Source organism: Drosophila takahashii, chromosome 3R, assembly GCF_030179915.1.
Source record: "Drosophila takahashii strain IR98-3 E-12201 chromosome 3R, DtakHiC1v2, whole genome shotgun sequence".
Classification (NCBI taxonomy): domain Eukaryota; kingdom Metazoa; phylum Arthropoda; class Insecta; order Diptera; family Drosophilidae; genus Drosophila; species Drosophila takahashii.
Genome location: NC_091681.1, coordinates 33,903,209 through 34,185,566, shown reverse-complemented (window position 1 = coordinate 34,185,566; position 282,358 = coordinate 33,903,209). Strand labels below are relative to the sequence as shown.

The window sequence follows — 282,358 nt, the reverse complement described above, 5'->3', positions numbered from 1 at the left end:
AGGAGAAAATATGCACAGATTAGCAGGGAATTCACTCGCGGATGATTGGATGCGATCGAATTAAGTAATTTTTACGGAGCGAGCGAACTGGTCACGAGAGACGCTGATACAAAAGAGGCGGAAATCATGGCTTCTAGTGTGAACGCCGTATGCGTGAAATCCCAAAATCCTTAAGTATGGTATTTTCGGTTGATTAGTGTGAGGATCGGATCCTCGCTAATAGCAGGGTCGCATTTCGGGTGAATGACTTAGCTGCAATGTCTTCGCTAATACTTAGGCAAAAATATACTGACTCTCACACCTGCCAAGGAAACTAACCGAAATAACATGCTGTCTGCGCCGAAACAGGGGAATGAATTCAATACCATATTCATTGTGCATTTCAACGAACCGATGCGATGCTAATGGCATCATTACTAGAATAGACTAGTGAATTAATGATCGAAATTTGATTCCCCATCTAATTAGGAAATGAACGTATGCGTAGTTATAATGGGAATGTTACGTTGATTTTGCATTCAGCATAGACTCCTGTCATAAATTACGCATTCGCAGCGTTTGATTTTGCCCAGTTTGCAGGAAGTCCAGAATTCAATTTACGGACCAATTCTATGATTAATCGAAAAAAACTATGAAACTAAGAAACTTTCTCTTCATTTAGCATTTAAATCACTTTTAAATGTACCTAAAAGATGCAATGAATAATAGATGTCACACTTCCGGACACAAAATAAATTGTTGCATACTTTTAGTCACCATTTAAAAAGATTTTGACCCGATTTCTGTCATAAATTACGCATACGCAGGAAGCCCAGAATTTAATTCACTCCCGAAAAGAGAAACATTCTTAATTATCTGCGGACCGATTCTCTGATTGCTGGCCAAACATGGCGATGGGAAAAAGTTTCAAATTGTATTAAAATATATATATGTGTTCGCGAACCTCGACTACCTCGAGCTCTTCCAGAATGGCCGTGGCCAGTGCATCCGCATCCTGTGCTCTTCCGGCGCCAGGACCAATTCAAGCTGCTGGCCTGCAGCCTGTCATCCTGCCATGTCATGATTGTGATAAATGACGTAAAATGATGCCAGCGACAACGAGAACGACAGCACTGTCGGTCTTCGTTCAGCCAGGATGCCAGGCGATCCCCATTCCGGTTTTCCCAGTTTTCCCAGTTTTCCTCCTTTTTCCCGCCTGCACGTCCCTGATATATTTTTTATGTTTGCACACTCACATACATACTCCCATCGCAGGCTGTAATTTCGGGACATATAAAATGCAGCCTGCAATTTGTTGCCATCATCTCTCCGCATCTCTTCTTTCTGGAGATGCAGCCAAAAATTGTACTTCTTTGGCTTGTTTGCCTTAACGAAATTGAATTTCTTGTTGGATCGCCCAACCCCTCCCGTTTTTCACCAGAAACCAGACAGCCCATATAGCCCATCCCCTCGTTAATAATTTAAACTTGTCGTGTTAAGGCAAACACCCAGGCATACAAAAAAGCGAAGAATAACCTTCATCATCGTCGAAGTTTTTCCGATTGTGCAATTAAATAAGCAAACACTCATGGCTGGCGCCTTAATTAAAATGCAAAAGGCTTGCAAGCCAACATATTTACACTCTGGCGAAGGGTTCGTTGGTTGGCTGGTTCCGTGGGGTTATGGAGCTCGGTTATATTTGGCTCCTGCACAGCTTTTCCGATAAGAGCGGAAAAACAATAAGGAGTCAGGGGCAAAAAGTTGCCAGGGAAAACGAGCTAGCTGCATGGAAACGAGCACATTACGCGAACGGAGCTAGGATAAGCGCCAAGTACTTAGGGACCAGGGAGGCTGCGTCGGGGAAATTGGCTGATAATACACCTTAACTGGCAACTGGGGCGAACTGAGAACAGGAGGTCGAAGGATACACATTAATCTGCTGGTTAATGGATATTGTGTTTGGAAGCACTCGGAAAAAAGTCATGAAACTAAGAAACTTTTTCTTGTTTTCACTTCGCGAACGATACATTTCCAGACACAATTATGGGTAAAACCTAAAAGTTTTAACAATTTACCGGTAGAAATATGTTAGGACAATTTAAAGTTCAGGTTTAATGGGAAAGTATAACATTTAAATCATTCACAAATAAAAATTTAAAATATTAAAATCATTTACAAATGTGCCTTAAAGTATGAAATGAATAATAAATGTCTTACTTCCGGAATCTAAATAAATTGCTGCATACTTTTAAACACCTTTAAAAGTGATTTTAAATCTCTTGTGATTTCTAAAGCGTTTGTAATTAAAATTCCAAGTGCCTTGGCTAAAATTACATCTAAAATGATCAGCCAGGAAGTCTCCCAATCAATCTGCCGTAGAAATGTGGAAATCACGTGCTCTAATTGAAATATTTATGCCTTGCAAAGCACATTTGTCTTTTGCAGCATCATAACTCCCCGAATCGAAACAAAAATACCCTGTGGCTTGTGTTTCTCATATTTATTACCCCACTCACAAGTCGTTTCTCTCTGCTGGGCACTAAAACAGTCACTATGCAGTGGTAACCAAAGTGACAACCTTTCCATAAATCATTAATTACAATTTATTGTTGGCAATTTGCACCTTGCAGAGGCCAATTTATGTCGCCCGCTTCGATGGGGCGTAAATAAAGCGCAGGAATTGCTGTGTTCCTGTATTTGTATTCCTGTGGCAAGGATCCGTTAGGATGGGTGAGTTGTTTACGACAGCCCACTAAAATATGAGTTGTCAACAACTATTCGTTGTCTTGGTTATTTCGCCCAGAAAGCCATTGTGTGTGACTATTTCCATGGAGCACAAGTGTGGCCAAATGGAAATAATGGCTTATTAATCACAAGTAAGGCTTATGCTTTGCGAAGCACAATGAAAAATTCTAGCTACAAACCAATAACAAACGATTTCGAGCTGCTCGGCTGGAAATTATTTTAAAATATTGAAATATCCGACCCGAGGGCCTGAATATTTAATTTTGGCATAATTGAATGTAATGGGAAACTGGAATTGAAAATTTCGAAAGAGCAGAAATTAAATATCGCATGCACACATAGTGTTTTTCCTCTGCTCTTGTTGCTTTCAATTGACAAAATATAATTTGTGTGCACACAAAGGAAATGCAAACTTTCACATTGTATTCCTATTTGCATTTAAATGTGTGCGAATGTGTTTACAATTGTCATGAATATAGCAATTTATTTGGCTTCTGCCGTCGTTTTTGCACCCGAAAACATTTGTTTAACAACAATTTGTGGCCAGGTTAGCCTGCTGCAGCCATTCAAACTGCCCTGCACCTGTCACTCCACCCTCCTTTCTCCTTTCTCCTCTGTGTGTTTCGGTGTTAATTTGATATTTTATTTATTGTTGTTCAATATTTATACATAATTGTGTTTGCGCTTTCACTTTTATGGCCAATGGTCGGAATGGTCGGACGTGTCTGCTCCAGATCAGAGTTTTAAATCAATTAAATCCAGGAATGGCCGCAGAAGTCTCTCGTTTATTGACCGGTGTGGACCCCCCGTTAAGTGAGTTCAATTAACAATGAATGGTGGCATTTTTTAATTAAATATGATTTGTTCTACCTGGATACGGCTACTCAACTGTGAGTTATTTCATATGCATACTGATTGAAAGCCATACGGGGGGAAATATTGAGTAAGGTAAATTTATTATAAAAATTATGGTCAATTAAAGTTAACAATAGTTAAAGTTATGTGGCTAAAGATTTGAGGTTTATTTAAAATTCACTCTTTCAACAATAGAGAATTTTTTATTAACTCGAAATAAGAAAAACAGGTTTGAAAAACAAAGAGCTAGAGATCCCCTGACGTCACTAATAATAAACTCACTTAATTCCCGTAAACACGATAAAAGAGCCACCATAAACCTACAAATGCCAACAATGGCTTCCCTATAAATTTTGCAATCGATTTTCGTAGTAAAATCAAAAAGGTTTACTTAGCGTGGCGCTGTCAGCAGTTGAGTAGGGTAAATACGGCCCCAATCAACTCGTCTACAACACTATCAACATCAACGTTGCCCGATTTAGGGGCATAATTTTTATAGACCCCTCGTCGCTTTAGGATCGCGATGGTATGGATGGTATAGTAAGCTATGGCATTTGGGGCGGATATTTAAAGGGGAATCGGTTTTCCTGGGGTGGCGGCAAAATGGCGCATGTCAGACTCAGCCAAGCAGAATGTGAATGCATTTTTATAGCCAGTTGAAAGCGTAACGTGATAAAATGCTTTGCGAAATTTTGTTGTGCGCCAAAGTTTAGACGCCGCCAGCCCGCAGTTTGCCCTTGGCTTTTCCAAAACGATGATGATGAGCGGGGTGTTTCCTGGGGTTCCTTTCTATGGGTCCTACGGTTTCCGCGGGTCTGTGTGTGTGCATATTAAAAGTCCTCACCTACGCAGCCATATGCCATATTTGCCCCAGACTGCGTTCTCTCGGATGTCTGAAACTTTTGCTGATAAGGTGGAAAAGTTGAAACGTTCATAAATCACGACACCAGAAAGTTATTTTCACTATAAATATGCAATGGCCCTGGGTATCCGCTCGTTTGACCCAACAACATTGTTGTGATTTGCTCATTTTGAAAGGGGGGTCTCAGTTAAGCGGATGAGAAGAGGGCCGGGCAAAAGTCAAACTGTTTATAATCCCCGACACTGTGTCAGGCAAACTACTTTTCCGATCGCCCCGTCTAAGCCAAGGACTTACACTTGGCCAACTCCAGAGGGCCCCCGAACTCCTTGCCAACTCCATCGGCTTTTAAGGCCAACCGCAGGCCAGGGCGGCCAAAGAGATTTGCAACACTTGTAACACTTTGCCAACATGTTTACCTCGAAATGCTTTTGCATCCCTCCCCGGCTTTTGTTTGACTGAGTGCGGCTGCAGATGCAGTTGCAGGTGCAGATTCTACAGTCTAGATGCTGTGTGGAGGTCTTTTGTTGACCTCTTGGGTGGTTTGCAGATGGGCGAGGGATACTACTAATGGCACGCCCCCCCATGCTCCTCACCTCAACCCAGTTCTTCGAGGCACTTGCACCAGATCCATTGTCCTGCTTTGTGTTTTTGTGCTGACATAAGTAATCGCTCTGATTCTCTGGCCTGGGCTGTGCCGAGGCATGTACTACACTCTCAGTACAAAGATGCTCCTAAAAAGCTGGGAATGTGATTGCCACTTGAACAAAATAAGGTTGGATTGAATAAAACTTATTTAATACTAGTTTATGAAAAAAAGTTCATAAACTTGGATTCAATTTGAGGTTTATTGTTGGTTCGTGAAGTCGAATATGAATATTAAAGTACCTATATAAATATGGGATAGTTATAGTAAAGATTTTGGAATTATTTTTTTTGTACATTTAATTTATTTAAAAAATTTCTTTATCGGTCGAAAATTTTGTTATTGTCGGTTGAACAGTAAGAGAAGTGTTTCATTTGGTCCCAATTAAAAATTTCATATTTTTCAAAAATTTAATTTAATAATTTATTCCATTTTTTCCCAGTGCCGGCTCCCAATTGATTTATGTTCGGCAAGAGTGTTGTCGTTCACTTTTTGGTTTTTGTGAGATTCCTTTTGTGTGCCCAATTGCAACGGCAATCCCAATCCGAATCCCCTCCGGCCCCCCTGGATAGCTGAAAAGTTTCTTTACTTGCGGCTTGCCATTAAGTTGTTAAGTTATCTATGTACTATCGGCATTTCGTGCGGTTGGAAACAAACATTACATTATATTGTTGTAAATGTTCGAAATTAGAAATTGGCCGGCACAAAGCGATGGTTTAAGATGGCCGGAGAAACGAGGCAAATGCAGGCCCATACACATACAAATATCTTGGCCATCTTGACCGCAGTTTGTCTGTCCGACGGCTTTTGTTGTTTAGTGGGAGCCACTTTTTCTGTCGGCCAGGCCATAAAGACGAAAACCCCGGGGAGAATGGACGGTAATAAAGTAGAAACGTGCAAAAACTAGAAAAATGTGGTTGGAGCAAATAATAGAGAGAACTTAGCACAGAAATGCACAAAGAAGGAGGAACAAAAATACTTATATAGGAGCCAGAAAAAAAAGTAAAAACCCCAAGTGGAACAAAAAGAAAACTGAAATTCGACTATGAGCAAGTACGAGTAAGTTTTGGCTACGTGCAATTCCTGCTCTCAGGTCACTTTTGCGGCATGTCAAAGGTTGTCGGGGGAGGGATCGGTGTTCGGGGGATCAGAGGTTCAGGGGGTGGTGTTCTGTGGGTGGCGGTATATGTGGGCTGTGGCTTTTGGCCATAAACTTTCGCCTGTTGAAGCGAAAAGCAACAGAGCACCACCACCACCAGCAGGGTTAGTCGTGTGCGGCAAGTGAAGATTGCTGGGTGAAAGCTTCGGGTGGATTAGTGAAAAATATCTCCTTGTATAGTTTATAATTCTTGAGCAACATTTAGCATACTTCCGGTTTTGTAAAGCGGGTGGTGACCCTACAGAGTCACCCTGTTTCGGGCCATCCTTTGGTCCTTCTCTTCGGTTTCAGTCAAGTCTGTCAGTTAAACAGTGCCAAGTGTTGTAAGTCAATTACCTGCCACTGAGCGGAAATCTCCGACCGCTTACGTAATGCTTACGTGGCCTTCTTCTTCCTTCTTACCACTCAAACTCAAAATGTTGCCTACTTTGGGACGCCAGCAGCTTCACTTCGTCGCTCCCTGACTGTCAGATACAAAGCAAATTCCCAATGCAATGACTGCATTATGGTTGTCACTTCAAATCCTTGAAATGCTGATTGAATGGACGGCAATTCGCTCGGAAAAGCCAGCCAGGGGAAAAGGGAAGGGGAAAGGGATGGGGCAGGTTCACAGTGGGTTCAAAAAACCCCGGTTGCACTCGAATGCTGACGCACAGCATCAAATATGGAGTGCAGCTGAACGTCACGCACTTGGCCGTCGCCGTTTTTATGCTGCCAATAATTCAAACTGCTATGCGAATGCAAAAATGACAAGCCAAGTCGAGAACTTGTGGAGTGGAATCGCTATTGGAATCGCAATCGGGGAATCGCAGAATCGATGCGGAGGAGCACTTTACTCGGCAGATAACGACCGGCGACACAAACGACAGGAGTACATCCACATCCACATTCAGAATCCGCATCCCACTCAAAGGACTTGGCATAATAAATGAACTCCTAGTCCCCAGTCACTTAATAATGCAATCCCAGCCCGGAATACAGTTGACTCGCAGAGCGTACAATTAATTTGTCATCATAAAATTACCCAATAAATTTTGGAATGGAAATTCCTTGACCGCTGTCAAAAGTTTGGGGCTTAAACTAGCTAAATTATTCATTTCGTTGCATAAAGGAAATACACTGAAAAAGTATATCTTTCCCTGATTACAAAATTTAAATAAAAGTAAAAATTAATATTCAAATAAATATTAAATATTTTATAATATTTAAAATGTGTTCATTAAATAAAATAAATTATAATAGAACTTTTGGACAACTACTACTATAAAATAATCAAATGCAAAATATTTTAATATTCATTTTTTCCAGTGCAGTGTAAATTTGGAGGGCCACCAATTTCGACCAGGAAAATCTTGAAGAAAGTTTACGTTATGAATAGAAGACCGAAAGGGCCTTTGCTCGCCACTAGCAACAGAATGACGAACAAGCTGGAAGTTGAGTAGTTGAGTTGGCCCGCCTGCGTCAGACACGAAAAGTTCTTAATTGAATTCTATGGAGAGTAGTGAGAATGTCGTTATGAATGGCCAACTCAAATTACTTGTATCAGTTCGTGGAACTAACTTAAAATGTTTAATGATTCCAACTTTTGTCTCGGGCAAATTGTGTTTTAAAATGTGTTTATGAAATTACGACAACGACAACGACGACGACGAGTCCTTCGGAAAATCAATTGAAGCAACTTTTATCAACTTTGTTTGCTTAATTAAAGTCAACTTAGTTTTCGTTTTCGGAAAGTAATGAGAGAGCGAAAAAAAGGCAACTGGAAATGCAAACAAAGTCAGTTGCAGAAACTCAGTTTTCTTATTTTCCCCGGCAATTCGCATGTCAATCATGATTTGCACAGAGAAGTTGGCTCAACAAAAAAACGAAAGAGCAGTAACTGCATAAAGGTAAAGTGAAACAGTTAACTCTATAGCACATAGCACCCTTAGTAGCACGTTCTTCATTTATGCGCATCGTGGCCGAAAAAAAAGGGCATCCGACACTCCCAGTTGACATGCATTGAAATAGAAGTAAGTTGCCCAAGTCCTTGTCGCCACCTGCTAGCAAATTGGCACACTCGAATGGTAAAGTTTGACAAGGTGTTGACACGACACCTGCTCGAGTACTTTCCGCAGTTAATATAGCACTTATTAGGGATGTATATCGAGAGAAAATGTCCGACATATATTGGTTAAAATTTCGAGCTCAAAATGGTATCGAAAACATTCAAAAAGTTTTTATATCGTAGTTTTTAAAATCGAAACATATCGCATTTAACTTAATATATCGATTTGATCGATATTATCGATATATCGATATTTATTGACATTCCTAGCAATCACAACTACATAAGAACTATATATGTGGTCTCGCCCCCAAAAATTTATGGCTACTTAGTTTCAACTGGCGAAACTCAATTGCCTGATTCATTAGTGCCACCACTACACAGGCAACTGAAACGGCTAATTTCCATTTCGAAATTGATTTGATGTAATTAAATTTCAATTTGCAAGGCATTCATCTGGAAAACACACACATAACGCAACTAATTTGACGCTCACCTGCTGTGCACTTTGGAATATTTCATGAAAACGAATTATTGACACCTTAATCGATGCTAATTATAAACATTTGTCCTCTAATATAACCGGAAAATGCCTGATTTGATACGGTACCATAAAGTTCGCCTGTAAAACACACATATTATGCATGAGCGGAAAATTAAATTCAAATGTTATATGCATTATTTTACGCTTATTTGCATTTCGATTATGTTTAGAGTTATATAATAATAGGAGGTGTGGTTGCCAGGACACTTCAAAGGTTTAATTTGGTTAGAGCGTTTGCCACCTCGGGTCTTGATTTACTCTCTGCGTTCTCAGCTTGAAACCATTATTTTGATAAATAATTGAATATTGTTTCATTATACGGCGCAACTTGCCCTGCAAATGCATTGTGGCTTCTGCTCTCTCTTCCTCCTCCTGCTGCTGCTGCCGACATCAAAATGCAATTGACTTTTCACTATATTGCAACTTTGAGGTTTTACCGGAGGGGGTATGGAGTATGTGTGGGTGTGTGTGTGGCACTATGGCACCATGGCACTATGGGTGTTGATTACAGCAGCAGCGACACAAACACATTTGCAGTCTCGACCTCCTCGAGTGCGTGTCTGCATTTCCGCTGACGAAGCCTTGTTGCCAATTTTGCAACACGACCACAGCTGCCAGCGACAATTTGAGGCAGCCAGAGACCTCTGCAACTAGAACTAGAGAGTCTGCTGTTTTGTCTTCGAATTTTGGATAGCAATTCAACCCAAACTTTGCCACTGACTTGGCTGTGGACTGTGGACCACAACACTTTGGCTTAATTTACCGGAAACTTTGCGCAGCAACAGCAGCTCGCTCACACATATGAAACTTTTCCTTTAGCATTTTGCCATTCTGCTTTCCCGGTCGCGAAATGCAGGCACACACATAAATTAGACTCGTCTATTTTCAGCAGCTGTCAATTGACATTTTTCCCCGCAAAATGAAGCCATTTAGGCAAGTCGTCGAGGAGGGCAAGCCAATCTGCTTCTTCTTTTCAGGCGAAAAGTCATAAACCTTCGGCTCCGTTTGGCTGTGCAGGCATAATCGTTATTTATGTGAGCGCGTGAAATGTATAAAAATGTTGCTCTTAACAGGCCATAAAATTCCCCAGCGCCACGCGATATGGCAACCGGTTTTTCGTGTGCTCTGGTTGCCATTTTGTGCAGCAGGCCAACGTGGCGTATGCGTAACGTTGTATAATGCAAAGCCCGCTCTGGCAATGAGTGCTTTTTTTTTGGTATTTAAAAAGCATTGAACTTATGGCGGAAGTCAGCAGCGGCCAACGACAGCAGCTAGAAATAACACTCGGAAAAAGATAATCTTTAGAACTTACAACTTACATATGCCATAAAAGATAAATATTTTCTAAAAATATTGTAAATAAAAGGAATCAATAAAAAAATAGTTATATATTAAAAATGTTATTGATGTTGATAAATGTTTAAGGGGCCACGTAAATCAAAAGGAATTCAAATAATTTATAAAGGTGTTTTAAAGTAGGCAACAAAATATTTTCAATTCTGTTCGCAAAACATCATGTTTTCTTTTTCATTGCATACTTTCAGACACATTTATAAGTACTTTCTGTTGTTGACTAATCCATGAAATTTAGAAAATTTATTCTGAATTTAGTGCTCAGTTTTCTCTGAGTGCAGGACCAGCATCCATAGCTTTGGCATGGATTCCCTTGCACACAAACACCGCTGCTGTTTTTGATATTCCTGCTCCTGTTTAGCAACATTTATCGCCGTTTTGACATAAACACACATACGCACTCACAAGGGGGAGTATAAGCAAAGGGGAGAGTGGGGAAGAGGAAGGGGGAGCGGTACGGGAACGACAGGCAACACATGCTTGGCAGCCATTTTCACATTATTTTGTAAACAATTTTAAGTTGAATGGAAAATGTTTATGTTTTGCCAGCGCCCCGCTCATCGCATGCTGCACCCTATTTAACTTGTACTTTAACCATTTTCCCGCCACCCAGCTTTCCCGCTTTTATTTTTCTTTTGGCGTGTGCGGCGCGCGTCTGTTTACGGTTTTAGCATGCGTTATTAAATTTATTGGACTTGACATGAGCACGGGCCTTCTGAAAGAATACGGATGAGGGAGAAAACGTGCAACCACACGAGGCCAACAAAATTATATACATTTTTTCAGCATGTTTATTGTGATTGCAGAATAACTCAACTCTTTCCCGCCATCAGCGGCTCACTTCTGTTAGTCTGCAAATATTTACTGTGCTTTTCATTATGCCAAAGCACACTACCCACACACAGCCGTGTTTATGCAAATGTTTGCTAAATAGTTTACATCTTCGTGTCGGGTGTGTGTGTGTGCGTGCGTGCGTTTGGCCTAGTACCATGCTTGACTGTACTATGTGTGTTGGTCTGGTAGCCAGCTTGATATGAAGCCCTGGGCATATTTGCATAAATTACCACAGAATGACAGAAAACAATGGACCGCCACCGCCGAGAACTGGACAAGTTCATAGACTCACATATGAGTTGCTAGATATAGGGAATGATACACGTGAAGAAAAGTGATCCTTAAATCCTAAGTTCCAGAAAAAATGTCCAATTATGGTTTAACTATAAATATCACAAGTTTTGGTTTAAATATTACAAAAGGTGCCTAAAAGTATGCAGGGAAAATAGGAAAGTTGTCTCTAGGAATGATTTTCGGTATACAAACATATTATTGCATACTTTTAGACACCTTTATAATTGATTTCAAAACCCTTGTGATTTCTGTATCGCCCTAGTTTTTTAACAAGCTCAAATATATCTGAAAGGCAATAATAAATCCCTTACTTGTACCTTTGTTATTATTTTAAAATGTTTTGACATTGATGTAGGATATAGTCATTCTTTGTCGAATGCTCCAGGAGCTCTACCAGATCGTACCTTTTTTTCCTCTGTAAATAATTTGGCTCAGATCCTTTCCGACACGGCCAGTTACCGACATCCGACGAATGCGTAATACGTAATATTGAAGTGGATTGATTGATCTGGCACATGCGCCAACAGCACTTGTACGCTTTTGCTTCAAAATAAATTTGATTTTTTCCACACTCTGCCTGCCTGTTTTTGACATGGCTCCAATTAAAGTAACGTGCCACGCCTCGCAGCGCGATTATTGATTGGATGGTTGGTTGGCTGGTGGTCGGTGGACTTACTGCAGCCAGTGGTGTAGTGCTCATGATTTCCATTAGCATGTAATCTATATAAAATTCTCTTTATAAATGGAAGATTCAAAGCAGAGCTAAAACTACAAAAGCTAAGCCACTGAAACTTTTTTATAATATTCCAACCTAGTAAAGGTTTTTGCTCAGAAGTGGGCACCCCTTTCAACGACGCCTCTGACAACTCCAGGACATTATTGTTGCATACTTTTTAGCATGCGCTTAATTACATGGCATTAACAATGTGTGCTTGTGTTAGTTTGTTTGTGTGAAAATTATGCGCGTTAGTAACGTTTTACATGCTGTACTGTTGCTCCCTTTTTTCCAGCGTTTTTTCCCTGTTTTTCCCTCAAAGGCAGCTCATATTAATTGAACAATTTTTTAGCATATTTTTTTGCTCGTTTTTGCGATTATTATCGCTGGAACTTTCAGTGCTACTTTTTTCCTCCACACACTGACCGCTGAATGCTGGTGGCTGCTTATTAGGAGCTGCTGCCCGCGGCGAAGGTCTGCGTGTTTATAATTCACACTTTTGTTGAATGCCATTCGGGGAGTGCATTGCGCAATGCAATTTCTTACTGGCTGGAAAAACCAGATGGTTTCAAGTTCCCACTTCTGCGGGGAGTGGCGAAATGAAGTCATTACCTGTGTAGTAGTTATGGCATGACAGACTTTAGTTGTCGTAAACAGCGACCCCAAGTCAACGCCTCTGCCATAAGCCAACTTCTCCATTTCGGGGCCAATTAAAACAGAAGGAATGTGTGGCCGAATCACCTACATAATTCAGCGGCCTTTGCGTGTCTTTAGGTACCCAGTACATAAAATATTAAATCCCGAATAAGTTTCCCGAGTTGTTGAAAGCTGAGCTGCGCTGGTTTGTCTACACGCACACTTGCCGAAACTTAATATTCAGAAATATCCTGCGGCGTTTTAGATTTGCGTATTTATTGCTCAAGGGCTCGGCATTATTTCTGTTTGCATTTGGTGTAAACAAATGTTTATGTGGGACTTCCTTTTGTTTTCCATAATTTGCGTTTGTACCCAGTTTCAAAATGTCGCAGAAATCCTCATTCTGGTTTTGTGCTTTCTTTTTTTTTTCTGTTCTATTCCATTTTCGCCCCACGTGTTGACACTTGCCAAGTGGCAAAGCCCGCGGCCATTTCACAGGGCCATTGTGCAGCCGCATTTGGAGCCATTGTTGGGGTTCCACCCACATCTCAGCTCGTTAGGCACAGCACTCTCAGCACAATCACAAGGATACAGAGCGAGAAATAAAGACGAACTATATTAAAAATGTAATGGACATTCTTTGGCAGCCACAGAAATCACAAAACCCTAATAAAGGTGACTAAAAGTATGCAACAATTTAGCAACAATATAGCTTTTAGACAAGTTTATTAGTGTTTTAAAAACTCTTGTGATAATTGATTCAGAATAATTTTGAATTTAAAATCAATGTAGCAAAAAAATTAAATGAAATGACTTTTTGGAATTTAGTCTTTACTTTAATAAATTGCTTACCGAAATAAATTCCGTGTAATTATGTGATTTGAAAAATATGGAGCTTTCAAGCTTAGTTGATGAATAAAACCATTTTAAAAATAAAATTGTATGCCATCGAAAACCATAAAAGTTTCCGTTTTTATTTAAATTAATTTTCTTCTTTTAATTTTATGACTCCTGTTTAAGTACTCAGTTTTTGTTCACTGCACACTCACTCTGCAAAAACGAGGACAAGGATGAGTGTGGAGGGCACTTGAAAGCGACACGACTAATTGGAGCCAGCTTTCTTACATGCGATTAGACGTTACGTATGCGCCCCGTTGTTCGGCATGTGCCAAATTTATGAGGGCCTTTTTAGCCATTAGGCGCGAACTGTTTGCTGTGATCCGGAGAACAGAGGACTCAGTACAGAGAGTCGGGTCACAAAACTGTCGTCGATGGGCGGGTCCATCGGCGGACAGCCTTCAACTGCAGAAGCGTTTGGCTGGGTAATTAACGACGAGCGAGGAAACTGCTGAAATGGCGCTAATTGCAAAGCAATCGTCGCACGTGAAGGGCTCGCTAAATCACGGTCTCTATCTCCATCCCCGTCTCCATCACACGTTTCCGTGAACCGGCGACCCGGGTAAATAGCCGCCATCCCGAGCTCAGCATTATTTGCTCTCAACTTGTGGCTATGCTGCCTGCCCGCTGGGAAATGGCCAAAAGCTGAGGAGCTTGGCCTGCTGCTGACGAAGGTCAATATGCCTACACTTAGCCCGGTTTGGTTTCCCATTTTTTCGGGTCACCTTGTGTGTGTGTATTCCGGTTTTTATTGACAAACGCATAAAATTCGCTTGAACCTTTTGTTAACCCGGAGGACACCTTTGTGCCACTGGGGTTCTCGGTTCTCAGTGCCATTTCCTGCCCATCGAGTCCCTTTTCCGGGAGCCGGGTTGTCTTGGGTTTTGCCTTTCATTTCGCTTACTTAAGTATTTATGAGCTAGCAATCCCTGGAATGCTGTGTGTCTTTATTTGTGCTGCTACTTTGCTGCCTTCTGGGCGTTAAATTGAGTTGGCCCACACATGGCCACACCTGAGCGATCATGGAGTTTCACTTAAGTGGAAATCTTTGGTTTTCCGTTTTCCCTTCTTGCCTCTTTAAGTGCCTGAGTTTTGGGGAAACTTTAAGGACATTTATTTGTAGGGCCCGATTACACGAAACTTTAGCATGTAATTTCCAAGGGGAGAATTTAGTGCAGTTGCTAATTTCGTAGCCGGGGAAAAATCGCTCTAAGCCGAAACGGTTAGCGTTTTTTATCGCCACTCCTTGGCCATAAATATGCCTAGATGGCAGATGAAAGAGGGGGGAAGGCAGCAGTAGCAGGACCACACAATGTCTCTAAGTAGCTACAGCACTCCGGGGACCAATTACCCCATAGAGCTGAATGCCGAATCGAGTCAGGTAACAAGCTGGGTTTGACCCCTTGCCATGTCGCCGGCGGAAAAGCCAAAAAATTAAGTTACGTTTAGGCAAGCGAAAAAGTTTTTGGCCCCAGCGAAGAAGCAGAAGAAGGTCCGTCTCGCAACGGTCGGCCATATGTTTCACTAATGGTCGCGCACATTGCGGCCATTAGGATATGGCGCCCAGCAGGTGGGTCCTGGTTCTGGCTCTGGGTTCTGGGTTCTGGTCCACCCCGCGGGTATCAGCCATCCAAGGATTTTGGCAGGCCAGCCAAGTGCTCTTCGCCTTTTTCGGTCCCATATCGAGAGCTTTTCCTGCGAACGAGTCCCCGTTTGTGCACCATACTTAAAAAGAAATAAAAAGATTAAAGCTTAGGGAAACTGCTTGAAAGTAAATCAACTAACTAGGCATTCAATTTAAATCTGGGATTTATATTAATGCAGGGATCGCAAATAAAAGTAACCTTATTCAAAAAATTTACAAATAAATATTATTTTTCAATTTTTATTATAAAAGTTGACAAATATCTCTTATTTGAAATTGAATAAGACTTATTTGTCATTTTTTGAATAAGTTAACTCTTATTTGCGATCCCTGTATTAATGCATTACACTTATTTATGATATATAAAATATTTTCATTTTAAAAAGTTTCTGAAAATTAAAAAAAAAATGTGATTAATCCATTTTGAAAATTTCAATGCAAATCAATTAGGATAAACGACTCCTTGGAATTTATTAAATTAAATTCAATAAAAATACGACAATATTCCTAAAATATTCTTATAATTTTACCACAAGTTATCTAAATGATTTGCTCAAATTGCCCACCAGGCCTAGCAACAAATATTTAATAGTAGGTAAATACAACGATTAAAGCTGTATGATATCTTTAGCAACTGTATAAATACAAATAAATCTGCCTAAATTGGCCAAATAATCCGAAATGTTTGATTAAATTGACGACTTGTTTGTATTTCTCTTGGAAGAAGGAAATTAATGTATTTGAGACATTATCTGCACTATGAACAGCAGGCATTCTGTGGATGCCTATATGCACCTGCTGTTAAACGCCGCTCGAAATTTTCTCATTAGTTATAAAATCACTTATTTGCCATGCAAATTGATTGAAGTCAGATGTTCAGATGTGGTTGTCTCTGTGCCGCCAGAGAACTAATGGCGCAAATTGCGTCTCCAGTTTCAACGAAATTGCATTTGTGCATGACCAAATTACCAAAACTTAAGCAATCATAATAATAATTATGCAAAGCAGGCATAGAAGGAGAGGCGCGCAGGAAACACCTGAAAATTACGCAGACACACACAGGAGGCGTTTAGGATCGAAAGGACGAAAAGGGATGGGATGGGGATGAGTACAAGTGCAAATTACTTTGGCTTTGTTTGGTCGACGTGTCTCTGTTTCTGTGTGTGTGTTTATTTACTCTGGCTTGGCTACCAGTATTATTTCATCCAAAGGGGCGACAATAACCTTATCAATGTCCCCTTTCTGTGTGTGCTGCCCAAATTGAAAATGCAACCTCCTCCTTTGCCCTTTTGTAGTCGACAAGTCAGCTCAAGTTTTCATTCAGTCTTTGCATCATCAAATATCAAAGTTTGTCAAACTAATTTCAGTGACTCCGTGTGTCTCTGTGTATTTTCAATTAAATAATTGTCATTACAAGTATGTGTCAATAAGCCCGACAACGAACCGTACTCGAAGTCAGCACTTTATGCCTTGTTGGGCACTCATTCAATCCTCCGGTCCAGACATTAATCAAGCTCGGCACTCTCGGTCTTCCTTTTATCGCCACCCAACCCAAATCACAAAAAGTGGAAAATTATGTAAAGAAAAGTCTGATAAGGAGGATTGTTAGGGAAGAAAAAAAGGTAGCACCAAATTGTACACTCATAGAAATTTTTACCCTAAATCGCCCTAAAAAACTGACTTTTCGCCCGTGGATTTAGAAAATCGCCCATAAATCGTATCCGCTGGCGATTCGCCCGTGTATTTAGAAAAATTTTCTAAAAAATCCCGATGGAAATTTGGTTTAATTTAGGGTGATTTTTCTTGAATTAAGAAATATTTTCCTGTTTTTAGGGTGATTTGCCCTAATTTTAAGGTGTATTTTTCTAAAATTAAGGGCGAATTTTCTATTTTTAAAGGCAAATGCCCTTAAAAATTAGACAAATTAAAAAAAATCGTGTTTGAGCATGCTTAACTGAATTTGGGAAGCATGTATTTTAATCGTGTATATTCTGGGAACTGGGACTGCTTTAATTAAACAACACCGGCGGAGGACACCGTTTCATATTATTGTATTGGTGTGTAGCTTATATGGGAGCTGCGCTAAGAGGGGGGCCCGATCTATACAGAACAGCCGTTAGAACTGAAAAATCATGTTTGTAAACGAATTAGGGAAATAAATATGAGGAGAAAAAACAATTTACTTTTTTTGGTCATTGCGAGAATCGAACCCACGACCTCTCGGTTTAGAGTCTAACGTTCTACCGCTGCACCACAGACCCATCGCGCAAGACGACGAACAAACTCTGCACACATCTTATTTTCTTGAGGTCTACGTTATAATTTGACAAAAGGCAACTAAACCGAATATTTTTTTCCTGACGACTGTGACAATTAGTCCCGTTTTCTTGCCCGCAAACACAAAGTATGCTTTTAACTCAGATTTCCCATACGTTTTTAAGGTTTAAAGACTACTTTAATTAAAAATTCGGACGAAAAAATGTCCTTAGTGTTTAGTCCTTATAATGTTTACAAAAAAAAAAAACATAAAAATCAAGTTGAATCACACAGGGTTCGAACCCACAACCCCACGACCTTAGTCCTCATATAGCAAAGTTGAAAGCGCAAGTGATTAGACCGCTGGGCTACCGAATTTCACACTTTTGGAGTGATTTTTAAGGCGAATCGCCCTTGTATTTAGAAAAATTTTAGAAAAAAAATTAGGGCAATTCGCCGTTGGATTTAGAAAAGGTCAAAACGAAGCAATTCGAAAAAAATCGCCCTAAATATTAGAAAAATAGAAAAATTAACCCTAAAAATATTTTTTTATGGTTACCAGCCTTGAGTTTATGGCAAATTTGCCATGAAAATAGAAAATTTTTCTCAGTTCAACGGCGAAAATTTTTTTAGGGCGATTTTCTAAAATGTAGAAAATTATTTTTATGAGTGTATGCAAATTTGTTTCCTTTTTCCGGTTTTTTTTTTGCATTAGCAGTCGGCCATATGCTGACCCTCTGACCCTCTAATTATGATATATGAAGGTAAACCATTCAAGGGGAACACATAAAAAGCCATTCAAATTAATATTAATTGCGGCTCTAGACAAGAAATACTCTGCCTAATTGTTTTTTGTTCATTACATCGCGCCCCGTGGATGTGGATTCATGGCAGACAGCAAAGGGAAACATATTTCCACAACGTCATTAAATCACGGGCAAGAAGTAAAAGCACAAATAATCATTTAATTGCCTTTTCACTCCCCGGCTTGAGTCACAGTCGTTACCCGGGAAAAGCCGGCAAAGTGATGCCCATAAATAGTAACTACTGTTCAAAAGTGAAGGGCTGAGCGCTGTATCCTGCAGGAATGCGATGGAGGAATGTGAGGTGCCCAGGATGTCCGACACACCAAAGAGCAATTGCACACGCGAAAAAATAAATTTCTTTAAAAGGGATCAATTTGTATTATTATATCTTCAAATTAAATAAAGTTTATGTTTGTCAGAACTGATTCATAAAGGACTAACAATATTTATAAACTTATTTTCAAAATTTAAAACTGGATTAAAAAGATAATTGCTTAGGCATTGATTTATAAATGATTTAAAATAATTATCGTTCTAAAATGATTTACAAAACTTTAAGAATAATACAGTACGAGCTTGATTAGTAAAACACGTTTTTTTACATTTTAAATTTATAGCTCAATATTTTCGGATGAATTTTTACGATAATATAAATAAGTCTATTGTAGCAGTGTATAAACTTCAACAGGCTTACCGACTCATTTTGAAAATTAAAGTTTTTAAAACTATTTTTATCAGGTTTCATTATCAGATTTTTAATTACCAGTAGAAAATAACTTGTTTATGGAATCTGTTGTTTTTTTGATTAAAAAAAAGTTTTCTTTCTTTCTATAAATCCTGTTCAACCTATTATTGAAGGCAGAAATGTTTTATATTAATGAAATTTAAAGAATCTGCATTGTACCAACTAAATCTTTATTTTTCCAAGTGCACATAGAGCACACTGATGAGTGAGCAAAAATGTGGCTGCTTAATCATGGGGTTGGTCGGGTGTTTTCGGTGGCAAGGGAAGCGGAAATGATGCTCGCTGGCAATTTATTTGAAACCGCATAAAACAAGCGACGAGTAAAAATGTATCCGGCGCTTCTCTTGGTTGTTGCTGCTACTGTTGCTGGTGTTGCAGATGTTGCTTTTGCCTTTCGACCGGAGCAGAGCGGCTAATGAACAAACAGAGGAGCGCAGATAGGGAACGGCAACGGATGATGGAAACCTCAGTAAACAACTGCAGTGCTGGTAAATAGACGGCGGCGTAAAGGACTTGGCCCGTAAACAGGCTGCATAAGCAAAAACACAGAGCGCAGAAAGGAAATAGCGAACGGCAAACCAAAGCTGCCAACTAGAGCAACGTTATTAACTTGAATAAAAATATTTACTGCCCGTCGAGCACTTCAGTTATCAATGGTGATGCAGCAGCAGCAGAAGCAGCATCTGCAGTTGCCGCTTTAGCGATGACAAGTCGGTTGAGGGACTGAGGAGGTGAGGAGCCATCATCCAGGACCATCTCATGATGATGATGATGAAACGCAGCACTTAGTGCGCTGCCGGCATTTACTTTGGCACTCACTTTTTTCCTCCTTGTTTGCCCACCCTGATTAAAGTTTATTTTAATTTGTTGCTGTTGTTCTTTGCCGTGCTGCTGCGGCTTGGCTTGATGTTATTTTTTTCTTCCTTTTTTGTATACTTTTTTACTTTTGGCTTTTGCTGCTACCCGTTAAGTGGCACAATTTGGTGCCGCTCAAGCTTTTTACCCCCGGCCCCCCAGCCCTTCTTCATAACGCATCGCCGCTCAGGCGTGGCCCAAAGTGCAGCCGAGTGAGAAAAGAAACCGCGACTGCCATGGGAGGTGCCAAAAACGCGGCCTGGCACCCCCAATTTCACCTGGCATTTCATCAGTATCCAGACTCCGGACTCCGGACTCAAGGTGCCCCAGACTCAGAGCCGGTTTTATATGCGCGAATTAATCTTAATTGAAATTCCTTGCCGCAGAGTCCCACCGAGCCCACCATACATATGCCATATGCTGTTTGCTCATGCAGATGTCGGCTGGCGTAATGAAATATTAAAGGATATTAAAACACTCACGCGAAACTCACGCGTCTTAAAAAGTATTTGCACCGCATTAAATTTCTTTTTTTACTCTTCTGGTTTCGCACCCACGCTCAAATATTTACAGAGAGGGCCAAGAATGTAAGTACCTTAAAATCATATTTAGGTATTAAGGGCAAAAAAAATATTTCAATGAAATTTTTTAAATTTAGATCAAATATGTGTGATCAAAGAGTCTACATAAATAAATATTTAAGTTACTTAAAAAATAATAATTAATTAATATACAAAAATAAATTAATAATTAAAAAAAAACACACACAAATTAAAAATAGAATTAATATTTCTTTCAATAAATTTACATTTTTAAAGAGCAGCCATCGAGAAATATCTCAATGCCCCAACATCACTGAATATTGAGGGTTGTAAAAAGCAAGAGCAAAAGCAAATACGCAAGAGGATGGCTACCACCTCCTTAAGCTCAGTTCATGTTCCATTAAAATGCTTTAAAACTCTATCCCACATGAATACCCACACTTCGCTTTTGCTTTTGCCCTGCTCTGGTAACAAATAAGCAAGATGCTAATTGTTTCACAAAGCATTCGCACTTCGTCGCTTTCCAAGCACCATGGCAAAGTCCCTCTCCCCATCTGCCATCTGATGTGGAGCAGTTCCCCCATTCTCGATCCCCAATGCTCACCCTCCAAGCGTCCAGCTTAAATTGAAATTTAATGCCAGGGCATAAGAAGCTTAGCTGGATATGGTTATACACATGTTAAACACTTTTTTGCCACCTCCAACCAGCAGCCAGCCAGCCTGTGCGGAGTTTTTAGTTTGAAATCCTTTGGCAGATTGCTAACCAACTGCCTGGAGTGCCCTTGACTTCCCCACTCCTCATCCTCCTTACCAAACTCAAATTCCCCAGTGTGGCTGTGCAGATTCTAATTTGTATGCAAATCAAAATCAATAGGATTAACCAAGTTACATAGTTGGCAAGCATTGTCGAGTTTTTCCAGTGCCAGAGAGCTGTTTGCTGCAAAATTGTTTTCTCAAAAATATTTCATGACTGCTTCCGCCGCCTCTGCACCTTTCTTTTCCCCCTTCAGCAAGTGCGTGTGTATGTCGATTGCAGATAGTGTTGGGCTTACCAAACTTTTCTACTTTCGCCTCATAAGTGCGAATTTATGTTCTGATGAAGGCACCTGACTTGATTATTAAAACGAGCAGGGGGCCTAGGAATCGGAAGTGGCCCTGACAAGTTGGGGGTGTGTGAAATAACTGGGCTTTAAAAACAATTGAACACATTTTCGGGGGATTTCAGAAAATCTGGCATACGAAAATAGTACTCGGTAGCCAAAAATTGCTTAAATTTATAGCTTCACTTGCAGATTGTTTTCAAAAACTAGAAACGAATTTATTTTTACAATTTTTTAAGAAATAGTTTTAAGTTTTAATATGCTTCAGAAGGTTTTAAATAATTATTTTAAAATAGTACAGCTTCTTTAATAATAATTTTCTGTAGTATACTATACTATATATACTTTATATACTTTAAAATATAATTAAAAATCCCAGAGAAACCAAGAACATGAAACAAGTGCAAATGTTGTTCGACCAAGTTCTTTCCAGTTGTTTTCCTACCGGATGCCTTGCAAGTACCATACACAGATATACAGACTCTCGCATATGTGTAAATATTTAAAAACTTACGGCTGCCAGGAAAGAATAAAGGGAATTACTTGTGTGTGCGAGAGTGAGTTTGGTATTCGTTTCTGTTTCTGTATCTGGCTTACGTTTAGCCAGCGGTTCTGTTTCTGCAGTATATGTGGCATGGTGACACTTTGCGATTCCACAGTGCAGACATAATCCCGGTGGCTATATATATCTTTGGCTGGGCCGCATGTGGGTCGCGAATTCAGCGGTTCCCGTTTCCTGTTTCCGCTTTCGGAGCCATAATCGCCGATGTCGTCGCATCGGGTGTGGCGGCACTTTGTGGATGTGGCTATGTGCAGGCGGATTCGCAGGTGTTTCTGGTAGTTTTCGCCATGCGTCATGTTAAATCAGCAGATGCAGATGCAGCCAGGATTATTAGGTTCCCTTTGTAGGCATTCAATTGAACCCGGAACGCAGCCATTAATTAATCTAATTAGAGCAAAGAAATCCTCCCAGCCGAGAAAAACACTTTGGCTAATTTCATTAATTGTTTGCTCAGCGTTTTCACAGCCGCGTGCCATTTTGCGTACAAGTGGCGTATTTAATTAGACTAATAAAGTAATTCCAGACAGCGAGTGTAAATGAAACAGGCGAAGCGAAAGGAGAACGGAGATCCTTTACCGGAGTTTCCCGCGCGAACTGCTAATAAAACAGTTATAATGAGTTGCTAGTTGGTTGGTAAGTTTTGGGGCTGGGGAAAAGTGGGCGGCCAGCTCTCCATACATACCGTACATATATTATATATGTTTGTATATCCTAGCTGCTCATTCGTGCCTGGCTCAATAAAATTAAATTATCCTTATGTGTGAGCGCGTCGGCTGAATTTGTATTTGTTGCAAGTGATAAAGTGATTAGCACTTTGCCCGTGTGCCCCTATGGGTTATGCAACAAAATTTTTCCACCCCGGCGCCAACGCACGTGGCCGGTAAACTCGCGTAGTAATTAATTTCATAAATCAAGCTCAATGCATATATTTATGGGTATAAATCATGTAATTAACTGGAGCATAGTCACGACCTGGGTCAACATATGGCCAGCGGACCAGCGGACCAATGGCCAATGACCAACGACCACCAACAGCAGTGGAGCAGCGGAGGCCATGATAAACAAGATATTAACGACTTAATTTACTGCAGCCCGTAGTGTCTGCGTGGCCATAAAGTGCAGGCACGCAACACAAATATAAATGGTTGAATAAATATATGCATGTGTGTGCATAAGTATAAGTGGGCTCAGCCAAGGGATAATGGGGCACCCTTCGGATTCCCACATGCAGGGATAATTTTAATAATTCCTCGAGTGGCCAAATTATAATTATAGTTGTCATAGCAAAGCAAAGTTACCTATTAATTACATGTGTCACAGGGGAAAATTAAATTGTCCTGTAGGATTTGTTATGATAAGATTTATTTTGATTAATGTTATAATATTTCAAATATCTTGAGATTTCTATACAATATTATTTTTGTATTTCACTAACCATAATGCCCAACCAATTGAATGTAGCGCATTTAACTTTGCGTCTCTTGTGTGAAATTAAAACGCTTAACGGTCGTGCAAATTTTCCCGTTCTGGCATCCCTTTTGCTTCGCTTCTGTGTACGATAACCGCCAATTTTTCAATAAACTGCAATAAATGTTTATCCATTTATATGCTTGATGCAATTCTTCTTTATGTTGCTACTGTTGCTGTTTGTTTTTAAAAGCAAAGGTTGCAACAAAAAAGAAAGTAACCGATTCATATTAATGGCCGTTCTGCTCTGTTGGGTAACCACGAACTCTCAGCCGCCCATCGCCCACAAAAAAGGAACTGCGAGTCCTTTTGAAGTTAAATTGCCTGATATAAGTAAAGTATTTCATTCACTGTTAAACTATTATGGCAGTTAAAAGAGGTTTAAGTGGATTGGGGCTTAAGAAAATTGTTTTTTAATATTATTCGGCATAATGGCGCAGCAGCAATAAGTGGGAATAAGGCGGTTTTATTATAAGAAGGAAGTGTGACTTGTAAAATATAAGAAGTACATATTGTGTTCACTTTAAATTCGTGTTAAATATTTATTGACCAATAATTAAGCAAACATTTCCACGGATCTGTCTACTTTATTCACCTGTTGCAACAAGACATAGGCCTTGCATTTTGTCACAGTGTGCCTAAAGCAATGGCCATAAAAAGGAGTCTCTGTAAATCCTATAAAAATGCAATGTAAGGAAAAAAAGTATTAAATAAAGGGATAATTCACTGTACTCACTGTATGAATCTGGCATTTTGCAATTCAACATTTCCATTTCACAGGAGCTTTTGAAGCTGGTGTAGCATCGATTGTTGAAGCCACAAACCGGACGGTCAACCCAGGCCGAGCAGATCGTACAGTTGCCCTCGCCCCTGACTGCCCCTAAATACGATACTAAAATCTGGGTTTTAGAGGGATTCGGTTTATTATATATTTTCTAAACTTACCCAAGAGAAGCAACCAGAAAACCTTCATGGCCGAGTGTTAGAAGGAAATGATCAGAGCACCATGAGTTGTGGAAATGATTTGGGTGTGGCGAATGGATTTCAGGGAATTTGCATAATCACCGCATGACTCAAGCCGTGGCAAAAGGCCTTTTACTTTATTACAAATGAAATTAGAAGGAAATTATAATTGCTGTATGTAGGTAGTATATGCAGCAGGGCCTTAGTTGCCCCAGGATGTTGCATGTGCCGCCGGCAAGGAAATGAAAACGCCCCCCGTGTGTGAGGCAAAAAGCCAACGACCTGGGCTGGGCAAAAAGGGAAATGCTAAGGAAAAAAATAGAAAAAAATGAGAGAATAAACACAGCAGAGTCAGTGGAGGTCCTGCCGCAGAGCAACTATAAAAAGGACGCCCGGCTACCAGTGTAACTGTATGTGTACCGGAGACTCTATTGGTGTCAGCCAGCAGCTTACAAAGTCAGACGCATGTGTGTGTGTTTGTATGTGTATTATGGGAGGACGCTCCCAGCTTTTAAGTATAATTTTCCAGATACACAGGCCGACGAGTCCTGGCGTCCCAGAGTCCTGTAGTCCTGGAGTCCTAGAGTCCCTGAGTCCAGGTGGCAAGTGCTAGACAAAAACGATGTGCACGCCCCCTCAGAAAAACACACACAGGAGCACCGAGCACAGATGGAAGGACCTGGCGAGCTAAACGGGTAGGTGGAGAAAATTTAATATGATTATGTTGAAGTAAATTGCTTGAAACAAATGTTGCAGGGGCATCCGCCCACCGATCTCCACCTGTGTACAATATATATACATACATACCTGTGTGACTAACCAACAGACAGTTTCCAGACCTTTAAAAAGCAATTAAGGACAATACGATTTGGCCCTCAAAGGCTTCAAGCTGTCAACGAGTCAAAAACCGACGGGTGGCAAGTGCTACGCTTATTGTGAGTGTGCCCAATGAAATACTTTCTGGGCCTGCTTGTGTGATAAACTTGCAATATAAATAATAAATCTGGTAAATGGGTAGAAACAAAACTTGACTGCCTTTTACAATTTTAATAGAGTTGTTCAAAGTTTTTCGGGGCGCCTCTTCTGTATTCTTCCTGGGAAACTGGGTGATAAGTGGCAGCCGGCGCACAGCATGTGCTATTGCACCAGCCAATATTCACAGGCATTCAATAGCAGAGAGTCACAAATTCCTGCCAACATGCCGGCTTGCCACGCCTCCTTGGGGGCGGACTTGCATGCCGCACAAATGGAATTTACTGCAGCGGTTATTGCTACACAAAAATGCACATAAGTTTGCACTTCCACGCGGGTTTCTTTCTGCACTTTTTTTTATTTTACTCTACATCGAGGAGATGCACACCGAAAAAAAAGGTTTAAATTGGGTCTATCAGGTATAACCAAAAATCAAATATATATTTTAATAATTTAGTAAATTTACTTTACGATTTTTATACAAATATTTATGCTAACGAGTTAGTAGTAAAACAAATAACTTTCTTAAAACAGATTAGATTGTATCTTTCCTTTATCATATGCATTACAAACCTATTTAATTTCGGTGTATGATATACCTACTATGCCACACCGTACTAGTTCTAACGAGCATTTCATGTACCCAACTGACGAAGAGTGACGTAGGTGGGTCTAAAAAAACAATGAAAACAAATTAAACGAGCGAAGAACGCATCGTTAGACTCATTATTTTCCGCCTCATTTGCATGCGGCCACATAGTGATATGCAATTATTGGTCAACGGTGCTACAGCACGGCTACTAATTATCAAATGATGCGCACACGGATCCATAGAAATAACGGTAGCGCGACAACAATGTTGTCAATGCCGACGATATGTGGCATGCCACCGTTGCCAAATCAATTGGCATGCCTGGAAGCCAAAGCCAGTCGTCAACAGCCCTCTGCCCATGATAATTAAATTGCACATTGAATTTTAATGCAATTCAATTAAAATATAAAATATTTTTCAATTGGATCACTGAAGCGGTTAGTCGTCGCTTGGCTCCAGAGCCACGTAATTAAATTAATCAACGATGCTTTCACTCTTTGCTACCGAAGCTGCCAACTGCCAACTGCCTTTCTGCTACCAACCGAAATGGAACAATTCGGTAATATATTTCTCATGCATTATTTATTCAAATTGTGACTACTGCAATTTTGGCTCGAATTTCCAAAGGCAATGACAGGTCGTATAAAATTCAAATGTGTATAATTGTGTTAAAATTTGAACTTGTGTGTGAGTGAATATTAACCTGATGAGTTCTTTGAATTGAGAAATTATTTTAGATAGACTAAGCCAAATTAATGCAAACTTAATTTATTAAGAGACCTTAGCTAATAAAGCAGATAATGTTAATAACTAAAAACGGGATAATAAATTCTATATTTGAGAAATGTTTTTAAAAGAATTTAGTGGTAATTATTACTTTTAATTTAATGATAAAGTACTTGTAGAAATTGTAAACCTTTTTGTGATGATGATATTATATTCTTTTTTTTTAATAATATTAATTTATTCAACCGAAGAATAAATTAAAAACCACGAAAATACTAAACACGTTATAGGGGACTTACAGCGTGTGGGTTAAACCGAAATGACTCAAAACTTCCCCAATGTTGAAAGCTCATTGACTTTGACTTATTTGATTGACTCTTCCCTTTTCCAACCAATTGGTTTTTTTTATAGAATTCATTAGACTTTTTACCGGTCAACCGCAACTGCAATTGAATGTACAAAACCGAAAACCAAATAGAAATTTCTGATGCTGTCTGCGGCTTTGCCTAATCGAAATTAGCTTTGGCCTCAAATAGGCGGTGGCAATTAGCAATTGCCGCGAGCGTTTGAGTGGGTGGTTTGGGGTGAAGGAGGTGGAGTTGGGAGCTGGACTGATGATGTCACATTCAATTGAGAGCAAAGCCCGACATCCATTAAGCCACTGTCACGTTTGGACCCTTTTTTTTTGGGTTGGACAAGAGCTCTGCACAAAAGCGAAACAAAATAATTTAAAGCCTGGCGTGGCAACACAGACAGAGAGCAACAGCAGCAGCAAAAAACAATTATCTTCGCACTAAAGCCAGTTACAGGCTGCCGCAGTGGCAAATGATTGACACAAGGCTGACAGGCATTGCAGCTTGTGACATGAACAGGATCAACGGGGGAGCCTGGGAGCTCGGCAGCCAGGAGGCGGCTATCCTCTCCTGATGTTTTGTAATCTGCTTAAATGTAAAGTTAACAATTTCGCCCATTTGGTCAAGGCAAAACAAAATGCAAAGCACTCACAGCCAGCAGTGGTAGTGGAAAAACTTTTCGAGGAATGAATGAATGAATACATGCATGGGCTGCCTGTTTTTTTCTCCCTTGGGCTAAAATGCATTTGAATCGGAGGGTCGAGAGTGCTAGTCATTTTAGGCCAGCCAGCCAGCCGGGCGAGAGTAGTGCCACTTTGGCCAGACCCTGGGGTTTCAGGTCAATGGTTGGGCCAAAAGCACACACAAAGAGCCACTTGAGAGCTATCTGCCGTACAGGGCGTATGAGTAATGTCGGTTTGGCAGGGGGATAGGAGGATAGGAGGAAATGTGGCATGTGGCAAGACGTTGCGGGCTGTTAATTTGATTTCTTGTCAAAGCAAACGGCAGGTGCCATCTCTTCAACAGGCAGACAGACACATACCGTATCCAAGGCATCCACTTTTGACTTTCACTGGTTTCGCCCGTTGACGTGACAATTTCACACGCAACGCACACTTCAAGTCGCGTTTGCTCAATATAAATAAACAATGGCTGACGGGAGACACACGAGCACGTCCTTTTTTGGTCCTGTCGCATCGAAGCGTTAAATGTTTAACTCATCTCATTTAGAGACGAATTAAAGCAGTCAGTAAAAGATGCTTTGAGTACTCCTCGTCCTTCGAAGGTTCCCAAGTGCACTGGTTAATTATGCAAACTGGCGTATTAAATACATAATTAAATAGCTGGGCCATTGCATTTGCATACTGAGACACTGCCATCGACCCACCCAAAAACCCCCACAATCCGCTGGCCAATGGCAGCTTAAGTCTTCCGCTTACAAAACCGCGCTGTGCTTCATGAATTTCAAACAAAATGACAGGCTATATATGCAGTAGTAGGAGACCACAGCTTCATAAAAATGACCAAAGCGCATTAAAATCGTGAGCGCATAAAAAGAATATTTTATGCTAGCAAAAATGGCCGCTAAAGTGGATGGGGGGCTAAGAGACTTTTGGCGAAAAGAATGGGCGCTTAAGCTAAAACGCTTCGCCAAAATGGCCGGCAGAAGAGCGAATGATAAGCCCTGTTTTTTTATGGAGCCCGGCGGAGCGAGCGATGCATGCATAAAGCTACAAAATGGTGACACATTTCAATTGCCAGTCTCGGAAAAAGGACAATGTCGTGGCCTAAATGCTCTTCTAATATGCTTATATGTGCAAGCCCAAAAATATATTTTAAAGTAGGTAAAGCCATAAAAAAAATTATTGAAAATAAAATACTAAAAGTAGCTAAAAATGTGTCTTACAAAATACAGAAATTTTTGTATTCTTGAATACTCGTGAATTTTTATATTAAGAAACAATTTTGTGACTAACAACTAATTTAGTTTAATTTAAAAAACATTTCGAAGTTTATTTATTTTAGAATTTTGTCTGGAACTTTAAAAGAATATTTTCTGATTTTTTTTATAAAATCAAAATCCTATATTTCATTTCACAGGAAATCAACCTGAGAGTTTCTCTTATTTTAAAAATTTGCGTTACTAATATTTATTCTAAAAATATTTTAAGCTTTAAGGGTATTCCATTAACTTTTCAACAATATAATATTTCTGTTTACAAAAGAGAATTTAAAATATCGAAGGATCTCTTTTAACTAGAAATAATCCCTGATACCCTAAAATGAGGGAGTGCTTAGTTCACTAAATCTTGAACAACTTTGGCTGGCATAGCACCTGGTTCGTTTTCTTTTAGGGCATAAATCGCTTGGTCTACTGCGGGGATAAAAATCAACACCGAAGAGCTGCACTTTTTAGCCTTGCCACCAACGAAAAGCTTCCGGCTCACACACACGCACATGCATGGCTGTGAAATTGACAATATTTCACTGGTAAAAGCCGAATTTAGTTGCAGTTTGGCATCCGTTTTGGCCCATTGAACTTTGCCGTTGATTGCGGCAGCCCGTATAAAAAAGAAAAGAGCCCAAAAAAAAAATGAGAAAAAAACATAGTCACCCGCAAGGGGTTGGATGCCATATTCAGTGCGAGCCTCTTTAAAGGCTGGGCTAAAAGCAGCAGTAAACCAGGTTGGCACTTGGCCTTTAAGATGGGAAAAAATAAAGCGCAGCCAGGCGTGTAAAATGTTATCGCAACATCAAATTTCATACATCATAAAACATATTGGCTTAGAAAGTAACAATTTTGATTGCGGTAAGACGGAACACAGAAAATACACAGAGCCCGAGCCCTTTTCTCGGGGGCAAATGGGCGTGGCAGGCAATGAGGCATGTGGGCCAGGAGACAGGACCCTAAGCGGCTTTTGGGTGCTGCTGCCGCCTGCTTCCTTTTATTCCTCCTTATCGCCATCAAAGGATCTGTAGCAGGCTTCACGGCGCCTTTAAGTGGGACATTTTCGGGTCCTTTTTTTGCTAGTTTTCTGGGGCTAGACAACCAAATGACTTTATAACTAGCTGCTCAGCCATAAAGTTACGCCCCCTTACGTTTCTCGATTGCTAATCATTGATTCCAGTCTCCGGCTCTCTCTTATGTCTTCCAAAACTTTTCACTTTCCACAAACTTTGGCTGAAAGTCAGGAGCGAAAAGGGCTTGGAACAACTTTCGCTTACTGCGAACAGGAACAGCGATCGTCTTCGGTAAGTTGGGCACTTCATTTCTCCACTAACGTTGGCCAAAAGTTACGAGTTGGTGGGGTTTCCAGCCAACAGATGCCACTCTTCCGGCGACTCAGGTATAAATCAGTGAGGAAAATCAAGTGTGTGCTGGCCATGTATGCAATTAATTTTGGCCCAGTGCGTGTGTTGGTAACTGGTAGCTGGTAACCTGGTAACTGCAGCCGGCGAAAATAGTTCAAAAGTTCAGTTGGTAGTGACAACAATCGGGTCGACAACCTGCCAGGCGAAAAGCGAAAAGTTGGGGGTATCCTAGAGGGTATCCTAGGTATCCCAGCCCAACCACAGCTCTGTCTGCCCGCATTGTTGTCAACATTTTTGTCGTTATCCTTTTGTCTGGCTGCAAAACGTGGCCAAGTGTGGCTCAAACCCATACAGACACACACACACGTTAACACAGAAACACGCGCTGCAACTTCTGCTTAGACACATTCACTTTTACGTCACTCAAATTGCTTGTGTGTCCCGGGTTATCCACACACAATTGTGGTCAGAATAATACAGCAAAAGATCTCGGAATAAAAGATAATTAAATGAATTTATTGTATTAGTCTTTTGCAATCGTATTTAACCAGTTTAATTGCTCAATGTGGTTAAATTTATAATGCAAGTTATGACGGCCATTAATATTTGATTATCCTGCATTCCCATTAAAATCTATTAATAAATTATTAATAATGTGACAAATTTAATTGGTTATTCTAACGTTAATCAGTGGTAATTACCGTTCAATCCTGATACTTCATTTGTAGTTTTACAACACAAACTTTAAAAGCCTTAATATTAATCCATTAATTTTTATATTGGTTTTTTATTTAATACGAAATTTAAAAATTATTGTTTAAATTAAAAGATATAAAGAAGAAATCCTTCTCAAGCAATCACAAATTCAATACTTCCCTTTTGTTTTATAAAAAAAATGTTATAGAAAATTCTCATTTTTAGTCATTGAAAAAAATGTATTTTTATTAAAACAAAAATCTAGTAAATAATTTAACTTAATTCTTTAAAAATCTTAATATATTTGCATTTTTATTTTTTTTATAATATTTATTTTTTGATTAGAAATAAATATTTCCATCTTCTGAGCTAAAATGATACCCTCATCTATACAGGGTATATGAATGCTCACCGCTCAGCTCAGCTGGCTGTTCATTTGAATATTTCATCTGGCTTTGAGGCTGCACTTACTTTCGTTGCTCGTTCCGGGTGCACTTTAAGCGAGCTCCTTGCCAGTGTTTATGTCACCGGAAGTTAAGTTTTCACATGCGGTTAACGTCGCCTGGAGAGGCTTGGCCCGGCATCCCGCACCGAGGCGTCCTCCATTTTTGACCCATTTGCCAAGTCGGAAGACAGAAGACTGAGCAAACTCCGGGTCTGTCTGGGGTTCTGGGGTTCCTGTCTGTGGCTGCATGTGAATATGAATCTGAATCTGCCATCCAGTTTCAGTTTCAGGCTCTCAGTTTAGCCCCATGCATCTGAGGCCTGTCGGCTGCATAAATGTGAATGCAAATGCGGGCCACAAACACACACACACATATATCCATCCACCTAGCTTATATATTGTGTAAATATGAAAAGTACTTAGTGCAACAATGCCGGATTATAGTTGAATTTATTAGCTAGTGTGTGCAGCTGCTGCACCGCTTGTCCCGCCCACTTTGGCTCATCCTTCGGGCCATTTTGGTGGCTTGGAGTACATTTTCTTGACTGACTTGGCTGCTAATTAGTTTTGCAACTTGTGCACTCGGGCGGATGCAGCCAGCTCGTCCGCCTGCTGCTGCTGCTGCTGCAGCCTTTTTGGCTCAGCCAAGTGATAAGTGATAAGAGCTTTAGCCAAATTCAATTTGCAATGCAGCCACAAAATGCTGCTTATCCAAGCAATGCATATCAGCTTTTGTGGCACTGGCAGTCGCTTGTTTATTTGATGGCCAAACAAAATCTTAAATCAGCATTCCCCAAAAACAAAAGCGAGCTGTAATTAATGATGGAGAGATTGGAGATGTGTTTCCTGCTAATTGACATGTGTTGTTTGGAATAGGAGGGTGGAGTCTGGAATCCGAAAGATACTTCGAGACACGTGTGCTTCGCCCAGGAAATGGACCCCTCCTCCACAGATAGTGGCATTAATCCAAATTTAATACCTACACACAGACTGCATAAGTGATAAAATATAATTGGAAAATCCACTTCAAATGCAGCATTCATTGATTATGCTTCAAGTGATTTTGGGGCATTTCTGGCATTGATCAAATCGGATGCTTGTGAGTGTAGTTTAATCCGACTTAAAGATTCTCCCCGCTTATACGTACATAAGCAGCCAAAGATACATTTGCAAACGTTTCCACTTTTTCCGCTCGCTGCGCTCCATTTGTATCTTTTATTCTGCCAACTGTCAGCAGCAGAATCACAATTTCTGTGTCACTAAGCACTGAATCCTTCCTCGTTGTAATTGTCCTGCAATTGTATTGGATGCTGGATGCTGATAAACAGGGTATATACAAAGTTCTGCATCCTGGGGATTTAATATAAATGCCTTGGAATCAAAATCGTATTTTATTTTAAAGATTTCTTAAAAAAATAAAAAAAAAATAAAATATCAATAAATAAACATAAGAATACTTTGTAAAATATGGAAAAATTGGTACAACCGCTTTAAAAATATTAAAAACGTATTTGATTATCTGGAAATCCCATTAATATATTTTACAAATTTATTTTTATTTAAAAAATATAATAAAAATGTTTTAAAATGAATCATTGTCTAAATGAAATTAATACCATATTCTTAACTTCTTCCATCAAAAGTGTACTACATATTCGATGATACAAAATATTTTCCTTGGGATTTTCGTTTAACTTTGATTTCTGTTGCGATTTATTGTGTGACAAACGCAAGTTTTATCCCTGACATTTTTTCCTTCCATCGACCACTTTTTTTCCATTTTTTGTTATTGTTGCGATTATTATGATTCCTCAGTTGACTGCCGGTCCGTTTTTTAATAAATCATTTCCGCTGCTTGAGCTGGGGAATATTATTTCCGCTTCCGCTTGGCATCGTCCGTTGTGCCCCTTTCCGTTTCCCTCCTCCCTCCATTTCGGCCTGGATTTTGCATGGCTGCCTTTATGCGAACAATTTTCCGGACAGCCACAGCTGAAAAACTGAAGAAAGAACTCGGGGAAGTGAATGTGGAAGCCAAACCAAGAGAAACCAAACGGTTTAGAATCATTGAAATAATTGGCAAATCGATTGAAGCTCCACCGACAAAAGGATGGCCAGGGGCCATTAGGAGATTAAAAACTAGCCAAAGCTTGCAATTAACCAAATGGAGGAAAGGAAATGGTCGAAGCCGAAGCTATGCCATCCAGATGCCATCCGATCTATCGGTATCTGGGTAGTTCTATCTGCTATCTGCTATCTTCTGTCCCTGGGAAATAAACAACTCGGGCGGAGCTCAGCATGCGGTGGTAAATGGCAGTAAAGCAATAACTGTAACCATTTATTTTTTTGGCAACCACACACCATTTACACACACGCACAGTGGGTGTCCTGCACTAATGTCGCCACAAAAAAAAGGGAAAAAGAGGAAAAAACGCAATGCGATCTGACCTCAATGAGCGCTGGGATTTGTACTCCGCTGTCCACAGAAAAAAAGGGAAACAGAAACAGCAAGGATATAAATAGTTCAAGTGGGTTGCCTGCCGTCTGCTGGAAATTTAATTCGTTTGTTTGGCAACAATTTCTGAGAAATTCCACCGAACAATTGGAGCGCCAGTGCTGCAGACTCAGGAAAATATAAAAAAAGAGCACGAAACTCCGACAAGACAATCGACAGATGGGCGGGCAAAACTTCGCTTCGTTTCTGCCAATTTCGAGGGCTGAAATGTAAGCGTTAAATGCATTAAACTTGCACAAGACGACTCGAAAGGAGCCGAGGAGGATGTGCCAGCTGGAAAGCGGAAACGGAAACTGCTAAATAAGCTTACCTGCCGGGGTAAAAATGGAGGTGCCTTTCAGTTGGCAGGTGCAAAAGTGGAGACTCGCTAACTTTAACCACCCATAACCACACCATCCATGGCTCGCTCACTCGCAGTTTGATTGTTTAAATATTTCATGAGATTTTATGGCAAGTACATGCTCACCCTTTTTTTCCTGCCTCTGCCACCGCCCCTTTAATATATAATATTGATTCGAGAGTCGCGTGTTGTTGCACTCTCGCTGGAAATAAAATCAACAGCTTCCACTTGAGCACCAACAACCCGAGCGCAGATCGCACATAAATACCATATCATACCCAAGCCTCCACCTTCCTCCACTGACTGATGAGCTGATGGCGGAGGGGGGAGAAATGCATTTAAAAATTAACAACCCATCATAAAACAGGGCCAACAACTCGTAACAAGTCCTGGCCATAAAACAGTGTTGGCCCGGCCCTTACTGGATGGCCAGATCGAGTACTTACTTCGAGCGGCCAGCCACTCGAATAAAATATTAATTTATTTATTTCGCTTTTTGTTTTTATGGATCTCGTAAAATGCGTCAGCAATATAAATTTGAATTTTAGACTTTTATTCGCAAAAGGTTCTGGGTGAAAAATATTAATAAGGAAGGTGCGTACAACAAGAGGGAAAATGAATTATGATATGGCATAAATATATTTTCTTTTTAAATATTTAGATTTTTCAATTTTAAAAAAATATTTAAATATGGTGTTGCTATTTATGGCAAATAAATTTTAAAAAAATATTTATTTGGAGCTGAGGAGAGTTTTAAAAATAAAATTTAATTTTTTTTAATTTAGAATCTGTTTATGGGACAATCAGTAAATTGTATTAGTTTAGATAATGAACTTTATATTTTATTCACATAAAAGTATGATTTAATAATCGAAATTATGCCCCTGAAATCTTCTAAAAGCTACCCATTAATCGAAATGACTTGCCAAATGGGCAAGGACTTACAGGGACTTCGAATGGCCAGTGGCTTGATCTTTGTTTTCGTTGATCTCTCGCCGAAAGTTGGGCCATCAATTCCAGTAACTTGGCCACTACCTTGCCGCCCCCCGCGACCGAACATGAACCAATTAAACGATTAACTCAAGTGCAGTTTCAATGGCAGCAACTTAATTTACCGCAAACAACCGCAGTGGCAGTAGCAGTAGCACAAACAAACAACTCGGCGGGAATGGGAATCGCAGACGCAGAAAGGACGCGGGAGTATCCTTGGCAACTGTCCGAAAGTTGTCGAAAAGTTTTCAAGTGAAATAGCAGCAGTAGCAGCAAAAGCAGAGCCGAGTGCACCGCTTCCTGTGTCCTGTGCACTTTCGAACTCGACTTGGACGGCTAAAAGCCAACTAAGAAACCCGGTCACGTTATGCACATTTCGCTGCACTCGGCCAGGATAACTGCAGATGGGTGGAGATGGGTGGGTGAGTGCGAGGAAAACAGGGAAAACAATAAGCGAACGGGGGCAGAAAGGACACCGCTCACGTACAAAGGCCAAAAAACGCATTTCATGCACATGGACAGGGAATGAGAAGGGAAAGGGGACGGGAAAGGGGTAAAACAACAACATTCTGGCCACCCCGATGAAGACGCGGCTAAAATCAACGGCCAACATGGCTAGAAATATTGGTGGCAACAGTTTCGCCAACGTAAATTACCTGGAAAATACGTGACTTTACCGCGGAACGTGCGAGGTCGAAGAAAAGTGCAAACAAAAACGAGTGAGGAGAGGACAGGCAAACAGCAGCAGGACTGCTGCATGCATATATCCTTCACAGGACTCAGGATCCCTTGTTTGGGTCACCACCTTTTTTCGGGGACTACGAGGCACGTGATTTTAACGCGGCCAGTGCACTTAATTCAATTTGAGCCGAAGCACCGCTGATAAGCCAGCCGTCGAATGCCAACCTACTGAATTTTCCATAATGCGTTTCGCTTTCGGCCCCTTAAATCAATTAGAGCCTTCATAAACGTCAAAAATAATCCACTCCATTCCGTCTGCAGGCCCCCAAGTTCTATTGTCCCCCTGTATATTGTTCTACTTCTACTCCATCCGACGCAGCTGTAATGACTCTTGAACTTGACATTTTCCTTTTGGGGGAAATAGAACCCCGTCTGCGCTGTCACTTATATTTTTAATCTCCTCCAAGGAAGGCCAGAAAAAATTTATAAAAATATCTGAGGGAGTGAAAAGTCAAGTAAGTCAGTTCCCTCTTCTCTTCTCTTTTTTTTGTGGGGCGATTAACGCGAATGCGCAATTGAAATTAATTGTCAGTCAAAGTGGAGTTGGTTGCAGTCTGTATTTTTCCCCCATGGGCAAAGGCTCCTCTTCTCGCACGTGTTTAAAACGGATTTTTATTTTTAACTTTTGCCTTGGAAACCGCTGAAACTGAAACGTATGCCACAGTCTGTTGCTCACACATGTGGCGCAAATTATGTCAACGTGGATTTGTGTAGTCAGCCTCGCTTCTGGGTATATATCACACACAATCCAATCCAAAACCTACTCCTCCTGCTCATTCTCCAATTTTCTGTTTATTTCCAACAGCAACTCTTCCCAAATGAGCCATGCCCTGCCATACAGTTTGAATTAATAAATTCACGTATAAATTACAACTCCTTTCGACTGGCTGTCTATAAATGTTTATAAAATGCGCCTTGATCTTTGCCACCGCCAGCGGAAGCATCAATTAGGCATTGTTGAATTTATTGTATCACTTCACGTATTAATGCCACGCGACAGGATGTTTATGCGTGGATTTCCCTAAACTAGAGACCCAAACCAGTTTGGTACTTTGGGATTTTGATACAGCAACTAGAAATGCGATAGGCTCTGGCACCTACACACAAAAAACAGGTTGCAGTCAAATTGATATGCGCATGGTAAATTTCTGGCATACCGTTTTTACTGTGCATTACCGTTTTCTCTATCGGAGATACTCTGACTTCGAAAAATAGAGGAAGAAGCAATGACAACTTAAATTACGTTGATACCACATAATGTAAAATCGATAATGGTTTCATATCAATTTTTTTTTTGGGTGTACATAATAACTAGTCGCAAAGACTTCGGATGACACCAAACTAGTTTTGCAGATCTCGCAGTTCCTGCCTCTTTCTTTTTTGCCCCACGCTTCATTTCAAACCATAATTTGCATCTGGCTGAGGCCAGAAATTATTTTTACATTTGCCAAAGTAACCGGAGGAGTACGCGGAATCTGAATCTGGCATCTGGAATCTGTTCAAGCGGCTCAGCGAGATGCGCAAACTTCCGGCCAGGCTGAAATTGCAAAGTGCAACTGCAACATTCACATATGTTGCGCATGTGCCGCTGCGGCAAATGCCTCGCTGCCACTTCAGACGAGGAAAGGCGGCTCATATGCATATTTCAACGCCTTTTTAGGGAAACAAAACAAAAAACCCAAGACGGGGGCCAGCGGTAGCCAAACGAACCCAACGCAACTCACACAAAATCATATCAAATATCGAAGGAAGCTGACAGCGATGGGATAAACAAAGAAGCAAAATATGAAATAACAATAACGCCGAAATGGGAGAAAGAAAGGGAAAGGGACTTAAAGTGGGTGTGCGAGGGCTAAGAAAAATACAAAGGGAGTTCAATGTAAAGAAGACAATGCGGATACAAGTGTAAACTAAATATTCACTGCGAAAAATTAGTAACCTTTTAGGGTATTTAAAAAAATTTATATATCCTAACATACTAAAAAAAAACATTACTTTAACATAATTAAAATGAACTAAATACAATACATCTAATATTGTAATGATTTTATTCCCGAAAGGAAACCAGGGGTATTATGGTATTTAATAAGTATTTAGAATATTATCATAAATAAAATAATTTAGCAAACCTAATAAATACTAATCTTAAATTTTGCGAGTCTTAGTTAAAAATGTTTAATTTCAAAATATTTTTATCACAAATGCGATGATGTATTTAAGATTTTCCGGTCTTTAATATACCCTATGCTGGTCTTCGGAATAAAATACATTTTACCACAAACTAATCATTAACCTAACATATATTGGCAATTTGATATTTACATTTCTGTCAGTGTTTTTCCCCTATGGGTTTATTTCCAAGCCTTTGTTTGTTCCTCTCGGCACCATCATGTGCATGAGTGTTTGTCCAAAAACTTGGTAACTTCTCTCCGGCTTGCCATTTGCATTTCCCACGTTGTCAAGGGAGCGGGGAAAAACTTGGGAGTAAGGAAAAGCCAAAGTCAACGTCAAAGTTGAACGTGTCAGATACAATTCCATCGCTGATGCTGTTGTTTTTGTTTTTCTGTTTTCGTCGTTTTCCGTTGGGTTATGTCTTTGTTTTATTATTTGGTTTTGGGCCAAAGATGCTGAAGCTGCCAACTGTTAATTGGAATTCGTACTGCCCTTCTGCCCCTTACGATGAAATTTATACAATCTTTCTATTTGGCAGCGGAGCTCAGGGAACCGAAACAGAAAGATAAATATACAAAATTAACACGTACTCAGGTGAAAATGAGCAGGTAGTTACCCATGTGATAGGGAATGTGTGTGTGAAAGGACGGCTAGCACACACAGACCACCACTCGTAGAGCAAATAACCCTAATAAATAAGCCAAGTTGCTCGATTCGGAAAGGGGAGGGGGAAAGGAAGAATCGGGTTCCAAGCCAAGATGTTCATGAAAAAAGTTAATTAAGGTGTTTGCCCAACAACAACGCCGGGCATTATATGCTAGATATTTATCTCCCCAGTGGGGAAAAATGGATCTGGTTTTCTGGTTCGGGTTCTGGGTTCTGGGGTTGCATGCCTCGGAGTGTTTGCTTTTGAAATGTTTGTCATTATCGTCGTTAACTTTTTGATGAGTCGAACGTGTGTGATAAAAGTGTCACAAGGATTGAAAGGAGAACGCGCCGAAGTGAATGGAAAAACTAATAACGCAGTCGGGGAAAATAATTTTGTACGTGTGTGAGAATGAGCGGGCAGCGGGCCGAATGTATCTCTCAGATACGTATACCAATTGCCATTAGTTTATTGAGAATCTCGAAATTTATGGCTCTGCGTGTCGTGGCCAACCACGCACACAAATGGTCACAAATCTGAGCCTGGAACACACACATGTGGGCCTCCTTTTCCTACGGTTCCTCCGGCATTTCTGTGTGGCACGTACAAAATTCATTTGTTGCACTATTTATGTCTCCCTGATGAAAATGAAATCAAATTAAATTTTCGGCACAATTCAAAGTGAAATTTTGCAGCTACCATAAAACAAGGCAAATGAGGTATAAATCTCTCTCTCGGTGGCTTTCGGCTTACGAGTGGGTGATGCGATGCGAACTGTGTGATTGTGTTTTCCCATGTGGGTACATTGAATGGGAAATTGCTGGAATTTCCTAACGGTCAGAATTACATGCGCATACTTAGGTAATATCTTAGATATTTACAGCATATCCTGGGAATTTCAAATGAAACAGGCAGGCAATGTGGCAAACGTGTAATTATAACTATTTGTATTTCTATTTATTTTGTCTTCCTTGCGCTAAGGCTAAAATTAATTTTGTTAGATTACCTGTTTTAGTTTTGAAACCCTAAAAGAAAAAATAGTTTATTAGGGCGTTTATAAAATAATAAAAATATTTACACTATATATATACATTTTTTAATTGTTTAAGACATATTATTTAAATTGATTTTCACTCAAAATTCACTTTTTTTTCTGATTATAACTAGTATATTTTTTAAATATAAATATAATTGCAAGTTAAAAAATTCCCTGAAAACAATTAAATAGACATGTGTAACATAATTTTGAAAATTATTCATATCCTTAATTTCCCACCTCCTTGCATAATTACAGAAATAACAGTTGCAAAGGGATATGATTTCCGTTTCCATTTCCCCATCCCTTTCGCACTTCACACGCTGCTCCCCCGGGAGCTATTTCCCATCCTTGTCTCGCATTAGCGGAACTCACTTCCACTTCATTTAAGTCGCATGCAACAGAACGAGAAAAGGGATATGGAAGTGCGGTTTTAATTGCTAACAACAACAGCAAGTCTCCTACGTGCTGGCAATTACATTTTACATTTTCCAGACAGAGAGGGAAAGAGGGGAAAAGAGCTACGACTAATCAACTAATAAATCCATAATCACTGTTATTATGAATGCTGCTTGAGATGTTTAAACTTCAAAGTTAACCAGTTAGACTTGGCTAACAAGAACCGAGAACTAACTGGCCAACAACAACTGCCGGCTTTTCCCCCAAAAATGAAAACAAATGAAAACTCTCTCTCTTACAAACTTTCTCTTATACTCTTATACAAAGTACCTGTATTTCAGCCTTCTTTTCTCTCGCATGACTTTTATCGCATGCGATTTGCTTACAGTGCAACGACCACAGACACGAAGATAATTCGTGTGGCTCTCATCTGCTCTCCCTCGCATCATTTTGACTCTCTATTTATGAACGGTATATTTAGGGTAAATAGATACACTCGACTTATGAAGATCTTTGGTGCAAACTAATAATACATTTTTATTTATTTGTTTTTATTTATTTTAATTAATATTTGAAACGATTTTATTCATGAATTTAAAATCATCATCATCATAGCCTATGTTAGCAAATGTATATTCGTATTCGTTATGTCTTTAATTTTTTGTGGTGAATAACAGTTCTTATCGGAGCTTAAAAATTCTCTCTGAACCTACAGCCCCGAATCTGGATTAGCTTTGTTTCTTTCCGGTTTTTTTTTGGAACTCACTTCGTCTTATCGGGGAATGCGTCTTAAAATTGTAATCTATTGCTAAAATATGAACTCATGCGGTGTTAGTGCTCAAATATTTGGCAAATAACGAAATGTGTAAAATAATTTTGACTTAGGTTGTTTAATATTAATTTTTTTTTAATACACATACCATTAATTATAAGAATTATAAATTATAATTTTTGTTATACCAAGGGAAAAAAAATACATTTTTTTTTTAAATTTATCATTAAAGAATTTAAAAAAAACAATTTTTAAGTGAATATTTATTTATTGATTAATCAATAATTACTTGTTGGGTTTTCTAATATCTCCAGTATTCAGTAGAGGGTAACTCGGCTGGCGACTCGTCCGATTCCCCTTATTTTTGTCTGTGGTAAGCGCACTTGCCAACCGTTTTCAGCTCTCAGTTCTCGGTTCTCATTTGAAGTCGAGTTCAGTTTTTTCCGAACCGCCGACGTGAACGCACGCTTGTCGCGCTCGCAGCAGTTGGACTTTTGATTTTCCCAAACCAGAGTCGCGCGTTCGTGAGTTGTGGGCCGCTTTTGTTTGTCTCGTTTTGTGGCCAGGCGATTTGGCAACCGTTGCGAATAAGCCAAGTTAAGAGCAACGCAACGCAACGCAGCACAGAAAACAAACACAAGACACACACTTGGAGCAATTAAATGCAAATGTGTGAAAGTGTAGCGAGCATTTAATTTAACCAAAAAACCAAAAAAAGAGGAGTACAAAAATCGCGGCTCAAAAGTGCGAACAAGCGCGAACAGAAAAGCTAAACATCCAGTGCCAGTGCGTGATTGTTCGTGCCAGCTAAACAAAAACCGAGTATTAATATTAATATTTGCCAAAGAGATCGGAGCAGCTAACCTCACATTTTAAACACATAAAACACGTATTAAAACGGTAAGTATTTACGCCTTCTTGTTCAGTTATTACACTTTGAACCGCGCCATCTCGCTCTCACTCGTTATCTCCCATTCGATTTGCTTTGTGCTAAGCTTCGCTTGGCGCGCGCTTAGCTCTGCTGTCTCTTTCCCACTCGCCAATCAGTTCAATTCGCCTATAATTGCACAGAAAAAAATATTCCTAATTGATTGCTCATCAGACAAGTTGATGATTTTGAATGTCATCCTGAACCTCGGAAGAAAAATATGAAATTGTTGCGTTCAAAACATTTAAATTTATATTAAAATTACCAAAAAAAAAAATGTTTAATAAACCAGAGAAGTATCAAAATTCTTGGAATATGAACTCGGCATTTTTATTATCATTCACTTCCCTTCCTTAATCTAATGTAGAATTTACTTGGAATTTAATGAAATTCCAAATAATATAATCCAAGTGCTTTTCTTTCTGTGGAAATAAGCAAAAAAAAAACTGTTACAGCTATTGTTACCGTTGCACAATTTTCCCGCAGTGTTTGTGTGTGTCACTTGTTGTTCACGATTTCCGTGGTTTTTCTCCTCGCTTTCCTGGGAAATTGTGGAAAATGTTGCACAGTGCAGCCACTGCAACTGCTCTTCGGCCTTGGGGCGTATTTTGCGTTTGGCCAAAAAACAAAAACAGAAAAAAAAGAAAACAAAGCCACACGCACTTGGCCCGCACTCAAAGCTCCAAGTTAAGCATACGATTACCATTTCAAATTTTGGCCAAAAACCAGTTTCGATTCGATTCGAAACAACCAGCAAAAACACAACAAAAGTTTATTTACTCCCAAAGAGAGCTTCGTTCAACAGGTTTTCTTCAATGCGGGGACTTTTATTTGTAAAGAAGGTGGGAATTTCTGGGTAATGCAGCTCTGCTATGTGCAATTAAACGAACATGATTTAGCCGATTATTTATAGAACCTTTCGATTGAGAGTAAACAAAGTTTCCACTTAGCTGGATATTACATGTAAGATAAGGGCCTTTTTAGTTGGTTTTACTAGGGTCAATTGTATTGATGGGGTTTTCTTTAGTTACGTAAATTTATGCAGAACTTATCGATTGAGGATGCTGAACAAAGGGAAATAAATTGCCAGATTATAAATGACGCGCATGATGAAAGTATAAAATGTCGTTGAGGGTTCAATAACTTATAATCCTTGTGTTCTCCACTTATTTAATTTAAAATAAATCGAATTAAAAAACGAGCAGTCTTTTATTGTATGCAGTTTCAAAAGCTTAGGGTAATTTTACTAGCGTTTTAGTTTGAATTTTGCCAACCCAACCAACTCAAATAAACAAATTACTGATAAGAACGTTATCATCTAAAAATCGAATTATAATCTAAGGTTAATAAGTTTGCGCTATAATCTGAGTGCAACAAATAATTAAACGCAATAAACACAAAAAATAAAAGTACCGACATTCCAAAATTCTGAAAAACCCGACTGACCTATGATAGACCTCATCTCCTGCTGAAATTTCTTTCTGGACTTTCCCGAAATTCGTAAATCACTTCTTAGTTGATAACTTTTTAACACATGCTACATATACCATATACAAAAGACCTCTAGATTATCAAAAGTTCACTCCTTATCAATAGGAAGCGTTGCCCCTAAAATTCAAGAACAATGTGGTTTTAACAATAATAACGTATAGTATGCATTTATAAATATTGCACGTTATTTTTCCGATAGTGAACAATCTTCTTCAGAATGGCCTTTGCCTTTGGCTTTTCCGAGTAATTGTAGTCTGGATTTGGGTTAAGATTTTTCCGCTTTGGCCCAGATCAAAGGCAAGAAGCTTTCAAAGCAACTACAACAATGGCGGCAAACAAAAAAATGTGAGTCTCCGTCTGTGAAGGTAAAACTGCGGAAGTCATTTAACAGTCTACTTAACTTCTGCCAAAAACCCGAAAAAAACGAACGAAAAAAATGAAGTAGAAAACGGCAAAACTGGAAACGTTCAAGATGCTCCGCTTGGGTCTTTGGTCTTTTGGCCACGTTAGAAAGTAGCTGTAATTGTGGCTCCGTTATTGTTATGGCCAAAACCAACTGCAGGCGGTAAAAGTTGCCCAAAATGAATTGTCATACCAGCATACACGTTTGTTATAAATATTTCTGCACTGTTGTCTGACAATGAGACAGTCGTACTTATTTGAGATTCATTGTTGTGTATTCGCTTTTCTTTGTTTTTTGTTTTTTTTCGAGGGCGTTTGTCCACCACCGCGAGTTGATAAGCGAAAAGGCAGAAAAACAATATTTAAAGCGGACTCCGGTTTGGTTTTTACATCTGCCAAGTGTTTTTTAGCCATTTTGCCATCTCACTCTTCGTTATTGGCGGCTTGTGTTTATAATTAGCACGTCGGCTTTCAGCGTTTCTATGACTTGCGCTCCGCTCAGCGGGATGAGTCAGCTTCCGAAAGAGAAGAGAGCGTTACGATCGATCTCCCAGATGTGTCTTACTCTCTATGTCTATACTATATAGCACCGATCAGCGGGCGGTTAAACCCAAAGTCAAACCAGATCGGTGACGTAAATGGGAGAGAAGTTAATAATACACAGAAATAAACCAGATCTATAAGTAAAGCGGAAAGATCTGATATTAAAATATTATTTAAGAAATAAAATAAAATAATATCTAGCTTCTGATAAGAAAAAAAGGACAAAATGGTTTATCACCTTTCCAAGATCTGATATAAAAATAATATTTCATATTTTGCAAGAAATGCATATTAAAATTCTGATGATATCAAATACTCGTAGATCATACCATTTAATCTTAATTTAAACCACTTCTATCTGAGAAACCAATTCCATTAAATTTAATATGGATCAATTAGATTGTTATCAAGGTATTATCTTTATCAACTTTTTTTGTAACATCTTTTCTTCTGTGTATCTTCTACGTGTGAGGTTTTTTTTTACTCTCCAATCAGCATTCGATTGAAATGAGATAGACTTGTCTGGCAAGTCTGAGGGTTTTATTGCGTTGCATTCAATTAATTAATTCCCACTTTATTGCCTCAGCTGACCATAAAGTCGTGAAAGGGAGGAAGAACCATAAGTTCCCTACTGCGACATTCTGTGGAGCGAAATGAAGTCGTTGCACTTGCTTTCACCCTAATGCCTTCATCAGCTGCACAAACGAAAAATCTCATTAATTTTCCACTGTCTCTCTATCTATGGGTTATCTCTCTATTGTTTGTCCTGGTCCCTTTTCCTTTCCTTCTTTTTCCTACATTTTTGGCCCTACCTGCGTGTTTGGAGTTTTCCTTTATGAAGTTTTTCGGTCGCGACATGTTCTCTGATCCGTGTCCTGTGTGCTCCAGTTCATTTAGATGGTCTAGGCTAATCGATTTCCATAATCAAACAGCTGGCGCCAGAAATGAGACATACCTAAATACCAGAGTAAATGTTGATATAATAAACCTCTGGTTCTGAGCCAATTAGGCTTTGCTCTCACTCCCGTCACCTGACAAAAACCCAGGCCAACCAACATATTTTCTCATTTGAATAAAGAAACACGGCCACAGCAGGGGAAACATTAGACGCGCCTAAACGTGGAAATTAGCGGCCACAGGAAAAAAAAATTCCAAATAAAAAAAGGCATACAAGAAAAAGAGAAATTTAATTAAAGCCGCATAGAAAAAATGCATAAATTTAGTCACCCAAAAACCACCCACCTGGCATGTAATATTTGTAACCTCAGAGTGAGGGGGCAAAAGAAAAAAAAACGTGTAATTTTCACGGTCCCCGAGCTGCAGCTTTTCACCAACTTGGCGGCGGGTCAGTTCGGCACAATGATTAGGGTCAGCCTGATGGCGGTGGGGTGGAAAACTCCTGGAAAAGCAACAGCAGCAGGTTGCCAACAATTTCTGCTTATAATTTTCCGTTTTTCATCTTCCTTCTCTCTCGCTTTGTTCTGGCCAAGATAAAAGCATTTGTCATTAGCATAAAATGTTCTGGCTCAGGTTTTGATCTGGAGTTTGGCCCAAAAAGCAGCAAAAAAAGGCAAGAATATTTGAACTTCATTAGTGGGCCAGCGAGCCCTAATGGGCACTTGGCTATAATTAAAATTTAAGCTAATTTTAATGCTCAGAAAGCAGAGGGGCGAATAGAACGAACAGTAAGTCGGTTACAATTTAGGCCAGATATTAGAAATACCTCAAAATGGTGAACGGTGACCGCTTGATTTGACTTTAAGAATAAAAGACTCGAACCCAAAAGTGAAAGATAATGGAAAAGCCTACGCCATTGATGTTCATTCATTGATAAAGAAAATGCCCACGCAACATTAAGAACAGGAAAAGCGTATTTTCCAAAGTGCAACCAAAAGACGATCACCGTCATCATGCCTCGCCGAGCACCCTCAAGATTTAAGCCGCTGATAAGTCAAGTAAAGAAATATACTTAGATGGCCAAGATGACACGATGGCATTTCCCAAGGGTCAACACTCAACACTGGTGGTTGGTTAGCAATTAAAGGGACTTTCGAGCTACAACAACTCCACCTCGTTAATGATTGATATCCGTCCAGAGGGCCTGGAAAAACATGATCCCCAATAACCGAAAATGTCAGTAGCCAGCCCCTCGAATTTACATCAATCGGCAGGCATATCGGTTGAAAATTTAATAGCACATTAAGGGGCGGACAAGGACTAACATTTGCATTCCTAATGAGACGACCGAATCGCCACGCCACGCACATCCAAACTGCAATTGGTGGGGACAGTTGGACAGTTGGATAGCCGACAGTCGACAGTCGGAATTATATAGCAATCAGTCGCGGGACTCAAATGTGTCAATACTGGAGCATAGCAGACAAAAGGGGGGATAGGTCTGCAATTTTTATGCAGGCTTTTTATAAACAATTCACTTCATCCAGCGAAATCGGAGCAAGACTGATGGCCAGGGAACATGTAAATCAATACACAAACAAATTATAAATGCAAACAGAGAGGCGGGGGGCAGATAAATCGGCCAGACAGGAGCGAAATGTCCGACTGTTTGCACAGATTGACGCCATTAAAATCAACATATGACATTTTTTTCCCTTCTTTATTTTCTTTTTTTTTTTGTGGACCTATACTACTCGTACGTATATAAATCGAGGCCACCAACTCTTAGATGGCAGTCAATGATAATCACCGAGAACCCAAAGTCTTGCATGTTTCAAGCTGCCCGCTGTGTGGTTCCATCCCATCCACACTCCACAAGAGAGGTCGTAAAAAGCCGAGTGTCATAAACATAAAATTGATTTTGATTTTCGGTATTGTCCCCGCTATCTTTTCGGGTCTTTCCCACTCTCTCTCTTCGTCTGTTTCTATGGCATATAAATCTGTTTCTGGGGACAGAGTGCTTAATTTTTAATCGAGTCGCGTGGGCAGACCTCCGAGCCCTCATTTAATATTGATTTCAGATGCCGAATCTAACATTCCTGCGTACATTAATTGCTGTTATTATTAGGACAATGCGCATTAATTATGAACAAGCCAACAGCGTAGATTATATCACAAGTGTCTGAGCACTTCGCCTGTCCAGAGTCGTAACCATAGTCATACTTTTTAATGGCCCATAAACCTGGAGGGGCAGTGAACATTATCGATATTCTCTGCAGAGAATACACATGTGTATGCCTAATTTATGGCCCAGTCAGCAGAAAGCACAGAAAGTTTAACGAACCTGCAGCTTAAAATCATAACTTCTATGGCTCCCGCCCATGATGTTGATGGTACGCCTATCTGCCGCGCACCAGTCGAGTTATTAAAACTGACAAGCAAGTCTGAGAGACGCCGCCGCATCAGAGAAACAAAATAAGCGAAGCTAAAATGCCAAGACCCCGAATTGAAACTCGAAAATATATTACAAGACGGCATACAGTGCGTCACGCATTGTTAAGGCGAGTGAGAAAGACAGGCCTCACAGCAAGAGGAGCTCTATAGAAATTAAATTGAGAAAATACAAATAATGTGAGCTAATGATGAGGTAATAAAATGGGGGAAAGTTTAAATAACATTTGCAAAATGATAAAGCAAATACACCAGGTTGTTGACTGTTTTTTTTATACTTTATCATAAGCCTGAGTAGAAAAATAAATATTTTATTATTTGAATCTATTTTTTACTAATTACCTAAACTTAGAAATATTTTATAGACTTGAACTCCGAAATGACACAATTTTTTCGAGTACCTTATTCTCTTAAATGTCTTACAACCCTGAAACGCACTGTACTTTGAGCCAGGCTTATACATATGCAAGTAGGAAATGACTGTGGCTTACTCACACATAACGGGGTCTTCTTTGGTTGGATTCATCGTGATCGCCGCGATGTGGCAACCTTTGATGCGGCTGCGCATGCGCCGTGAAAAACGACTGAGGAATGCATTTTCCAATAATTTAGTTAGCGCGATAAAGTGGGAGATGGGGTAAGAGGCATACTTGGACTTAATGCGATTTTGTGGCTGACCAAATTACTGATGGATCCACCTCGATTATGTTAATCTGTTGAGGAGTAGAGAGAACCGGGAACCTAGCGTGGGAATCTGGCCCATCTGAGATTTCCTTTTCACGTAAGCCGCTTAAGCCGAAGGGAGGATGAGATTTCCCCTGTCTTCTCATCCAAATGCCACCTACAAACAGTCGAGAGTCCAATTTTGGGCTCTGAGCCATTTGACAAATAAGACTTTTCATGTCGACATCATCGCGCTCTTTCTCCTTTCCTCTCGTCTCGTCCCGTTTCGTTTCGTTTTGTAATTATTGTGCCAAGCAGCAGAAATGAAAAGGAATATTTCTGTTTTCATGAAAACTGTCAGAGGCCAAAACTAAAAGCAGACACAAGATAAATAAAGCACTGCTTATTGCTGCTGTCCTTTGGCAGTGTGTTTGTCATGAAAACAGGACCGACCAAAAAAAAAGAACCAACTGCCTGGCAGAAAAGAAAATAAAGCTCTAGAGAAAACTTTCATCATTTGGTCGAGAAAATTAATTAAAAGATAATGACGATTTCGCTGTTTGAGTTCTAAACACACACACAAACGGAGAGATAGATGTATTTTGTCAGAAAGCAATTAGAAGCGGCAACCAATTATGCGAAATAGTTTACCCAACCAAAAGGCCTCTTAAAGCCGGGGGATGGGCTCCTGCTGAGGGTTTTCGGACTATCCCCAATCGGTATTATCCGTGCCAGTCCGCCCCAAGTCACCCTGATGACCTGTTTGCATGTCTGCCACTTTGCCTGTCGACACTGACGCCCTGCCATGCTAAATATTGATCAATTATGAGGGGAAGGGCCTCTGGGGCAAAGCTGGCAATTTGAGCTGTCCCCGGCAAATGCATTCACACAATCCATCAACCGAGTTTGTTCTAATTCGTAATATTATATTATATTCCTTTTTCTTTTTATTTGCAGGTAAGCCGAAAACACTGAGAAAGCTTCAAGACTCCTTTGCCCTCTTTGAGTGAGTATCCTTGGATTTCTTTTGAAGATGGGTCGTTTCCTGCCTATTCAAACGGTAGGAATGTGCTTTGTTTATCGCTTTTCAATTGTCTGACAATCACTCTATTTATGAGAACTCAAGCAAAAGCTGGAAATGAATCGTTATAAAAGGGAAAAAACTTTCCCACACTAAATCGCCCCGTCATCCTGGGGCATTATAGTTGAAGCCCCGCAGGATAAATGCATAAATATAAATGAATATTTAAAAAGCTTTTTAAGTTTTATTTAAATGCCCCATCTAAATCCCTCTTGGCTGTTCATATACATACGTGGCTGTGCCACTCTGGATGTTGCGAATTAACATTCAGAACGCCCCGAGCTCTACATTTTGAGTGTTTGCTGGGCATTTAAGTTAAGTCGAGCTAAAAACTTCCTCTGACATTCATTTCTTTTATGCTGCTGCTGTTGCTGCTTTTGTTGTTGTGCCTGGCAAAGCAGATAAGCCAAGTTAAGGGGATTTGAAGTTGATGAAGATGCAGGAGGCAATACTGAAATTTCACGCCTCACCAGAATATCGATTAGAATTGTTCAATTTCAATTATCATCCCAGGGCCTCCAGAAAATGAAAAGATTTTCCCAGATGATGACAACGATAATGAGCAATGGGTGGAGATGGTAGATTGGGGATTTCGATTTCGGACGGAGGACGAGGACGACGAGGGGGGAGCTCCCTGGTCCATTCGAGCGGGAAACATGGAAAACGTGAAACGTGAATTGCATAAAATTTAACACTAAATAGCCTCTTTCCACCAACCAAAAAATTGCTGACTTTCAGAAGGCCGCTTCTCAAATTGGGATTCTCGAACGCGCGCCCCTTTTGTCGATTGATGTGCCAATAAAATGAAATAAAACAAAATTAATGAGCAGCCGTTCGTGCTGAGCCAGCACAACAACATTGGAAAATTGCGCAAAATAAATTAAATTAAGCGTTTGTTTCCCAGGATTTTTCTTCTCGACTACAACAAAATCGAATTGCGCCGAAGATGTATGGCATTTTAAAAAGTTTTAAGCCCAATTTAGACCAGTTGATTGTAAATAAGTACATGTCTACTATATACATACATATATATACCGAGAAGACGACATCTTCAAAAGCAAAGCAAATCGAAAATCGTGACAGGAATGCATGAGAGCCGATTTTCCCAGGGGCTCTAAGATTTTGCTGGCCCTTTTCTTTCCATTCTGGCTTATTTATCCTCAGATCGCCTTAATTGCACACAACGGCACACATTTGATTCAATCAAACACAGTCATTGATTTTGTGTCTTATTATTGCGCCTTTTACTTTACTTTTTTTTAAATGACTTCTTTATATAATTGAAATTTCTTTTACTTTTTCCTTTTCCTTATTTTTTACGGGACGTTAAGGGACGAGGGAAATTTATTTAAAGCAAAAGCATTTTCAATTAATTTGCCAGCAGCGGTTTTTGGTGGCAGCCGGCAATACCGCAAAACAGCCGCAAAGAATTTTATTTATTTATATTGAGCTTGCCGGAGCAAAAGTGTCAAAGGAGAGCCGGGTAAAAGGACGCAGGACTCGGGGACTCAGGACCCCTTAGAGTCCTTTCCCCTCTCAAGCTTTTCATGTAGATTTTATTTGCGACAAGCAGCCGCGAGTCAACAAACATAAGCACACACCCATACCCTTACCCTCATCCACATTCATACCAGGCCAAGAAATTGAATTTTACATGTATTTTTAATATTTACCAAGCGGCAGCAGCCCAGCAACAACAATAAAAACGAAAGGGACTTGTTTGTCTTGTTGTTTGCGCCCCAAAGGCAGCTACAGTTTTTGATGTATGAATACCCTTGATGTGGCCCCGGGTCCTTAAAACTTGCTGTTGGAGTTTCACATTTAAGGGGTAACTCTTTCACTTTTTTATTTTAAAGAATAACTTTTTAATTTTCTTTTAAATCTCCTGAAGGCACTATTTGTGTGCTTTGGCTACGTGCTTTGTTTGAACTTCTTGGAATCGATAGTTTTTGATTTTTTTTAAATTCAAAGCTGGCTTCACTGAGCAATTTCCTAGAATGCATAACATAATAGTTCATTTTTTAAGGAGGATTTTCCTGAGATAAATATATTACAATTCACCTTTCTCCTTAAAGGATACTCCAAATTCGAGGCTGTCTTTCTAAGACAGCAGCCTCATCTGCATCCCTTTTATCGTTGTGAAACAAAAAATGAAGACAAAACATATTGAATTTCACCGCTGTCTCGGGGTTTTTTGCTGCTTGGCCCGCGCTTTGTTATCATTTTTTTCGGGTTCTCCGCTTTTCTCTTGCCATAATAAAATGGAAAATATTTGTTAACGTTTTTATGCAAATCAATGACGCTGGCGTGAGCTAAGCAAATGCGGCGGCGGGCCCGCAGAGAAGAAGAAGCGGGGGGAATTTATAATAAAATTTTGACATGGCGACAGAACAACTTGACAGCCATAAAACATCAAAAAGTTATCGCTCCATCGCCATCCGAATCCCCAACCGAGTCCCTCTGCATCAGCCGGCGGCGGATGGGATGGACATGTGTCCTGGCTCCTTGGAGCAAACCGTTTCTTCTCCATCTCCACCTTTTTTTGGTCCTGCTGGTCCTGTTCGTAAATTTAAAATCAAGAAAATGCGGGAATTACGTTTGTTCTTCCCTTCTTGACTCCACTCCACTTCGGTTTTTTTTCGTGTAGTCCTTGTTTTCATCATCAGCAGTGAAATGCATAAAGTTTTTCGCAAAAGTTGCTGGCTGGATTTGTTTGTCGCAAAGGGTCGACAATGGATGATGGCCTGGATGCTGGAATGGGATCAAAAAAAAAAAGGAACGGAAAAGGAATGAAATGGAATGGGTAAAGTCGAAGGATCTGGAAAGTTTGCCCCGCTGTTCGCTGGGATTTTCCTGGGGTATTAGCGTTGTTAGCCCCACGTTTTGCCTGTGTTATGCTTGATTTTGCCCTGGCTGCGTCCCTTTCCCAATTTTCCTCTCTCTCTCTGCATACTTTCTCCGTACTTTTCTTTACCCGCAGTTGACTTGACTTCACTTCGCCTTTGGCCTCGGCGTGAAATTTGCTCGGGTGCGTATGTGCGTTTTCCTCTTTTTGAGGGGGAAGAGATTTGTCAGCGCAAGTCAAAAAGGCTCGGGAATCTTTTTCTTGCGGTTAGAGGCGAAACCAATTTGTAGATTTGAAAAGTTTCTCTTGAAAACCGTTAACAGGACACTTTGAATATTCTCAAGGATGCGGCAATCGTGGAGGTGGGGGGGATGGGAGGATTACTTCCCCTTGACTTTTTCCCATTTTTTTTATGCTTTTTTGGCACTTGGCAAGCGAATAAGTTGGCAGGCAGCTGACAGAGAACGAGAAGTTGGCTTTTATTAGCTGCGAGAGACCCTTCAAGTATCTGGTAATAAGTTTTCAAGATTTTCATCCTGATAACCAAGATAATGGAGAACAAACTCTCTGACCCTCGGATTCCTTGATTCCTTTGTGCCCAGTCACTCGTCGGGCCCTTTCAATACACCCCATGTTCACCTCTACTACAGTTTGTATCGCTATTCAAAGGCGAAGCAAATATAAATTCCGAGATATAAATCTATATGGTGTGCATATTTCGCGCACCTTGACTTGTTTGTTTTTTTCCCCTCTTCGGCTCTTTCACTTTCAATAAAAAAGCATAATTCTTGTTTTACAACGCGAAGCCGCCAAGGATAATACCTTGAATGCCTGGCAAAAACACACACATTCCCTCGAGTCGAGTGTGATAAAGGGGATTTAAGATTCACCAGAACGATAAATTGCGGTAAAAGGTGTCTCTCATTCTGGGCACCGAGGATACGGATCCAGATCCGTGTACTCGCATACGAACGAATATCCTGCGGCCGTGTTTTGCTGATAGCCAAAATCTTTCGCATTGAAAAACATGATTTTTAACTGGCAGAGCTGAAAGGCGAATCCGACAGCCTAGATGTACGTTTGTAGGTACCTTTGTGTGTGAGAAGGCTGTTTGCACGGTGCAGAAATGAAATGAGATTTCCCAGCAGAGATAGAAATACTTACTCACTTACAGAGAAAATAATTTTTATTGAACAAATTAATGTTTATATTAATAATGTACAACTTTTGAATGTTAAATTATCATGATATAAAAAACTGCCTTAAGATAATGTATAAAAATGTATAAAATAACCTCTGACTTTTTTTGTGGAAGATCAAAAAATTCCATTGCTTTAAATTGTATACTTTTTCGAATTTTTATACTATGTATATAATTTTTCTCAGTGCACCCACACGCACACTAACGCGGAGGGAGGCGAACGCACACACTCAAAGGCATATACGTGTTCCCATTCAGGTGGAGCATATGAGAAATTCTCAATTTGAATGCAAACATGTTGGATTATTATGATTTTCTTCCTACCGTTGGCAGTTTTTCTTGTTAGTTTGCTTGCTTTTTTCTTTCTTTTGCCCCAATGTGGTGGATGGTAGATGGTGGATCCTGAGCTCCAGCTCCTGGGTATTTTTCTGTGAAATGCCTTTGCCTAGGAATCTCTTTTTTCACCGTGCTGTGTGACAAGTATTAAGTGCAATCAAAAGAAGATTTACAAGCGTCATGAATGAAATATTTGCACCACATATGGCCGCACACACGAATGGCTTACAGATTGTATCTGTATCTGAATCTGAAACTGAGTCTCTATCTGCATCCCGCATCTGTATCCGTATCTTTATGTGCACTTGCGAGTGCGGCGAGTGTTTGCGCATAAAAACCCATTTGACATGGGTTGATATTTATGTTTGGTCACCCCGCCCAGCCCATCAACCGAAAAACAAACAGTTTGTCTATCTTGATCAGTCGCAGGTGAGTTTAATTATTGATTATGGCACAGAAAAACCAGGGAAAAAAACACAAAGGGGGGGAAAAGTCAGGGGGTCAACTGGCAAAGTGAAAGGATGCGACACCGAATGGCAAAAGCTGGCTAATAAATTTGTAGCTCTTCTGTCTGTGAAAGCGTGGCTTTCGGCTTTTGGATCTTGGCTGGTTTTGTTTTTGGGGTTTCGTTACATTTTCCCAGGCGACGGCGACGGTAGTCGCATGACTTTTGAATAACCTTTCCCACAATTGTTTGCGCTTGTTGTGCACCAAATTGCACAGACAATTGCCAGAGAGACTCACTCGTGTATCTGCTGGATTCACAGCTTCAGACTCAGCTTCACATTCAGATTCAGAGCTTGAATTCGAGCCCACAGTTGATTGGCGCAACTCGCTATCGCATTCGCATATTCATGATGACACACACATGTGTACATTGTACATATTGTACATGCATAACTAAGCAATCCAGCTGGCAAACTGGAGTTCGCCTCCATGATTTAGCAATTGAGACGACGACGAGGAACGACGATTAAGATGCGCCATCTGGCTGGATTACATTGAATTGACTTTGGGGCCATAATTGATGGCTTTCCAATTCACAATTCACTGTGGATATCAGTTAATAAACGAGTACCCTCATGAGTGCCTCGTTCTTCTGGTTTCTGGTTTGGCTTTAGCTTTCGCAGCAGATTGTTCATTTAGAGTGGCACTTCTTTAATTAATAATCCATCTGTTGGATGGTAATTGGGGAAAGGGGCAAACGCAAGTTCATTAGCATAAAACGGAAATTCAAGATTAAGATTCTAGCTAATTTGACTACAATCTGTATTCGCCAGTAAAATTCTTGTGTGTTAATGCTTTAAATCACTATCATAAAACGGAAAGAAAATGAAATATTTTAAATTATTATAAGCCAGTAGCAAGATTGATCTTTCTTTTTATAAATATATGCGTAAGCCAAACTTCCCTTCAGTGAATCATTGCCGAAAAGTTATACTTTTGACTTGAGCAGGCATTTAGAAAGCGATTTGTTCAAACGTTTTGTTTTTTTTCGGCCAGTTATCGGAAGTTAATGGCTGCGCTGATAATTCCCCAAATTGCTTTTCTTGTCTTTAGAGCATAATTTACGCATCGTCGCAGGCGAAACGAAATGATGTGTGTATATACTATGTTATGTGTGTGCGCCAGCTGGCATGTAAGTGTATCGTAAAATGGCCGTTCCAAAAATGGGCTCCAAAAACGGCAGTAAAAATCGATGCAAACCAGATATATATAGCTATATACCAATGGCATGTGTGTGTGGCAGTATGTATGTTAGGGCGGGTCGATTTGTATGGGGCCGAAAAAAGTGATGAATCGTATAGGGGGAACGTAATCTTTAAAGGATTCTAAGCCATATTGTCGAACATACTTATGGTCTAAAATGATGTTTGACCCCCCCCAAACGCGAATGAAAAATACAGCTTTTTTGGAGGAAAATATCATAGTAGTCAGCTCAGATGTATTATTAAATTTAAAATAAAAATTTGAAATTGATATTCAGTACTATAAATGTGCTGACTACTATGATATTTTTCTCAAAAAAACAGTATTTTTCATTCGCGTTTGGGGGGGGTCAAACATCATTTTAGACCATAAGTATGTTCGCCAATATGGCTTAGAATCCTTTAAAGATTACGTTCCCCCTATACGATTTTTGGGGTCCCAAATCGACCCACCCTAATGTATGTATTTATGGGCAATTTTCAAGAGTGCTTTAAAGTGTAAAGCGCGTTGACCGAGACCACCGCGAAATAATATGCTAAGGTATAGGGTATACGGCACATATAAGGTATAAAGGCAAAAATGCGGTGAGCAGAAACAAACATTGCGCATACGCCGTGTTAATTTGCATTGTTATCAGACGCCGCTCCACTGCGGTTCGCTGATGCGCATCCTTATAGAAATGCGAGGGCAAGAAGGACTAAGGACGAAGGACCGAGGACCGCCTGCCAGGCAACACATCCTCACTGTTTTGGCTGCCAGTCGCACCACGTGGCGTATGCGTAACTTCATACGGTTTGTTTTTATGCCGTATGTGTATGCGTTATTAAATTTATTTGACTTGACGTGCTCGCACACACATAGAGAATGGGATGGGGATAAGGATGAGGATGTGGATAAGGATGAGGATGCGGAAATGGCTACGGCAAACATCGAAGGATGTTACGTCCCAAGGTCTTGGGTTTCTGGTTCCCAGAGTTCCGAGCTTTGCGGCTGCTGGTGGCCATGCAACTGGCCCAACTGTTCGGCTCTCCCTTACATTTCTCATTCTCATTTAATATTTAAATTGCTTGTGGTTAAAATATCTCATGTGCTCTTGTGGCAATTTATATTTTAAATTATTAATTCTGCCTTATTACGTTACATACAACCAGCCTCCTTTTTTCTACCCTCCTGCGTTTTGCCAGCTCAATTTCAAGCTTGACTTGATATTTATTCAAAAACATACGCCATACGCCTGAGCAACACATGACTTGGATTTTTATGGGAAGAGGGGAAGAGGGAGGGGATGTGCGGATTTGCTTTTTGGGCACGCAATTGAATTTGGTTTCTCTTTGGATTTTCTATTTGCATTTCAAAAGGAATTTTCAATTAAAATGTCAACATAATTTAGAATTAATTTTTGTATCTATTCCACTCGCTCATGTAAATAGATTTCTAGGCTAGGGATAATTTAATTTTAGTTTTCGTTTGTTTTATATTCTTTTAAAGAAAATTGCCCGAAGCCCCTGGGGGAAAACTAAAATTAAATTGCATGTTGTGTAAACAAGAAAAATTACTTTTCAGCATTTGCATTTATGTAGAACATTTCCTTTGAATTTTTTTCAAGCCCACGCTCTGATTTAATAGTGACTTTATTATTCCTATCCTATTCAAGTGAAATTAGTATTTTTTATTTGCCTCTGACATCTGCTCTTTAACCTAGTAACATAAATATTTCTAAGACTGTGGTTAGATTTAAAATGAATCTGTGTTTTGTATTTCTTTTGCGATAACCCATGCTTGATTCTATAAAAACCATTTTAAATGGATTTTATCTTTCTTGTGTACTCACTGGTTGTATGAATATATGTAAAACATTCTTTGATATTCATTTAAACCGAATAAAGGCAGATAAAAAGTGACTGCTGCTTCTCTGACTATCAGTCTGCTTTCCCCCCTCCCAACAACCCCTCTTACTACTTTGTGTATCCCATATCGTTCTTTGTGCCTGATGGGTATTAAAAACAAATACATTTTATTCATGGCTGCGTGTCAAAGTTTTTGGGGAATATTTATTTCACAGTGGCTTGTGTGTATTTATATGCCGTACATACCAACATTCTCACTTCTTTCGTTTGTAATATTTCCAAACTTTTCTGCTTTTATTTTAAGGGAGTCGCATGTGAATTTTATATCCTTTATTTACGCATAACTCTTCCTCGCGCGTTGCGCAACAAAAGTTGGTAAAACCGCTGAAATGCAATTCGCTGGAGTTGCTCGTTACTAGAATGGCTGATGCAAATAAAACTTTCATTTGTATTCATAAATTTACAATATTTTTGTTGAGAATTTTCATAGCTTATGAAGCACCACGAAAGTGGATAAACATATGAACTTCAAGCGATTTGTTATTTAAGAAGATAAACACGCTAATTGCTTGGCATTATTTTAAGCAGCTTATATAAGTGAGTGTTCCCTTCTTCCAATTTGGTATTAAAGCTCATCAAATGCTTATCTGCTATCAGCACCCGGCCAACTGCTAAAAGCTGTAGATCCTGGCAACGCATTAGCAACAAAAAAATAAAATAAGGCAGCCTTAATAAAAAAGGAAATGTCACATAATCATATATATATGTGTATGTGAGTGTGCGGCTCTGACAAATGATACAAAGCCCTCGGGGGAAGATATAAGGTTTAGCAGTTCATAGACCCCCCGAGGCAGACGCCCAGTATTTTTCATTAGGCGCGAAAAATATTAAACAGACGACAGGCAGAAATTATTATCCTGAATCTGGCAGCCGTGGCGGTGGCGATGATAACAAATTACGTATACGCATCACACATACGCCGCGTTGTCGCAGGAAAGCTCATCAGCGATAGCTGGCATTTGGCATTTTTTTCCCCTCCCGCTCCCATTTATATATATTTAAGCATCGTTTTAGCCTCCACTCGAGGCGAACGTCTGGCTGTGGCAGTTGGCCCTCTAAGCTGTTGTGATTGTCAGTTGCGTTGCTAAGCTGTTTCAGGACGAAAATGGAGGAGGATGGGAAGGAGGAGCTTCCATCATCAGCAAACAATTGTTTACTCTGCCAGCGATGCGTGTGCTCCTCGGGGCACTTTATTATATTTGTAATATGTATTATGACATTTCTTTTATGGGCTTTTCCCTCTCTTAGCCGATGATTTGTCGATCGAGGAGGCATTGGCACGGCTCACACACACACGCATTTATTAAGCCCCGAAATGCGAGCAAACGCAGGAAGTGGGCGTAATTGCGTTTCTATGTTTGCTATTTGTATGCCCTCATGTGTTCATTTCCGCACGCAAATAAACAGGATAAAATCAGGCAATGGCCCCATACCCCTAGGAATTATTGATTCTAGAAAAGGGGGAAGGAGATTTCCTGCAAATGATCCCGAGGCCACATAAAGTTATTCTTTATGAATCGCTAGCATGCCAGATTGAAAGGGGTGTTGACAAATCCTGGGCGGCGCCCCGAAAGCCTGACCTGCGGCACTTCATAAAACGTAATCCTCGGCTTCGTGGCTGCCAGAGGGCCAGAGAGCCGCTTATGACAAACATAATCATTAAGCCATTATTATTATTACACTTACGGTGGGTGGGGGTTGGGTGCTTGGTTGGTTACGCCGCCCACACGCACATAAATTACTCGAGGATATCGTGGGCTTTGGTCTGCCGTGCCAACCCGAGCAATTCTCAATGATTTACGGGTCCATATTCCGATTGCCGGAGCGAAAGGAGCGGAAAGAAGCGGAAAGGACTTCCGAAGGCGTCGCCATCGATAAACAACTCGAAATGAAATGCAATTCCGAGGGAAATGCAAAAGGTCCTTCGTCCTGTCTGCAGCAGACCTTCCTGCGTATCAAGTGTGTGCACAGCAGAGCAGAGCACAGCCAGCCTGACTTGTCCATCTATCTGTTTGTCGATATTGGAAATCCGATTTTATGGGTTTTTATTTCGTTTGACTTTGCGCTGATTTTCAATTGCTTTTCGCACCCGCTTCACTCTGCATTCACCCCTTATACTTTTAATAATAACTTTTGCAGCCGGTCGCAGGGATGCAGGACCTTCTCGTCGGGGTCCTTGTGCCCTTTTTCCCCCTTTTTTGATATCCCAGTGCGGCAAATTGTTTGTCTTTCATTCTCTGCGTTCTCTGCGGTCCCTGCCTTATTTTTGATTTTATGAAATATTTATGCCTGGCTTTGGTCAACAGGGAAATTGATTTTTCTTACCACCTCTTGGATTTCCCCAATGCCCCCGCCCCCGCCTCCAAGTCGCCTGTCACGTACATGTCCTGCGACAGCCTGTTGAGAAACAATTACAGTTACGCCCAGGGGCCACGCCCCTCTTTCTTGCCTTCTTTTTCGAAACAGGTGTTGACATGTGTCGCGGCAAACGAATTAATAAATATTTTATCATTTGTATAAACACAAAATTTCATTAATTTTTATATATTTGCGTTGTATGTACGTGCGGCTGGCATCCTTTTGTCTGTGACTATGCATATTCTTCTTAATTAGTCGCGCGTGTCGCGTAGTCCTTTGTGTAAAATTATTGGTAAATGCAGCCGGCAATTAAATACTTAATGCCAAAGTGCAGAGTTAAACAGCCGCAGCAGCATCAGCAGAGTGAAAACCAGAGGCATTGTCAACATCATCATCAACAGCAGAATCACCATTATCGTTATGTTAATGGAGTGGACTGTATTCCCCCAAAAAGATGGCCATAATAATAATGATAATAATAATAATAACAACAAGAACAGCAACAGCAACGACGATAATGTGTACAATTCCTTTTTGCATATTTTCAGTATTTATTATCAAATGCTTTCAATTGGGTTTCAACCAATTAATTTTCATAATGACCGCATAGCCGAGCGTTTTCAAGAGCGACATGCTATTTTAATAATTTTAATTAACCGTCCACCTATAGGCTATATATCGCTTTATATCGCACAGACAGTGCTTAATGTGCCTGTAAATAAATTAATGCGCCATATCGGAGAGACGATATAATGCCCGTAATGCCGCTTAACTTGTTAATCCTTGCATAAATCTAAATGCCTGATGGCATTAGCCAGTTTGACACTTTTACTCACTGTTCTTGTCACTTGGTTGTAGCTACCTCCACTTTAACTTCTATTTAGACTTGTATATTAAAAATATCATTTTTCATTTCCCCGAAAAAGGGGGAGGTGGAAGTTTGCACTGGGTGAAGGTCGCACGCACATGACGACAGTCATCAGTCAGTTGGTTAACTCGCTGTGGCCCGCTTTTGGCCCACTCTATGCGTTTAAGTGCTTGTTTGAGGTTTACTCGCAGTGTGACCATAATCTGCCACAGACACTTACACACAGCGACGACGTCAACAGATAAATAAACAAGGACCAAGGACTACCAGTACCACGCGCAGTACGAGCGAGTGACAGGGACAGACAATCGTCACAAGACAGAGACGGGATGAGAGTGGATATAAACGATGTCCTGGCGTAGTCTGATTAATGATGTTGCGACAATAATTAATTATATGCCTGCAACGGGGGAGTGATGGTGGTGAACGGTTGGTTGGTTGCCTTGTGTAAAGTGCGGGGGTGTGGTAAGGGTGGTGTGGGGTCAATACAGGGTTTTAGTGTGGCCAATACCGCAACTATTTCATTTCATTCGCGAGGCGTTTTACATGGCTCGGCTTTGGTGAGCCACAAAAGCCATAAAAGCCACTAAATGTTGCCTAAGCAATTGCTTCGGTGGTCAGTGGCGTGCGCAGGTGGTTATTGAGGGGGGCTCTAAGCAGGAGTATTACAATTTCAATAAATTTTAAATTTAAAAAAAATGTAAAATTAAAGAAAAATAGTGTTCTAACAAAAAATAATATTTAAGTAAAATATTCATAATATGACCACAAGATACTATAAAAGTGGATTACCTAAATTCTTTCACTTTTAACCCTACCTCTAATCCCCCTTTATAAAACCCCCTCTCAAATTTTTCTTACCCACCCCTGTTTGCATGTGTATTTGTTGGTTGGTGGCCCGTCAAAATATATTAGACTCGATTGTTATCGGGCACTCCTTTAGCCACTCAAGTCCTGGCAAAGCTTTGGAGTAGCAATTAAAATGCAATTTAAGATATTTCTGCATATCCCACCGCCTCGGAATTCTTCGACCGTGTTTTTCGCGTTCATTGCCACCGCGTTTTTCACCATTTCACCGCTTTGAGCTGTTAGCTGTGACTGTGTGAGTGCATGATTTAGACATTTCAATTTGCATGTGTTAACATGCAATGCAAAAAGGATTCGATTCTTATCGCTGCCACATGCCAAAGGCCAAAAAAAAGGAAGGGAGCAGTGCCCGAGTCCTGTCTGCAGATCCCCAGGATCCCCTTGAACTGTTGGCCAATACAGAAAGCACTTTTCTCTTCTTACTTTCTTTTACTTTACTTCAGTTCAATTCGAGTCGAGTCGAGGTTTATAATGGCGCAACTTCCCTGGCATGCAATGTGCAGAAAACACACTCACACACTCATTGACTCACTCCACCCACTCAGACTTACATATATGTGCTTTTCCGCTTTCCTTACCCCGCCGCAATGTGGAAATTTGAATATCCTGCGGTAATTTCCACTATTTTTAGTACTTTGTTGCCCTTTTGAACTGTCATTACTGCGGCTTGCCGAGTCGAGTGAGGAAAAGAGGGTGGTAGGGGGTTAAGGAAAGGGGTTAAGTGACTGCCTTGTGGGTTCTTTTTTTCATTTTTTGGGTGGCGCATCTTTTGTGCCACCTTCACCTTCTTTCGCCTTCCGTTTTCCGCTTTTCCTTGTGCCCAGTACCTCAGTAACCCCACCCCACACAATCCTTTATTTGCATGCGAGTTGAGTTACTTTTTATGGATTCCTGCATAAGCGTTTGGGTACCTAACGAAAAAATAAATATATATATAGCACGGCAAAACTTGGCAAACTCGCATAACTTTGATGGGGATTTTTGATTACTTCTCAAATGGCTTCCACCCCCGCATCTCCCCGCTTCCCTTCTGGCCCTCTTTCACTCTAATGCGCAATTAGAGCGCCATTCGTTGATTGAGAAATTAGCCAAGTTTGAGTTGCGTCCGTCAAAAGACCGTTTTCGGCGTGGCCGAAAGGACTTATGTGGCATTAAAACGTTCAGAAGCCATTCTTCATTATGCTGGCCAAAAACGACGCACGACTGCGGACGTGGTGGCCATTGCGTGAGCCTCCATTTTGCCCACTTTCCCTGGGACATTTCTGTGTGTGCGTGACAATTGTCCGTAGTTGGGCAAAAAAAAAAATCGGTAGTTGGAGCTCAGATCTTTCGTCGGGTTTTTGTTAGGTGCCGTATGTCATGCATGTCACATAATGCTGTTAGGGCACTAAACAAAAATATTAATTTCAGCTGATTACAATCTGTGGAATTAGTTTTTATATCACACGAACTAAACTAAAGATAAGGATATTTAGTAAAAGGCATGAATACTATAGGTCGAATATTGGGAACAAGTTTGGACTCTGTGGCTTTCGAAGTTTTATATATAGAGCTTCATTTAATATTTTTATTATTTATATAAAAACTTTTAAATAATATAAAAATCTCAATATTATACAAGAATATTTTTTCTTCACTGTACATACCTATCCATCGAACTTCTCGCCCCAACCTAATGAAGTTGCGCCTTGGGGTTTCGGGGGAAATTGACCAAAGTAAGGCTGCTCCACTCGGGCGATTTCTGCTCGCGCATTAACCCCGAAATCGGTTAAAACGCAGCGAGAGCCCCACAAAATTGGCACGTTAAAAGCGTCTATAAAATGCATGTGTAAACAAGCCCCGAACTCGTGTCCAATTATGGCCGGCACACACGGATTGGGGCGACAGGAGGAGGAGAAAAGGAGCTTGGTGGATGAGGTGGATGAGGGTCGTTGGAAGCCGAAAGCAAACTTTTATCTAAACAAACAGCTCGTTTGGGCCAGGCCAAAATGGACGTAGACGAACTCGAACGGGCAAAGAGAAGCGAGGCGCGGCATGCTAAAAATAAATGAAGACATTAGCGGCGCTCAAATGACATGTTATCGACTTTGAGGGCCAGCGGGCCAAGTGATGGCGGACACCGCAATTACCGTTAGCAGCCAACACACACACACATATGCCAGTATATGTATGTGTTAACCTGGATCATAAATAAAGAGCTATAATGGAGGTAACCTTTTGGGGGCAAAAACAAAATAAAGACAGGGAGAGAGTGAGTGAGAACAACGCGGCTGTGACTGCGTTTGCCTTTCAGCTTTTTTAAGCGCGCTTCAGATTCTTGCGAATGATATAGGAACATGCAAACTTCCGGCGGAAGTGCAGGCGTGCGACAGAGACGGAAGACCATTTCCCCCATACCCTTACACTCTTACACCCAAATACACGGACACGGAAAAGCCATTAACACACATATATGCGCTGGGTTTCGGGTAGCCGTTTTTTATGTGTTTGCGATAAATTCTCATTTCGCCGAGCTGCGCTTTTTCGCCGCAATCAGTTGGGTGGAAGGAACATAAATATTTTACCAGCCAGCCAGACTGACAGACAACCAAACAACCGACCAAACAGGCCAAAGGACCCAAGGACCCAGGGACAGTTGGTCAGGAGAGAAAAGGCTCGAAGGCGATGGGCGATGGCGAAAAGGCCACCACATAAAGTTACAAAAGTTGCGGCATTTTCAAAATGCAAATTACCATGTGCGAGTTCTTTGGACTCCTTACCCTCTGCCCTTTACCCTTTAATCCCCCCTTAGGCCCCCGTTCAACCCCCCGCTGGCACTCAATCAAGCCACACGAGCCCATCAATTAAAGGTTATTTACATGTCAATGCAGCGACCGACGGCCAGCAGCAAATAACGAAAACAACAGCAACAAACCGCAAAGTTTTACACCCAGCACAACTTCTCTGTAATTGAAGCATTTTAGCCCCACGTCATTGCTCAGATTTGTATCGCCTCTTGAAGACAGGGGCGTAGACGAGGCAGAAAGGGGTCAAAAGTTATGAAATCTTAGATTCCTAAACGTGAGTAGTATAAAAATGAGGGTTAAAGTCCTTTACAAAAAGCTATTGATCATATATATGATCAATAATATATGACAACATTTTTTTAAGAGCTAAAAAATTTAAGAAATCCCCTCTCTACGCCTCTGAGCGATGGCCCTTGCATGTTTATGGCCCCCATTCAGACCCTTCTCCTTTGGTTGGGTGAAAAAGACTTTTGTTACGAAATTGCATTTGCTGTTGCCAAATACTTTGCAGTTTGTAATTTTAACTGCGTTGCAATTTGTTAAGTGCAATGGCCAGTGTGTTTATTTTGGTGAATTTAAGTACAGACCCAAATGGTGCAACTATAAAAATGAAGTTATTAAAGACACGAAGAGGGTTTTGAGCTTGTGTGATTTTCATAGAGCAGCTTTGGTCCATTAATCCAAAATCGCTTTAATATAAACAGAATTAACACGCGAAACGCATATCGACCGCTAACGCACAAACAGAGGCCAACAAACGAGCCTTTGTTTCGTCAACATCATAATGTCGCCCGGCTGTGACGCTTCCGCGACGGCGGCTAAAAGTTCCGACCCCCTTTGGGCCAAAACCCGCCCGCCAAAACACCACCCACTCACTCAGACATCGAGTGTAACTACTCGCCTCTCCTCCTGATTTGCATTTTCGACATTGTTTGGCCCGATGATGACTGCCACGCCTCCTTTCTCTGATGGAACCCATTACCACCCAACCGACGGCAATTTATGTGTTGCATTGTTTATGACAGATTTATCGCAAGTTAATGACATGCGACCGCTGATTTATGTAGCCAACACAAATATGCCAGCGAAATGACGCGGAGCTGACAGACGAACTGAACGCATACTGAATGGCATCTGAATGGTGAATAGTGAATGTTGAATGGCAAGGATCTGTCCATCAGAAGCGCTAATGAGCACACCTCGGCTCTCGGATCGAAAGGGAATATATTCCATTTGATCCGCAGTATTGGATGAGGATGAGTTTTTCCGCCCGAACTGCAAAAGCTGCAAGTGAAATAAAGAAGCTACGGGGGAGTGATTATTTTCACATTCACCCAACTGCAGATAATTTGTTTACTCTTTTTGTTCTTTCGCTTTTCATGTCCTTTTAAAGGGTATTTATGGTTTAATGAGATGTTTGTAACAAGTGAAATAAAATATATGTATTGTGGGGCAATAATGACCGTAATGAGGATGCACAATCCCACTATCTTTTGTGTCCTTCGGAGTTTTAAAATTATGTTATCCTATGAAATAATATTATAATCATTTACATTTGATCTTGTTGATAATTCTATTCAATCATATACTTTTCTATGCTATTTTATCTTTTTCTTACCTAATCAAAACTAACCAAGACTTTTTTTGAACGTTTTGTCACATTCTATAGTGTTCCTTTGAATGCAAGATAAACAATTTGTTATAGACAGTGAAAAAGAATATTTATCACTGGTTTTCTCTGCAAAACTCGATAGTATCATACTAAATTTAGTTACTAATAAATAAGAGTTCCCTTAATTATGAAACTTTTTATAGTCTGAAAAAGGGTATTTCAAAAAAGAGGCCTTGCTATTTCCAAGTTGCCTTGTTCTTCTTGCAGTTTCCTTTTTCTCCTGTTGCCTGGGCGCTGTAATTTTAATAATGAGAAATTGTCAGCGCATAAAATGAAGTCCAGACAACGACAGCTGACACAACAACCCACAGTAGTGGACCAACCGACCGACCGAAGAGCCAAGTATCCCCAGCATCCAATTCCCAACCCTCCGCCACTTTTAATTTAAAGCTTTTGCACATTTACGCGTCAGCTGCCCGTCTTGTTGGTCTTCTTCATGTTGCTGTTGTTGTCATTGTTGTTTCTCGTATATAATAATAAGTGCTCACTCTTCTTCTTGTTTGAACTTCCTTTCTGGTCCCGGCCATGCAAATATTTATATGCCAACGTTGAACTTTGTTGATTACAAAAAAAAATGGAAAATGAAAAAAGCGGAACGAAACGGAACACGAAGAACGGAGCAACAAAAGTGAAAAGATTTTTTTGTATCCTTCAGATAGGTTTTTTTTCCCAGTCCAGTAATTCTTTTTTATTTTTTGGGAAGTAGGTTAAGAGAAAACACGATTTTTTCAAGGCTCTCGTTGGCTTCCTTTGTACGAATAAGTTTATTTGGCCAAAGGTCAAGAGTAATATACCCGAAAGTGATGTACTCGTATAAACACTATATGTATGCACGATCCTTTGCGTGCTATGAGAAATGGCCAAGCGAATTTGGGGCTCCAGTTCTCAGTTTTTTGAGGTCAGCCATATATTTCAATTAAAGTTGAACATGCAAAGCATAAAGAATAAAATTCCGACGGCTTGAAGTCAAATTCCTACAGTTATTTGTTCTCCTTCTTTTTTTTTGGCTTGCGAAATTCGAAACTCCACGAGAGCTCATCGTGTGTTAATGCTAATAAAAGATGATTTATGCGTGTGGAAAATGAAGCGAAATATTCTTGGGTTCAACTTCCCAGGGAACTTTGTTGTGGTTAATGCGTGCGACTTGCTTCCTGGCCGACAGCACAGCAACATGGCAATATCGACTTTCCAGTCGATGAAGAAGTAGAAAAGCAAGAAGTGGAGGGTAATTAACACGCTGAGCAACAGCAGAAACCACAGCACACAAAAACACCTAGAACGTCAGCAAGAACAATGCATAAATCTACTTTCCTGGTTCAATGCGCCTGCTGCGGTTGGCAAACGTGATTAGAAAAGAAAAACCAAACGCGAGGGAGCCACAGCCATATGAAGAACTAGTTTTCTTTTTTTTTTCTATAGAGGTGTATATCTTTAGCATAATGGGAAATCGAAGCCGCCGCCGCCACACAAAACGGTAAAAAGTAGAAAGAACTTCAGCTAACCAAGCCCAGTTGGTTGACTAGAAATGGGTAAAAGCCGCCGAGGAAGCTTAGAAAGTGCAGGCTGGAAACTGAAAACCAAAGAAGCAGGGCAATGAATCGTTTCGGCCACATTTAAAAGGCTTTTTCTTCACTCCGCTGGCTGAAAAAAGCAGCCAAGCGCGAATTATGCCCATGAAACATGTGTTGTAAAAGATACTGGGGAGTTTGAAATTGAAGTAATTACAAATGCACAGCCATTCTGTGTACTGTGTACTGTGCATTCTACATTCTAAATGTGCCGAACAAAGGAAGGAAAATGCTGAAAAGAGAGACGGGCGGAGTTGCATGAATGAAAGACCCAAATGCATACACAAATAAATTAGCAACTAAACAAAAAACAAAGGCTGCTGGGGGGAGAATGGGGGTATGGGTTTTTGAATCTGCTGCGATGTAATTATGTAAAAAAGAGGGCGCGTGCATCCACATGCATATGGTGGTTATGGCAACGTGGCAACACATTTGCACATTTCATTATTTAAACAAAAAGACGATGGCTCGGGTAGGGCAATAAAAATGCTGCCTTCCTCACTTTTATTAACATCCATTGAGAGCTGGCTGCCCTAAGCAGTGCTCATTATGCTAAAGCTCCCTGTCTATTAAAATTAAAATGCACTCTTTTTTTTATAATCTTTCATTCGCAAAGTAAGAGAACCGAAATTGCCGCAACGTGGAAAGTGGGGAGGGAGTAAGGGAAACTGGTCTGCCACTTCAGTGATTTTCAATATGAAAATGCAGCCAGACAGAGCTGACAGACAGACAGACAGAAAGGCAGACAGCCGAAATGGGAGGGAGTTTGGTTGGGGGTCTGAATGCATGTTACCGCATGCTTGGATGAATACGAATGCAGGAGCATTATGTGGCAACAGTCAGGGATTGCGGTTTTCAGCCTATGCAAATTAGCAGATATATATCTGCCATAAACGCGATACACATGTGGATAGTAGATAACCGAGTGCTTGCATTTATCGCAGCAATTAAAGTAACTCATCGCAAAGTTGAGGCCTTTTAAAGATATGTCTACACAGAAACTAAAGGTCTGACTAGCAACAATTTATAACATTTCTATTAAAGTTCTAAAAATATTCACTGGAGAATTAAAATCTCCTTTCAAAGTGCTTAAAAGTATGCCACAATAATTTTAGATTCATATTTTTCATAGTATACTTTTAGACACCTTAAAAAATGCATTTTAAATCGTATATGTTTTTAAAAAAAAATTGTCTATTTGTTATACATTTAATGCAGTCTTCTCTTAATATATTCTTGAAAATTTAAGTAAACATTTTTTCTCTGTGCATCCTCTCAATCAATTGCAACAGCTGTCGATCCTTAAGAAATTCAAGGCTGCGTGTGCTGAGGTGGTGAACAAAATGTTTCGATAATCTCTGCTAAACATGCCATGTAAAATGGCGAACAAATCAAAAGTTGAGTCCGAATGGCATGGAAGTCAAATAAATATTTGAGAAAATATAAAACACACATATTTCGTATTCCGAATCCTTTATCCCCACTGCTACTAAACACAAAATGGCAATTGAATTAGAAATTCTTGAGAAGTTGTCAGTTTAGATAACTGGCAATTTGTATGCGGCGAGCAATTAGAAAATTTTGGGCCTCAAAATAAAATAACAAAATAACAGACACACACGAAGGCGAAAGACAGAACAGACAGGACAGGCAGACGGACAGACAGACAGAGAGATGAGCTGATGAATTTAGTGAGCAAAAGCTTGGCCATGCATACAAAATAAACAAAGAAATACAAAAGATGTTTCCTTATTTATGGCCGAGTCCCAGAAATATATTCAAATATGTAGATTTGCCAAGTTTATTTCCCTCTTTCCCTTTTTTGAGAGCCCTATGCGCATACATGGCTGGCAGAAAGGCAGGAAATAACCGAATTACAGGACACGACCTTTCCCATTTCGACCCCGACATTCTAAGATTTTACAGGGTGAAATTTGTTATTTATTTGCAATCTGGGCTTAGTTCTTAATTATTTTCTTGCAACTGTTTTGTAACCAAACAAGAAAGCTTTTCCATTTTATTCAATTGGTCTAGAAAGGATACAAAATTGAATAATATTATTTTAAAAATTTGAATATTATTCCTTTTTGTTTTTTTTTTACTTTCGGAGGATACCATTCCAAGTGATTCATGTCAAGTTGCAACACTCAGGGAAACGTAATCCTTTGGCCGCCTCTTGTCTGCATTATACGCTCTTGACTTGCAAATTGTTTGCGGTTATGGCTTGCATTGCAAATTCTAAGTAACAGCCAGCTTAATTAAATTAAGCATACACATCCAGCCACGCCCTTAAGCGAAAGGGGCGACATCTCACATCGCTCATGAATAGGCATTACGTATGCGTTGAAATTTAAGTGGCTGACACACACGCACGTGTCATGAACACACCATATACATCGTACACCACCGTACACCATACACCGTACACACACTTCACACGGACACGGCTTGTTTGCCACTTTTGCATATGTATGACATAATTAGTGTCATAATGACACAGCCAGCACACCCACACATATGCCAAAGCACTTGTCTAGCTGGCTAAAAAGTTGAAAAGTCTCGGAAGAAATGGCCCTAGATCATTTGGAATGCTAATAAGATGCCCTACCCACTACCCACATCCTTCCACTCATTTTCTGTTTGCCCCTCAACTAATTTGCATATTTTTCACGCTTTTTGTTGCAGTAAATTACTTAAAAATACATTAAAAATGTTCAACCGACTGCAGCTGCATCTGTAGTGGACGCCAGGATACAGCGGATAAGGATTCTCCTTCCCTTCGGTCCACGCGCAACAACAACAAGGACACTTCTGAGCAAGGTAAGTGAAAATAAATATTATTACTTCTCTTCTTACGCTCCCTCATAAATATTCATTAAAATTTTGTATAATTTATGTCCGCGCTAGCATAAGCGGAAAATAGAAAAAAAATCCCTTCGCGTCCATTTATTTATATATCATTAAATATTACAACATTCAATTGAAGCTCCGGTTTCTTTTAATACTTTTTTGTTTGTTGTGGTTTTCGGTTTAATTGAGCATAAAGCGAACTACAAATATAAATAAATTGCATTAAATAAATATGGGTAGACAAAGGGAAAAAATTACAGAGCTGTAAACCGCAATTATTTTTATAAATGTGCAGCACAACTAGAAAAGTGCTACACAAAAAAGAGCACAAAACACTTCTAAATTTTCAACACTTTTCCCAAAGAGTTCATAACTTTTCTCACTCACTGTCAGCCGCACAACAAAACACACCCACACACCGAAAAAACCCCATCACACCCATTCTTAGCACTTGTTGTTACTTTTTTATTGCCACCCCTTTTGTCTTATTTTTTTTTTGGGAAATGCAAAATGCGAAAATGCATTGTGACAGCCATTTTTTTTTATATGTCAACAGGAGGAGCATAAAAAAATACGTATACGCCACAAACACTTTGTCGTTGCTGTGCTGCATAAGGAAAAACACTTTTTAAACATTTTCAGCGGCACTTTTATGGGCGTCTAAAACAAACGGGGGCGAAGTGAACAAAAAATGGCTGAAAAGCTTTACGCGACGCCGGCAACTATTAATATACTGCTGTTTTTTCGGTAGATGTGGATGCGTGAAAAGCCACTGTTATAAGGAAAATCTTTTCACACAATTACGCACGAGGTTTAAGTTTTTTATCGCAAGGTTTTTGTAATAAGTTATTATTAAAAGGTGGCTAAAAGTATGCAAAGAAAGATTAATGCAACTTTCGGATTAAAAGGTATTGCTCAAAAGTATGAGTGCTTCATTTTAAAACCCTTTATAAATATTTAGATTACTAAAAGTTTATCAATTTATCGTGAAACGGCTCACGATCTCATCTCTAAATGCTAGTCCCACCCACAACACCCAATTGTCACTCGGAAAAACATAAACGACCCCTTTCGCCCCAAGCAGTATGCAACACTCTCTGGCAATATATGGTTTTTTAAGCTTAGCTGCAGTTCCGCCATTTTTTCTCACATGCAACACAGTAGTCCTTCGAAATGGCAGACAAATTATGCGTTAAGGGTGCATCCCTGCGGCTCAAAAAGAGCTGAAGAATTTAATTAAATTTGCACAAAGTTAGCAGAGGGCATGAAAAAACCAAAAAACCCTGACCAGGGAAACTCTGGCAAAAGCACCGAGCACTGACAACCTAAAATGGCAAGAGCCAAAAAATTGGTGAAAAATGTTTAAATTTCGCACATGGTTTTCAATTGGACGCGCTGCTAGAAAAGCTGCCCGCTTTAGAGCTCACTTAATTGGTTTTCCAGCAGGAAAAAGCAACGGCAACGGCTGCTCACCGCAAATTAAAATAAAACCAAAGGCCACTCTCATATTCCGACCGGCTGAAGAATAAGCAAAGCCGCCACGGCTATACAAAATTTAAATTGCATTGCCGTTTTCGCCCCATCGAATGCAGGCGAAAGGACAAACACAATGTTCAACGGCTTATTTGACTTTATGCAAATTGATTGCATAAATAATTTATGATTAAGGATCGGGCAATAATTTGCCAATTTAAATGCACAATTAGTTTAATTGATGCGCTGTCACACGCCCACCAAAAACGAAAAACGAAAAAAAAACCACAAGCGAAACAAAAAATAAATAAACACACACCCGTCAAATAGCTGCAATCCGAGCGAAACAAACTCAACGACTTTCTGTACTTGACAAATAAATAATAAAATGTTTATTTCCATTTGGAAAATGTTGCCATGTTGACAGGCCGGCCAGTACATAATTATGCAAAATTCAGCACCAGCTCCATGTGCAAATAAATAAATGAAATAAAGTTCCAAACAAGCGACTGCAATTAAAATTAAAAATTAACAAAATATTTTTCCCAGCATTATAATCGCACACAAACACACACACCCACATAAAATTAACACCCGCACATGCCTGGCATCGAGTTAAAGCTCATTAAATCTGCATTTGCATGCGAAATACATAGTTTCAACACCTCCCCTGCTCGGCCAAAAACAGAGCCCTTCTTAGCCAGAAAATATGAATTTTAACGAAAAACCAATTAATGCAGCCAAGCGGGCTGTCTGCTTCTGCTCCTGATGATGCTCGTCCTGCAACTGAAATATTTTCTATAGGGGAGTGTAGGGTAAGGTGACGAACGATTCGTTTTTTGAATGTAACTTTTGTAAAAATCAATATTTTTCAAAAGTGTAAACGCAGAAAGTTGCTTACATCTACTGAGCATATCCCTGTAAAATTCGAAATTCCAATGCAGCTAAATCCCACAGCGTTTGGCGTGAACCCTACTTTTTTTGCACTTTCAAAAGTTGTAGGGTAATGTGACGAACGATTTGTTCTTTAATGTAACTTCTCCAAAAATCAATATTTTTAAAAAGTGTAAAAGCAGAAAGTTGCTTACATTTACTGAGCATATTTCTAAAAAAATTTGGATTCGAAATTTCAACGTAGCCAAATTCCACAGCGTTTGGTGTAAACCATCCTTTTTACAAACAAAAAAATACATTTTTTTATATATTATTTACGGAAAGGTTATTTTCGATACGGAAAAGAAAAAAGTAATAAGATAATACCCAAACTTAAAAAAAAAAATGGTCAAAGTGCAAATTTTTTTTTAAATTAAATTAAACTGACGTCACTATTAAAAACAACAATAAAACTGCAGCAGTAAATGTTATCTGGTATTATTATATTTTTTTTACAAATAATCAACGATAACAGTTAAAATTCTTGAATAAAAAAAGTTCGTCACAATACCCTACAAAAAGTTCGTCACGATACCCTACAAGGTAGACTTGGAGCAAAAACGGTGTCACTCTCAAACGGCGCAAAAGAAAAAAACGCGAGGTACCAAAAACTGTTGATAAAGATCTCATGTATACGTGCATATATTTGCCTGATTTTATTTTCCACTCATCTTTGCTCTGGCACTGCTGAAACACAAGTAAATTGAATGGGTTTGCTACTTTGCGCACCACATTTTTAGCGAAAATTACCTCACGAACAAATTACGGGACTTCTTATTAATATTACTGTAAATACATTGTCGACACGATTAGGGGAGACGACAACATTTATTTGGAATTTTTGTCGTGACGTCATATATGAGATTCGACGAGTTCGTCACATTACCCTACTCGTCAAATTACCCTACACTCCCCTACATATGTGTGGCAACTGGCTCTCCCATTGCATAAATATGTAAATGTACAAATTTTATGTGAATTACCATCAAATTATTTTTCGGTTGGTTTTTCACGTCATTCCGGCTAAAATTTCCCTACCCAGCCAAACAATTATGCTAAATATTTGTGTGCCTATGGCAGCTGCTGTTTGCAAATATTAAAGTCTAATTAAAAGGAAATTACCAGTCGGTATTCGTCATAATTAATTGCTTTAAAATCGACGAGATTAACTTGTGATTTCAGGGAATTGCGAAAGTTGAGGAAAATACCGCTGGCACGCACCCTTTAAACCTTTCAGTCTTGCATCAGAACTTTTTATTTACTTATTTTTTTTATGCACTTTCCACTGGCGTTGGCTTTTTCCCCCTGGAACGTTCATTAAGTTCGAGTGTTGGTCACAAACGTTGCGCATAAAGTGCACTTTACGAATTCGCGCATTTTTATGACAAGATTTCAGCTTTTCATTTGAAACCAAAAGGCCACCACTCGCCACCTATTAAGGCAGTAACGAAATTTTTTTATTTACTTTCTTTTATTTGTACTTTGATTTAATGGCCATAAAAATCGCAGGGCAAGGGAACAAACGAGAACGCGCGTGCATAAAAATCGCAAGGCATGCTGTGAATTTTAATATAACGCTGCGTATACGTAATGATTTCACTTCGGTCGTCGCCATTTTGATTTTTCATTTGGCAAGCTGTTGTTGTTGTTGTTGCTATAACTACCAACTGCTGACTTTAATTCTCCCTTTTCACCCCTGCAATTGAAACATGAAATTGCATTTATTGTGCGGCAACAATGCAAACAGGACTCTCGATCCTGTCAGAGGGTCCTGCAAAACTGCCTTGTGACACCGCCCCAAAAAAGTAGGCAGTGATTTTTGATTTATCACCACAATGCGTGTGTGGTATGTTGGCCTGAGGGCATCGCCATATAAATATAAATATAAATACTTATGTACATAAATTGAAATGAAGTGCCAGGCACTTTTGTGACCGTTTCAGAGATTTTAATCTTTATTTATCGCCATTGCGGTTGGCATTGTCCTCAGGGCTCATCCTGCGCTTTTGCGGCTATTGGTGAATTTATGTTAAGCAGCAGCTTTCCTCTCTCCCTCTTTCAGCTTTTCCTGATAAATGTTAATATCTCTATAAACGCATGTATACAATAAATCAGCACATATGTCCATTTTAAATGTTAATCAAAGCAGGGCCAAAAACTATCAATATTTATACATATTTAATGCCTAGCCCTAGGGACCAGTGATAAAAAAGCAAAAAAAAACCAACTCAAAAATAGACCGAATAACAATAAATAACCAAAAATCAGAATGGGGACAAAAAACGCCAAAATCGTATGGTTTCGAGCGAACAATGGAGGACAATCAATACTTTTTTCTGGCCGCTGCAAAACCAAGTCGGACATTCATCGGATGTGGTGACGGTTTGTCGTCTGTATGGGTGTGTTCTGTGTGTGTGTGTGCCACACGTTGCATAAAGCAATCAGTGCAAATATACACACAAAATAGTGCTTTTACAAATAAATATTGCATTGGGATTAAGCCTGTCACAGATAACTCTATTCACATGGAATGATTTCGCTTTTTTCGGGAACTGAAATGCGGAAGCGTTACGCGGAAATATGTTTTGTGTTTTTGGCTAAAAAATATGCTTTAAGGTGTAAAATATATGCAAAAAAGTAAGTGAAAAAACTACATTTTAAAAATTTTCAATTAGGTTATGCATACAAAATTTGCAATCAATTAGGGTTCAAAAGTAAAAATGTGAATTTAATGTATTTGAGTTTTGTTGCTGACTAAAATAATTTCATTTAAAAAACTTAACTACTCTCTATCGAATTACTACCAAATTAGATTAAATAAATAACCATTTAATTCATCAACTGCTCTACTTTACAATCACTTCTAGTTGAAAAATCTTCTAGTCATTTTCGCCAACAAAAGCTTTCAAGTTTTTCGTCGCCACAACTAAAAGCAAATGGCGCCAACGAAACTGGCTAAAGTGTCTTAATTATCGATGCAACTTTAGGTCTTCCGTCTGTTGCCGAAAAATTGATGGCCCCCAATGAACTTAACCGAACCAAAAACACCCCGTCCAAAAACAAAGCAATAACAAGAGCTTAAATGGCCAACAAAACAGCAGGGTCCGGGGTCCGTCGTATGCGTTTATTTATAACAAGCGCAAAATGTGCACAATTAGCGCTATATATGGCATCATCGGGCCTACGGAGGGGCTATAATCATGGCAAGCATGCCATTTAAGGCACCGAGAACTTTAAACGTGACTTACATTCTGAAAACGGGGAGTTCGGCTGGCTGTCTGTCGAATTAAGCTGCATACAATAAGACAAAGCGAAAATTATGAGGGCCAGAAGCGGCGGACAGGAAGAACAGCAAATAAATGGAGACGACAGGCAGAATAAATAGAAATCAAGAAAGCATAAAAATGCCCAGACAAACAGTGAAACAGCGAGATGGAGGCACAAAAGCGAAAGCCAAAGTTTGAATGCAGCGTTACGAAAAATTAAGTAGTCGGTTGCACAGAAAAAAAATGGACAAAAGATCAAATTGATAGTTACTGAATGTAAAGGTCAAGTTATGCATATCATTTTGATATGAATAAAGATTATTTTTAAACTTTTTTTACATTATTGAGCACTTTAAAAAATACAACATTTGGAATTTTATATGATTGATAAAATATGAAGATGATATGATTGAATCATGAATCATGATGAAATAAGGTAGAAATGATCCTTTTTCATATCGAATTTTTTTCTGTGTGGGTTTGGTCCCCAGAACCTGTCCCCAGAAGATTGAAGACAGGCCAGAAAAACCTGGGGACTCCTCCATCGTTGGTAATTGAAGTGTACGCGTGCGTCCCCTGGCAATCGGACTTGGCCACTTGGCGGATAGTCTTAAATGGGTTGGGTTGGCCAGCATTATGCTGTATTATTTACAATATGAGGGCCTGCCGCTTGGCTACACTCGTACACATTCGCGCGAATACCCATAGCATGGCCATTGGCCCATAAAATGCTGTTTAAATGAACGCTGGCCGAGGAGCGTGCAATGGACGACATTTTCATTTACGATGCCAGCGGCTCAAGAAGGTGAAGCCAAATTGAATGCGGACTGGGTGTCTATTATTTTATTTCTATTCTGCTGCCGGCAGCCAACAGCCAGTACAGTAAAGCAAACTAAAAGCAGGAGGAGTGAGGAGATGATGGAGGAGTATGGGAAACAGACCCCATCCACCCATCCAGTTGTTTATTTATGTGATGGACTGTGCGTGTGTGGAAGTTGCAGATAAATTTACTTAGCCGCCTCGAGGAGAGCAGAGCGCTCTAGTTGAGCAACTCGGCTCCGGAGCTTAAGGAAATGACAAGTTGCAAGTGGAAGAGTGGACTTGGCCCGGGAGATTGATGGTGCTGTGCTGGGATAATGAAGCGGGCGAAAGGCGCGGGGCTGGCGAAGAGATGTCCCACCTTTGTACTCCCACACAGCGAAAAAGAATATGTTTTCAAAGGTTATAAACCGTATTATTTCATTTTTGAAATATTATAATGGTTTCTACCCTATGGCTTAATTTCCAATTATGAATAATCGAAATAAATTAGATACTTTTTATCATTGTTCGGATCGACTTAATAAGTAAAAAGTAGGTACTATAAAAAGGTACAATAAATGCAAGGAAACTTTATTTCCAGTTTCAAAATTTGTTTAATATTTTATGGTCTTTATATAAAATGCACCCATTTGAAAATCTCAAAATACATACAAAATCAAATTGGTTTAGAAAAAAACCATCAATTTAGCATATTTAATTTATGTTTTTTTATTTCTGTATGCTCTTGAGCTTGTGTGCAGTGCGTCATCGCCTGGCGAGTGGAAATCAATTTACGTTAAATGTTTGCCCATCCACCGAATCTAAACACGGCTAGCCACATCAACCTGGGCTGACAGGATGTGGGCTAAGTGAGCCAAGGAGCCGGTGGATTGTTGAAGTGATGGAGTGGAGGGGATTTAGAGGGAGGAGCAGTCAACCGCAGTATATCCATTTGAGTGACTTTGCCTGGGATTGGGGGTTCCACGAGCCACCCGAGTAAACAATCGACCACTGGCGCTACTGCGTTTTCCGTGGCTGGCAAACAACTGGCTGTGCAACAAAAACATCATCATCATCTTCATGCTATCCTATACTATACTCATCGACCTGGCCAACAACAATGGGGCCTATTAAACTTGAATGCGTCACGCATGCTTGCTGGTTCTTTTGCTGCTGAAGAGCTGCTCCTCAAACTCCTCTTCTCCACAATTTTCCATGGGCTCAACAAGTTTTTGCATTTGTCTCGGGCACGAGCGCATTATGCTAAAAACTTTGCGCAAAACTTGGGACGACAACATGATTAACAGACAAATGACATTACAAAGCCTTTCACTTGGCGACTTCTCCTCACTTTGGAGGAAAATAAAAAAAAAGACAAAAAAGAAAAACCAAACTGCATCATCGCCTTGCTGCCTTTCTATTTCCCAGACAATGAGCTGGCTTTCAACGAGATCTGGAGAGGAGGCCCTTTGCGAATATATGTGTGTGTGGAGGAGGGGGATTTTTAGAGGGGGGGTGGAATGCGCAAATCAGGTCTTAACCCCTTTTCTTTCATCTGTCTGCTGTAACTTGAACTTTCAGTGAGCCGTGCAGCTGGCAAGAGTAATGAGTGAGCGAGTATCTTATGGATTTGTCGCTGACTTTGAAGTTCCCTTTTTTGAGTCTTCTCTTCTTTCTACTGAAAACTTGAGCTCTTCCCTTACTGGCTGCATTTACTAATAGAAATTTTAAATTTAAATGCCAGCATTTCTTGCACTCATCCTTCAACTTGAGACAGAAAAACAGAAAAAACTCGCTCTGCCTTCGGCGGTTTGCACTTAACGCAAAAGGCGTTACAGCGTAAGCAGCTTCGAGATATTTTCAATTCACTGCGGCTCGAGTACTTTCGAGTTGTACTTATATAGCAGTCCCTTACCCATCCTCTTCTGCCGCCTCTGGACTTTTGATGCGCTTTGGCGAAAATTCTGCAGAAAGTGTAAGCCATAAATAATGAAAGCGGACTTAATGTATTCATCCGAAGGTTGTCTTAACCTTGCGATGTTTGTGCATAATTAGCTGGAGATTGCAACTTGGGAGTAATTCCAGGAAAATGTTCTACATTTATCACTGGGCTTTCATTAGGCGCAAGCAATAAGTATTAATTGCAAAGGGATATTTATGAGAGGTTTCGCAGAAGTCCCTACACGTTCATCTCTCAAAAAAACATTATTTATTTAAAGTGTGTACAACTTGATTTATTTGAGTTTAAAGAGTTTTCTTGGGTCTGTAGTTTTCCAAAAAAAGTTTTATTTTTATTACTAGATTTTTAAATTGATTTTGTTTTTATATTATTGCCATAACATTAGATATTTTTACTGCACTGATATCCCCCTTTCAATTGTATTGGTCAGACAAACGCTGCCACGTTGCCAATCACATGTATTGAACAGTTTCCAATTTTGCGATATTAAGACCCGCTTAGAGACTCTTCACAGCGCCGCCCCCGAAAAACATCATCTTGAGATGTGTGGAGAACACAGATGTTTACTCAAAGCTTCGGTTTGGCAATACATTGGCCCATCTGGCTGGCTATATAAACATGTCTCAACTGCTGCCTGTTCACCAAAGTGTTGGAGGCGATGCCTGTAAAACCAGAAACATGGGGCCAAAAGACTTGCAGAAGTTTTTGGGGGAATTGAAATCCTTTGGCAAACAAGCAAGGAGTACACATGCGAACGTATTGGAAAAGGGGGAAAATGAAACATTGCCAGTGCAGTGGGGATACAAAAACCGCACTTGGCCAGACTTTCCGTTTCCTAGGAAATGGAAAATGGTCGAAAGAGTGGTGGTTGGGGGACTGGGAGCTTTTCCCCTTTACTACAACTGAAACATACTTCACATGCGTGTAAGAACTTTTCTGAAGCATTTGTAAGTTTTTAATAAGAAATTGTTAAACAACTTGTTCTGGATTTTTTTTCTCTCTTTAGGAGTTTTGCAGAGGCTGCTGCCGCTTGGCAGAAATTGTAGTAATTAGTCATGTTGATTGATGAACGGGCGCAATATGTGTGTGCTTGTGTTTTTACTCGCATTTCCTCTCTCTCTCTTGATATTGCAAAAATTAATTTAAAGGGCGAACAATATGTCAACGCCATTTAAACACTTTGGCATTTGCCGTAATCCCGACAGTCGAGCATTAAGAAAACTTAACCATTAAATGGGTGGCGGTGGAAAGCCAATTTTCCAAGAGCACGCTGCGGGCGGTACGACTATTAAACATCAGTGGGGAGTTGGGGTTTCCTTCTCGAGGAAGGCTTACAATGTGTGTACTCCTTGGGTGAGCAATAAAAATCCAAGGTAGAAAGGCAGCAAGGAGCAAGGATCCTGGAGCTTCCACAGAACCCACACAACCTCATCATGCCATGCCTGCGGTTGTAATTTAGTGTGCCTAATGAATTTAGTACCGTTACATACCGGAAGTGAGCATGTGAGTGCAAAAATGCGCACTCGACTGGAATGTCTGTGAATCTCTAAAGGGTGAGGGTGTGGGTAAGGGTAAGGGTATGGGTGTTACTACGTGCTGGTATTGAGGTTTTCCCTGCTTTTCCCTGTCTGTGAAAATGTGTGAAAAATCTGCGCTCTGGCAAAACTTCGTTAACCTTTATTAACGACACGGAGCGTCTAATTAAACAAGACAAAATTTTAAATCGAGCGTAACGCTTGCTCAGGTATATATACGTACCCTATATGTAGGTTCATAATTTCCCCAGCATGTGTGTGAAATGAGCAATTATTTTTAATTGCCTAGCAGGATTAAATTGGGTGCCATGGCAGGATTCAATTAATTGGCACGGAGCGAGTCCTTAAAAGTTGGCTTAGGCCAAGGCCAAAAGGCAACACTTCTGGCGCGATTGCCTAAAGTAAATGTTGCCGTTCCAGTTGGATAATATGGTTCCGCTCCAGGCGAGATGTCAACAAAACGGGGCACAATTCGCCCCAGATTAGATTGCATAAACAAAACGCGCTCAGGATATCAATGCGGATTGAAGGAGGTTCCAGGTTTCCCAAGTTACCCGGCCAGCGTGGCATAAAAGCGAAAAGTAATTTTCCTAAGTGAATATAAATGTTTAAAATCTTGCCAGGAAAAGCAAACTGACTGCTTGGCCGGAAAAGCGAACAAAATTTAAAAGGCAAAACAGTGCGGAGGCGAAGGTAGTTTAGTTTAGGTCCACTCATTGGGTGCAAAAGTGCTTAAAGTTTAATGGGAAATTCAAGTTGGCCAGCAAAACAAGGTGTCGACTTTGGTTTCTCCTGGTTTTCCTCCCCCAAAAACAAAGGCGTGTCTATTTTGTCATCTAATAGCTTAAGGGGCATGCTGCAAACTCAAGTCGATATCTGCAATCTGATGGCCGGCAAACACTTGGCACACACAATGCCTTCAATTTGCAATAACTATTAGCATAAGCATTTGGCAATATTTCGATAGACAAACACTTTGCAAAACAAACGCAAATCTGTCTCAAAAAATCTTGAACACTTAAAGTGGCCGAAAAAAGCAGAAAGCCGAGTTAACAAAGCTGAAAATCAATATAATCTTGTCACAGCCCGGGGGCAAAATTTCATCATTGTTCGGTCCTAATTAATGAGGAAAAGTCACCAATTTGAAAATCAAATTACAGCGCGCATAATTAAATTGCCTTATCAAAATTTCATTCAAAAGCGTCTGTTTTTTCGGTGAGGCTGGGTAAGAGATTTTTTTTATACTAATTTTCTAGGCAAAGGGACAGTTGACAGTAAATGCAATATGGCCTGCCGCTTTTCGGGCAAACGACAGCTAGAAGGCCAAAAACTTTTAATTGAATTCCTTTCAAATTGTACGTAATGGGCACAATTAAATTGTCACCATCAGATTGAGCGGAGGAAGATGAAGCAGCTCTTCAAGGAGCTCTGGCTGGGTAGCTCAAGTTTCGGGAAGAGAGCTTTGCTTTTTCGGAACACAAAATCTCGTATTATGCAGCACTCGAGCGCATGACAAATTCATTAAATGCACAAAGACCGTAAAGTGCCCCACTGTCCATGGACGACGGGATGGAGAGAGAAAAAAGGACAAAGTAAAGCGTTTTACAAAATTTTATACACTCCCTGACCGTAATTACACCACACACAACCAAAGGGGGTGGAGGGGGTTGCAGGGATTACAGGGTATGCAGGAGGACCAAAGGAGAACAGTGGAGGGGCGTGGTTTCGTCGAGGTGAGCCAACCATGAAATGCAACATGGCCCAGGAAGCAGCGAGCGGGTAAAAAGGATGCGAGTGTTGGTGCCATATTTATGCACGAATAGGTGTCGTATGTGTCCTTTTTTTGGTGCCCAGGATTTTCCACTCCGCTCCGCACATTTAAATTAAATTCATTTTTCCGCGTATGCGTGTGTGTCGCTAATGAAATATTTTGAACGGGCTGTCAAAAATTCTGACTCGCGCTTAATTAACTGCTCCTGATTAAGCCGCATTCAAACGGGGACTTTACGCAATGAGCACATTTTTGGCCCAGCTTATATTCCATTAAGGAATGGCAAAAGCCCAGTGTTTGTGTGTGTGTATCCTGCCTTGTATTTCCCTGCCATATAATTACGAAAATGTTTTTCACCGCCTCCAAGTCGCGCAGCACAGCCTTTTCATTACATTTCCAGCATTTTGGTGTACAGCCTGCACTCAAAATAAATTTAACCCTAAATTTTAGAAAATCGCCATTAAAATTTCTTTTTTCTAAATACAAGAAAGTTATTTCTAAATCTAAGGAAATTTTTCTTAAGTCAAGAAAGTTTTCCTTAAATCCAGGAAGTTTTTCTTAAATGTAGAAAATGGTTACCATGAACTAAAATCACCCTAAAATCTAGAAAATGTGCCCTTAAAATTAGAAATTATTTTCTGAAAAATAGAAAGGCAAACGAAAATAATAAAATATTTTGGCAACACCTTTTCTAAAAATTAGTGCCCTAACCCTAAAATGAAACCAACCCTAAATAATAGAAACATTTTCTAAAAAGTAGAAAGTTTTTCTATAAAATAGAAATAGTTGTTTTCACATGCTCTGGCACACCAAAATGTTCAATGCCAGAACTTGTCAGCTGCCGGCCGGCTGTACTCGTGGCGCAGACCGTTAAAGCACTTGGTTAGCAATCGAATCGACGCGGGTTCGAGTCCCAGAGCAAAATTTTTTAACCTTTTTTTTTTATGTTATTTTATTTTTTTTTATTCCTTTTTTTATTGATGGCAAGTGGTAAACTAAAAATAATTAGGTTTATATTCAGCTATTTACTATATACTACGCATAATATAAATTGCGTTAGCATAAATATATACATATGTATATACGTATGTAAATAAGTAAAACGCGAATGGTCAAAATTATGCAATTAGTATTCAAATGTGTTGTCCGCTTCACCCTTTACATACAATGCTCGGTTTGCCACAGCAAGTTTAAGTGCTACAATGGCCCAGTATGTAGGCCATTCGCTCCTCGCGCGGGAGACCCGGGTTCGATTCTCACGACGGACAAGTAAAAATTGTAAGTTTTTTTCATGAATATAAAATATTAACTAATCATAATTTCTACATTCCCAATCTTCCGCAGTCCCGTAGTCTTCATTTACAACCACATTTGGCTTTGGTTAGATACGAAATCCAAGCGCAAATACATAATAATAAATACATAACCTTTAACATTCACAATATACATGACACACAACGCCTGCATATGTATATAGGGAGGAGTACATAATATAAACGTATATACAAAAAAAAATCATGATTGAACATGTTTTTTGCTTTGTTTTTAATTTCTATTTTTTAGGAAAATTTCCTAATTTTTAGAAATTTTTGCCCTTAAATTTAGTAAAATTACCCTAAAATTTAGAAATATGACGTCAAAAAAAATCAAAAATATAGAAAAATGTGACCCTAAAATTTAGGGCGATCTTGTCTTGAAGACAAAAGTAGGGCGATTTCCTTGACTTTAGGGTTAATTTTATTTTGAGTGTGTCATTATGATAATGACAAATGCGATAAAGTTTTCTTCAAATTCAACTGTTACTAATTACGGAGTATGAGAGGTAAAGGGAAAATATTGTAACTTTAATACGAAAAGGGTAATTCAATAATGCCTATAGGTAAAAAACATTAAGTGGCTTAAAATTTAATAAAAATAATTAAATAAATATGATAAAGATAATTATTTTAGTAATTTAAATTTAATTATACGTATTAATTTAAAATAAAATAAAAATAATTTGAATGGCTGTAACACATTTCTAATTACCCCATTTATTTTGCCTACTTTCAGTTCTAACAATATACAGGGAGGACCATTGAAGTTGGCCATCATGAGTCGACTTAAGGCGGCGTCGCTCCTGCTGATCCTGCAACTCTTCCATTGGATGCCATCAAGTGAGGGATCCTTCGGCAGGGACGCGTGCAGCGAGATAAACCACAAGGGTCAATGTCAGTGCTCACCCATCATGTCCGAGTATGAGGTGAACTGCCCGGCAAACTCGGAGAATCCCACCTTCAGGCTAACCATCCAGCCGAATGACTATGTGCAGATCATGTGCAATCAGACGGACAGCAAAGACTACAATCAGTTGCCACCGGAAGTGCGGATTGGCGAGGTGGACAGGGTGCAGATGAGGCGGTGCATGTTGCCGGGTCTCGCGCCCGTTGCGACCATCCTGGATTATCTGGGCATAGTCGTGACCAAAACGCTGATCTTCGAGAGCGATAACCTGGGTATGAATATCACGCGGCAGCACTTGGACCGTCTGCACAGTCTCAAGCGTTTCCGGTTCACCACCCGCCGGCTGACCCACGTTCCCGCCAATCTGCTCACCGATATGCGGAACCTAAGTCACCTGGAGCTGTGCGCAAGTATCGAGGAAATCCCCATGCACTTGTTCGACGACCTGGAGAACATCGAGTTCATCGAATTGGGCGGCAATAGGCTGAGGAAAATGCCGCGTGGCATTTTCGGCAAGATGCCCAAGCTGAGGCACCTGAACTTGTGGAGCAACGAGCTGCACAATCTAACGAAGCACGATTTCGAAGGTGCCACCTCGGTGGTGGGCATTGATATCCACGATAATGGAATCGAGCGGTTGCCGCACGATGTCTTTGCCCATCTCACGAATCTCACGGATATCAATCTGAGTGCCAATCTCTTCCGTTCACTGCCCGAGGGTCTGTTCGAACACAACAAGCACCTGATCGAGGTGCGCCTGATGAATAATCGTGTGCAACTCGCCACTCTGCCTTCGCGACTCTTTGCCAATCAGCCGGAATTGAAGGTCCTGCGGCTAAGAGCCGATCTGCAATCGCTGCCCGGTGATCTCTTCGAGCATTCCACCCAGATCACCAACATCTCGCTGGAGGATAACCTGCTGAGCACCCTGCCCGGCACTTTGCTGGAACATCAGGAGAACCTGCTCAGCTTGGATTTGAGCAACAACCAGCTAACCGAACTGCCGGATTCACTTTTTGCGCATACCAAAAAACTGGAGGATTTGCGTCTGGAGAATAATCTTTTAACCAAAATTAGCAGGTAAATATCATAATTGATAATTGTTTTTGAGTTAAAACAAAGACATTGTTGAGATTGCACAGAAAAAAAATGTATAAAAGATCAGATTGATATGTGCTGGTCAATTTTATATTTTTTCAAATCATTTTGATATGAATAACGATTATGTTTATATTATTTGGTATTTTATATGATATGATATTATCATTGTGATATATTTGAATCATAAATTTGACATTAATCTTATCTGCTAATAGACTAAAGCTCCCTTAAATTGGCATTTTATAGTTTATTTATTTTCTTTACTAATTAAACCATTTTTTTCCAATTACAGCGATTTATTCAGCGGCTTGGGCAACCTGGTGACCCTGACCTTAAGCAGAAATCGTCTGCGAACCATCGATACCTTTGCTTTTACTAGAACTACTGAGCTGCGTCACTTACATTTGGATCACAACGACATTGACCTGCAACAACCTTTGTGGGGCACGGAGCTTCAGGAGGAGCTGAACTCGCCGTTTTCGTCGATGTCCAAACTGTTAACTCTCAATCTGCGCAATAATTCGATCATATTCGTCTACAAAGACTGGAGGATCATTATGAAGGAGCTGAGGCAGCTGGACTTGAGTTACAACAAAATTAGCTCGCTGGATCACAGCGATCTGCAATTCCTGTCAGTAGGAGGGGTGCACGTCAACATGACGCACAATAAGATACGATCCGTCTATTTGAATGAAAACTACGAGGACGGGGCTAGAAATCAGGTGCATGTGGATCTCAACGACAATCCGCTGGACTGTTCCTGCACACTCCTCTGGTTTGTCCAGCTGGTCAAGGGCGCCCACAGGCCGCACTATGCCAGGCAGTACAAGTTCCAGACAGACCGATTAATCTGCCAGCAGCCGAATAATCTGAGGGACACTCCAGTGCGGCAGGTGGATCCGATGCAGCTGCTCTGTCCACTGGACCAAACCGATGATCCGCGGGAACGGAAGTGTCCACGTGGCTGCGATTGCATGGTGCGAACTTACGACAAGGCGCTCACGATTAAGTGTAATAGCGGGAACCTAACGCATGTTCCTCACTTGCCCCATTTGAACGAAGGTCTGCGGCTGATGGAACTCCATTTGGAGAACAACACGTTGCTCAGGTTGCCATCGGGCAACACACCCGGCTATGCGAATGTGACTAGTCTCAATCTGGCTGGCAATAACCTCACCCACCTGGATGTGGAGCAACTGCCGCCGCATCTCGCCCACCTGGATGTCAGTTGGAATCAGCTGCAGACCCTCAACGCCACCGTGCTGGGATTCCTGAATCGCACAATGAAGTGGCGATCGATGAAGTTGTCCGGCAATCCATGGATGTGCGACTGTGATGCCAAGCCACTGTTGCTCTTCACTCAGGATAATTTCGAGCGGATCGGGGATCGCAACGAGATGATGTGCATGGATGCAGAGGTGCCCACAAGGATGGTGGAGTTGTCCACTAACGATATTTGTCCCGGGGAGAAGGGCGTCTATATTGCCTTGGCCGTGGTGATTGCTTTGACTGGTTTGCTGGCCGGTTTCACGGCTGCCCTGTACTACAAATACCAGACGGAGATCAAGATCTGGCTGTATGCCCACAACCTGATGCTGTGGTTCGTCACCGAGGAGGAGCTGGACAAGGACAAGAAGTTCGATGCCTTCATCTCGTACTCGCACAAGGATCAGAGCTTCATCGAGGACTTTTTGGTGCCGCAACTGGAGCACGGGCCGCAGAAGTTCCAGCTTTGTGTTCACGAACGCGACTTCCCGGTGGGTGGCTACATTCCGGAGAGCATTATGCATTCGGTGGCGAATTCGAGGCGTACCATCATCGTGCTCAGCCAGAATTTCATCAAATCGGAGTGGGCACGTCTCGAGTTTAGGGCAGCCCATCGATCGGCTTTGAACGAGGGACGCTCCCGGGTCATTGTGATCGTTTACTCGGACATTGATGATGTGGAGAAGCTGGACGAGGAGCTGAAGGCCTACCTGAAGATGAACACCTATCTGAAGTGGGGCGATCCGTGGTTCTGGGATAGGCTGCGATTCGCGATGCCACATCGCCGGCCCGTGGGAAATATTGGCAACGGAGCGCTGGTCAAGACGGCGCTGAAGGGATCCACCGATGACAAGCTGGAGCTGATTAAACCGTCACCGGTGACGCCGCCGCTGACCACGCCGCCGGCGGAGGCCACCAAGAATCCGCTGGTGGCGCAGCTAAACGGGGTCACTCCGCATCCGGCCATAATGATTGCCAACGGCAAGAACGGACTGACGAATCTCTACACGCCCAATGGCAAGTCGCATGCCAACGGGCACATCAACGGCGCCTTCATCATCAACACGAATGCCAAACAGAGCGACGTATAGGACTGGGAGAAGGCGGAGCTATTCCAGTTCGATCCCGACGATGAGCTATTGTTCCGTTGAATAGAGACGAGCGAAGAAGCCTCCTCCTCCTCCTCCTACCCAGGAATCACTGCCACTGAGAAGCGGTGAGGCGGTGGAAAAGAAGCACCCAGCTGAATGTAAAAAGTCTAGAGAATATTATCGATTTCCTTGTGTTTCGTCGTCCCTTCTAGGTTTAATTATCCTGCGCTTGTAGGAGCTCCGGGAAAAGTTAATGAAAATTTCAAATTTCAATATTTCATGTGGCCTTTGTTAACGAAAAAATGAAAAACAAAAAAATATCTTAGTTTGAGAAAGGTAGAAAGGAACGGCGGACTAGTTTTACCACATCACTCTGTTTTAAGTGTTATATGTAAGCTTAGCCTAAACAAACCCTGTGCAGACTCTTGTAGACATATAAATCTCATTTATTTAGTAATTATTTGTACATTAGGATTTACTGTAAGAAGATGCCCCGCATGCAAGCAAACTGAGAATAGCTCAATGCTGGAATAATTGTTTGAAATGACCACTTTTATTTACGAATATGACTTTTTTGAACAGAATCTCAAACGAACCGAAGGGAATCTGACTTTTTTTGAACAAATCGAGCTTTATTTCGAACTACCTACTTATTATTTGTTAGAACGCAGTATACCCACTAAGTAAAAACCACTTGCAATACACATATGACGTATCCAAATAGTAGCATAGACTCTGTAATTGTGAACAAACATAGCAAAAGCAGCCGAAATGAAATACAAATTGCCTTCTTTGTAATGTATGTATGTATGCTAGATATGTAGAGCCTAAGGATTCATAATATTCGATTGCATACACAAAGCCACCCTCCTCCTCTCTGTACATAAGCTGGATAAGAATTTCTGTACTTCTTCGAAAAACGTATCGCACCAGATTTCCTACTCACCAAGCCACAACAACTACTATCACTAATATCAATTGTATTCTCACGCCCATTTAAATGACGCTATATAAATAAGTACATACCGAGGAGTACATACCCCATTATCACGTCATCTACCAAACAATTAGGTTAGCCCCTCATTCATACGAAACCAGAATATCGTCTATATGATACGTAAATGTAATTAAGCTAAAGTATGTGTATATCGTCTAAGCTATAGATTGTCTCTGATATGTAATACCTAAGGTACCTACAAATTTATGCAGACACACTCATCTACCCTGTAATGCATATGAGTAAATTAAATCTAATTGTATATGGAAAACACATACAACGCAAATAAAATATATTTTAAAAATTTAATCCAGTTTTTATTTGGTTATTGGGTAATCCATTCAGTAAAAGGTAAGTTAGTTCGTTTATATATTTTTTTTAAGATTTTATTAAATATGTATACATTTAAAATTGTACATTTAGCCGTTTTAAATATGGCTCGCCTTAATCAACTAAAACAACACAAGACACAAACAAAAAAGTAAGTACAGATTGCCTTAGAATAAAATACAAATCGTTTCAGGGGAATACCATACGAATTGCAACCAAGCTGCACTTGAAAATGTTTAAAATGAAATCACATATTTAATGGAAGGAAAAAAGCTGCTGCTGCGCTATATAGGTTATATATCTAGCCTTCAGCGAAAATACGATTTAAGCAATTGTCCTTTGCAATTCTCTGGCGAATGCAGGCCGCATTTATCTATAGCTATAGGTACGGGTTAGGTTTCTGGGATTTTCCATTACATACGAAGGGTATATAAAATATATAATGTGTGTATATATATGGTTCCGTTAATTGGTTTGCGGTAAGTCGTCGTTGTAGCCTACGCGTATTGTACAATTTTATATCAGCAGTTCGCCCCCTTCTAATTCTTACTTGCCTACTACGGTTTTCTTTAGTTTTTTGGTTTTTTCTTATTTTTTTGTTTAGCTCACAATCAGTTCCAGTTTTCAGTTATGTCTTTGGTGTTCTATGTTACTCACTTTGGGATCTTTCGTGTCTTTAACTAGCTACCCCCCGCTTCCTTCGCTCCACCACCAACTTGTGACCCATGCTACCCTTGCTAATGGCTAGGAAGGCGTTTGACGACGACTTGGTTTGGTTTGGGCCCACCTAAAGCAGCATGTCATCATCACTTTCGGTAAACTCGCCATTGGGCTCTAGCAGCAGGTTGGCCTCCTCATTGGACTGCACCTGCATGGAATAAATAGTTAAAAATACAGAGCTCAGTAAACCGAAATAAAATAATTAACAATTTTTTGAATAAATTTGGCAGTAACAATTTGTTAAAGAAAAAATTCAAGAAAATTATTTATAATTAACGAGACTAAGAAGACTTTAAGTAAAATATTTAAACTATCCAAAGATTGCCTTTATATTTTATTAAAAATATTTTAACTATTCCGGAGTAAAATTTTACTTTAAGAAAACAATTTATAAATTTAAAAATTTTGTTTCTATCTTATTTTTATTAGTAAAAATAAAATTTAATAAACTCTTTGTAAATATAGAGATTAAAAAAAAAATTTTAAACATATTCGACGTTTTATTAATATATTTTTCATTTTAAATACGACATGATAAGGAATTTCTTAATTATAAGCCACTTACCCTTGAGTATCTCACCGCCGAGTTGCTGCGCCGGAAGAGGCGACGGACGCGCTGCCTCCGCGCGGGCGAGAAGGCAAAGAGGCCCACGCAGGTCACACAGAAGGTCACCGACAGGATTGCCGCCAGGATGGCTGAAAAAGCGAGGGACAAAGAGGCGGATAAGTGACGCATTCAAAGGGGAATCACACGTTCCAGCTGCACTTACTGCCCACGGAGGCCGTTGGCCCGATGGGAGTAGCCGCCGGATCGGGAGCAGCTGTTGTAGTCGTTGTTGTCGACGTGGCCGCCTTGGTTGGCTTACCCGCTGGCGATGCCGGAGTAGTGGTGCTGGTAGTGGTGGATGTGGAGGAAGAGGTGCTCGTACTGGAGCTACTGCCCGATCCCTGGCCATCCTGCTGGTTGCTGGTTGCCCCGCCAAGGGAAAGGAACTCACAGATGCTCGGCGTTCGCTGCACATAAAGCAAATTGCATTGCTGGTCCTGCAAGAAAGCGGATTCGTGTAATTAGAAACTTTCTTCATTAAGGGCTGGGCGCAAAAATAAATAAATAAATTGATATGGAGACGGGTGGGGTAAGGGCATAAATTCCAAGTAAAATACGAGTGGTGGACCCCCGGGACAGCAGAGAACAGCAGAAGTTCGTGGCGCAACAACTGCTTGCAGCTTGTTTCCGGCATCCTGCCGCCTGGCTACAACCAGAACAAAAAAAAAGAGAAACCCTTGCTGTGTGTAACACTTTCACCCAAAGACAATTTCCGGCGCGACCAGCGACTGCAAAATGAAACAGCAAATGTGCGCATAATTTAAAAACTTTTGCGGCGCAACTGCAACTGGCAACTGCAAGTGGCGGGGCAAAAACGCTCGCTGGCTGCCTGGCTGGAAAGGCGAGATGGAAAGGCGAGCTGGCTGGCTGGCAGAAACTTTCCCGTCACGCGGAGGCGCCGCACCAGACACGAACATGTCCGCGAGGAGAACGGGGTGGCTGGGTGGCCACCGGGAGGACCAAGGACGAAACGGCGGGGGGCAACGCATTAAAAAGTTTGCAGCCATTTAAAATCCCATTTCATTGAATCGCTAATTTTCCAACAGCGTCGCTGTATAGCAGTAGCTACTGCCAGTACCAGGAGCCGTGTACACAGCTCCCCTTTGTTGCTACCCAAAAAGTTGTCCTTCGCTGTGTATATATAAATAGTTTGCTATAAATGCACGCGTACACTGGGAAAAATTGACAATAAAGTGGAACAAAAACTTTGGCAATTGTATACATATAAGTGCCATTCTCTATTGAATCATGGTCAGATTTAATGTCCTTTAAATTATATTATCAAAAATATATTGTTTTCAAAGCGTAAATAAGTATTATTTTAATTTTTAAATTATCCACTAGAGTCTAATGACTAGATAAACTATAATTTTAATTATTTGAACTACCGAAATTTGCTAATAAAAAATTGTTTGTTCCAAAAAACGGTATTTTGAACTTTAAAATATTTTTTCCTAAGCGAAATTATAAAAAGTTTAATTTATTTTTCCCCACATAATGTAAACAAAAATAATTATAACTTTAAAACTATTCTTTAAGTGTACAACACAGCGCTATTTTCCGCTTTTCAGTTCAAGGATTAAAGCGTGTTGCGTTATTTCAGCGAGAAGAAGCTTTCCGTTACCCCCTTTTCAACTTCCGTTCCAAGCTGACCGGAACATCTTGTTCGGCTTAACCTGTTGAGTTGGCTAAATTAGTCAGATGTATTAGCCGTGTGGAACAAGGAATTGGAAATATTAAAGATCCCAGGGAGCGTGTCAAGCAATTAACATCATCGGATAATATATACATACAGAAGAGGCAGCCACACAAGTGGCAACCCAAACTCTAGAGGCAGTGCCTCGATTCGATTGTTGGCTAAAAGGGGGGTGGTATGTGGACAGGGGGATGTCAGAGGCCACAGCCCGCATCTGTGACATCACGACCCAACCATCCCCCAATGGCGATCGCATTTGGAAACGTTTGTCGGAGGTGGCAAACAGCTTGCAGCCGGTTTAAATTTGGGTCAATTGCCTGGGTGCCGCAAATGCAAAATCGAAGCCAAATTGGGTCGGCTGTCTGGATCGAGTTTCGAGTAAAACATAAAACGACTGGCAAATATTTTCAATCAAACAACGGTGTTTCCTCGGGCGTAATTTCTGCGTAATGGACTACAAATGCGGTTGTCGAGTGTTTTTGGCGGAATTTCGGCAGTTTTGCAACCTCAAGCACTAATTGCGAAACGTTTTTCCTGGCAGTGGCAGAGGCTAATGCAATTTAGACCCCGGTCCTCACTAATTACAATGCATTGTGCTTGGCAAAATGCGGGCGAAATATATTTTAGCAACCTGCGGTTAATTGTCGCCCAAGCAAAACAAACAATTATTAATTAGCTTAAAGAGAGAGAGGGAGGGATTGTGGGGCATGCATGCTAATGATGCTGGGGCCTTCTAGAGAAGCCACAACAAAGTCCAAAGGATCCTTGGTCATTAGTCAAAGTGCTGCAGGCGGTGAATGCAACTTAATTATATTATTACACACACACAACAGAGAAGAGAAGGTGCAGTACAAAAAGGGCAGGCTTGTAATTCAATTTACTACTACCGCCTGCTGGCATGGCACACGCACAATGAGAATCCTTGGTTAATACCCGAACCAAAAGTGCTGGGGTCACCTGGTCAATAAATGAAGGGGTCACAATGCGAGCACAATGAATGCATATCTCTACATCTGATCCGAGAAACGGGGTCACCTGCATCCCCGCATTTGATGACAACAAAGACTGGGGCGACACGAATGAACCCGGCGGAACAAAAGCTCGGCTAAGAACAGGTGAAGGTATTAGACAAGAAGCAAGAAATGCAAAGCAAACCACCGCAAAAACAGAAAATATGAAAAGACAAAGGACAAAAGGGCTGAGAATGAGAAGGATGCACAGGCAAAGCCGATTGCCAAGTGGTAAGCATAACAAAGGACACCTGCCGCACTCCAAAAAACCCCGAGCTCCTCGGTTTCTTTAGTTCCTGACCCCTGAAACCACCCACCCACAAACTCCCAAGTCACCCGTTCCAAGGTGGTCCCTTGTTGCCCTTTTCCGCACACATATTTCCTACATTTTCGCTTTGAAGCCCGGGATCTGTGCCTTGTGGCTAGACTTTGAGAACGGACCCACCGACTGCGAAGATTTCTTGTTCGCATTCACAAAACAGCCAGCAAAATATAAAGGGTAAGGGAAATATCTCTGGGTAGTCGGAATTTGCATACCCTTGCATTAAAGATGGCAAACCCAAAACAATAAAATATATATCAAAGTTTAAAAGGGAAAAATATTAAATTAATTACATTTCTAGACTTGAATTGTGAAAACAATTATAAAAATGTCTAAAAGTATGCAGCAATATTGTTAATAGGCGAACCACGATAGTTTTAAAATCATCGATATTTTCGATTTTTTGAAACTATCCATTCGATATTATCGATTTTTTGAAGAGAAAACACAAATTAAATATCGAGAATTAGCAAACTTTCGATAAATATCGATTTATTACAACCTTTTTTCATTGTATACTTTTAGACACCTTTATAAGTTATATAAAAACACTAACAGATCACTTACAAATAAAATCGGCAAAAATGGCTTTATATTAAAATTTAAACTCCTAAGATGATTAGGGTATTAAAATAAAAAGCATGCAAAATATCCCAAGAGTTGCCATTCCCGCTGTGCTCCTTTGATGCGCATTTGGCAGGGCGCTGAAAAGCGTGCTGCACACCCTTTTGTAATCCCCGAAGGAGCCAAGAATAAGCACCAGATGCGATGTTTACGGATTCTCAGGTAAGAGGATACAGATACAGATACTTTGTACTTACACTGGAGATGGTGCTGCTGCTCTCCGTCTGGTTGCTGCATATCAGTCGGATCTGGACGTTCATCGTTCCTGCAAAAGGAGTGTAAACATAATGGGGCATTAGTTTCGAGACCACTTTAATTAGTTCAAATGAAGCCCCAATTCAAAACAATCTTAACCCTAATAAAAGCGTACAAAAAGCAGCAGCAGCAGCAGAGCAGAGCAGAGATAGCCCTCAAAGCCAGGATTTCCACATTAATGGCCCAGACATCCTCCACTCGCTCACACAGTCTCCCTGGTATCCTTATCAAAATTTCAAATGATACAACACAAGGGGTTTTGGGGCAAAGTGGATTGGGCCTGGACGCCGCAAAGTTATCGCATAAAAGCCAAAAATAATTATCACCACAGACGACAACACAGCTCCAGCTGCTCCTGCTGGTTGTCCTGGAATCCTGCAGGGTCAGGCTGCTACTGTTGTCGGTCTAATGCGTATACTTTTGTGTCTGTGTGTGCTGGAACGGGGGAATCAAAGCCTCCAGCTTCGCTCGCAAAGCCACACAAAATCTACAACTCGTTGGGATTTGGGCAAGGTCCTACCCCCCTAAATACCCACACACATTTCTGGTATCTGCTAACGCCTGTCACTGGGCATATTAAAATTGTCTGATCGTTTGCAGATTGCGCATTGTCCGCCCACAATGGCGAAACAGAGTTTTAAAATAATTCCATTTTACGGCCAGGGCCAAAGACAATGGAGATGTGTCATAATTAAATCGTCGTCAGTTTTATTTGTCAAAATAAAAACTTTTCCTTTTTTAATGGCAAAGTTTTAAGTGCCATGCAATGGCTCGAATAAAAATCATTGTACGAATATAAGGCAGTGGCTCGGGGGAAATCTCGGCAGTGAGAAAACCCCGGATGTCTCTTAAGCCCCCCTAAAATAAAAAAAAAAACAAAAAACACCGACCAACCCACTCACAGTCTGTCTGCTCTGCATGCATTAAATATTCATGCAGTAGTATCACATCAGAGCAACAAAAAAAACCTATAAATGTATATAAAAAACAGGAAAAGCTCCAGAGAAAAAGAGAGATTTTCCCAAGTGCAGCAAGATTATTTTACCGCATTATCTCGTAGACAGTTTTTTCGCTTGCTAGATATTTTTTGTACAATTCGTTTTTTTTTTATTGTATAATTTCAAGCACTTTACTAGCAGACGCGACGGACAAAAAAGGAATCTTAGTTAAAAAGCAAACTAGTAAAATAAAAAAGTGCCCGAAAATGTCGCAGTTGCAAGAAAGGGCGCCGCTGGTGAAAAAAATACGGACCAGCGACAAAAATGACGCGATAAAATGCCGCGAGGATTTCGCACAGGAAGTGGCGGTGCCGGCAAGCAAAAGTGCATTGGGCTGTATGCCAAATCTAATGCGATTCCTCCGTTTTCACACAAAACACCCGAAAGCATACCAAAAACAAAAAAAAACTGAAGGAAAGCCATGGCTTTTAGAGGCGAGCGGAAAGCCAGATAAGGAAGGCAAACAAAATGGCGCGCGTGTTGCGCCGGCGGAAGGGGAAACGGAACCGGAAACGGAAGCGACAAGCGACTAGCGACAACGCGGACTCTTCTACTCCTTCTGCCCTTTTGAATCCCCGGACTATGTAAATTGAATTACCTTCTCGGCCGCAATTAGGCGACTCGTGTGTGAAGAATATGTTGACCAGTGCCTGCGAATAGTCCGTCATCGCCTTGCGATGCGCTCCGCAAATGTTTACCGACATCTTCGTGGAATTGTAGTCAATCTGCAAGAGTGCGGAAAAATGCAATTTAGCTTCCTGGATTCAATCCAGATCCTGACTCACCTCAATCTTGCCGTCCTTGGTGAACGGCGCACTCTTAAAGCTGAAACGCCGCTGCAGCTCGTCGTGCACCAGTTCACAGGTGTCCTCGCTGAAGGTGCACTCGTGCGGCGGGCAAAAGACATTGGTCTCCCACTCGAATCGGTAGGCACAGTCCTCAATCGAACGCAGCACCGGCTGGCCCTAAATGGAGGAGAAGGAGCAGAGGAGGTGGTACAACCATTAGGGGCATGCAAGCAATTTGCAGCAGATCTGGGTCTAGTGGCCATGAAATAATCGCATATATATGCAACCTGCTACCCAGGCACTCAAAACTGTCCGCAAAAAGCCTTGCCAAATGGCGACTCCTTCTGAAAATGTCGATTTACGTATAGAACTACACCTGAAGAATTATTTCTTTCACTGAGCTATATATTTTTTCGGCTCACTATGACTTTAATCATTAAAAAAGAGTATATAATTTTAAATTCAAAATAGATACACAATTTTTAAAGATATCCTTGTAATTTAGTAGTCAAAAGTAACCAATTAATAAAGAAAACTGCGTTTCACTTTTGGCTAAACTTTGGACAAAGAAATTTAGTATCCCAATTAAAATTGTAGGTACAGTCCTTAACTGAACGCAGCACTGGATGACCCTAAATTAAGAAAAAATATTTTGTTTTAATAAAAAAAAATATATAAACAATTTAAAGCGCGTGTCAGTTAGTCTACAAAAACCAAAGCTAAAACTCGTGTTAACAAAAAGTACAATATCCAAAAGTATTACTCCTATTTTGGAAAAAATTTTTAAACGTTAGTTGCAGTTTTCAGGCGTCATTTCATTCGGCTGTTATATTAAATTTTTGCTGTGTACTTACACGACCGGCACGCATATTACAGTTGAAAAGGATGTGCGTGGAGAGTTCCGTGGTGTTGTCCGTGGGACAGGGATCTCCCTTCAAGTACAGCAGCTCGGCGGAGGTGCGATTCCTTTGCGACAGCGAAACCAGGGGAAAGCCCATGCTCTGTGGAAAAAAAAGGAACAGAGGAAAAGAGGGGCGATTAAATCAACCTCGGCGAAAGCGAAATGTTTAACTTTATGTCTGAGATTGCGGCAAATAACTCGATATCCCTGTCTGAGCCACGCACACGTCCCCGTGTCGCCTGGATGCTCCTCCTTCTGGCTCTTTCAGCTTGTTGCTATCGTTGACATCGTTGTCCCGGCCAACCAACATCGCATCAGCCGGATTCAGAGTGGAGTGGCCGGCACATCGATGCCGTTGATAACTGGCATGGCAAAGGGGCCAACAGGACATGCTGGTCCGAGTCAGCACAAACGACAATTTAATGGATAGTTCAATGGCACGGACCACCCGACCAACACAAGCTAAACTGACTTCCTAAGGAATACTATATAATTATTTGGATAACGTTTCAGCAATAGTACCTGTGTTACTACCCAACTACTTAGTGAGAATAATAATATTAGATTACCCAATGTTATTATTACAAGTTTATTAACATGTATGGAGTATCATTCATAAAAATGGGAAATGGCCTCCAAAATTCAGAAATAATATTTACTATTAAATATAAAAGTTCTTCGAATGCGATACAAAAAATGTAATATATATAAAATGGCGCCCAAATTTTTAGGAGGATCATTGTAAAGCCCATATGGCTTGACATAAAAATCTAAAATGGAAAACTGAAATTAGGAATAGTAGTTTCTAGTAAAAATAAATCTTAAGAAAGTGATAAATAAAACTTCCCATTTATGGAAATTTATGGAAAATCATTCTAAAGCGCATAAAGCTGACATAAAAATGTATAATAGAAAACCGAAATTCGGAAATAATATTTACTAATAAATATAAAAGTTGTTAAAAAGCGATAAATAAAATTTAATATATAAAATGGTGCCCACAATTTTGGGAAGATAATTATAGAGCCGATATGGCTTGACATAAAAATCTAAAACGGAAAACCGAAATTAGGAATATTATTTACTTATAAAATAAAGTCTTAAGAAAGCGTTTAATTATTTTTTAAAGACTCCATCGATTTTCTGTGACCTCCGACCAGCTTGTCGCCTGTGCAGCTGTTGCTGCCCTCATCGATGGAGCACGCTAACTGCTGCTATTGGCAATCAGGCAGCTTAAACGCTGCCAGCTATCCAACTAGCCGGCCAACGACGTGAGCTTAATGCGCAAAAAGCAGGGATACAGCAGAAATTGGCAGAGGGGGACCTTTGAGGAGGCAAAGCCGAGGAATCAAGTGCATTGGCGTTCGAGTGGCACAAGATTTATGCTCGGGTCAACAAGGTCGATGGCGGCAAGCGTTGCACATGTTGTCGTCTCATCTTAAACGTATTAGGAGCAAGAGTTCCCAGTGCCAAGCTACCCGGTTGGTTCCGATCTCATTTCGTATGCAGCTCAGGCGATGTTTTAGCAGTTTGCTCTATTATTTATTGCTGGCCGTTTCACTGACCAGTCGTCCCGTCCCCGTACCCTTTGAAAATCCATTTGAAAATCAAAATCGCAGCTAATGCGCCATCAGCAAATACACAACGAGATTGAGATAGGGATGGTATGGAGTGAGTTGGGGACACCATCCTGACCTGACCTTCAGCCAGGCAGCCTCATTAGCATGGAAATGGATGATATGGGGGTGGAAGGTTCTCAAGAATCAGCGTGAGGAAACAGGAGGGGACTTTGTCGGCGCCAGCTTACCGACTTAAAACACTGGCAATGGCTGCCTCTTCTGCTCGGCATCAAGTTTTCCCAGTAGCTCTTGCTGTGCAAAATTTATTGAAAAACTTTCTTATCGCATTTGAACAAGCGAGTAACTTCTCTGTATGTTTCCGTTTGCCAGTGTGCGTGCGCCTGGATATTTGTGATTATTTTTTTTAAGTTTCGCAAAACTTTCCTCTCAGGGATAACAGTAGAGAATACAAAAAAAAGAAGCAAAAGAAAGAAATGCCAGCGACGACTGGCCGGCCAGACAGAAAGTAACTTAATTGTTTGCAGATACAAATAAATGAGTTGCAAAAAAAAAGGAACTCAGAAAAAAAACACAAGAATCCAAACACACAGAAAAGGACACGGGGCAGGGCAAGGCCAAGCTCACACAACAAGGGACAGGAAAACAAGAAGAAAATCTTGACTTGATTGTTGGAAAATCTTTGGCCCAGCCAGGGAAACAGGAAACAGGAAAACTTTAATGCGCTGCAGAGAAACGAGAAAAGGCGGCGGAAGATTAAAAGAACTGTTTCGGATTCTCAAAAGGATTTCAGGACACGACATTTATTTAGGTAGCTGCTTCTAATTAGTGGCGAATCGCTGGAGGTGGTGGCATCTTATCCCTTAAGTTATATTTCGGATTGTAAGAGAATTGTACACTCATAAAAATAATTTTCTACATTTTAGAAAATCGCCCTAAAAAATTTTTCGCCTTTGAACTGAGAAAAATGTTCTATTTTCACGACAAATTTGCCATAAATTTAAGGCAGGTGACCATAAAAAAATATTTTTAGGGTTAATTTTTCTATTTTTTGTATATTTAGGGCGATTGTTTTCGATTTGCTTCGTTTTGACCTTTTCTAAATCCAACGGCGAATTGCCCTAATTTTTTTTCTAAAATTTTTCTAAATACAAGGGCGATTGGCCTTAAAAATCACTCCAAAAGTGTGAAATTCGGTAGCCCAGCGGTCTAATCACTTGCGCTTTCAACTTTGCTATATGAGGACTAAGGTCGTGGGGTTGTGGGTTCGAACCCTGTGTGATTCAACTTGATTTTTATGTTTTTTTTTTTTTTGTAAACATTATAATACTGAGGACATTTTTTCGTCCGAATTTTAAATTAAAGTAGTCTTTAAACCTTAAAAACGTATGGGAGTTCTGAGTTAAAAGCATACTTTGTGTTTGCGGGCAAGAAAACGGGACTAATTGTCACAGTCGTCAGGAAAAAAATATACGGTTTAGTTGCCTTTAGTCATATTATAACGTAGACCTCAAGAAAATAAGATGTGTGCAGAGTTTGTTCGTCGTCTTGCGCGATGGGTCTGTGGTGCAGCGGTAGGACGTTAGACTCTAAACCGAGAGGTCGTGGGTTCGATTCTCGCAATGACCAAAAAAAGTAAGTTGTTTTTTCTCCTCATATTTATTTCCCTAATTCATTTACAAACATGATTTTTCAGTTCTAACGCCTGTGCTGTATAGATCGGGCCCCCTTCTTAACGCGGCTCCCATATAAGCTACACACCAATACAATAATATGAAACGGTGTCCTCCGCCGGTGTTGTTTAATTAAAGCAGTCCCAGTTCCCAGAATATAGACTATTAAAAAAAAACATGCTTCCCAAATTCAGTTAAGCATGCTCAAACACTATTTTTTTTAATTTGTCTAATTTTTTAGGGCATTCGCCTATAAAAACAGAAAATTCGCCCTTAATTTTAGAAAAATACACCTTACAATTAGGGCAAATCACCCTAAAAACAGGAAAATATTTCTTATTTCGCGAAAAATCACCCTAAATTAAACCAAATTTCCATCAGGATTTTTTAGAAAATTTTTCTAAATACACGGGCGAATCGCCAGCGGATACGATTTATGGGCGATTTTCTAAATCCACGGGCGAAAAGTCAGTTTTTTAGGGCGATTTAGGGTAAAAATTTCTATGAGTGTATTCTTTTCTTACCTTGATTGAAGGTAAAAGAGGTCAGGGAAAAACGGAAAAACATGATAGGATCTGAGATTAAAGGAATTGTGTTCCAATCTCGAAAGGATTTTGTTACAAGAATTCTTTTGGTGGGAAACTTTTTTGTCTAGAAGGAAAAGTTGCTTGTCCTAATTTAATTTGATAAGTTAATCGAAATAATTAGGTTTCCTTAGAACAATATAAAGTTTAATTTATTTTTTTTAAATGTTTAATAAAATAATTAACCAGATTTCTAATCTTAAATCAAAAAACATATTAAATTCATTACAATCAAGTGAGTAATATCATAAATTATAAGTGGTTAATAAAAATAAAACGCGTATCTCAAGAAAATCAATATTTTTATCAAAGTTATTTGTTAAATTGAGGGATTGTATTATTATACACATATAGTTTCTAACTCAAATCGAAGTCAGACGAAGGAAAAAAAGGACAAGGCCGTGCTCGAGTTGGAAAGCAATAAAGATTTCCGCAAGTTCAGCGATTCGCTAGAAACATGCCAGCGGACAAGGACTCTCGCAGGACGAGAGAATGGGCGAGTGGGCGGGTCATCTGGCCTGCGGTCGCATTGACATTATAGCCGGGTCGACTGAAACTCACAGGAATCCAGAGAAACAACAATGGGATGAGAGGCATGACATTGAGAGACAGGACAATAACTGGGATAACAATAAGGACAATGGCAGGACGAGTTATTCCCCGCATTGTGGAGCTGCTGCTGCTCCTGCTGCTTCTGGCTGCCAAGGCATTCAGCTGTTTGCACAACAATTTGATCAATTTCATTATTAATCCGATTTGATGGGGCGAAGACCCCCATCGGCAGCCATTTTGACGATTTTGTGGTTATTGTCGGAAGTGCAAATGCAAATGCAAATGGAGAGATGCACCCACCGCAAGTTTGGAGTGGTAATGGCTCTGGGCATGGGGATTAGGAATGGGAAATGGAAGAGGGGAAATGGGAAATGGGGGCCAATTGCCATGCCAGTCACATGCCCGATGCCAAATTTGCACTGGCACAAGTCAAACGCCCCCATCGAGTTGACAATGGAGTCCCTGCATGCCAATGAATTGACTCCAACTCGCAGCAATCCAAGGCGAAATACCCAGCAAAAATCAAACGTGTCGCTGATCCGGGCTTCCCTTAAGTCAAGCGCACCAGGCGACAAATGTCTGGAGTGCCATTCGCTTAACCCTCTAAAGGCAACTATTTTTTATTTCTGTTAAATCTAAGATTTTGATTTAAATGGCGTTTAACTGAAGTTAAATCTTTAAATTATTTTAAATGTTTCTTTTAAACAATTGTATTTGTTTTATCAAAGTTATAATGCATTTTGTTTGGGTAATTAGTGGAGATTATGATAAAACAAATTCCCAATAATAATATCAAATCTTTTGAAGTTCAAAACTTGAAATTCTATTACTCAAATTTTGTTTTTAATAACTGATCTGAAAATATGAGCTTTATGATAAGAAACAAATAAATAAAATAAACCATTTAGCAGGGGCTGCTGAGCCCCATGGGCACCATTAAAATACTTTATGATCACTTTTCCATGCCATTACCTATCGGTAGTTTAGTGACTTTTGTGCATAGTGGGTTAATGGATTTCCCCTTGGGATCCAGCAGTGCTTCTTTCCATTGTAGCTGTTAGCCTAGGGATATGCAATGGCAGCACATTAAAATATGTGCATGCGATAAAGGCTGAATGGGGGTTTTTGGGTTGGGGAGATGCCAAGATGCCAATGCAGGCGACAACGTTCGACAACTGCCAATGAGTGGGTGTGGCTCTGGGGGGGCTGGCAGAGAAAGAAGAAGAGTAAGAGCAGCAGCAAGGATGGGAAACATGGGGGGTTTGGGGTCCGCTCAAGTGCGCGTCAGCAGCTACGAGCAGCACATTTCCGTTTCCGCACACGAAATGCTCTGAAAACGAAGCATTTTCAAAATGCAAAACGTGGCGCAAAATGTAAACAGGGTTGGGGGGAAAAAGAGGTACACAGAAAAATAATATTAAGAATAAACATTAACGGTAATGATAGTGTCTCTAGAATTTTATCTAAAAGTAAGGATAGTTTTAATGTTTAAGTCTCATGACAATATTAATCAATGAGATGCAATTAATAAAGAAGCTTTCTTCGCTAACATTACAGGAAATTACAAATGGCTGAAATAAAAAAACATTGATTTGTTGCATAATTATTATTTCCAATTATTACTTAATTAAATTTACTGACTATGATTACTTTTTTTATAAATTTATAATCAATATGTTAATCATGTCAAATCTTTTTTGTCTGTGATTCATGTCTACAAAAAGCAGAGGCTATGAAAATAAAGCAATAGAATTTTTTATAAAAATATATTCTCCATGACTGCGTTATTTCTAGGCCAGCGGCATGAAAACAAAGCCGATGGCACTTTAAGCCGCCACCCACTTGGAGCCATATAGAGCCCACAACGACCCAACCACCCCTCGAACCGAAACCCCGCTAACGGAAATGCTTTACAGAGCACGTCGCCGGTAGGCACACCCCCTACACCCATCGTCCTTTACCCTCCCCCCTCACACATGGATGCTGCTGGCCGCTAAAAGCTGTTTTTACAGATATTTTACCCCCACCAGCAGCCGCATTTTGCCATTTCCTTCCGTTCCGTTTCGTTACGTAGCGCGACGTTACGTTGACTGACCTTACGTTATGTTCACATATTTCACTCGCGTGCTGCCAGCCACAAAACTCCGACCCCCTGCTGCCATTAGAAACAGAGGCGGATCTAGTAATAATATTTAATAGGGATTAAAATAATATTTAAAAAATAATATATTTATTTTACGTTTTTTGAAGCATTTAGTTTTGGTCCCACAAACTGGAAATCATTTTAAAAGAATTGTTTATAGGTTTAACTCACTTCATTGATAGAAAGATAGAAGAAAATTCATTTTTAATAGATTATAACATAGTCCAATGTCTTCCAAACAAAATTGTAAAATAAAATTCTTTCCCTAGAGAACTAATTTAATATTCAAGAAGTTAAACTCAAGTTTTATTTTGTGGTCGCCAGTAATTAAAACATGTTGATTTTCCCCATGGATATGGCATTTAGGAAATCCCCCAGAAGCCCCCTATGAGTCCACCACTGACTACCCCAACAACTTAACTGCCTCCTATCCCTACTTTCCGCTCCCATCTCCAGCGCATTGCCATTTCCAACGCGTACGTGCTTATTTTTTAGCAGCTTGAACAATGTTTTTGCTCCCGGGAAATTTGTGCAGCTTGTGATAAAAGTTAGGGCCGGAAGGTGCCAGAACGAGGGGTCTCCCGATGGTGCGAGGTCGACATTTCGGGCCTGGCATACGGAAAATACTATGCTAGTAAACTAGAAAGAGCGATTGCCTCCCCCCTTGGCATGCATCCATTGTCGCATGCAATTATTGTGCTGATTGAAGTGGGGCGAGTGCGGTTGCAGGGGGGAAAACTTAGCGGGGAGCCCCATAATTCATCCAACTTTCACAACAAAGACGGCAGACGACCTGGCACTAAGCCGAAACTCAAGCTGCTGAAAGCCGCAAAGGACACAGAATCGAAATTGAATTCACTGTGAAATTATTAAAATTTTTGGTGATGAAAATGAATGGATATTTTTCCTAACAATAGAATAAGTGCACCAGTAAATCAATAAATTCCAGTTTCTTAAGATCCCTAAGTTCAAAGAGAAAATCTAATGTAATATGTTTATAACAGAACCCTAGTTGGAAAAACACCCGGATTAAATCTGTAATATACCATCCTTTTTTTACATACATATGTGTAATGGCTTAATGGAAAAATATTTGAATTATTGAATCCAAGCAAATCCACCCCAATTATCTCATTCATTTGCAAAGATTTTGGCCGACATTTTGGGCATTAGGGATAGGTTTTTCTGTTACCATTTTGTGGTCCTGGCTGAAATCTCGTTTCAAGCAAATTTCATTGCATACTTTTGTGGGCTTAAGTATTTAGGCCCCGAAAACACCACAGAGTTGGACAGTTGGCTGCGGACTGTTGGTCACATGCTCAGCGAGGAGATTTTTGGCATTAAACAACTTTTGGCCGCTGTCAACGGCAGACAGTGTGAGTCCGAAAACGAATACGAATCCCCAGTTCCCCAGTACGAGGTTCCTCTTAATGAAGCTAGCAAATCCACTGGTCAGTCCCTTGGGTTCCCCAGGATGCTGGGATGGGCTTGGGGTTTTCTCTTTTTTTTTCTTTCTTGCTGTTGGGATGTGGGGGAAGCTTAGCAATTAGATTGCTGCATATTTAATGCATGAATGGCGCCACAATTTTGGGCATTTGACCAAAAGGCCACAGCCATATTGAGGCGTTTATGAGGTGGAAAGACGGAAATGAGCGAGAGAGAGACGTAAATTACGAGCGATCCCCTGGGCGTCCACTCATAGGTTATATGCATGCAAAGAGTTTTAAGCACATAAGCGGCTTTCTTTCACGTGGCCAACACACCCGCCTTTTTCAGGGTCTTTGTAGGAGGCATTTGCACAACTGCGCGCAGGAAATTAACTTTCCACTAAATATATAAAAATTTTAAAATGAAAATAGAGCTGGAAAAATATCGACAGTTTTCTTTTTTTCGATATTTAATTTGTGATTTGCCTTGAAAGCACCGATATTATCGAATCGATATTGTGAAATTATCGAAAATATCGATATTTTTCAGGCTCTACATGAAAACCCTTTCTTTTATAATTTATGTTCAAAATAAATTAATGTTAAAAAGAAGTCTGTAATTTAGATTATTCTGCTTAAGAGTATAAAACTTTGGAAATAGTTTAGTGTTCTTCAAAAAATATACTTTTGAAGTAAAATGTAAAAAAAAACAAGTACTATTTGATACAAGAATATAAGGTTTCTTGAAATATATGATGTATTTTTTTTTAATTAGTAATAAAATGAAAAATAGAATAGATATTGGGAAAAACAATATCATATTTTATATTAGCTTTGATTCAAATTTAAATATTTAATAATATCAATTAGTTAATATTGTATATGACGGTAAATATTTAAAAAGGTCTTATAAAAAGTCATATAACTTCCTAGTCTCCTAATTTCTTGCCCCCAGCTGTATATGTATGCATGGATATGGATTTTCGGTTGGTGGTACTTACACGCTCCTCCTCGGGGGCTCCGGCGGCCGTCACTTTGGCCATGCAGGCAGCAGATCCGCCGGCACAGCCTAATTGGTATTTGGGCACTAATGGACGGCACACATTCAAAAAGAACTGCGAAGAAATAAGAGGGCGAAACGAGAACCGGGTTGAGTTGAGTGGCAACGACAAAAGCCAGCAAATTAAGGCCCAGTTTGGGTTTTGGTTTGGGTCCTTTGCCTGTGGGAAATCAGGGAGTACAAGCGACTCACCTTGGTCGTCTTGGGCACCAGGTGCTCCATGCTGGCCGGCAGCTCCACTTTTGCCTCGTAGTTGTCGCTGGCGCTAATCAATGGCGTTAGGTCGATCAGTTCGTCGCCACTGCTGCCCAATCCATCCGCCGTGTGGTCCACATAGATGGTGGCTTTGCATTTAATCGGCTCCCGGCAGGCAAGCGGCGTCTGATATTGGATCAACAGCTGACAATTGGAGTCCTCAATTATTTTCAAAGAATCGCTACCAGCACCGGCCCCGTTTTTGGCTGCATTGTCCTTGGTGGCATTGTTCGCACAGACAAACTCGATTTTCGTTGACCACCGCCTGATGTCAGTTCCCGTTGCTGCGGAACATTCGGCACCATCCTCGTACAGCAAATACAGCGAGCCGGTCTGATTGAATCGCAGCTGCGAATTGGAGTTGCCCAGGCTGATGGTCGTGGAGTTCTGCTCGTAACAGGCGCCTGCAAGTGAACGGGAAAGGGAAAGGGAAAGCGGGACGGATCAATTGAGTGCTCCACGGTTGGGCGCCAAGTGCCAAAAAGTCAGAAAGAACAAGAGAGAACGCTATAATCGAGTGCCTCGACTATTAGATACCCGTTACTCAGCTAAACAACTTAATAGAAATATGCCTCCTTTTTTGTTTTTCGAAGCTGGAATTAGCTCCCGTTTTTTACCCAGGGAACTCCACGTGGAGGCCTTCTAAAACTTTCAATTCTGCCTAGCACATCTTCCGTCTCTCTCTAGCGCAGGTGAATGCACTTGTGAAAAACGAATACGAGCAAAAAGAGACAAAATGCGCGCCCTTTTCAAATAATTTAAAATTTGCAATAACATATTGTGAATTAGTGTGACCACAGAAAAAAAGGACAAAAAGTTCAAATTAACCATCTGAATAGATGGCGCTATTGTATATTGAATTGAGCCATCTACCCCAAGATATTGGTACTACTGGCCATGAAAGGCGGAAATGTAGGCGCTAGACAGGTTTAAGCGTTAAATGGGTTTTGCGGGCGTTAGAGTGGGCGTGGCAAACTTTTACTTGGCCAATCGATATGTATTGACGAAACAAATACATATCAGTTACTATTTTCATAATAGCTTCAAAACTGTGGGCGATAGAGAGGGCTAGTGGGCGTTAGAGGGGGCGTGGCACCTTTTTGAAATAAACTTGCGCTGCGTAGGAACTCCCTGAATCTGCATGCAAAATGCCAATCTTCTAGCTTTTATAGTTTCCGAGATCTCAGCGTTCATACGGACAGACGGACAGACAGACAGACGGACAGACGGACAGACGGACATGGCTAGATCGACTCGGCTAGTGATCCTGATCAAGAATATATATACTTTATGGGGTCGGAAACGCTTCCTTCTACCTGTTACATACTTTTGCACGAATACAATATACCCTTTTACTCTACGAGTAACGGGTATAAAAACAGAGAACATCTCAAAGGCAAACAAAACATGAACACGGCCGGCAAATCCTGGCCGGCAAAAACCTTAGCCATTCACTAACCACACTGAACAAAATTTGTAGATTTTCTGGATTTGCATTTAAGTATTTATTTAAAGTTAAAAAAAATTAATTTTAATTTTTAGATTACCCATTTATGGTTTAGAAAATGTTAAAAACGCGAATTGTTAGTTCTAAAGAATTCGCGTTTTGAGTAGCAATATTACACCATTCTGAAGAATTCATGTTTGAGAAATTTTAATAAATCCTTGGAACCCATTGGAAGGTTTGTTAGAAAGGACTTTTTTAATTCAATTAAAATATTGTTATTACTCATAACAAGTTATAAGTATGACTTAAATCTGAAACATAACTATTTTGTAAGAAATTAACCAGTATTTAATGAACAAATAAACCTACAGAAAACTATTTTTTTCAGTAAACTACACTCCTATTTCATAGTGCACTTTCGAGCCCAGGACTTTCACGTCCTGCAAAGCGTTAGTCGCTTAGAAGAGGAATAGGGATAACACGAAGCGGCAGCAGAAGTGAATGAACATCAAAGGCGAAATTAATTGTTCTCGTTGTTTGTCAACCTGCAAGGCGGTTTTTATTTTTTCGTCCACGACCCAAGCTCAATGGTCAAGCAATCGGAATGCTTTTAGTGCCGCCTCCTGCCTGCCAGGAATATCCCAGCCCATGCATAAATGCCAGTAAATTTGCATCGATTCGAAAAGAGATGTCCTTTAACGAATTTAAGATTTAATTGCCTAAAGATAACATTAAGCTGTTTGGAGAGCTAAAAGCGTCGTCCTCTGCTGACAACTCAATTTTATGGAAATAAACAGAATACCTCATCCTTGCCCTGCAGTTGTCGCTTTTGGCTCTTCTCCCTGTTTTCAATCTTCCATTTCACTTGCAACCCAACAATTTTGAGCAATGTCACTCACATTTGCCGGATTTTGATTGAGCGCCCTAGAGCAGACAGCATTGTGATTGTGATTTGACTAGAGTATGGTAATTTCAAATCCCCCTCCATTCCCCACCGCTCTGTACTCCTCCTGCTCCTGTGCTCCTTCCACATTTTTATACTTTATTGCAGACATTGGACAAATATCCCAGCAGACACACAAACTCACTCGCATACAGGATCAAGAGCCATGACCAACAACGAGAAAATAACAAAAAACGATGAGAAAAAGACCAATTGAGGTGGCTTTTGGCAAATCGAAAAAGAAATCGACTGTCAACTAAATTGATAAATGACATTGTGGGTCTGCGTGACAATATATGTACGTCGGTATGACCCACTGTAAGCATGTATGGCTAGAAACAGGACTTTCTGGTGTCCTGTGGAAGCATGCAATTGAATTTAGCCGACCACAAACTCGTAAGAACAGAAGACGGTCTCCAAGGATTCATTTGAACAGCTGAGCTCAGAGGAGAATAGCCAACATATAAGTGAACAATTTTATTTAAATTTATTTAACAAGTTTAAAAATAAGAAATTTATCATATTTTACAGAAATAATAAATTATTTAATATTTAAAATGATAAAATCACGCAATTGTCCATTATGTGGTCATCACTTTTAATTTCGGACTCATTTAAAAATTGAAAGAGCTTGTTTTGGTACTATAGCATGTATTTATAGCCCCCTTGGAGCTATTTACCCGACCCCAGCTGTGTTATACATCCGTACAGGATGTATTCTTGTACATACACACCTTGGGTGAAAATCATTTCCTTGTCAAGATTATCCAACGAGATTGACCTGGTCACAGATACCAAATGCCACCCCCCAGTAAATTGAATCCCAATGCAATCTCGGTTCAAAGCAGCCTTGGGGTTCCTTCGTTCGTTCGCATTGCGGTCATGAAACAAAACATTGTTTAAATTCCGCCTACTGAATGAGAAGGGTTAAATATATAAGGAGCCACTGACTTTGTGGCATTGATAAGGCGGAGTGGCAACAACGGTATGCCGCAAAATATTTCCGGGGCCTCAAAAAAGCGAGGAAGCCTGCACAAATGGTTAAGAAAACCCGGGGCCAAATTGAATTTCAATAAGAAAACATCAGAAAACACACAGGCAGTAGAAGGGCAAAGGCAAAGGGTCCCAGTAAACCCTAAAAACATTGACCAGCAGCCGGCAGGCAGGCAGCAAAAACCCAACAGAAGCGAGAAAAACAAATATAAAACGATTTAGTAGCTGCCTGATGCCACTTTAGATGGCGCATCCAGGCCAAACAGCTGCCGGCAAGTGTTAGTTACGGCTGGGAGAGGGAAGAAGAAGGAGTGGGTTCGGTTTTTGTCCACTCCGGGGGCCAAATTGAATCTACCCACCAGCAGCAGCAACGCCAACACAAATAACCAAGGAAGCTGGCCAACTGGGCAACTGGGAGTCCCGCACATAAAAAGGAGTAAAATACGAAAACAATAAAAACAGCAAATTGAAATTATAAACAAAGCAGCAGCAGCTCAAGAAAAAACAACAAGCACAAAAGTGCTGTGCCATTGGAATTTGATATTCTCCAGATTTGTACGAAATATGGCAAGATTATCTTATGAAAACTAACGCAAATTTTATTATCTAGCAGCAACAAAAACCAAAACCAATCTAAAATAGCAAGTAGTCTTAAAACTGAAGGGGAGTTCTTAAATGAAAAACTTCAAGCTTGAGATTTAATTTTAAGCAACCTAGTATTATTCAAAATCAAATAATCCTAAAATTTTATAAACATCCAAATCTCTCTATGAACAGCAAATAAACCCAACTAAATTTGCTTTGGCAATTATTTTGACAAGGTGCCATTAAATTGAGCCTGCCTGATCATATCATATGGTGCACTACGTACGGGCGAAAAATCCCCCGCAGCTGTCCTCAAAAATGCAATTTGCCGGGGCCCACCATAAATAAATATAAAATGCAGAACGAAAACGCAAATGAAAATTACACAAAATGACAGGGAAACGCATGCTGCATAAGCAATTAACAGCAGCAGTTTGGGGGGCGGCATTTTATATATGCATGTGGGCGGGGGAGTTATGGGGGCGTGGCCATAACTCACTTGCAGGCAGAACGGGCCAGGGCCAAATGCCCCTGCCAAATGCCTTCAAATATTGAATTCAGCTATGCAAACCAGGAGATTTTAATGCCCCATCCGTGGGGATGAGCTGCAGATGGAGGGCGTGCTCTGCGTGGCGGCAATATGCCGTCTGCCAGTGTCAGCTGGGCGCCAAACAGCGAACTTGCAACGCAGTGTGTACACCGAAAAAATCAGAGCTACCAAAATAATTTTCCAAACTTAAATAGTCTCTTACCATTTAATGGAAATTTTTGATTTTTCAGTCCTTTAGTTCCGATAATAACTATAAAAAAATAACCTAAAAATATCCTATCTGCTTTTGTGATTTTAAAAATTTGAGCAAAAAAAAAAAGTTTTCAAATTTAAATATTTTAGATAAATTTAAATAATCCTTAACCATTTAATTGATTTTTTTGATTTTTAAATCTATTAGTTCCGATGATAAATATAAACAAAAAATAACCTAAAAATATCTTAACTGCTCTTGTGACTTAAACAAATTTTAATAAATTCTATATTATAACTTTAAATGAAACCTATAAATTTTAGATTATTCTAAACACCCATTTCATGGTATTAAATATTTTTTTCTCAGTGCAAATAAGCGCCAGCTTGTTTACAAAAGCGCTAGCATGTCCTGCGCCCCACTTTCGCACATGTGTGTGCCTCTGCTATTTGCCTAACAAATGAAAATTTCATGTAGGTCTCTGCCTCATGGCCTGGACATCAGTTTGGCAAAGGGGAGCACACACTTATTTATTTGTTTAGGCCCAACAGTGGGCCATGATATCTGTGTGTGTGGGCCGCGTTCTATTCGCGGGAGAATGAGAGCTAGCCAACCGAAAAGGACGCGCCAACGGATATGCGTCTGCAGTCAACTACGAATGCAGGACACCCAGAGCGAACACCCAGATACACATCCTAGCTCTGCGTGAGCTGCTGCTCCATGGATACCAGTTAGCAGATACCATTTACCAGCTACCAAATACGAGACACGTTTCACTTGCCAACAGCGGAGCGTCAGGAAAAGTTGTTATTTGCCATGGCCAACCGTCCCCTATATGTTGATGCAGTGCATACAGAGAAAATAAATAGAAAAATATCAAAGCTGCGGGGATATGTTGGCTCTCTATATGCTATATAGCAGAAGATTATGCACTGGACTGAATGGGGGAACTCTATGCTGATATATGAGTTTTACTTAGTAAAAATCAACATAAAATAAAGCTATAAAACATGACAAATTTAAATAAATTCAAATGTTAAGGATTCTGAATAGTCCGAAAAAATAATTATAATAAATTCCCAATTTGTATTTAACTGGAATGCTTAATAGATTTTCTTCTTTTTTTAAGATTTCAAAAAATGGTTCAAATTTCTTATTAACATAAGATTAGAAAATTAAAAATTAACAAATTAGTAAAAATATTCTATGGGACTATACCTTTCAAGGACTAAACTCAACATTTACAAGTAAAAATATTAGAGCATCATAAGGACATTGAAATCGTTTAGCTTACTATTGACGTCAAAAAATGTAAATTGAATTTTCACGTGGAGCCAAAGAAGGGTTGGATTGGATGGTGGGGTTGGGATAATGGTCTGACCTACCCAACATCCATACCTACACTCAGGCAGACTCGTAAATTATGTAAATATATGACGGACCACATCACAGATCTAAATGATTATCATCATACAGCGGCCTTTACAACTGCCAACTCAGAAGTGTGGGCGAGTTTACAAGCGTGTATATATATAGACATATGTAGAGGGACCTGCAAATAGCCACTCGTGTGCGCTTTAATGGCAACCGGATGAAATGGTCAACACTTGACCGGGCCCTTCCCATTTTTTCCAGCATTCCTCTCCGGTTACCAAGACGATTATGGCCATGAGGGCCACTCGAGCGGAAGAGCAATAAAAAATCATTAATCCCGACGCAACACGAGTCCTCGTCGAGACGAAAGGGTTTAAAGCTTTAGCTTCCCTAACCCCCTTTTAATTACGACTCTTTTATAACCAAGTAAGTTTTGCATTAAGCACTTAAAATCTATATTAATATTTGACTGCGCAGAATGGTCGACTTACCGCCATTTTCCTGGCAGGGCGTCCCAGCATGGGCGCACACTCCAATTGTATAGTTCTTGCCATCCTTCATCAAAGTGCGAGCTGGCTTCTTGCTAAGCGAACTGAGATCCAGGCTGTGGAGAGCAGGGAGTTTAAGTATAATCATTAAAGCATTAAATAAGGTGGACCACTCACAGCTCATTGGTGGAGGTGTAAGCCGTGCAGGGTTCGAGATCATTACAAGCCAGCGGCGTGACAAAGTTGAACTGGTAGGTGCAGGAATCGGCTCCCAGGCCCGCGAACTCCGGATGGGCATTCTGAAAGGAATTTAGTTCATTTCTGGCATCATAGCAGAGTCATAAGCCTCAATCTCTCACCCTTATGAACTTGTCGCAGCTGAAGTAAATCACGCTGGTGTAATTAACGCTGGAGTTTTTGGCACAGGGCGTTGGTGACTCATGCCGCAGCAAAAGTTGCCCGTTCTCCACCACTGGTCGCGATTGCACATTGCCAAAGTTCACAAATCTGTGGGAATCCATTTGACTAATATTTTGCAAGTAGTATTAATCAAAGTAACTACCCACCGTTCTTTTGAGTCGGTGGCCTTGGGATTAAACAGGCAAATGCTGCTGCCGGGTGGACACATGCTGTTCTCACCGTAGAGCACCGGTTTACAGACATTGATGAGGAAGAAGGCATCCTGGCGATTGCTTGTTCGGTAGTTACTATCACTCAGCGGCATCAGATCAAAGGTTCCATTTGACTTTGTGTCCCGCACACTGCAACTGTTGGATTGCAGGGCATCGGGAATGGAAAGGCAGGCCAGTGGAGTCTCGTAGGAGATGTAGAAGGAACAGGCATCGTTGGCCTAGAAGAAAAATTAATTTTTAATAAATAAATTGAAATTTTAAGATTTTAAACATTTTTTAAATCCTCACGTAAGGCGTTATGTGCATTGGCTGGGCATCCATGGTATAGTCGCACTGGAGCAGCACATGCAGCTGATAGTTGGGATTGCTGGCAGTGCCATTATCACACTTTGCTCCGCTCTTATAATCCAGATACATTTTGCCATTGTTGTAGACCAACTCATGTTGGCGACCTAAAAGAATATTATATTTTAATTAGAGACATTTAAAGATTTAATTATGTTTCATATTCACCTAGTATATACTCCTTTCCCTGTTTTTTAAGGCAGGCTGCAACATTACTTTCCCCGTTGCAGGTTCTCGAGAGATTACCGCATACATTAAACTCGAATTTGTCGCCGCCATTGCTCACGCTTTCCACCACGTGAGCCAAGTCGGAGTGAAGGCCACTAAAGTCGAAGGTGCTGCCATAGATGGGCTCCTTGATTTTACATTCCTGGGTGGAAAATTTCTACGAGAAACGGGAAATTACAAATTATGAATTAATTTAAAGGGTCCATGTAAATGTTTTGAAAATGCATTACAATAATTAACTTTTATTTTATTATAATAAACTAGTTCTCTTTACCATTTTTGATTTTTTTAATTTTCTGAACATAAAGGAAATATTATTATGGTTAAATATATAAATCATATATATTTTTTAAGATTTGTTTAATTTTTAATAACTTAATATTTTGTACCAATTTTAATAAATTTGTTATCCAAAATGTTGTTACTACAAATTTGATGTTTACCTTTATTTTTTTATTTTATTTGTAAGATATTTGTGTTTTTTTTATTAATTTTTAAAGTTATTGTAACTATAAATTGAATTAATTTGTTTGCAAATATTATTACTCCAAATTTGTTGTTTACCTATTTTTTTATTTTATTTTAAAGATGTAATGTGTTTTTTGATGATTTTCAAAGTTTTTCTTTCTATAATCGTAGTATAGCTAATTGTTAAGTAGAACCTTTTAAAACAAAGAAAGTTAAGACAGATTTTTTTATTTTACTGGCATTCTGTTTTCTTTTTCTTATCGCACTTTTATGGGGCTGATTGATTTCTTAGCCATTTGAAATGTCGGGCAACAAAGACTGGAAAGCAAGTGATAAGCGAGTGGAAAACATGCAATTGGAAGGCCGAAAATGGGGTCTCTGCCAAATGGCAACAAGTGCGCAGTGAAAACAAACAAACAGCCTTGAAATTAACGCCCACCGCCCACTTACCACCCACGCACCGCCTACTTACCAGCTGATCGACTGCGTCAGCGGCGAAACTCTCACCGCAGCAAAAGAGCAGCAAAAAGAGGGAAATCCAAAATTGGCAACGCATCTGCGGGAAAACAAAATAAATTGAAAATTTTAGCTTATAATTTATTTAACAAGCTCTAAAAATATATTTCCACCCACCTGGCGAAATTTTTCCTGCGTGGGAGCTGCGCAGTCCTTTTGCAAACTGCAACGCATTTTTTATCCGCACCTGCAGGGTCTGAAATATTGGCACAAAATGACTCAAAAGCGGTTTGTTTATAACTGCTTATTACTAATTCGCCCCTTTAAGATTATCTATATTTTTTAGCGCACACAAAGCAATTTGATTTTCTTATCACAAGTTAACTGTTTATTTTGAGAGAGCCAAGTTGTTATTGCTTTGCCAATTCGGCTCTCTGCTTCGATTTTTCAACGGCACTTTTCAGGTATTTTCTTCTTCTTTCGCAGCGCACAACAAATAAACAGTTATCGGCGACGCAGTTGCACGAAGCGAATTATATGCCGGGTGGGTAAACAATGTGCATTGCTAGTAGACGTCTATAATTACACTTGATATACCTTTTTATTTATTTTACCTGGCAAAAAACAACAACACACACTGCCAATCGGAACTGTTATTTCACGTGAACAGGCGAATGGTAGCGGCCGGGAAGAAGAGGAGCTGCGCTGCGGTGTGGTAGCACTGGCCAAGCAGCTGTTGCGCTTTTGTAAGTAAGTAAATAATAATAAAAAGATCATTTATATAAAATAAAATGATTTTATTCATAAATCAAGTAATTTAATTATATTTAACTCTTAATATAACAAAAATATTAAAACCAAAATTTCAAATCATTCATATAATCCGTAAGCTTAGCTTGAGCAACTTTCACAAAGATTTGTAACAATTTATAAATGTGTTCATGTAATCTACGAGCATATTTTATAACTAAATTGGCAATAGTTACTGCAATAAATTTAAATTTAACTTTTAGCGCCCAATCTTAATTTACGTTTACAGGTGAACGTCAGCCTCTTTAGCCGGCAATGTGGTGACACTGGCTCAGCAAACAGCTGTTGCGCCGGCCAAAAACTGCATTAATCGTTATCGATATCAGGTGGTTGCAGGAGAAAACTGCATTTATTTTGTTATTTATTATATTTACTAAATTAAAGTGATCCTGCGATGGCCGCCAACATAGCCGCTGCAGCTGCGGCTGCCCAAGAAGTCGATCCGGTGCTGAAGAAGGCCATCAAGCTGCTGCATTCGAGTACGCCCACCTCGGCGGCTGAATTGCGTTTGCTTTTCGACGAGGCTCTAAAAACTCGTTTTGGGCCGGAAAAGAGTTTGTCCAACAACATGAGTCCACGGATGCTGGAGGATGAGGCCAACTTTCCGGGGCGGGCAGCCACGCCCCCGCAGCAGCCCATCAACACGGATGAGATCATCAATTTGACCAATTCACCCGATAAAGAACCCTCGGATTCGGTGGACACAATTGCGGATTCGGATGATGGTTTAAGTGCCGTGGGAATTGTGAATACCGGCGACACCGGCGACTTTGGCGACCTCAATTGCTGTGTGTGCGGCGAGATGGTCTTCACGGCCACCAACCGGCTGATCGAGTGCTCCAAGTGCGGCGCCATGTACCACCAGGAGTGTCATAAGCCACCGATCACCAAGGAGGAGGCGGCCGACGATCAGGAGCAGAATTGGCAGTGCGACACGTGCTGCAATAAGCCAACGACCAGCGGCAGAGCCACATCCTCCTCCTCGACGGCGGCGGCGCCCGTGACGCCCACCGTTTTCATAGCCGACGAACCCATGCCGCTGACCACCGGCAGCAAGGCGAAGTCCTCGGCTGCCTCGTCGCGCTCCTCCAACTCGTCCAACTCCTCGTCGCCTTTCTACCGGCCGGAGCCCAGCAGCTCCACCAATGCGAGCAGCAGTAGCAGCAGCAAGCATGGCCACAAGTCATCCTCTTCCTCCTCCTCGAAGTCGCACAAGGAGGAGCGATCATCCAAGTCATCAGCGACGGCAACTAGTGCTATTGGTGCTCTGGAGAAGCACAGCGGTAGTGGCGGCGGCACCTCCTCATCGCGACGCAGCAGCTCCAGTGCCAAATCCAGCTCCAAGAGCAGCTCCTCCAAGCACCACGAAAGTGGCAGCAGCAGCAAGAGAAGATCAAAGCAGTGAACTCCTTAGGATTAAGTACAAAGTTTAAGTCTAAATCAGATATTCTGAACATTAAATATGGTTTTGCTAGAGTTAAATATTTTTGATTTCTTTACATATACTGCTAAAATCCTCCATTTTGCATTTCTTTTATACATTTTTATAGTTTAAACAAGATAATTCAATAATTCAGCTACTGAATTATAATTAAGCAATAAGTAAATGCTTTTTATGGTTTTTTTAGAGTTAAATATGTTTGATTTCCTTACAAAAATTCTCCCTTTTGCATTTCTTTTGTACATTTTTATACCTTAAACCAGATAATTTAATAATTCAGCTACTGAATAAAACTCAAGCAGTTATAATGATCCTTTTTATAGTTTTATTAGAATTAAATATGTTTGATTTCTTTTATAAATTTGTATAACTTAAACCAGATAATTCTATAATTCAGCAACTCAAGCAGTTAATAAATTTTTGCAAATAATAGTGATTCTTTTTATGGATTTATTAGAGTTAAATATATTTGATTTTGCTTACAAAAATTCTCCATTTTGCATTTATTTTACACATTTTTATACCTTAAACAAGATAATTCAATAACTAAACTACTAAATAAAACCCAATCAATAAGTAAATCTTGGAAAATAATAATGATCCTTTTTATTCAAGTTTTTATCAATCTACAAATACAAAAAACAAGGGCTCCAGTAACCTATCGCTGGTACTTTCGCACAGTGACGGCGGGAGTGCGCGGACTGCGGCCGGAAGAGGATGAATCGCCCTCGTCCCCGTGGCCATTTACCTTGCGCAGATTAACGCGGGTCACGGGCGACCCCTCCTCCTTCAAACTGGAGGCCAGGCTGCGCGATGAGGGTGTCCTTGACTCCACCGTGGCTGCCTTATCCTTCTCCTTGTCCGCCTTCTTCTTGCGCTTGACATTCACAATCACATTGGCGTCCATGCTCACGTCCAGTTCGAAATTAAACTCGTAGGTTTTGTTGGATCGCGGTTGTGGAGTAAGATCATCGTTGACCACGGTTTTGCCACCGGGGCGACCGCGCAGCGAAATGGCTGGACTGAAATTGATCTTGGCACTGGCACTGGGCGTCTTGAGCCGCGCTGCCGTGGGAGTTTGGTGCTTCGGACTGGCTTTTGGTGTGCCTCTGGCTTTTGGAGTGGGAATGGATTTGGGCTCAGTCTTGACGCGTTTCTGGCTGGGCGGTGTGCTTTCCGCTGCTGCTGCAGCAGGAGCGGCTCTTTTTAGGGGTGAAACCTTCTTGGCTGCCGGGGAAACCTTCTTAACTGCCTTTTTACGAGGAGCTTTCTCCTCCTCTTCCTCGCTGGCCGAGATTGCCTCCTCTAGAGAAGAATCCTCTGCAGGAGATTCCAGCTTCTTTGCTTTTCTAGCTGCTGCTGCCGCCTTGCTCGTTCCCGGCGGACTATGGTTATTATTACTGCTCATCTGTTTCTTCAGCTTGAAGTCCAGATCCCCGCTGTTGGGCACTTTCAACTGTTTGAGGGCGCCGGCGAACCACTGGCGGCACTTGTCGTAGTCCGGCTCCTGGTTGTGCGTTAGTTTTGAGACATATTTCATAAAGTCCCCTAGAGGAGAGGGCACTCCTTGGGGGAAAAGCTTCTTTAGGCTATCTCCTATTCCGTCCATAAACGATTCCTTGGCCTTTTGAACCTTTAGAGGGACAGTGAGTAGCTTTTGCGTGACCCAGGGCAGCTCGACGCCCAGCCACTCAATAAGATTATAGCCGAGAATCTCGAGATCGGCCCTCCTGGTGGCCACACCCAAGTGGGCATCCCGTGAAGTGTACTCTATAGTGCCGTTGTGCATTTTCTTGGGATCCGGCTTGAAGTCACCGGTGATAAAATGCGAGGCCAGGCCGAAATCCACGAGGTAGGCTTGCGATCCACCACCTTTTCCCAATCCCAGTAGAATATTGGCCGCCTTGAGATCGGCATGAACGTAGCCAGTGGAGTGCATGTACTGATAGACGTCCAGCATCTGGATGGCCAGTCGCCAGACGGTCGCCTCGGGCAATCTATTACCATTTTCCTTGAGGAACTTGGAGATGTCGCTGCCGTAGCGCGGCATGACTATAAAACGATGCTTTTCGCCGTTGACCTCGACGGAGCCGTTGGCCAGGATGTAGGGCATTCCAAGGGATTTTAAACCATGCTTCTGCTGGAACTTTTTGATGTCATCCTGCTTGGCATTGCGCAAGTAAAAGTGCATCTCCACGAACAGAGGGCCATTGCCATGGGGCTCCTGGAAGGAGAAGTTTTAGAGGGATTCTTGAAGGGGCAGAACCTCTACTCACGCATTTCACCACCGCATCGTAGTTCTTCTCGCCCACCTTGCAGGCGGCGTAGATTTCGCCGAATCCTCCCACTCCAATCGACGGTCCAATGCGCCACTGGCCCTTCGCCAAATCCGTGAAGATCGTGCCCTCTTTTACCTTCTCCGGCATCGCGTACAGCTTGCTCTTGGCCTTCTTCGCCGGCACCGCCTTCTTGGCCGGCGCAGCTGCTTTCGGCTTGGCTACACGCGGCATTTTTGTGCCAGTATCTGGGTTAAATTGCGGCTAGGAATAAAATTCGCAAATTCCGCTCGAAATGCCGGGCCGACAGAGGGTTGCCATTCGGCGCGATGAAGAGCGTCCTGCAGGGTTGCCAGCTATTAGAGGGGATACAGTGTCAAGTGGGAATAAGCTATATATAAGCTATAAAAAAAACAGGGACCATAAATAACAGTTATTTGAGATATTTATTTTAAAAAGACTATTGTGATATTTTGTTTTAAACGACAAAAATAACGTTTTTTACTCTTGTCCACAAAGTGTATGCATGTCAACAAATCTGGAAAGCAAATTACCTGTTATTTGTTCATGTCTATAAAGTGCATAAAAACCAGTTAAATTCTTAATTAAAAATTTTAATCTAAAATCTAATCTAAAAAATCTCAAATAACTAATATTTACGGTCCCTGAAAAAAATTCATTACTCGGTATTAAAAGGGACAGGTTTCTATTTAAATCAAAGTCACATCTGAAGAATTATAAAACGATTTTATTCCATATTTGTTTCCAAAAAGAGGTTTTTTAGAACTCTTGATTTTGAAAAACGCACAGACAGTTGGTTGAGGTACGCGATATCTAGCAGCGCCGACAACCCAGGGTTGCCCCCAATACTCCAAAATGCGTCGATGTAATAAACGGTCACACCGCGACGCTGACGGCGTCTTTTTACGAAAAATTTCAAGTGGCGAGGGTCGAAGAAGAAACAATTCCGCGAAACTATCCACACGCTCCGGTTCCGTGTTGCAATCAAACAATCATTCCCATCGCCGCAGTAGCAATCGCAGTGCCCCGAGCATTTCGCAAGCGCAGTTAGCACAAAGAAGCAGCAGCAAAAAATCGATTGAGCAGAAATGGTAATTTTCGGCGAATTTTAAGCGGCAGCGCGCAGCTCGCTTTTAGCAATGCGCGTGCCCCCCCGCGAATTAAATATTGATGCCGAAATGGTGGCGCTGCACTTGGCACTTAAATTCCACGTATCGCCGAAGAGTCAAAAAAAAAACCGCGGGATTTGTTATTGTGCTGCTGTGGGGGCGATCGGCCGTAACCTCACTAATTGCAGCGGTGCCACCATTTTGTGTTTTCCACAGCTTGTGTTTTTAGTTATTCCGTGGTTAAAATGTAATATTTGTGTGTTTATCCACAGGCTGGCGGCAAAGCAGGCAAAGATTCAGGAAAGGCCAAGGCGAAGGCGGTATCGCGATCGGCGCGCGCGGGTCTCCAGGTGAGTTTCCCATCGTCTGTACCTCCGCTTTTGGCGCCTTTTTTGGGTTCTCACCTCGCCAGCGAGCATATTCCACCACATATTTATAAACAGGGTGACTTTCTGGCGCGGGGAGTTGGGGGTATAAAAACATAAACAACCCGGCTAACTAATGCACTTTCTACACCCGCACACACAGTTCCCCGTTGGACGCATCCATCGTCATCTCAAGAGCCGCACCACATCCCACGGACGCGTCGGAGCCACCGCAGCCGTCTACTCCGCTGCCATATTGGAATACCTGACCGCCGAGGTGAGTGCCCCCGCCGCTAGAGTTTTCCCGCTTTTCCCTGATCGAGCGGTAAAAGAGCCGCTACAACGGGAAACCGAAGTTTCCTATTGCCACTTTTAGGGGAAGAAGGGTGATGAAAATGCACAGCTTTATTTGAAATATTCTGCTTGTGTACAGTTATTCTCTTTTCGAAGTCCAACTGGAATTGTTTGTTTATTATTGTGTGTTTTCCCGCCTTAATCGAGTGTTTGTTGTAACGGCATTTTTTCCGTTTCCTATTGTCATTTTTAGAAGGAGAATTAATGATATTTTTAATATTTTATTTTATTAAGTACAGTTATTCTACATTGAATGTCTTTAATTGTTTGTACAAATGATTTTTAGAATATTTTAATTTTCTTTCTTTCTTCTTTGCCTCCTTCTCCTTATATCTTTATTTCTCCCGTTCCAATAAATAATCAAATTTTCCTATTGCCATTTTTAAAGAGAATTAATAAAGAAAGCGAATTAGCCAGTTTAATATCAAATATTTAAGAGATATTTATGGTTAAAATCTAATACAATTGTTTTCTGTGTAACTGTACTGTTTAAATGTTCTAAATAATTTTCATTCTTAAAAAATGTTGATTTTTAACATTTTGTTGCCTTTATTTTGTTAGTTGTTGAGGCTATAACTGAAATCTAAAATTTCCTATTGCAATTTTATAGGTCAGAGAATTATTCAAAATTATTATATTCTTTTTAGCTTCATCCATTTTATGTCCAATCTGGAATAACCATAGTTTCCTATTGATATTTCAATTACTAACAGGTACTTCGAGTTTTCCTAGTTTTTTTTGTTCTATTGAGAGTACACAAAATAACACATTAATTTGCCTAATATTTAATTCAAAAGTATTTTTATTAAACACATAAAATTCCTATTACTTTTATAATCTCTCGATGTCTTATTAATCTAACTTACTGTGCCCATTTCAGGTCCTGGAGTTGGCAGGCAACGCCTCGAAGGATCTGAAGGTGAAACGTATCACGCCGCGCCACTTACAGCTCGCCATTCGCGGAGACGAGGAGCTGGACAGCCTGATCAAGGCAACCATTGCCGGCGGCGGTGTCATTCCGCACATACACAAGTCGCTGATCGGCAAGAAGGAGGACACGGTGCAGGATCCGCAGCGGAAGGGCAACGTCATCCTGTCGCAGGCCTACTAAACTACCAGCTAAAAAAGCATTCGGACGCCTTCGAAACATGCGACACTAATGTTTAATTCAGATTTCAGCAGAGACAAGCTAACAAACCGACGAGTTGTAATCATTTCTGTGCCCCACAGCACATACTTCTTATATATACAACGTAATACATAACTATGTAATTCTAGCATCTCCCAACACTCACAAGCAAGCATACAACATACAAAACAAAACGAAAAAAACACACAAAACGTATTCACCCGCACGCATTGTTGTTGGCGAGGTTGAGTATGAAAGAAAAACAAAAAACTTAATTTAGAGCAAAGTAATTACACGAATAAATTTAATAAAAATTATAATAAAAACGCCAATCCTGTTATATTTCCAAAACTCTGACGACATGTGTCTACGAATGTGTGGCAATGAATGTAAAGTATTGAAACTAGATGGTAATTTATTCCAGTTGTAAAAAGAACACGATTTTTAATGTGAAAAGTACAGTCGAATTCCAGTGACGCGAAGAAAATTCAGTTTTTAATTACGCATTTATCTCGAAAACAAAACGAAATATATTTGTAAACCCCAATAAAAATATAAATGCCCAAAGAAAATTGAGACAAATTACTAAACATGCAAATTTTTATAGAATTTATGATTTATTTAATTAAACACCGAGAGCACTTGCTAAAGTAGACATTTTTGAATTAAGGAGGCAAGTGTAAAGTAACTAAAAGACTAGCGGGTTTTTTCAGTTTTTAATTAACGCATTTATCTCGAATAAATATAAAGTAGCGGGCTTTTTCAGTTTTTAATTAATGCATTTATCTCTATAGAAATATAAATGCCCAAAGAAAAACGAGACAAATAACTGAACATCCAAATTTTGAAAGATTTTATTATTTATTTTATTAAACACCGACCAAAACTTGCTAAAGTAGACATTTTTGGATTAAGGAGGCAAGAGTAAAGTAACTCCGCGAGTAGCGGGCTTTCGGTTTAGCCCAGAAGATGCGGCTGAGCCTGCTGGACGTCGTCGCAGCGCTCCTTGAGATCCTCGGGATCCAGCTCCAGGCAGGCGCCCCACTCGATCAGAGTGATGCGATGGTCGTTGTTGGAGTCGCAGGACTCGAGGAATGGTGCAATGCAGTGCTCCAGGCTGACCAGAGGAGCACGGATGGGGAAGAGTTCGTGCCGGGAGACTGAGCGATCGGTGTCGCCGTCCAGATCGCACCATTTCCACACGGCAGCATTGGACCAGCGACGCGAATTGTTGGTCTCCGCCTCCAGCTCCATCTGCATGTAGTGCTCGGTCAGCTCGTCGCGCTCAGCAAGATCGCGCATCACGTTGAACAGCCAGTCGCGCATGCGCCTGGGGAAGTCCTTGAGGTCCTCGCCCTCGCAGGTCCTTGGCTCGTGGCAGGCTCCGTAGTAATCGATGTGCATGTGGGCATTGTCCGCATTCTTGCAGCCCGGTTCTCCACTGTCGCACCAGCAGCGCTGCTGATAGACGGAGCAATCCGAGGGCCAGGTTTCGTTGGTATTCGTGCACACCAGGCGGCGGGTGTCCAGCTCCTCCGGGCACTCGGGGATGCACACGCACTGGGGCTTCTCGTCGTGCATCTGGCAGATGCGACCGGCGCCGCAGCGAATGCGCTCGCACAGATCCTCCTCCACGACCGGATTGAGCAGATTGTGCTGCACCTCGGCCAGTTTGGTGGCTATCTCGTTCTCACGCTCCACATCCTTGATCTGCCAATGGGATTTAGTAGTTAAAATATATAGTATGTATTAGATAAAATATAGTAACCCACCTGGTTCTTCTCCTCCAGCAGGCGGAGGAACTCCTCCTCGCCCTCGTCGATGTCGGTCAGGTCGATATCTTCCAATAGGGAATCATCAATTTCCGAGGAGGCTTGAACCTGGTTAAAGGCCAGCAGCCCCAAGCAGAGCAGCAGCCAAAGGAAGCGCATCTTGCTGGCTATTTAAATGCAGATGTTTAAGATTTATAGTATTCGATCTAATCTATTTTTTACTAATTTTAATAGAACTCAAAAATGTATCCTAAAATTCTTTAAAAAAAAATTTTTTTTTATTAATATCCAGTTAATAAAGGACAAATTAATAGGTATCCTAAAATTCATCAAAAAAGTGTATTTTTTTAATATCCAATTGATAATAAACAAGAGAAAACGCTATAGTCGGGTGCCCCGACTATCAGATACCCGTTACTCAGCTAAAGGGAGTGCGAAAGAGATGGAGAAAAACTTTGATCCGCCGTAACTTTTTAACGAATGGTCCGATTTAAAAAATTTCTTCTACATTTCGATAGGTATTGATAAACACAATAAAACTGCATTTGTACTTTTCCAAAATATTAAACTTTTTAAAATCGTATATAAGCGATTGTGGGCGTTAGAGGGGGCGTGGCACCCTTTTGAAACAAACTTGCGCTGCGTAGGAACTCCTAGAATCTGCATGCAAAATGTCAATCCTCTAGCTTTTATAGTTTCCGAGATCTCAGCGTTCATACAGACAGACAGACGGACAGACAGACGGACAGACGGACAGACGGACAGACGGACAGACGGACAGACGGACATGGCTAGATCGACTCGGCTAGTGATCCTGATCAAGAATATATATAGTTTATAGGGTCGGAAACGCTTCCTTCTACCTGTTACATACTTTTGCACGAATCTAATATACCCTTTTACTCTACGAGTAACGGGTATAAAAACAGTTAGGTATGTGTCCTAAAATTCTTTAAAAAATATGTTTATTTTTTTGAATATCCAGTTAATAAAAAATATAAGTGTATTATAGCTAGGATTATTATTTAAATTAAAATGATTTTTTAATTTCGCAATAAATTATTTAATTTAATATTTTCTTTGGTATAGTTTTTAACCGAATCACCACCTTTAAAATATTTACTAGAGCTTCAAATATTTTTAGACAATCAACAAAAGTCAATTTAAAAATAAAATAGGTCATCAAATAATGTTCAGGTGTAAAACCCAATTCTCTTCGAGATTAGCTTTGGCCTTGATGAAACTTCCGTTTTATGGCAACCCATGTAATATGAATTTCTGAGTTAAACCGACTACGTTACTGTACCCCACAGGAAATTTAACGGTCGCTCAGTCTTGTAACTCACCCCTTATAGGGTGGTTTTTACATCCCGATAAAGGCGGCGTCTTTTCCTCATTGAAAACAATTGAAGAAGCCGCAGAAAAATCTTGCTGCAGGGTTCAAAAGGTCAACGCGAATATAGCGCGCAGATACAGATGCAGAAATTCTCCTTTTATGAGGAAGTTAATTTATGGATCTGTGCCAAACGCATCGAAAACAATGCCAACTCTTTGTTGTTTGGGAATGGAGTGTACGGAATAGATGGAAGATGCTTATTACAGATCTAGAGTTTTTAAAATAGAAAGAAAGGGGCCAGGTATGAGATGAAATCTCAGAATTTTAAATATTTGCTTTTCATTTCCTTTAGTTTTCTGGGTATTGCAACCTCAAAAAATTATGTTTCTTTCTTTTTTGCAAAAGTTTGAGGCATGTTGAACACATGTTGGCTAGTTCAAAGCTTTTCAAAATTCGTTTATGAAATCATCGCATCAAAAATGTATATGGTATGTGTACTATATGTAAATATCCCTGATTAAAGCTGACCTTATACAGTCTAATTTCAAACCCAATTTCCATAGTCTCTGCTCCTTAATCAGTTGAAGACGTCGCCCTAGTTCTATGCTTTCAGCTTAGTACATGTGCTACAATAAGTATGTACATATATATGGTACATTAATTGCCCAACGACACATTTGGCTTATCGCAGGCCCGACTTGGCCTCCTCACCGCCTCTTATCAGGATCGGTCGCTTCCGTTTTGGGGACCAAGATGTGCTTAATCGTCGCTTTTGTGTGTTGCAAAATATCAAGTAAAATGCGCAGCAATGTATCTGGCAATTGAGAAATGTATACGAGAGATCTCGGGTACTGGGAACTTCCAGGAATATCCGAGTTGGATGCTGCATTCCAGATGTATATATACTGCACTGTATATGCACCGATGAGTGGGCCGCCTGCAGTTTAATTATACCGACAAAACTAGAAACAATGACGTGATCCAAGATGCAATGTTTATGTTGGAGGGGCCAATGAATCGTGAACGGAATGAGGCCTGCCGTAAAAACAATTTAGTTGAATTTGCGGAACTGCAATTCGCTAACGAGAGCGATGATGACACTTCTTAGTTGACCTTGCGAATCAATTAACTAACTTTGTCCCTAGTAAATTGGTTAGAAACCCTCGCAATTGGCAAATTTAATCGAAAATTGAGTCCAATTGATGAATAATCATAATCAATATCGAAGAACATTGAACTTGAAGAAATCGAGCCCAAGCTGAGCTTGCAGTAATTCGAGAAACAACCAAAGTATCTGTTCTTTTTTAGTCCGACTTCCACACTCAATCCCAATCCCTTGGTTCACTGGTCAATACTCACTGTATTATTATTAAAATAGGAGTTTCCTTTCAAATGTCTAAGCGTGTTGGCGGATGGCAAGTGACTGTTTGCCTTTGGAAAAGCTTCCGAATGATTACGGATCGCTGCTAAACTGGAGCATTACCCATGTTTTGGGGTCGCCTCCAACATGTTGGCTCCCAACATGTTCGCTTGGAATGAAAACACAGATTGCTTCGATTTCAGTAGTTTTATTTTATTTATTAATTTTGAAATAATTATAAACAAATTATAGGTACTCGTAAACTTACCTTAGTTCACAGCCAATTCCGGTCTTCTATACAAGGCCTTTCCAGCGGAGCTCAGGTTTTTTTGGAAAAGAAATATGTTGTTTGCTTTAGAAAAGCTAAATAAACTTGGTAACATGCTACATATAAAGCAGGAACTTAAGCGCACTTATAGAAACTCTAGTGTATCCTAGGATGAGAACCGAAATACACCGGGATCTCCGTCACTAACTTACCTTACGAAATATATAGGGCTTGTCTCAAGCGTTTAACGTAGAGTATGTTTAAAATTAGATCGAAAGAGTGTTTGTACCTAGAATTGCATAAAGTTAACTAGATCTTGAGGTAAATAGTTTAGTTTATCGCTACTTAGACTGCGCCCAAGGTGGAGAAGTAGAGACTTACATATCGGCAGCTAAAACAAATACATAGTGTTGTTTTTATATTTTATTTATTTAAAATAAATATGGATTTTTCATATAGTTCGGTTAAGTGATTAGAGTGTTGTATCTCGTAAATGTAGCGTAGAGGAGAGCTCTAAATGAAGCTGGCAAATGGTGGACTGAGCCTCCCCTTCTATCATATCAATACATAATTAATTGCATTTAATTCATAGATCAATTCAAAGCCTTTGGCGTGCGCTACAGCTTATAGATAGGAAAGAGAGAGGCGAATGAGTCGTACATCTAGATAATCTGAAGATATAAACTTAACTTAGAGTTCGTGTCATGGCTCGAAAACAAATACATAGTTTCTTAGCAATCTTTTGCAGTGTATTTATACTTTCTCAAGTTTGTCAAATACATATAAGGGAAAATAAAAAAAAAAAGAATTAATAGATATTGTGGGAGGCTAGAGTAGAAACCTTTAACATCGTTACAGTATCGCTCCTTATAAAAATTGACAATAGTTTTGATATCAACTCTTGTGTACATCGATAGTTAAGGCCACGCACCCGTGCCACGCCCGCCAGCTCAGCGTTTGATTTGATTTCATATGATTTCGCATTTTCTTTTTGGACGTATATCTTATTTGAATGGTTTTAGGTAATACATAGGTATCTACGATTAAGCTATTCGTTTTTGGGCCAATAAGCTCAGGCTACGGCTGCGTAATTTGTATCTAATTATTAATTGATTTATTGCTTGCACTTGTCCTTCCACCTTCGTTTCAAATTCAAACCAACGCGCGTCGCACGGTCGCTTGCATCGTTTTACAGATAAGAGAGATAGTTAGTTGGATTCGAATAGAGAGCTTTATGTGTCATATCGCATCGTATCGCATCTACGATTCCGGCCGGGGTTACAAAAATATGTCTAAAGTATATCAGAAGCGGGGTGAAGAGCTCGCTCCACCCCAAATACGGTGTAGAAAATATTTATACATAGTCTGTGGCATAGCTTAGATCGATCGTAGATTTATCAATGGTATAGCTTAAGTGTAGAGTAAAACCGTAGTTAGTTGTCCTATTTTGATAGAGAGAGACAATGCGTTAAGTTTCCTGTTAGTAACTCTAGCTTATCAACGAGCTTAACAGTATCTTGATACTTGAGCTTTTGCTTTAGCCCAAAGAGCATCTAAATCAAAGAAAATTTTACACATTAGTAATCATACATTAATCAAAAAGTAAAGTATGGGGTGGCAAGACGTATTGGGGGTTTAACTCTTATGCATAGGCCACATTTAAAACGAACGACTAATGGCGGGGACGGTTTGCGATCATCATCTACTCACCCCCTTTTAGCGGCGATACTTGCTGTTGGCACTGCCGCCGGTGGCCACCGAGCCGTTGGACACGCCCACCGCCTTGGCGCCAGTGGGAGGCGGTACGCTTCCATTGGGCGGCGGTGCATTGTACGGCGGATATGCTGGCGGTTGGGGATTATCTGCAAAACAATCGTTGTTAGTTAATATAGACTACTAATAATCGATTCCACCTACGGTAATTGTTGGGCGGCGCTGCCGCGTAGGGATTCATGCGATTCGCATTCATGCTATTGTGCTTGGCCGGTCCTCCGCCGTAGTTTTGCTGATAGCCGCTGCCGAAATTGGGTGGCGGTGGCTGCTGCTGCGGAGGCGGTCCCTGTGGCGGCGGAGCTCCCGGCACGGGTGGCGGTGCATTGGGCGGCATATTCCAGTTGCCAGGAGCCGGCGGTGGCGGTCCGTTGTGGCCCATGGGCGGTGGCACTGCCCCGGCCGGCGGCACCTGTTGCACGGGCGGCGGACAGCCCCACTGGCCGGGATGCCATTGCTGGGCTCCGGGTGGCGGCGGCGGTGGTGCATTCCAGCCATTTTGTACCGGCGGATAGGGACCCCAGGCGTTCATCTGGGGAGGCGGCGGCTGTGGGTAGTAGGACTGCATGGGCGGCGGCGGAGGTCCCCAGTAGTTGTAGTTGGGCGGCGGGGCGTTCATCGGGGGCGGCGGTGGCTGCTGCTGGTGGTAGGGAGGCATCACCTGGGGCGGCGGAACAGGTGGACGATAGCCTGGCACCGGCATGTTGCCATTATGCGGCTGCTGTTGCTGCTGCGGCGGAGGTGGTTGTTGCTGCTGATGCTGTTGTGGTTGCTGCTGATTCATCGGCGGCTTGTTGCCGTTCGCCAAGGAACCCGGCTGCTGTTTGTCCTTCTTCTCCAGGTTGTAAATGGACTTTTTGACGTCCACGTGCACGTACTTAATAGAATGCTGCTTTTGAACTGCAGACAGAAAAAAAAATGGTAATGGTCAATTTGATATTTTTTAAAAATCAAGTTATTCATATCATTTTGATATGAATAAAGATTATTGTAATCTTTTTTTAGATTATTTTCTCAAAAAATACTACATTTGATATTTTAATGATATGATAAAATATCATTTTGATGTTTGAATCTTAAATAAAGATTATTTCAGGGACCGTAATCATTATAAGTTAAATAATAAAAATTACTTTGTAATGATTAAAATTCAATTTTTATATTTTACTTAGAGCATAATAATTATTTTTGATCAAAAAAAATAGGACTCAAAAATAATTTTTATTGATGATTTTTATTTTTTTTGCTCAAAATAAAACTCAAAACAGCCTCGCGGGCCTCCTGTAAGACTTTTCTCCAATCTGATTTCACAGCCGTTTAAGAGGCTATTAAAACTACCTCCACGATTTTTTGCAAATTTTTTTAACCACTTTTAAAAAAATGGCTTATCCCATGATTTGTATTTTATTCCAATCAAAATAAAACTCATAACAGCCTCGCGGACCTCCTCCACTATATATTGCCTTCGCCAAACTCGAGCTCAGGGTCTTTGCTGGATGATTACTTGCAAGCAATTGAGGTAGCTTCGGATGAAGAGACTGAAGACGCAGAGCCAACGGACCAAATAAGGAAGGCATATGCCGAAATTGAGAACTATTGTCCAAAACCCATTAGCCTGACCTGCGACATAATGGAATATTGGGAGGAGAAACGCTTTGTATTCCCCTTTTTGTATCAACTGGCCAAGGTCGTAAATTTAGTTCCCGCTACGCAAGTGAGCGTGGAAAGATCTTTTTCGGCCCTCAAAATGGTACTGACCGATCAAAGGTGTAACCTTGCTAATGAGGCTTTATCAAAATTATTATTCGTAAAATTAAATAATAAATAAATATGTTTGTAAAAAAATAGTGGAGGAGGTCCGCGAGGCTGTTATGAGTTTTATTTTGATTGGAATAAAATACAAATCATGGGATAGGCCATTTTTTTTAAAGTGGTTAAAAAAATTTGCAAAAAATCGTGGGGGTAGTTTTAATAACCTTTTGAACGGCTGTGAAATCAGATCGGCGAAAAGTCTTACAGGAGGACCGCGAGGCTGTTATGAGTTTTATTTTGATCGGAATAAAATAAAAATCATAGGATAAGTTATTTTTACAAAGTGGTTAAAAAAATTTGCAAAAAATCGTGGAGGTTGCTTTGATAAGCCTTTAGACGGCTGTGAAATCAGATTGGCGAAAAGTCTTACAGGAAGCACGCGAGGCTGTTTTGAGTTTTATTTTGAGCAAAAAAAATAAAAATCATCAATAAAAATTATTTTTGAGTCCTATTTTTTTTGATCAAAAATAAAGATTACCATTGAACAAAAAGATAAAAATCAAAAATTTAAAAATCATGGCGGGAATGCATAGATTGGACAAAGATAATTATTTGGGTGAAAATCATTTTTTTTAGGCCTATTATAAGTGGCCGATTTTTTTGTTTGAAAAAATAAAAATAATAATTATTTTCGGTCCCTGGATTATTTTAATCATTTTTTATATTATTTGCTCAAAAAAGACTAAATGTGGTATTTTTTATGATATGATAAAATATTATTTCGATATGTTTGAATCTTAAAGTTTTATTAATATGAAATATGGTTGAAATAACCCTATTTCATATCGGTTTTTTTTTTCTGTGCAATAATAAGGAAATTAAATAGGGAAAGGCAATTTTTGAAGCTATCAACTTACGAATGGCCTTGTCCACGGCATCGTAGTCATCAAACTCGATGAAGGCAAAACCGCGCCGCTTGCCGGTGGTCTTGTCAGTGAGTAATTTAACGGAGATCACGCGTCCAAACTGGACAAAGTACTCCCGCAGGCAATCCTCATCGTGGTTGTCCTTCAAACCGCCAACAAAGAGCTTTTTCACGGATATATTGGTCTCGCGGGTTTCGCGTTCAGGTCGGGGCAGAGCTCTCTTGGCCTCCACAGTTCTAGGAGGGGCAGATATTAGATTTGGATAGGATACCAGACAATCCCCCTACTCACTTGCCGTCAATGACATGCGGCCGGTTCTCCTGGGCCCTGTCCACCATGATGGACTTTGTGTAGGTGATGAACCCAAAGCCCCGTGACCTTTTGGTGGCCGCATCGCGCATCACGACGACATCGACCACCTTGCCCCACTGGCCGTAGAAGACCTTCAGGCCCTCCTCGGTGGTGTAGGGGGCCAGTCCGCCGATGAACAGCTTACGCAAGTGCTCCAGCTCACATATGTCCTGTGTGGGGTGGCAAAGTGGGTGGTGTGGGTGTTGTGTACACAGGAGCTACACGCATCTACAAATGCGTCACTCGCCGACTCACACACACATATGCATGTGCACGGAAATTTACATACATATATGTGATTCGATTCCTCGGCTCCTACTTACATCATCCTCCCGATCCGGTATCACAATCACATCGCTGCTCTCCTCCGGCGGAACCTCCTCAACCTTCAACTGCAAGCCGGCCATCGTTTGAATCGCGTTCCAACCAAATTAACAAAATGAAAACCAAATTGCAGGTTGAAAGGCGAAGCGAAGAAGAAAAATTGTGATGGGCAAACGGGTGAATTATAAGTAATCGATTGACCTATCGAATGAAAGTGCTATAGGTAATCGATTGGGGTATTCATGTAATGTAATTACAATTTGAATTTTTATTTTATGGAAAATCAGCCAAATTATCTGCACACAATGACATAATTATGTTGATTTTATTTTCACAAAATTTAATTTTTAGTTTTGTTTAACATTAAGAAAAAGATTTTACTTATAAATTATTTCAAAACATATTTTCTTTATGACCAGGGACCGTAAATAACGTTACAATCACACGCTGGTTTCCTCCGGCGGAAAATTGGAACAAAATTGAAACAACTTTTTCTGAAATTTCTTGTTCCCCATTCTTATTTTTATTTTATTGAAAATTTTTTATAAATAATAGTACTTGGGACGGATCATCATTTCCACAAAGGCAAGTGAGTTGTAGTAGTTGTGCCATGGCGTCCAATGTATACCCCTATTGTGTTGGCGATTGTGACTTTTAATGTATTTTCCATTAAGTGAACTGAAATTGAAATGTATGAAGTAACTATTTTCAAATAGTTTTAAAGAAATAATTACCTTTCTAAACAATCGTCAAACCACCAACCGCCACTGTTGTATGAAGCGCAATTTATAACCGAGTTGTCATTATCCCTTTCAGCTGTGGAGAACTTTTTATTTACATGGCTACTTAGAGCATCTCCAGCGTTTCCATAATATGACCCCACGGATTTAAGTACATATAACTCTTCTTCGCTGCCTACTTCAAAATTATCGAATGTAGCGTATCTAGAATTTCCCTGGAAATCAACAAGCTTAACGTAGAGTTCCTGTGGTTTCTTAGTTAGTTGATGCAGTTTCTCCAGTCCTAAGAAAAATTCTCCTTTTAAATTGCCAAATCCATTCTTATAATCCTGCCAAGTTCGATTAAAGTCCACAGATCCGTCCTGACGCCTTTGTATGATCATCCAGCCATCTCTATTGCAGGGGACCTCGAATAAATCCATTCCAGTCCTATTTATTTTGTAAATTCCTTCTTCTCTGCCAGAGGGACATCTTTTGGCACCGCTTACACGAGTTATATTTACGACCGAAATCGAAAGGACAACCACTAAGAGTCCAGATTTCAACATTTCGAATACTTCGGCGATTTAGTTAACAATCTATATTTATACTTGAAAGAGCGAACTGTAGATTTGGCGAAAATAAAATAGACTGATTTGGTGCAGGGCGACGGCTCCCTTTTTATATTCGGCAATCTCGAAGACGGGGAGTGATTATACTCAAGCCACAAGCTTAGCTCTTCCCCTAGATAAGGTCCCTTACTCTATGCACTCATAAAAATTAATTTCTAAATTTTGGAAATCTCGCCATTGAATCGGCCTACCTTTGAAAATAGAAAAAAAATTTCTTGTTATTAGACAATTTTCCTTTGAATACAGAAAACCTTTCTTGATGGAAAAAATTCAAGAAAGAATTTTTCTTAAAAATAGAAAAATGAAAATCTCATATGTTTGTTTTGCCATCGCAGCCAAAACATTTTTGTACGTATTTAAGGACAAAATCACCTTTGAATATATGAATGAAATGACCCTAGAATATAGGAAAGTAGCCATTGACTTCCTTCGGCTGCCGAATGTTAACGACAAGAAAAACGAAGTGGGACGAAGGGCCTACCCGGCTACCGACTTCTCTGATCCCCCGAGCGTCAGTTGTGAAAAAAAATCGTGAGTGATGGACGTGATTTTCAAGCAGATAAGAGGTGAAGCCTTTTTCCGAATATTCAAAGGTATGTAAATATGTATATAATTTTTTGTATAGCGGGCGTACAATTGTATGTATGTAATTAAAGGATACATTTCAAATCTCTTTACCAAGCGTATACCAATTTAGGTGAATTGTTTTTTAGCTAAGAGCTACGTACATACATACATTTGTACATAAATTTGTGGGTGTACAGTTCTATAATAACTTTATCTTATTACTCGCATTTTATTTATTTTTCAGAGTGAAAATACCTGCAGTTGCATCAGCCAAATAATTTGTTTGTCGAAGCTGTAATTTTGTTTTAAAACCTTCTAAGGTAAGAAAAATATGTTGTATTTGTTTGACATACTTATGTATGCATGTAAATATCTATGCATGTACGCGGCTCACCCGATCTGAAACCCGATTTTCAACCCTTTCATATTCTGCTCCTCTCTCTCTCTCGCTTGACCTACGCGTCGCGACGTTTCTCTCTTCACCTTCTTAAAACTGACACGATCTGCCCTGCTTACATTCGGTCTCCCTTCGCGCAAAGGACTGTATGTAAATATATATGTATGTATGTACGTGTCTCTCCCGTGCCTCTCTCTCTCTGAAATTCGATTTTCAACCCTTAATTTTCTACCTGTCTTGCTCCTCTCTCTCGGTCGTCTGTCCAACGTGTTTGTATTTTGGCTATTATTAACATTACATTATTTCAAAAAAGTTGTTTATCTAAAAACAAATCATTGATATCCCAATAACTCTTTTTTTATAGATGAGGAAAGGCGAAGAAAATGGATCACCTTAGGTCATATGAAGTTCAACAGACCTTGGGTAATAATAATGTTTTCTTGAGTCAAAAATGTGTTATTTAAAAATGTTTAAATGTTAAGTGTTAAATGTTTTAAATGTAAATAAATATAATATGCAAAAGAAAAAACCAAGTTACATTTTATTTTTAGGGTTTCAGTGTTAATATAAAACTTCCTTTCAAGAAATATTATTTCTTAAATCAAGAAATAAAATTTCTTGAAAGGAAATTTAAACAAGAAAGAATTTTTCTTGTTTAAAAGGTGCCTTTCTAAATAACCCTTTCTTGTTTTAAGAAATTTAATTTCTTGAAACAAGAAACAAACCACCTTTGAAACAAGAATCGCCTTTCTTGTTTTAAGAAATATTTTTTCTTGTTTTTATGGTGGCTTTCTAAAAAACCCTTTCTTGTTTTAAGAAATTTAATTTCTTAAAACAAGAAATATTTTTTCTTGTTTTAATGGTGCCTTTCAAAAAAACCATTTCTTGAAACAAAGGTGAGGTCGCCTTTGGCAAAAATTCAAGAAAGAATTTTCTAGATTTTAAGGAAATTCTTCGATTTTTTTTTATGAGTGTGGGTCAAGATCGCAATAAAAAAGATTGATTTTTTGAAACGCGACAGCCGGCTCATTATCTGAAATTGTACACTGTGTGTCTTTTTTTAAAACACGCATGTCAAGTAAATGGTATTATCATATAAATTTACCTAAATAGTAGTAGTAGTATTTTAAATTTTTAGAATTTACCAGCATGCAAATAAAAATCGATACATCGATGGCAATCATCGTTTGGCTCACCTAGCAAAAACTGTCAAAGTCAAATGTGCTTACTACTTTTTTACAGCAAACAAATACAAAAATTTTTACCTATAGAATTAATTATAGAAAAACATCCTTCAGTTAGGATGGCTGAATCTGAATCCCCGCCGCACGTGGAACGCAGGATGTGCGGCATGGGAAATCATAGACTGAAGACCCCGTACCGAACGATAAGAAATCGGAACCTGCTAAAGTTTGGCCGACTCATAAACTCCGAGCTCCAGGTGCAACCATTGTGCCTGTCCTGCTACAATGACCTACGAAAGCTCTACATCCGGAAAATGGCCAATGCGAAGAGACATCAGGAGGAGAGGAGACAGGCTGGGGAGGCGAGTATTTCGACAGTGAGTGGCAGTGAGTCGAGTGAGGCGACCCTTGGGGTTACTACCTCGGTCTCGGAGGTCGAAGGACCCTCTGCGAGCATCTCTTCAGATGACGAAAGACCCACCACCAGCGCCGCAGCGGCTGCCAAACGTGCAAAAAGGCTTTTGGTTGCACCGAGTTCTTCAGAGGACGACGATCCCAACTCGAATCTTAGTCTGAATGCCGTTAATGGCACTCGATTGCCTCATGTCCAGCCGATCCCCAAAAGACGTCAGTTTGTCCACTTGAACAAGGAGGCCATGGATATATACCTGGCGGGAACCACAGGAGGATAGCGTTTTTTGTTATATTTTTCTATCCACTTAAATTTCCAAGAATCTCTTGACTTTTTTTATAAAAATGAAAATAATAAAAAATATTTAAAATTTTTTTAAATAAAACTGTTAACCCGCGCTGTTACGCTAACATGCCTATCGATAGTGCTATCGATATTAACAGCAGCAACAGCTGTCTGGCCATTATTGTTTGTTAGTTTTTCTGTGTTTGGTTTATAACTAAATTTCTTGTGTCTTCTTCTCTCTTATATAAACAAAATAATGCTGTGCTAAAAATTATAAATACTTAGCGTACGTTTGCACGCGAAAAGTGAGTGTCTGCTATGTTTTTACACTTGTATTTATTTCAAACTTAGTCTAAACAGTTTAAAGCTCAATTAAAAGTAATCAATTAGTAAGTATTAGCATGTTGTTGTTTCTCGGCGTCGTTGTTGTTGTTGCTGCTCGTACTGGTCATCGATGTCGATAAAGTTGGCATCCTGCGTGTTATCCTTGGGCAGCGCTGCCGGCGTCGCTGCCGCGGCATAGTAACCGAGGCCCACGCCCCCTGCCACGCCTCCGGTGGGCATGGTCGTGGTCGCTTGACCCATTATAGAGCTCATAAAACCATTGGCCACGACAAAGTTTCTGAAAAATTGATTACATCAAAATAGACAAAAAATTATTTCGAGCAGGAGGAGTACAACCCCTCTATAAGGACATCCTCTAATTGGGCCTGTGTGCGCATAAATGTCGTAAAATTAATTTCGTGTTAATTTTATGTTGGCCATCAATTAAACTCGTGAAATTTCCTTAAATTACTTCCGTTTCGAAAGGTGGGATGTAAATATCAAGTAAAATCCTCTTCACGAGTTATCCATCAAAAACGTTATTTAAAACCTTGTTATTTAATTTCAATTTAATCAAAATATATTAAGATATTCAATAATTTGAATTCATACTCTAAAAAATCTAATGTTTTTAGTAGGTCCATGGATTTATAAATAATCTAATTAAATTTATTTGAAATACACAGTGCAACATGAAAAATGGAACCGCAATTCTGATTTCATGGGCGGAAAGAACTCATCGAAATAAGCTAAAACCCATTTGGGTTTCTCTGGCTTAGCTCGGGTTTACCTTTTATAGCGAGTTAAAGTTTTACATACAAAATTTATTTGTAACGGCCATATCTTGTGAACCGATTAAAATTTCACTATCAAGTCTTCAGTGATTATGTAGCTATGAACCCAAGGAACTAAATTGACAAATGACTCTTGCGCACTTAGCACCTAGTGCAACTAGCGCGTTAAAAAACAAATTTGCCTAATTTTTCGATTTTTAACGCGCTAGGTGTACGTCTTCGCAAGAGCCATTTGTCAATTTAGTTCCTTGGGTTCATAGCTACATAATCACTGAAGACTTGATAGTGAAATTTTAATCGGTTCACAAGATATGGCCGTTACAAATAAATTTTGTATGTAAAACTTTAACTCACTATAATAGGTAAACGCGAGCTAAGTCAGAGAAACCCAAATGGGTTTTAGCTTATTTCGATGAGTTCTTTCCGCCCATGAAATCAGAATTGCGGTTACATTTTATAACCCTAAAAATGTTGCACAGTGATATTGGTTCAAGAAATTAAAGAAAAAGTTTAAGAGATTGAAAAATCTATATTTATTTAAAATTTAATTTCTAGGACTCCAATCTTTAGAACTCTTTAAAGACCCAATTTTGAAAATTATAATAAAACTAAAAAAATATATTATTTAGTGCAGAACAAGATGTTTTTAAGATTTAAACTCAAATGTCTGAAGTTCGTCTTTTAAGCATTATAAAAACCTACCGATAGTGCTGATCGATCTGGGCCTTCTCTATGCGCTTGTCCTTGGCCCTTCGATTCTGGAACCAAATCTTAATTTGCGTCTCGGTTAGGCGAAGTGTTTCGGCCAACTCGAATCGCCGGCTCCTGGAGATGTACTCGTTTCGGTGGAACTCCACCTCCAGGCGAAGGGTCTGCTCCGTACTGAAAGTGGTCCTCTGGCGGCGTTGTCTTCCCTCCTTGCGACGCCTTCGAGCCACTGAAATTGGGAGAACAATTTATAGTGGTATCCCAGATATCCAAAAATTATCTACAGGAATAATGAGCGTTTATAAATAGTTGCCCATTCAAAGAAGGATAATAACGCCATCCCTTAGATAGTATCATTTTTTCACAGCACACCAAACAACAATTCCCCCTTTATTCGTTTCAAATACAATAGAGATGTTAGAGCGAAATTAATCTTACATTAACAAACCATCAAGTTATGAGCGAGGCTAAACGATTCCGAATGTGGTTGCGTGTTGGGCAGTTAAACAAATAATTAACCACTCTGGTATCCGCGGTCCTTCGTCCTTTTTCCCGCCCTCCACCTGCCTGGGATTCGCGTGGGCTCGCGTTTGTGGTGCACATTAGAAGTGCATTTTCCACGTGCTTCCTGCTTCGAGTATCTCTTTTTTCATATTTTTTTATTATTTCGGCAATCTATGCTGATCCGGGAAAGTTTTAACAATGCCAACAGCTGGCTGGCCATCATTATCATCATCCTCCTCCTGCTCGTTGGAATTCCCAGCATCATCATCCTCTCATTCGAATTTTCCGTTCTGTCGTTTATTTGTCTGTTTGTTTGCATTCGCAATGTCGCCGACGATGAAGTCCAGCCAAGCGCACATTATGCCCCACTACCCCCTGGAAAACCACCCATTCGCACCCACTTGTCACCCACTTCCACCCACAAACACCCACTCCATTGTCCTTCCTGCGGTTTAGAGTCTAATTGATGTAACAAGGCGAAGCTGACAAGTTGTTCGGTGGTTTTGGTTGGGTGGGGGGTTGGTTTTTCCTGGCAAGGGGTTGCTTTCTCTAGTGGGCGTTGTAATCTCTAGTTTTTGCTTGATTACCCCTTGCCTGAATAACTCGGAACGTAGCTTAAAAGCCTCCTCCCTGATCCTGATCCTTTCCTTCCCCTTTTTTCTTCCTGGTGGTTTTTTAAATCACGTGTGAAATTCGATAGCCAAGTGTCCTTTGGTCTCCCTCTATCTGTGTCTCGTTTAACCCTCTTCGCTTTCTGTTTATGTTTGCTTTTTTAGGTTTCCTGTCAAGCTCAATTACAATGTTAAGTTTTTCAGGTGCTTATGATTTTTTTAGGATTTGCCAAAGTTTAGTTTGTAAGTTTTACAACTAAAGGTGGGGTACTTTTTGTTACTGGTAGGTATTTTGGGATTTTATAGTTTTAATTTAATTTTTTTTTTAATTTTAGTCTTGAATGTATTTACTTGTACAATTTTTGATTTTTTTAGGAATTTTAAGTAGATGGTTCAGGATTTTAGTCTGTGAAAAATCCATAAAATCATTTAAAAAGTGAAAAATGCATTGGCAGAAAATATTCTTTGTGTATTTATTCAGGCTTTATAAAACACATTGGGATAATCTAATCTTCATATATTACAGAGAATTCTTTTAAGAAATATATTTTGGGATAATATTAAATGTTTTTCTCTTTCCCAAACCTCTAATCTTCATATAATACAGAGAATTCCTTTAAGAAATACATTTATTTTGATTAACCACTTATCAATTGCTTCAGCAATTCACCCTTAACCTGCGATCATTTTCATTAGCCAACAAATTTCAATTTTTTCGTATCCTCACCTCACTTCCACACCTGGCAACCTCATCATCGGCCGCAAACGAAAGAGCCGCAAGTAAACGAAAACTTTCACGGCTCAATGCGTTTTAATTTTTTCTTGGCAATCAGTTTTTTCTTTTCCTTGGCTAATTTCTTAACATTTTGGGGGTCAGGCAGCTCATTGTGTGGCATTGCTTGGGTTTTATTATTTTTTCCCGACTGATTTTACATAATGCACTGATGGGGATATTCAATATAGCACTTGCACTTAATCAGCCTTTTTTCTGTATCCGATTTTTTGCAGTTCCTGCGGAACTAACTTCATCTGGGGCTGCACCTGCGCAGGCGTGTGAAATGTTCATCACTTCCTCTGGGCCTTTTCAGTCGTAACTTTCGAACTCTTTCGGGGATCGGGGATCGAAATGTTGGCTCCCCTGGGCTTCAGTTGTCCGCGATGTCTGCTCTTGAGACGCGGCGGCGAACGTTGGGCCTCCCTGGCCCGCCAATTGTCGGGCAGCAGTTCCCAGGATACGAGTGCCACCAACCAGGATGCCACAAAGGACACAGCTTCCAATGGCACGACGGGGACAACGCAGGAGACAACGGCCAAGGCCAAGGATAAAAACACCAAGGGACGAAAGAGACTCAGGAATATCGAGGTAATTTTAGATGATCTTACTATTATGACAATTCATAAGAATCGGAAAAAAGTTCTTACAGAATTTGTCTAAAAGGTTTTACTAATCTATTTTGTAAATATTAAACTCAACAAAACAGAACTAATCAAAGTTTGCTTTTTTGCGAAGAGCTTCTAAATAAATTCAATTATATCTTTAGCATTTTTAAATGCAAATAGTCTCTTTAAAATTGTTTGAACTAAAAATAAGAGATAATAAGTAAATTACTATAAATTTAATTTGAAAATGGACTAAACATCTAGTTAAAGTAGTACCCAGTTCTATATAGTTTACCATTTCGAAAATTACTACTCAAGTCTTACATATTATTCTATTTTATTTCCCAGATACCTCCCGAACCCACCACATGCTGTATGTCAGGTTGTGCGAACTGCGTTTGGCTGGACTACGCCCAGACTTTGGCCAAGCTGCTCGGCGACAACGATGAGGAGGCCCGTCAGATTGTCCTGAGCAAGATCACCGACCCCAACCTGAAGATGTTCCTCAGCCTGGAGCTTCGCCAAATGGCGCGGCAGCGGGAGGAGAAGGCAGCCGCGGAGAAGGCAGCTAAACAGAAGCAGGGGAAGCCAAAGACACCGCCCTCAGAGTAGTACAAATGTCTTCTGCTGCCCATTATCCAATTATCTAGTTAGGACCAAATTCGTAGTAGCTCAAATTTACTCTTGTACTTAGTGTGTAAGAACTGAAAAACCTCACAATAAATATGTAAAAGTTCTGAAATAAAAACAAAGTTGTAGTTTGATTTTGTACGCGTCACTTAAAAAAAAACACTAGTTATATTTTATTCGCCTTTTGGGAGATACAAAATATATATTAAGAAGATTGAAAATTCGTATGACATATTGATAGTAATATTATAAAAGCCAACTGTATTTGCCTTGGAAGTACCTACAATTTAAAACAAAGTAAAGCTAAAATTTATCTTTTGCCGATTCTCTATTCTCAACAACTACTAAAAATTCTATTCAATTTTAAACAGTAAAATTGAAAAATATAACAGTTCCTGTGAAAATTTGATTCCGATAGGTCCTAGGTTGCAAATGAAAATATATCGATAGACCAGTTTTTAGATGGATCATCTGTTTTCTAATTACTTTCCATAAACTGACTGTTTAAGTGTTCTAAAACCAAGGACAGAGGTAAATTAGTTAATTGAAATAAAACCCTCACAAATGAACTGTGTCACAAACTCATTTATTGCAAGATGGCCGAATCTCCGCATGAGGAACGCCGCATTTGCGGTCTGGGAAACCATGTGCTGAGGACCCCGTACCGAGTAATAAGGGATCGGCACTTGTTAATGATCGGGCGACTTCTGAACTGCGATATTAAGTCGCAACCAGTGTGCCTGTCTTGCTACAATAATCTACTCAGGTTCTGCATCTCCAAGAAGAACAATGCGAAGAAGGATAGTTCCTTTGGGTCCACGAAGGCCGAAGGAGCCTCTTCAGAGATCTCTGGAGAAGACGAAAGACCCACTAAACCCATGTGCGGTTTGGGAAACCATAAGCTGAATACCCAGTGCCGTGTCCTTGTAACCAATCCGAACTTGATAAAGTTCGGCCGACTCATGGGCTACAATCTCAGTTCGCAGCCAGCTTGCCTTTCCTGCTACAGGAATCTTGCGAAGCTCTACGACATGAAAAATAACAATGCAAAGAAACATCGTAAGGAGTGGAAACGGGCAGCGAGTATCTCCTCGGAGGACGAAGAAGCCACTTCCAGCTACCAGTCACCAAATAACTAAGATATATCATATCTCATTCTTGAAATAAATGCTTATTATGAAAAATGCTATTAATACTACACAGAGAGAATTTTTCTAGAACGGTGCACTTAAATTGAGAATTTTCTACTCAAAATAAAACCAAGTACTCACTTTAAGTACAAAATACTCACTTTCAGTACAAATTTTTTAAGTAAAATACCTTGGAATTGAGTCATTTTAGAGATTTTTTTCTCAAAAATCGGGGACAAATAAGAGATGGTGAAAGAAATAGGCTTCTTTTTTTTAAATTTGTCCATAAAGTTAACTTAAGTTGAAAAATGTTCTCTGTGTATATTTTGAATAAATACTATTATTTTTGTATCCCCCACTGAAATGTACTTACGAAATGCGGTAAACCCGGCGCTAAAATGCGGATCACTTGGAAAACCGGCTGGAAATCCATGTGGCAGGCCGGGATTCGCTGCTCCGCCGGGATTGACCAGCGGCGGAGGACTCACATAGCTGAGTTTCTGTTGATTATGAAGATTATGGTGCTGATGGGAATGCTGGGGATAATCCTTCGCCGGGCTGTAGAAATCGTAGGCGGGAAAGCTGGCGAGCGAGGCGCGTTCGTCGCTGATGGAAATGTCCGGCGAGGAAACGCTTCCGCCGTCGCTGTGATAGGGCGTCTCGCAGGGGGGCGGCGGCTGATGGGCGTGGTGGGTGTGGGTGCCGACATCGATGTCGTTTTCCCCATTTTCCGAACTGCGCGTTTCCAAATGCCCGTACAGCCGCTCGAAAAACTGACGCGGTGACGAAGGACGTTGCGGCACGGTTACTAAATTCGCGGTGGCTTGTGGTGACCCATCGGGTGACCCAATCTCCACTTTTTGCCGCTGCATTTTGTTCAAGGATTTTTGGATCTTTGGATTTACCGCGGAGCCTGGCCAAACTAATCACTTGGGTAATCGGCGAGCGACTGAAGTGTCGGTTTTAATATAGCTACTTCCGCTGGTCAAGCGACGCTTCGCTTATCCTTCTGTCGACGTCGGCAGCGAAACTTAAGGGGGCGAAAAAAAAACAAAGCAAATTACGCGGCACTTCAAAAAAATTAACAGCAGCAGCGGGGGCGCCTAAAATGCTTCTTAATAATAATAAAAAAAAGGATCCCCTCCTTTTGGCTCACCTGAAACTCACTTCTGATTGGCTGCAAATGCTGCGAAATTAACCCCTAATTTTACTTCCGGATGGAAAGTTAAGTAAAAGTCCGTTAAGGGTGGCAAGCAGGATAATTCAAATAAGCCCCGCCCTTAGCGGAGTTATACACCCAAGCAGTGTATTTAATAAGCCAAGCAGTGTGCTAGCAGAGTTATATACCCAAATAGTAAAGACACTGTTTCAGATCGCGGATCCTGTTAAGCAAGAACTCAAACCAACCACTTTTCAATTCCAAATAAATAATTGTTAATTTAAATTAAAATCACGAATTTTCTTTTAAATTGGTACCAAATAATTCATTGAGAAAAAGAGAAACCAAAAAGCGAGATGGTAAAAACTGTGTGACCGCATAGAAACTAAGATAACTGGACTTGTCCGATCTGGTCACCTTGCTACCTTTATAAACACAAGCAACTCTGAAATCTTCGGCATTTCAAATTCGAAATTGGAGGCGGAACGAGCGCTTGTCGGCTCCACATTTTATATAGCGCGCGCGAGAAGTCGAAACGAATCGATTCGAAATCGTGTGTGGATAATATCATAATGGATAATGTGCTCCTAAAGTTCCGATACAAAAACATGTGTTTTGGGCAAAAGAAATATCGATGACATACCGACAGTGATCAAAACAACAACAAAATCGAACGTTTACGGTTATGTTTTCAACTCCGATTCGCAAGTACCGTTAGTCCGCGCAGCTGTCGCAGCGTCCGAAAGTGCCAATAAAGAATAATAACAATAAACAAAGACCGCCAACAAGTTGCGTATAAAAAAGGTATAAATGAAGCATCATCCCTTCGATTTTAGCCAATTTCGATTTTGTTTGCTGAACAAAACAAACAACAACAGGCAGCGACAGGCCAACCAACAACAACAACAAAATTGCACCGACTTTTGTTTGTTATTCTCAGTCCGGATTTTAATTGAATGGCTTTTATTTAGCTGCGTTGCGAGTGTGTTTGTGTTTGTTTCTTGACGGCTTTCTGTTTGTGCAATGCAAAAATATTTTGTTAAAACTCGTTTCGTTTTTAAGCTTATTTGGCTTTGGCCCGCAAGTGTGTGATTTTCGAGTCGCAGTCTTTTTTCCATCCATCAATTTCGGTTTTTGTTACACTGACATATGCAAATTTTCCCCTGTTTTTCTGTGTTTTTTTTGGTAAATTTATTTCTTGAGCTCAATTTATAAATACCTTTTGGGTGGACAAGAAAAAAAAAAACAGAAATTCCACAAGTGAAGATTAGTAAAAAAAATTTTTAATTTAAAAACTTTTAAAGAAAGAAACTTTAACTCTACAGTTCAGTGCTTTTAAAAACTATGATCATCAAAAAATCTGTTGATTAAATACTGTGCAAAATAAATTATAATTTCTGGTTTCAAAACTAAGTAGTTCTAAATAAATAATGAAATATTTAAAAGAACTAAAATATTGATTTATATTTTTTTTTGTGTAATCCCCTTCGGCATTTCCTCCAAAACGATGTTTAATAATCCGAAACCCACATGTTATTTCATTCTGTTTTCCAACCGAAAAACAACGAGGAGAAAAAAAAACAATAACATCAGCCTTTTCATTTCCATTGACATTTATGAGCGGCGCTAAGGGTGCATGCTTCTCTCTCGGTCGCACACAGGAACTCCCTCCCTCTCGCCATCCCCCTCGCACATCCAGAGGCGTGGGCGGAGGCTTTCGAGGGGTTTATTGTGGGATTTCTTTTGATTCCCTAATTCCCACCGCGGGATTTCTGGTGGGCTCGTTTGCATTATATCCTTGCGCATGCGCAGCAGATTATGGGAAAATTGTTATGGAAATGAACGCGGATTTTTGTTTTTATTTTTGATTGATAGAAATGTCGCGTACTTACCAATTATCAAGCTAACAACAACGAATAACAGCTGTTGGCAATGTGTGCTGTCGCGTTTCCGTTATAAATGCGAGTGAGGAATAGTAATGAAAAGGCAGTAAACAGAATGGTGACGAATGCACATGTGTGTTAAGTCTATAACACTATAAATAGAAGTAAAGTGGTTGATTTAAGATAAGAAACCTTTAAGATCTTATGATCTTTCTATATTTATTTTTTTTATTTTGTTTATAAACAAATTGATTTCTTGTATACTTTTTTCTGTTTGGTAAAGACATTGTAAATTTAATACAATTTTGATATATTATTATCTAATATTTTAATCTTAACTTCCTTTAACTTTAATATTTCTTTTTATGCCTTATGACTTCCCCTTGAACTTGATAAAATTCCCTAGGGATTGGAACCCTTAACTCCCTAGTCACCAATGAAAATGCTATAAATACTTGTCGAGCAATTCTTAATCAGTTTTATAGCTTTTCCAGCTGCCCCTTTGGAACTCTTGAAAAACCAATTTGCATGCATATGTGAACTTCTGATTCGCAACGTACTAATCCCACTGTTTATGTCCCTTATCTTTGCAGTGCCAAAAACGTCTGACACACTTTAGTGACTTGGTGGACGGGACGAGATCGTTTCCACTAATTGGCGACACACATAATTTCCCTAACTGGCGGACAAAATAAAATAAAAAGTGTAACAAGCGCGAAAAGAGAGCTAACGTCAAGTGCCCCAGCTCAGAGAAGCTGGGTCGAGTAAAATGACAAATTCGAATTTTGAAAACGGGAATCGTTTGACCCCCATTTGACCACTTTTGCCCACCCTTTAGTTTTTTTTGACCACGTCCAGTTTCGAAAATATCGAATTTCGAAAATTTTCGAAAATCAAAAATTTGACTTTTTCAAATTTTTTTTTGTGGAATCGTTTGACCCCCATTTGACCACCATTGCCCACCTTTTAGAATTTTGAAAAAGTCAAAACTTTGGAAACTGTGGCCATTTTTCGTTTTTCTCAAAATTCGAAAATTTTAAAGTCGAATTTTTTAAAACTTTTTTTTGTCCAATCGTTTGACCCCCGATTGACCATCATTGCCCACCCTTTAGAATTTTGAAAAAGTCAAAACTTTGGAAACTGTGGCCATTTTTCGTTTTTCTCAAAATTCGAAAATTTTAAAGTCGAATTTTTCAAAACTTTTTTTTGTCCATTCGTTTGACCCCCAATTGACCATCATTGCCCACCCTTTAGAATTTTGAAAAAGTCAAAACCTTAGAAAATACAACACTTTTTCGTTTTTCTCAAAATTCGAAAATTTTAAAGTCGAATTTTTCAAAACTTTTTTTTGTCCATTCGTTTGACCCCCGATTGACCATCATTGCCCACCTTTTAGAATTTTGAAAAAGTCAAAACCTTAGAAAATACAACACTTTTTCGTTTTTCTCAAAAGTCGAAAATTTTAAAGTCGAATTTTTCAAAACTTTTTTTTGTCCATTCGTTTGACCCCCAATTGACCATCATTGCCCACCCTTTAGAATTTTGAAAAAGTCAAAACCTTAGAAAATACAACACTTTTTCGTTTTTCTCAAAAGTCGAAAATTTTAAAGTCGAATTTTTCAAAACTTTTTTTTGTCCATTCGTTTGACCCCCAATTGACCATCATTGCCCACCCTTTAGAATTTTGAAAAAGTCAAAACCTTAGAAAATACAACACTTTTTCGTTTTTCTCAAAATTCGAAAATTTTAAAGTCGAATTTTTCAAAACTTTTTTTTGTCCATTCGTTTGACCCCCAATTGACCATCATTGCCCACCCTTTAGAATTTTGAAAAAGTCAAAAACAAAAGTCAAAAGAAAATACAACAATTTTACGTTTTCACTGAATTTCAAATACCTTTAAAGCTGAAATTTTCAAATTTTTTTGCATGGAATCGTTTGTCTACCGTTTGTCCACGATTGACATCCTTTTAGAATTTTAAAAACAAAATATAACTTTAAAAAATATTACACTTTTAATTTGTTTTTAAAATCGCATTGAACATCTCTTAAAATTAGTCAATTAGTTTGTCCAATAGCTTAAAGTAATTAGATTCGACATGGGTTATGCAAAACAGGTAATTCAGCAGTCAAATATCTGAATGGAAAATTATAGCAGGTAGTGAGTAAAATATTGAAAATATTTTGAAACCTGAATGGTTAGTCAATTTTTGGGGTTTGCAAACCTTGTTACCTGTGCGAAAGGGTTAACATTTTTTACGATACTTTTTAGGGGTTTTACGTAACAGGTATCTTCCGCAACCTGCTTCAATTTTAAACCTGAAACACTTGTCTCGATTTGAAAATCGCTTTCCTCCTCGAATCTTACATTAGGTATAAAAATCGACACCCAGAACGCACAATAAGTCTATCTTTGTGTGAAAAGTGAAGTGAAAAGTTGTGCGCGATATTTGAAAACGCTTGCAGTGTACCAGAACTATTGTGAATCGTGAATAAAAGCGAAGTGGCATTGTACGAAATTCTGCGTCTTTGTGTTTGTGCATCCTTGTTAATTTTGTTAAGAGTCTTTTTTAAGACTTGCAAAATTTTCAAGTTTGATTTGTGATTTAAATATTAATTTGTCTTGATACCAGAATTTCGTGCTGTGTCATAGGTGTTGGTGCATAAGTGTGATCAGTGTTGTGACTATTCCTTCGATTTGTTTTACAAGGAATTGAAGTGAAGTGACGTTGCACAAAATTCTACGATATTCTCTGTCATTGTGTTTTATTTTGCAAATCCTTTGAATTTAGTTTATTGTGTTTTAAAGATTTGCAATTTTTAAAATTTAATTAAAAAATTACAAATAGTTTTTCTTGATAATTTTCTAAATTTATCTGAGTTGTTGTTGCGTATGCTCGTGAATTTTGTTTAAAAAGTTGCAAATTTTTGCTTTTTTTATTTAAAGATAACTTTTCTTAAATTGTTTTTTCAAAATTTCTTCGTGATTTGCTGTGATTTTGAATTAAATACTTAAATACTTGCGAATTTTTCAAGTTAAATTTTAGATAAAGACCAGAGTGTTTAGGAATATTTTTACTTATACCAATTTAAATATACATTTTTAGTTTTTTTTTTTTACTTTCAATAATTGACTTGATATCAGAAATTTGTGCCACGTCATAATTACAGTTTTTACAGTGTAGTGCAATATAAAGGAATTTACCGGACTACTACTGGGAAAACTGCAAGTACACTCCATACATTTATTTATCTTTTAATATATTTTACCTTTAACATATAAGAACACAGTCTTTTTAAAGACTTAATCTTGTATTTTTAAAATAGTATTTCAATATCAACATAATTAACAATAAAATATGTTTATTTTTTTTTTTTAAAATAATTCTTAAACAAAAAAACAAAAAATAAACAAATAAAAATAGAATTTAGACTAGACTAAATATATTTTTTATTTTTTACATTGTACGAATATAAGTCATACTTTGGTTGCCATTTTTTTATTTAAGACTTTAAGATATTTTTTTGATAAGTGCGTTAATTTATAATATCTATTTCGTCGCGAGGGATATAACAATTTAGTTAAAGTTGTTAACATTTGTTTGGTGTACAGTGCAAAAAAGTAAAGTTCCTGAAAATTCTTGTTTTTTAAAATTGTTTCAAATAATTAAATTACCAACACAATGCCTGCCAAGTCCTTTGTTGATGCCCCCGCCTTGGTGGATGCACTTTGCAAAGTTAACATTTTTACGGAGAACGGAGATCTGAAGCCAAGGAGTGACAATGTTTGGACTGAAGCCAGCAATTATTTACAAGGAACAATCAGTGCCAGAACCCTGAATTTTTATGCCCGAGTTAACCGTTATGACATCCTGACATCGGTAAAAGAACGGAGTGGCTTAACGCAGTTAAATAAAACGGCAAATAATAGTACGTTAAATTCCACGGCACCTGAGGACGACCCGGAGTTCCTGATCTGCGAACCAACAAAAAATGGGCCTCTGCCCATTCTATACTTGAACCTGCAGTTGGATGAGGAGGCATGGAAATCAATTGCCCCTAAGGCGGAACAGAAAAAGGATTTGCGATCAAGGAACTATCTGCAACCTAACTGGACGGATATTATAGCTAAGAGCGTGTATGAAAAAGTGCCGCTACCTTGTGCGTTTAATTTTAAGAAGGCCAAAATTTCGGACAAAGTGGACAATATATGGCTCAAAATAGAAGGTTATTGCAGTGAGTGCAGTTCAATATTAAAAGGACATTGCCTTGTGGAACCTGAAGAACAGTGCGGTATCTCGATTTCCGTTTCGGTACCAGACACACGAGGAATTCCACATAACAAAAAACGGCGGTGCACAGGATCCAGACGGATTGAAATCGGAGAAGAATTGATTTTAAAGAAAGCGGCATTATGGAGAAAGGAAGCAACCAAGGAAATGAAAGATGACGACCCAGAGCCGAGCTACATCCCGAAGCTACCAACTCTGCGAAAACTTCGTGAAGAGGCAACTAACCGGCACCTAGGAATCACCAAGGATCGTGATCCAATTTCAAGTTTATACCTCAAGAAGTATGAGGGTGAATTGGCTGGATGCATCCTTGACATCGGACTGGACGAATTTTTCTGCATTTACTGCACAGGAGCCCAAATAAAAACATATACCTCAAGGATACGGAGCATTAAAAAAATTTCGGTCGACGCAACTGGAAGCGTTGTGTTACCCATTGTAAAACCGAACGGAGAATCCAGCTACGTGTTTTTATATCAAATTGTAATGGAGGGAGACGACAGCATATTTCCTGTCTTCCAAATGCTGTCGGCGAAGCATGATACTGCCAGCATCCAATTTTGGCTGAGCAAATTTATTAGTAAATCGGGACAATTTCCACTGGAGGTCGTGTCGGATTTTTCCTTGGCGCTACTCAATGGAATAAGCTTGAGCTTCAATGAATGCCGCCTGAAGACGTATATTTCGAAATGTTTCCAAAATATTTCATCGGAGGACCCGACGGAACTGCCGCGTTGCTTCATTCGGCTTGATATCGCCCACCTTATTAAAATGATGTGCCGGAAAAACGTTTTTAAAGGAAAATTGCCGAACGTAAAGGATTTTTTTATTAGATGCATTGGAGTGGCAACGACATGCGAAACGAAGGAGACCTTTGCAGAAATTATAAAGGCAGTACTCATAGTTGCATTGAGCGAATCCTCTGGAGAAGATGAATCAGGAGATTATCTTTCGAGCCACAGGAATGAAAAGTATCTGCTCACCCGAATAGCCACATTTACGGCTCTGGACCATGAGGAAAATGAGGATAACGTATATTTACCGGAAGAATTGGAGGAAACTGACGGAGATGTTTCGGATTTCATCTCCAGCATTAAAAACAAGGCCGAAGATGAAGCGTCAAAGTGCAATTCTGCAAAGTGCCGGCCAAACCCGTATTATTTGCCGGAATTGATGCCACCTCTCCTAAAATTGTGCCAATACTTTGTATTATGGACTAATGTGATGAAGGACAAATTCTCATCAAAAAATAATGTCGGCTCATCTGCACTGGTGGAAGCATACTTCAAGGATCTTAAAAACACGGACATGAGTATATTCCACCGACCAGTGCGTGCAGATAAATTCGTGGTGCAACATATACGCTGCATCGAAGCTGTGTGCAAATTGGAACGAGCCGCCATGAAGCGCAAAAACTTAAAAGTTCCTGAATTCATAAAGGAACAACCAATTAAAAAAAAAATCCGGAAAGAAAAAGGAGTCCTGGAGGATATGTCTGATGAAAGCGACGTGGAATACCTTTTAAAAGAGGAAAACTGGAAGGTAAAGAACAATACTAAAAATCCATCGGATTATAATGTCAAAGAAGACGAAGAAAATGAAAACATTTATCAGACAATGGATTTGGAAAACGAATACGAAGAAAGCAAACATAGACCAAGAGGAAAATATCTGAAGAAATGCCCTAACGTCGAATTAATTTACAATCGACCTCATCGAAGACAAAGGGATGAGATCTTACATAATGGCGGAGCAATGGGACCCATATGGATTGGAAATAAATTAATACAATTTAAAAACACTTGTGCAATGGATTCTTTAGTGGAAATATTATCGACCGCATATATGGATAATTATCATTATAAAAACAAATTGGATAATAATACGGATAACCTGACAGTGGCTTTAATAAAAAAATATGCCGACGAGGGAATTTCTGCCAGCCTTTACTGCGATAGAGGTCTGATTTTAATGTCATTTTTTGAAGAAAAACACAACACCGTACTGTGCGAAACAAATATCGGAGCATTTGTTGATCAAGCTCTAAACGGAATACCGAGTGTAACAAGCCGCCGTTCACATAAGGAAGGTGCCAAGAACGAGTGCGAGAGCCACACATCACACATCACACTCCAACGGTTGGAGCTAATGGATTCAGAAATGGTTAAGGATCTCGGTGTTGCCAAGGCGTTGCTCACCTTTATTGGCGAATATTTTGAAGAATCCGAAGAAATATGCAGAAGATGCTACGGAGAAGAGATCCTTGAAAGAGATCCAGGACCTCATGTCATAATAGACATAGAATTTGCGACAGATAGTGCGTTCCATAAAAAAACATCAGCCGGCTCAACAGGATCTGCAACCTTGCTCCAGATACCGCAAGAAATAAAAATACAGAATAGAAAATACATTCTGAGCGGTGCCATTGAATACGTCCCGGCACAAGGATCTGGAATCGGACATTATATTTCATATTGCCGAAGAGTAACGGGATGTTGGGAAGTTCACGATGATATGTGCAGACGATGGCGAAAATTCACTGCGTACACAACGAAAATGACATTCCATATTGTTATATATACGCAGGCCGAGTGATACATATTAAGTTTAAATATTTTGTAATTTTTAAAATGTATAAATGTTCCATTGCTTAAATAAAATTTTTTTGTGATTTTCACAAGACCTTGTTTTATTTGAAACACTAATTTTAAGCAATTTTTAATTGTAAACCAAATGTATTTTTAAGGGGTGGGCAAACGATGGTTTTTATATAAAATTAGTTTTAAGGGGTGGACAGTCATTATTTTTTAGTTTTAAGAGGTGGGCAAACGTTTGTTTTTATAAAAATGTATTTTTAAGGGGTGGACAGTCATTATTTTTTAGTTTTAAGAGGTGGGCAAACGTTTGTTTTTATAAAAATGTATTTTTAAGGGGTGGGCAGTGAATATTTTTTAGTTTTAAGAGGTGGGCAAACGTTTGTTTTTATAAAAATGTATTTTTAAAGGGTGGGCAGTGAATATTTTTTAGTTTTAAGAGGTGGGCAAACGTTTTTTTTCCAAAAATATTCAGTTTTAAAGGGTGGGCAAACGATTTTTTCTTAAGGAAAAACTTATAATTAAGATAACTTTTAAAGTATAAATTTTTTCAAACGGTAGACAAACGATTCCATGCAAAAAAATTTGAAAATTTCAGCTTTAAAGGTATTTGAAATTCAGTGAAAACGTAAAATTGTTGTATTTTCTTTTGACTTTTGTTTTTGACTTTTTCAAAATTCTAAAAGGTGGGCAATGATGGTCAATTGGGGGTCAAACGAATGGACAAAAAAAAGTTTTGAAAAATTCGACTTAAAAATTTTCGAATTTTGAGAAAAACGAAAAAGTGTTGTATTTTCTAAGGTTTTGACTTTTTCAAAATTCTAAAGGGTGGGCAATGATGGTCAATTGGGGGTCAAACGATTGGACAAAAAAAAGTTTTGAAAAATTCGACTTTAAAATTTTCGACTTTTGAGAAAAACGAAAAAGTGTTGTATTTTCTAAGGTTTTGACCTTTTCAAAATTCTAAAGGGTGGGCAATGATGGTCAATTGGGGGTCAAACGAATGGACAAACAAAAAGTTTTGAAAAATTCGACTTTAAAATTTTCGACTTTTGAGAAAAACGAAAAAGTGTTGTATTTTCTAAGGTTTTGACTTTTTCAAAATTCTAAAAGGTGGGCAATGATGGTCAATCGGGGGTCAAACGAATGGACAAAAAAAAGTTTTGAAAAATTCGACTTTAAAATTTTCGAATTTTGAGAAAAACGAAAAAGTGTTGTATTTTCTAAGGTTTTGACTTTTTCAAAATTCTAAAGGGTGGGCAATGATGGTCAATTGGGGGTCAAACGAATGGACAAAAAAAAGTTTTGAAAAATTCGACTTTAAAATTTTCGACTTTTGAGAAAAACGAAAAAGTGTTGTATTTTCTAAGGTTTTGACTTTTTCAAAATTCTAAAGGGTGGGCAATGATGGTCAATTGGGGGTCAAACGAATGGACAAAAAAAAGTTTTGAAAAATTCGACTTTAAAATTTTCGACTTTTGAGAAAAACGAAAAAGTGTTGTATTTTCTAAGGTTTTGACTTTTTCAAAATTCTAAAAGGTGGGCAATGATGGTCAATCGGGGGTCAAACGAATGGACAAAAAAAAGTTTTGAAAAATTCGACTTTAAAATTTTCGAATTTTGAGAAAAACGAAAAAGTGTTGTATTTTCTAAGGTTTTGACTTTTTCAAAATTCTAAAGGGTGGGCAATGATGGTCAATTGGGGGTCAAACGAATGGACAAAAAAAAGTTTTGAAAAATTCGACTTTAAAATTTTCGAATTTTGAGAAAAACGAAAAATGGCCACAGTTTCCAAAGTTTTGACTTTTTCAAAATTCTAAAGGGTGGGCAATGATGGTCAATCGGGGGTCAAACGATTGGACAAAAAAAAGTTTTAAAAAATTCGACTTTAAAATTTTCGAATTTTGAGAAAAACGAAAAATGGCCACAGTTTCCAAAGTTTTGACTTTTTCAAAATTCTAAAAGGTGGGCAATGGTGGTCAAATGGGGGTCAAACGATTCCACAAAAAAAAATTTGAAAAAGTCAAATTTTTGATTTTCGAAAATTTTCGAAATTCGATATTTTCGAAACTGGACGTGGTCAAAAAAAACTAAAGGGTGGGCAAAAGTGGTCAAATGGGGGTCAAACGATTCCCGTTTTCAAAATTCGAATTTGTCATTTTACTCGACCCAGCTTCTCTGAGCTAAGTGCCCCCCATCAAAGTCAAGTCGGCCGACGACTCTAACTAATTTAATGATCAAAAGTCACACATTTTTTGCGCATTCGGCGGCAACCGCTGAGCGGTGTTAATTGAAAGTGTCACGCGTCGTCAAAGTATTCAAGTAATAATCATAATTCCCATCGACTGGCTTCGTCTATGTGACTAGTGAGTGACTGTGCCATGTGGTCGGGTGAAGTGGCCAAAAGAAAGTACAGAGGATCCGCCGTCATGTCCTCCTGGCTCATCGTAGTGCTATCCCTGGGGGCGGCACAGGCTGCCACGCCCTTCGCGAAGGAGTATCGCAGTGCGGTACACACCCATCCTGGCAACACGCTCGTCGATCTGGATGGATCCACCACCCTGGACATGGGACTGGAGAAGCCCACCAGCAGCAGCAGCGGTCTAAGCGGGGGCTTCAAGTCCGAATCGTCGGTAGTTCTGCCAGGCATGCAAAGTTCAGGTGGGTTTTTTGAAAAAGTAAAGTTTAAATTAAGAATAGAAAATACATTTAAAAAAAAAGTAGTAATTTAAACTAAGACTCTAAATATTCTCTGAGAAAAATGGTAAAGACTTATTAATTTTGATTGCTTTAAATATAACGATAAGTTTTTTTTAAAGCCTCTACTTTTTCTATGAATTCAATCGGTAATAAATGTAATAAAATGTAAATTCTACAAAATATTTAGTATTCAATATTAAAGTTTATAGTAAAACATCCTCCATACTCATACTCTATGATATTCAAAACGTTTGGTCACATTTTCAGCTTACAAGCTTCAAGCTATTTTTGGGATTTGTTTACAATTTGATTACACATATATGTTTAATTTAGCTATTTTCAAAAATAGTATACTTGGTATTAACCCAAACAAACTTCACTACTTGTGTAGAGGTTTCCTTTCCCTATTAAAAATGGTTTTCATAAAACGACCCTTTAATTTTATCAGTTCAATATTATTTTTCTATGGTTTATTTTACATACATATCTAATAAAATTTCAAGGTTTTTTCGGTTTTTTTTCCTGTCTATTAGTGGAAACTGTCTCCGAATTAGTTACCCCCATAACATCTACTCAACCTAATGGAACAAGTGGGGTTATCATCTGAATTCTTCCCAGAATTATAAGTATACAACTTTCATTCATGCTCGCCTTATCGAAAGAATAAAAAGAACTCCAAAAGAACCCCAAAAAAAAGTGTGTGTCTCTGCTCCACTGAGGGAAGAAGGAAGTGTTCACTTGGTCGATTCAGGTAAACATTATACAAGCACTCATATGTGTACCGGCGCTTATCTAACCTTATCTCGCAACTCTTTCCTGGGACCCTTTTCTGCCTCCCGATCGTGTCTTTGGTTTGTTTACGACCTGCGCCTCGGCGGCATCATATTTCACAAAAAAAAGGAGGAACAAAAAATACAAGTGAGGAACAGATTACTCGAACAAGTGTATTTGCTGTCTGCCGGTTGTCTCTCCCTTTTGCATTGTGTCTGCTCTGCTTTGAGTCTCTGTCTCTGGTCCTCCCCAGGGTTTCTCCCTTTTTCCCCGGTAATTCAATCTCAGCTGCACTCCTGAGAGAGATGAGTGCTGCCCAGCTGGTAGCCAGGATGTCAACCGCAGCTCCATCCAGGTTCCAGGTTAAATCCGCATACCCATTCCGATTCCCCTACCCATCCCAATTGCAATCCCTATTCCCAATCCCATCGGGCACGCTCGGCACATCCGCCAAGCAATTTTCCTGCCTCATTATAACGAGATTAAAGCGTAATCACGGGGAGAGATGGGGTACATACACACAAAGAAAAGATCAATATCAAATCGTTTTCTTTTTAACAAAATTAAGCGAAAATTCTTTATAACAATTTCATACTTTTAATCATTTAAAAGCATAAGAGAATTCTTTAATGAAATAAGACCGCGAATTCTTTAGAACAGGAGGAACAAATATTTAGCCAACTGATATTTTAGTTTAGCTATAAAAATCCGTAACTTAATTAATGAATTTAATAAGACCGCGAATTCTTTAGGCTAAAAGAAAATACCAAATATTATTATTATTGAAGAAATAAAATGTATATTATTAATATCAAGTTTTTCGCTGTGTATGCATGAAAAGACGTGTGCTGGAATGGCTCTCCCCGGGGTTTCTTTTATAGTTTTAATTTCCATTCCTCATTTTGGGGTTCTTCGATCTTTGCCAAAGTGCGAACTTCCTGCCCTGTCCCGTCTTTTTAACTTGAGAGCCCCAGTGAAAGGGATCTTCAGTCTCGAGTGTCGCTTGTCTTTTTGGCCGTCTGAATTCTGTGTGTGTGTCTGTCTCGATTTTGCCCCCCTTATTTTGACTGATTTAAATGTCATTTAAGCCGCTTAACTTGGCCCTCTCTTGGTACGTTTCTGATTTTTAAGTTTTTACGACAACATTTTTAAGTTTTATGGTAGTCCCATTTTATGAGCGTGAAAATGAAAGTACTTTCGTCAAGTCTCTCACTCCTTTCTCCTCTATCCCTATCTCCCTCGGTCGGCCTTTTCTTTTGGAGTTTTTTTTTTGGTTTTTGGCCCTCAACTTATGACTCGACAGCAATTTCGAGACTTGGGTAAACTTACAGACGTAAATTGGTGGCTTTCTTAAATGTGTCATAATTAAAGGCAAAAACATTTTCGTGGGCAGATATGCTGGTTGGTTATTTGGATGTTTCCATAACCCTAAGCTAGACTAAAGATCAGATTTAGATAAGGGCTAAAAGATCTGTGGGTGGTCATCATGCCAGAGAAGTATCGAATTTCTAGAGCTAGGAAACCCATAAAAATTTCACAGTCCATTTTTCGTTTAATAGGCTCTATTCAGGCATTTCCTGGTTTCCCAAGAGAACTGAATGAAGGAACCTAAACCTAAAGGCCGTTAAAATAGTTGCACGCCCTCGTGAATATATTTTGATGCACCATTAATATTTAGTTCTCATTTTTTTGCTCATTCATTCCGATTCCTGGACATGGCCCAAAGATATTAAATGCCTAACGGGGGACTACCTGAAAGTTCTCTGAGCTCAAAAGAGTTTTTTTTTTCGGGTGCCGGGTCCAGCGTTAAAATTTCAGCAAAGCACGCAAACTTTGGCCCAGGGACCAGTTTTTGGTAGCCTCGGCTCTTTGGTTTTAGTTTTGGTCTTGGTTTTGGTCCGAGTGCCAAGTTCCCCGAGTTTCCAAGTTCCCAAGTTCCCGAGTACAGTACGCAGGCGCAGAGATCTTGGCAGGAGGCTGTTGTCGCTGCCGTTTCTTCGTTTCTGCTTGGGGTCCCTGGCACTTCAACTCTTCAGCATGTATTTAGATAGGCCAACGTCGAAAGATACAAGCGGCCTGTATCTGTGAGTTCGTGTCGCTGGCAATGTGTGCGAGTGCCTACAGTTGCGTTCAAGATAGTAGCACTGAAACTAACTAAAAATCCCATTTACAAGGTATTATTATCTTGACATAAGGAGAAGATTATGGGTTTTAAGATTATTAAATTCTTAATTTTTATTGATAAACCTAATGAGATTAAAAGTTACTTAATTAAGGGAGGTCTGTTTTAGCCCACCATCTAAATTATGTATTATCGTATGATCGGAAAACATTTTTCCGTAAAAAAAATTAAATGAGGAAAATAGAGAAAAGCTTATTTTAAAAAACCAACTTTGGTATAAAATAAAAAAATATTTTTTAAAGACAATCTTAATTGCTATTATTTTATCCATTGCTGTACGGACCTCGGCCAAACAAAGCCAGCCGACAATCGTAAAAACTAAACGACGAGAGAATTTATGAGGCCTCAGCCGGAGTGGAGTCTCCTCAGCATTCGGTATTCAGTACTCAGCATTCGGCCTCATCTTCAGCGGTATATGTGTGTAGATCAAGTGCCAAAGTCAGGGAACGGGCATTCTTCCAGTTAGATAACAGGGTTCCAGGCCGAAGCCAGGTTTTGTGTCATGCAAATGCAGATACAGATAAAAACCGAATGCAGTTTTGCAGTAAAAATATATAAATCAAGGCAGCAGGTAGCAAAAAAAAAAAACGAAAAAGAAGAAGAAAACGCAGGGCAAACGACCCTAGAGAACAGAATGTGAAGGGCGCAAAGTGCGAAATATCCCACAGAGAAGGTGCACAGATGCATCTGTTAGATGCATTTTGCCCTCAGCATCCATCCTATCCTATCCCTATACCATACCTATCCCATCCATCGGTTAACGCTGCCACGCTAATTTGACGAAAGCCCATTTCATGGCATTTTTCCAGCACGGCCAGCGATTTCATGCTCCGAAATCATTGGACTCGGACTCGTACTCTCTGCATCGTACAGGTAGTTTTTAGTTTTTAACACCTGAAAACCCAATCGTTTAGTGTGCGCAAGTGTCTGGCCTCCATCCAAATGGTACATGCACCGTGTGTGCACCTCCTCCCACCTCCAGGGGCCTCGTGTTTACACCTTTTGCGAAAAGTCAGGAAAAATGAAACGGTTTCTTACCATTTTATGGCCCCGAGAACCTGTTGTGTTGAACCCGCCCCTTCCTCTGATTTCTGATTTTCCCATTGTTTATTTTACCAACCGTTTGTTGTTGCTATTTATTTGTTTTTAGTTTACCATTCAAAAAAAGAACAAACGGGCATAGGTACATATAAAATGGATAATGGATAAATTGTGCAAGTCTCTAGATATTCTTTTCGATTTGTTTACCCCAATTTATATACTTTTTTCGCTGCAGTGCATGACTTTCTATATAGGTAGGCAAATTTGGTAGATTTTTATCTCTACATCCACAGCATTGTTTGCTGTTTTCGGCCACGGGACAAGTCGAGAGACAAGCGAACAACTAACAAAACACAAAACCGAAGCAAAGTGCAACAATTTTTGGGGCCACAAACCAAGCAACCAACCACCTACGTTGAGTTTTAACAATTTAACCCCGGTGTTCCCCCTTTGAAATTGCATTGGCAAACAAAAGACAAAACACACCGTAAACAGGTGTCTTGGAAATGGTTTTCTTTCTGCCGCTTTTCTCCCTCGCTGCTGTCTTTTAATTTGAAAAGTAACCAAAACCTGCGGCCAACGCATTTTCCTCCCCAACTTATAAAAACTCCTCCCACACATTTTCACGCAGCTAAATACAAAAAACTTTCGATTAGAAAGAAAGTGCCGAAACAAAAAGTGAATGTTACCCAATGAGTGGAAGACAACGGAGATTCAAAAGAAACCCAAAAGTGCCATAAAAATATGCCATAAACGCAACAAAATCTTAGAAATCAATTGGTGATCTTGCCGAGTGCCTCCGTCTCTTTCTCTCGCCATCAGTCTGTCTCTTTCTATCTCTTTTCTTACAGAATTCTGGCAAAATAAAGGCAGTGGAGGAGGCGATATATACTTCGTGACGTAGGCGTTTCGATCCGGCGCCGATCTCTTGCGATCGTGTCGCTCTCAATGCTAATAAGATTTTGTCAAGTGCACAGAAACAAAATGTAGGATAAAATGAATATTTAATGGGATACTTAAAGATTGGAATTTATAATATTTTGGCATCAAAAAAAATAGGATTATTAATAGGTTCTAATATTTACATAATATACATGATATCCTAGAGATTTATTCGATTTTACAATCTTTAAAATTTCGATAAGTGGTACATGAGTTAATATCAATGTTTTAAACTATTTCAATAAAAATAACATTACATAGTATAGACATTTTAATCACGGTGTGCTTTACCATCTATACCAACTAGATATCTCCCAGAATATTTAATGCTCATGAAAAACCTTTTCCAGTTAAACTTTTGATATTTCAATCTTCTGCTTTTTTTGGGTGTGCCTTTGTTGGGCTTTCGAGTGTAATTTGATTGTGTCTCGCTGTTGGTTTATTTGGCTCGCTGATAGCTGGCTGGCTGTTTGCCATAAACATCTCGTAAATTGAAAAGCGAAGTCATTAAATTTGAATCTCGACGCAGCAGTTGAAGTTCATTTGGAAACTTGACGAGAATGCAGCTGCGAGATGCGGGCAGATGTAGATTTCGGATTCAGATGCCCATGCAGATGCAGAGCATGTGCAGTGCAGAGAGAAAAAACCAACGACGAACTAAACTGAAAATTAACAACATTATTGTGTATTCATTATGCTTCGCTTCTGACGTCCCACATGCAACATTTCGTCTAATTGAAATAGAAATCTCTGGGTCTCCAGCGGTTGCACAGATGTTTTATTTCAAGTTTTGACTTATGTTCTGGCTCTGTCTCCCTTTCTTTCTTTTCTTTCACTTGACATTTGAACTTCGGCGTGCAACCGCAACATTCAAGTTGCATAAATAACTTTTGTTCCAGCGAACACATTGCTTTTTGTCTGCTGCTCGCCTGTTTGTTTGTTTGTTTTTGGCTTTTTTCCTTTTTGGCTTCTTATACAATGACCTAGAAATTTGGCTTTCTTTTTCTGGCCTTTGTATGCACATGCTGAAGAAGATCCATAAATTAATGGTACAACGCAAAGATATGGTTAAATGTACAAGCAGTGACATTGCTTTATGGTTGGCTTCCTAAGCAAGAGGAGAAATATCTTCTGAATTTGTCATACAAATTTAAACATGAATAATATTAAAATTTAATCAAAAAATCCCTGGGCCAACTTCCCATACTAAACCCAATAAACGTTAAAAAATATTTTCTGCATTTATTTTAGCAATTTCCCAATCGTTTAACATCGCTTTGACCTCCACCCGAGGCGCCAGCCATCTCTCAAGTTTTCTGCAGTTTTCTGCTTTTTTCTGCCCGCCATGGCACCCACACGGAAATCAAAGTCAAAGCCACAATTATTGGCTATAAAAATACAAGGGGGAAAAATTACCAATTTCGCAGCTGAAATGTTTAACAGAAATTGCTTCCGCACTGAGCAATTTGTCACGGCAACACAACACACCCTCCAGGGATTCAAAGATCGCAGTGAAGTGCCATATGACAGAATAGGCAGGCAGTGTGCGAATTATAAGCCGACTGATCCGATAAATGATCAAAAAGCCAAAAGCCGACATCGACGGGCTGTTGCCAATAAACAGTCAATTATTGCAGACAGCCAAGTGCATAAAATTAAATTCGAATGAGCTGGGGGCACATCCATCAGTCAGTCAGCCAAGCAGCCATTCCGTCAGTCACTCAGTCAGTTACTAACTCAGTCAGTTACGCAAATCTCGCCAAAAGGCGCGACAACAAAAGCAGCAAAATGCAAAAAATAATAGTGAACAATTTTTAAATGCTAATTTACTAAAAAAGGATTTTATTAGAAAATATCTTTTAAATTATTTGTATTCCATTTATTAAAATCAATAAATTTTTTTTTGTGAAATTTAATAAAAAACTAAAATTTTTGATTCCAAACGATAGAATGAAATGTTCTACATAATAATGGAAACATACATTTTTGAAGTATTAATTTATTCAATTTATTTATTATTCTGGCACATGACACCTGTAAGCAATAAATAGTATTTATATATTTATTAATATTTATTTATTTATTAAATACTTACATTTATTATTTGGATTACTAAAACAATCTATATATTTTTATCTTAAGGGGTTTTAATAATGTAACGTTTTTTCCCAGTAAAGTTATGAATATTTATGGATAATATTTTTTCCGGTGCAGCAGAAATTTGCATTGCTGCTGTTGCTTAGGCCCGCTTACCTTGCTTCGACTAATTCGACGACGACTGGCTAATTTATGCCAATTTATGGCATGCAGCCCCACCCCTGGGGGCGGTTCCCCGCCCACTTTGCCACCCAGCTGGGTCGTCGTGAGTTGTGCAGGGCCATATCTTATCGGCCGATAACGCCATTGTTGTTGATTTTGGTCCGGACTGTAAGATATCTGTGGCAACGAGCTCGCTGTTTATATTGTGGTGATCTTCTCTAAGCCGCTTACAAGGTAATCTCTCCATGCTGGTCGCAATATTTTGATCAGCATTTTAATGCTTCTCTGAACATTAACATTCAAAAATAACCCAAATATTTTGGGCTATTAAAAACTTTTCTTTCAATTGAAAGCCCCTCGAAAATATCAGTTTGGCGCCAATGAAAATTTCATCATCGGCGGACATGGCGACAAATGCTGTTCGAATTATTTTTGGGATTTTCCTTTCGCCGCTCTCTTCGCGACGAGGCATTAAAATTAGTTATTTAAACGACTTTTTAGTTACACCGACGACGAGGTCGGGGGTGTCCCCTGGTTGAGTCATAAAATGGTTATTTTATAGTCGCGTTTACATGCCAGAGAAACTGACACATGGAATAGTAACCAATGCGCCTCATTAAAATGTAGTAACATTTAACATATATGCATGTAAAGTGAAGTGAGATTTAATAGTTTTGGTCGTGAATTTGTAAAAAAAAAAATTCCACATGTTTTGATGAAAACTAATGGTTCTGAACGCATGTGCTCAATTAAAATGTTGTAATATTTAAGATAGACATGTTGTTTAATAACCCAGGGATCCTTAAACATTTTGTGAAACTGTAACTTTCCATTTGTAAATTCATAAAAATTCCTTATAAATTAATGACACCTAATGGTTCTGGTCAATTAAAATGTTGTAATATTTAGGACAGATTTTTTCAAATAACCAAGGCATCTTTAAATAGTCTTGAATCTGTTCTGTTATTTTCTAAATCACACTTTCATTGTTCAATTTGTAGATGCATAAAAATTCCTTATAACTTGATGACAACTAATGGTTCTCCCCATATCTGTTCAATTAAAATGCAGTAACATTTAAGATATGCATTTATAAAATGACTTTTCATCATTCAATTCGGAAATTTCGAAATCTGTTCTATCATTGATATGCAAATGAAAACTTTCCATGGCTTATCAGGTTTAAGATCGCTTTCAAAGACGTTCAGTTTGAAGTGCCATCGATATTGATATTGATGGGGATCAAGAACTTATCCACTCGATATGTACATTGTCCAACACTTCTCGCTGTGCGTTGTTTTGTCATAATTTTAACCAATTTATGCACATTTTTCCACATGTACCGTTAGTGGCTGAATGGCTTATCACGTTTCTAACGGTACATATTCGGTATATGGGTAAACCTCCCCTCACTCCAGAATTCCCCACCTCTCCCTGGGGGGATTTTGTGGCTCTTTGTTCGCATACGATTATCGACTGAGTTGCAGGTGAATGAACCTCAACTCTTGGATGTGGATGACTATACGAAATGATCAATTTCATTGTTTTTCGCCAGCTGTCTATTTCACAAATTTTTAATTTATTAAATATAACGCATAATTTATGCACGAAAACTTTTAGCTAATGAACCAGTCCAACTCAAATGGGGGATAATTAAGGCAAACCCCACCCTCTATTTATTTAACAAGAAACAAAAGTGTTAAGACGCGAGAAAGAAATGTGTGTGTTCACATTCGGGCAACAAGTTAATTAGCCACAGAAATAGACAGGCGAAGGAGGCGAGAACATGAAAAGAAACCAATATGAAAGCTATAGATACAAGATACATGGGGTATCCGTAAGATAGCCGACCAGCCAGCCAGTTGTCCATGTCAACAAACAGTTCGACACGCTCGATCGACCATTAAAATTGTTTCTGCCCAGAGATGACGGTGAAGTGAATGTGAATTTCATGTTCCATTGGCCAGAACTCTTTCGAGCCCGCTCGAGATCGAGATCTCTCCATTCCCGTTCCCGAGATTTCTGTCACAGATCTGAAGGGGCCTTCGGCAATCATAAATCTCTCAACACCTCTGACAGATCTGATCTAAATTTACTCTTAATAATAAACTCTCAGTTCCTGCCAAAAAAAAGAAGAATATGAAGATATTATTATTTGCGGGTCAAAGACTCTTCTGCTTAATGAACCCTCATCCGCACCGCTGTATACTTTGATATAATTGCAATAACCAAGGCCCACATTCAGCTTCAAAAAGACATGGCCAAAACAGATTTTTTGGGCCATATTGCGGTGATTGATCGATCGTTCGTGCGCCACTCTGAGCAAAACGAGAAGCTCCCAATATCACAAAGTGGGAAGGAAGGGAAAACCACTTCAGTTCACTGTAGCACACTCATGTTTTGTAGGCTTGGAATGTCTTCTCTGGTTTTTATTGTCTTTGCGATCGTTGACATTCGATTGCTTCACCATGGCCAACAAAAAACGATTGAAATTTTATATGTGCTATACAGTGGGCCTAAAAAGTTAGGGGATGAGCTGAATAAAATCCTCAAAAAATTATATTGACAATCAAAAAATAACATTTTCAAAATATATTTTTTTTTAAATCTCTAAAATTCAGAATTAAAATTGCAATAATAAAATTCAACCTTTGGCTTATCTTCAACCAAACACTTTACCAATTAACCCAGTTTATCACCAATTAATTTGTCTTTATAATAATAAAAATACATTTTTTATACATTTTATTAAAATATCTTATTGTCCTTAAAACCTTTAAATACGAGAACTAAAACTTCATACTTTGTCTTATCTTCAACCCTATATTTTACCAATTAACCCAGTTTATCACTTAATTAGTCTTTCAGAAATTACCATTAACAAGCTTATAACAGCTTTAGCTAATGACTATTGAAATTCAATATTTTCGAGACGCACTGTTCGCCGTTGTATCTGAATGTTTTGATCTAAATATAGCGGGCGCCGTGACACTTGACTATATCGCGTATCTCCAATCTCGGACGCTTGACCATGTGCGGTTTTGTGACCAGTTTGTGGGCGTGTCGAGGGGCTGATCGTCGATCAATGAATGAATGGCCAAGACAAAGGTTACAAAAAAACCAAGGCCAGTGCATCGGAAAAGTGGGGCTTTGTTTTGTAGTCCAGTGTTTACAGTTACACTTGGGTATCTCTTCGAAACGGCGGCTCTGTCTTTGAGCCTCGTGTGTCATTGCCGCCCGGAGGAGGGAACGCACATTAGCGGGATACAAACCCATCATAGCCATATCAAATTTCGCGGCTAGGCCAAGATAATTGATTGGTTGAGTTGGCCGTAGAGCTTGGCTTTCGGCTTTGGGTTTGGTTTTAGCTCAAAGTCAAAGCCGCACGCCCGCAAGTGCTGACATTTGTTCGGTGTCACGACTCACGGCAAACAGCAGACAGCAGACAACTCCTGGCATCTTGAAGGCACAAAACAGTTTGTGTTCTAAGTCGGTCGCTTTGTCAGTTAGTCAGTTTGTTAGTCTGTCGGCTAGTCACTCACGATCTGTGTGTGTGTGTGGAACTGTGGAAACTTTCTTCCGTGCCGCAGAATGACAGCCGGCAGAAGCTGCAGTGCCCAAAGGAGGCACAGCATCCACTTCCCCACATCCACCCAAATGCTCATCATGGTGTCATTGATCTCGGGTCTCTTGTATCTTGCCTCTTTCAACTTGCCTCTTGTTGCAACAGAACAGAACAGCCACGGAGCATTGTTCTGCAGGAGGAGGCAAGCCGAAGGCACAAGTCCGTCCCGTCTTCGTGGGCTTTATCGCCTTTTCCTGATCGGCTGCAGCTTGCGGTACTTGCTCGGTTCAAGAGTCAGCACTTACTATCCACAGAGGTGGTCACAAAAATATGTAGAACTCCTTTATTTCGAATATCTTTAACCCAAAACCTTAAAAGGCTTATTAAGGGAGTGACTAAAACAGCTGTTTCAAAGAAAAGCCACCTGCTATCATCAGTAACGACACTCAAAAAAGTATTCCTCCGGAATTTTACGTTTTGCATATCCTAAAAAACATTTTTTTTTATCCGAAATTTAAAAGCAAAATCGGTTTTTGAATACATAAATGGAAATCTCTTGCTATTTAGACTATAATCTGTTTTACCAAAATACAAAATCTATATTCGATTCATTGAAAAAAAATGTACAAAATGAGATTGTATCTGCTCTCATTTCATTTTAATTTTTTAACAATTTTTTTTAAATTTAGAACATAAATATATTCTAGTGTTCTTATCTTGACCACAACTGTGCCTGCCACATGCAGTTGCACTCACAGTGGCAGATGCAACCAACAGTTGCTCCCTGCAACATTTTTGTGAAAATTAATTTAACATGAACTGACGACTAATTTTGAAAGTGTGTCCATGCCTACCAATCGACTTTCGGGGAAGCCTACAAAAATTTCATTATAAAGAAATTTTTGGTTTTGGGTAAATTTTCTTTATGGCTTCATATGGCTTCTCGGACAGCTGCAAACTTCGGCGGCGGCGCTTTAATAGCCTCAACTTTTGGCAACAAAAAAAAAAAAAAAATAACGAACCCAAACTTGTTTTGGCCACAAAAACTGGTTCTTGGCCAAAGAAGAAGTTTTCTGTTGTTATTCTTTTTTTTGAGGATTTTTCGTGAATTTGTTTCTAAGTTGGGCAAAGGCGACTTAATCTTTTGCCAGCGGCGCAGGCCAAAACGCGAGTTAAGGCTAAGAGAAGATATTAACTAAATGATAATGCTTAGCAGGTAGTTAAAAGGGCTTGGTTGTTGGCCAGAAATTGCCTCTTCCTCGAGTTTAACACTCAGCTTCCTTCTTCTTCACTTCTTTTCGAGGCGGAAGTTTCCATTTGGGCTTTGACTTCGAATGGTACTTCTTAACTTAAATACGTGCCTTTGGCCAAGTCGATGGCATTTTGAGTTTCAGCCGGCTTTTCTTGGCCATTTCCGCTTCTGTTTCCAGTTACTACACCAAACTCTGATTGACACAATGCAAACTCATTGAACAAACAAGATCAGAACGTGAAAATCTACTTGGAAAACTGTCTGTCTGTCTAACTAACTGACTGTTTGAGTGCTGCTGCCCCCAATGAAAATTCATTTTCATCGCCTCAATCAACAATTTAATTCAATTAAGTTTTGAAATGTTTGTGGCACATCGACCGAAACAGTACGAAAACAACAACAAAAGCCCCAGCAAAGAATGCAATTGCAACTGCAGAGAGGCACAAAATGTGTTTAATTATCAGAAACGGAATTTTCATGACCCACCAACTAAAACAAATGCCAATAAAAAATGTGCATAAATTTTGAAGACAGGTCTCTGCTGGCGGCAGAACTTTGCAATTGGCCACTACGGGAAATTGGTAGGGAATGTTGGCTAAAAGAGGAGAAGGGGAGGCTCTTTTGTACTGGTTGGAACCCCAATCTTGGACAGCAAAACGTTTTCCCAGGCAAGTTCAAAAATTGCAAACCAGCTGAAAAAAAGAAATACATTGCAAAAAACAATGTTTGTTCTTTATAAAGCTTTATTAAAAACTAATTACAAAATTACAATAATTTGCAATAAATATTTTTACATTTTTAGATCATAAATACTATTATAAAATATAATAACAAATTAACAAAATATTTCTATCTTAAAAGTAAGAAATATGCCGTCATTTCTTTTATTTTCTTAAAAAGTTGATTTATAATTTCATTGAGGCAACAGAAATACCATTAACCTTTAAAGAAATCATCTATTAAAGTTGCCAAATGGGAACAGCTCTTATTTGCATAATCGTTTTGTCACTCCAAAGCGGGATTCTTTTTCTTTGATTAATGAATGTATTAATATATCGTTAATGACTTGGACCGAGGGGACATTCATTCCAGAATTAGCTCAGATTATGCCAATCCGTTGAACAGCTCTTCAGAATCTGGTTTCCCAGATTTCTCCGCATCTAAGCTGCTTGGATTAAAAAAAAAACTAGTTTTCATATTTATTCTTTTTGGCAGGGGGAAACGTATTAATTTCGCCAACTGTATTCGGCAAGTGCAAAACTGCAGCGAGACTAGAGCTAATCGACGGATCTCGACTTGTATCTTATAAATACCCCACAATTTATGCATTTGCTCGCATTTGCCTAAGCAAAGAACCGTTAAATGTTCGCGAGCCTCTTAATTAAAGGCCATGGAATCCGTAGAATCGAAAGAAGGGGGCAGAAACTCTAGCACTTGGCGGCGCAAAATGTTTTCATTTTTTCCCCCATTTTCCATTTTTTTCGCAGTGAATGGCCGCCACTTACAGAACCAATTTACACGGCCGAAAAACTTGCTCAATTTATCTGGTGGATGAGCAAAGGCAGAGATACAGAGATATTTATATATGTGTGGTATCTGAAAATTCAGTTTAAACTTTAAACAAACGCTGCGTGACATTGAACGGCAGACGCCAGGCGGAATTCTCAGCGTTTCCTCCATAAATTTTGGCCAGTTTTGTAATATTTTGGCCATAAACAAAAAGTACTGAAAAATGGTTTCTCTTCTTCTGACTTTAAAATTTATTTCCCTCTGTTTCGAATATTTAGTAATTAAGAGTCTCATTGAGAGGATAATAAATCAGTTTCGGTTGGTGGAAGTGAGATCTGGAGAGAATGCAATGCCAATGATGATATCATATTCATATATGCGGGAGGAGTGTTTTGTTTCTGATTTGCAATTAGCCGAACTGGGTGTATTTTGCATTCACTGGGTAGTCAAGCTGCTTATTACATAGAACACCACTGCCTTTCGATTGCAAATACGATGAGTTGGGGGCCCCGGACGGGTTTTCAGCCGATGTTATATAATCAACTGAATCGTGACTAATGGGCAGAGCTTTGCCAATGCTAATATGCACTGCAGCTTATCATTCACTTTTCTGTTTCGCATGGGAAAAGGGGGTCAGAAAAATAGGCACTAGAGGAGTCATAAAATGCACCAAACTTCTTAGAATCCATTGAGGCTATTAAATACTCTGCTAACAGTTCTAGGAAGAAGTCTTTTCATGATATTTTTAATATTTAATAAGGTCTTGCAATCTTGTAAGATAAAACTTTATCAATTGTGGATACAAGTCTAAATTAGTTTGTAGATCATGGGGTTCAAGTGCTATTTTGATAAATGAAATCCTCCTTAGAACTATCTTTTATTGATATTTGGCAAGATAAGCGTAATCATTGAGCTAAATAAGAGAGTTAATAGAGAATCAATATAAGTATAGCCATTGACCTACATTTTTGATGACTTTTTAATATAAAATAGTTTTTACCAAGAATGTAAATGACGAAATCTTTTTTCTAGAACACTCATTTTGTCGTTCGATCTTCAGATAAACTTGAATTCAGAAGCCTGAGAAAGGTCGTTCACAATGTGATGATGAGGAGCATTGAACCTCTAAAATTTTGTTGTATTTCTTCATTTTTATGACTTTTGGAAGTTTCCATTTCGAGAGTGTTGAATACTTTTTACATGCCCAGCGTAACAAGTGGAATTTTAGGAATATGGGAGAGGAAAAGTAGTGGAAAAGGTGTTGAGGAAAAATAATTAAACAATAAAAAGAACCTCTGAGTGGGATATACATTTAATTTGAATGGAATTTAAAACAAGGCAAGCCCGTTGAATCATCAACATTAAATTCATGATGAGAATGAGAAAACTTCCCCAAGATTCATAGAATTTCTATTATAAAATTAATATATACCGTTATGCCTTAAGAGCCAAACTGAATATTTTTTTTATTGATTATTTATGAACACTTTTACACAATTTATTTACGCATGATTTCATGCTTTGATGTGCCAGTTGAACCCAAGTTCAAGTTCACTTGGCACACAGAGTAGGAGACAAATAAAAAATATAATTAAAAATTATTATGTCACGCAATGTTTACGAATGTTTGTCGGTTCATTGCGCAATTTAGGCGAACGTTTCGATTTCGTTTCTACAATCGATGGAAATCAAAAATTGACGTAATGCGTTTTTGATTGAACATTTCGGGGCACGTTTCAATAGCGAAACAGGCGCCGACGAATGAGTTGCCAAATCAAAACTACAAACAATTTGTGAATGAATAGCTTTAAATTGGCGTGTTAATGACAACAACAACAACAACGGCAACTGCAAAACTGTAAACTTAATTTTTCAACAATATTTTTCGCAATATTGTTTCGGCTGTATGGTATTTCAGCTGATTTTGCCATCACAAACAAGTCGGCAAGTCAGCGCGCGCTTGACCCCAAAATGAAACTTTTAAATTGATTTTTATTATTTCTTCAACTTGTTGAACTCAATCAATTAGCCAGAGATAACTCGATGTGGGTGTCAGCAATGGCAAATTGTCGCCGAACGAAAATTGTTTTAAATTTTGTTCAGCGCTGACCTTTGGTCTTTAAACTAGCTTTTTGCTTTTTCTGTTGCTTTTGCTTCCTTCATTAAAAACTAATATTTTTCTTTCTCTTCTCTTGCAGGTAAACTAAACAATCGTGGCGGACCCATAATCACATGCACACACTTATAGCCACAAGGAAAAGCGGGAAAAATGGAAAAACTGAAAAATTATTCATTAGCCAAGTGCCAAAAGCGTATTCAAATTAAGTTGCTCAAGCGAAAACCAAAACCGAAACATGTGTCAGCCATGTCAATGCGTTTTGGCCCAGACCAAAAAGCCAAAGTCGAAGTTTTTTTTGGCCAAATGCGGTTTTTCTTTTGAGAGTGGTTTTCCACCTCTAAGATGATTTGCCCCCTACTCCCCAGACAAACAATTTGCCGGCGGAAATTTCATAATCATGGGTAGAAATGAAAATGTTACATTTTATGAAAATGTATTATTATGTCCATCATAAAAATGTCATTGAATGACACTTGCGCTTGTCCGCTGCAATCCCACCTCCACGGATTATTTTGACAGCAGCAATTTTCCAGTCCCCCTTAAAAACTGAAAGATAAAACACCCCCTTCAATTCTCCACCATTGCGCACAGACGGCCCTCTGCTAATTTTTGTTGATTTAAGCAACTTTTTATTTTCAACTACGGCGCCAACGCAGATAGATAGAGAAACCAGCGAATTAATAAAAGAGAAAATCAACTTGGATTGAATTTAGTAATTTTTGTTTTTCGGCTAAACTGCAGCGTCGACGTGCGATCGCAATTATTGCCACAATTTGCGGTCATTTCCGCTTGGCTGCTGCGCATGTGCCTCTTGTTGTGGGTTTCTGTTTTATAGAGAATCAGGGGAGGGGGTTTGGGGTTTGGGGAGCGGAAATAAGTACCTTCTAGTTAACAGTGGGCCAATCGTGATGGGGCAATTACCAAATTATGTATTTTGATTAATGGTCATGGTTTTCGGCTGGCGTCTATAAATTGCTTTTAATTGGGGTGACGATATCATGATATCACACCCAAAGGAAATTAGGTAATATTCATTATTATTTGTTTTAAGAAAATATTTTAAATGGGAAAACAAAAGACTCTTAAGTAAACGTTAATAGTTATTTTCAACTTTTAAAATGTCTTTAAAAACAGTAGAATTGTTTTAGAAGAATTAACTCAGATTGGTTCAAAAATATGAGTTCAGATTTTCAGAAGGAATTAATAAATTTTTTAACAAACCCAAGTTAATCTTTATATATTTTCGAAAATTTTATGAATAGTTTCTTAGAGTTTTAATCAACCGCTTTCTTATAAGCAACTTTACATTATAATTAAATAATTTATTTTTAAACCACAATTTGATCCTATTGTATTGACAATATTTCCACTGTCTTTGGTCGTTTCACCAAAACAGTGCAACATTTACTTAGGCCCAAGGTACATTTATATGGACTTGTTGCTGGGCACCGTTCACTTTGAAAGCTCGATTTCTTGACTTTCCGTACCGACAAACCAACTTCGAGGGACCCAGTGCGCCTTTGGTTCTTTATTTCAGCATTACCGAGTCTCTTTTTGTTTTGGGTAATTAAAAGGCAGCGTTCAAAGTGCAATTGCTGTGGGTTGCATTTACATAGACATGTGTTCAAACATTTGCGTTGCGCTGCTCTCTTGTTTGACAAGTGTTGTTGTAGCTTTTGCCGCTGCGCTTGGCGTGGGCGTTTCAATTTAAACAAAATTTCCAGTCTACGGGCTACGGTTTAATGGCATTAACAATATAGACAAGACACGCCCAAGCCAAACCGAACGGCTGACTGAGTGACCTACTGCACTCAAATGTTCGACGACATGTTGCAGTCACAGCAGCAACAGCTCAGCAGCAGCAGCAACATGAACAACATGTTTCTCGGCTGAAACAAATTCTGACACCTAAATTTGCTACGCATTTTCAGGGAATCATTAATTAGTCAAAGTTGGAAAGTTTGTTTCATATGCTCTTTTTTTTTGTAATTTTTTTTGGTGAAAGTTTCGTTTATGAAGATATGAATTGAATTCAGTTCAGTCGGAGATCGCGGGTCAGGCATAGATTCATTTTTCATATTTACAAAATCGAATCGTACATTACCTTGAGCTCAAACTGCCAAATGGGAACAAAAAATGTTGATGCATCTCTCAAGTATTTTTCATATTCAATGCTCTGAAGAGCTTTCAAGCCTCTGTGGACCATATTTTTGTGTGATGTAATACCCTGGAAAATATTAAGATCACTGTTGAGTATGCTAGGCATAAGCTGCTTTCATTATACGTCTGTTTTTAAGAATTAATAATGAATAATTGAATTTAAAAATCCGAAGAGATGAAAAAAAGAAAGAAAAACAGTCAATTGAAAAAGATTGGAAAGGTTTTAAAAGAACAATATTTATCAGAAAAATCGGGAACATTATTGGAACATTTTTTTTTTCCAAAATTTCATTTATTTGATGTCTTTAAATCGGTACCATAATCTTTATTTTACTCACGATCTCATCATGCTTTAAAAATCTCTTCTAAACAAGTTTAGATTCTAAAATCTTCTTTGCAAAGGATTTCATTCTGCGGAAGAGTTTAATAAAAGCTTCAAACTATAGGGTAACTGCGGGTCGAAAAGCCCTTTGGCCTGACAGCATTCTTTGGCTCTTTTTCATTGTGTTTTTCTCGAAATGCACTTCAAGCTGCAAGTTTTGAAGGCTCAAGTGGCACTGGAGTTGTCAGCTGTGTGTCCATTGGAGTTGTTGCCGCATTGTGTCGCTGTGTGGCTTTAAATGCAGCTGCGGTTTCTTCTTGGAGGTGGCCCGATCCGATCCGTTCCGATGCGATCCACTTCGAGTCCAAATCCAAAACCGAGCGGGGCTTTCGAGCCATTAGAAGCGCATGTCTGTGGTCGCGTCGACAACAATCAATTGCCGGTGAGCGCATTTTATTGGCGTCATCAAATTGGCTTTCCGTGGAAATCCGCATTGCAGCCAGAGCAGCCGGAGCATCCAGCCTTCGACTTTCCCAATAGAACTTCACTTCACGGCCAAAAGTGGTCATCATCATAATCGCGATGGCGATGATCATCTGGGACATGGCCTACGATGAGATACTGGGATCCATAAATACGAGCTGACATTGCCTGGCATCTTTTGAATGCCAATGGGGCTGCCCGCATTCTGTGGCCAGGAGTTTTCATCTGGAAAAGAGTCCCCAACTCCCCGAGATGCGAGTCGAAAAAGCAAAATTAATTGTTCAAACATACTCAAACACACACCACACACCTTTCAAGGAAGCATTTTCCGAGCTTTCCACATATACGTTTGTATTCACCATGTGCGCCTGCTTTATTTTCCTTTATTTGCACGATTTTTGCCATATTTTTCCCCGTCTTTGGAGCACGATCCTCGGATCTCGAACCACCTCCCTCTCCAAAAATGGTGGCGACATTGTGACGTCGTCGTGTTCGCTGGCAGATTATGATCAACATATATGTAGATACACATATATATATATTTCTTGTGTCTTTGCTTTAACCATGACAGCGAAATATTTCTGTTGGTGCCGAGCTGCCATGTGTGAAAATATTTATTTTCCATCTGCTCATGCGGGCCTTGCAATGGCAGGAATTCATGTAATAGTGAACCGGGAAAAGGGCTAAGCTTTTCTTGTCTCCGAAAATCGGGGCAAACAAATCTCAGCGGATGGGTTCTCAAGTGTATTTGGGCAAGTCTTCAAATGGGCAATATGACTTAAAGCCATCAAATCAATTGAAAAGGTTTTTTTCTGGAGTGAAGCTTTATGGAGATGCTCTTGTTGAACTAGATTTTGTATAAGCTCGAATTGAGCTTAATGGATATTTGAGGAATTTCAATAGGAAATGGTTGGAGTCAATTGATATAAAATCTGAATAAACCTTTGTTATAAAATAAATTTATAAACATATTTTAGAGAAAATAACTATAAATACTATTTTCTTAATGTTAGGAAGTTTAAACTTCGTGATTATCAAATTAAATAATGAGTTTAAAATCTGTGGCCAACCTAGTTATTTAAACTTTGGCATTTCATGTAAGATCTCAAAATTCGGAATTTTAATTGCTAAAAACGTGTTCGATTCGGACTTTTGTTTGATTTGCAAATTACAGTCTTTGCAGCACGTTTAACCCGAGATTTCTGGGAAGAGGAGGGGCGAAGAATTCTCATGTGGTCCTTTGCTTGGCATAATTATGCTGCTGATGCAAGTTGCAGGTTTTTTCCGCTTTATGTGTTTTGTCTGGCGCTTTTTATTTTTGTTTTTATCTTTTTCAGCTGCACATTCGACTGACTGACTGAATGTCTGTTTGTTTCTTGTCTTGTCTGTGCGGAATTCGGTCAAGTACTCTTGGCTGGTTTTGTTGGCTATGATTTGTGTGACATGTGGAAGCTGTCGGCTGCCGCATTAATATTGACACCTTATCTTCAATGAATATGCATGAGTAGAGTAGTAGTCGGAATCCACGAAAAAAGCTTGTTACTTTCTACGCATTTGTTACACATTTTGTAACACGCTCTCCTTATCATTCGCTCAGAAATTTAATTATTTCGCCTGTCAGTCAGTGAGCCAAAGTCCCGAAAAGAAAGAAACGTAAAACATTTTTTAATGAGCCGCTACCGACCTTAAAAAGAAAGTCAGGCGACATGTCTGGGCTACCTTGGATATCTTTTGGACTTCGTGCCAACATGTTTCTGCTGTTTGTTGGCTTTGTATTTTGTATTTCCAGAGGTCTCCCCTGAGTCCCCTTGTTCGATGACTTTGCTCATTTGTGTGGATCTCTTGTGGGCCCAGGGTTTTTTCTTCTTTTTTTTCACAAAAAAAAATTACGGAAGCTGTTGCTGTCGAAGTTGTTACTCTCATTTTTGGTGAAAGAAAATCTCCAGCTACCGTTTGTCAAACAATTTCTATGGCCGCAGCAAAGAAAGGATAACCATCATAATTGATTGAACCAGGTTTTGAGCTCAAACAAAGGTTTTTGTGTGCTGTGTTGTAAACCTAAGCTGTGTGTGGGGAAGGAAATGTCTGGTGAATAAATCAACCTTTTATCAGCACTTCTTCATCAGCACTGGAGTAGGAAACTAACTGCATCCCATACAAATAACTAATTATATTTCACACACAAGAATGTAAATTGGCCCCCAAGGGGTTTCGGATTTGAATTCGGCCAGCTTTCATTTCGCCACTGGACTGCAATTATATATTTTTTATTTTTTGGCTAATTGAACAGCCCGCTGACATTATCGCATACTTTCCCCACCAACTGCGAAAGAGAAGCTACCGAACAGCCAACGGGCTGTCAACTTCATTAGATTTGATTTCAACAAGAAATATCATGGAAAACATTAAACGCCTCTGAATAAATTCAAATTAATTGATAAACACACAGAAACCGGAATGGGAAAAAGAGAGAAATAAAATTATCGGCTATAGAGGCAGTCAGCGTTTAGCTGGCCAATTTGCAGGCCGAAAAGTGCAACCGTTTGAAAGGGGAGAAGGGGGAAAAGAAGGGGGTTTCCAAGGGGGTCGGTGGCTGCGCATGCGTCGCGCTATTGCGCAAGTCCAAGTCGGTGGTGCAGTGGTGCAGAGTGGCTCCAACCAGTTGGACTTTTGCGTGGCGTGTGTTTACCTTTTGAGCAGATTTTGTCGCATTTTTTATTTAATTTTTTTTTTTCGCTGCTCTACAGGTATTTGTTTTCACAGAGCCGCTAAAGCTAAAGCTAAAGGTAACCAACTCCCCTTTCGGTATCCTTGGCTCCATCAATGGCTCTATTTGATGTAAACCGACTGCTGGCTGGCCGGCTCTTTTTTGAACCATTTGAACTTTTGGCTTTTGTCTGTTGTTCGACTCTCTTGGCCCATTCACCCACCATGGAGCATGTTTTATTTGATATTTCTTTTCCATTTTTTTTTCTTTTTCTACTTACCAAATCCTACGACATTTCGTCATGCTAATCAGCATGGAGTCACTCGTTGGCTAATTGGCTTAGACGGGGCTAACTCGCTGCTTTGGACCTGGCTTACGATTTGTGTGAGTGAGTGCGTGGCTATCAGATTACTTGACATATTGCAAAATTAGATTTATATATGGTCAGATGGGCCAAAGGAATGGGGAAACTGATGCGGGCTGACAAAAAGAAAATTATGTGGTAATTCAACGGGCCTGGAATTATCGCAGAGCAAGTTTAACTTTCAATTGCAATGACTTGATTTTCTGATCGCCCATCAACTGGTTTATGATATTCATTTTAGAAGACGACCTGGTAGGGTACTAAAATTTAATTAACGCTCGACAAGGAACTAAATGGTTCCGAACTGTGACTTTAATGATTTTTCTCTAATGAACAAAGTACCCATTATAATAAAGTACCTCAAGGCAAAAGATATAAATCGAATTAAGGTCGCTTTAGGCCTATTTTACTAATGATGCAGAAATATCTGAAAGTTTCAAAGAGTGATAGAGATAAATTCAAATTAGTCGCTTTAATAAAATAAACTTTGTAGCCTTTGATTTATTTAGAAATTTAAAACCCCTAACAAGTTATAAAATATTTTTAAATTATAAAAAAATGGTTTGTCTCAGTAACTTTTGAAAGACAGCATACTTAATCTTTGAATGATATCTGATCTGATTGAGTGGAGGATTACCTACGCAAAGTGTTTCCTATAGAGATTGTAACTGTTCTTGCTATAGAACCCCCCACCCATTTCCTACCTATCCACTTGATTGAATTTCGATGTAGACTTCCCAATCAAGTCCAATGCCAAAGTCAAGTCAAAGTTGTCATTATCGCTTATTATTATAGTGTTTTTCTACTTTTTTCTGCCTTCCCCATTTGCATTTACTAATTTATTTATTTACTTGTCTGCCTATCGGTACTATATCTTTTTTTATTATGCAAATGTGTATCTGGAAATTATGCAAATATCAGTGGGCCGATTGCGCCTTTGTGACTTGCAAGCCAATTTAATTTGTGACATTTGCTTCGACAATTTTCTCCATAAGAATTTCGTACTTAGTTGTCTGTTCCCTCTACCCATTATTCCATTCCATTCCTCTTAAGATTTTCCGCTGTGTGTGGGCCTGGTGGACTGGTTACCCCAAGGAACTTGCGTCTACATGAAACAATTAAACTCAACATGCATTTATGTCAAGTTATTCGCGCTGCGCCGGCAATTAGAGAGCAAACCCAGAGCAAACTTAACTCAACTCAACTCCAAGTGGGCTAAACTGCAACGCATGATCACTGGGCAGTAAATTAACCCGCACTTCCATATGGTTACGGCTACGGCTGCAGTCCGACAGCTGCAGTTGTAAATTTGATTTTTATGGCTAGAAACATGTTGCCAATTGGCAGCAGCAACCCGCTTGGTCGGTCCAAAAAAAGCGACAGAAATGTAGCGTTAAAAAAATCAGTTTTCCCGATATCTGTCACCAGTCATCGAAATGGAAACCTTGCCGACTTTTGAGGTGTTAATTTGGCCACATGCCGAAAGCTTTGGCCATAAATTCATTTCGTGTTCATGTCGCGTGCAATTAGCCGGGCCAAAATCTTTCGTTTCCGATCCTTGATCTTAAGATTTGTAGAATTGACTGGAAAAGAATTTAAAGAATGGACTTTTAAGGAACCAGTTAATAGATTTCATATTTGGGAAATGGAATTTTGGTTTCAACTAATGCCATTTTTGAAATGCCGTCACATTTCAAAACTTTGAATAGAGTTTTTTATAAGGAATCTGAAGTTGTGTTCTGACATTCTTTGAATTTTTTAAACAATATAATATTTATTGAACAAAAAGCCATGACAAATACTTAAAGAAATTCTAAGAAAAATTAATTTTCGAGAATTATTCTTGTAGAAATTTTTTATAAATCATTTTTAACACGTAAAAGTGGACAAAAGTGTGTTGGGTCAGCTGAATGTTAATTACTTGGCGAACAATCGAGCAGAAAATAAAGAAATAACCAAATTTCAAATTCAAAATTCAGTGCTATCGTCTGGGTGCAAAAACTGAGACTGAGTCAAAGCCTCAGTCTGAATCCCAGTCGAAGTCTGTCTTGTCCAGCAAGTAAATCGTGACAATCATGACAAAAATCGAACGGATGTTTGAAACCAACAAATGCAAAAAGTATATCTCGTTTTTCTTTGTTTTGTGTATTTTTCGGCTGGCAATTTATCACAAAACAGCGAACAAAATCTAAAGAAAATAAAACAATTTCAAGCCTATAATTTTGAGGCAGGCAAAATAACAATAAATGTGTACGGCAAACAATAATTCATAATAAATTGTCATTTGACGTGTTTGAAATGTATTGGCAATTAAAAACGCAATTGAAGCGAATGGAGTGAGTTTGGAAGGGCGGGACAGATCGGCGCTCCTTGGTGCAGTGAATCGCTTTTGGGAGTTGTATATATATTTATGAGTAGCAGCAATCTTTGGAGTTCATGAACTCCCCAATTTTGGGTGTGTAGAGTTTGGTCATGATACTCCAACCAAATCAAATCAAAGGCAAGGCAAGCGGGTCAACAAAAAAGACTAAGGCTAAAGTTGAACGATCAGTGGATTTAAAATGATTTAGGGCTTAAAAATCAAATCTTAGATTTCTTAAGAAGACAACATTTTCTTTGTATTCTTCAGAACTTTTTATACACTTGCATGTTTAAATTTGTAAAAAAAATATATATTTGGTTTTTGTATTATTTGCTTATATGGCATTCCATTTCCGCTGAAGATCACCAACTGCCCCTATATTATTTCCATTTTTGTGTTGTCTCTCAAAAATGCTGATTAAAGGTCTTTTTTCTGTCGATTTTCTTGCTGATTCCCGTTGTCCCAGGTCCGCCCATTCTCAATTTATTTGTTGTTTTTTTTTTGTTGGTCGGGTTATGCTTGCCCCTTATATTTTTTTCGGTTTTTTTGGAAGTTGCATGTTTGGGGACTGAAGTTGAGTGCAGTTTGCTTAGGGCGTACTTAAGTACCGTTATTTTAATAAACGCCGTTTGCGCATGCGCAGCTTGAGTTGGCCCTGTTTCCTCAGTTTTTTCGGGCTACTTTTTCTGTGTAGCCAAAAAAAAAATTTCTTCACATAAAAGAAATTGAATTACTGCTGATGGCAAAAAGCTAATTTTTCTTGCTTCAAGGTTTTTGTTTTTGCAATAACTATGGATGCTGATTTAAGGGGAGAAGGAGAGAGGGGTGGGAGTAAAAGGAAGTGCCTCATAAAGTATGCCATTTGTTTTTCGTAATATTTATTTACTCTGTCCATTGCATAGAAGCTTTGATTGTTTATTTTGGCTTCGTTCTGTTTGTCGCTTTTTGCATAAACATTTATGCAAATGTCAAATGCCTAATTGACAGACAAGAGCCAAGTGCTTGCCTTGCCTTTTTTCTAAAAAAAAATAAATAAATAAGAGCCTGGATTTGAGTGTAACAACTATCAGCTACCTGGTGTTTACAGCCTTGATTCAAATAAAAAATCAAAGAATAAAGAATAGTATATTTACTAACTTTTTCTGTAATTATTTTGATAATCACCCTTCGAAACTCTGTATTGTTTTTAATAGTTCTAAGATTTAAGGCTTTTTATTTGTCGGTCCTACACTGCAGCCTATATTTTTCCATTTACAATATACCCTTCTATTCCATGGCTACCCAAGTATAAAATCCATGACAGTGACCAGGCATTGTCTATGCTGGCAGCAAATTACAATTTACGATCGTCGATCAGCAAATCAGTGCTGCCATCACTCAGCTTGAAAAACAGGACAGATAAGCCACAAAAAACAGGGAAAAAAAGGACAAAAAATTTAAGAAAAGGACAAAAAAGGACAAAAGTAAATGTGCCTACATTTTTCTGTTTTTACCAATGGGTTAAATATTTACTTAATATAAATGGATTTTAAATAAAATTTAATTATGTAATGATCGACTGCGCCCGACTCACAACCTTCTTTGTTTGATCATTTTACCATGGTAAATTTTTGTGCGTATACGTAATAATCAAAAATTATTATAATAATTAATGCATTTCAAGTATATATATTCGTAATACAAAAAAATTAAATATCTGCGTCAAACCCGAAAAAGAGTCGTTCAAATCTGAATTTTTTTTCTGACAAAAAAGCAGAGAGTAAAAATTAAGAAATTTTAAAAGTGCTTTCCTCTTTTTTTTGCTACAGAAAAAATCGTACTATAAAGAAAATCCATCGACTGCTTTACGTCTCTTTGATAATTTGTAAAAAGAATTATTTTTTAAGTGCCGAACTGTAAGAATGATGGTTAAAAAGGCATTTTAGCAAATAAAAACAGGTTTATACACTTTAGACTAGCAAAAATTACACTCAAAACCTTTTTTTTGAAAAAAGGATAGATTTCCGGATAGGGGATGTTTGAAATTTTTTCCGGATAAAGCCGTTAAAAAAAGGACAGATCTGTCCGGAAAGAGGACAAAATGGCAGCACTGCAGCAAATCGAGCGACAGCTCCACATTTTGTCAGCTCTGTCGGCGGAACCCTCTGATTTGGAACGACCTTGAGCCTTTGTGGGGAACACACTCCCTGCCCTCCTCAATTATCTAGATATACGCGTTATAAAGTGATCTAATGAATTTACTTTATGCGTGTTTCATTTGATGGTGATTGTCCGATAAACATTTTATTTCGCTTTTTATGACCCTAGCTGGCTGCCGTCCGTCGTTGTTGTTTGTTTTGAGTGAAAGTAATTTGTCGATTATATAGTTTTTTATTCTCTCAGTTTTGGTGCCTGTCGTCTATATCTATCTATCTCTGTGTGGCGACTGACACGCCTAGAAACTTGGCACGTCATGTGCTAAGAGCTTAAAAATCAGAGAGCCCAGTCCGCAGATTCTCTGACTCATGCGAGAAGAAAGTTTAAACAATGCTTTTGAGGTTGTTAATTCTTTGCCTTTCCCAAAGTCTCGAAAACTTGATGATCATGATGGACGTAAATATAGTTGTAGTCATCAGGGTTTTATGTTTGCCTTTATGCCCATAGCCACTTATTTAGTTGATCACTTTGCAGCAGGTGAGGAGAAATTTAAAATTGGGGCGTGGTTGAAGATGGCCCGGCCCTAAATTATCAAACTTGATTACGAACCGATTGTTTAATCATGGAAATATTTGGGATGGAGGCTTGGATAAGTGAATAAAATCTAGGGGATTGAGATTTTCCAACGATATGCAGCAAATTGCCCCATCTTCTTCTTTATCTTTGAACTGATCTCAAAGCAATGGACAAATTGTTTCTGCCTTATATAGTATGCAGTCCGGCACCAATCGATATCATTATTTATATCTCGTCGAGGATCACAGCAGTCGGCAATTCCAGGCCATTTACATGATCACCTGAAGAAGATGCACACGCCCATGGAATCGGAATGGGAATTGGAAGACGGGCACATTGACAGGCGGAATAAAGGCAATCTTCCATTTAATAACCAATTATCATTGATCAACTGCACGCCCAGTCTCCCCAGAGATCTTCTGTAGGAATACCAACAGACAGACCGAGAAACGAACTGACCACTGAGCAATATCAATTACGAATTACATCTGATTATCCGCCTCTGCCTGGGAATTGGCCAATGCCAATGCCAATGCCATTGCCATTGTCGCGACTCTCCAGATTCAGGCTTGAAGATCCCAGATCCTATAGCCAAGATCCCAGTACCCATATACCAACTCCCGCCTGGGGGCTGTGTGTGTCTGATTAGCGCATAAACAAGTTAATGCCATTGATGATGACGATGCTGAGCCACCTGAAACCGAAACAGAGACAGACGCCAAGTGCATTGCAATGGGCTGGACTTGCGGACTGGATGCGTACGTGGTGCGATGTTATTGTCTTCTGCCAGGGAATCCAGAATCAAAAAGATAAATGGGACAGGGGCTCCTTCAGATAAGACCAACTTCTGGCCTGTTTGGGAGTCTCGGTGCGTTGCCTTCAGTCGTCTTCTTCTGTTGACAACAACTGGCGCGGCGGCTTTACAAGCTTTTGATCTTGACAAAGTTTTAACCGCCGGCTAAAGCAAAAGCCTTCCCAGTTTTGTCGCTCTGTCGTCTTCCTAGAATATGTATCTCTATCTTCCCCTGTTTGCCCAACACTTTTCAAGGCGTACAAGGGGGTGGCAATATGCTAATGTTGTTTGGGTTTTCTTGGTTTTGGGCAGCCAAAAGTCAAACACTGTTTGTTGACGTTACCTTGAATTCAGTTTTCGTAGAGAAACAAGCAACACAAAGGCGAAGATGTCTTGGTAAACAGAGATGTTTTTGAGATACATATATGTCATGTGTTTAGAGCGGTCGGCACTTGACATCATAGTTAGGGTTCAATTGCTCTGGGTTTGAATGGGAATGATCGCCTTATTTACTTGCATAAATTGCAGTTTAATGGGAAAGAAATAGGGAGTATGTGGATTATTATGAAAAAGTTGTACTTATATTTGCCCTATATTTAGAGTCGTATTATTACAGAGAATGTTATTTTTTTAGTTACCCCGTTTAAAGATTCACCCGGATTAAGATAATCAAAAGGGTTTTCAATCATGAAAGAGAAATATGATTATTGTTTTTAAAATTCCGAAATGAAAAACTGACTAAAAAAACTTTATTTAAAGTCGTATTATTACAGAGATTGAGATAATCAAACTAGTTTTAAATTATAAAACAGAAACCAACAAAATACAGAAAACATAATATGATTATTGTTTTTAAAATTCCGAAATGAAAAACTGAGGATTACAAAATATCCATCTTTTGTAATGATAGTTCTAAGGATTAGAAAAGATCTGTAGTCTTTTGTAGTCTTCAGTTTTACCTACCTTAATCCTAATCCCAGTTCTCAGAACTAAAACATGTTAACTAAAGTAAACGTATACGATTTTTTAGAAGTTAGCTTAGTGTATTTAGGGAGTCACCCTGCCGAGAAGTCTGGGAATGATTTAATTCGTGGCCATTAACGTGGACAATTTTCTGTGGGAGAGTCTGTGCGACTTGTGTTGTGTGTGCTCCTATGCAAATGAGGGGACAATTATGCTGATCAGCGCTAATTGGGGGAAGGGAGCCGAAATGACCCACAGAGTGACTAACCCAGTTCCGTTTCCCATCTTTTCCATCTCATCCACAGGCGGCTGTCCGGCGACGACGAGCTCCCACTGCCTGCGCTGCAACAAGGCGGGCTGCATCAAGTGTCCCATGTACCTGGTGACGGACACGAGGCAGTGCGTCGACACCTGTCCCGCCGGCTACCTGGATCAGTGGTCAGCCCACACGGAGTTCATGGGCCGCGTTTGCGTGCCCACCGGCTATTCGGGACCACTGATGGCCGCTCTGGCGGGTCTCCTAGGTGGCTTCCTGGTCTGCCTATCCCTTCTGGCCGTCGCTGTGATGTTGGTCAAGCGGAAACGTCGGCGAAAGTCCATCAAACAGAAGCTGATCAACGAGAATACGATGGACAGGGCGGATTTCATGAGGCAGCTGAACGAGATGCGTCCGAATGCGGAGTATTTTCTGGCCATGTTGAATGATACAAGGCGGCAGATAAGGAAGCTCTATTTGTCGGGTGAAGTGGCGGCGGCCAATTCGTACAGACCTATTGTTAGGGATCTGGCCAAGCTGCTCATTCTGCTCAATCGACCCATTGAGCTGATTCCCGCCCCGCCGCCGGATTGGTCGAGATTATATACCTGGTCGGAGCAGGCTTTGGAGCGCTACAAGCCGCAGGTGGGCCAGCTGATTGACTTCTTCCAGGCGGGTCATCATCACCAGCACGAGGTGCTGTACGCTGCTCCAAATAAAAAGAAGCAACAGATGCAGCAGGCCAGCATCTTCCGGCAACAGGTGACGCCCACGGCGACACCTCAGGGAGTGGGTGAGCTCATGGCCGGCGATCGGAGTAGCAGTGCCTCCGCGCAGCAGAAGCTCCATCTCTTTGGCTCGCTGATCAGCCTGCACGAGTTCGAGGAGCCACGGGCCTCGGATCCCTTTGGCAGCAGCTTCAACACCCTGAAGAGCGGCAATCTCATCTCTGATCTCAACGCCAGTTCGCTTTGGCTGGAGGATGAGTTCTACAAGCTGGGCTTTCGACCGCAGGACGAGATCACCACGGAACTGTAACTCAGACTCGCAAACTTAATCTTAAAAGAAGTATTATCCCGGCTGGCGGCGCTAGGCGTTCGAGTCTAGTGCCTGTTTAGCTGGGAGAAAGGAGGCAGCATTCCGCCAGGCCATCATCAGCATCATGATCATCTTGAACTCATCATCGACCAGATCAGTTAAGCAAGCAAACTAGTCACGTAAAATCACAAACGAAAACCATCAACACACAAAACGATGCCGTGGATGAGAAGAAGTAGGAGGCAAATGCAAATCGCGTGGAAATGAATTTAGTTTTATGGATTTTACAAAAATCGCAACAATCATGTAACGAACAATATTCAATATACACACTATAGAGATACTATTCAGATAATAATTAAGTGGTTTAGCTGTAGACAAGCGATACTTATAGCTATAGCTTACGTAGACAGAGATTATAAAGCTTAGTGAATACGAAATGGATAATAAAATCGTGTGCCTTAAGAGTGTAAAATGTGTAGAGTGTGTAACAATTTGTATTATTAACCAGGCGCCGTCATCCGACCAAGTCAGCCAACGCTAAGGCTCCTCGTACTTCCAGAGTATGTCGGGTTCCTCCTCCTTGAGCTTCATGAGCTTCATCAGCAGCTCGCCATGTCATGTGTCTTCTTTCACGGTTGTTTCCAGGGGGACCACGGGCTCGGGCACCACCTTCCGCTCGTTGACCAGCCACGACAGCTCCTTGGCATCGTAGCCAATCAGCAGCTTTAGATCGCAGTCAAATTTGTAGGCGAATCGCTTGCCGGACACCTTGGAGATCATATCTCCATCGTAATAGTAGCGCAGCGCCCGCGAAAGCTTCTCGTAGTTCATGGCCGGCTTGTTCTTCTTCTCGCCCCACAGGCGCGCCACGCGATCCGGATCACTGAGCTTGAACTCGCCCTCGGTGCCCACCCACTCGATGATGTCCGTGTGCTCGCAGTCGGTGAGTATTTCGAGTAGGAACTGCCACAGCTGCACTTGTCCATTGTTGCCGGAACCAATGGTGGTGTAGTTGGTGGGGCTCATGGAAGTGGGTGAACTTTCAACGGCTGTTAAGACAGAGATCTCATTAGTTATAAGTTATAGGAGGTGTTCATCCATCTACTCACAATCGGAACCCTTGACTGTTTGGTAGGACTTCCGCATTATCCGCTGTTCCAAGGAAACCGAGCCCGATGTGGTCGTTATGGCAGTGGCTGACATAATCCTAGGTTGCTTGGGTTTCCTCAGCTCCTCCGCCTGTTTGTGCACCACGGACACAAAGTTGCACTCCTTCAGCAGCTGCAGATGCGTCCAAAATACATTGCCCGGATCACGGGGCAACTTCCGGCTGAAATCCTCGTGCGTCAGGGCGCACAATTCCTGGCCGTTGATCTGCCAGTCGCTCAGGTTGATGCCACGCAGCTCGAACTGCTTGATGGCCCACTCGAGCCAGTGCGTCACATGGGCCTGCGTCCATTCGATGGCCGCTTCGGGGATCTTCAGGCGGGCCTGTTCCCGCTTGAACTTGCTGTCGAGGACCCAGTTCAAGACGGGCTTGACATCCTTGCTGGATTCAACGGATTCCTCTTCGGAGTCCTCTTTTATTTTCCGTTTCACGGGCGTTTTGATGGGACTTTCGCTGGAGGAGCTCTTTTGGCTGGCCGTTTCGGGGGGCGAGAGCTGGGCTACCACCTCCTCGGCCAGAGCAGCCAGAGCGGCCTCCGTGGGCTTGAGTACGTCGGCAATATTGATGCGCTTGCGTATGGTTTGGATTTGCACGTTGATCTGGACGAGACCCTCGCCTTTGACGCACTGATCCACGAGGTTTTTGTGGGATTCCAGCTGGAAAAAGGGAATGTTGAGTAACCAAAAGGATCTATAATAGATCGCAACTCACCTCCTGTGCATCCTGCAACCAAAAGGTGTAGTAATTCAGGCACACGCCGATCTTTTGCTCAACAAGTGATCTGTTTTGGGTGAAAGTAAGGGTTATTTGCATGGGAAACATGAGGGTACTCCAAACCAGACTCACTTGAGCATGCTGAGCGGTTCCCGGATGTCCATGTGCACGATGATTATGTCATCCGGCTCAGCCTCCGTTTCCACATCGATGGATTCCTCGAAGATTTCGCTGGCAATCACCTCTTCTGCAAAAATTGTTTACAATTAAAAATCGTGGGTTACAACAGGTGCGTCCCAATTGGGATTTCCCGATTTCCCACTTACCCAGGGCGCCGCCAACACTGAAGCGACGTATTAGCTCGTCCGACAAGTCATTGCTGCTGTCCATCGTCGGTTTATTTCGTAAATAACTGCCAATAATTAGTTATTTTGGAATTTATTTATCTCGTGGATTTTATTGTTGCATTGCGTTATGACCGTTCACGGCGGGTGGGGAAATACTGAAAAAATAGTATGACCGCATTCGACCAGGGCTCCTTAGTCATTCGCCAGTGTTGCCACAAAGGTTTTGATTTTTAACAGTTTTGGCGGTTCTTTTGAAAATATTAAAAGATTAAATTAAATTTGGGATAATAATTTTAAAGATTTTAAAATAAAAAGTAATTGCAAGTAGCCCTTAGTTCAAAAATGCTTAAAATTAAGTGATAATTAAAGGAACAAATTCTAATAATGAGCAAATACAATTTATATAATTTCCTTTTATCTAAATATATTCATATGATTTTCAAATAGTATAATACTAAGATTTTTTTTCTGTGCAGAAATTAAATTCATCTAAAAATGCTCCCAAATTTAGTTCATCATGGGCTATTAATATTTTAAGCCTAACGACCCATAAAAATTAGCAATCTTTCGGGTGACAAAATATGTGGACGCCCCCTCAATTGATTTCCTAGAAAAGCAATCGAAATTAATTGAGGAATTCAATTCGCAACAATAAGTTGATACTCAAGACACCCACTTGAGGGTGAGTGGTTCCCTCTTCATTCGAGACATGGATATGTATTTTCGCCACTTTCTTTCGGTTTAAAGACTCAATTGGTAGACACAATTGGCAATGTTTGTGTGGCGGTATTGAGGAAGTACGTTCCATGCGTTCCCACTGCCAAGTGGAGTGGCAAGTGGTGCAAAGTGCTCCTCATCTTCTGGCAAATGCTGATTAAATGCCCCGTAACACGATCAGTGGGTCAAAACGGTGGGACAAAGAGTGCCAATTGTGTTATCTACTTGAATGGGAGGACAGCGGACAGAGGACAGCGCCAAGTGCACAGAGCACTTGTTAACACAAGCGATTTTCCATGTTCCATGTTCCGAGATATGTAGACAAAGTCGGGAGTTGGGAGAGCATTACCTCATTGTTGACTCAGTTGGCGTTGATGAACGATATTTGCTCGCTTGAATATATCGCTAAATATGTGGATGACATACCTAATTCGTATACCGCTAGAAGAAGTGATTCAATGTCTTCCAGAAAAGTTCCGATACAATATCATCCCCCTGCTAGCCTTGCAACTTCATTTCCCTTAGCTGCTTCCTCTCCCAAAACCAAAAAGCTAATAAACTAGAGTGCGGTTTCGCTTTGTTTGACGACAAACTGTGCTTTGTTTATTTACTAAGCAAGCTGTTGACTAATATTAGCCAGCTGGCCAAATTCAGGCGCTTCAGGTCAGTATTTTCGTTTTTTTTTTGTTGGTCTTTCCAGTAATTGAAGTTGAGTCATTCACTGTCACGGTCATTTCGTTTTAGGTAAGATATTAATAGATATGATAAATTAACTTTCTTATCCCGCTAAACCTTTACTGCTCATTGTATGCTAATGAGGGGTAATCTCATTACATGTTAAGTATACGTCGCATTGACCTTCCCCGGAGATCGAAATCTAGGCAGACCGAAAATTGTCTAGGTCATGACATCCCAGCTGCAGTGGGGATATAAACAGATATACGGATACAGAGAAAACCCAGCAATGACAACGTGGAAAACGAATAACATACACATAAAACTATGCGCAGTCATTGTGGCGCCTCCGACCACCGAAAAAAGGAAAATTCCATTATAGCCGGCTGCCAAAAAACAACCCCTTGGGGTTTTCCTCCTCTGGATTATTTGTCGGTCGAGCGTTCAACTCCACGAGAATTGCGTCACTGGATGGCTAGAACGGCTGGAATTAAATCAATAGGGACAACTCCCACGCGGAGCGGCTAAGTGGAGCACCAGAGCCCGGGACTCGGAGAATTTGCATTTCCGTGGCCCATACAGAATGGCCAGTATTTGGGTCGTCGAAGGATTGCCATTGCTGCAAGGACATTTCAAAGGCGGAAAGTCGGCTTTTCCGTTTTAGCATTTTTCGCTCTGCATTTCATAATTTTTGTTTTCTAATTAATTGGCTTTTTCCCAGTGAGTTATGGCGCTTTTTCGGTCTGCACCTTCGGTCGAAAATTAAGGCCAGGATATGAACTCGTTTGTGACCCGCTTTTTATTGGTTTTTCGAACAAGCCTGAATTATTTATTAGCCAGTTGAGGGCAGTGCAGTCACGTTATTGATGAAACCGCTTAAGTGGTTGGACAAGAAACAGGACATGGATATTGGCGCCTGAGAAATGGGCTGTAGGTTGTAAGCTTTTCATCACCTTTTGGCTATTTCCGATATTATAAATTTACCACTTCGGGGCGTGAGTCAGTCTTGGCTTTCGGACTCGAATTCATTAATATTCCGCGACTGTGTCACCATTGGTCAAAATATGGGAGGAAACACTTGTTTAGATGATTTGCGTATGATTCGGACAATTGATTTGAGTCATCAACACATGGTTTATCCGTTCAGATTTATTATCATATCTTATGTTTCTTATTAATATTTCTGTTTCATATTTTGTGAGGTGTGCATAATTAAAACGATCCATAAATAAATATCTTAAGTTCCGAAAACTTAAAATCATAGGACTTGTAGTCTTGAAAATTGAAAAGCTATTTATAGATATTATAAATAATAATATCTATTTGAATAGAAAAGTCATTTTTTTCTTTATTTATTACGTAATGATGTTAATTATATTTCTTGACTATTACAGTCCGAAATTTAGTTTATTTTTGAAACATATCTAATTTTATAGCCGTTTAATCAACTATAAAAAAAAATAAAAAAATTAAGAATTTAAAATTTAACTATTTTTATTATATTAGAAGAGCATGTAACTTTGGTCTTTGACAAATATTTTTCTCATTTTTTACGGTGTTTTCATTTTGTTCCAAAACGATTTTATTTATTAAGAGTGGTTTTTTTAAAGAAATTCTGAGGAATCACAAGCCATCCATAAATGTTAAAGTTCCTTTGAAGCTTAAAATTAGATTTTAGCACGGATGGTGACTTTAAAGTAACCAAATCCAGGCTTGGGAACTGTTGGAATGTCCAATTGGCCATATATTCTAACATAAGATTTAATATTTTAAAATTTATAAATAACCCAAGTGTACTTATTATTTTGACCAGACCAAACCCGACTTTTTACACAAATGTATTTTAGCATCAAATAGACAGGGTTTCCCTTATTCATTGCTTATTAAAATAGTTCACAACAGAATATCCTTCCAAAATAAAAAGGTTTGAGAGGTCTGGCCTCAATAATAACTATAACCTGTGTTTTAGGCAGTAGTTTATATTCTTTATCAGCATCACTAGCCAAGTCGATCTAGCCATGTCCGTCCGTCCATCCGTTTGTCCATCCGTTTCTACGCAAACTAGTCTCATTTTGGACTCAAGACAAGTTTTGGACAATTAACAGCAAGAAAACACTACAAAAAAATTAATAAAATCTAAAAATATTTAACAAAATGTTACAATTATTTCTTTAAGTGTGTTTGTGCCGGCAGATGTTGGATCTCGAACTCGAACAAGTTCGTTGGCGGCCCGGTGGTTAATTCGGATTTATTTCAATATTGAACGACAGTCGTGCGGCGCACGACAGCGAAACGTGAAGTGCAATCAAAACGTAAAGTGCAATCAAAACGTAAAGTGCAATCAAACGTAAGAGTCGTGAAACCGACGGCGCGATTGAAAGGCGGTATCGTTATTTCGAGGTGCGCGTGAAACCGAAATTTGTTAATAAATAAAAGTGCGGAACGCTCGCGAGTTTGAGTTTTGTTTTTGGCCAAAAGCGATTGCTATAACGCTTATTTGATTAAGTACGCAAGTTTCGTTATTTTTTCTTGTTATCTCTGCGAGTGCGTGTGTGGTTTTTGTGCTTTTGTTGCTGTTTTTGAGTGGGCGGAATTTTGTCCGTGGGCGTTTGTTTGCCATTTAGAACACCATTTCGGCGTTGGCTGAAAACTAGTTAGCCAGACATAAAAAAATACAAACAGACACTCTGCTATTAAAAATTCCATTTCATTCATAGGCAAAATTTCTAAACAAAAGACCGGCAAAAGCTAAATATAAAATATGTAACAGAAATAAATGCGTGACATTGCCCCTGGCGGCCGAGCAACAAAAGCTAAACAACAAAATCTAGGCGGTTTCCATCGATTTGCATTCGTTTTCCCTTCGCTCTAATCAAAATCGAAAAAAGCACACACGCACTCACAAATGCACGCTATCAACAATCAAAGTGTAACGGGCATTGTAAAGTTTCGTAAAACAAGCCAAACGGAATCGAAAAAAAATTAATATTAAAATTTCTTGTTTCATTTTGGAAAACAGCTTGAAAAAAATCCCAAAAAAAATACATATAAAGAAAGCCCTACAATTTTGTTGTGCCAGACAAGTGGAAAAATCAAACGAGGTGAGTTTGGCAATCGTTTAAATTGATTTTTGATTTGGGCACGGGAACGGGAATCTGAATCGGAATGGGGATCCCGAAATGACACGGGCAATTATTGATTTTGCTGGGCAAACGTGTCCTTCGGCCGAATGCAATGCCGGTTCCGAGTTGCTCCACAGCAGCTGAAATTCCCAAGGACGCTGCCAGCTGCAGTGCTTGAACTTTTCACCTCCCTAAAGAAAACTCTCCCACTCCGAACAGCTGGGAAAATTCTCTCGCTGGCTTCGCCGGCAGCATTTTCCGCCTTTCCATGTTGCAATCGTTGCTCTCGTGAGTTTTCAATTTCAGTGCAACGCCGAACAAGTGGCAGCAGCACTCTTAGCCGGCGCTTAAAAGCGGCACGTGGGTGGCTCTTCGGTGGTTCTTTTGGTGCCCCAAGTGGTGTGGGTGGCCAGACCTGCACCACCATTGGGTACGAGAGCCATTTCGGCTCCCATCGAGCACCACTTGTTTGTCCATTCGGCGTGGGTCCATTTCTACACAGAAATTTCATTGTAAACTTTTTATTAAATAAAAATGTTCTGTAAAATATTCTACTTATTTTTTTTTATTGATTTTTAACAAAAATATATAATTTTCCTGTTATGGAAAATAGTGAAAAATGTGTGACTATCATTTTCGCGTACACAAAAATGAATGAAAAATTACTGATGCCGGTTTTAAACATATTTCGTATGAATAATCACACATGTTAATATAGTGTCTGTCTGACATTTTAATGGTGTTTTACAATCAGAAACAATGTCTATTTAAAAGTGTGATTGTCATAAATTAATTTTGGTAGATTTCAAGAAAATATAAAATTAATTCTTTCGCTTGAAAATATTATTTTATTTATTTATTTATTTTTAAAAATTTGTTTTTGTGCGGTTTATTTATTTGTTGTTAAATTACCGAATCGTTCTCCTAACTTTTGTTGCTGTGTGCAGTTTCAGCAAAGGAAATTAAAAGCCTCTGGGCAATTGGGTCGCCAGCATATGACAGCGGCTAAAGCTCCTGGCAGTAATGCTTCTATAAACTATATTTACACCGAGCCCACTCAATAAATTTGCCTTTGTTAATTTCGCGCTGCACATTTTCGCATTAATTAAGTTTCAGTGGTGCCCAATCAGGCGGCAATCAAGTACAGTGGGCACTCAGAGACAAGATCGCACTGGTGGCGGGTAGTTGAGTTTCATTTTTATCGCGACTACAGCACTTTTAATTTAACACTAGAGCGATTTTGTCGGCCTTTCAATCAGATTTGAGCCAGCGCAAGCAAATGTGAGGCTTTAATTAGATAAAAGTCCTGCGATAAGCGGACTTACAAAGTTGGCGAGTGCGCCAAAATAAAAAAAAAAAAACACACAATATATATAAAAGGGGCTCGTTGTATCCGGCCCATTGTAATGTTTGAGTTTCCGAGGGGTTCCCTTATCTGGTTATTTGATTTACATTTGGGTATGAGCTCATCGGCGGCTGCAGATTCGGTTTCGCACTCAGGTAGCCTGGCAAACCAAAAAAGATCAAGTTCCCTATTTGGAATACTTTTACCCAAGAAGAATCCTCCCTTCAAAATTATAATTTCCCCCATTGCCGCATTGATTTCACATTATTACCCCTTTTGGCGCGTGTTTTCAATTTATTTTTAGTTAAATTGCCCTTCGATTGTGTCTTTAATTCGGGTGAAATAAATTTCCTTTATGATTCCTAACCCCCTCTTGATTGTTATTGTGAGATTTAGTTTTTACCCGCTTTTCTATGGCTGCATTTGAAACGGGGCTATTTGCATAATTGCATTTGCCGTTCATATATAGGGCGTCCCACCTCTTTCCACTCCAATTTCAGGCCATATTTTCACCCATGTATTATTTGTACCACCCATGGAGTTTTAGTTGATTGCAGCATTTTGTGGTTTCCCGTTGGTTTTCATTTGGTTTTTCCCCCCCAATGGATTCGGCTTACCTTTTTGTGGTTTCGCACCTTGTTGGGATTTGTCGGGGAATTGAAAGGGGAGGATGAGAAAGTCTAGGCTGTCAGACTTTTTCGTTTTTCTTACAAGAAATAACCAAAAATTTCCCAGAAGCGCATTTATTTTCCACTTATTATCAACATACATTTTTTTTCACTCTACTTTCTGCATTTCCACCTTAAACATATGGGAAATGTAATAATGCAATAAAATGTTTCGAGTTCACAATCGCTCTGCCCTTTTAACGCAATATTTAATGCTTTCTTACGTCGCTTGATAGGCTTTTTATTGCACAATTCACGCGTAATGTTTGTTTTTTGTCTAGGCTCAGGCCCCTCGGAAAATTGTTGCTAGTTACATGAGTCATTTGATAAGAACAAATGATAATTGTGGCGCTGTTGCTATGAAAATAACAACAATTAAACGAGGCAGCACCGAAATTTGTATGCTCATTAAAATGGAAAAGCGAGAGCACAAAAAGAAGCGGAGAGGAGAGCACAAAAGTAGAACTATTTCAAGTGCAAAGTGAGGCGAAACATTCTTTCGCCCACCTCATTTTCAGTGGGCGGTGGGTGGTGGGTGTGGCGACATTTTCCCCTCTCATTATCGCTCTCTTTCTGGCCTTTATTCAAGAATTATTCATACACGGGTCTATATGCAATATCAAACAAACACGCTACAACAATAAAAGCAGCTGCTTGTAGAAAACGCATAAAAATTTAAAATTTTTGTTGCCACCTTCAAGGTCGCAGAATATCGTTAAAATGCTTGTCGTCGGCTTGAAGAACCAGAAAACAAAAAGCATTTGTTTGCCATTAAGCTATACGTAGATCAGCTCTCTATATTCATATATACACAGTTGATTGCAACGCTTTCAAGAGCATAAAATTGAATACTAAATATGGGAGTGAGAATTTCATTCATTCATGTGAGGTGTCATGATTGATAAGGCATTCGGCCTGATAAACTTTTTGCCTAATTCTCTGCTTGACTTTCGGTCGAGCGTTATGAATATTAATGGTCCGGTGACGTCAGCAAGTGCATTTGACAGATGACAAAACAAAAGATCAAATGCAAATGGGGAGGGCAGCCAACTGAATGAAGATGAATGGGGTTTGGGTCTGAATGGAAAGGGCCAGAGCTAGAAAAAAAAAACATATGTTAGTGCATTCATGATTTTAGTTTCTAAATAATAAGTTTCTTCTTATTTTAGTTTATAAAATTATTAAATTAACTTTAATTGTGAAAGAAACATTTTTTGAAAAGTAATTATAATGTAATTTCAATTATTTTTCACAAAAAAAATAAATTTCTCATTATTTTTATGTTTTAAAAAAATATTATGTTTGAAAATTAGGCTACTTTTGTCTTTAGCCAAAAAAATAAATTTGGTCAGAAAAACTAACATTGAAGGTGAAAGAGCTAAAGTTACAAAAACAAAACAAAATTCACATAATCATGGATGAGGCGGCGGTTTTCTCATTACCACCGAAAAGCTGACAACTCGGGCTGTCAGAAACATTTGACATTTTCATTTGACTTAGTCAGCGGAGAGACAAAAATAGCAACAACAACCACCTGCAGCACCCAGGGCGTAACTAATTTGACACACCAAACAGAGGGGCAGGGGAATTCCCCCAAAAATGCACCGCGTTACGGTCTATCTTCCATCATTTCATATATACTTCCAAATACTATATACATCAACTGTCCTAAGGGGTCAAAAGCTCAACAACCATCATGCAATGGCGTTAAATTTTTATGCGTGCTTTGGAATTATGACAGAGGGTTTTCTTGGGTGGGAGGTTGCGTTGCAATTGTGGGTGTGTTTTTTTCTGTTTCTGTTTCATTCATTGCTTGATCACGCAATGCAGATGGAAAGGCCAGCATTTTCCGCCTCAAGATAGCAGGCCAGAATTCGCTATCTTTTATGTGGCATAATACCGGGAAGTGGATGGAAAAGAAGAGGTAAGGCTGGCACCTTCACAACCATGACATCAACTTGGCAGCGAGGCCTTATCTATATGGAGACATCGCAATTTATTAGATTGTGTGCTCTTAAGTTTATCACGTAAATTAAATATTTTTGTAATCTCATGTAATTGTTGAAGTGGAGATAGCGCCAAAGATAGCACTAAGCGAAAATGATCTCAGAGTTGGCTAATTAGTTGGAAATATATGTAAATTAAAAGTTTAAAATAAGAGCAGTATAAATTAGGTTATAAATTTAAATAAGTAATTAAATATTTTCCATTATTAACAAATACAATAAAAAACTGTAAATAATTTTATAGAACTCACACATATTTTTGAATATTATACATTTAATATTTGTAATATCAAGTCAGAAGTTACCTTACTTTTTTACGTGTGTCATTCAATTCCGAAATAAATTTGATTCCAATATCGAATAAACTTGAAGACCGAAAGCCCCAATAACCTTGAAACGATACTAGGCCCGCTGCCCGGCTTACGTCACACTTGTGTCCACAAATAGAGCTGAAAAAAGCGGATAATGTCCGGCTCCGAAACATTAACCCACTACCACCCCCTGGTGACTGAGCGTCGCACACAAGTGACAACGATGAATGTCACCCAACTTTTGACTGAATGAACACGAAATTGGAGCGCACGCTTCATTCGCCCAAACGGTGTGCCGATAAAAGCAAAAAAAAGAAACAACTACAAATCAAGTGAAATAAAATAGATATGGAAACAAATTCGGATGATTTACGGCTCCTTCGATAGGTCCAATGGCAGGTTGCTCGGCCAGTGGCCACTCATCAGATCACCTATAAAAATAGACAACCAAAATAAACGTAAAGGCGGAAAACATCGAGGAAAACTGGGGGAATCAAACGCATAATTCTGAACAAATAAACGGATATATAGAATCCGCATTCTGAGGCGAGCATGTGGGGAAGATAAAAACACCTCTGCCCAGTTGAGAAAAGTGCTAAAATTGTTTATTGGCTAATTTCAATGACCAAAAATGTGCAAATGTTTGCTCAATTAAAATGCCATTCCGCATAGTTTCGGTTTAGCAACTAAGGATGCTCAGTAGGTTTTAGTAGTCGATTTTTTCTATACCCTAGAACTATAGATTTGTAGAAATGACAAATTTTCAAGAAATTTAAAATAAAAAAACAACAAAACTAGAAATTAATATTTTAAAATTTTACAACCTCAAAAATATTCTAATAAAGGTAATAGAACAAAAATTTCTCGAAGAATGTTCGTATTTAAGAAAATTGTTTTTCAATAATGCAAAGATTTGGCTAATTTTCATAACGTTTTCAGTTAATTTACTGGGCCATAACTTTTAGTTTAATAGTAGAAATGTTTTATTGTTAGTGAGAGTGCGCTGAACTTTAAGTGATGTAATTAGAATTTTACGGATGGTCGTAAAGTGATGGCTCATGTTAAGCATACGACACGTGCGCCGCAATGGCTTATTAGCGAATTGGCGCCGAATATTGGCGCTATCAGGTTCTCACTTTGTAGTTCTGTTCTTGCTATTTTTTGCGCTCACAAAATATGATTGATCTGCGCGGTGAAGTATTTTTGACGCCACCGCCGTGGGATGCTGGCGCTGACCCAGTTTCGTTATTTACTTTCAATACTATCCATGATATATTCGCCTGACACAAAGGAGAACCAAAAATAAATTCTCTGAGCTGTGAGTAAATTGCTTATTTATATTATACCGAAAATGTGACAACGATGACGTCGTCATTGTCGTACAAAGAAAACAAAACAAAACAGACTCAAAAAAACCAAACAAAAACTGGTGCTATTAATTCGCCATATCCCCTTGGGTTTTCTGTATTGTTTGGCTTGTGGTCTCCACTTAATTGGTTTTTTAGCCTACCCAAAAGCTCTGAACCCAAATGATCCGTCATCATCGCGCATACGTATACGTAATATTGCACTCGGCAAGTGCTGCATTTTGTGGGCGTTTTTGTAAACGCTCTGTAATAATCATACAGACAGAATGGTTATTCGTATGCCATAAAGATAAATAAATTATTAAGTGCTCAAGCGCCTGACATGAGTAATAATTTGCATTGCTAATTCGCGTTTGTTAACCTGCCACGGGAAACAATTGACAGAAGCCAGAAAAATTATATACTTTTTGGTTGTTCGCGGGGGAAGAACTAAAAGTAATTTATAAATACGAATGTTTATGCCCAAATTAATGTCGAAGAGTCGCATCCGAATTCTGCGAAGCCATTAAGTCATTAGAAAAAGAGCTTCTTCTTTAGACAAGTGTGAAGTTGGCAATTTTGTTTCTAAATTTGTGCAGATTTTGGCTGTCACATTTTTAACCTCGGGTCAATGCCACACTTGTAACTCCAATTTTGGGAGCCAAAACCCTTGTCATTGTCACACGACAAATGAATAACCCAAGAATAACCCAAGACAAGGGCATCGTCGACCATGACAATTACATAATTACCAACTTGTGTGTATTCCCAATTAACTCGACACTCTCTTTTCCAACAATTTTCTTGATTGATGACACCCGTAGCAAATTCAGAATGCTGCAGTGTCCTTTGCGTTCAATATTTACACTCGTTAGGCAATAAAAGTATTGAACATCAATTGAACCAATTTCCAATTTCGAATATCCATTGTGAGGGCTTTTGAAGTCGAAGGCTGTACTCAAAACAGATTTAACCCAATAAATGTCGATTTAAAATGCATAATGTCGCCGCTAATTGTTACAACAAACCACAAAATGTATCGGGATGATGGGTTGGGATGGGAAGTGCGGGTCATCCCGGGTTCACTGATTATTAATTAAACGCCAGTTTAATTATGCGACTTGTTAGAGACGCACAGACAGTCGTTCAGTACTCATGTAATCACTCAGGGTCTTTTCCCCGGCGTTTTCCTCTGCGGTCTGCGTCTTCAATTAAAATTCGTTCCGCCGATAAAATTGATCGTCGTCGAGCGCTGGCGAGAAGTCCAAAAATTGAAAGTTTACGAGCTCGCCTTTTTTTGGCAGTAGAATGGGCCTTCGGCTCTTATGTTCTTGGCGCCCAATCGAATGTCAAGTATGAATCCATTGACGACCATTTCTCTCGATGGCCCTTTTGTCGTGACAATTGTCCGTCTGTCTCCCTCTATATCTTTTTTTATTACTTAATATCTTTCATTTCTGTTTTGGGTAAAGTATTTTGATTGTTTTTTTCTCGGTTCCGAACGAGGTTCCTCTGCAGTTCTTCGCGGTCTTTTATCGGGTGCGGTTCCTCGACTTTGGTTCTTTCGTTGGTTTTTTATTTTTGCATTTTTATTCTGCTTTCGATGTTTGTCTGGCAAAACCGAAAACAAGTAAGATTCGCCGATATTCGATATTCGTTTTGGGGTCTCCGCTTTTTGGTTTCGGTTCGCTTTTCTGACATTGAACTTGCCGCTTAATCATTGTCAAAACACACGATCACCAATCGCCGATCGCCTATGCAAACAAAAAACAAGCGATTGCATTCAAGCTTTCGATAAACAAATTTAGTTTTCTTCTGGTTTTATTTATTTTTTGGCCGCTCGTATTTGCATTATAAATTAGTCTTCAATTTACGGCGCAAACATTGACAAAAGTGACATCATAAATTGTGCACAGGAAAAGGTGTTAAATGGTTCTCTGATTTGATTTATATAAGTGGCGTAATAATTAACACTAACACAAATGATAACTTATTTTTGATTTTTTAAATAAAATTGTGTTTATATAATTTTTAACTCGTAAATTGATTGGATGGAATATTTTTTCCATTCTATACCAATTCCATTTCTATCTGTGTACCGCTCGGTGTCAATATTTTATGTGCTGAAAGATTTTTTTAAAGCAAATAACAAATAAAAGCAGCCGTAAATCCAGTAAATCCGCGAATCTGTGGGCGCAAACGATGCAGATGCGTGAAAAATTTGGAGGGGAAGGGTAATTGAGCGAAAAGCGAAACGGAAATGAAGGAGCTAAATGTTTCAAGACGGAATGATTTTGTTGGCTATTTTTAGAGGAATTAAACATAAGTCGGAAGAAATAAATTATTCCATCAGTGCAATATCAAGCGAATGTCAAGGTAAATTAATCGCTGATGAGGTCAAGTCAAAGGTTTAGATTCCACGCCCCAGTGATTGCAGTTATGCGATGTGATTTACTGACTTTGAACTCTGGGGTCAATCTTTTATCTTCTGGTCAATTTGCTGAAGAACATTTACTTATTTCATGTTTGGTTTTTCTTTTCCCCAACCCACTATTTTCAGGCCAAAGAAGACAACATCTAGCCAACGAAAAGTATTAAGAGGAGGCCAAACCCAAAAAAAAACCGAGGACCCATGCAAATTCTGGTGAAATCTCTTCGCTGGAGCTGGAGTTTCAGCTAGTACACAGATACAACTGGCAGATAGATTGCTTTGGGGAGCACATTTCCTTGGTACTTTGGTACTGGGACGACAGTGGGACGAGACTGTTTGTTTATTGCATCCATCGAGGAGATCCCGATCCCAAACCCGAAACCCCATTCCACACGATGCACGCCATAGATCGTCGGTTGCTGGTGGTGCAATAGCAATAGCAATCGCCAGATAAATTCTAATAAATAGCCAGACAACAGAGAATACTTGGCATAAAAATAAATAAGAATCGAGTGGAAGAACGCGGAACGAACAGCACACAGCGAACTCCGCACGCATTGCCACAGATTTTGGAAACTGGGAATCTCGCATTCAGTTTGAGGTGTCGAGTGCATTGGCCAGACCGATCGGGTCATAATCCCCACGGACCCCTCTGGACCACTTCTGGATTTCTGAGGCATCATAGACGTAGGTCGCGGCCAAAAAGTGTTCCAAGGCAGGAGCAGAGGCAACCGGAGCGAGGTGTACACTTTTGGCACCATGGAGGGCGGTTACGTCAACGAAGGTGAGTTGCAATTAAGTCCATGAATCCACGGTTTTAAGTGGGTGCCATGCGATATTACGAGTTTATTGCGCGAATGCCTTTCTGTAATGATATTCAATTTCGAATTTGGAATGCTGTTGATTGCTTGGAGATTTATTGAATTTTTCCTCCTTTTTTCTGTAATTTATTGGGCCTGTTTCTTCATCTTAACAGCTTAAATTGTAAATGAAATCCCATGTACTTTTCGGTTGGTTTACCTTCAAGCTATTTTGAGCCTAACAGAAATATGGAGAAAATGGTTCTTAATATTTCCATACATTTATGTTTCTTTCACGCAATTCTGGGATAATTTGTATGTTTTTTTGGGTAAACTGCTTCTTTTTGATATCTTTAAAATTATGCTGTTTATATTAATTCTCGCTTGAAGACCATTTTTAAAGTATTAAGCCCACAATATCTGATTCTGTTTATGGTAAAACAGCCTGTAAAGGTAACAACAACTGTTAAAGTGTTTCAATTTACATATAAATTTAAATTAGCCTAATAAGAAGATAATTTTTTCTCAGTTCAGATTAAGTTTGCTATTAGAATTTTAATTTTATTTCCAATAAAATTCAAAATAGAATTCTGTTCTTTGGTTTTCTGCAAATGTGCTAAATATATTCAAACCCCAAGTAATTTTAATTACTGGCAAATTGTTTATTTCATCGGCTAATTATTCATAGTCAGCGAACAGTGCATATAGGATATATACAGACGCCATATAGACACTTACATCATGACTGTTTTCGACAATAAATACGGATATTTTCTTTTATTTATTTTGTGGTTTCTATGCGATCAGCTCACCTACAAATACCTAAAAATATTTCTCGCACAATGCAAAAATTCATTCAGCAAAATGCCAACAGATGTTTGAGCGAAATATTTGACTTTGAATTTGAATTTTAGCGAATATCTCAAAGAGATCTCTCTGCACAGTGACACCGAAAATCTGCAATTTATTAGCAATGCAAAGGCGAATGCAAATGCAAATTATTCAAACAGACACTTCACTCACCATTAGTCAGAGCACTGAGGCAATACATCTAGATTTGCAATATTGTTTTTTCCTTTTTTTGTATATTTTGGCAAACACTTTGGCTAATAGAAATAGACAATTACGTTACCTGAGACTGAGTCACAAGCACATCACTAACCCAAATCACCGAATTCTTTATTGAAATACCTGCTGCAGAGGATTCTGACGCCATAATGGGTGTGGAAAGTCCAGGTAAATTAAAAGATCAACCATCTAATTACTTGTTTAGCAAACGTCTTCATAACCAGCACATAATTACGAGAGTCTGGCAAGTGGGGAAACTGGCTTAGAGCGTGGATGGGATGTGACGCCCAATTAAAGTCTGAGATATGAGACATAAGAACGAGCATAGAGCCGGTTTTCCCACAAGTGGTTCCCCCAGATCATCGTAGGGCCTCCGCCTCCCTAGATCAATAAAATCGGTCGCTGACTCTATACGTATATGTTATGACGCCACAACTGCCAATGTCGCATTCTATTTTTGCTTTGTTTTTATTTACATAAGAGGATTAAAGAATGTAAATCACAGACCAAATTGGCCATGCCCCTCATCTTAGATTCTATGAACGAGTACGGGAGTATCGGTATGCAAAAAACCTATCCATATCCATATCTTTGTAGTGAAAAACGAACCGTAAAGTAGTCAGCCTGCTGACATAAAAGGCAAAACTGTCTGTCAGTCAGGCGGATGCTGGGGGATTTCAATTAATATTCATTAGGAAGAAGGCAAAAACTGTCATAAATTATCGGTTTCGGACAGAATGTTCCTTGAGCGGCGTCTTCAAGTATGAGGCGTCAAAAGTGCAACGCGGTCACGTCTTTCATGGTTAAAAAAAATGTTTTCGGGGCAATCCTATGATGTCATTTGCGGAGGCCAGCGTTTTTTTAAGGACTGCAAACGAAATAAAACGATAATAAATTGGCAGTCGAAGCCAAAAGCCAAGCCATTCAATTTGATTCCTGGAATTCTTGGGGTTAGCATAAAATCTCATATATCTTGTGGATCCACTGATGCGGTTTCTCTTTCGTTTTATCTGCCCAAATTCGCTCTACTCCGCCTCCTCATTCCAACTTCAGCCAGATTATCTTTTTTTCGATATATTTATTTGCTCTCGAATACGGAACATAAACACACTTCACAGCTGCGCAAATGGTTTAATGAAGACATCTGAGTGCGCCATTAAAATATAATTAAACTATGTTTAGCGATCGTATTTATGACATTGGAAAAATGTTGTAAACAAAGGGAAATTATTTTGTAAATCAAACACTAAATTAGTCATGGCTGGTTCGCTTTTACAATGACCTTGTGACCTTGCGCGGGCTTTGAACTATAAATTTTATATTCACATGTCTGTAAGAACTTAAATAAAAGCCCAACGATGACGGCAGCATGACAAATGCCACTGCCCCAAAATTTATGGGCAACATTTGCGGACATTGGCTGTAAAAATACCCTATGAAGAGCGTAACAGAGTTTTGCAAACTATTCAACTATTTTAAAAATTGAAAGATAAATATTAATGAAATAAAATAAATAAATTAAATATTTCCATCTTTAGGGTTTACAAGTTTGTAATCCATACTTTAAGCTTTTCTATTGTTTATTACTAAGGGTATTTTAAAAACGACTAGTCTCACCAAGTATATCACTCATATATGTTCCCATTTGTTTGCTCTTCAACTTGACCTTTACCGCATTGCGTTGACAAGAATGAGACTATTTACATAATGAGACCAGATAAGCTATCAAAATTTGCATAAACCTCGTGAAGAAGCCGAAATAAAGGCGTTAAGCCTAACGCCTCCAACTTATGACAGATATAAACAGATATAAAGTGAGCCAAAAACACGTTTAAATTGCCGTCCGACGACTTTGCTTGGGAATTTAATTTTTTTTCCGAATCGTTTAAGGTGTTCAATTACACGACATGGAAAATGCATCTCAAGTTGCTCAATGTCGGAATTTCGAATGGTTTGTTATTCGATATGATTTACTCTTACGATCAATTGTCCATGGGTCTTTAAAGACTACTCAGTGACACAATTTCTGAACCGTCAATATAAACAAATTGCCGCTATTCGATCATTTTTCTATTTTCACCTACTGTCCGCATTTCCCTGAAATGTCAGTTTTCATTGCCGGGGGACTGGGGAAAATATTTATTCTCCACTTCCATTTGTGGTCCAAGTTCAGGTCACAATCGCTGGCCAATTGATCGGTTGCATTAAGAAGAGCACGTGATTTGCATTTAGATTGTTTTTGGCTTTTGTCCTCGCCCAACTGCAACCGAATTCTTCACAAGCCGCCGTGTTTATTTGCATTGGCGCCTTGCCGGTTTTTAAACACGGGAAAAAAACAATAAACAATATATTAATATAAAATATTTATTGATTTTAAGGAAGTAAAAATTACATATTACGAGACATTACTAAAAATATATTTTAGAATTCAATTTAAAATCGTTTCTTTAAATTAATTAAGATGAAACTTGGTACCTGACTAAATATTCTTTAAACATTTTTTCCTAATGATTTTACTTATTACTTTTTCTAATTCCCAACTCCATAAGCTTCCTTTATATAAATCTAAACTTTTCGCAGTGCATTTTGCCGGTTTTGGCCCTGAACGATTACCGACTTGACCAACAACCGGCGGCAAAACAATCATGGAAATGACGTCAGCTCGTGGCGCTCTTGTGGATACAATTGAAATCAATTTGCAGTAGCGCCAATTGCTGTTGACATATTTCATCTAAGGCGTTTCATTTCATTCCGAGCTAATGAAAACTACACATGCAATTGCTCATATGGATATGCAAATTTTATTAGTCAGCCGCTGAGTTTTTGCGCATGCGCAGCCATGTTGGCGATTTTCTATAAGCAGTGTTGCCAATTTTAAGCATGAGAAAGTCATGGAGTCATCAAACTTTGGGCTACCTTATATGGTTAAATAGTTTCAAGATAGCAAGTCAACTTTGAGCTGTCATCTTCCGAGTAAAACTTTGACCATTTTGTTGCTGACTAAGAACAGCCTCAGTCATTTTTGTAGCCGATTTTATCTTGGCTAAGACTAACTGCCTGTCAAATCTTAAGCATTTTGCAGCCACATTATTTTGCAGCTTTATCGGCAATAATAAAATTAAATAATTTATTTTAATGGTCAGCCGAGTTAAATGGGGCTAAGTGATTTTCGTTGTAGATTTCAAGCTCGCTCTTTGGCATGCAAAATTGTGGTTTTTCTTTTTAGGATTTTTCGAGAAGCGAAATTAGTCAAAAAATGGTATGCAGTATGGAGTAGAAAAGCACAAAAGACCAGGGGCAGCTCGTGACTTAGCCACCGACATTGCGGATTGTGGATTGGAAATGCATCAAAGTAAACGGCGTTGAAGGCGAAAGATGCTATCCATCATAGTCTGTAGCCAGTAGTCTCCTGCAACAGAAAAGCCGGCACGTATTTGAAGCCCCGTAGATTGGCGTTTAATAGTTAGATAAATTGTCGGGCCTCTGGCACCTGAGCTGCATATAAGACCGGGGAACTCTCGGCGAACGTTTGTCATAATGCGGAACAGATTCTTATCTGCCATTGTATATGCTCGAGTGCAGATACAAAGACAGTGGGTGAAGTTAAGTGCAGATTTATGGTTACTATCTGTAGTCTGCGATCTCAGTAAACTTTACCACCCACACAACTCATAATTGGATTACTCCAAATTCTCATAATTGCCATCCGTAGGCCAGCTCTAAATTGGCCAAATAAAAACAGAATTAAAGGAAATGTACAAAAAAATCCCCATGGCAATTAATCAATTTTTATAATGAAAATCGGACCTTGGGCTGCGGTGGCGTAGGCTGTTTCGACGATTGGACACTGACAAGCCCTCGGGCACTGAGATCATATAGAGGGTTTTTTTCTTCGAATATGTTCTGAGGTGTTGCGGGCTTCATTAAACTCAAATTAGCTGCCCCTCTCGTGGCAGCGAATAAATGACAACGATAAATCAAAATACCATCCAATGCCACAATTGCTATTTGGTGGATATGGTGGATCAGAGTGCCTGGATAAGCCCACACATGCGAGATCTTAAGAATTCTCTTTTTCCGCGAAAACCTTACTCACTGAGGTATATTAGCCATCATTTCCTTAGATCTCCTCATAATGTCTTACTATATTTGTAGAACTTTAAGCACACTCACACACATTTTTGAAAGGCAATTATAAATAAAATGTTTCGAAAATACTTTCACCAAAAAGGCGACAATGTCAGTGCCAGCTAGCTGAAAACGAGAGCAAAATAATTTGGACTACAGCCAAATGGCCAGCGATTAAATGAGCCTCATAAAAAACAAAAGCTAAAAAACAAAACAAAACGTCAAGTTCACAATGTGAGTCCATAATTCGAAATGCAAATATTTCCTGTGTGCGAAAGTAAATAATAATTTATATATAACAAATATAGATGGTCAGGCATGTGTAACGAGCTAATGATTGGTTATATACGGTGACAGTTTAATTCGCATCAAGGACAGCCGAAGCCGAGTGGGAAAAAAGAAAGAATATTTAATTATACAAAATGATGGTTTATGGGCATTACAAAATTACGTGCCAATTTATTTAATGATCTGATATGGAAACCCATGAAAGGGTGGGACCACGTTAGATATTCACTTTCGATAAGACTTCACATGTTACCTGAATGTAAATATAGGTAAACTTGTTCTATGGAATTTATACAAAGTAAACAATTGATAATAAATAAAATATTAAAATTTCCATTACTTATAACTGAAGGCCAGGAATATTTTCCATTGAACTGAAATAAACTCATTCATAAATTTTAGCATTTTTACTCCCCCTTTTTTTATATTTTCTGAATGAATTTCTGTTGACTAGCAAAAAATGCCACCAATTGTAAAACGCTTAAACGATTTATTACAAAAAATGCCAGCCAATTTAGTCGTCAAATCAGAAACTCATCAAAATTGTTGCATGCCATATAACAATCAAAACGACATAAAGAAAAAACGCAAAGTTTCTTCTTATCAATTGTGAAAAATGTTCAAAAAATTAGTCGTTTTTCGCTACATGTGTTTTTAGTTACGTGCTGTCGATAATTAAAACGGAGAATTATTTTGAGACTTTGAAGCAGGGGTAATGGAATCAGTGGAGAGACTTGAAAGGGGCTTTGTTGAAGACCTCTAAAAATAAATAAGTCAAGAGCTTTCATACATTTTTTTTGGCAACATTGAAGTTTATTCAACCTCAAGTATTCTTACCAGGTAGAAATCCATTCGTTTTCGGCCTGCGTGGTTTTATATCGTCCAGTTTTTTATGGCATTTCAAGAGGGTTTGTTGGACATGCAAAATGTTTTTATCATGAGCTTCACCCACAAGCTGCATGAGCGGCTTTCTGGCTTTTTGGCTTTCGTATCTCGTGCTTCAACCGGCTAATTAAAATTGGGTTGTGCGAGGTTTATGAGTGGCTGAAAAATACTGACGGCTGCTTTGTTGCCGGGTGGCGTCATACGCCATTCGCCATAGGCAACAAAATGGGAATGAGCGCTAATTTAATTTACAAATTAGCCGCACTCGAAAACTGCATGCTAAAGTGTCGAATTTTGGTGTCGCTTCTGAGTGCTTTAATTTGTCATTTTTCAGCTTTCAGGAAGGTTTGGTCTGGCATTAAATGGACTAGGTGTAAAGTTGATAACCTGATGGGTAAACTTTGGACGGCGAGTGTGATTTGAATTTAGATCGGCTTGTACGATTTTATTGCTTTTGAAAAGAGCGTGGCTTTGAATTTTAATAATATATTTAGAGCGACATGAATACTTTACTTAAATTCTAAGGAATTGGGAAATATGCTTGAAGATTTTAAGAAAAAGTCGAAAAGAATGTTTCATCTCACAGTTTTTTAATACATCTAGTTTAACAACTATAATTCTTTTTAAATATTTATTTTAATAGGTAGGATTTTTTTACTAACCATATTTTAAAATTTGTAAGTACTGCAATTATTTTAGATTAATGTTAAAGCCTCTCTCCACCGTAACCCTTCAATATCCCAGTATTTTCTTCATATTTCCACAGCCACTTGATCCGGGCATGCGAAATTGTTCGTTTTGCTTGGGCATAATGGTAATCCTATGGTAATTGGTGGAGTGAAACGAATTGCATTTCGAGTTGCACGACTCGTGGGGCATGAAGTGGCATGGCGAATGCTCTGGCCGCCACGCCCACTTTCGGTAAGGGTGTCAACGGCAGTTGATGATAAATCACAAACACTCCAACACTCTTTTAGAGCCGAAGAAAAACATTTAAATCTCAAGGCTTGTTTCTCGTCGTTCGAGTTATTTGGATTCCAAATGTTGTCATACCCATTCCATCGTCCAGAAATCTCGAGATCTTGAGATTGAGGTGGCAAGTTCTGCTGGGGTATCTCTGCTCACATGTTGATACAATGTGTTGGGTGGCTTTTCTCATCAAGGGGGATCCCCTTGGGAAGACACAATTATAATTATGTCGGGAGGTAATTCTTTCCCCCTCCCTTTTTGGCTACCGTTGGGTAACTGCAAATAGTGCGACTGGTTTTGGTTTTTTTTCCTGTTGGTTTCTTTCTGCTCTGCACCGGAAATGTGACCCAAAGGGGAGCAACACATCTGGAACTTGACTTCCAGTCGCCGTATAATTAACTGCATTGTCTGAAAACAGCTTCATTAGCTTTAGGTTTTTTCTTTTGCAACTGGAAAATATTGAATATTAAAAAATACAAATCGGGCTTTTAGGCGGGTTATGTTAATGTCATGTTTCACTTTTCATTTGTTTGTGCTTTGCTTTTCACTCCCCAATAAAAAACAGAAAAACTCTCTGCAATTCAACGAAATCAAGCTGCAGCGGCTGAAATCAAAGCAAACGCATTAGGTCAAGCTCGTCCAGAAGTAAACAACATTTCTTTTTTGTCGAGGCGTCAAAGCTAAAGCCCACAAAAGATAGAAGATATAAGTCGAATAAACATTGCGGCTCTGGATTGTGGGTTTGCTTAGATGAGCGTTCTCTTTTTTGTGGATGCGACAACAAATGAATTGTTTATTACCTCTGCGCATGCAACATTGGCAATTGGAGTTCGGAGTTCCATGAGTTATGCGCTGACGTTTCCGCAGAATTTTCCCGGTTGCCATCACCACACCACCACTCCCTTTAATCATTGGCTGAATGGTTCATTAGAGGCATGCAAAATGTGCGGGGGAAAATGGGGAAAAATAAAAGCAAGAAAGAGCTCCAACATTGGAGTTCCTCGACACGTTCTGAGTTCACTAAACTCGGCGATCACTTTTCGCCCTCTTCTCTCTCCTCTGTAAACATTTTTGTTTTAGCAATTGACAATGCGAGGCGAGGGTTAACATTTGTTATTGTTAAAGCCCAGACATTTTGGCTGCCTCTGCAGAACGATAAAAAAATTCGAGTGGAAAGAGCAAAAATAAACGAAAAAACCCCACATACATTGTTTTTTATTCTCTTTTTGCAACTTAAGTGGCGGCCAATTAAAAGTCTAACGCGACTTTGTATGTGACATAATAGCTCTGTGGTCTTGTAAAAATACTCCTGGGGTGTCAACTTCTATCTTACACACATGTTGTGTTTGACCTATATAACATTTCTTCCTGCACCGAAAGTCAACCATGTGTTTTGATTTTTCCTTAGTGATATTCGGTAATTAATGCTGAAAGTGTCAGGAGACTTCCTTAAACCAAAAAACTAGGTCAACTTCGTAAAAGGAAATGCAAAAAAGCGCTGCCAACAGATCCCTGACATATGGCGAGCATTACAAAAAATGACTCAACCCAGTTTCGGACCCTCTTGAAAGTAAAGCGTGAAAAGGGATTCCACACACACTCTTCACTGGGCTATCGCTGTTCGGTCATCATTTTGTCTGGGGAACCTGAAAGCTGAAAGAAATTCACTTGTAAGCATGACCAGAAGTTGTTTACATAACCCACATACCGCGTACCCCTTTTGGGGGAAATGGGTTATCATTAAATATGACACACAGACGAACAGGCGAACGTATCCAATTGAATTGCACTGGATTGGAGATGTGAAGCGGGGGGTTTGGTAGTCCCTTTCCCCTATAAACTATACCAACATGCACAATTAACGAAAAAAAGAAACGTTTGTTATTTGTTATTTGGCTGCCTGTGATTTCGATGAAACCGATAAGATACCAGGCCCAAAGGCATTATGTTTGGGCCCTTGATAGACGAAGAAAGTCACACAGTCGCAGTAGTTTGATGACGTAAATGCGACAATTTCTTTCCAATTAAATGTCAGCGTCGCGATAAGAATTTATGTATCGCTTTTTGGGTCTTTCGCAATGTAACTTATGTTGTACTAGTTTGGGATTTGTTACCATTTATCGAATAATATCAAATCCCTTGGGTCTTATAAAATGTATAGTTTTTGTAACTTCCGGGGCAACTGGCAAATTTTGGTTCCTTGGCAACGCAACTTTAATTTTGTAAGCTGACATCTGGAATTCATCACCCTTTTCAAACTAATTGATTTTTGATAAACTTAAAATTTTTAGTAGTTTCATTGGAGAAAATCTACATCCTGCCATAAAATAAAACATTAAAAAATCCATTGGGATCTGTAATTCTTCTTAATAGTTTTCAAATCTTTGTAGTGTTTTCCTCGCTAGCATAAAACAATGAATAAATCGAATTGACTTGATAAAAAATAGTACCCCAATCTACAGCATAACACTGTGCAACATTTTTAGGGTTATAAAATGTAACCGCAATTCTAATTTCATTGGCGGAAAGAACTCATCGAAATAAGCTAAAACCCATTTGGGTTTCTCTGGCTTAGCTCGCGTTTACCTATTATAGCGAGTTAAAGTTTTACATACAAAATTTATTTGTAACGGCCATATCTTGTGAACCGATTAAAATTTTACTATCAAGTCTTCAGTGATTATATAGCTATGAACCCAAGGAACTAAATTGACAAATGACTCTAGCGAAGACGTACACCTAGCGCGTTAAAAATCGAAAAATTAGGCAAATTTGTTTTTTAACGCGCTAGGTGCACTAGGTGCTAAGTGCGCAAGAGTCATTTGTCAATTTAGTTCCTTGGGTTCATAGCTACATAATCACTGAAGACTTGATAGTGAAATTTTAAACGGTTCAGAAGATATGGCCGTTACGAATAAATTTTGTATGTAAAACTTTAACTCGCTATAAAAGGTAAACGCGAGCTAAGCCAGAGAAACCCAAATGGGTTTTAGCTTATTTCGATGAGTTCTTTCCGCCCATGAAATCAGAATTGCGGTTACATTTTTCATGTTGCACTGTGTAATTGTACCTTTTAATCGCTTCAACAAAGAAAACACTACACGTATGTTCTTCGATTTAGCCCAATCACTTCCCCAAGTTCAAAGTCGAGTAATCAAATTTTTGTTATTGCTGCTATTGAACTCTGGTTAGCGTCTCACATGTGTACGAAAGTATTTCTGATGTTTTGGCATTTAACGCATGATTGAGTCATTAAGATATGGAGTAGTACCCCCTCCGTAATTCGAGACCCCAGAACCAAAGTAATGTCGAGTAAAACGATCTGGTGTGTGTGTGCGAAATGCAAACAGTTGCCACATTTAAGTTTTACGAGTTAGGTTCATTCTCATTTTCGATTTCGTTTAACAACGCAGCTAAAAGCAAAGCCAAAGCAACCCAAGCCAAAACCAGAACCAGTATAATAAAACTAACCGAGGGATGGGAAAAGGGTCTGGGGTTCCGGGGGCTCTCAGAGGTGTTGGCTGGGCATTCGGTTTCGTTTGAGTGATCAACTGATTCGATGATTCATTTGGCGGTTTTTGGCTTGGACGTCGGCATTATGAACGCACCACACTTTGATGTCCAAGACCAGAAAGTGCTAAGAAAAATATTATAAATGGGGTTTGTTCGACGAAATTGGCACTTTCCGGGATATTGCGATTTTTCGGATGATATAATGAATTTTAATATTATTGGGGTGTTAGAAAGATTTTAATTAATTTCAGCTGACATTTTAGCAATGAAATCAAATGAATATCAGAAGAGCAACATTTATCTATGCAGATTTCGACTAAGTACTATCCTAAGCAAACAATTCCTTATTTTACTACACATTTATCACTAGTGATTTACAATGCGGATATTTATCGAATCATTTCTGTGGCCACCTGGAGGGTATCAAAACATACAGACAACTCGGAAGCATAACTGACTGCCATTGTTCTCGTCTTGTTATTCTTGTTAGTTCTATAAATGTGCAAAATTCATTTGGGAATTAAAATTTCCTTATGGCTAATTATAGAGGCGGCGATCTGCCGATCTGCCAAAGTTGAATAACACCGAGGTGCTGACACACACTCACAGAATTGCAATGGGCAGGCTGCAAATGTGCGTTTGTTTTCAGTTTTAAGTTTTCAGTTTGTGTGTATTTTTAGCGATATTTCAAACATTTGGCGCCGGCAATCGGCAAATCGCCTCTGTGTAATTTACACTCACGCATCGCTGGTAAACAACAAAGCGAAAAAGAAAATCAAATAGGAAAATTCAGTGGGGGGAGGAGGAGGTCTAATGAAAAATAGGACCAGTCCCCTGCAGCGACACGTGCCACTGAACGCATTCTCATTTCCCAATACCAATACCCAATCCCATTTCCCCTTGGATTTTCCCCCTCATCCGCAATGGCGTCAATTTGATTAAATGCCGTTTAATTAAATTGCCAGCAATTCGATTTCACCCGCACATATGTACCACGTATTTACTTTTGCTTTTAATTTCCTACCCCGCATTTTCATGTTCTTGTTTTTTCGAAATCATTTCGCATTCACATTGGACACGCTCATCACACGCTAATAATAATATTGTATGATTAACAAACCATTTCACCTTGCTTTCAAATTCATTTGGCTTGAAATTCAGCTTGCTCTCTGTTTTTTCTTCTACTCCTTCTCGTCTGAACGCAGCCATCATATCCTATACCAATCCCAAACTGCAAATACCATTAATGGCATCTGCAATCTATGCGCCCACCACCACATCAACATCACCGACAGCCGGCACTCCGACTTCAGCCACCGCAGCCACATCCCAAAATGCATCTGCTTCATTATCATCACCAGCAGGTCCTTCTTCGTCGCCAGGATCTGCCCCCGCGGGCGCAGGGGGAGGTCCTCTCCAAGGATTCGTTGCCAAATTGCGTAATTTTAAATTCCAGGACACGAAAAATATAAGAAAACGTTTCCATTTCGATTACATTTCAAAGGACAGATTTTTGGGTATGTTTCAAAATTTATAACGACTTTTTAGTATTTGTTAGCTAAATTTGTGATTTATTATGTTCTTAACTATTCAAATTTAAAACAAAAAATATTTTTTTTAAATCAGTGAATTCTTTAAAAAAATCGATTAGTTTTTATACAAATTGAATTCAAGAAAAGTCTTTGTTGAACTTCAATCTGAGATCTTATATCATTTAATTGCTATTAGTCCCCAACATTAAAAGAACTTTGTGTACTTTGATCGCTCCAGATGATCCCGAAATTTAATCAAGACGAATTAGCATTTTCATTAACCATATTCGTTAGGTTTTACGGGTTCGGCATTCCCACATTAAAGTCGAACTGGCCCAAATTCCGCCCGTGGGCGTTCCTCATGTTGATGGCGCCTCACGCTTGCGCCCACACAATTTCACTTCATTCAACAAAAAAAAACTTAATTTGAATGTTTTATTGTCGCTTGACGCTACTTAAACTTCGGCTTATGAATATTAAATGGGTAATCGGGATGGGAATTATTTTGGGATGGAGCTGTTAGTTCCCCGCTGCTAATGAAGCAAGTCACACACTATATATACACCCTCTATAGCGGAAATTGAGGTTCATCATGTGTTCATCAAATTGAGATTTTTTCCACCTCCCACTCGATTCAGCAGAGCCAAACAAACAATAAATACAAAAAACCGGGGAAATGTGAAAAGCTTTCAGGGCGGTGCTATCACTGAGTTATAGTTCTTGACAACTGATTTATCAGTCGAACACGAGATTCGTGTGCCCCATCTAATCATCTCGCAGCTGCAGGTGGTGCAGTTTAGTTTTCTTTATTTTCGGCTGCACCACATAAATACCATCGCACCAACGTGGTCGAAGATCAAAGCGGGAGGATGCCGTGCGGTAATGGAGAGCATTTCTTGGAGCAGATGTTGGCCCGGTGGCCCCTTGAGATGAACTGCAGATACATTGCAACAGGTGGAAATGAGGTGGAAAAGGTGGAAAATCGGAAAGTGTGCGTTAGAAAGTTACCGCAACCTTTCCACGAAACATGGTTGGCCTCTTAGTGAAATTTAATTAAAACCAGATAGCGATGGTTCACTGACATACCGATGCCTTTCCTATAAAAGTGCCATGCGCACACATCATAAAAAAGTTTTGAGGCCTCCTCCTTCTCCTTTCGGTGAAGGCCAGCGAGAAATGGTAATCGGGTAATTGAAAATTCCCAGCACGTGCTTCTATTTCTGCTCCCGTTCGTTGACAGGGGAAAACAGTGAGTGCAGAAAGTAAGCACACTCTACATATGTGTATCAGCTGATAAGGTCTTGAAAAGCTCTATTTTATCTACTTCCGCAGTGCTGCGTGAGTGTGCGAATTTCTGCTTATCACGATCACGGTTCTTTGCTTATCTGGTGATCAAGTACTCTGTTTTTAGCACGAGGTTTTCAGATAAGAATACCAGGAAAAATTCATGTTTGCTTCGAATAAAATTATGCAATTCTTACTTATCTTGTTTTTATATGTTAAACTGCATTTGAAATCTTTTATATGTGATTTTGATGAAAAAGGTTGAGTTTTATAATATTTATTTAGCTGCCTATCAACTTTTATTACCCACTGTTATCATGCGTTTTGGCCCCTTCCCAAATACTTTGGTACTTCTTGGTTTGTTTAACAGACTGTTTTGCCCTTTCAAATGAGCTAAGCATTAATTTTCACTCGAGTTGATTTTTCGCCATAAAGAGCGAGTTTAACGATCAGTTTAGGCCAGGAAAGCAGCGGGAAGACAGGGAAACCCGGGGGCTGGTTTTCCACATGTCGTTCTCGACACTTGGCTAAATGGCCCGCTAACATTCTGTATTCCCAGACACTCGACTCTTGGCTAAATTATGCTATAAATCAGTTTGATGTTGCCATCAATTGTTTACACGAAAAGGCGTGTATTCATATTATGCATTTCAGGCATCCCAGGAATTTCGAAACAATAATTCGATCTATAAACAATTTTTGAATGCAGTGAAAACAATCAATTAATTGGACAAAGCATAAACTTTATGGCTCAGCTGTAAAATTATAAATATGTGGGTGTGATAATTTCAGACAGCTTATATAGATGGTTCTTTCTTTGGTTTTTTGGGAGAAATATATACCTAAATCACGAAACAGCATAAGAGAATAAAGTTCCTGATTTACGACTTTTCAAACTTTAGAATCAAGGACAAAAATATTTAAATGTTTACGTGAAAAATTTATTAAACATTTCTTTCAGGATATGGTTTTGATATATTTTTAATGTTTCTTATCCATGCATTACTACCTAATTCTCTCCGTTAAAATTACAGAAATTTAAACATTTTCCTATTTTTGTTTTTCCAGGAGGTCAGCTCAAGACCAAGAATGGACAGAAATACGTTTTCAATGGACCTCCGTCGGGGGTTTATGTTTCCAAAGCCTGCCTGATCATCGCCGCCTTCATCACAGTTCTGGCCTTGCTTTTCACCATTGTGATTACCTATTTTGTGACCAGACAGGGATTCCCGCCCAAGGAGGCGACTCCCAGGTGAGTGGGGAACCCGATCCAAATCAAAAACTTTTGTATTTTGGGTGTGGTTTTATTATTTAGTTTGGTCGGGTATTTGTTTTTTGTGGTTCGCGGTTCCGTTTTGCATTTTCTGCTAAACGTTTTGGCAAGCGTGCTAATTGGCAGTCGAGGGCGACATGACCTCATTTGGAAAAGTGAAAGCAGTTTATGTTTCTGCGATTCCTTTGACGCTTTTCGAGGTGTGGAAGGGTCAAAAAATTGGGTGTGACCCGAGCACTTTGCATAAAAATAAAACCAACCCAGAACTGATTTGTATCCTTGTCTCTTCTTTAGTTGCATCACCAACGATCATCATGATGTTAATGCGACGCCCATCCAAACGGCAGGATGGGTGAGCATGAATTCTCCGCCGCCCTTGGATGGGGCCACGCCCACTCCAACGCCTACGCCCACTACCACAACAAGTAAAGCCACTACCACTACAGCAACCTTGGCCACGCCCACTTCAACGGAGGCGGACGAAATAAAGTTGGTGGATCCCAAAGTGGGTGATATACCAGTGGTGGTGACTCCCATCGAGGAAATCGAGGACAACACCACCAAGCCCACAAATCGTCCACTCAAACTATACGAAGGATGGCGCCCACTTCACTATAGGTAAGTCCAGAAGCACTTGACCACTTTTCCACTTAGGCCAGCAATTGCTCTTAATGGAAATTAAACCAAACACGCGCTGAAATCCCCTTAATTCCGCTTAAATTGCTTTGCATGCTCGCATTTCAATTTGGAACAAAGATGCAACTGCAACTGACACTTAAATTGCTCACTCAGATTTTCCAGCATTTCCTGTTCTTTTTTTTTCTGCTGTCACTGCAAATGCCGGAATCGATCTAGTACTTCTCCTGCTGACATTTGATGGAAATCTGGATCAATTTGTTAAGCTAAAACGCTTCTATCAAGATGTGTTTTGACAAGTTAAAAGAAAAGCTTGTCAGATGTATAAGTGTGATAACTTAATCGTTTAACAAGTTAATGGTTAAATGGATAAAGCTGTCAAAAGTTTAGAAAAGGGAGAGCTGATAATGTGACTTCATTAAAATAATTTTCAGTATTATTTTAAATACAGCAATTATTTAGAAACCAATCAGTTTCAGTAGACACAATTATATATAATTATTTTATGACAATCGGAAGAGAAGATAATAGATAAGAACAATTTTAAAACTTCTCTACGATCCTAGGAATTTATCAAAATATTTATTGAAGGTTGAAATAACGAGGTTCTATAGAACATTTACTCAGTAATACTTCTGAAGTAGTTTTATCAAGCGCTGTAATAATAAAATGTAAATCTATGCTAATAGCGCCAACTTTTCGCAATCCCATCTCATAAATAATATCGCTACCCAGTCGCCGAGCCCTTTCTTTATCTATATCCTTATCCTTGGCGAATTTCTCCACTTTTCGCATCCGCCCCAAGTCAACCCCATTGACGTCACTTTTTCTGGGGTCGCGACGTACACGTTTACTTTTCTATTTCTATGGCCCAAAAGTGGGTCAAGGATTGAGCCGTTGCAGTTCAGTAGTCGCCGTGTAGCAAAGTGGACACCAGTCAGCTACTTGTGAGCAGGCTAACAAGTTGTTTAGGCCGCCACAGGAGATGGCCAGTAAATGTAGCTATACCATCTAAACAGGCAACCATCAGTCACACTTCATTTCACGCAGAAGATGCGGCACAGATCTGAAGGAAAGAATTAACGCATGCCGACGGTCGGCATGACATAATGCGCCAAATAGATGGGCAGATAGAAAGATATACTTTTATACTCCTCTGTAGCCGCATGCATTAATATAATTGACACAGAAAGCCCAAGCTGGGCATTAATTTGAGCATGAGCACCGCACGCAGCCTCAAAAAATAAGCAGACTTCAGGAGGGAAAATCCAGCGAGTCGATTCTTGATGGATGGCGGCAAGTGCAGCACAGTTTTGCCACTCGAGCGGATCGATGGCAAGTGATTTTGCAGCTGGCGATCAAAGCAAACAGTGTTGACCGGTATCTGTATCTGGGAGATGGTATCTGCAGAAGCTCGCTTCCTGGTTGCCCCTAACCGACACACACGCATTGTAAGCCAATCGCCTCAATTAATTGCAACTAGGCGCAAAGCCCGCACCCAGGGGATTCCAGATTGGCTAGGGGTTAGGAGGAGTCGGAGGATCGGGAATCGGAGATTGGAGGCTGGCTGCATCTGCCAGCGGGTCTGCGGCATTCTTGGCATTCGTGTGAGAGAACGAGCTGGGGGAATTGATATTCAATCTATGGGGAATACTCTTGGCTTCAGGGGTTAGTCAACTGCTAGGGGATTTTATTTGATTGCCATAATTAGGAAGAAAATAAGTGGTGTGATACAATGGCTTTAAATAGATTAACAGTTAATGGGATACTAAAAACTATATCAATTCAAATTACTTAATTTAAATGTCAAGAAAAATTAGTACATTTTTCTATAAAGTATCTATGCATTAACTACCTAGACTAATGATTATTTTTACCGAGAGCTATAATTCTTATGCGTCAAAATAAATTTAAGCTCATGTAAAATTGTGTAAACTCCTCTGTCTATTTTTCCTAAAATGCTAACTAGTTAACAATCAGTTTGAGTAACCATAGAGCATTATAAATTCATAACACTCTACTAGCAAATTATCCTGCTTCTTGTTTGCTTTGATTTGATTGCTGATGCGACTTATGATGGCATGCATTTCATTTGCCGCCATCCCGGACTAATGGCGGCGTCCGAAGTTCGAGACAGAGATTTCAGTGTGAATGGGATTGCTTTTTGGTTTGGTTTGGATTGGATTGCATTGCCCCCGAACGGGTGCCAAACACATGTTTGGATGTGGTCGCCTCTAATTTGCCCTCTTGGCGAGTGACTGATTGATTGACTGGCACTTTTGATGGGGCCAAACTGACATTTTTGGCAGCCATTTGCATTTCACCTGCATAGCGAATGTTTGCTCTGGCATTTCCCGATCTATTTATATTAAAAAATCCCTCTTCTTGCAGCCTGATAATTGAACCCAGTGCGGAAACATCAAGCAGCAATGGCAGTTTGACCATCGAGATCGAGAGGGATGTGACCAAGGTGACCAGCTGGGAGCCCATTGTGCTGGATGTGCACAATGTCAGTATCTCCAATGTCCGGGTGATTCGTGCCCTGCCAACTAAACCGGGCAGTGTCAACGAGGAGCAGGAGCTGGAATTTGACAGCGACTATGGAGAGGATAATGCCACCTTTGTGATCGGTTTGGATAAGGCTTTGGCGGGGGAAAACCAGCTGCGACTGATGCTCAGTCTGGACTTCATCAGCCAGGTGACGGACACTCTGCAGGGCGTCTACAAGACCAGCTATACAAATCCGGATACCAATAAAGAAGAGTAAGTAACGCCCCTAAGCAGATCTTAAAACATCAATCGATATTTTCTATTGTTTTTAGAGATAGATGTTTTTCGGATATCTATGTTTTCCTGTCGTTTTATTCCAAAGTATATTTTAAAAGTTTAACAAAAATAGTGCAGTTTAAATAGTATCGATACCATTGATAATTGATTGTTAAAAGCTATCGAAAATATCGATATTATCACAAATAGATCTCGTTTTTACAAAAATAGTACAGTATAAATAGTATAAATACTATCGATAATTGATTGCTGGAACTATCAAAAATATCGATATTATTAAAAATCGATCATTATCACCCTCTACCCCTAGAAAACCCACTTACACTTCCACCCTACTTTCAGATGGATGATCAGCACTCAGTTCTCGCCCATCGATGCCCGTCGCGCCTTTCCCTGCTTCGATCGTCCCGACATGAAGGCCAACTTCTCAATCAGCATTGTGAGGAGCCTGCAGTACAAGATGGCCCTCTCGAATATGCCCAAATCCCACACCAGTCGCTATCGCAAGGGTTATGTGAGGGATGACTTCTTGATCACACCCAAGATGCCCACATATCTGGTGGCTTTCATAGTTTCTAATATGCAAGATTCCCGATTCGCGACATTGGACAGTGAAATGACGCCGCGAGTGGAGATTTGGTCGCGACCGCCGTTCATGGATATGACCCATTATGCCTATAAGATGGTGCGAAAGTTCCTGCCCTACTACGAGGATTTCTTTGGCGTGAAGAACAAGCTGCCCAAGATCGATTTGGTTTCGGTGCCGGACTTTGGATTCGCTGCCATGGAAAACTGGGGACTGATAACCTTCCGGGACTCGGCTCTCCTGGTGCCCGAGGATCTGGAGCTGGCTTCCTCCTCGGAGCACATGCAGTATGTGGCCCAGATTATAGCCCACGAATTGGCACATCAGTGGTTTGGCAATCTAGTGACCCCCAAGGGGTGGGATGATCTGTGGCTGAAGGAGGGCTTCGCCTGTTATATGAGCTATAAGGCTTTGGAGCACTCGCACCCAGAGTTCCAGATCATGGACACTCTGACCATGTTGGAGTTCAAGGAGTCCATGGAGCACGATGCGGATAACACCTCGCATTCCATTTCCTTTGATGTGAAGTCAACCAACGATGTGAGGCGCATCTTTGATCCGATTAGCTATTCCAAGGGCACCATCCTGCTGCGCATGCTCAATTCGATTGTGGGCGATGTGGCCTTCCGGGCGGCCACTCGGGATTTGCTCAAGAAATATGCATATGGGAACATGGATAGGGACGACCTGTGGGCCATACTCACCCATCATGGCCATAAGGAGGGCACTTTGCCCCAGGATCTGAGTGTCAAGCAGATCATGGACTCGTGGATCACCCAGCCCGGCTATCCGGTGGTCAATGTGGAGCGACGTGGTGCGGATCTGGTGCTCAGTCAGGAGCGCTACCTGCTGCCCTCCAAGAATTCAGCGGATCAGAGTAGTTGGTTCATCCCAATTACCTTTGAAACCGATGAATTGCACAAGGGTGACAATATACCTACCCACTGGATGAGGAGTCAGGACGAGAACGAGCTCATCATCGGGAATGTCTTCACGCACAACAGCAACAGCGATAATGTGATCTATCTGAATCTCAACCGACAGGGTTACTATCGGGTGAACTACGATATGACCTCTTGGCTGGCGTTGAAGAAGAACTTTAGCACCTTGCCCCGGATCACAAGAGCCCAGTTGCTGGACGATGCACTGCATCTGTCGCAGGCGGAGTATCTCACCTATGACATACCGTGAGTTTTAGGGGTTTTAAATATTATAAGAACATTTTCTAATCAAATTTTCTTGTAGATTGACCTTCCTGATGGAGCTGTTTGATGCCGTGGATGATGAGTTGCTTTGGAGTGCCGCCAAACCTGGTCTCAACTATCTCATTTACAATCTGAAGAGGGAGCCTGCTTACGAGACCTTTAGGGTATGATATTATAGAACCTTTTCTATTTAAAGTTACTTATTTTTAATTTCCCATACCCAGGCCTTCATGAAGTTCATTGTGCGTCCCGCCTTTGATCATTATGGTCTGAACGAGCCGGATAATGAGTCCCATTTGCAACTGAAACATCGCGCTTTGGTGGCCTATTTTGCCTGCAAATTCAACTATGATCGCTGCACCCAAGTGGCGCAGGTGAAGTTCCGCGAATGGATGCGCGATGCCAAAAAGAATCCGTAAGTTTTTTACCCTTCTTATTATAAGAAATATAATTTTAAAGGATTTTTTCCCCCACAGCATAAAGCCAAATCTGAAGTCTGTGATTTACTGCACATCTCTGGCCGAGGGTTCTTCACCGGAATGGTATTTCGCCTATAAGCAATACAAGACAACCACGAGTGCTTCGGAAAAGGAAGAGATACTGACCTCGCTGGGCTGCACCACCAAACCCTGGCTGCTGTCCAAGTGAGTTCCTATTCAACCCAAGCCAAAGGTCAATGATTAATTTATATTACTTTTATAGATACCTCAATATGACCATCAATCCCACATCGGGTATATTGAAACAGGATGGAGCCTTGGCCTTCCGGGCAGTGGCCTCCAATGCCATTGGTCATGAGATAGCCTTTGATTTTCTGCAGGGCAACATCAAGGAGATTGCTGAATAGTAAGCTTAATTTATGAGATATTAAAATATATATTAATGGATTTTACTTTATAGCTATGGCGATGGCTTCTCCACTCTGTCCGAGATGATCAAATCATTGACCATCTACATGAACAAGGACTATCACAAGCACCAACTTCTGGACCTGGCCGCCACCTGTCGAAAACTGGGACTGAAGGCCGTGGAATCTGCCATCAACTTGGCCATGGAGCAGGTCAACAATAATATCTACTGGCGCAGCCATTCTTACCACAGCCTGAAGAACTTCCTCGAAGGCATCGTCAGCGAGTTCCAGATCAACATCTTCTAGATGATCATCGCCGTAGGGAATAGAGGGGAAAATTCAAATTGATTTCAACCAAAAAAACAAAAACGCGATTTAGTTACCATTATTTGTATTCGTGCAAAGGCCTCAAATTAATTTAATGAAACGAATTATTTGCGAAAAGTGATATAAACGTGTAAGTTAGGCAGCATAATTTAGGTAACCGATTACTTTTTGCAATTGTATATTTATTTATTTGTAAGACGCGCTTCTTCAGCTTCTTCGCATTGCTCTGCAAGGTTCCTACTAAAAATAGAAAGCGACCGGAAAACCCACATAGTTCGAATAAAACTCTCATTCATCAGTTTTAGTCCAAAACACCAATATATATCTGCCACAAAATATCTAATGCTGCTTGTGTAAAATCTATATTACCTATACGTATGATTGTCAAGTACTTTATGTTCGCACACCCTTAGATCCTAAGTGAATCAATCTAGCACTAAGAGAACCAAAAATCTATTTTGTAGTCGATCCAATCAAGATGTTTAGAAGGCCATGGGAAGAAAGTATATGGAAGTTAGGCTTCGGGGTTAGGAAGATATTGAAACTGAGTGTCCTTAATGCATGGTTTAAAATGTTTGCTAAAGCAAGGATAGTACACACACATACACACAAATATATTTATTAATGTACGAGTACCTATTATGTATTTTGTAAAGCCCAACACGGAATTACTTGTATCGCTGCTGCACAACCATGTAAATAAGTTTTAAAGCTTACACTAAACATTTAAATAAACTATGTATTTACGTAATTTTATTCAAAGAGCAAAGAATTTATGGGCTGGGTTTTAAATTTTGGCGGTTTCAGAAAGGGAATGTTAATGTGTCCCTGGTTTGGAAGCCATTTGGATTTTCAGGATTGCGTAGTATGGTCACACTGAACGGGGCATAAAAAAATTTGACCTTTTCGTCACTTAAGGCTAATTTTACGCTCCTCTAAACAAATTGTTTTAATCTTTTTATTATTTAAAAAATAAAATTAAAAAATAGGCATTTAAATTTTTTTAATTCAATGGCAACCCTAGACCATGTTCTCGTAGATATTTTGCGTTTCCAAGCACGGTCATACTATCCAAAAAACAAATTTTAAAGCGTAAACAAACCATAAAAGTATAAAAGTCGGATTAAAAGTAAGTAAAGGAATTTATTAAAGTTAATATAAGGACTAGTAATTGTTAAATCATACCGATGACCTAGTGTCTGAATATATGTGAGACTATTTTTTAGCGGTCTTGAGATATTCAGCGCATGGCAATTTAAGGACATGTTATGATCTGTACTGTACTGCAACCACATTTTATCTTTTAGTGCTCTCCAGACGCAAGTGGACAGGATCTGAGGAGGACAGATTCATCGACATATGGGTGCACAACCTGCATCTATTTGTGCCCGGCAAGAAACTGACGAACGTCTACACGGAGCTGGAGCTGTATTATCGGGATGTCGGCATAGAAGTCACCGCCCAAGGTGTCAAGTCCAAAATGGAGACACTGAAGCGAAAATATTTCACGTCAGTATATTCCTGTCAAAGTGGTGAATAGTTTTGATTATTTTCAAGATTTCAGTATGCTGCACTCCGACGATGATTCGAGTACCTGGAAACACTTCGATACGATGGCCCATATAGTAAATAGTTCAATCAAAGACTCCAAAGATACAGAATGGAAGGACTATACGAAGCCACCAAAAGAGCCACCAAAGCCCTCTCGTAAGAAGTCCATAAATTCCTGCCATAAAATTCCAACTAATCAGGGTTTTTACTTTACTTTAGGCAAAACGTGTTCCTCTGTTTATATGGACGATGGCTCACAACCCGAAAGCGAATACGGTAAGAGATCCTTTAAATCCATGCCATATTATAAACTAAATATTATTCTTATTTATAGAGGGAACGTTTAACTCGGTCTTCGTAGACGAAAGTTCTCCGCACCTTTTTAATGAAGAGGAAAAACCCAAAGTCAAGAGACGAAGGCGAAGATTAAAAAATAATAATATTAATATTACGAGCAAGCCTGGAGGAAAACGTAGAGTATGGCAGACGGCGGATGAATGCAAATTCGTTGATGTCTGGAGAAAGTATGGCAGTGATTTACAAAGCGATAGGCGGAAAAAAATGGATGTTTATAAGGATATGCATTGGGACCTTGACAAGATTGGTATTAGTATATCGCCAAATGATATCAAGTCCAAAATTGAATCCCTTATTCGCGTCTTTAGGTAAAAGTCCTTAAAACCAATTTGTTTTTTATAATTAATCAAGAATCTTTGCAGAGCTCATCAATATTCTGACGGCGACAAGTCCGAATGGATTCACTATAAAAAAATATCTCAGACTCTTAATCCTACAGAAAGCCACTACGAAGCTACAGAAGAGCCCAATGGCTGCAGCAGCTCCGAAGAAGTTTCAGATTCAGAATGGTTCAAGGAAATGGAGCTAAAACCCGAAACCAACACCTGCAGCAATCCCTCAAATGACTCTGTTGTCAATGAATTCGATGGTAGTATTCAGGCAGAAACTAAGATCTGCACCGATCCACCGAATTCAAACTCCTCTGTTGTCAATCAGTTCGAAGGTAGTATTGACCACTACTCTCACGATTCCGATTCCAGCATAGAATTTTCTATGGTTGATCCTGATCCTGATCCGAGACTCTGCCAAGTGTCTATTGAGATATTAGACCAAGAAGAGGAGACTAAGCCTATTAAAATGTTCGATGAAGAACTATTGGAACAAGAAGAGCCGATCAAGACGTTTCAATCCCCTCCTGAGGAAAAACTAAAAGCAGCTGAAGAGTTTAGCAAATTTGTAACAAAAGAGTTGGCCGTCTTGAATGATGATTTGCTAATCGAAGCAAAGCGCCAAATTTACAATGTTATATGTGCCCTGCAAATGAAACAAAATAAAGTTAATAAAAAATCGTAATTGACCAAATAAACGCACCTATTTTTCATTGAAGTAACTTGTGTTTTAATCTTTATTCAGTGGCCGTTAAGTTCCCTGTTAAAAAAATTTTGTTTATAAAAAAAATTCTTAATATAAAAATAAAAAAAATTTATTTAGGTTCTACCGAGATTTGAACTCGGATCGCTGGATTCAAAGTCCAGAGTGCTAACCATTACACCATAGAACCGCGTTGTCAGGCTGGCGCAAAACAAAATATTTACCACCGGCACAACAAAATGAACGAAATCCGTTTTTTTGGGTGGGATAATTAGAAAGTATTATGTTTCTATGAAATTATTCGTAATAAAAATCGTTTCCTATTAAAAAATATAAACTGAAAAAATAAAAAAAATAATTTTTCGGTTGCAGGTTCTACCGAGATTTGAACTCGGATCGCTGGATTCAAAGTCCAGAGTGCTAACCATTACACCATAGAACCTTGATACGATGCTTGCTGCTAAAACACACTTTTGTGCTGCGGGCACACTTCTAGTTACCCAGGGGTGGGTTTTGAGGAGGGGGTGGATGGAAGGGAGACGATTGTGCATTTTAAAAATAGGTATGAAATAAACATTTCCGATAAAGACAAAGACGTGCATTTTAATAACAATGCAATTTAGCTTGTTTGTATTGTCCAAGGAATTCGAATGTTGTGTTCCCCTAAATCTGTTCCTTAATTTCTCTTAGTATTATCATAATTTTGAGGGCCAAGTAAGGGTTGTCTTACTAAAATTCAACTCATTTCCAAAAAACACATACATATGTTTGTTGCCAAGCAAGCCGGCATTTTTATGCTTGATCGATAAACACAATACAAAATAGAAAACCTAGAGCAGTTCTTATATTTATTTCCTAGTGCGAAGTCGAAAAAATGGAAACCGAAAATAAAAAATCTCTATTAGAGAAATTTGGTATACCTATTCACCATTTGGACTTTGCTTACGTGGAAAAGTGTACAAATGGACGGGAAATGGAGAAAATCGTGCAAATCCTGCGCTCCGGCCAAGAAGGTTTCTATCCAGATTTGTTAAGAGTTTCGGAGGAGAAACTTAAGCAACTGAAACCAGACAGTAGACTATTTCGCTACGAGGAACAGATTAAGCACAGTAATGTCTTGGACCCAAAAGAACTAAAACCCATCCTGGTAGGTCTTTAAATCTCTCTTTTTAAAATAGGTATAAACTTTATGAGACAATTTAAGGATTGGACTGATGCCGTTAAATCGAAGGACAGTGCTCTAAACGAGCTGAAAAAGTCGAAACAAAAATTGGATCTTCCGTCTGTACGCAAACTATCGAAAATCGAGTTGGAAAAACAGAGCACTGAGCCAAAAAAGCCTGTGGCAAAAGCAGAATCTCAGCCCAAGGCCAAGGTCAAGGATGATAGGATTAGATCGACAGACTACCGCAAATGGGATAAATACGATCCCGATGAGGAGATACTGCGCATGGATCTGGCTGAAGAACGCAACAATGAGCAGGCCGAGCAGAAGATTTCCGCTTACCAGAAATCGACTAAAGAAAATGAGTTGGAAAACGAAAATGCTTCCATGTATGAACGCCTTCAAACGCAGTTGAAGAACCTAAGCCAACTGGAGCGGGAACAATTCGCAGAGAGGTATTTTATACAGAATAATTTCTTATCAAGTCTTTTAAATATGTTTTATCCCCAAAGACATCGTTTCAAAGGAAATGAGTACTTCAAAGCCAAGGAATACGCCAATGCCATTGAGGAATACAACTGCTCTATTCTATACGATCCTGAAAACGCCGTTCATGCCTACAATAATCGCGCTGTATCTCGTAAGTGATAAATAATATTACTAAAACTAAAACTAATAATTGAACCAATATCTTCTCCCCACACAGATATCAAATTAAAGAAATACTTTTCAGCTGTAACGGATTGTCAGGCCTGCTTGCAGTTGGACCCACAGAACATCAAGGCCCATCTCCGCATGGCCGATGCTCTAAATGCCGATGGAAAACATCTTGAGGTGATACCCGTTTAAGAACTTTTACTTGTCAAATATCTGCTAAATAATCCCCGTTTCTTAGTCCTTGTCTGTGTACAAAAAACTGCTAGAATTGGAGCCAGAAAATAGCATTGCCAAGAAAGCCGTGGAGCATCTAACTTCTTTGCTGGGCGAAGTGGCTCCGGATAATGCCACACGTTTGATCATTGAGGAACTCGATCCGCCGGAGATAAAGACTTCCGAATCCAAGAAAAAAGCGGTGGTTAAAAAAACACCATCTGAGGTAAAGAAAGAGCAGCCCCCGAAGGATTACGATCTGGCCGAGTTGATCAAACCGAATCGCATTATTAAAAACAATTTGGTCTCAGCCGCCGAGGCCTTGGGCAATAAGTTCCAGGCTCCCAAGGGCACTGTTGCTTCCCAGAAGCCATCACCTCCCACTTCAACCCCACAAGAATCCATGTTGCGTTTGCCACAGGACAACCTCAACACCAGCAATAAGTTGCTAATCCAGGAGATTTAAAGATATTCCTTGTCTGGTTAGTCACAAGGTAACTGCAGCAAGGGTTTTTTATTCATTGTTGGGGTGCATAAAAATAGATATAATATAAATAAATGATGGCAGAATCACTGCTGCAGTAGTTTCTTAATATAGCGACCAACCACCAGAAAGGGACGCTGCTCGAATTCGTGCTTCTGTTCCATGGTGACGGTAACCTAAACAGGGAAATGGATTTTCAGTTAGGATTTTTCAAAATAAATATAGGGTTATTCCCATTACCTGATCCCCTTGAAGGCGGTTTACAATGGTCACGCAGACATCGCCCGCCTTCACACCAACTTTTTGGGTCACGGAGGCGAACATGCTGGCCTCCATCTCAATGTTCCGGATTCCCAGATCATGGCACTTTTTCAGGAAGTCCATCTTATCCTGCTCCGTATATTCGCATATTGCTCCGTCGATGCGTCCCTGACCTAGGTAAAAGAAATTCCCATAGAGCAACGCAGATTTGGGAAAACCTACTGCACACCTACCCTCGTAAAAGCAATCTGTTCCCATTGTATTGGCACTTATGGTCTGAAAACCGTCCTTGGGATCAGCACCATATTCCATAATATCCTTGATCACATCCACGGAAAACTGAGCCGGTCGCACCACTAGTTTTCCAAGAATTGCCTGAATAATAATTATTCGGATTTACACAAAATTGTGTTAAATCATCAAAACCACTTACGATTGCATGCTCGTTGCGCAGCAGACCGTTAAATGCATCCTTGGTGACCACCACTGTACCAGGTGGAACTCCCACTCCTCCGCAGGTGCCGATTCGCAGGAAGACGGGATCCTGGCAGCGGGCATACTTGGCCAGCTTGAGAAGCTCATGAAGAACCACACTGAAAGTCGAGGATCCAACGCCGTGACTCACGCACAACACCGGACCCACTTTATACATGGCATAGCGATGCCCACGTTCGCACAAATCCACTGGATCACTTGAGTCCGACACCTCCAAAACCTTTCGCATATATAAAGCTAAGTCCCGCATCCGGGAAGCAGTTCCACCCATGCAGATTACCTGGTGAAAATTCGAAATTAGTCAAATAAAAGTAATTTATTTATCTTTTTCTCACCCTGACATCGCCGAATCTCTGTTGAATATCACCAGTGTCTTGGGTATTGGCCACATTAATATCCAGGTGGTACAAAAAATCCGAAGGCATGGTATCCAAATGGGGATTGGCCAACTTGGCAGTACTGTCAATATATATCACATTTAATATTTTCTTAATTTTGGTGAAGCTTTTACTCACTTTTCCGACATTTTTTGAGATGGTTCTTTCGTACTTTCTTTTGAGTAAAGGCTGAAAATCTGAAAATAACACAATTTTGTTATAAAGATGGATTTTAAAATTAGCTTTCAGATGATTAGCCCTAAAAAATGTATGTTTGCTGCCGGCGACTCGTCTGTTTGTTGCCAATTGGCAACAAATTTCCTAATCTTATCTATATCTATCAAGAACCACTTTTTAATTTGTCTAAAAAGATAACATGAATATAGCTATATATTGCACACAATATTTTTTTTGTTTTCCATACACACACATCTGTATATATGAAATATTATTTAAGGGGTGTGTCTTTTACTCACACAAGCACCCATCTATACTATAAACTTTACTTTTCTTATGTAGCAATCTTTAGATTTTTTCATTTATATATATTACTTTTTTATGTCAACGATCACTGCCAAGGCGTTTGTAAATAAAAATGAAAAACACGTACGACTGAGGAAATGTGCGATCCGTTCGGTCCGAGTGCTGGCACGCTACTTAAGTGAAAACTAAAATGGAACTGGACAAGGGGATCGGTCAGAATCGAATCCACGCGTTGCAGCTATCTGGTAGGCACAATGTAAATAAGTTAACAAACACAGAGGGTTAACAGATCCAGAAATGTTACTAAAATGGAACTGAACCAGAGTGATCGGTCAGAATCGTTTCCATTCGTTGCAGCTAAATGGTACACACAATGTAAATAATTTAACAAAGAAAGACGGCTTTCAGATACAGAAATATTACTCCCACAAACATTACTCATAGCGACCCTTAACACTGAACAACATAAAATTGAAAAAATCGTGCTGTTGGGAGTGAATTTTCAAAATTTTCTTCCTATTTTTGTGTGCGCTTTCTTATAAGAACCCAACCATTCAAATATCCCTCAAAACAAGATTAAAACTCGCTAAGTTACTTGTATAATTTAATTACAATTTGTTTTTAATATACCGTTGAAATATTTTTCATAAATTTCGTTTTTACAATATAACTTGTATATTTTTCATGTGCTATCCGTAATAATATGTTGTTTGTTACTTTCAGCATTCTTGTTCTTCTTCATATTGTTTTAATTTATTTGAATATAACTAGACAGAGAAAGATTAAGTGCTGTTTGGTTTTTGGTTTTAGAGTCGAGTGTACGGTAGCAACACTAATCAACATGTACATTTAACAAATCTTTAGGAATTTCAATACAAGAGAATAATTTATTAAACATAAATATAGCATTAAATTGTTATTTTAAGAGTGTGCTATTATTGTTTGAACCTTTTCCTATTGGTTAGCCCCATTTAAAATATGCAACATAACAATTAACAATTTTATTTAATTTTCTATATTATTCGTTTTTGTTCTTTTGTGATCTCAAAAGCGTTTATTTCTGATAACCTTTGAACGTCACACTCAGTGATACCGTTTTCTAAACATTATAGGTATTATATTTGTGGTAACATATTTCGGCGTTTAGCAGCCCAATGAATATACGTACAATATGCTCGGGTTTAAATTATCTAATGAGGTTGAGAGGGCGATATACACAGAAATAAAGCTAGGAACTTAATCAGAGCTAAACTAGGGAATGTTGAAACACCGTTTTGTATACTGGAGAGATGCGAACGTACATCGTACATATATGTAGTAAGAGGGTAAGATTAAATGAAACTGGCGATATGACGACCCGCCGATTACTCGTGGGCCTGAGACTCCTGCTGGACGAGCTTGAAGCGCCGGGGCGACTTGATGGATCCCTGGTGTCCAAAGAGGTTCTTTAGCTGCCCATTGTGTGTGAGGACCTTGCGAATATAGCGCGACACGAGGATCTGGGGACGCTATAAAAGGAAAGAAAATAATGTTAATAAAAATCTAGTAAAAGGTTTTATTTTGATTCACCCACCTGCTGCCATTCGTGCATGACCTCCTTGGGCGCATTGACCTGATCGCCATTCAGGCGGTTCAGCAGGGCCACACAAACCACCGCTGCCTTGATCCCAGCATGGTGGGTCAGGGCCGCGAAAATGGTGCTCTCCATCTCGATATTGACCACCCCATTCTCGCGCAGCTTATCCAGATAGGCCATCTTGTCGTTCTCGCTGAACTCGCAGAAGGCGCCGTCCAAGCGGCCCTGTCCCTCGTAGAAATCGTTGGTGCACAGCGTCTTGCCAATAATGGTGTCATATGGATCATCGGCACTCGAGAGGGACTTCAGCTCGCGGGCCAGCTTCTTGTCCAGCTTCGCAGGGCGATGGATGGTCTCGCCCAGAATGGTCTGTGAAATGGGAAATAAAATTTTACTAAATTTGTAAGATTAACATAAAAATGGAGAATATAGATATTCTTACAAATTCATGGGAATTCCTCAGCTGACCATCGAGGGCATCCTCGGTGATGATAACAGTGCCCCCGTCGACGCCCACTCCTCCGCAGGTGCCTATCCTGATAAAGACGGGATCCTTGCACTTGGCGTGGTACATCAGCTTGATCATCTCGTGCATCAGGATGCTGACCGAGGGCGTTCCCATTCCATGACTGACGCACAGAACAGGTCCCACTTTGTACATCGAGTAGCGGTACGAATAGGCACTGATGTCCTGCAGTTGGGTGCCCGCTGGCAACTTGTAGCCAATCTCGTTCATGATGAAGTGGGCAAAGTTTTCCATTCGCTTTGGGGTGCCACCCATGCAAACAAACTGTAAAGGAGTTCAAAAAATATTAAATATTAAATGGTAGTAAAGGGGATTGCCCTAACTTGTATTTCATATTTGTTAAGTGTTTTATATTGCTCATAAGTTTATTTTGTAATCTAAACAAGTCGTTACTAAGCAATAAATACAAATGAGCATTTAATAAAAACACAGATCAATATTTAGAAATTAGTAATCTTATCAGATTTCGTTAGGTTTATAAATCTGAATGACTTATGAGCTTAATTAACTTAATAGGCAACAGTTGAACAACTCGTTTGCGATGGTGCTCCACTTGACTTGATAACAATCAAGGTCTAGGTCTGTGTCTAGTCTCTACCACTTGTCTTTTGGCTCAGTTTAGATAATGAATAATTCAAGAGAATAATTCACTCACCTTAACATCGCCAAACATCTCCTGTAAATCGTGGCTCTCGCTGCCCAACGCCAAATGATATAGGATATCCTGGTCCATGAGCTCAATGTTTGAGTTGCGCAATTTGACGGTGCCATCGGAGTATCTGTAATTAAAACAAATTCGCATTAATTTAAAAAACCGGGTCGGCATTATTCTAATCACCACCTGCGGGGTCCATTAATTTACGCCCACGTTTGTGACCAAGAAAATGAATGAGTTAATTACTTTCAGCTATACACGGTTCAGCCCACTTAAAAATGCTCGTTCCCTGATAAAAGATAAGGCTATCTAAGTGTTTCCTAGAAATATAGCTGCACGAACAAGCCCCCAAAAAGTTTAATCAGTAAAGAGATTCGTCATTCACTTTATCTTGTGCGTATTTTGGGTTCCATATTCATTCTGTTTTAATTTCGATATCCATTTATTTTGTAAGTCATCCTCACTTGTATCGAAATTTATACATTCACTGGTGAAATATTTTTGAGCACTTCGTTTCATTAAATTCATGTTGTTAATACTCATCATGAGCAAGCAGATAGTATTTTTGTATTTAATGGTTTCAAATGTCAGTTTTCTAATCAATATGCGAATCAGAAAACATTATTTATAGAGACCCCCCTCGAAGCAGGGAGCCTAAATTTTAGCAACACCCGACTATAATCTTTATCAAGTGCGTCAAACGGGAAAAAAACATGTTAGAAGTGTGAGCAAAACAAAAAGCAAAATTTCTATGACTCGAATCTCGAGCATAGGCAAAAAAATAAAAACCCCGGTGTAGTCTTGACCTTGATTGATAAGGGAAATATGAATATATAATATATATTTCGTAATGGAAGCGACAAACATCCGATTATAAGCATAACTCATGATTTAATGAGCTCGGAAACCGGATCACATGAAAAGTAATCTCTGAAATGAATACAGGTAATACAGGGTAATCGAGTGGCCGACACACCCACTGGGTGCAAATATTTGATCAACTGGCGTTTCGTATTTTGTTTTGCTTTGGCTCTTTGGCAGAGGCAGTTTTTCTTGGTATTTACCCAAAAGAGGTGGCGTTTTTGTGCCAACACAGCGATTTGTCATCGGGCCATATAAATACTATAAAGACCGCAATGCAGTGCACAGATGCACAGATTGTTTGTTATTCTGTTATTCACCGTTTTCTGAATAGAAAGAGGGCTGATTCGAGGTGAATAAAAATAACATTTGTTTATAGAAATTCAGAAACATCTAGAACTGTCCGCCAAAAGACAACAACCCCTGATCCTGCAGCTGCAGGATGAAAACCGGTTTTTAGCATCCTTACCGCGTTATCCTTTTCACATGGGCATCATCTGTCTCATCGTCCTGCAGAGAGGACCTGTGGGCGCAATCGTAGTGGGCCTTGAAATCGTGCGTCTGATTATCGGTAATGGTGGGCGGCATGATGTCACCTCCTTAATGTCCTTACTAACTCACAAAACTATGAACCGAAACCAACGAGCCGAAACAAACCAAAATAGGGATTCGTATATACACGTCAACGCTTCGAGCGAAACTGAAAAAATTGCTTGGGTTTCGCCGGGTCTTATATAGTCGAGTTTACAGAGCTCTGTTAGCGGAGCTGTTGTGCGCTGTTGATTTCAGACCGCCCATGTTAAAAATATATATAGATAGACTATCTCTTCTATGAATCGGAAGTTCTCCATCATTTATGCTGCGCAATTTGATTGTAGAAATCAAAGTATATATATTACAAACAATATTTTTATTTTATGTAATAAAAACGTGCTGGTTTCTAGGGGCAAGGTCACTTGTATAGGGGTACATACAACCGATTGTTATCAGTTCAAACCGACTTATGCAGCGACTAATCAAGTGCAATTGCCTGCCGCCTCAAGGCAAAAATTGCAGCGGAGCATAACGGATTTGCGTAATCCAATTTTTTGCAATTTCGCTATTTTATTCGCCTTTTACGAACAGGGTGCTCGGTGCTGTTCAATCAGCCGGTCCATTATATTAACTCCGAAAAGATGCAAATTTGATTTTGGTATTTTTAATCTTGTATATTTTAAACGGGTTTTTAGCTACGAATTTCGCTTCACATTCTTCAACCTCTGATATTTGCAAATGAGATGGAAATAAACCTAATTGGACATTTATTTTAATTTTAGCAACAACAGAATTGGGAAAATAATTGTATTAGATTATAGGTTCCGAACACCCATTATCGCAAACAGAAATACTTGCCTACAAATGTGTATACCATTAAAGTTAGTCCATAAAAAGTAATATTTCAACATGGCCAAGAATGTGAGCACTGCAACTACCATACTACCATTATTATAGGCCCAGTCAGCAGTGCGTCATCCGTTGACGGTGGCTTTAGTTTCCGAAGTCAGGCCATAAAATATACATAAACAGACGTCGGCGAAAGACAGGCCAAAGAGGAGCTCAGTGTACACACACAGATACTCCTGCACTCACACTGGCAAACAGAAAGCGAAACAATCGGCAAAGAAAAAAGAAAACTTAAACAAATAAAAAAGAAAAAATAAATGACCAAAGGTGCCCAGACCATGAGATACCCGATATTTTTTGACCTGATACTGAATATATTGAATATATTTATGAGCCTGCAAAGGATATTCTTATAAAATCACTCCTTCAGTTTAATAAGTGCAAGAAAGTAAAGATGAGATCTTATTCATTGAATGGAATATATAATATGTGAAAATCTACAGGCATTTTAAAGAAAATAAAACCCTTTTAATATGAAGTAATATTTTTCTGAAGAATGCTCCTTTAAATATTATTTAAAATAATTGATTTTTAAGCTTTATAAAAGTGTAGTACAAAGTTTTAAGATTTTGTAATATTTTAATCAGTATTTAAATTTAATTTTTAATATGTTAAATTATAATATTCTATTCACTTATAATTTATGTTTTATTTTTTTTTTTTTTAAAAAGTTTTATTTAAGTTCCTTTTCTAGTTCAATATACCCTCTTACTAAAACAAGGGGTATTAAAAGAAATGAAAAGAGCAAAAGCAGAGGCAAAAACAAAGCTTAGTCAAAAGCAGCCAAAAAGGGGGCTCGACTGTGTTGGCTCAGTAAAATAGAGATAGAGAGAGAGAGGGAGAGAAATAATAACAGAGACAGAAAGAGACGGGGAGAGTGCAATGGAAAGAGAGGGAGGACGTCTTCTATGTACGTGACGGGGCTCACAATTTTATTTTTGAGGTCGCCCAGAGAGCGGTAGCGGTGGAATTCACTTAATGGCCATACTCGTAATTAACTTGGCCGATTCCGCGTAACCATTCATTGATTGACTTCGCCAGCTGCAAAGCCAAACAAAAATTGCGCTTTTATATAAGCGAAAACTATGCGAGAGTTGCTTTGATATTTCTTTGAATAGCCAGTAATAGAAAGAAAACTCATTAACCCAAACAAAAATCATTAAAAATGGTTCAATATCGTAAATCAAGTTTGTTTTCGTCATATCATCGCGACAAGAGCTTCTTGAGGAACTCTTTGTAATTTGAGATGAGTACACAAACGTGGCCATTTCAAGTCTTTTCTTTGGGTCATTCCACTTGGCTACCCTGAGTAAACTTGGCTGTCAGAGGCAGCAACAAATGTCACTGGCATGAATCTAGTCTTTCCTTTGTGAGCTCAAGCACTTGATCTATTTATGGGGTGACCCACAAGTTATTAGGAATAGGAAGCACCACAAGAAATTTAAATATTTTTAAAATATTTAATGAGGTAATGCCATAGAACATGAAGTTTATTTAAGAAAACATTTATTTTAAATGTTTCTCAATTTTGTATATTTTATTTTAAGGTTTTTAAATTTTTTCCCAGTGAAAGTAAATATTTCCAAAATCGATTCCAATGCGGGGGAACTTCTCTAAGACGTGTAAAAGCTTTGCCAGCTTTGAAAGAGTTTTACATTAGTCACGTCACATGGCAAACCATTAATCAGAGAGCTTTAAATGGATATCCTTTAAGATTCCTGAGCCCCATTCAGCTGCTCACACATTTCAACCTTTTCCTCGTGCCCTCAACAAAAGAAGGGAAAATGGAATTGCATTTACCCGGACAAAGCTATTAAGCGTTTCTGCAGGTCTGCAGATAAGACCTGGGTAATTACTAGGGGCGAGTGGAGGTGAAAGTCAGCGAGAAGGTCATGCCAAGTCCAACAAAGGCGACGAGAAATGCAAATGAAGCTGCAGACAATGCAGGAGGTTTATTAAGGGATTACTCAGCCCCCCGAAAAGAGATGAGAAATCGGGGCAAAGAAGGCAAAAGTCAGGGACAGTTCAGTGGGGCCAAGTCATGTCGTCATCTCGTCCCAAATTGCATTACTCACGCACCACTGGCAACGAACCAAGGATCGCCCACTCCAATTTCAGACTTCCAATGTGGGCGGTTTGGCAATATGGCCAACCGACTGACTGCCATATGCCAAAAGGGCCAGCCCAAATCGATAATTGCCTCTTTATTGTTTTGCCGGCTTTGAACTTGTGACTACTGTGCGTATGAGCAATGTCGAATGGCAGCACCACCCACTCACACCCAAACCAAGGTCACATGGGGCCTGTAACAGATAATGAAACGCCCCGACTGTGTTTTATTTTCACACTTGCTTTGCCCCAAAACAGTGCAAAATTCTCCGTCTGATATTTCCTATTTATAGCGCTCGGCTGTAGCTGACATAATTCGATAGCTGAATGAGCCAGTAATTAATGGCAATTTGTGCGTGGTCGCTATTATGCGATTATGCTTAAACCAATTAGTAATGATTTGTGTCATCCGGGTAATGGAAGAGGAAACAGAGGACTCTTGTCCTGGCGAGGCTTTCAACAGGAAAACAAATTTTTTATTTATTTATTTTAAAGTGTAATTAAATTTAATATTTGAGAGTCTGGAATATGAAATATAGGGAAATGTGAGAACATAAAATACGGGTAATGAAATTCATATTGGTTTATAATTATTAAATTATATCTTTGAAATTTACCTAACATATGAAATTGCTCACTATACCCTTTTTCTCCAAGTTAGCTAAGTAATTTAAGTTGCTCCCAAAAGAAGGCTACATATTTGTTTTCAGCTTGCCAAACAAATTGGTAATCCAAAACACCTTGTGCGCTCAAATTGCTATAACACCCGCATTAGCAACTTTTCTAGCTACCAAGCGTATTGTTAGTCAGTTGAGAAGTTTTGTCACCAAAGTTTATATTTATAGCCCCCCGTGCATTGTTGGTGGTCTTCCGGACCGAAACTTAGAGGCGAGTAAGACAAAAACTTTGAATTAAGTCAGCCAAAGTTGGGGGCTGTTAATTTCAGGCAGCAAAGTTGCGGGTACTTACTCGTCGAGCTCCTCCTCGGAAAGGGAGGTACTGTTTCCTGTGATCAGCAGCGACATCTTGCGGTGGGAACCTGCAAACAAAAAACGTGGTTGAGAGAAGAGTGAGAAATTAAAACGCAAATGGAATTTTAATAGCCGTAATGCCAATGTGCCAAGTGGCAGCATCTTTTGCAAAGGGCACGCTAAGCCCATTTAAATGCGTGCCACATTTGGGAGGCCTAAACAAGCTTTGCCGCAGGCTGGAAAAAGGGGGAAATACCAATGGAAAAGCAATACACAGAAAGAAATCTATTAAGGTTTTTAATCAAATATAATAAAAATATAAGGCTTAATTTTATCGAATAAATATCCAATTTTTACAGTTTTATTTCTTCACCGAAAGGACTTAAATATTCTTCTTTTTTATTCTATCCACATAAATTGAATCTATTTTTTTATGTGGACAGTGCACAGCGAAAAAGTGGAAAGCGCGCACAAAGCATTTTGACAGCTTTTAATTAAAAAACGTCAGGGAAACGTCACGTGCCAACATCAATGCGAGGGTTCTTGTGTGCTGGAACTTGTGGGAATATTCCGGGGCAGGAAGCATTGGAGTCCTTGAAATGTTTGCAGACCCAGCCGGACCAGCCGAATGTTTAAGCTTTTCATTTTTCGGGGCTTATCCGCTGGCACTTTTCGCATTATTTTGGCCCCCAAGATTGGACACGTTGGGCTAACAAAAAGTTATGCCAAAGTATCTTTCTGTGTTGGGTGTTTTTGTTGGGCGAAAGTTCAAGGCCAGCCACAATTAGCTTGACCAGGCAGCAGGAGCAGCCACTCAAAAGCGCCGGAGGAGTCCTCAATTTGTCCACTTTGTTTATCCTTGTCTTGCCAGCAATGTTTACTCGGCTGCTGGCTATGCCTTGAATTTGAAATTAGCAAAAAGGAAAACGGAGCAGAGCAGAAGGAACTGTTGCATACTTCTCGGCAATTTTCAGACTGAGTTGGGCATAATCAGAGGGATTATTTTAAGAGATTTATTGAAGGAGACTTGGGAAAACAATTATTAACAGGATATTGCAAAGGGATTTCCTGAGTTTACGTTTTAAAGTTTGCTCCCCCCAGCAACGATTCATCATCCCTCCTCCATTGACAACCTAGTTAATTCATCCACACTGCCTGTTGACCCATTAAAGTGGATTTAGCCTTGAAAGCGTTTGCTGAACCGTTCCCATGAACAACAAGAACAAGCTAACGAATGGTGCAAATGGCATAGGAGGGACTTGATGAAATAGGGGTAGAAATGGAGAGGGTTGATACAATTATTTAGTTCCCTCTTCTCCCAATGAACTTTTTTAATTATTTCAAGAGCCCTCTTTTTTTTTCAAACATCTGCTCGAAGACAGTGCAATATTCACATGAGCTGGTGTGTGTATCCTGCGACAGGAACACAGGATAGGACTAAGAATTTTTATATTGATTTTCTACACAGACAGCATTAACAGAGAAAGTTTTTCGTCTGAAGCAACATAGTTGGGAATATGTAGTTAAATGTTTTAGATTTTTTCCTTGGCCCCACCGACTTACGTAAAGTTTTCTGGGTGTTAGCCTTAATTTGCCTGATATGCACCGAATAAATAAAATCGAAGCACTATTATTTCACGTTGCTTTGTCACGTTATACTTGGGTATTTCGATTGCTGAATTGCTTTGTTTATCTGCAGGCACGTGAAGCAAACAGGAACGCTTTCTTCCCCTTTCTCCACACTCTCTCTCTTTTATATTTTCGATACAAAAGTACACGGCAGACGAACAGGAGAGCCAGACGACCAGAGCTGCGCGAGGTTTCAGAACCAACTGACTGAAGGGGAGTCCCACGAACCACAGTAGCGAAATGGTTCGACTCTACTCTCGCTCGAAATTCGCTCACTCTCTCGCTTTTCACTCGACTAAAGGAAGGCCTCGCAGACTCACTCGAATAGAAAAACTCGGTCCAGGGGTTATTTAATTATATGGCCAGAGCTAAGCAAGCAAAGCCAATAAAAAGTGTTTACAATTCTCCTCCGAAAATCTCACTCACTTTCTATGCAACAGCTGCTGCGCAGACCATTCTACACGCGCCATCCATTCGGCCGTCTCTTAATTACTGGGTCTGCAGGACTCATGAGTCGACCATTAAAGTTGTATTTAATTATTTTTTAATGTGCACTTAAAAACCTTTGAGGTGTTGAAAAATTGAATAACAAGTTGCACGCTGTCGTATACTCAATCTTTGTAGTTAGGGGGTGGACGTTGCGCATACGCCATGTATGTCACCTCATAACTGCGGTCTTGGGCAAAGAAAAAAATAACTCGGTATTTGTTTATTCATTTTATTCCGTTTTATGAGGGTCGTAAAGCGTTTGCCATTCAAGCGGATTGAGGATTTTATTGAGCACAAAAATGTAAGGGATTTTTCGCAATGGATATTTGCTGCTTGAAGTGGAAGTCTTGAATAAATTAGAATTGAAGGATAAACAAAATCTATTAAACAGGTCAAAACAGAGGGAATAATGTATACTTTTTTGTATTTATATGAATGAAAACTAGTGTGTATACTTCTCTTTTTAGCCTAACAAATCCGTGGATAATTATTTTTAGGTGTTTACCAAAAATACTATTTGTTTATGATCGGATTTTCAGAAGCAATATTATTTCAATGCCAAGGAATGTAGAACAACAAGCCAATGAATTTCTGTAAATTTTCCCTTCAGATGAGATCACATCTGACCGTTGGTTTTAATTAAGTTTAATCAATAGGCGGTTTGACTTTAACTTGACATTGGCATTCAAATAAATTTTCCCCTGTTCTCTATTGCTTAATTTCCTAGCTTTTACATACAGGCATATACAGATATATACATTTATACAAACATCCATGCCCCAAAACATCGCCATGCTTGACTGCGGCCCAGACGGAGATAATAAGTCCAACATGACACGACACCGACATGGGCAGTAAATTCGAATTACGAATTACGTTGGGCGGAACAGGCCCTCCCCCTTTTTTTTATTCAGGAAAGAGGAAAAGTCGTCGATGGAGGCAGTAAAACGGTGACTAAACTGTTCGCTTTGATGAATTTTCGACAATCTACTTACTCAAGTGACAAGAAAGAAATCTTCATAGCCATGGCCTGAAATTTCCATTTCGCTGCATAATAATAATAATCATTACTTTGCGCCGGGAATCGCATCGTTTTTATATATCTCATGGGGCACGCAATCGACAAGACATTGCTCATACGCAACGTTGGATCAACAGTTGAGAACCCAGCATATGGAGGATTAAGGGATAAAGGAAGGGCCCAGCCATTAGGAATTTTAATATCAGACGCGTGTCAGTGAAAAGCACACTACAAAAATAAAGGGGAAAAGGGTCAATAACATTTAATTTAATCAAGGGGCTTGGCAGATGATATACCTTATAATTTAATCAACTTTTAAATGACTAAACCCATTTTTAAGCTTTATTTGGAAGTAAAAAATGTAAGGATTGAAAGTAATATATTATTTACTACCCTTAAACGATTTATGTTTGATTTAAAATCCCAGCTTTTCCAACACACCCACAAAAGAATTGTGTGTTTACTTGTTAAATCGATATTTTATTTCTAGTGTGCATTATTATTTATTCAATGGCCCCTGCAGGATAGGATATCTCGCACAAGCACCTAGCACACAGACGCTCATTTCGTTGATCTATTTGACAAATAAATACTGATGTTTTCCCCCGCCTCGTTGACACGACACTTTGGAGGAATTTTCCATTTCCATTTTCTTGTGACGAAGGCGCATCTGTTGTTGACCATTTCCGCTGCGAGTGTCAACAAGGCCTACTGAGAAACGGTCACAAGGATGTTTTCCTGAGGTTGGGCGGCGGGAACTTGCGGCTGGGGTAAGCCCGGCATCCAGGATACCACCACGCCCACATTCCACCACGCAAAAGCGGAAACGTGGCCCCCTGGATATTCCCGCCCCCAAAACTGAGTCCACGTTTCGTTACGTAAGCGACCAGCTCTCTTTGGCCGCCCCACTTTTCCACTCTCTTTTCGGGAGAACAATATTTTCTGCATCGCAGTGCGTTGAACTTGGCCCAATTCGTCGCAGCTTTGAGTGAGAATTTTCCTAGGCCAGATTCTCGTTTGAGCCGCGTTATGGGGCCACCCTACACTCATAAAAAAAAATCGAAGAATTTCCTTAAAATCTAGAAAATTCTTTCTTGAATTTTTGCCAAAGGCGACCTCACCTTTATTTCAAGAAATGGTTTTTTTGAAAGGCACCATTAAAACAAGAAAAAATATTTCTTGTTTTAAGAAATTTATTTTTTCTTGTTTTTATGGTGGCTTTCTAAAAAACCCTTTCTTAATTTAATTTCTTAAAACAAGAAAGGGTTTTTTAGAAAGCCACCATAAAAACAAGAAAAAATATTTCTTAAAACAAGAAAGGCGATTCTTGTTTCAAAGGTGGTTTGTTTCTTGTTTCAAGAAATGAAATTTCTTAAAACAAGAAAGGGTTTTTTAGAAAGGCACCTTTTAAACAAGAAAAATTCTTTCTTGTTTAAATTTCCTATCAAGAAATTTTATTTCTTGATTTAAGAAATAATATTTCTTGAAAGGAAGTTTTATATTAACACTGAAACCCTAAAAATAAAATGTAACTTGGTTTTTTCTTTTGCATATTATATTTATATACATTTAAAACATTTAACACTTAACATTTAAACATTTTTAAATAACACATTTTTGACTCAAGAAAACATTGTAAAAACATTGTACCCAAGGTCTGTTGAACTCCATATGACCTAAGGTGATCCATTTTCTTCGCCTTTCCTCATCTAGAAAAAAAGAGTTATTGGGATATCAATGATTTGTTTTTAGATAAACAACTTTTTTGAAATAATGTAATGTTAATAATAGCCAAAATACAAACACGTTGGACAGACGACCGAGAGAGAGAGGAGCAAGACAGGTAGAAAATGAAGGGTTGAAAATCGAATTTCAGAGAGAGAGAGGCACATACCCAGCGGCGAAAATTGCCATTACAAAATGGATTACGAATGCATTACTTCTCCTCTCGTAATAGAGAAACAATGGATTACAACATGGATTACTTTGCCATAGGCATGGCCGCCTTGTAATGTGGTCGGGAGACAATTTGCATTACTAGTAATGGGAAAAGTATGCTAGGGCCGAATCACCTTCGGGTCTCCATTACGAATTCAATATACTTTTCCGAAATTGTAATGCAAAATGTAGACGGACTAGAGAAAATTCAACATACAATTTGAAAAACGTATGCTGAGTTGTAATGCATGTTCATTTATGAAAACAAAAAATATTCTTTCCTCATGTAGGAATTGAACATGGGTATTATTGTATAATGGATGGAAAGGCTAACCGCTCGGCCATTGTCTGTGCTTTTTTTAGTTCGTCAAACTATATTTAGAATGCATGCTGTTATTATTAAAGTTCCGAAGATCAAACGTGAGGGAGGGGAAACGAAAAACGAACACATAGACAATAATTTTTATGTGTGTTTGTGATTTTTGACGAAGGGAAATCGTTAGCGAACGAAAAAACGAAGTCATAGGAGCCCTGATTACAACTTCTCTAACGAAAAGCAGCGATAGTAATCGGTTACATTTTCTTTACATGTAATGCATTTTTTCTCCAGACCCCATTCGCCTGTTCGCCGCTGGGTACAGTCAGTATTTACATACAGTCCTTTGCGCGAAGGGAGACCGAATGTAAGCAGGGCAGATCGTGTCAGTTTTAAGAAGGTGAAGAGAGAAACGTCGCGACGCGTAGGTCAAGCGAGCGAGAGAGAGGAGCAGAATATGAAAGGGTTGAAAATCGGGTTTCAGATCGGGTGAGCCGCGTACATGCATAGATATTTACATGCATACATAAGTATGTCAAACAAATACAACATATTTTTCTTACCTTAGAAGGTTTTAAAACAAAATTACAGCTTCGACAAACAAATTATTTGGCTGATGCAACTGCAGGTATTTTCACTCTGAAAAATAAATAAAATGCGAGTAATAAGATAAAGTTATTATAGAACTGTACACCCACAAATTTATGTACAAATGTATGTATGTACGTAGCTCTTAGCTAAAAAACAATTCACCTAAATTGGTATACGCTTGGTAAAGAGATTTGAAATGTATCCTTTATTTACATACATACAATTGTACTCCCGCTATACAAAAAATTATATACATATCTACATACCTTTGAATATTCGGAAAAAGGCTTCACCTCTTATCCGCTTGAAAATCACGTCCATCACTCACGAATTTTTTTCACAACTGACGCTCGGGGGATCAGAGAAGTCGGTAGCCGGGTAGTAGTCGGGCCGAGTAGGCCCTTCGTCCCACTTCGTTTTTCTTGTCGTTAACATTCGGCAGCCGAAGGAAGTCAATGGCTACTTTCCTATATTCTAGGGTCATTTCATTCATATATTCAAAGGTGATTTTGTCCTTAAATACGTACAAAAATGTTTTGGCTGCGACGGCTAAACAAACATATGAGATTTTCATTTTTCTATTTTTAAGAAAAATTCTTTCTTGAATTTTTTCCATCAAGAAAGGTTTTCTGTATTCAAAGGCCAATTTTCTAATTACAAGAATTTTTCTTTCTATTTTCAAAGGTAGGCCGATTCAATGGCGAGATTTCCAAAATTTAGAAATTAATTTTTATGAGTGTACCAGCTCACTCAATGGGCCCGCCCCTTTCTCCTGCCCAAGGGAGGCGTCAAAATAAGTGCTAGCGTTAATCTTCTCCCGCGCTTATGATGATTATGGTGTTTGGGCACGACGGGCACTGTGGTTATGGAACGTTAGAAATATAGGAAATTAGAAATAAAGCAAAAAAAAATTTAATTTAAAAATTTAACTACTAACCAACGTATGTCAAAAATAAAAAAATACATATAATGAAAATTTTATTTAAAAAGTAAATATTCAGATAAGGATTCAGATTTAAAGGTCCTAAAAAAATTAAAAACATAGTATATAACAAATATTTTATACAGGGAATCTTAAATTAAATACCTACAACAGAAAAATGTCTGGTTTCATATTACATAAATTTTAAATTACAATTTTGAACTGTTCTAAAATCAATATCTTCCTTATACCTTAAACCCTCACTTATTCCACCGTCCGCCACCTTTTCCGGCCAGCCAGGATGACTGTGGTAAGCCGAGACACTTCGCTAGTGATATCCCAGACCGCAAAATCCCACGAGGGTGTGTCGCTCATTAATTGGGTTTGGGGAAATGCGGGAAATGAAACTCAAAACTTGGTTTCGCTTGTTTGCTTTTGTTGTTTAAAGATCATATTTACTTCAATCACAGCACAGAATACAGAGAATATTATCTAATGGTTTATTTGTCGCTCGAAAAGAAACTGCAAAGGAAACTGCAGGGAAAACTATTTCCTTGTGAGTGTGATGTGTGCGAAGAACGGGGAAGAAGCGTGTTGTTGGGTGTGATGTGTTTGTTTTTGTTCTTGGTGGCTTTTTGCGGGGCGTGAAAGTCGAGAAGGAAAAGCTGCAGAGAAAGTCGAGCAAGTGCGGAAAAGGAGTGAAAAATTCGAAGAAGCAGTTCTCTTATGTGTAGGTTGTTCTATCCATATAGACTTGTATAATTGTTGACATGTATGCTTAGAGGGTTACTCTTTTTTTTTTGTTATTTTGTGGGCTTTTTTCTCGCTAGTTTAAAGTTTAACACACAACTAACATTTAGAGTATTGTTTATACGCCTCAAGGGGCAATAATGCAATTACGTTTGTATATAGGTTGATGTATACTTATTACGTTGCTAGTTACAATTGTTGACTTGGTTGTTAGTTCTACATTAAGATCAGGTTGTTGAAATGTTTGTCTCGTAGTGGTACAGTAGTTTAAAGTCGAGTCCCGTCGAGTCGTTCATGATTGTTGCGAGTTGCAAAGAAAGGCATTAAGAGCTAACTAATGTGATTCGAATAGTTGAACTTAAATTACAATATTACATCTAAGCATAATCTCAATGGAGGTTTAAGAATTAAATAACTGTGAAATTAAAGCCAATCGAATGGTAAAATAAGAATATTCTAATGAAGCAGCAGTGTTGAGCACATGTATTACTTCTTCTCCGGAGCGTAATCTCTTGTTCGAGTTTGGATTCGATTCTCGCTAGGAAACGCGATTGTAAAAATAAGAATTCAGCCTTCGTCCCTTTGACTAAAATGTTTCACTTCCATTTTGTAGTTTCTTCAGCCCCTTCAATATAGATAATCGTGCGGAAAGACGGCGCGGGCGGGCAGATAGCAGGGATCGTGTTGATTGCGGTAGCGACGCGCCAGAAAAACGGCCAATACCTGTGGTAAAAATAAAGCCAATTAAATACTGCTCAGATGATATTCAATTTTAAGAAATTTATAAATAAAAAGAAACTCAAGGTGCAATAACTTTTGAACATGTCTCACCCTTGGCCACTTGTTGGATTTATGCTTAGTCAAAGAGCAGGCAGTCTAAAGTACAATTTAAACGATTTTTTGATTGGGAAGTTTTAAAGGAAGTGTGTTGAGAGTAAGAGGAAATATGTTTCTTTGCTGATTGCTTGCTTTCGGGTTCGTAAATGGGTTAAACGCGTAGCTCTCTCCCTTTATATATATCTCTCTATAATATGTATATATGTCTAAAGTTGTATATCAATTACGACCTAACACATTACGTACATAGTTCTGCGGCAATGTGATTAAATATATATGTATATATGTATCTGTAGATGGTATAAATATAAAGGATGCTTGTATATATATGGTATGTGGGCCCCTTTGGAGCTCATGAAATCGTCCATCCAGCAACACCAAACATTTAGCAGAGACAGAGCAGAGATACATGCACTAAATAACTTTTTGGATGTTTTTCTGTATCTGGAAAATGTTTTTCTTGTTCTCTCGACTAGCGTGCAATTTAGAGAAAAGCGCTGGGCAAGCCTCGCGGATCCTTTTGATTGCGATAGCGAACTGTTAGCCAGACGCCAACGAACTTAAGGCAGCATGTGGGAGTTTGTTGAGAAATTTAGATTACTTTCACCATAAGATAATTTTCTAAAATAAGCCATACCTCAGTGAAGCTGAAGAAGATGCCCAGGCCGCCGCACAACTTGAAGGCGTAGTCGATCTTGTCCTCCAGCAGGGGTCCGCAGGGTTCGCAGCGACAGTCCGGCTCGGTGGAGTGGGCACAGCACTGCTGGTTGATCAGCTCGCACGAGGGCTCCTCCGGCGGCGGCACCACGCTAGATGTGCTCGGTCCAGTGGCATTGAATCCGCAGCATTTCAGACTATCCTGCACCTGTTTGCGCAAATCCGTAGGCACCGTCATCCATCCCTGCTCGGCGAACTGCTGCTGCTGCTCGGAATTGACGGCCAAACAGGAACTGGCAATGGAGAACTGGATCAGGAACAGCATGAAAAGAATGATCATGTACTGCGGAGGGTAGAGTCTAAAGGTTAAGGCTAAACCGGTGGAAGTGCGTAGGAAATATTATACATTTGCTTTTCCACTGGGGGTCACGTAACGATACCCCCCAGCTGACGTCATGGAAACACAACAGCTACAGCTACAGCTAAAGCCACTGGGCCCACTCATAATTTCAGTCATTACGGGCCCGCTTTCTCTTCGGAAGTGGGTACTTGTCTAAGTACGCTAATTGTTCCACATGCCACGACCTTCGTGGCTGCCCCACAGTTGCGGTCGGAATAATAGCAGTGATAGATATGACTGAAATATGCAGTGTTTCTGTGTTACGTTCTTAAAGTCCTACAGCTCTTGAATTTTAGTTGATTAAAAAAAAGCTCTCGTATATCATTTCTTATCTTGACTCAACTATTCCTGACAATTATGATAGATTTCAAAAACTAATTCTTTAGATAAATATTTTAATTTCTAAACAAATTATTGTAAATGATTGAAAAACAATTCAAGGAATTAATAACATTGATGTTTCATTTTTAAAAAATAATTTAAAAATATAAAATATCAAAATATCAAAGTTGAAAAAATATAGCTCGACCACGTAAAACAGAATCAGTTCTTAAAGTATGGCCTTTTTCTAGAAGAAATATAATTTCATCATTATTTGATAAGAAACTGCGTAACCTTATAATTTTTTTGAACTCACAGAAACATTTCTGCCTCTAAATCTCTAGAGATCTGGGATAAGAATTATTTCAGCTCATAAGAAACTAGTAAACTCTAATTCTAGGCCAACACAAACTAGTAAACTCTAGTTCTAGCTCGACAGAAACTAGTAAACCTGTCTGTTTGCGAATTTATAGGTTTTGTGGCAAAAGGATACGAAGAAGAGCATCACTTGGTGGTGCTTGACGGCTCCTGCCAGTCCCAGCATGGATATGCAGATGAGGATGACGCCGCAGGCCAGGATCCCGCCCACAATCGGCAGGTTGGTCACGATGGAGGCGGCACGCGCGTACACGCCCACTCCAATCAGCAGGAATCCAATCATCTGGGGGTCACCACCACAGGCACACACAAGAGCACACATACGGAGAAGAAGGAAAGAAAGAATGGAGGCAAATGAAAAAAGGACTCAAGGATTCTCGTCTCGAAAGCAGCAACAACAAATATGTATACACACAAACACATGCAGGATATTGCACCTGCCGCAGGAAAATCAATACATATTTATAGACCCAAATAATGAGCCAATTTAATAAACAATATTTTGTTTTACTCATTGTTGTTGCTGCCGTTTACTCATTGTTCCTCTTCCGTGTTTGTTGTTTCTGCTTTTTGCGTTTTTCCCAATCGTTGTTGTTATTATTATGTTTTTTGTTGTTGGCTTACCACATACAAAATGTTGAGCGCAATTAGCGCGTTTTTCGAGCAGGTGAAACCGCCGCACATGTTTATTGGTTTGTTTAGTGTTTCTGGCTGCTAAGAATGGTGTATTTAAACGAGTTTAAACAAGCTAATTTAATTTATTCCGTACAGAAGTTTTCACTTTCAATATTGCTATCGATGGTTCAGGAACCAAATCGATTAGTATTGGTTCACTGCTATCGAAATATGTGATTTGAATTGGCAACTTAAATTTAAAATAGTGGTATAAAAACAAAATATTCCCTTAAAATATATATTTAACTAACCAAAATTATTTAAAAAAATGTAAATTAGGTACTATCGCTTGTCCTGGTAAAACAGCTGTTGTGTTGCAAGATGTGAAAAGAACGAAAATATGAGTACTATCGATAAGATATTTTCAGGTCTTTGGCGCCAAATATTCACGGTACTTCATAATTCAAAAAAATTTTAAGTTTTTATTGAAATTGAGCTAAATTATTATGTGGTAACATATAACATACTTAGAAACAATTTTATTTTAAAGAAAACCTTAGAGTCAAGTCACTTTGAATGAGAATCAACAGGAAACCAGTTACGGCCGAGAAAACCTTATTGACCAAGGAAGTGTTGAGCTCCAGAAGACCCAGCGGCATTAGTTTCCAGTCAATGGCGACGACCTGCAGCCAAAAAGCATTCACCACTTGCTTGAATCGGGAATCGGCATGCTGGAGATCGAATCGTTGCAAGAGGTCCCCAGTTCTCCTGGTCTGTAATTATCCAGAACTTTATAGAATATTTAAGTTTACAAATGAGCAATACCTCCAGTAGCGTTTGATTACTAATCCGAGCCACCATTACGAGTTCCAGGAAGGGGACAGCCAGAAAAACCAATAGAACTATGGCCAGAAAAAGATCAAAGGGTTCCTCGTTGATGTAGTAATCCGCAATGGCCAAGTACTGATTGTAGAATCCCATGGTGATGCCGATAAGATTCATCAGCATCGAGAGAACCATGGACCAGTCCGTGAATCTAAGGTAATTTCTCGAGCAGCCTGCAGTGAGGCTATATTTCTCGGCCAACTCATCCAGACAATCGGCTAATTCACAAAAACGACGCATTCGGTAATAGGGTTTTTGAAGATTCATCTGGACAGGGGACTGCAGCATATTCGCCTCCTTTACAATGCCGTGTAACTTGTTATTAACAGCGGCCACTATCAGATTTGCAATTACCAGGCCTCCAAAGAAGCAGTTATTTATCTGATTCGATACTATAAGTGGCAGCATGGTCCTTGCGGTAGCCAAACTCGTCCACTGAAGATCCGGCTGGATTCTCCTCTGGTAAAGGGTCAAGGTTGTGTACCCAATAAGTGGGCAAATAAGGATCTTGAGTACGCTATAGATAAAGGCCCGCCACACAATCATCGCCGATATGTCCAGTGAATCTAGGACCTTAAATAAAGGAACACTATTCTGAAACCGGATTATCTGCAATGTTTTCTCCCATTGTGTCACATAGTTGAATAGACAAACGAGAACGTTCATATAGCAATATATTCCAATTGTGTGCCTTCCGCCGATCTGACCCGTAGAAATTTCTCTATAAATGTTCCAGACGTAGCATATTCCAAAAATCGATGCCACAATAAAACCGTAGATAGTAACTCCTTTGGAAAACACAAACTTTTTGCGCCTGAAGGAAAAGCGACCGAGATAGACTCCGTATAGAATATTTAGAAACACGGTGGAGTAGACGCAAATCATAACCAATTTTGTATGGAGTTTCCAACAACGGTATCGGGCAGGCAGAAATCGCTGCCAGGTGGAGCGAAATCGACGAGTTTGCCTTCGAAGGAACCGCATTGCACTGAATGGGGGATGAACCAAAACCCGTCATTTAGGTTAAATTGCCGTTTAATTACTAAGCCTCTTTATCACCGATTAAATAATAAATTTCTTAAATGAATCAGGGTAATGCCTAATTATGACTACATTAGAGGAATAGCAACAGGTGTTTTGGAAAAAGACTACTACTTATTACAATTTTGCTATGATCAGATTCAAATGTGTTTAAAATATCTACTAAATAAAATAAACGTTGGTTCATTCACGAAATAACACCGCTTTTAATAAACTTAAAAAAAATATTTTTAATATTACAAAAATTTTTTTCTGCATGCTGTTTAAGTTTAAAATGTGAATAAGTAATTTTAAACAATTTTGTATATTTTTTATAAAAACAAATGGTTTAAGCCCAAAGTTAAAAAAAAAAATAAAAAAGGTTCCTCTAAATTATCTCTAGTTTTAAAAAAGCGGTCGACAATCCGATAAAGTGAGTTCAAAAAATTCCAAAAATAAATCAATAAAATTTTTTAATCCTTAATTTAACGAACAGGTGCTGCATAAACGGTTCATTTGCCCCCGCGAACTGGTTCCGCCTTGTCAATGCGAACCAGTCAGCACTGTGGCGAGCGGAACCACAGTGGTGAACTGAACTTTAACGGAACTGGAGACGCGACGCAAATGGAAAAGAAAACATAAACGCTGAAAGCTGGAAAAATGCGCTGTAAATCGCCAGCCGTTGGATTGCAAGTGCAAAAGCGCGTTGCCGAGTGTGCCCGTGAATAAATCGCAATGAAATAGGGTCGGGAAACGGCGGAAAACAGCAGCGAAAAGCGAGAGAAGCCAGCTCCAGTCCCCCGCACCACCGCCCACCCCCCTCCACCCGACGAGCAACGTCAGCGGGCGAAAGAGCGGGCGTGTTGCTATTGCTATTGCTAAATAATTTCTCCGGGGCGCTCCGCTGGACAAAAAGTGATTTTTTTTGCCTCCGCTGGCGTGCGCGTATAAATAAATAGCTGAAAAAAGCCAGAGAAAATCTAAGGCAACAAAATCAGGCAGAGAAAATAAATCGGTGGAAAAAATCAGAAAAAATCAGCAAATAGAAAGTGTATACCGCCTGCACTTGTGCCTCCGTGTGCGTGTGTGTGTGTGTGATGTGTGTTTGTGTGCGGGGCAGAGAACTCAAGGTGCAAAATGTTTACAAAAAAATCGCATGCCGACGTGAAGAAGTCCACGGCCAAATTGCAGGATTGCAAAAAGGATTCCGCTTCCAGATTGCGACACCTACGCATGATATTGGGTGAGTTCAAAGGGATAGTTTTTGTCTTTTTGTATCACCTGAAAGTAGTTTTCCCACTAACTTACATTGATACATAGGTTGAAATCACATCTAAACTCTAATTTTGGGGTTCCCTCAATAATAGGTTTTGTTACAGTAAGCATTTACAACACAGTTCAGAACTATATTTGAAATACACCCAAAAAAAGTTCTTAAATCTTGACTTTTAATAAAATATTCTTCGTTGAGTTGTTTTTAATGGTTTTATTTTTTATGTAATGTATTAAAAATACGTTCAATAATCTTCAAGCCAAAATATATTGTTCCAAAAATCGTTTTTTTCTGACCATTTACAGTTATAATGCCCCTTGAAACCAAGGTCCCGCGTTGGCGGTTCTGTTGGCTGTTAATTATTTCATAATTTATTTGCATTCATAGCAATAACAATGAAACTGGTTGGCTGTTTTTTATACATACTCATATATTTTTTTTGGTCTGGTGGGCGTCGTTCGCACCATTTTTGTTCCACGGTGGCTCGCTCTCAATGACGTTCTGCCCACAGTTCGCATAACAACAACAAAAAGTGGATCCACAATGTTGGCCATTTCCTGTTGGGCGCAAAAGAACCTCCACACATATACGATTGTACCCCACATAAACCCCACCAGTCTTCCAGTAAAAACATTAATTTATGCAAAAACGGAAAAAAAGATTACAGAAAAACATCTACACATGCTCCGCTATGTGGCAAGCGAAAATGTGTGAAACACGTTAAATGATAAAGAAGCGAACAAGTGGAGACACAGGCCAAATTCCCTAAGTCGGATTTTTCCAAGACTCACTTTACTTAATTTTAGTACCCTTACTCATTTTTATTTCCTTGCATTTTCGGAAAGAATCAATTTATTTGTTCTTGACTTATAGATAAACTTATTATATCTCATTAAAAAATGATGACTAGACTTAGCTTAAAAATGTCTGAATGAGTCAATTCCCACAGAAATAAATTTTGAAATAAAAATAAAGATTCTTACAATTTAACTGTAATGTGAAGTCAAAAAAAAAAGCAAATAAGTTTTTGTGTCTCCTCATAAGCAAACATTTTATGACTGATGATAAAAGTTTCCTGACTTCTCATTTTTTCTACGAATTATTATAAAATATTAAATTAATATTAAACACAATTTTGTTGAAGTCAAGTCATATTCTAATAAATATTTTTACAATAGGAATTTCTTAGAGTAATTTTCTAGTTCTTGTTACAGAATTTGGCCCGTATTGGCCAACATTGTACAGCAAGTACGGCTTTCGAGTACGAGCCGCCGATATGAGCAATCTCCCCACCTTCGCCACCTCTTTTCAGTGGCTTTCTTTTTGTGTCACTTTGCCGAACGATTTCCAACAGGTGCCTCCCGATACAAAAAATTACGAATACACCTGACTTGACACCCTCCGGTGCACTATTGTTGTTATTTCTTATTGTTGTTGCTGCTGCCCCCAGTTGCCATTGTCCCTTGGCAAATTACACGCATTAGACATTCTTCCCAATGGCTGCGTTCCAAATTGTTGTTTTTTAACCAGTTCATCAGCAAAAGTACAGCGAAAAAAGTTTTTAATTTTCTATACAAAAATGTACATATCTTTAATAGTATTTACAAGATAAATATTTTAGATATTTTTTTAACCACTTGTAGAATTTTGGAAAATTTGAAAATTTTTTTGCTAATAATATCATCATTATTACAAATGAATAAAATTCTAAATTTTAAAACCACTTAAGATCTCTTGTAATGAAATAGAAAATAGCGTAGTTTTCTTTTCTGTGCAATGGTAGACATCTTCGCTCTGCGTTTTGGCCTTCTACTGGAACCGGTTTCAAAGGTTTCTTACTCTGCTTTATCTCTTTGTTTAGCTTTCTTCTGTTTTGCAGTGTGTTTTGCTGATGACAGCAAGCCGGCAATGGCAGTGAACCCCACCCCCCAAGTTCCCCATTCCCCATACCCCATTCCCTAGTCTCCATCCCCACTGATTCATCACAAATCGCTGAGCACCCATCATAACGTGTTTTTTTCGTAACTCGACTTTTAATAGCTTTCTGGCCACCAGTTTCGTTTGTTGTTATTGTTATTGTGGATATCGTCATGCGTTCGTTTTTTATATAGATAAGTTTAAAAGACATCAACTGCCTGGATTGGATTTGCAGCCTTATCAATAGTGACATGCACAGGTGCTCGATTCGATGTTGCGTCACTATCTTGGTTGTTGCCCCCTGGCGCCATTTTCTTATCACTGATTTACAGAGCAATAACTATGGCTTCATTTTGGTAATATTTCAGTTTAATTAGTCTCTTATCTATGAATTCCGATGTAATTAAGACGGTATACCTAATTACAAAAAGCTACTAGGGGTATTTGTTGATGAAAACATTTCATTTCACTGTAGTATCGTACCAATATTGATAGAAAATATTTACCCAATATGCATTTCGTTATCCCAATTGCTGACCTATTTTAATATATATTTTTCAGATAATGTGGAGCTAGAAGAGTCGAAATCACTGTTCGAGACCAACTACAGTCATGTCTACTTTATTCTCTACGACACCTTTATTCAAGCCGAGGCGAATCTAAAGCAAAAAGGTAAATTAACTTACGCTGAGTTTAACCCAGTTATAAATATTTATTATCAACCGATAGCTGAGGTTTTTTATACCTCTGTCTTATTAATGTTTTCTTTGCTGTTTTATTTTGCCACTTAAAAAAGGTTGTGTGTTCTCTAAGGGAAACTGTAAAATAAATAAGATTCAATATATTTAATAGATGTTTATTTTTCAAGACCACGTAAATTGTAAATTCAAAGTTGGGAAAGAAGAGTATTTAAACTTCTCTTCCTCGTAGAATACCTTTTGTTTTTTTGACCCATTTAATTTTCGGTTAATTCGCTCGTATCTTTTGAGACCTGTTAAGTTCCACCAATTAAAAAAACCAACAGCGACGACATTAAATCTTTTGCCTGGTTTTCGTTAATCTTTATATGCTTCGTCCCGTTTTTGTAGAGATAGTTATATGTTATAAAAGAAAACAAACGAGATATTCTAAATTGAACTCCTCATCTATTTCTATTTTACCCCCGTTTTTCTCTCTCTATTTTTGTAAATCCCCTAACTGGCAGAACTTCCGTTTCACATTGGTAAGTTAATGTGGTTCCTTATTGACATCGACTTGACCATTTGACCACTGCATCCGCCTCCACTTCCTGCGACCTTGCTTTTGAACTCAGTTTACCATAACCTCATGCGTCTATGTTCCATGGTCTTTCTTCCTTCGCTTGAAATCTCTGAAATCTCTCCGAATGGCACCACATCTTTGCATCTTGTGCTTGTCCAGACATTTGCAATGCATCTTTAGAGCAAAAAAGGAAACTCCTATTTATTCTAGTATTTCTTTTACTTATAATATTTTTGTTTAATTTATTAAAACAGTTCACAAGGCGCATCGCGAGGAACTGGACGGTTCACTATGGCTGCTGGAGAAGATCTTATGCCTGCTGCCGGAGTTGTTGGCCCGCCGGTGGCAATGTCACTCCCTGAGTCGCATCATGGCCAAGCTGCTGCATCTGGGCAACTCGCCCAAGCTGAGAAGGGAAGGTGTGAGGTGAGTAGAGCCTTTAGTTTCGCTCTAAGAACTCTATTTAATAAGTTTACTCTCCATTTTCCAGATACTTCCTGCTGTGGTACCAGACGCTGGGCGAGAATGCCCCCGGCTATGTGCACGCCATGTATGCGGATCTCATCCCCGGCCTTATTGTTCCCCAAAAGGGAGTCATTGGTCCGGATACTGAGTTCAGTGCCTCGGACTTTCTCACCCATCCGAATATGAAAGCGGACGGGGGTATGGCCTCCGTTTTCCACGACAACGCCTTCTCGCATCCCGTGCAGAGTTCCGAGGTGGTGGCCCTGCTGCCTCCCTCGTCCAGCGAAAAGTCTGCGCCCCCCGATCCTCGGGATGGCCTGGAGGTTCTGCTGAACAGCATGGTCCACACGGCGGCCTGCTTGCGATGGCGGGATAATCGCGCCCAGAAGGATCACAAGGCATTCGCCTTCTTGCTGCAGCGCTTCATGGACGTTTTCCTGCCCGTCTTCTCGCCCAACTTCGATGTCAGCTGCTCCATCTACAATCCCCGCCTGGATCTGCCCGTCATGCGATCGATTAACAAGAAGGAGGAGGTGATGGCTTCGTGTGTGGTGGTCCTGATCAACTGGGTATCTCGATTCACCCACGAACGATTGTTGAGCCACCGCTTGGACTGCACGCTGCACATCGAGGACGTGGACCATGTGCGCCTGCAGGGCTATCAACAGGGACTCATCGTTCGGGATGTCTTCTACGTCAGTCGAGAGAACATAAACTTTGTGCACGAGGTTTATCGTCAGGCATTTCTGCTGAACTTTACCTCCAAGCCGCAAATAGAAGCAATTCGCACTGCGATCGCTGTGTACCGGGATTGGATGACGGGCGAGACTCCACCGCCTTTCCTGCTGGAGCCCAATGACGATCCGCCGCCTATTTCAACCGCAGGTGGAACCCCCAGGAGTCAGCGACTGCGCACGCCCTCGTACGTGGGTGCCATTGCGGGCTCCAAGGATCAGTTGGCAGTCAGGGCTGGACGGCAAAATGTGCTACAAGTAAACTAACTTTATCTTTCGCTTGGAATCTATTTTCTAATTCTTGCTATTTCCCCAGGTGTTTGTGACCAATGCGGCGAATGTGTTCCTGGTGAACACGGCCAATCTGAACATCTGCTTCCCCACGCGATCGAGAACTTATCGCTCTACGCCGCTGGAGGAGCAGACGGAGATCTGCAAGAAGGTGCTGAATGTGTACCGCACCATGGTGATGAACACGGAGATGGACTCGCGCACCTGGGAGCAACTGCTAATGGTGCTGCTGCAGGTCACCTCGGTGGTGCTGCACCAGAATCACCACACATTGCCAAGTGGGTCTAATAAGAGTGCCACTTTGGGCGGAATCCTGGGATCGGCTATATTCCAGACTCTCATTGTCACATGGATACGAGCGCACACCAAAGTCCCCGTCAACGTGCAGCTGTGGGAGAAATTCCTGAATGTCCTGCAATCTTTGACGCACCGCGAAGAGCTCATCGTTGAGTGGAACAAGACTATCCAGACACTGACTCGTGTCTTCTCCCGATACACCTATGGCATAAATCTCCTCGATTTACCCTTGGATCGAGTGGCGGAGAGTCGGGCGGAGAAACGTCGTCGCATCGGCAGCGTCTGGCAGGGATCAGGATCGGCAAGTGGTGCGAATGGAGGCAGTTCAGCTTCCGCTGCCATCAGCCAAAGCAGACAGCGCGAGTCGCTGGCGGAATCGAGTAGCAGTCGCTCGGAGGAGACCTCGTCGCAGGTGCCGCTGGCCAATCATCCGCGACCTCACCACCAGCACACGCAATCCCAGGGCGGTACTGGCCATGGATCGCGGCCCGTTCCCTTGACTCCCATGCTCAGTAGGAGCTACAGCGAAGGCAGCTTGGCTTCGGCGGCCAGGAGCTCGAGGATACGACGCCGTCGAGCGGCCACTCCGAAGCCCAAGGAGCTGCAGCAGCAGCCGCCGCAGATGGGAGAGCAGAATCGCTCGAATCCACAGGACCTGCGAAGAGCCATGTCCCTGGACTCACTGGCGAGGACAAAGGGCGAGGCAGAGGAGACGGACAGCTACCAGGAGGCGGACAACGAGAGTGGAGCGGGCTCAAGGAGTCCCTCGCCCACAGCGAGCAGTGGAATTGAAGGTGGATCTATCAAGGATGCGCAGTTGCAAATCGATGCCAGCTTGGATGATGCAAATTCCGGTAGCTACGGCAGCAATTCGGGAAGTGTTTCTGGACGTCGCTGCATTATTTTAGGAGGCTCGGCGGAGGGTTGGCATCCCGACTCCACCTCCATCATGTGGAAGCGCATGCTGGGCGCCCTGGGCGATGTCAATCGTATTCCCAAGGCGGAACTGCACGCCCAAGTTTTCATGCACCTGCTGGAGATGACGCAAAACCTGATCAAGATCAAGCAGAATCAGGGGATATCCGCGGATAATCAGAGCACGCCACCGCTCCCGACTTTAGTGCCACCCATTGGCATTGTGGCGCCCTGGTGCTACGGATCTCTTTCGCTGGATCGCTCCTTTAAAAAAGGCAAACTGTGGGCCCTGCAATTGATATGCTCCCTTGCGATTCACGGAGCCGTGGGCATGCAGCAGCTGCCCCTGTTTTATCATGCTCTCCATCAGCTGCTTACCGGCGAGGATCGGGACTTGATTTATGCCATTCTCAAGCACTTGGAGGGTCCTAGGTTGCTGAGTTTGCTGCTGCCGGGACACACTTTACTCCTGCTCGACTTGGTGCATGCGAGTGCTATACTGTTGACTTCTTTAGAGGTCTCAAGAAGCACTCCTCGAGCCGAAGTGGCCGCCCTTTTGGGCTCACTGCTTTGCTATCCGTCCTCCCTGCTGCCACGCCCCGTGCTGCAGCCGTCGCCGCAAAAGTTTGAGCTTATGGAGTGTCCGGACCTGCAGGATCACATCCTGAACATAGTGCTCAGATGCGCCAGGCGGGAACCCTCAGCCAAGGCGCGATGCATTGCTTTGTCCCAACTGGGCCAGTGGCTCCTGATGCGTCTCTCGCAACCGGTTTCATCGTCCTCCGGAAGGGGAAACCTCTTTCAGCAGGCGGTGCCGCATCACAAAGACGTGCATCCCAAGGAGACGCAAGTCTACAATCCGCGGATTAAAGAAGTGCTGCAGGTACTCCTCCAGGCGCTGCAGTTCAAGCATCATACGATTGCCATGGTGGCTGTGGATTCACTAAAGCTGTGCGCCGAACGTGGACGGCAACTGGCGGCCATTGAGAGGGTTCCCCAGCTAATCATCACAGCCATTTGCAAGGCTTTGGAAATTCAGAACGTAACGAAGCCCAAGGATTCGGACAAGGTGGTTCTCACTTCGCTGATGCTCTGCCTGGGTGAATTCTGCATGGCTATTCCAGCCGCCATTATGCTGGCTCCGTTCAACGAACAGGGAGATACTCTAGTGCTGCAGGTTCTCCGGGTTCTCCTGCAAGTTGCCTCGGGAGCTCCACGCCACGAGAGGGTGAAACTAACGGCCGACGATGATTTCGACATGCACATCGCACACGACGACCTTCAGGGAGACGGACGCCTGCCGGAGGCAACCTATCAGACATCCGAGACCATCCAGAAGTGCATCACAGCCATTAAGTTGTGCGCGAAGGCGGTGTCCATGCATCTGGTGACCCACGTGGGTCACTTTCCCATGGGAATCGGCGCATCTCGCTTGAGTTCCATGGTCGAGGAGCAGGATGACATTGGCAACGCCGCCTACGGTGGTCAGGTGGAGACGCGACGCGACTCTGTGGAGCTGCCCTCGGTGGTTAGTGCCCAGAATATGCAGCTGTTTATGCTAAACTCCGGTCTGGTGGCCAGTTTCATTGAGCTGCCCACGCTGAAGCTGCCCGGCGGAGGAATAACAGCCGGTTTGGTCACCGCGGAGAAGCAAGTTAGGGTCCTGATGCGGGATCTCAACGGGAAGGCCTGCTGGGATGCCTCCATATTGTACTCGGAACCGCGAAAGGCGGAGGAAGCTGCTCCAAAAACCACACCAAAGATTCATCAACCGCTGGATTCCATGGTGTCCTCCATGGTGTCGCACGATTTGCCTCGTCACACTTTGCGTCACCGTCCGGCGGGCGTGCTGCCGCTGGCCAAGGATATGGCCCCGGATCTGGATCAACTGGACGATATGCTGGCCTACATTGGTCACACCAGTCCAGAGTGTGTGGCTCCCACTGTTAGCCAGCTGAATGCCCCGAGTGCCAGTCCGCTGAGTGGAAATCAGGAGGCGCAGGCCATTTCGGTGATACTAAATCAACGCCTGTTGGAGCAGGAATTCGTGACCCACTCGGCGCAGGCTCCTTCGCCTGCCCTGCGACACGCCAGCTCCAGTTCCTCGTTGCAGCAGCCGGATCAGAGGAGCTTGCACTCCGCCACACCCTCCTTTGATTCCCTGCCCACCCGCACCGAGATGCCCTTCCAGTATTGCCGGCTGCTCTTCTCCCATTTGGGTCTTGCCGGTTGGGAGCGACGGTCCAGGACGCACTTGCTCCAGCGCAGTGAGAAACTTATGCGGGAGTTGCGAAATGTGGATCTGCAAAAGTGCCGCGAAACCCACAAGATGGCGGTGATTTATGTGGCCGCCGGACAGGAGGATAAGGGAAGCATCCTGAGGAATACGAGTGGCAGCAGCACCTACGAGATGTTCGTCTCCGCTTTGGGTTGGGAGATCGATCTGGAGACGCACAATGGTTTCCTGGGCGGACTGCCGCGTCAGGGATGCGGAGCAACAGCTCCCTACTATGCTACACCCTTTCTGGAGGTGGTCTACCATGTGGCCACCCGAATGCCGTCGGACTCCTCGGAGGCCATGCTGCTGAAGACGCGCCATCTGGGCAACGACGAGGTTCACATCGTGTGGAGCGAACACCATCGGGATTACAGACGCGACATTCTGCCCACCGAGTTTTGCGATGTGTTGATTGTGGTCTATCCGCTGCGAAATGGCTTGTTCCGGGTGACTGTGAACAGGAAGCCGGAGGTTCCATGGTTTGGCCCGCTGGCCAACGAGAGCGTTGTGAGTGGCGCCTGCCTGGCCACCCTGATCCGGGCCACTGCCATCAATGCCAGTCGAACGAAGCGCGCCGCCTTGCCGCTCTACCAACAATTGTAAGTAGTTCGGAAATAGTGATCTTTGGACATTAAATAGATTTTAATTATGACCCTTAGCTACGAGGAGCGCAACAGGTCGTTGGATAGCGTATCTTCACGCTACAAGGAGAGCACCACCTTTGAGGACTTTGCCAGCCGCATCTACAATCCCATGCCGCTGTCCACGTTGGGCACTCTTAGGGAATCCAATGCCAGCAGTTCGGCAGCTCCACTTGCTTCGGCTCTGCTCGATCACAATCGTGCCTCCGTCAAAGGTGAGTCTGCTGCTGGGTTCGGAAAATAAGACACTCTGTAAAAAACTTGTGTTATTAACATGTTAAATAACAAAGTGTTAGGTTCAAAAAAAGTGATTGATTACACACATGTCAAAAAATTGTAGCTTACATATGTTAGAAACATAAATAACACACACAGGTTATTTTTGATATTTAAACAACGTGTTATCAACACGACGTGTTTTTTACACTACGTGTTTTTAACACAATGAGTTTTTGACAATAAAACGTCAGAAATATATGTTGAACTGAAAAATTCCCGGTTTTCTGTAGTTTAAAAAGTTCATATATGCTTTGAAACGGTTAAAAATAGGAATTAAGATATTCTGGTAATTTTCATTTGTGTTAAAAACACAGTGTGTAAAAAACAAGTTGTGTTAATAACACATTGTGTAAAAAACACAAGTGAGCTGTGTGTGCTTACAATTATTTTTCACATTTTAACACTTTTATTTTTGACACATATGTCCAAAACTTTGCTCACATTGTAAAATACAATTGTACTTGTTTCTAACATGTGTGTTAAATTCCGAACCCTGGTTTGCTGTCAGGGAATTAGTAAACAAATATTAATATTATATCCCCCTTTTCAGGTTGGGTACAAGCCTCGATTGACTCGGGTCCCATTATGGGCATAGCGCCTTCGGCCTCCGCTGGATCTACCGCAGCCATGGAGGCAGCCACCGGAATGGCCTCCGCCTCGCCGCGTGGCCCTCGAAAACTGGGTGCTCCCTTCAAGAGCGTGACCAAGAAGCACTCGCTGCAGCAGATCGTCATCGGAGGAGGAGCAGGCGGTGATACGCCGCCCGAGAGTCCGACTTTGCCGCAGCGCCGCTTCAAATAATACTTGACCCTTTCCTCCGATTCCCGGCACCATCTGCACCCTGCATTCCCTTCCCCACCAATCGGGCCGAGGGCCAAGCCAGGCCCGAAAAGATGCAGAGAGAGTTCTAATGCAAACGAATAGTATTGCGAAACACGTTTCCTCCTACTTTAGTTATTGTAATTTATTTCAGTTTCCAGCTTAGCCTGTCAGCGTATTTAACTATTTATTTTCAGCTTTATCCTAATCGAACGCTACTCTCTAACGCTTTCCCTTCCATTTCAATTCCAAGATAACACTGTGTTGTAATGCTTTGCGAATTTTACCTAGTTACTTTGATTTCATTTTACGTATTTATTGATGATTCCGATCGCCGATGCGATGCGGCTGTATTTTGCGTCCACTCAAACTCACTAATTTGAAATTATGTTATCCATGCACTCAACTATGTTAATTAATTCGATGTAATGTAAGATTATTTAGTTAATGAGCTTTAAGCATTCGAGTGCAAATTGATCATCAGCTGCGGCTGAACAATTGCTTTTTTCGCATTTAGCGTGCTGCGCTTTTTATCCAAAGCAATCTGTTATTCAATATTATAGATACCTATTATTTTTACATTTTTATGTCACATTTTACGCTTGGCAACGAGATGCAAATTCAAAGAATTCGAGAATCGTTTTAAGTGTCACGCACAAAATGCAAGAATAATCAAAATTCGAACATAGAAACATGCTCTGCCCATTTAAAGCAACACGTCAACTACTAGTATTATGTAATCGACCTATATGTGTATAGGTAGCCTAGTTATTAAGCATTCTGTACTAACCAATCCAATCCCCTATCAAAATGTCGATGGCAATCGTCACTAGGAGTGTGAGTCTTAGAAAGGAAAACAAAACAAAACAGCAGAGTAACTAAAATTGTTCAAACAATCGCCTTTTATTTGTGTGTAAAAATGAAATTGTTACAAGATGATTTATTAACCAAGTATAGGGATGTTCTTCATTTGTATTTCTCACTGCGAATTGTTTCAACGAATTGATCAAATTGATAGATTTATATTTATATATATTTACACCAAGATATGTTAATTTTGTATTTATGTAAAGCGGGCAACTGAAAGTTAATTGCAATGCCTTTTTGTTGCACAAATGTTTTATGAAATCTGTAGTCTAATTAACACAATTAACCTTAAGCGAGTAAACAAACATTTTTGTATAAAAAAAAAAACAAATAAATCGAAAAGCAAATTAAAGCTATGTGAAATTTGTAACTAACACCAAGTAACGGATTATATACATCCTACATTTACAACTACAATTTAATATGTATATTAATTTATTAATTTATTTGAGAAACAGTCGAGTATTTTTCGTATAATAAATAACTTGAACTTCAAAGAGTTGAAATCCCGCTGTAAGCGACTAATCCTCCTTCCCGTGGGCCAGATGTTGTCAACATTTTGTAGTAATTACCTGGGCACGCAATCGCTCTACTGACACTCATTCCGAGAGACTCCCAGGTGGCCCAGACTTAGAGGCCGGGCCGTGAGAGGTCATTGCCTTGACTCCTGTTTTCGGTGGTTTCTTTTTTTTAGGGGTGATTCCGCCCACCCCTTAAAATGGACAGACAGGTCGGCTGGCTGCCAGGGATCAGTGATGGCAAAAGTCTAGGGGCTTGTACAGGGTACAAAATGAAATATATATATTTTCCAGCAAAAATTTTAATTAATATATAGTGAGTATTTTTTCTTGATATTTTGGCTTCTAATACAAAATAGGGAAAAATAAAAATGATTATTGTGTAGTTGTTTACTTTGTAAGTTGCAAATCCAAGGTTATCCATTATATTTGTATTATTTTGAATAAATTTATTATGTTTTTTTATCTCCCCAAAGACTTTAGTCTTTAGCCACCACTGCTGGGGATCTAGGAACGCTCTATGCTGTTTGCATAGTGGTGCCGTTGTAACCACCACTATCAAGTGACGCCATACAATTTGAATTTTCCCCGGAGCAGCAGCGGCAAATACCCCTAATGGCTGTAGCCGCTTGGCGTGCCCACAGTTCTCGTCGAGCGGCCGTGTCGTCTGAACGTCTCCTCCAGTCGTAGTCGTTTCTTTCGGGTCATAGCCATACACCAAGTTCTACTGCCAAGTTCCAAAACTAAGCAATTCAAGCCCAAAAATGCGCACTCAAGTGCTAAGTTTCTGTTTAGCAATTTTGCTAATTGTTTGTCTGTTGTAAACAAAAGACGGAATTAGATGCGGGTGCCAAGTGCTCGAGGGATCAGAGATGGGGAGTCCTCAGCAGCGGATACGCAGGATTGGCGATAGCCTGCAGATGCTAACCCGGGAAGCCAGGAGTGAAGTGGTGCGCTGTGAACGTAAGTGGGTTTAAAAACATTAGAGATTTAAATTAAAAATTTGTTTTTATCCTAAAAAATAATATAAATATTGTTTTTTACGTTTACTAGCTTCTTAAAAAGGCAATGACTCAAAAACACCTTTGTTTCATTATTATTAAACATCATTTTCTTTCGAATATGATTGATTACCCATCATAACTCACCTGGACCTTGGGTGTAACTCTGTAATAAATTCATGTATGTCGCATTATCTACTGGGCGATTTGCATAAGAGGGCGACGTCATCGCCAATTTCAACATTGGAGCTAAGAATGATTTGCTTGTTTATCTATTGGTGGCGGAGACCTTATTATGACATGTGTGGAAATGTGGAAATGGATTCAATAGAATTCGCTAGGGCTGAAAATGTTTATCGCCTGCCACAAGCATATAAACCAGGGGGAAATAGTTGTTATTGTTTTTATTGGGTGAAACTCAGAGTCTATAAATAAGTTCCTTGGGTGGTAATTGTTTAATTACGGTTAGCCGAGAATTTCTTTATGGATTTGTAAATTAGCTTGGGATAAGATAAGATTGGTGATGTTTATAAAGAGTCCTTATCTTTTACAAATAAAGATATTTTTTAATGAAGATTAGCAATGCAACTTTAATAATCGTAATTGATTTTGTATAATACATTTTTATTGTAACAATTTTATTCATAATTTTTTAAATAGCCGGGGGCTTGAAACAGTAGTTTAAAGTGCCCATGAGAAATCATTGAAATTTGTCTGGAGTAACACCCTCGAGACATTAATAGCTCCCAAGTGACGAGCCTTATGGTTAGATGGAGTTTCTCATTCAGCCCAAGAAACCAGAAAAAACTAGATGCCTGCCAGGCACGCGATTTGAAACACACACACATCGACAGGTCCTTCGAAGGCCTTTTGGCCGCTAATTAAGTTCACCTTGGACGTGAAAAAGCGGCGTGTTCTTCCAAGGTCATCGGCGATAATTGCGGCCATGGCAACTGCCCAAAAGCCGAAACAATGGGCATGGAAATAGAACAGGATTTTTTGTCGGTCTTTGAATATCAGATTAATGTTCCCGCCTGATTGAGGATACACAATAATGGAAGACATAAATCGAGCAGTTCTTTTGTTTGTTTATCAAAAGAATAAAAATAAACATGAAAGGAATATGGAATTCATTAAAGAAGGGGTTGTATTTAAGGGAATGTGAGTGTGGTTACCGAAAAATAGGGAGGGCCAAACAAGAACTTCATTTATTAATACTTCTTTTTACGACTCCCATTTATTTTTCCAAAATGCATTAGCATTTAAATATAAATGCATTAGCATAAAAAATATGTCAACTTTAATTTAATCCCACACAAATCCGCGAGAACTACGTTCTAAATATTTATTAAAAAGCCATGTCGCAGCGAACAAAAAGCAAAAATAAAACAATGATTTCCCATCCCACGCACATTGGCATCCCCCCAGCCAAAAAAAAATTGTTGTGGATAAAATAACAAAAAACAGTCAACAACACGAAAGAACCAAATCAAAACAGAGGCACAAACAAAAACATACCTGAGCAACCAGTTGCAAATGTTCGAAATCAAAACAAAACTGAAGAAGCTCGCTCTTAAGAGCCCCCCTAAACAGAAGGTAAATAAAATAAAGTGGACTAGAGCCATATAGCTCTCTATAGAGCGAATGAGAGCGAGAGAAAGAGGAAATCGGCTGGAGAATTATGGGTTGGCATATAGTCGCCTCAGTGTCTGAACAACAGTCACGAACGTCGGACGGTTTGCGAACGTCGAAAGTTTGGAACATATCGTTTCGGTTTTATACATATCTTTTTTGGATGCGTGCCCGAACGTCGCGTGGTTCAATTTCGGGTTCGGCAATTAACACAGCCATCGCTTTTTATGCAAATCAGTGATATCGAAACAGTGTAAATAACAAACATAAATGTCAAATCGAAAAAGTTGCCCCCACCCCACTACTAATGACCTTGAACTCGTCAGCTCGCCAGACGGATGTCACTTTTCCCAAACCGAAACACACACTCCCAACGATTTTAAGCCACGGATTAATTAGAATATATATGTTCGGAGAACGAGCACAAAAAGGTGTTAATTTCGGTTCGTTACGTATACGTAATGTGGCAGGAAAATAGAAATGGAAATTGAAAACCCGAACAACTGCCGTGCGCGCCAAATGTAAATTGATAGCCAAAGTGTTTGAAACACAATTGCTAAATTTGCCAGTCTACCTTCAATATATTCACCCATACACACCCACACACTTTTGGCAATTTCAAATCAATTAATCTCAATTATTCCGATCGCTCGAGTGAACAGAATCGAGGCGAAAATCAAAAGGTCTCCGTGCTTCATTAAGTTTCCCCGAAAGTTATGATCGCAATTGTTTGTTGTTCTTCAAATAAATTTCTGTGCTAAATGAAATATTCCCTGCATGGTCCATAAAAATCACATAAACCAAACAAATTTGGAGTGAAAATGATTGAAGCATTTTTCGATAAGAAGGCAAATAATTGTGTTCAAAATATGTAAATTCTTTGGTGACAGAATTCCAAGTAAAAAGTACCATTGACGCAAACATTATGAGTAATTTCTAAAACTTTAATAAAACTTAAAAAGCGACCAGATTAGCGAATAAAAACCGGAAACGGCAGCATTTGAAATATTATATTATTTTTCTTATTCATGTTTATGCGCAAATTTTATTTTCCATTAGTTAACCACGTGAAATATTCCCAAAAATGTCCATAAAAATCGCATAAGCTAAACAAATGTGGAATAAACTATTATTAGCTTTTTTTTGTGGATAAAACACCCAAGTGAATGTGTACAAAATATGTGCGATAAATGTGCTGAATAAAACAACGGAAGCCTTGTAATCTGCGGAATTTCTGTACAACGATAAAAAATAACATGCCAAAATGGAGCTGATTAAGAAGTACAAACAGGGAAAGCTAAGCTCCAGCGATATTCGCCATATAAATAGTACGTTGTTCATAAAATTGTTAAAACATTTATATATATTTATGGTTTTTACTTATAACTAAGGGCAGACCTTGCTACTTAAAATATATTTTAGTGAAGGCCTTGACAGGGCGGAGGAAGGTGAACCTAAATTTAAAATGAAAAACATTAAAAACATTTAAAAATTCGAATTTCGAACTGTGAAAGCCAATTGGTTAAATTTGAGGTGAACTGTCTGCTGCTATTGACAGAAAATGTTCAAGTCAATTAAAACCATTTCGAGGTATTTTGTTTTTGTCCATCAGTCATGGAGACTGATCTTTGGGGGCGCGTCTTTCAGCATCAATAAACAGTTTGACTATATGTATTCGAGTGTTTTGAAAATTTGCAGAGACGAGTCCTATCCAATAAATTATTCGATATGCGTGTCAGTGGGACAACTAATCAATTTTTGTATATTTTTACTTGTTTGTAAAGTCTTTTATTTTTTTTCAATTAATCAGACTAAATTTTAAGCTACTGTAAAAACAAGATCTGCCATAATTTTCAACTTCCATCTAAATGTGCCAAATTTATAACTATTTTTATAGCGTCAATCGACTCATTAAAGGTGCCAAAGCCTTTAGGCAAATGTGCTAATATTAACTGTTTACAAACATTTTCACACATCTCTTGCTGTTCCAACATTTATATATATATGTATTCCATTTGATGCAGCTCTCATCTGTCGATAAGTGGAGGAAAGTTTGTTTGAGTGGGCGTAGTTCCTAGTACGTATACGCCATGTGGTTCCTGTTAATGGCATTAACGAATTGGCCAAAGTGCCAAGCTTCCGGGAGCCGTCGCAAATGTAAACAGGCACTTAATCACTGGGGATATGGAAATTGTTAACTGTTTGAATTGTAGACTTCCCAAGGGATTATTGAAATAAGTACATAATAAAATAACAAATTAAGAATATAGTTTGCTAGGCATATATGTATATATTCTCTGGGCCCATTTTTCCGTAGTTTACATCTGTCTATTCACAAGCCGATTAGTAATATTTATTTATAGTTTTCGCAGTGAAGCTTCGCCTCTTTTGGGCCACATTCAGTAACGAAACCTGCCCAAAAGCGGTTGCTGAACATTATTTACCCAAGTTTCGGAGATGAGAGCGCAAAGGGGGAATCATGATGGAAATGATGTCATTCCGTTGGTGCCACTTTGCGGCGGATCATGCAACGCGCAGTAAATCGCCTCGAAAATATATCTATAGATGAGTCGGTGGCCGGCCAAAAAGCAGAAAAACATTCCGCTTAATGCGTTCAAAGCACTTGGGGCATGAAATCTGCGGTACGATCTATTCTCTCTCTCTTTCTATAGATGGGGCGAACTTGTAAAATACAGCTGTCCATTATGGACCATAAAATGGAATGGTAATATAACATTTTCCTCCGCTTTTGACATGTTCCGCTCTGGGACTTTTATTATGCACACACCGAGCATAGTCGTATATTTATCCACGAATCTGTTTGTTGACTCTGCCAGTCGTATTGTTTTCTCTTTATTTCGAACAATATGCGGGAATATTTGCATCAATTGAAATGAATTTTATTGGGAGGCAGACACGGTATCGACGTCATCTGAAAATGTTTCGCCCTGACTCGTTAACCGAGCTCTATAACATTTGGCATGATATCATACCTCCGATATAAACTCACACAGAAACGTTAATATACGAAGACCAGTTCACAGTTAGCTGTTTTTTACACAAAACAAACCAAATCAACGAACATAACTAGAAAGCAATAAATTATCGACTGCCTAACCTTCGAGCACTTGTGTTTTCCATTCTCATAATTTCGTAATCCATTGTTCGCAACAGTGCGTTTACTTGATCTATGGCTCCTGGATCCAGAAGATCCATAAATAGTTGATTTTCCATATACAGCCGAGTCTATTTGCGAGCCATTAATTTCAAATTCAAATTTGTCAGCGGTGCGTTTGATACAGCAACATGTTCGTAATGCTTAAATATGCCTGGGGTTAATGGTGTTATTGTATTGTTCAAGATCACAGTTACAAAACCGATTTTATAGATTCATTTTAGTGATTTAATTAAGTAGATTTTTCTCCACTTTCATAATTTAACATTAAAATACAGAATTTCAGTAAAATAACTACCTTTTAGTTATGTGTTTATTGTTTGTCATTAAAAGTTAAAAAAAAATCAATTTAAATATGTGCATCATCCTTCAAGGTCCAGTAGTTGTTAAATAAAATGTCTGTATAATTTTTAATTTAATAATGTGATTTCTCTTCCCCTAAACTTAGATACCGTAATATGTCTGATGGTCCTCGTGGCAATATTCTCGATTCTTTGGAGTGTTTCACTGCACATGATATCGGGGGATCTGAATGAGGGATTAGTTAGTGACAAAATAGTATTTCAAGAGCGCAATATGGATCAACTGACTAACCACAGCAAGATGATCCTCAATGAGGACCTCATCAAAGCCACCCAAAACTCCTATGGCCGAAAGTATTCCGTACAGGATGATAAGGATATTAAGCCCGATTCGCTACAAAGCGAGAGCCGTAAGTTATTTTTTAGTTTTAAATATTCTTTTTAATAATTTAAAATTTTTCTTTTAAGAAAACACAAAGCCAGTGTATAAATTAGATCATATCTATGATTCCATTGAGAACCGACCTAAGTTAGAGCATCGCAGAGCTGAAATGGAGGAGATAAAAGTCACAAGCACGACTGCTGCTCCACCAAAAATTACGTTCAATGCTGAGGCAGATCGTCACTTTTTGAGCACAAGTAAGACTACATTTTTATAAAATTATTTTTCATTGTTAATGTATTTTTATATTTTATATTTTTTTTCAGTGTCCATTGATACTATTGCCACCATTTGGGATCAAGGCTTTGGAGCTCAGTTTGTCTATGCCTTTCCCCTCATATCAGAGATCGTTGCCGTCATCTGGACAGCCATGTGTCTGATCTTCCAGACGGGCAGCAAAAAGAACTCGTGAGTAAATACTTATTATAAAATAATATTATGATAATAATAATCGTTCCTTTTCAGAGTCCTGCCAAAACCCTGGCGCATTGTGCTGCCCTCGATCATCATTTTCTCGGTGATGAGTTTGGGCAGCGTGATCTACACGATCCTAACGAATGGTTATCTCAAGCATTTGTGCAGCCAACTGAGGGACAAACTCACGGATCCCACTGCTATCAGTTGTGGCGATGCCATCGCCCTTCTGCGTCCCACTGTCCATGATCACAGCGTATCCCACGATGCTTACTTGGAGCTCTTCCGCTGCAGCTACGTCATTGGAATGGTGCTGTGGATCGTGGCTCTGTTGGTAATGGTGCTGCGTTTCATCTTCGCCGTGGATTTCCAGCTGGTGGACATTGACGAGATGTTCGATAACGAACGGTACGGATCACCCCGGGTGCAAATACAACCAGTTTACACGGAGGTAGTGCAGCAGAGCAGTCCGCAGCACCAGGGGCAGATGCGTCCCCGATCGGAGGATGACTATCAGAGTGCCAGGTCGCGTTTGAGCGATCTTGCAGTGCCGCTTCTGGAGGGGCAGGGTCAGTCGCAGATTCCGCCAACTAACTTGGCCTAATCCCAAGGATCCGACTGCAACGACAGGTGGTTCAGCAATCTCAGGTTTATTTTTATACGATGTGTTAGTGTTTAGTAGATCGGATCGAAGCCTAAGGAATATTATATGAACTAACCGCGATTTAGCATAAGTTTTAAATCGATATTTAATTGATATTTTTCACTGTCTTAGTTTAGGGAACTCGTGCCTCGATATCTTATTATGTGAACAATGTGGCTTTATAAGGAAATATATGAGAATCAGAATTGTGGAATTTATGCAATTTATTCATTGCATACTTTTGGGATAAGAAATTTATTCAAAATTTAAATAAAATAAGCCACATTTTCCAGTCCCTTTGAATAATTTTAATAACCCCTGATAATTTTAATCCAAAAGTTTTATTTTAAAAAGGCAATAGTCTAACCATTGACAAGAGCGAAAACAAGTGCGAATAAAATACAAATATTGTGTATACGAAATGAGAAACCCTTCAAGTGCCAGCTTAAAGCAGTTTCATGGTGATGGTCTTGGTCTCCAGATAGTTGTCCAGTCCATCCTTGCCCAGTTCCCTGCCAATTCCCGAGAGCTTGTAGCCACCGAAAGGAGTGGAGGGCAGGACGGCGTCATAGCAGTTGATCCACACGGAACCGGCATCCACATTGTTGGCAAACTTCAGGGCCTTGTTAATGTCATTGGTAATAACGCCGGCGGCCAGGCCATATTGCACATTGTTGGCCCGGTCAATCATCTCTTCAAGAGTGCTAAACTTGAAGATGGACTGCACAGGTCCAAAGATCTCCTCCTGGGCAATGCGCATGTTGTCCTTGACATCCGAGAAGACGGTGGGCTCGACGAAGAAACCCACATTGCCGATCCTCTTGCCGCCCGTCTGCAGCTTGGCTCCCTCCTTCTGGCCACTCTCGATGTAGCCCAGGACCTTGGTCAGCATCTCCTGGTCGATCTGGGGACCCTGCTGCACATCCTTCTCGAAGGGATTGCCCACCTTGCGGGCCTTGGCCTTGGCCGCCGCCTTGGCCACGAACTCATCGTAGATCTTCTCGTGGACGTAGGTGCGACTGCCGGCACAGCAACTCTGGCCGTGATTCGAGAACAGGGCCTCGTGGGTGGTCTCCACAGCAAAGTCAACTAAAAATCAAAATTTTATATTAAATTCCTAGAGAAGAAGCTATCTATAACTCACTATCGGCATCATCGAAGACCACCACGGGACTCTTCCCGCCCAACTCCAGGGAAACCCGCTTCAAATTCGACTTGGCCGCCGCCTGCATCACAATCCTGCCAATGTCCACGGATCCAGTAAATGCCACCTTGGCAATATCGGGATGCTCGCTGATGGCAGCTCCTGCAGTCGGTCCAAATCCATTCACCACATTGATCACTCCAGCGGGGAAGCCCGCCTCCTTGGCCAAGGCAGCCATGTGGAGGGCAGTCAGAGGCGTCTGCTCCGCGGGCTTCATGATGATGGTGCATCCAGTGGCCAAAGCGGGTCCCCATTTCCAGGCCAGCATCAGCAGTGGGTAGTTCCAGGGGATGATTTGACCCACCACGCCCACCGGCTCCTTCCTGGTCATCGAGGTGAAGCCTCCGGCGGGAATGGTGTCACCAAAGAACTTGTCGGTCCAGCCGGCATAGTACTGCAGTGTCAATGCGGAGTAGGTCACATCGAAGAGGGCCTCGGCATAGGGTTTGCCATTGTCCTGGGACTCCAGGCTGGCCAGGAAGGCCTTGTCACGATCCATCAAAGCACAGAGTCTATATAGGATTAATATTAGATTTTTTTAAAGGGTTTCGTAGAGCTAAACTCACTTGTTCATCAGATTGGTGCGCTGCAAAGGACTCAACTTGCGCCACTCCGAGTCGCGATGGAAGGCCTTCTTGGCCGCAATAACAGCCAGGTCTATATCAGCCTGTAGAAATAATAAAATATATATTATTATTATTATTAAACCCAACAATCTTCCTCTAGAACACTGCACCCACCTTATCTCCCTCGGAGACTTTAATAATCTCCTTGGACGTGGCCGGATTGAAAGTGGCAAAGGTCTTGCCAGACACCGAATCAACGAACTCATTGTTGATGAAGAGCTATAAATAAATCAGAGAATAAATACATTATAATTAAAAAGTTAATATAGTAAACACCTGACAAAAATTGGGTTCGCAATGGGAAAAGCTATGATCAAATCTCATCCCTTTTTCCAAACCAATTTTTTGGTGTGCCAGTAATTTGTGCAATTTGTTCATTATTATTAGACCAGTTTGTCTGCGATTACTTATCCGCTCAAACAAGTTATCATCCCACTCGATTGGCCCATTTCAATTTGCCGGGGACACGCGACAATGTAAACAATGTAAAGCGGAGTTCTAGTCACGATTTCAAATTGTCGAGTTTATGAAAAAAAAACAGTTGACAGCTAACTAAAGTCGTTTGGGGCTGGTTTCATTCAAAACTATAATGGGTCATTGTGCGATAAGCAGTTGTCAGCAGGCAGTGCTTAAACTTTCAAGATAAAGTACTTACTTAAATTAGTCAATAATAAAGAACGAGAATTAGTGGCAGTTAAAGAGAATTAGGCTGTATCAATTAAGGTTTATTAACTTTTTCCATCAAAACTAACTAACTAACTTAGCTCACTTAAAAATAGCTATATTCACTATTTTCTCTATACTTCTAAAATTGAAAACAAAAGGACTAAAAAAGGTATCTTAATCAGTATGCCATGAAGTATAACATCTCTTGAAAAATTTAATTTCGCCACTGAAAAATCTCATCACACTATTAGACTCAAAGTCTAGTTCATGTTGGTCCCCCATAAAAGTTTACCTTATCAGCTTATAAGACCTCATAATTATTATGGCTTTACTAGTACTGGATCTGTTTTTGTGCTGATAAGAGCTTGAACACCCTGTATTAAAGAACAAACAAATTGCTGTGTTTTTCGGACAAAACATATTCGAATGTATAAGGAGGCCAGCAGCCAAGAAAAGAAAAAAACGAATGGCAAATATTTGTAAATTGCGACACAAACAAGTTTGAAGTGGGCTGATTTTAAATTGACATTGGCTGGTATTAAATAAATAATTCTCTTTTTAACTGTACTGAATATATCTATCTGCATTTATTGTAGGTTCATCTAAGTGCCTAGTATATTTAAAATGCAGCTGGCAACACAATATTTATACTCACTTTTGTGTACTTGGGCTTGGCGTTGGGATCGGCCATATTGAGCAATATATGGGAGGTATTTACTTTTAAGAACTGGAATAGAGACCGGCTGTCTGAGAGTCGTCGCGAAACTGAAATTGAAATGCTGCCAGATGTCCGTTTATATAGTGCCCGATAACTGGCTATCAGCGATTTGTTTTTGCACTGCCGTTCATCACCTTTTTGCTTTGCTTGTGGTCGGTCCTCTGAATTATCTCTGCTTTATGCCGGCCGGCAGACATGTAAACATTTTTATATGCACCCTGCACTTGAATGAAACCGTCCATTAATTTTGTAAGTTACTTGTTTTAGAAAACTAGGTTTTTTAAAATTCTATAATATATTATTTTACACTGATTGTTACTTGAAATATTTTTAATCTTATCATGTTTTAAAATTCTTTTAAAATTCTCAACTTTTTGTAGAGCATCTAACGTTGATTAAACTTAGTCTGCGAGTAAATTTAGGCATCCTTTTGGTGATTGCTTTATCGCAAAATTCTTTTTGTGCATTGTTTCGTAAATTTTGGAAGTGGGTTGTGTCTTGGATATGTAGAAAAACACGGTCTTATACGGTTCATGTCTCAGCTTTTGTCTTATACCACTAGAGTGTTCGAGTTTTGCAGCTTTAAATTAATGCATTAATTTAAATTATTTAATATAAATTAATTGAAGCTTGATAAATTTGGGGGAAACACAAAAATATTGACGTTTTTCTTTTATTTAAAGTAAATAACCTGACTTGTTTTTCCTAAATTATAAATTTTCGGTTTATAGTTCACTTTTACGATGTTTTCTTTTCAAAAACTCGTAGTTTGGATCAGTGGTTTTCCGGCATAATTTTTGAGTGGAAAACTTTCGTACTGGTAGGTGCGTTGAACCATCCCGTGATCCAGGAATTTCAGTTTGCTCAGCGACTGTGCAATGTAATTGCTGAAACAGATCGACGGCTAAGTATAGATGGTTAAATATTGTAACAGACCCACCTGTAGTACTGATAGTCGTAGCGCAGGTAACTGGAGAAGGGCTGCAGTTCCAAACCATCTGGGCAAATCGGATTGCCATGGAGGCTCAGATATTGCAGGTTCGGAAAGAACCGTCTGATCAGCCGCATTGTCGTTGGCAGGTCACTGAACTGGAATCGAGCATAATAATTTGATAAGAAATTACAGAATTTGGTAAATATTTGAATATTAAATGATCTACCTCATTTTTGTTCAGCATTAGTATTTCCAATTGGGGCAGTGGGCGTGTCAAAGTTCTCAGATGAGCCTCATGCATTCTATTGCTGTCCAGGACCAAATGACGCAGTTGCTCAAATTCCGCCAGCCAAGACAAATCCTTCAGGCAGTTGTGGCTGAGATCCAAGTGCTCTACATGATCAGCATGGATCTTAATTAATTCCTCCGGCAGCGTTCTTAAATTCTGCTGCACCAAAATAAGCTAAACGAGTAGACGAAAATAATGACATACGATTTGTAATCTCGGCCAGATAAGCCTCATTTGCCCATACCTGACTGTCGTTGTTTTCTGGCGTTTGCATTGCCCTGAGATATATCGTATATGTGGTTAACGAGAGCGGATACCTCACCGGCGATCTTCTCGTGAGCAACTGAAGTGAGTGCTCGATTGTGCTGCAGTCGTTAGCCGAATGCTTTTGTCTTTTAATTTTTTACATACCCTAGCAGAGTGTTTTTGAAGGGGATATGCAATTATAGGTGCATAGGATTAATTTTCGTTGTTTAATACATTTTATAATATAATTTAAAACCACGTAAAAAAAGTTGTTATATATATTTTGAAGATTTATTAATATATTTAATTTATTTGATAAGAAAAACACTTATATGATAATATTGATTTATTTGGCCTTTTAAACTAGACTACACCCAAAAAAAAGTAGTCATCAATATGCCCCTATTTAGGTGTCAATGTGACACTATTGAGTGGAAAAAAATCTTTGATCCGAACGTCATTAAATTGACCCTATTCTGGTGTCACTTTAATACTTTCGAAAATATTAATTTGACCCTTTTTGGTGTCAAAGAGCCACTAGCCGGTGTCATTTTCTTAGTATTAAATAAAATTTGACATTTGCTTGAAAGCTCCTGTAACCAATCTGCCATGGCAAAAATTAATATGGGCATGGCTCAGGGGCCAAGGCGCTAGGTTCTGATATTATTTTGTGCTCGGGGGAACGAGGTTCGAATCCCGCTCGCAACACCTTTTTTTTTTTTTTTTATCAGTAATCTAACACAACTTAACATTTTTGTTCTTAAAATGATATATTTGCATATCAAAACTTTTTACCTACTCTGATTTATCTGGGTTTCGAACCGGGGACCTCTCGCATCAGAGGCAGACGCCTTACCAACTGGACCATCGAACCATTTTGCGCGCGAGCGAACACTTGACAAGTATAAACGAAATCGATACTAGAGTAAAACATCGCCGAACTTCGAACTTCGAAAATCAAAAATGATAATTTTTGGGATCGATGTGAACCTAGTTTTATCAAAATGACACTATTTAGTATCAAATACGATTTTTCTGAAAACGCGGTGTACTTTTGACACTCATTTGGGAGCAAATTGACCCCAAAAATTTGATCCTAGGGGCAGTGTCATTTTAACCCACAGTTATTAAATTGACACTCAGGATTTTTTTTTTGGGTGTAGGGGCAATTTATTGTTGCATTTTTCACCGATTAAAGTTTTAAATCAGACAAAATTTATGGGGTATTGTAAAGTTGAAACACTAGACTCCAGTACCTAGATAGTAGGTTAAACCTACTCCATGTGCTCTTTGTTTGCGTTTAATATTGTTTGGCTTCTGCGAAGCTTTTTTTTCACGTCTGACGTTTTTTCTATCATGGCCTGAACTTGTTCAAGGCGAAAGAAGAAGAAAGACGCTAGTGATAAGCTATCAGCTTAAATGACATGTAGATGGCGCCAGCGGGCGACTATGATCGCACATCGAGTATACGCCAAGTGGGCTCTGAAACGACACACAGCGCAGTTAGTAACGGCCATTTAGGGGCTAGTCCTTCGACTGGCTTTAAACCTCTTCAAATCGGAACTGGTCAAGTGCAAGTCGTGCGATAAGTGCTCCACAATGGCAAAGTGCTGGTAAATACATTTTTAATTGCCAGCACGCCAGTTGGGCAGCAAACAGAGATGACGGCCCACTAAAGAGTCGAAATGAAAAGGCAAATTGGAAAGACCAAAGCGGCCTGACAAGCGAATTTGTTAGTGGCCTGGGCAGGCCACAATGCGATTGACTGCAAATGGCTAACAAATTGAACTGGAGGCTGGGCAAACTAGTGCCAAACAAAAGGAGATGACAGCGTAAATAAACAAAGCGCTGGATACAAATTGCGGCTCACAGCATTTAGCCGGGCACTTAGTTCAATGAAACCGAATAATACGCACGCACCGGCAGATACTTTTGCGTATTTTTCAGATACGCGCCGGTAAAAGTAATCAACTTCGCTGACAGATGTTGCAGATCCCCTGAATGGGAGAAATCCCTTTACCTTTTATGTTACCCTCTAATCATTTGACCGCTGTCAGTGACAAAATATATTTGCCACTACGCTTTGTTCGTTAACCATGTTATTATTTCCCTTGCTTACACTCTACTTTTGGCCGGTAATAAGCGTGTGTGTGACTCTATATATAGGCCTTTGATTGCTGTGCGTCTCAATGGGCATTATAATTCAATGTCAATATTTGACCACATGCTCAAAACAATTGTTCCATGGCAAGTAGGCTGAAATTCGTTTGGGATTTACCGCTGAAGGGCAAAGAAAATCCACACGAAAGAGGAGACTTTACAACATTCTGACATCCTTCGTTTAAATTTATAAATTTTCTTAATGTTATAAAAAATTGTTTTCTTTACTTCTATACTCAAGAAAATAATTTTTTAAAATTCTTTTATCCTTGATTTATTTCTGTAGGTTCCAATATGAACTTTTATTTATTTTATTAAATCCTGTCTAATTAATGTTGCTTTTCCAGTTACAGAAACCATCCCAGGAATTCCTTAGACCATAAAAACTCTTAGTAAAACCTGTAGTTAAATTGTATTTTTACCAGCCACTTTGATGACTAATGCGCAGCACTTAAATTTATATATATAAGCAGACTAGGGAAATATTCCACTCATCCCGAAATCCTATTCGTTTCCTTTGCTCCGACGACCGGCCTAAATTGTTGGCCAGGACTGGTATTAGCCTCATTAACACTGCCATAGGAACCTAGTCACGGCAACCATCACCCAAGCCACCATCGTAAATAAAAAAGTACTCGACTTGCTCCAATTTTAATTACTTTCCACAGGTTGTAAGTGAGTTACATAAAACCGGAGGCGATGATGATGGGCTGGGATAAGGGCCTCCCTCGATAATTGTGCTAAAATCGAATGACCTTGATGGGGCGGAATGGCAAGCGGTGCAAAATCGCTCTGGTTGTCAGTCGTCTTCGCCTCTAATTAACGAGATAATCGACGGACGCCGATCGCTGTAATCATCATCATTATGCTCCTCCGGGCTGGCTATTAAGTCACTTAGCCGAACGATTTGTCAACGCACTTAAAAGCGAGGGGAACGCGGGGGAAATAGCACCACATTCATTCGCCATTTATCATAATTTACGGAGTGTGGGCTGAAGACCCAGTTAAATATATATAACATCTACTTGCGATCTTATTTTTCTTTTTTAATAAACTTTTTGGAGCATGATTTGCATGTTTCGTTTGCATTGCCTTTTTATTTTCGGTGTTTTTTTGTGGTAAAAGTAAAAATACACTTGCTTTCGAGTGTAATAAAAATTATTTAATTTGGTAGTCGAGCATTTCTCGGAAATCAGTAAATCATTTTATGTGGAAGTCAAAATTATAACAGCTTGGGTTAATTTGAGGTTTGGGGTGAGAAAGAAAGAGGTATTTTGATGTTAATGGATGTAAATTTTGTATTTACATTAATTTGGAAAATTTTGAAATATATTCAACAGCATTTGTAGGTATTTCTTATATTTTAAAAATAAAATTGCCACTTCTAAGTTGGGTATCCATATCATTATGTCCACTTAAACCACAAGGTTCGCAGCTCTTTTACTCCGTATTTAAAAGCATATGACCTACACATTCTCCTGCGCTGGAATGCCAACTAATCGACTTGTGGGTTCACATCTCAATGACAAAGCCCCAAAGCTTCTGCCCCTTCGTGTGCTTCTTCTTTGGCTTTTGCTGTTCGTGGCACTTGAGTGCAACAAGTGGCAAGTCAAGTGGCGCATCCCCGGTCGCTCCGTCTATTTTTAAGCTGCTCCAATGGAAATTCCCCCCAAAGAGGGACGCAACTCCCAGGCAATGTCAATGGAACCGATGCGAAGGGCACCAAAAGAAGACAAAGCCAATGCCAAGAGGAGAAGGGCAGGGGCTCGATCGGATATCGGCGCAAATCAATAACTCGTGAATGGATGTGCTACTGCACTGTTGACCTGATTTTCACCAAGTCTCGAACCGTCGATGGCACAATCTGCGGCAGGCTCCTTTAGGTCTTTCTCACTCTTTCTCCTCGTCAGGGATGGAAATATTTTATACACACAAAGAAATATAAAATAGAATAATAAATAGACGTGTTCTTGCATTTAGAAATAATTAGGATTCGTTTCTTATTACTTGTTTAGCTTATTTCGATGGACTCTAAATATTTGTAGTTTGTTTGAACAAATAATGGTTCTGACACGTTTAAAAAAAGTTTCCCGAAAATAATAAGAAATATAAGATTTTAATATTTAAATTAGACTTAATTAAGAACTTATTCAACCTAGTTAACCTTAACTTTTTCCAAGATACTGATATTTTAAAAAATAAATCTTATATTGTGTAGTTCTTTTAAACTATTTTTAAAATGTTAAAATAGGTGGTATAATATTTATTGTTCCAGTTCCGAGTGGCTCTGCATCCCTGCTATCTTTTTAATGAATCGAACCCTTCTTTCCGCTGTCAGAGGCTGACTCGTTGGGCTTCTTCATCGGTGGCCAAGTGGACCAATTTCCAATCGATTCGATCGGTGACGTAAAGCCCCAAAACCATGTTGCCATTACGTACGCCCCTCAGCTTCTTGTGCCACCTTATAGGTATTTGGGTATATTTATTCCGATGGCCATAAGCTACATGTGTCCGTACAGCCACTCGACTTTTTTCCACCTGGCTGCGTCGAGATGCGTCGGCTGCAATTACGATTAATGATTTCTGTGTGTGGACAGCAAGTGGACAAGTGTCTCGACTCGGATTCAGTTGACTCGGTTACTGCGGCAATGTTTACTTTCAATCCATCGCTGTGTGCAGCAAATCCAATTAAACGCCGCTCGCTATTCACTTTATTTGGGTAGCTGCTGTTTTGTTTTTATTACTTATTGTTTCGATTTCGTTTTTGACGTTTAATGTTTGGCTTCAATTTGAAAATTGATTTTGATTTTGTTACGATTGTTTCGTAATTGTTGTCGTAGGTGTTGAAAGTGTCCGCCGTCAACGGTTGACAGTTGGGGGAAATTATGGACTGGCCTTGAAAAGCCCTTCGTTATTGTGTTATTTTTGGTCTGATGACTTGGTGTATTTTTAGCCTTATAAAGTAATTTGTTAGGCCTAAGAATAGGCTGTAAGCCATAGTAAAATGCATTATCAGCAATGACTGGGATTTTTTACAAAGAAATATTATTTATCGGTTTTAAATTTACTAAAGAACTGAGAGGAATAGTAGGTTGTAATAATGTTTTAGATACTTTAATATTTGATTTAAAATAATTATACAAATATTGTTAGAATATTTATTCTGTTTTATACCAAAACAAAGAATATTTCAAAGTTCCCTTAAGCCTCTGACTTATAAACACACCTTATCATACCCATTTGTATTGTCCGCTGTGTAGCCTTTTAACTAATCCTGTGAAAAAATGGATTACCACTTGGCTGGATGGCCGGGGAGCCACTTGACCCGGCTGGCGAGGAAGTCCAAACTGGACAAACGAGTTCCTCGAGGCGTCACATGAATGAAGTTCATCAATGGGACTTGGTCGAGTATGTAATCGTGGGTCACTTTCGATTTCAAGCCAGCGATTTAAGTGCGCTCCAATTGTGAAAATAACACTTGGCGCACTTCTCCGAAGGTTGCGGCTGCTGCATCTTATGGATAAGAGATATGAGATACGGGATACAAGATATGAGATACAAGATACAAGATACTCGGATGAGAGTGTTACACAAAACTATGTGAATGACTCGAAGCCCAGGGCGTTGATTTTGGACTATGGGGTTGCCCCCTGCTGGAAAATCGAATTTGCAGCCGGGTTTGCTCTAATTTCTCGCTTGTGAACCCAAAAGACACGTGTCGCAGATTCCGCTCTGCATCTCAGTATCCATTTCTTGGCTCTTCGTCGCTTTTGGCCAAGTTCATCGCGTCGCTCTTCGCGTCTCTTTTGATGCTTAATTAAATTCATTTTTTCGTTTACCTTTTGTAATGAGATTTTGAGCACTCAGCTTCGGACATCGAATCATATAAATTGGGGACGCAGCGACCAAGTCAGCATCAGTCGAGCATCGAGCTTCTCCATCGAAGCATTCCCATCGAGCCAAAGGATTACGGGTTATTTGTTTAGCAGCCAAGGACTTTCGATTACCATTAGCAGGAGCAATATGCGTGTCTCGTCGCTGTTCGTTGTCTGCGTGGCCTCCCTGGTGGCCACCACTTTGGCTCGTCCTGAGCCCCCATCCCCCTACGCCTACCACGGATTACCACAGCAGCAGAGCCAGCGGGCTTTGCCACTAAATGGTGAGTGCTTAGAGATGAAGCCAAAATTCCACTAAAAGATTGCCACATAAATTGTGGAATAATTCAAATTAAATCGATTGAAATAATATCTAATTAATGAAACAAAGATTTTAAAGTAAATCATATAATATTTCGTTGTAAAAAATATAATGTTAGGAATCTAAATCTAATTTTCAAAATATAAAACCTAATCATATAATAATATTTTGTCGCACTTTAAAATTATAATATTTTATACTATTCATTAATAAAATCTAAAAAATATGTTTTTACAATTAAACATTTTTATTTGTAATATTTTCTGCAAATATATAATTTCAATAATTCTTGACCCATATAAAACTATTATTTAATATTTTTCCTATCCTTATCCGGCCAGTTCATCCCATGGCCCCGCAGATCTACCAATCGCTGCCCCAGGAGCAGTCGTTTGCCAACTTTGCTGCCCCCCAGCAGACCTACCTGCCACCCCAAATGCAACTGGAGGCCATCGAGCAGGTGGCTCCCACTGCTCCCGCTGCCGCTGAGCCCCTGAGCGCCTACGATGACAGCTACAACATGGCCCACCGCCTGTCCGGTGTCCAGCACGCCAGTGGCTACAACAACGCCCCGCAGGAGACCAAGGTGCACAAGCACATCTACGTCCATGTGCCGCCCAAGGACTTCGAGGAGGAGGATGCCATCCAGACGCGCGTCCACCACCAGCAGGGACCCAAGCAGAAGCACTACAAGATCGTGTTCATCAAGGCCCCATCTGCCCCGGCCATCCGACAGCCCGTGGTGCCACCACCACCCCAGAACGAGGAGAAGACCCTGATCTATGTGCTGCACAAGAAGCCGGAGCAGGAGCAGGACATCGTGATCCCGACGCCAGCGCCCACGAA

General features: G+C 39.9%; 26 protein-coding genes, 3 long non-coding RNA genes and 2 other non-coding genes across 50 annotated transcripts in view; 15 read left to right on the top strand and 16 right to left on the bottom strand.

The window, feature by feature from the left end:
* Window positions 1–23,987: 23,987 nt before the first annotated feature.
* Window positions 23,988–24,602, bottom strand: LOC108058258 (uncharacterized). The gene is made up of 3 exons (XM_017142891.3): window positions 24,487–24,602; window positions 24,278–24,433; window positions 23,988–24,216 (listed from the first exon to the last, which is right to left on the bottom strand). The coding sequence occupies exons 1-3, from the start codon at window positions 24,512–24,514 to the stop codon at window positions 24,098–24,100; spliced, it is 303 nt and encodes a 100-aa protein (XP_016998380.2). The 5' UTR covers window positions 24,515–24,602; the 3' UTR covers window positions 23,988–24,097.
* Window positions 24,603–24,655: 53 nt separating this feature from the next.
* Window positions 24,656–25,554, top strand: LOC138913573 (uncharacterized). 2 transcript variants are annotated; one of them, XR_011419354.1, is made up of 2 exons: window positions 24,656–25,199; window positions 25,331–25,554. It is a non-coding gene; the product is annotated as an uncharacterized lncRNA (long non-coding RNA). The 2 variants fall into 2 exon arrangements; XR_011419353.1 differs by having other exon boundaries at window positions 25,261–25,554.
* Window positions 25,555–41,642: 16,088 nt separating this feature from the next.
* On the top strand, window positions 41,643–89,358 carry Tl (toll like receptor). Its single transcript, XM_017142897.3, has 4 exons — window positions 41,643–42,108; window positions 70,468–70,602; window positions 84,424–85,674; window positions 85,988–89,358. Exons 3-4 carry the CDS (start codon window positions 84,464–84,466, stop codon window positions 88,050–88,052), a joined length of 3,276 nt encoding a protein of 1,091 aa, XP_016998386.2. The 5' UTR covers window positions 41,643–42,108; window positions 70,468–70,602; window positions 84,424–84,463; the 3' UTR covers window positions 88,053–89,358.
* Window positions 89,359–89,409: 51 nt separating this feature from the next.
* Lerp (lysosomal enzyme receptor protein) lies at window positions 89,410–115,962 on the bottom strand. Of its 4 annotated transcripts, none has more exons than XM_070216194.1 (18): window positions 115,888–115,962; window positions 115,451–115,529; window positions 115,290–115,373; window positions 114,290–114,506; window positions 114,065–114,228; window positions 113,711–113,994; window positions 113,504–113,651; window positions 113,322–113,443; window positions 113,148–113,260; window positions 106,509–106,975; window positions 106,258–106,371; window positions 97,254–97,400; window positions 96,397–96,576; window positions 96,210–96,336; window positions 94,556–94,623; window positions 90,870–91,143; window positions 90,665–90,795; window positions 89,410–90,247 (listed from the first exon to the last, which is right to left on the bottom strand). In XM_070216194.1, the coding sequence occupies exons 2-18, from the start codon at window positions 115,505–115,507 to the stop codon at window positions 90,167–90,169; spliced, it is 2,778 nt and encodes a 925-aa protein (XP_070072295.1). In that variant the 5' UTR covers window positions 115,508–115,529; window positions 115,888–115,962; the 3' UTR covers window positions 89,410–90,166. The 4 variants fall into 4 exon arrangements, with proteins under 4 accessions (XP_070072295.1, XP_070072296.1, XP_016998426.2 ...); XM_070216195.1 differs by having other exon boundaries at window positions 115,871–115,923; XM_017142937.3 differs by lacking the exon at window positions 115,888–115,962 and having other exon boundaries at window positions 115,451–115,773.
* Window positions 115,963–116,312: 350 nt separating this feature from the next.
* IntS12 (Integrator 12) lies at window positions 116,313–117,835 on the top strand. Its single transcript, XM_070216196.1, has 2 exons — window positions 116,313–116,409; window positions 116,468–117,835. The coding sequence occupies exon 2, from the start codon at window positions 116,478–116,480 to the stop codon at window positions 117,486–117,488; it is 1,011 nt and encodes a 336-aa protein (XP_070072297.1). The 5' UTR covers window positions 116,313–116,409; window positions 116,468–116,477; the 3' UTR covers window positions 117,489–117,835.
* A 262-nt stretch (window positions 117,836–118,097) lies between these two features.
* Window positions 118,098–120,159, bottom strand: ball (nucleosomal histone kinase 1). Its single transcript, XM_017142949.3, has 2 exons — window positions 119,801–120,159; window positions 118,098–119,748 (listed from the first exon to the last, which is right to left on the bottom strand). The coding sequence occupies exons 1-2, from the start codon at window positions 120,032–120,034 to the stop codon at window positions 118,183–118,185; spliced, it is 1,800 nt and encodes a 599-aa protein (XP_016998438.2). The 5' UTR covers window positions 120,035–120,159; the 3' UTR covers window positions 118,098–118,182.
* A 567-nt stretch (window positions 120,160–120,726) lies between these two features.
* On the top strand, window positions 120,727–123,110 carry His2Av (Histone H2A variant). The gene is made up of 4 exons (XM_017142918.3): window positions 120,727–120,912; window positions 121,203–121,280; window positions 121,459–121,572; window positions 122,530–123,110. Exons 1-4 carry the CDS (start codon window positions 120,910–120,912, stop codon window positions 122,758–122,760), a joined length of 426 nt encoding a protein of 141 aa, XP_016998407.1. The 5' UTR covers window positions 120,727–120,909; the 3' UTR covers window positions 122,761–123,110.
* A 523-nt stretch (window positions 123,111–123,633) lies between these two features.
* On the bottom strand, window positions 123,634–127,404 carry SPARC (secreted protein, acidic, cysteine-rich). Its single transcript, XM_017142920.3, has 3 exons — window positions 127,246–127,404; window positions 124,551–124,717; window positions 123,634–124,488 (listed from the first exon to the last, which is right to left on the bottom strand). Exons 2-3 carry the CDS (start codon window positions 124,707–124,709, stop codon window positions 123,736–123,738), a joined length of 912 nt encoding a protein of 303 aa, XP_016998409.1. The 5' UTR covers window positions 124,710–124,717; window positions 127,246–127,404; the 3' UTR covers window positions 123,634–123,735.
* A 1,322-nt stretch (window positions 127,405–128,726) lies between these two features.
* On the bottom strand, window positions 128,727–132,804 carry Rb97D (Ribonuclear protein at 97D). The gene is made up of 6 exons (XM_017140827.3): window positions 132,637–132,804; window positions 132,254–132,483; window positions 131,954–132,198; window positions 129,432–130,184; window positions 129,225–129,376; window positions 128,727–129,067 (listed from the first exon to the last, which is right to left on the bottom strand). The coding sequence occupies exons 1-5, from the start codon at window positions 132,718–132,720 to the stop codon at window positions 129,231–129,233; spliced, it is 1,458 nt and encodes a 485-aa protein (XP_016996316.2). The 5' UTR covers window positions 132,721–132,804; the 3' UTR covers window positions 128,727–129,067; window positions 129,225–129,230.
* A 1,707-nt stretch (window positions 132,805–134,511) lies between these two features.
* On the top strand, window positions 134,512–135,602 carry LOC138913531 (uncharacterized). Its single transcript, XR_011419301.1, has 3 exons — window positions 134,512–134,581; window positions 134,800–134,875; window positions 135,317–135,602. It is a non-coding gene; the product is annotated as an uncharacterized lncRNA (long non-coding RNA).
* A 569-nt stretch (window positions 135,603–136,171) lies between these two features.
* ms(3)K81 (male sterile (3) K81) lies at window positions 136,172–136,895 on the top strand. The gene has a single exon (XM_017140831.3). The coding sequence runs from the start codon at window positions 136,172–136,174 to the stop codon at window positions 136,826–136,828; it is 657 nt and encodes a 218-aa protein (XP_016996320.3). The 3' UTR covers window positions 136,829–136,895.
* A 96-nt stretch (window positions 136,896–136,991) lies between these two features.
* LOC108056823 (oxidoreductase-like domain-containing protein 1) lies at window positions 136,992–141,906 on the top strand. The gene is made up of 3 exons (XM_017140834.3): window positions 136,992–137,138; window positions 140,783–141,137; window positions 141,503–141,906. Exons 2-3 carry the CDS (start codon window positions 140,901–140,903, stop codon window positions 141,764–141,766), a joined length of 501 nt encoding a protein of 166 aa, XP_016996323.2. The 5' UTR covers window positions 136,992–137,138; window positions 140,783–140,900; the 3' UTR covers window positions 141,767–141,906.
* On the bottom strand, window positions 137,158–143,786 carry ro (transcription factor rough). Its single transcript, XM_017140814.3, has 3 exons — window positions 143,288–143,786; window positions 138,654–138,888; window positions 137,158–137,455 (listed from the first exon to the last, which is right to left on the bottom strand). Exons 1-3 carry the CDS (start codon window positions 143,784–143,786, stop codon window positions 137,230–137,232), a joined length of 960 nt encoding a protein of 319 aa, XP_016996303.2. The 3' UTR covers window positions 137,158–137,229.
* Window positions 142,237–142,949, top strand: LOC138913482 (uncharacterized). The gene is made up of 2 exons (XM_070217322.1): window positions 142,237–142,315; window positions 142,381–142,949. Exon 2 carries the CDS (start codon window positions 142,381–142,383, stop codon window positions 142,921–142,923), a length of 543 nt encoding a protein of 180 aa, XP_070073423.1. The 5' UTR covers window positions 142,237–142,315; the 3' UTR covers window positions 142,924–142,949.
* Window positions 143,787–144,550: 764 nt separating the features above from the next.
* T48 (FU domain-containing protein T48) lies at window positions 144,551–185,815 on the top strand. 2 transcript variants are annotated; one of them, XM_070217709.1, is made up of 4 exons: window positions 144,551–144,877; window positions 146,550–146,661; window positions 155,085–155,501; window positions 184,352–185,815. In XM_070217709.1, the coding sequence occupies exons 3-4, from the start codon at window positions 155,222–155,224 to the stop codon at window positions 185,338–185,340; spliced, it is 1,269 nt and encodes a 422-aa protein (XP_070073810.1). In that variant the 5' UTR covers window positions 144,551–144,877; window positions 146,550–146,661; window positions 155,085–155,221; the 3' UTR covers window positions 185,341–185,815. The 2 variants fall into 2 exon arrangements, with proteins under 2 accessions (XP_070073810.1, XP_044251394.1); XM_044395459.2 differs by having other exon boundaries at window positions 155,014–155,501.
* Window positions 185,594–206,267, bottom strand: Ets97D (DNA-binding protein Ets97D). The gene is made up of 6 exons (XM_017140825.3): window positions 206,158–206,267; window positions 187,552–187,820; window positions 187,358–187,472; window positions 187,223–187,292; window positions 186,453–187,167; window positions 185,594–186,392 (listed from the first exon to the last, which is right to left on the bottom strand). Exons 2-6 carry the CDS (start codon window positions 187,613–187,615, stop codon window positions 185,959–185,961), a joined length of 1,398 nt encoding a protein of 465 aa, XP_016996314.3. The 5' UTR covers window positions 187,616–187,820; window positions 206,158–206,267; the 3' UTR covers window positions 185,594–185,958.
* On the top strand, window positions 191,318–223,076 carry LOC108056813 (aminopeptidase N). 4 transcript variants are annotated; one of them, XM_070217706.1, is made up of 13 exons: window positions 191,318–191,469; window positions 191,984–192,065; window positions 200,323–200,977; window positions 213,050–213,361; window positions 215,729–215,912; window positions 216,228–216,551; window positions 218,961–219,332; window positions 219,699–221,129; window positions 221,188–221,311; window positions 221,372–221,562; window positions 221,624–221,791; window positions 221,850–221,993; window positions 222,048–223,076. In XM_070217706.1, exons 3-13 carry the CDS (start codon window positions 200,953–200,955, stop codon window positions 222,301–222,303), a joined length of 3,531 nt encoding a protein of 1,176 aa, XP_070073807.1. In that variant the 5' UTR covers window positions 191,318–191,469; window positions 191,984–192,065; window positions 200,323–200,952; the 3' UTR covers window positions 222,304–223,076. The 4 variants fall into 4 exon arrangements, with proteins under 4 accessions (XP_070073807.1, XP_070073809.1, XP_070073808.1 ...); XM_070217708.1 differs by lacking the exon at window positions 213,050–213,361 and having other exon boundaries at window positions 191,320–191,469; XM_070217707.1 differs by lacking the exons at window positions 191,318–191,469; window positions 191,984–192,065 and adding an exon at window positions 197,591–197,734.
* A 274-nt stretch (window positions 223,077–223,350) lies between these two features.
* Window positions 223,351–225,283, top strand: LOC108056808 (uncharacterized). The gene is made up of 6 exons (XM_070217513.1): window positions 223,351–223,453; window positions 223,632–223,833; window positions 223,889–224,031; window positions 224,095–224,151; window positions 224,210–224,540; window positions 224,595–225,283. Coding segments are annotated over exons 1-6 (1,386 nt in total). The 5' UTR covers window positions 223,351–223,452; the 3' UTR covers window positions 225,247–225,283.
* Window positions 225,284–225,382: 99 nt separating this feature from the next.
* On the bottom strand, window positions 225,383–225,454 carry TRNAQ-UUG (transfer RNA glutamine (anticodon UUG)). The gene has a single exon. It is a non-coding gene; the product is annotated as a tRNA-Gln (tRNA).
* Window positions 225,455–225,634: 180 nt separating this feature from the next.
* On the bottom strand, window positions 225,635–225,706 carry TRNAQ-UUG (transfer RNA glutamine (anticodon UUG)). The gene has a single exon. It is a non-coding gene; the product is annotated as a tRNA-Gln (tRNA).
* A 346-nt stretch (window positions 225,707–226,052) lies between these two features.
* On the top strand, window positions 226,053–227,858 carry Spag1 (Spag1 axonemal dynein assembly factor). 2 transcript variants are annotated; one of them, XM_070217273.1, is made up of 5 exons: window positions 226,053–226,373; window positions 226,443–226,884; window positions 226,942–227,069; window positions 227,136–227,263; window positions 227,325–227,858. In XM_070217273.1, exons 1-5 carry the CDS (start codon window positions 226,139–226,141, stop codon window positions 227,763–227,765), a joined length of 1,374 nt encoding a protein of 457 aa, XP_070073374.1. In that variant the 5' UTR covers window positions 226,053–226,138; the 3' UTR covers window positions 227,766–227,858. The 2 variants fall into 2 exon arrangements, with proteins under 2 accessions (XP_070073374.1, XP_016996337.2); XM_017140848.3 differs by having other exon boundaries at window positions 226,056–226,411; window positions 226,469–226,884.
* LOC108056833 (uridine phosphorylase 1) lies at window positions 227,761–229,635 on the bottom strand. 2 transcript variants are annotated; one of them, XM_070217275.1, is made up of 7 exons: window positions 229,527–229,635; window positions 229,055–229,113; window positions 228,875–228,998; window positions 228,478–228,819; window positions 228,278–228,419; window positions 228,024–228,217; window positions 227,761–227,959 (listed from the first exon to the last, which is right to left on the bottom strand). In XM_070217275.1, exons 2-7 carry the CDS (start codon window positions 229,063–229,065, stop codon window positions 227,870–227,872), a joined length of 903 nt encoding a protein of 300 aa, XP_070073376.1. In that variant the 5' UTR covers window positions 229,066–229,113; window positions 229,527–229,635; the 3' UTR covers window positions 227,761–227,869. The 2 variants fall into 2 exon arrangements, with proteins under 2 accessions (XP_070073376.1, XP_070073375.1); XM_070217274.1 differs by having other exon boundaries at window positions 229,469–229,553.
* Window positions 229,636–229,990: 355 nt separating this feature from the next.
* LOC108056830 (uridine phosphorylase 1) lies at window positions 229,991–239,366 on the bottom strand. Of its 2 annotated transcripts, XM_017140846.3 has the most exons (6): window positions 239,104–239,366; window positions 237,539–237,608; window positions 232,157–232,280; window positions 231,418–231,765; window positions 230,973–231,344; window positions 229,991–230,907 (listed from the first exon to the last, which is right to left on the bottom strand). In XM_017140846.3, the coding sequence occupies exons 2-6, from the start codon at window positions 237,592–237,594 to the stop codon at window positions 230,764–230,766; spliced, it is 1,044 nt and encodes a 347-aa protein (XP_016996335.2). In that variant the 5' UTR covers window positions 237,595–237,608; window positions 239,104–239,366; the 3' UTR covers window positions 229,991–230,763. The 2 variants fall into 2 exon arrangements, with proteins under 2 accessions (XP_016996335.2, XP_016996333.2); XM_017140844.3 differs by lacking the exons at window positions 237,539–237,608; window positions 239,104–239,366 and adding an exon at window positions 233,487–233,722.
* A 2,899-nt stretch (window positions 239,367–242,265) lies between these two features.
* LOC138913394 (uncharacterized) lies at window positions 242,266–244,061 on the bottom strand. The gene is made up of 3 exons (XR_011419113.1): window positions 243,791–244,061; window positions 243,497–243,572; window positions 242,266–242,388 (listed from the first exon to the last, which is right to left on the bottom strand). It is a non-coding gene; the product is annotated as an uncharacterized lncRNA (long non-coding RNA).
* An 810-nt stretch (window positions 244,062–244,871) lies between these two features.
* On the bottom strand, window positions 244,872–248,598 carry Tsp97E (Tetraspanin 97E). Of its 4 annotated transcripts, XR_011419112.1 has the most exons (6): window positions 248,414–248,598; window positions 247,905–248,072; window positions 246,671–247,033; window positions 246,280–246,592; window positions 246,028–246,220; window positions 244,872–245,919 (listed from the first exon to the last, which is right to left on the bottom strand). XR_011419112.1 is itself a non-coding variant. In XM_017140843.3 (4 exons), exons 1-4 carry the CDS (start codon window positions 248,471–248,473, stop codon window positions 245,824–245,826), a joined length of 687 nt encoding a protein of 228 aa, XP_016996332.1. In that variant the 5' UTR covers window positions 248,474–248,598; the 3' UTR covers window positions 244,872–245,823. The 4 variants fall into 4 exon arrangements, 2 of the variants coding, with proteins under 2 accessions (XP_016996332.1, XP_070073128.1); XR_011419111.1 differs by having other exon boundaries at window positions 246,028–246,592; XM_017140843.3 differs by lacking the exons at window positions 246,028–246,220; window positions 246,280–246,592.
* Window positions 248,599–248,866: 268 nt separating this feature from the next.
* Window positions 248,867–250,317, bottom strand: Gr97a (Gustatory receptor 97a). Its single transcript, XM_017140817.3, has 2 exons — window positions 249,230–250,317; window positions 248,867–249,177 (listed from the first exon to the last, which is right to left on the bottom strand). Exons 1-2 carry the CDS (start codon window positions 250,271–250,273, stop codon window positions 248,944–248,946), a joined length of 1,278 nt encoding a protein of 425 aa, XP_016996306.2. The 5' UTR covers window positions 250,274–250,317; the 3' UTR covers window positions 248,867–248,943.
* Window positions 250,318–250,902: 585 nt separating this feature from the next.
* On the top strand, window positions 250,903–262,842 carry LOC108056812 (probable Rho GTPase-activating protein CG5521). 2 transcript variants are annotated; one of them, XM_017140818.3, is made up of 8 exons: window positions 250,903–251,552; window positions 254,061–254,171; window positions 254,704–254,721; window positions 255,014–255,185; window positions 255,250–256,216; window positions 256,275–260,338; window positions 260,399–260,595; window positions 261,210–262,842. In XM_017140818.3, exons 1-8 carry the CDS (start codon window positions 251,447–251,449, stop codon window positions 261,458–261,460), a joined length of 5,886 nt encoding a protein of 1,961 aa, XP_016996307.2. In that variant the 5' UTR covers window positions 250,903–251,446; the 3' UTR covers window positions 261,461–262,842. The 2 variants fall into 2 exon arrangements, with proteins under 2 accessions (XP_016996307.2, XP_016996308.2); XM_017140819.3 differs by lacking the exon at window positions 254,704–254,721.
* A 781-nt stretch (window positions 262,843–263,623) lies between these two features.
* Window positions 263,624–270,680, top strand: LOC108056825 (uncharacterized). Of its 4 annotated transcripts, none has more exons than XM_070216861.1 (6): window positions 265,582–265,749; window positions 266,556–266,824; window positions 269,120–269,383; window positions 269,442–269,612; window positions 269,682–269,823; window positions 269,881–270,680. In XM_070216861.1, exons 2-6 carry the CDS (start codon window positions 266,761–266,763, stop codon window positions 270,431–270,433), a joined length of 1,194 nt encoding a protein of 397 aa, XP_070072962.1. In that variant the 5' UTR covers window positions 265,582–265,749; window positions 266,556–266,760; the 3' UTR covers window positions 270,434–270,680. The 4 variants fall into 4 exon arrangements, with proteins under 4 accessions (XP_016996325.2, XP_070072962.1, XP_070072963.1 ...); XM_070216862.1 differs by having other exon boundaries at window positions 265,582–265,939; XM_070216860.1 differs by having other exon boundaries at window positions 265,582–266,017.
* A 117-nt stretch (window positions 270,681–270,797) lies between these two features.
* LOC108056824 (aldehyde dehydrogenase X, mitochondrial) lies at window positions 270,798–273,782 on the bottom strand. 2 transcript variants are annotated; one of them, XM_070216859.1, is made up of 5 exons: window positions 273,624–273,782; window positions 272,417–272,521; window positions 272,243–272,343; window positions 271,617–272,188; window positions 270,798–271,561 (listed from the first exon to the last, which is right to left on the bottom strand). In XM_070216859.1, the coding sequence occupies exons 1-5, from the start codon at window positions 273,657–273,659 to the stop codon at window positions 270,918–270,920; spliced, it is 1,458 nt and encodes a 485-aa protein (XP_070072960.1). In that variant the 5' UTR covers window positions 273,660–273,782; the 3' UTR covers window positions 270,798–270,917. The 2 variants fall into 2 exon arrangements, with proteins under 2 accessions (XP_070072960.1, XP_070072959.1); XM_070216858.1 differs by lacking the exon at window positions 273,624–273,782 and adding an exon at window positions 272,579–272,835.
* Window positions 273,783–274,356: 574 nt separating this feature from the next.
* LOC108056809 (leucine-rich melanocyte differentiation-associated protein) lies at window positions 274,357–275,247 on the bottom strand. Its single transcript, XM_017140816.3, has 4 exons — window positions 275,154–275,247; window positions 274,847–275,083; window positions 274,627–274,775; window positions 274,357–274,573 (listed from the first exon to the last, which is right to left on the bottom strand). Exons 1-4 carry the CDS (start codon window positions 275,181–275,183, stop codon window positions 274,441–274,443), a joined length of 549 nt encoding a protein of 182 aa, XP_016996305.2. The 5' UTR covers window positions 275,184–275,247; the 3' UTR covers window positions 274,357–274,440.
* Window positions 275,248–281,268: 6,021 nt separating this feature from the next.
* Window positions 281,269–282,358, top strand: part of TwdlC (TweedleC) — a 1,770-nt gene continuing 680 nt past the window's right edge. The window contains exons 1-2 of the mRNA XM_017148476.3: window positions 281,269–281,474; window positions 281,854–282,358. The exon at window positions 281,854–282,358 is cut by the window's right edge and continues 680 nt beyond it. Of these exons, the coding sequence (XP_017003965.2) occupies window positions 281,339–281,474; window positions 281,854–282,358 (641 nt within the window). The 5' untranslated portion in view covers window positions 281,269–281,338. The remainder of the gene's footprint in view (window positions 281,475–281,853) is intronic.

Coding starts and splice junctions, on each gene's coding strand:
- Lerp (XM_070216194.1), bottom strand. CDS start 115,507: ATGCGTTGCAGTTTGCAAAAGGACTGCGCAGCTCCCACGCAGGAAAAA. Junction 114,507..115,289: donor CTGACGCAGTCGATCAGCTG/GTAAGTAGGCGG, acceptor CGTTTCTCGTAG/AAATTTTCCACCCAGGAATG. Junction 106,372..106,508: donor TGGTGCCCAAGACGACCAAG/GTGAGTCGCTTG, acceptor ATTTCTTCGCAG/TTCTTTTTGAATGTGTGCCG.
- Tsp97E (XM_017140843.3), bottom strand. CDS start 248,473: ATGTGCGGCGGTTTCACCTGCTCGAAAAACGCGCTAATTGCGCTCAAC. Junction 248,073..248,413: donor CGCTCAACATTTTGTATGTG/GTAAGCCAACAA, acceptor GGTGACCCCCAG/ATGATTGGATTCCTGCTGAT. Junction 247,034..247,904: donor ACCAAGTGATGCTCTTCTTC/GTATCCTTTTGC, acceptor TACCCTCCGCAG/TACATGATCATTCTTTTCAT.
- T48 (XM_070217709.1), top strand. CDS start 155,222: ATGTGGTCGGGTGAAGTGGCCAAAAGAAAGTACAGAGGATCCGCCGTC. Junction 155,502..184,351: donor GCCAGGCATGCAAAGTTCAG/GTGGGTTTTTTG, acceptor TCTCATCCACAG/GCGGCTGTCCGGCGACGACG.
- LOC108058258 (XM_017142891.3), bottom strand. CDS start 24,514: ATGAAGGTTTTCTGGTTGCTTCTCTTGG. Junction 24,434..24,486: donor TTTCTGGTTGCTTCTCTTGG/GTAAGTTTAGAA, acceptor CCCAGATTTTAG/TATCGTATTTAGGGGCAGTC. Junction 24,217..24,277: donor CAAAATGCCAGATTCATACA/GTGAGTACAGTG, acceptor GCATTTTTATAG/GATTTACAGAGACTCCTTTT.
- LOC108056833 (XM_070217275.1), bottom strand. Junction 228,820..228,874: donor AGAGATTCGGCGATGTCAGG/GTGAGAAAAAGA, acceptor AATTTTCACCAG/GTAATCTGCATGGGTGGAAC. Junction 228,218..228,277: donor AACAGATTGCTTTTACGAGG/GTAGGTGTGCAG, acceptor TCTTTTACCTAG/GTCAGGGACGCATCGACGGA.
- ro (XM_017140814.3), bottom strand. CDS start 143,786: ATGCAGCGGCAAAAAGTGGAGATTGGGTCACCCGATGGGTCACCACAA. Junction 138,889..143,287: donor CGCCGGGTTTACCGCATTTC/GTAAGTACATTT, acceptor TCCCAATTTCAG/TGGCTCGAAGGCGTCGCAAG. Junction 137,456..138,653: donor CAGATCGATCAGCACTATCG/GTAGGTTTTTAT, acceptor TCAATTTTTCAG/AAACTTTGTCGTGGCCAATG.
- Rb97D (XM_017140827.3), bottom strand. CDS start 132,720: ATGGCCGGCTTGCAGTTGAAGGTTGAGGAGGTTCCGCCGGAGGAGAGC. Junction 130,185..131,953: donor TGCCGTGGACAAGGCCATTC/GTAAGTTGATAG, acceptor TTCTGTCTGCAG/TTCAAAAGCAGCATTCTATT. Junction 129,377..129,431: donor AGCGCCGCCCAACAATTACC/GTAGGTGGAATC, acceptor ATTGTTTTGCAG/ATAATCCCCAACCGCCAGCA.
- LOC108056825 (XM_017140836.3), top strand. CDS start 263,736: ATGGGGAGTCCTCAGCAGCGGATACGCAGGATTGGCGATAGCCTGCAG. Junction 263,827..269,119: donor TGAAGTGGTGCGCTGTGAAC/GTAAGTGGGTTT, acceptor CCCTAAACTTAG/ATACCGTAATATGTCTGATG. Junction 269,613..269,681: donor TCGTCACTTTTTGAGCACAA/GTAAGACTACAT, acceptor ATTTTTTTTCAG/TGTCCATTGATACTATTGCC.
- LOC108056813 (XM_070217706.1), top strand. CDS start 200,953: ATGGAGGGCGGTTACGTCAACGAAG. Junction 215,913..216,227: donor CCCAAGGAGGCGACTCCCAG/GTGAGTGGGGAA, acceptor TCTCTTCTTTAG/TTGCATCACCAACGATCATC. Junction 221,792..221,849: donor AAACCCTGGCTGCTGTCCAA/GTGAGTTCCTAT, acceptor TTACTTTTATAG/ATACCTCAATATGACCATCA.
- LOC108056809 (XM_017140816.3), bottom strand. CDS start 275,183: ATGCAAACGCCAGAAAACAACGACAGTCAG. Junction 275,084..275,153: donor CAGAAAACAACGACAGTCAG/GTATGGGCAAAT, acceptor CTACTCGTTTAG/CTTATTTTGGTGCAGCAGAA. Junction 274,574..274,626: donor TACGACTATCAGTACTACAG/GTGGGTCTGTTA, acceptor GATCTGTTTCAG/CAATTACATTGCACAGTCGC.
- LOC108056824 (XM_070216858.1), bottom strand. CDS start 272,680: ATGAACAAATTGCACAAATTACTGGCACACCAAAAAATTGGTTTGGAA. Junction 272,344..272,416: donor AAGTCTCCGAGGGAGATAAG/GTGGGTGCAGTG, acceptor TTATTTCTACAG/GCTGATATAGACCTGGCTGT. Junction 272,189..272,242: donor CGCACCAATCTGATGAACAA/GTGAGTTTAGCT, acceptor AATCCTATATAG/ACTCTGTGCTTTGATGGATC.
- LOC138913482 (XM_070217322.1), top strand. CDS start 142,381: ATGGCCGAATCTCCGCATGAGGAACGCCGCATTTGCGGTCTGGGAAAC.
- LOC108056812 (XM_017140818.3), top strand. CDS start 251,447: ATGTTTACAAAAAAATCGCATGCCGACGTGAAGAAGTCCACGGCCAAA. Junction 255,186..255,249: donor CTGAGAAGGGAAGGTGTGAG/GTGAGTAGAGCC, acceptor TCCATTTTCCAG/ATACTTCCTGCTGTGGTACC. Junction 256,217..256,274: donor GACGGCAAAATGTGCTACAA/GTAAACTAACTT, acceptor CTATTTCCCCAG/GTGTTTGTGACCAATGCGGC.
- Ets97D (XM_017140825.3), bottom strand. CDS start 187,615: ATGGACAGCAGCAATGACTTGTCGGACGAGCTAATACGTCGCTTCAGT. Junction 187,293..187,357: donor GAACCGCTCAGCATGCTCAA/GTGAGTCTGGTT, acceptor CACCCAAAACAG/ATCACTTGTTGAGCAAAAGA. Junction 186,393..186,452: donor AACAGTCAAGGGTTCCGATT/GTGAGTAGATGG, acceptor CTGTCTTAACAG/CCGTTGAAAGTTCACCCACT.
- LOC108056823 (XM_017140834.3), top strand. CDS start 140,901: ATGTTGGCTCCCCTGGGCTTCAGTTGTCCGCGATGTCTGCTCTTGAGA. Junction 141,138..141,502: donor AGAGACTCAGGAATATCGAG/GTAATTTTAGAT, acceptor TTTATTTCCCAG/ATACCTCCCGAACCCACCAC.
- Spag1 (XM_017140848.3), top strand. CDS start 226,139: ATGGAAACCGAAAATAAAAAATCTCTATTAGAGAAATTTGGTATACCT. Junction 226,885..226,941: donor CGGGAACAATTCGCAGAGAG/GTATTTTATACA, acceptor TTATCCCCAAAG/ACATCGTTTCAAAGGAAATG. Junction 227,070..227,135: donor CAATAATCGCGCTGTATCTC/GTAAGTGATAAA, acceptor CTCCCCACACAG/ATATCAAATTAAAGAAATAC.
- LOC108056808 (XM_070217513.1), top strand. Junction 223,834..223,888: donor CTGAAGCGAAAATATTTCAC/GTCAGTATATTC, acceptor TCAAGATTTCAG/TATGCTGCACTCCGACGATG. Junction 224,152..224,209: donor ACAACCCGAAAGCGAATACG/GTAAGAGATCCT, acceptor TCTTATTTATAG/AGGGAACGTTTAACTCGGTC.
- LOC108056830 (XM_017140844.3), bottom strand. CDS start 233,605: ATGCCGCCCACCATTACCGATAATCAGACGCACGATTTCAAGGCCCAC. Junction 232,281..233,486: donor CATGTGAAAAGGATAACGCG/GTAAGGATGCTA, acceptor TTTTAATTACAG/ATACTCCGATGGCACCGTCA. Junction 231,766..232,156: donor AGATGTTTGGCGATGTTAAG/GTGAGTGAATTA, acceptor ACTCCTTTACAG/TTTGTTTGCATGGGTGGCAC.
- Tl (XM_017142897.3), top strand. CDS start 84,464: ATGAGTCGACTTAAGGCGGCGTCGCTCCTGCTGATCCTGCAACTCTTC. Junction 85,675..85,987: donor CTTTTAACCAAAATTAGCAG/GTAAATATCATA, acceptor TTCCAATTACAG/CGATTTATTCAGCGGCTTGG.
- Gr97a (XM_017140817.3), bottom strand. CDS start 250,273: ATGCGGTTCCTTCGAAGGCAAACTCGTCGATTTCGCTCCACCTGGCAG. Junction 249,178..249,229: donor GTAATCAAACGCTACTGGAG/GTATTGCTCATT, acceptor GGATAATTACAG/ACCAGGAGAACTGGGGACCT.
- His2Av (XM_017142918.3), top strand. Junction 121,281..121,458: donor CGGCGCGCGCGGGTCTCCAG/GTGAGTTTCCCA, acceptor CCGCACACACAG/TTCCCCGTTGGACGCATCCA. Junction 121,573..122,529: donor TGGAATACCTGACCGCCGAG/GTGAGTGCCCCC, acceptor TGCCCATTTCAG/GTCCTGGAGTTGGCAGGCAA.
- ball (XM_017142949.3), bottom strand. CDS start 120,034: ATGCCGCGTGTAGCCAAGCCGAAAGCAGCTGCGCCGGCCAAGAAGGCG. Junction 119,749..119,800: donor ACGATGCGGTGGTGAAATGC/GTGAGTAGAGGT, acceptor TTCTCCTTCCAG/GAGCCCCATGGCAATGGCCC.
- SPARC (XM_017142920.3), bottom strand. CDS start 124,709: ATGCGCTTCCTTTGGCTGCTGCTCTGCTTGGGGCTGCTGGCCTTTAAC. Junction 124,489..124,550: donor TGCTGGAGGAGAAGAACCAG/GTGGGTTACTAT, acceptor TCCCATTGGCAG/ATCAAGGATGTGGAGCGTGA.
- IntS12 (XM_070216196.1), top strand. CDS start 116,478: ATGGCCGCCAACATAGCCGCTGCAGCTGCGGCTGCCCAAGAAGTCGAT.